Below are 271,194 nucleotides of genomic sequence, written 5' to 3'. Positions count from 1 at the left end.
CGACAAACGAAAATACGATGCGCGAAGGAAACGCAGATTTAAGTACACTGTCTTTTGTATCTGCTCTTGCTCTTTTGATTTCAGTTTGAACACGAATTATTTGATCCTTACTGTTTTCATACATTTTGTCCCTTATGCCATAGTATTAACTATAAATATCCCTAAGATAATTTGCGACAGATGCATATTATGTGTAATAAGTGAAGTAATGTAATAAGTTTCGGACAAACGAAAATACGATGCGCGAAGGAAACGCAGATTTAAGTACACTGTCTTTTGTATCTGCTCTTGCTCTTTTGATTTCAGTTTGAACACGAATTATTTGATCCTTACTGTTTTCATACATTTTGTCCCTTATGCCATAGTATTAACTATAAATATCCCTAAGATAATTTGCGACAGATGCATATTATGTGTAATAAGTGAAGTAATGTAATAAGTTTCGACAAACGAAAATACGATGCGCGAAGGAAACGCAGATTTAAGTACACTGTCTTTTGTATCTGCTCTTGCTCTTTTGATTTCAGTTTGAACACGAATGATTTGATCCTTACTGTTTTCATACATTTTGTCCCTTATGCCATAGTATTAACTATAAATATCCCTAAGATAATTTGCGACAGATGCATATTATGTGTAATAAGTGAAGTAATGTAATAAGTTTCGACAAACGAAAATACGATGCGCGAAGGAAACGCAGATTTAAGTACACTGTCTTTTGTATCTGCTCTTGCTCTTTTGATTTCAGTTTGAACAGGAATTATTTGATCCTTACTGTTTTCATACATTTTGTCCCTTATGCCATAGTATTAACTATAAATATCCCTAAGATAATTTGCGACAGATGCATATTATGTGTAATAAGTGAAGTAATGTAATAAGTTTCGACAAACGAAAATACGATGCGCGAAGGAAACGCAGATTTAAGTACACTGTCTTTTGTATCTGCTCTTGCTCTTTTGATTTCAGTTTGAACACGAATTATTTGATCCTTACTGTTTTCATACATTTTGTCCCTTATGCCATAGTATTAACTATAAATATCCCTAAGATAATTTGCGGCAGATGCATATTATGTGTAATAAGTGAAGTAATGTAATAAGTTTCGACAAACGAAAATACGATGCGCGAAGGAAACGCATATTTAAGTACACTGTCTTTTGTATCTGCTCTTGCTCTTTTGATTTCAGTTTGAACACGAATTATTTGATCCTTACTGTTTTCATACATTTTGTCCCTTATGCCATAGTATTAACTATAAATATCCCTAAGATAGTTTGCGACAGATGCATATTATGTGTAATAAGTGAAGTAATGTAATAAGTTTCGACAAACGAAAATACGATGCGCGAAGGAAACGCAGATTTAAGTACACTGTCTTTTGTATCTGCTCTTGCTCTTTTGATTTCAGTTTGAACACGAATTATTTGATCCTTACTGTTTTCATACATTTTGTCCCTTATGCCATAGTATTAACTATAAATATCCCTAAGATAATTTGCGACAGATGCATATTATGTGTAATAAGTGAAGTAATGTAATAAGTTTCGACAAACGAAAATACGATGCGCGAAGGAAACGCAGATTTAAGTACACTGTCTTTTGTATCTGCTCTTGCTCTTTTGATTTCAGTTTGAACAGGAATTATTTGATCCTTACTGTTTTCATACATTTTGTCCCTTATGCCATAGTATTAACTATAAATATCCCTAAGATAATTTGCGACAGATGCATATTATGTGTAATAAGTGAAGTAATGTAATAAGTTTCGACAAACGAAAATACGATGCGCGAAGGAAACGCAGATTTAAGTACACTGTCTTTTGTATCTGCTCTTGCTCTTTTGATTTCAGTTTGAACACGAATTATTTGATCCTTACTGTTTTCATACATTTTGTCCCTTATGCCATAGTATTAACTATAAATATCCCTAAGATAATTTGCGGCAGATGCATATTATGTGTAATAAGTGAAGTAATGTAATAAGTTTCGACAAACGAAAATACGATGCGCGAAGGAAACGCAGATTTAAGTACACTGTCTTTTGTATCTGCTCTTGCTCTTTTGATTTCAGTTTGAACACGAATTATTTGATCCTTACTGTTTTCATACATTTTGTCCCTTATGCCATAGTATTAACTATAAATATCCCTAAGATAGTTTGCGACAGATGCATATTATGTGTAATAAGTGAAGTAATGTAATAAGTTTCGACAAACGAAAATACGATGCGCGAAGGAAACGCAGATTTAAGTACACTGTCTTTTGTATCTGCTCTTGCTCTTTTGATTTCAGTTTGAACACGAATTATTTGATCCTTACTGTTTTCATACATTTTGTCCCTTATGCCATAGTATTAACTATAAATATCCCTAAGATAATTTGCGACAGATGCATATTATGTGTAATAAGTGAAGTAATGTAATAAGTTTCGACAAACGAAAATACGATGCGCGAAGGAAACGCAGATTTAAGTACACTGTCTTTTGTATCTGCTCTTGCTCTTTTGATTTCAGTTTGAACACGAATTATTTGATCCTTACTGTTTTCATACATTTTGTCCCTTATGCCATAGTATTAACTATAAATATCCCTAAGATAATTTGCGACAGATGCATATTATGTGTAATAAGTGAAGTAATGTAATAAGTTTCGACAAACGAAAATACGATGCGCGAAGGAAACGCAGATTTAAGTACACTGTCTTTTGTATCTGCTCTTGCTCTTTTGATTTCAGTTTGAACAGGAATTATTTGATCCTTACTGTTTTCATACATTTTGTCCCTTATGCCATAGTATTAACTATAAATATCCCTAAGATAATTTGCGACAGATGCATATTATGTGTAATAAGTGAAGTAATGTAATAAGTTTCGACAAACGAAAATACGATGCGCGAAGGAAACGCAGATTTAAGTACACTGTCTTTTGTATCTGCTCTTGCTCTTTTGATTTCAGTTTGAACACGAATTATTTGATCCTTACTGTTTTCATACATTTTCTCCCTTATGCCATAGTATTCACTATAAATATCCCTAAGATAATTTGCGACAGATGCATATTATGTGTAATAAGTGAAGTAATGTAATAAGTTTCGACAAACGAAAATACGATGCGCGAAGGAAACGCAGATTTAAGTACACTGTCTTTTGTATCTGCTCTTGCTCTTTTGATTTCAGTTTGAACAGGAATTATTTGATCCTTACTGTTTTCATACATTTTGTCCCTTATGCCATAGTATTAACTATAAATATCCCTAAGATAATTTGCGACAGATGCATATTATGTGTAATAAGTGAAGTAATGTAATAAGTTTCGACAAACGAAAATACGATGCGCGAAGGAAACGCAGATTTAAGTACACTGTCTTTTGTATCTGCTCTTGCTCTTTTGATTTCAGTTTGAACACGAATTATTTGATCCTTACTGTTTTCATACATTTTGTCCCTTATGCCATAGTATTAACTATAAATATCCCTAAGATAATTTGCGACAGATGCATATTATGTGTAATAAGTGAAGTAATGTAATAAGTTTCGACAAACGAAAATACGATGCGCGAAGGAAACGCAGATTTAAGTACACTGTCTTTTGTATCTGCTCTTGCTCTTTTGATTTCAGTTTGAACAGGAATTATTTGATCCTTACTGTTTTCATACATTTTGTCCCTTATGCCATAGTATTAACTATAAATATCCCTAAGATAATTTGCGACAGATGCATATTATGTGTAATAAGTGAAGTAATGTAATAAGCTTCGACAAACGAAAATACGATGCGCGAAGGAAACGCAGATTTAAGTACACTGTCTTTTGTATCTGCTCTTGCTCTTTTGATTTCAGTTTGAACACGAATTATTTGATCCTTACTGTTTTCATACATTTTGTCCCTTATGCCATAGTATTAACTATAAATATCCCTAAGATAATTTGCGACAGATGCATATTATGTGTAATAAGTGAAGTAATGTAATAAGTTTCGACAAACGAAAATACGATGCGCGAAGGAAACGCAGATTTAAGTACACTGTCTTTTGTATCTGCTCTTGCTCTTTTGATTTCAGTTTGAACACGAATTATTTGATCCTTACTGTTTTCATACATTTTGTCCCTTATGCCATAGTATTAACTATAAATATCCCTAAGATAATTTGCGACAGATGCATATTATGTGTAATAAGTGAAGTAATGTAATAAGTTTCGACAAACGAAAATACGATGCGCGAAGGAAACGCAGATTTAAGTACACTGTCTTTTGTATCTGCTCTTGCTCTTTTGATTTCAGTTTGAACACGAATGATTTGATCCTTACTGTTTTCATACATTTTGTCCCTTATGCCATAGTATTAACTATAAATATCCCTAAGATAATTTGCGACAGATGCATATTATGTGTAATAAGTGAAGTAATGTAATAAGTTTCGACAAACGAAAATACGATGCGCGAAGGAAACGCAGATTTAAGTACACTGTCTTTTGTATCTGCTCTTGCTCTTTTGATTTCAGTTTGAACAGGAATTATTTGATCCTTACTGTTTTCATACATTTTGTCCCTTATGCCATAGTATTAACTATAAATATCCCTAAGATAATTTGCGACAGATGCATATTATGTGTAATAAGTGAAGTAATGTAATAAGTTTCGACAAACGAAAATACGATGCGCGAAGGAAACGCAGATTTAAGTACACTGTCTTTTGTATCTGCTCTTGCTCTTTTGATTTCAGTTTGAACACGAATTATTTGATCCTTACTGTTTTCATACATTTTGTCCCTTATGCCATAGTATTAACTATAAATATCCCTAAGATAATTTGCGGCAGATGCATATTATGTGTAATAAGTGAAGTAATGTAATAAGTTTCGACAAACGAAAATACGATGCGCGAAGGAAACGCATATTTAAGTACACTGTCTTTTGTATCTGCTCTTGCTCTTTTGATTTCAGTTTGAACACGAATTATTTGATCCTTACTGTTTTCATACATTTTGTCCCTTATGCCATAGTATTAACTATAAATATCCCTAAGATAGTTTGCGACAGATGCATATTATGTGTAATAAGTGAAGTAATGTAATAAGTTTCGACAAACGAAAATACGATGCGCGAAGGAAACGCAGATTTAAGTACACTGTCTTTTGTATCTGCTCTTGCTCTTTTGATTTCAGTTTGAACACGAATTATTTGATCCTTACTGTTTTCATACATTTTGTCCCTTATGCCATAGTATTAACTATAAATATCCCTAAGATAATTTGCGACAGATGCATATTATGTGTAATAAGTGAAGTAATGTAATAAGTTTCGACAAACGAAAATACGATGCGCGAAGGAAACGCAGATTTAAGTACACTGTCTTTTGTATCTGCTCTTGCTCTTTTGATTTCAGTTTGAACACGAATTATTTGATCCTTACTGTTTTCATACATTTTGTCCCTTATGCTATAGTATTAACTATAAATATCCCTAAGATAATTTGCGACAGATGCATATTATGTGTAATAAGTGAAGTAATGTAATAAGTTTCGACAAACGAAAATACGATGCGCGAAGGAAACGCAGATTTAAGTACACTGTCTTTTGTATCTGCTCTTGCTCTTTTGATTTCAGTTTGAACAGGAATTATTTGATCCTTACTGTTTTCATACATTTTGTCCCTTATGCCATAGTATTAACTATAAATATCCCTAAGATAATTTGCGACAGATGCATATTATGTGTAATAAGTGAAGTAATGTAATAAGTTTCGACAAACGAAAATACGATGCGCGAAGGAAACGCAGATTTAAGTACACTGTCTTTTGTATCTGCTCTTGCTCTTTTGATTTCATTTTGAACACGAATTATTTGATCCTTACTGTTTTCATACATTTTGTCCCTTATGCCATAGTATTCACTATAAATATCCCTAAGATAATTTGCGACAGATGCATATTATGTGTAATAAGTGAAGTAATGTAATAAGTTTCGACAAACGAAAATACGATGCGCGAAGGAAACGCAGATTTAAGTACACTGTCTTTTGTATCTGCTCTTGCTCTTTTGATTTCAGTTTGAACAGGAATTATTTGATCCTTACTGTTTTCATACATTTTGTCCCTTATGCCATAGTATTAACTATAAATATCCCTAAGATAATTTGCGACAGATGCATATTATGTGTAATAAGTGAAGTAATGTAATAAGTTTCGACAAACGAAAATACGATGCGCGAAGGAAACGCAGATTTAAGTACACTGTCTTTTGTATCTGCTCTTGCTCTTTTGATTTCAGTTTGAACACGAATTATTTGATCCTTACTGTTTTCATACATTTTGTCCCTTATGCCATAGTATTCACTATAAATATCCCTAAGATAATTTGCGACAGATGCATATTATGTGTAATAAGTGAAGTAATGTAATAAGTTTCGACAAACGAAAATACGATGCGCGAAGGAAACGCAGATTTAAGTACACTGTCTTTTGTATCTGCTCTTGCTCTTTTGATTTCAGTTTGAACACGAATTATTTGATCCTTACTGTTTTCATACATTTTGTCCCTTATGCCATAGTATTCACTATAAATATCCCTAAGATAATTTGCGACAGATGCATATTATGTGTAATAAGTGAAGTAATGTAATAAGTTTCGACAAACGAAAATACGATGCGCGAAGGAAACGCAGATTTAAGTACACTGTCTTTTGTATCTGCTCTTGCTCTTTTGATTTCAGTTTGAACAGGAATTATTTGATCCTTACTGTTTTCATACATTTTGTCCCTTATGCCATAGTATTAACTATAAATATCCCTAAGATAATTTGCGACAGATGCATATTATGTGTAATAAGTGAAGTAATGTAATAAGTTTCGACAAACGAAAATACGATGCGCGAAGGAAACGCAGATTTAAGTACACTGTCTTTTGTATCTGCTCTTGCTCTTTTGATTTCAGTTCGAACAGGAATTATTTGATCCTTACTGTTTTCATACATTTTGTCCCTTATGCCATAGTATTAACTATAAATATCCCTAAGATAATTTGCGACAGATGCATATTATGTGTAATAAGTGGAGTAATGTAATAAGTTTCGACAAACGAGAATACGATGCGCGAAGGAAACGCAGATTTAAGTACACTGTCTTTTGTATCTGCTCTTGCTCTTTTGATTTCAGTTTGAACAGGAATTATTTGATCCTTACTGTTTTCATACATTTTCTCCCTTATGCCATAGTATTCACTATAAATATCCCTAAGATAATTTGCGACAGATGCATATTATGTGTAATAAGTGAAGTAATGTAATAAGTTTCGACAAACAAGAATACGATGCGCGAAGGAAACGCAGATTTAAGTACACTGTCTTTTGTATCTGCTCTTGCTCTTTTGATTTCAGTTTGAACACGAATTATTTGATCCTTACTGTTTTCATACATTTTGTCCCTTATGCCATAGTATTAACTATAAATATCCCTAAGATAATTTGCGACAGATGCATATTATGTGTAATAAGTGAAGTAATGTAATAAGTTTCGACAAACGAAAATACGATGCGCGAAGGAAACGCAGATTTAAGTACACTGTCTTTTGTATCTGCTCTTGCTCTTTTGATTTCAGTTTGAACACGAATTATTTGATCCTTACTGTTTTCATACATTTTGTCCCTTATGCCATAGTATTAACTATAAATATCCCTAAGATAATTTGCGACAGATGCATATTATGTGTAATAAGTGAAGTAATGTAATAAGTTTCGACAAACGAAAATACGATGCGCGAAGGAAACGCAGATTTAAGTACACTGTCTTTTGTATCTGCTCTTGCTCTTTTGATTTCAGTTTGAACAGGAATTATTTGATCCTTACTGTTTTCATACATTTTGTCCCTTATGCCATAGTATTAACTATAAATATCCCTAAGATAATTTGCGACAGATGCATATTATGTGTAATAAGTGAAGTAATGTAATAAGTTTCGACAAACGAAAATACGATGCGCGAAGGAAACGCAGATTTAAGTACACTGTCTTTTGTATCTGCTCTTGCTCTTTTGATTTCAGTTTGAACACGAATTATTTGATCCTTACTGTTTTCATACATTTTGTCCCTTATGCCATAGTATTAACTATAAATATCCCTAAGATAGTTTGCGACAGATGCATATTATGTCTAATAAGTGAAGTAATGTAATAAGTTTCGACAAACGAAAATACGATGCGCGAAGGAAACGCAGATTTAAGTACACTGTCTTTTGTATCTGCTCTTGCTCTTTTGATTTCAGTTTGAACACGAATTATTTGATCCTTACTGTTTTCATACATTTTGTCCCTTATGCCATAGTATTCACTATAAATATCCCTAAGATAATTTGCGACAGATGCATATTATGTGTAATAAGTGAAGTAATGTAATAAGTTTCGACAAACGAAAATACGATGCGCGAAGGAAACGCAGATTTAAGTACACTGTCTTTTGTATCTGCTCTTGCTCTTTTGATTTCAGTTTGAACAGGAATTATTTGATCCTTACTGTTTTCATACATTTTGTCCCTTATGCCATAGTATTAACTATAAATATCCCTAAGATAATTTGCGACAGATGCATATTATGTGTAATAAGTGAAGTAATGTAATAAGTTTCGACAAACGAAAATACGATGCGCGAAGGAAACGCAGATTTAAGTACACTGTCTTTTGTATCTGCTCTTGCTCTTTTGATTTCAGTTTGAACACGAATTATTTGATCCTTACTGTTTTCATACATTTTGTCCCTTATGCCATAGTATTCACTATAAATATCCCTAAGATAATTTGCGACAGATGCATATTATGTGTAATAAGTGAAGTAATGTAATAAGTTTCGACAAACGAAAATACGATGCGCGAAGGAAACGCAGATTTAAGTACACTGTCTTTTGTATCTGCTCTTGCTCTTTTGATTTCAGTTTGAACACGAATTATTTGATCCTTACTGTTTTCATACATTTTGTCCCTTATGCCATAGTATTCACTATAAATATCCCTAAGATAATTTGCGACAGATGCATATTATGTGTAATAAGTGAAGTAATGTAATAAGTTTCGACAAACGAAAATACGATGCGCGAAGGAAACGCAGATTTAAGTACACTGTCTTTTGTATCTGCTCTTGCTCTTTTGATTTCAGTTTGAACAGGAATTATTTGATCCTTACTGTTTTCATACATTTTGTCCCTTATGCCATAGTATTAACTATAAATATCCCTAAGATAATTTGCGACAGATGCATATTATGTGTAATAAGTGAAGTAATGTAATAAGTTTCGACAAACGAAAATACGATGCGCGAAGGAAACGCAGATTTAAGTACACTGTCTTTTGTATCTGCTCTTGCTCTTTTGATTTCAGTTCGAACAGGAATTATTTGATCCTTACTGTTTTCATACATTTTGTCCCTTATGCCATAGTATTAACTATAAATATTCCTAAGATAATTTGCGACAGATGCATATTATGTGTAATAAGTGAAGTAATGTAATAAGTTTCGACAAACGAGAATACGATGCGCGAAGGAAACGCAGATTTAAGTACACTGTCTTTTGTATCTGCTCTTGCTCTTTTGATTTCAGTTTGAACAGGAATTATTTGATCCTTACTGTTTTCATACATTTTCTCCCTTATGCCATAGTATTCACTATAAATATCCCTAAGATAATTTGCGACAGATGCATATTATGTGTAATAAGTGAAGTAATGTAATAAGTTTCGACAAACAAGAATACGATGCGCGAAGGAAACGCAGATTTAAGTACACTGTCTTTTGTATCTGCTCTTGCTCTTTTGATTTCAGTTTGAACAGGAATTATTTGATCCTTACTGTTTTCATACATTTTGTCCCTTATGCCATAGTATTCACTATAAATATCCCTAAGATAATTTGCGACAGATGCATATTATGTGTAATAAGTGAAGTAATGCAATAAGTTTCGACAAACGAGAATACGATGCGCGAAGGAAACGCAGATTTAAGTACACTGTCTTTTGTATCTGCTCTTGCTCTTTTGATTTCAGTTTGAACAGGAATTATTTGATCCTTACTGTTTTCATACATTTTGTCCCTTATGCCATAGTATTCACTATAAATATCCCTAAGATAATTTGCGACAGATGCATATTATGTGTAATAAGTGAAGTAATGTAATAAGTTTCGACAAACGAGAATACGATGCGCGAAGAAAACGCAGATTTAAGTACACTGTCTTTTGTATCTGCTCTTGCTCTTTTGATTTCAGTTTGAACACGAATTATTTGATCCTTACTGTTTTCATACATTTTGTCCCTTATGCCTTAGTATTCACTATAAATATCCCTAAGATAATTTGCGACAGATGCATATTATGTGTAATAAGTGAAGTAATGCAATAAGTTTCGACAAACGAAAATACGATGCGCGAAGGAAACGCAGATTTAAGTACACTGTCTTTTGTATCTGCTCTTGCTCTTTTGATTTCAGTTTGAACACGAATTATTTGATCCTTACTGTTTTCATACATTTTCTCCCTTATGCCATAGTATTCACTATAAATATCCCTAAGATAATTTGCGACAGATGCATATTATGTGTAATAAGTGAAGTAATGTAATAAGTTTCGACAAACGAGAATACGATGCGCGAAGGAAACGCAGATTTAAGTACACTGTCTTTTGTATCTGCTCTTGCTCTTTTGATTTCAGTTTGAACAGGAATTATTTGATCCTTACTGTTTTCATACATTTTGTCCCTTATGCCATAGTATTCACTATAAATATCCCTAAGATAATTTGCGACAGATGCATATTATGTGTAATAAGTGAAGTAATGTAATAAGTTTCGACAAACGAGAATACGATGCGCGAAGGAAACGCAGATTTAAGTACACTGTCTTTTGTATCTGCTCTTGCTCTTTTGATTTCAGTTTGAACAGGAATTATTTGATCCTTACTGTTTTCATACATTTTGTCCCTTATGCCATAGTATTCACTATAAATATCCCTAAGATAATTTGCGACAGATGCATATTATGTGTAATAAGTGAAGTAATGTAATAAGTTTCGACAAACGAGAATACGATGCGCGAAGGAAACGCAGATTTAAGTACACTGTCTTTTGTATCTGCTCTTGCTCTTTTGATTTCAGTTTGAACAGGAATTATTTGATCCTTACTGTTTTCATACATTTTCTCCCTTATGCCATAGTATTCACTATAAATATCCCTAAGATAATTTGCGACAGATGCATATTATGTGTAATAAGTGAAGTAATGCAATAAGTTTCGACAAACGAAAATACGATGCGCGAAGGAAACGCAGATTTAAGTACACTGTCTTTTGTATCTGCTCTTGCTCTTTTGATTTCAGTTTGAACACGAATTATTTGATCCTTACTGTTTTCATACATTTTCTCCCTTATGCCATAGTATTCACTATAAATATCCCTAAGATAATTTGCGACAGATGCATATTATGTGTAATAAGTGAAGTAATGCAATAAGTTTCGACAAACGAAAATACGATGCGCGAAGGAAACGCAGATTTAAGTACACTGTCTTTTGTATCTGCTCTTGCTCTTTTGATTTCAGTTTGGACACGAATTATTTGATCCTTACTGTTTTCATACATTTTCTCCCTTATGCCATAGTATTCACTATAAATATCCCTAAGATAATTTGCGACAGATGCATATTATGTGTAATAAGTGAAGTAATGTAATAAGTTTCGACAAACGAAAATACGATGCGCGAAGGAAACGCAGATTTAAGTACACTGTCTTTTGTATCTGCTCTTGCTCTTTTGATTTCAGTTTGGACACGAATTATTTGATCCTTACTGTTTTCATACATTTTCTCCCTTATGCCATAGTATTCACTATAAATATCCCTAAGATAATTTGCGACAGATGCATATTATGTGTAATAAGTGAAGTAATGTAATAAGTTTCGACAAACGAAAATACGATGCGCGAAGGAAACGCAGATTTAAGTACACTGTCTTTTGTATCTGCTCTTGCTCTTTTGATTTCAGTTTGGACACGAATTATTTGATCCTTACTGTTTTCATACATTTTCTCCCTTATGCCATAGTATTCACTATAAATATCCCTAAGATAATTTGCGACAGATGCATATTATGTGTAATAAGTGAAGTAATGTAATAAGTTTCGACAAACGAAAATACGATGCGCGAAGGAAACGCAGATTTAAGTACACTGTCTTTTGTATCTGCTCTTGCTCTTTTGATTTCAGTTTGAACACGAATTATTTGATCCTTACTGTTTTCATACATTTTGTCCCTTATGCCATAGTATTAACTATAAATATCCCTAAGATAATTTGCGACAGATGCATATTATGTGTAATAAGTGAAGTAATGTAATAAGTTTCGACAAACGAAAATACGATGCGCGAAGGAAACGCAGATTTAAGTACACTGTCTTTTCTATCTGCTCTTGCTCTTTTGATTTCAGTTTGGACACGAATTATTTGATCCTTACTGTTTTCATACATTTTCTCCCTTATGCCATAGTATTCACTATAAATATCCCTAAGATAATTTGCGACAGATGCATATTATGTGTAATAAGTGAAGTAATGTAATAAGTTTCGACAAACGAAAATACGATGCGCGAAGGAAACGCAGATTTAAGTACACTGTCTTTTGTATCTGCTCTTGCTCTTTTGATTTCAGTTTGGACACGAATTATTTGATCCTTACTGTTTTCATACATTTTCTCCCTTATGCCATAGTATTCACTATAAATATCCCTAAGATAATTTGCGACAGATGCATATTATGTGTAATAAGTGAAGTAATGTAATAAGTTTCGACAAACGAAAATACGATGCGCGAAGGAAACGCAGATTTAAGTACACTGTCTTTTGTATCTGCTCTTGCTCTTTTGATTTCAGTTTGAACACGAATTATTTGATCCTTACTGTTTTCATACATTTTGTCCCTTATGCCATAGTATTAACTATAAATATCCCTAAGATAATTTGCGACAGATGCATATTATGTGTAATAAGTGAAGTAATGTAATAAGTTTCGACAAACGAAAATACGATGCGCGAAGGAAACGCAGATTTAAGTACACTGTCTTTTGTATCTGCTCTTGCTCTTTTGATTTCAGTTTGAACAGGAATTATTGGATCCTTACTGTTTTCATACATTTTCTCCCTTATGCCATAGTATTCACTATAAATATCCCTAAGATAATTTGCGACAGATGCATATTATGTGTAATAAGTGAAGTAATGTAATAAGTTTCGACAAACGAAAATACGATGCGCGAAGGAAACGCAGATTTAAGTACACTGTCTTTTGTATCTGCTCTTGCTCTTTTGATTTCAGTTTGAACACGAATTATTTGATCCTTACTGTTTTCATACATTTTGTCCCTTATGCCGTAGTATTAACTATAAATATCCCTAAGATAATTTGCGACAGATGCATATTATGTGTAATAAGTGAAGTAATGTAATAAGTTTCGACAAACGAAAATACGATGCGCGAAGGAAACGCAGATTTAAGTACACTGTCTTTTGTATCTGCTCTTGCTCTTTTGATTTCAGTTTGAACACGAATTATTTGATCCTTACTGTTTTCATACATTTTGTCCCTTATGCCATAGTATTATATCCCTAAGATAATTTGCGACAGATGCATATTATGTGTAATAAGTGAAGTAATGTAATAAGTTTCGACAAACGAAAATACGATGCGCGAAGGAAACGCAGATTTAAGTACACTGTCTTTTGTATCTGCTCTTGCTCTTTTGATTTCAGTTTGAACAGGAATTATTTGATCCTTACTGTTTTCATACATTTTCTCCCTTATGCCATAGTATTCACTATAAATATCCCTAAGATAATTTGCGACAGATGCATATTATGTGTAATAAGTGAAGTAATGTAATAAGTTTCGACAAACGAAAATACGATGCGCGAAGGAAACGCAGATTTAAGTACACTGTCTTTTGTATCTGCTCTTGCTCTTTTGATTTCAGTTTGAACAGGAATTATTTGATCCTTACTGTTTTCATACATTTTCTCCCTTATGCCATAGTATTCACTATAAATATCCCTAAGATAATTTGCGACAGATGCATATTATGTGTAATAAGTGAAGTAATGTAATAAGTTTCGACAAACGAAAATACGATGCGCGAAGGAAACGCAGATTTAAGTACACTGTCTTTTGTATCTGCTCTTGCTCTTTTGATTTCAGTTCGAACAGGAATTATTTGATCCTTACTGTTTTCATACATTTTCTCCCTTATGCCATAGTATTCACTATAAATATCCCTAAGATAATTTGCGACAGATGCATATTATGTGTAATAAGTGAAGTAATGTAATAAGTTTCGACAAACGAAAATACGATGCGCGAAGGAAACGCAGATTTAAGTACACTGTCTTTTGTATCTGCTCTTGCTCTTTTGATTTCAGTTTGAACACGAATTATTTGATCCTTACTGTTTTCATACATTTTCTCCCTTATGCCATAGTATTCACTATAAATATCCCTAAGATAATTTGCGACAGATGCATATTATGTGTAATAAGTGAAGTAATGTAATAAGTTTCGACAAACGAAAATACGATGCGCGAAGGAAACGCAGATTTAAGTACACTGTCTTTTGTATCTGCTCTTGCTCTTTTGATTTCAGTTTGAACACGAATTATTTGATCCTTACTGTTTTCATACATTTTGTCCCTTATGCCATAGTATTAACTATAAATATCCCTAAGATAATTTGCGACAGATGCATATTATGTGTAATAAGTGAAGTAATGTAATAAGTTTCGACAAACGAAAATACGATGCGCGAAGGAAACGCAGATTTAAGTACACTGTCTTTTGTATCTGCTCTTGCTCTTTTGATTTCAGTTTGAACAGGAATTATTTGATCCTTACTGTTTTCATACATTTTCTCCCTTATGCCATAGTATTCACTATAAATATCCCTAAGATAATTTGCGACAGATGCATATTATGTGTAATAAGTGAAGTAATGTAATAAGTTTCGACAAACGAAAATACGATGCGCGAAGGAAACGCAGATTTAAGTACACTGTCTTTTGTATCTGCTCTTGCTCTTTTGATTTCAGTTTGAACAGGAATTATTTGATCCTTACTGTTTTCATACATTTTGTCCCTTATGCCATAGTATTCACTATAAATATCCCTAAGATAATTTGCGACAGATGCATATTATGTGTAATAAGTGAAGTAATGTAATAAGTTTCGACAAACGAAAATACGATGCGCGAAGGAAACGCAGATTTAAGTACACTGTCTTTTGTATCTGCTCTTGCTCTTTTGATTTCAGTTTGAACAGGAATTATTTGATCCTTACTGTTTTCATACATTTTGTCCCTTATGCCATAGTATTAACTATAAATATCCCTAAGATAATTTGCGACAGATGCATATTATGTGTAATAAGTGAAGTAATGTAATAAGTTTCGACAAACGAAAATACGATGCGCGAAGGAAACGCAGATTTAAGTACACTGTCTTTTGTATCTGCTCTTGCTCTTTTGATTTCAGTTTGAACACGAATTATTTGATCCTTACTGTTTTCATACATTTTGTCCCTTATGCCATAGTATTAACTATAAATATCCCTAAGATAATTTGCGACAGATGCATATTATGTGTAATAAGTGAAGTAATGTAATAAGTTTCGACAAACGAAAATACGATGCGCGAAGGAAACGCAGATTTAAGTACACTGTCTTTTGTATCTGCTCTTGCTCTTTTGATTTCAGTTTGAACAGGAATTATTTGATCCTTACTGTTTTCATACATTTTGTCCCTTATGCCAAAGTATTCACTATAAATATCCCTAAGATAATTTGCGACAGATGCATATTATGTGTAATAAGTGAAGTAATGTAATAAGTTTCGACAAACGAAAATACGATGCGCGAAGGAAACGCAGATTTAAGTACACTGTCTTTTGTATCTGCTCTTGCTCTTTTGATTTCAGTTTGAACAGGAATTATTTGATCCTTACTGTTTTCATACATTTTGTCCCTTATGCCAAAGTATTCACTATAAATATCCCTAAGATAATTTGCGACAGATGCATATTATGTGTAATAAGTGAAGTAATGTAATAAGTTTCGACAAACGAAAATACGATGCGCGAAGGAAACGCAGATTTAAGTACACTGTCTTTTGTATCTGCTCTTGCTCTATTGATTTCAGTTTGAACAGGAATTATTTGATCCTTACTGTTTTCATACATTTTGTCCCTTATGCCAAAGTATTCACTATAAATATCCCTAAGATAATTTGCGACAGATGCATATTATGTGTAATAAGTGAAGTAATGTAATAAGTTTCGACAAACGAAAATACGATGCGCGAAGGAAACGCAGATTTAAGTACACTGTCTTTTGTATCTGCTCTTGCTCTTTTGATTTCAGTTTGAACACGAATTATTTCATCCTTACTGTTTTCATACATTTTGTCCCTTATGCCATAGTATTAACTATAAATATCCCTAAGATAATTTGCGACAGATGCATATTATGTGTAATAAGTGAAGTAATGTAATAAGTTTCGACAAACGAAAATACGATGCGCGAAGGAAACGCAGATTTAAGTACACTGTCTTTTGTATCTGCTCTTGCTCTTTTGATTTCAGTTTGAACAGGAATTATTTGATCCTTACTGTTTTCATACATTTTGTCCCTTATGCCAAAGTATTCACTATAAATATCCCTAAGATAATTTGCGACAGATGCATATTATGTGTAATAAGTGAAGTAATGTAATAAGTTTCGACAAACGAAAATACGATGCGCGAAGGAAACGCAGATTTAAGTACACTGTCTTTTGTATCTGCTCTTGCTCTTTTGATTTCAGTTTGAAGATTAATTATTTGATCCTTACTGTTTTCATACATTTTGTCCCTTATGCCATAGTATTCACTATAAATATCCCTAAGATAATTTGCGACAGATGCATATTATGTGTAATAAGTGAAGTAATGTAATAAGTTTCGACAAACGAAAATACGATGCGCGAAGGAAACGCAGATTTAAGTACACTGTCTTTTGTATCTGCTCTTGCTCTTTTGATTTCAGTTTGAACAGGAATTATTTGATCCTTACTGTTTTCATACATTTTGTCCCTTATGCCATAGTATTAACTATAAATATCCCTAAGATAATTTGCGACAGATGCATATTATGTGTAATAAGTGAAGTAATGTAATAAGTTTCGACAAACGAAAATACGATGCGCGAAGGAAACGCAGATTTAAGTACACTGTCTTTTGTATCTGCTCTTGCTCTTTTGATTTGAGTTTGAACAGGAATTATTTGATCCTTACTGTTTTCATACATATTGTCCCTTATGCCATAGTATTAACTATAAATATCCCTAAGATAATTTGCGACAGATGCATATTATGTGTAATAAGTGAAGTAATGTAATAAGTTTCGACAAACGAAAATACGATGCGCGAAGGAAACGCAGATTTAAGTACACTGTCTTTTGTATCTGCTCTTGCTCTTTTGATTTCAGTTTGAACAGGAATTATTTGATCCTTACTGTTTTCATACATATTGTCCCTTATGCCATAGTATTAACTATAAATATCCCTAAGATAATTTGCGACAGATGCATATTATGTGTAATAAGTGAAGTAATGTAATAAGTTTCGACAAACGAAAATACGATGCGCGAAGGAAACGCAGATTTAAGTACACTGTCTTTTGTATCTGCTCTTGCTCTTTTGATTTCAGTTTGAACAGGAATTATTTGATCCTTACTGTTTTCATACATTTTGTCCCTTATGCCATAGTATTAACTATAAATATCCCTAAGATAATTTGCGACAGATGCATATTATGTGTAATAAGTGAAGTAATGTAATAAGTTTCGACAAACGAAAATACGATGCGCGAAGGAAACGCAGATTTAAGTACACTGTCTTTTGTATCTGCTCTTGCTCTTTTGATTTGAGTTTGAACAGGAATTATTTGATCCTTACTGTTTTCATACATATTGTCCCTTATGCCATAGTATTAACTATAAATATCCCTAAGATAATTTGCGACAGATGCATATTATGTGTAATAAGTGAAGTAATGTAATAAGTTTCGACAAACGAAAATACGATGCGCGAAGGAAACGCAGATTTAAGTACACTGTCTTTTGTATCTGCTCTTGCTCTTTTGATTTCAGTTTGAACAGGAATTATTTGATCCTTACTGTTTTCATACATTTTGTCCCTTATGCCATAGTATTCACTATAAATATCCCTAAGATAATTTGCGACAGATGCATAATATGTGTAATAAGTGAAGTAATGTAATAAGTTTCGACAAACGAAAATAAGATGCGCGAAGGAAACGCAGATTTCAGTACACTGTCTTTTGTATCTGCTCTTGCTCTTTTGATTTCAGTTTGAACAGGAATTATTTGATCCTTACTGTTTTCATACATTTTGTCCCTTATGCCATAGTATTCACTATAAATATCCCTAAGATAATTTGCGACAGATGCATATTATGTGTAATAAGTGAAGTAATGTAATAAGTTTCGACAAACGAAAATACGATGCGCGAAGGAAACGCAGATTTAAGTACACTGTCTTTTGTATCTGCTCTTGCTCTTTTGATTTCAGTTTGAACAGGAATTATTTGATCCTTACTGTTTTCATACATTTTCTCCCTTATGCCATAGTATTCACTATAAATATCCCTAAGATAATTTGCGACAGATGCATATTATGTGTAATAAGTGAAGTAATGTAATAAGTTTCGACAAACGAAAATACGATGCGCGAAGGAAACGCAGATTTAAGTACACTGTCTTTTGTATCTGCTCTTGCTCTTTTGATTTCAGTTTGAACAGGAATTATTTGATCCTTACTGTTTTCATACATTTTGTCCCTTATGCCATAGTATTCACTATAAATATCCCTAAGATAATTTGCGACAGATGCATAATATGTGTAATAAGTGAAGTAATGTAATAAGTTTCGACAAACGAAAATAAGATGCGCGAAGGAAACGCAGATTTCAGTACACTGTCTTTTGTATCTGCTCTTGCTCTTTTGATTTCAGTTTGAACAGGAATTATTTGATCCTTACTGTTTTCATACATTTTGTCCCTTATGCCATAGTATTCACTATAAATATCCCTAAGATAATTTGCGACAGATGCATATTATGTGTAATAAGTGAAGTAATGTAATAAGTTTCGACAAACGAAAATACGATGCGCGAAGGAAACGCAGATTTAAGTACACTGTCTTTTGTATCTGCTCTTGCTCTTTTGATTTCAGTTTGAACACGAATTATTTCATCCTTACTGTTTTCATACATTTTGTCCCTTATGCCATAGTATTAACTATAAATATCCCTAAGATAATTTGCGACAGATGCATATTATGTGTAATAAGTGAAGTAATGTAATAAGTTTCGACAAACGAAAATACGATGCGCGAAGGAAACGCAGATTTAAGTACACTGTCTTTTGTATCTGCTCTTGCTCTTTTGATTTCAGTTTGAACAGGAATTATTTGATCCTTACTGTTTTCATACATTTTGTCCCTTATGCCAAAGTATTCACTATAAATATCCCTAAGATAATTTGCGACAGATGCATATTATGTGTAATAAGTGAAGTAATGTAATAAGTTTCGACAAACGAAAATACGATGCGCGAAGGAAACGCAGATTTAAGTACACTGTCTTTTGTATCTGCTCTTGCTCTTTTGATTTCAGTTTGAAGATTAATTATTTGATCCTTACTGTTTTCATACATTTTGTCCCTTATGCCATAGTATTCACTATAAATATCCCTAAGATAATTTGCGACAGATGCATATTATGTGTAATAAGTGAAGTAATGTAATAAGTTTCGACAAACGAAAATACGATGCGCGAAGGAAACGCAGATTTAAGTACACTGTCTTTTGTATCTGCTCTTGCTCTTTTGATTTCAGTTTGAACAGGAATTATTTGATCCTTACTGTTTTCATACATTTTGTCCCTTATGCCATAGTATTAACTATAAATATCCCTAAGATAATTTGCGACAGATGCATATTATGTGTAATAAGTGAAGTAATGTAATAAGTTTCGACAAACGAAAATACGATGCGCGAAGGAAACGCAGATTTAAGTACACTGTCTTTTGTATCTGCTCTTGCTCTTTTGATTTGAGTTTGAACAGGAATTATTTGATCCTTACTGTTTTCATACATATTGTCCCTTATGCCATAGTATTAACTATAAATATCCCTAAGATAATTTGCGACAGATGCATATTATGTGTAATAAGTGAAGTAATGTAATAAGTTTCGACAAACGAAAATACGATGCGCGAAGGAAACGCAGATTTAAGTACACTGTCTTTTGTATCTGCTCTTGCTCTTTTGATTTCAGTTTGAACAGGAATTATTTGATCCTTACTGTTTTCATACATATTGTCCCTTATGCCATAGTATTAACTATAAATATCCCTAAGATAATTTGCGACAGATGCATATTATGTGTAATAAGTGAAGTAATGTAATAAGTTTCGACAAACGAAAATACGATGCGCGAAGGAAACGCAGATTTAAGTACACTGTCTTTTGTATCTGCTCTTGCTCTTTTGATTTCAGTTTGAACAGGAATTATTTGATCCTTACTGTTTTCATACATTTTGTCCCTTATGCCATAGTATTAACTATAAATATCCCTAAGATAATTTGCGACAGATGCATATTATGTGTAATAAGTGAAGTAATGTAATAAGTTTCGACAAACGAAAATACGATGCGCGAAGGAAACGCAGATTTAAGTACACTGTCTTTTGTATCTGCTCTTGCTCTTTTGATTTGAGTTTGAACAGGAATTATTTGATCCTTACTGTTTTCATACATATTGTCCCTTATGCCATAGTATTAACTATAAATATCCCTAAGATAATTTGCGACAGATGCATATTATGTGTAATAAGTGAAGTAATGTAATAAGTTTCGACAAACGAAAATACGATGCGCGAAGGAAACGCAGATTTAAGTACACTGTCTTTTGTATCTGCTCTTGCTCTTTTGATTTCAGTTTGAACAGGAATTATTTGATCCTTACTGTTTTCATACATTTTGTCCCTTATGCCATAGTATTCACTATAAATATCCCTAAGATAATTTGCGACAGATGCATAATATGTGTAATAAGTGAAGTAATGTAATAAGTTTCGACAAACGAAAATAAGATGCGCGAAGGAAACGCAGATTTCAGTACACTGTCTTTTGTATCTGCTCTTGCTCTTTTGATTTCAGTTTGAACAGGAATTATTTGATCCTCCTTACTGTTTTCATACATTTTGTCCCTTATGCCATAGTATTCACTATAAATATCCCTAAGATAATTTGCGACAGATGCATATTATGTGTAATAAGTGAAGTAATGTAATAAGTTTCGACAAACGAAAATACGATGCGCGAAGGAAACGCAGATTTAAGTACACTGTCTTTTGTATCTGCTCTTGCTCTTTTGATTTCAGTTTGAACAGGAATTATTTGATCCTTACTGTTTTCATACATTTTGTCCCTTATGCCATAGTATTCACTATAAATATCCCTAAGATAATTTGCGACAGATGCATAATATGTGTAATAAGTGAAGTAATGTAATAAGTTTCGACAAACGAAAATACGATGCGCGAAGGAAACGCAGATTTAAGTACACTGTCTTTTGTATCTGCTCTTGCTCTTTTGATTTGAGTTTGAACAGGAATTATTTGATCCTTACTGTTTTCATACATTTTGTCCCTTATGCCATAGTATTCACTATAAATATCCCTAAGATAATTTGCGACAGATGCATAATATGTGTAATAAGTGAAGTAATGTAATAAGTTTCGACAAACGAAAATACGATGCGCGAAGGAAACGCATATTTAAGTACACTGTCTTTTGTATCTGCTCTTGCTCTTTTGATTTGAGTTTGAACAGGAATTATTTGATCCTTACTGTTTTCATACATTTTGTCCCTTATGCCATAGTATTCACTATAAATATCCCTAAGATAATTTGCGACAGATGCATAATATGTGTAATAAGTGAAGTAATGTAATAAGTTTCGACAAACGAAAATACGATGCGCGAAGGAAACGCAGATTTAAGTACACTGTCTTTTGTATCTGCTCTTGCTCTTTTGATTTGAGTTTGAACAGGAATTATTTGATCCTTACTGTTTTCATACATTTTGTCCCTTATGCCATAGTATTCACTATAAATATCCCTAAGATAATTTGCGACAGATGCATATTATGTGTAATAAGTGAAGTAATGTAATAAGTTTCGACAAACGAAAATACGATGCGCGAAGGAAACGCAGATTTAAGTACACTGTCTTTTGTATCTGCTCTTGCTCTTTTGATTTGAGTTTGAACAGGAATTATTTGATCCTTACTGTTTTCATACATTTTGTCCCTTATGCCATAGTATTCACTATAAATATCCCTAAGATAATTTGCGACAGATGCATAATATGTGTAATAAGTGAAGTAATGTAATAAGTTTCGACAAACGAAAATACGATGCGCGAAGGAAACGCAGATTTAAGTACACTGTCTTTTGTATCTGCTCTTGCTCTTTTGATTTCAGTTTGAACAGGAATTATTTGATCCTTACTGTTTTCATACATTTTGTCCCTTATGCCATAGTATTCACTATAAATATCCCTAAGATAATTTGCGACAGATGCATAATATGTGTAATAAGTGAAGTAATGTAATAAGTTTCGACAAACGAAAATACGATGCGCGAAGGAAACGCAGATTTAAGTACACTGTCTTTTGTATCTGCTCTTGCTCTTTTGATTTGAGTTTGAACAGGAATTATTTGATCCTTACTGTTTTCATACATTTTGTCCCTTATGCCATAGTATTCACTATAAATATCCCTAAGATAATTTGCGACAGATGCATATTATGTGTAATAAGTGAAGTAATGTAATAAGTTTCGACAAACGAAAATACGATGCGCGAAGGAAACGCAGATTTAAGTACACTGTCTTTTGTATCTGCTCTTGCTCTTTTGATTTCAGTTTGAACAGGAATTATTTGATCCTTACTGTTTTCATACATTTTGTCCCTTATGCCATAGTATTCACTATAAATATCCCTAAGATAATTTGCGACAGATGCATATTATGTGTAATAAGTGAAGTAATGTAATAAGTTTCGACAAACGAAAATACGATTCGCGAAGGAAACGCAGATTTAAGTACATTGTCTTTTGTATCTGCTCTTGCTCTTTTGATTTCAGTTTGAACAGGAATTATTTGATCCTTACTGTTTTCATACATTTTGTCCCTTATGCCATAGTATTCACTATAAATATCCCTAAGATAATTTGCGACAGATGCATATTATGTGTAATAAGTGAAGTAATGTAATAAGTTTCGGCAAACGAAAATACGATGCGCGAAGGAAACGCAGATTTAAGTACACTGTCTTTTGTATCTGCTCTTGCTCTTTTGATTTGAGTAACAGGAATTATTTGATCCTTACTGTTTTCATACATTTTGTCCCTTATGCCATAGTATTCACTATAAATATCCCTAAGATAATTTGCGACAGATGCATATTATGTGTAATAAGTGAAGTAATGTAATAAGTTTCGACAAACGAAAATACGATGCGCGAAGGAAACGCAGATTTAAGTACACTGTCTTTTGTATCTGCTCTTGCTCTTTTGATTTCAGTTTGAACAGGAATTATTTGATCCTTACTGTTTTCATACATTTTGTCCCTTATGCCATAGTATTCACTATAAATATCCCTAAGATAATTTGCGACAGATGCATAATATGTGTAATAAGTGAAGTAATGTAATAAGTTTCGACAAACGAAAATACGATGCGCGAAGGAAACGCAGATTTAAGTACACTGTCTTTTGTATCTGCTCTTGCTCTTTTGATTTCAGTTTGAACAGGAATTATTTGATCCTTACTGTTTTCATACATTTTGTCGCTTATGCCATAGTATTCACTATAAATATCCCTAAGATAATTTGCGACAGATGCATATTATGTGTAATAAGTGAAGTAATGTAATAAGTTTCGACAAACGAAAATACGATGCGCGAAGTAAACGCAGATTTAAGTACATTGTCTTTTGTATCTGCTCTTTATTTGAGTTTGAACAGGAAATATTTGATCCTTACTGATCAAAAAGTACTTTCTTCTGAGCGAGTCGGTTCATATTAGCATAAGAAAAAATAAACTTTCGCAAAAGGTTGAGGAAGAAAGAGACGTGACGACAGGACAGATCGCATTTAGAGAGTGCACTGATTTCATATATTTCATCCCTTATACCACAGTATCCGCAATAACTACAGATAGAATAATTCCCAAGTCGGTCTATATGCATAGTATAGCCGGTTATATGATATTCGTGATGTTAAATTCTCAATATATGCTGGTATGCTTCTTCAGTTGGGCTTGAACTTTCCGCCAGTGAAGCTGCGTTCACGTCAGGGGCCGTAAACTATTTGCAACTCCATCCCATTCGTCCGGAATCCCACTTCAGGAAAGTACAAAAGTATAAATATCTGATTTAACCTTTCATGAGCCAGGAGCTGAAACTGCACGGCTGTCTCTCGCTAAAAACAGGTTATTCAGACCCTGGATTTGATGAGACGCAGTGCTTCAGAAACGGTCGGCACCAGCTGGAATATTGCACAAGAGTTGGCGTGGGCAGGTGTGTATGCGCGCTTTGTTTATCAACCCCAATATCAACATTTGACAAAGGCACAATGGGATCGCCTTGAAGCTAAAAATCGAGAGGTAATGAGGCTCATCACCTGCCTTCTTCGCATCACCCCAATCTTCGCGCTCAAAGAAAACGCGCAGCTAAACGAAGTAGATAAACTGATGCAGCGACGACGTGATATCCTCTGAACGCTATTTAAGCAGATTGATATGCCTATTGGTAACTTAGATTTAGTTATAGTGACATTATTATCGGTGGTCGTTTTGTGTATATCGCGGTATTGAATATTTTAATTTGCTCGAGAAAACTAGTTCGGGCAACTGATGGTGTCGGCACACAGTGGCTGTTTTTAGCAGCAGGTGTGACATCATTTGATGGGGGGTTTGATGATTGGACGAACAATAAATGCACGGCTAAAAGGGTTCCTAATTAAATATATCTTCCGTCGTATTCTTGCGTTGTCTATTATATCTACAAAAATAACATGTTTGATTTCGTCAAAGTGCTTCAAATTATCACACACACACACAAAAAAAAAAAAAACGGTAAACACTGCTAGGGGCTCTGGCTATTGTTCTGCCTCGGGGAATGTTGCGCTTCTCTGCACAAATGGCTTTGGCACGTATAGCTGCCCTCTATGTATGCACGTGCGAACTCTTGCCTCAACATTGCGCTGCCATGAGCAGAAAAACTACGCAGTGGTGCCGGCAGCGAAGGCGCTAAAGAATGTGTTTTTATATTGTTACGTTGCAGGAGGCGTTGCCACAACATAAACACTGACACACTCACACAGAACTGGACACAAGCACAAGACGTATCGGACTTTCTAACACAGAGACCACTGCCAGGGAATCGGGCCCCGAACACGCGCCAAGCGCTCACACACTTGGTCAGTCAGCATGGCCCCCGGGCGCAAGGTAGGGCTTAAGGCGCGAGACGTGAACGGAGTGTACGGTACGGGTAGTGTTCTCTGAGAAGGCAGGTTTGATCTTGTAGGTGACGGCTGTTACTTGGCGAAGCAGTCCATACGGGCCCACATAGCGAGAAAGAAGCTATCCGAGAGCCCAATACGTCGAGAAGGCACCCACAGCAACAAAAGGGACCCATGTGAGTCTATGTGGTGGCTGTTGTGTTCTTGTTGGGAGGCTTGGGAAGCTTGTAAGCGAGAATGGGCGACTTGGCCAGTGTGGTCGGCCCAGGCTTCACAGACCTATTGAGATGTTCGAAACAGTCAAGCGGTAGTTGAGGCTCACGGCCGTACAAGAGGTAAAACGGGGTGTACTCGGCTGTGTCGTCCCAGTCACGGTGATCGGAGGAGACGTACAGTCGTGAGCAAAAGTGAAGAGACCACGCTAACTGCTACGATTGCTTTTTTTGTGTATAAAAAGATGTGCCAGAGAAAATTCATTGGACAAGAAGGCAAGTATATTAAGCATGGTACCTAATGCATTTCTTAGAAATAACTGTTTCACTGTCAGAAAAAGCTGGCAGGTAGTTTTCTCAAAGCTCGTGGTCTCTCCACTTTTGCTCCCGAAAATGATAATCAAATCGACAAAAGAAACTTGACGTACAGGCCCTCGTCCAAAGTAAAATAAAGCAGTCCAACGATCGCTGGATGGCTGACATACACGATGCCTCTAGAGGCGGAGCAAGAAAATTCTGGAACCATATAAGCTGGCTAGGGAAGAAGAATCAAAGAAAGCAGGATCGGATTCAAGATAACGAGGGAAATTGTTTGAAGAGAGACAACGCAGCGAACTATACATTACATCTGTTATAGCCGAGTCATTTAAGAGCGACGATAGGGTAATCTCTGCAAATTAGGAAGCAACACAAGATACCAGAATACAAAGCAACTTAGAACTGACCAATCTAAACTGAAAAAATGCAGAAAAAAATATTCCTAAAAACACATCTACAGGAATGGATGGAATTCCGATCAAGCTGATTAATGAACTCGGTCCAAAAAGTAAGGAAACGTTGTTAAAAGCTTTGGAAACAGTCATAACGAATAAGCAAATTCCGGAAAGCTGGCGGCAGAACTGAATTTGATTTATAAAATGAAAGGAGAACGGATGCACATAAAATCGTACAGACCGATTACCGTAACATATTTTATATACAAATTAACCTTGCAGGCCGTGAAATTAAAGATGAAAGCATGGGTAGATGGTAAAAAGATACTCGGACAACTTCAGAACGGCTTTAGAAATGGTATACGCGCTTAGATGATAGCGTGTTACCCAATGCATCGAAATATCTAGAGTGCAAAATAGACCTTTGTATTTGGCCTTCCTGGACATAAACGGGGTGTACGAAAACGTAAGCAGGGAACTCCTGTGGAACATATTAAAAGAAGAAGGTATCGGTTATGAGATAATAAAGTTCCTACAGGAAATATACCGGGATAACAAAGTATAAATTACGTGGGAAGGGATAAGAAGTACGGAGGATGTCAAAGTATGCAAAGGATCAAGGCAAGGCTGTGCTCTATCACCGGTGCTGTTCATGCTTTACATGATAAACCTGGAACGGAGGATACAAGACAGTAACGTAGGTTATAACCTGTCATATAGATTAGGTGGAAAGGCGGTATAGCAGCGCCTCACCGGTTTGATTTATGCAGACGATATTGTTCTCCTAGCAGAGAGTCAAGAAGAATTGCAAACTCTAGTTAAGAATTGCGGAGACCAAGGGGACGCTCTAGGCTTCATGTTTAGAGCAGAAAAGTCGGGTCTGATGATTTTCAACGGCTCAACTTAAAATACAAGGCCATGAAATACCCAAAGTAGCAGAATGTAAATATCTGGGGGTATGGGAAACGAAGGATTGGCATACATTGGAAAGCATGAGCAATCACTTAAGGCAAAAGGGCGAAGAAATGCCGGGATAATGAAGCATAGGGCATTGTGGGGATACAACAGGTATAAGGGTTTGAGGGGTATTTGGAAACGAACAATGGTGGCCGGGCTTACTTTCGGAAATGTGGTTTTGTGTCTAAAATCTGAGGTACAGTCGACATTAGAAATAAACCAGGGAGCCATCGGACGATTAGAACTGGGTGCCCACGGCAAAACCACAAATGAGGCGGTACAGGGAGGTGTGGACTGGGCATCTTTCGAAGTCCGGGAAGCTCAGAGTAAAATATTATATGAGGAACGCCTGAGGAAATTGGACACTAACTGATGGGCTGCTAAGGTATTTAAATACTTATACCTAAAAAGCGTTGACTCACAATGGCGGAAGAGAAGGAGGAAACTAATTAGTAAGTATGCTAGTCGCAAGGACGAAGACATAAAGAGCGTTAACCAACAGGTGAAAAACACAGAAGGAAAAAATTGGATAAATCCGATGGAAAAGAAAGAGAGTGTGGAACTATACCGAAAGTGGAAAAGGCAGATCAGGAAGGAAGCTTTCTTTGATAACTCAAGAGGCAGTGCCCTACTTTTTGTACTTTTTGAAGCTAGATCTGGGTGCCTTAGAACACGCAGTTATAAAAAGAAATTTAAGGATGAAGATAACACATGTGCAGTATGTGGTAACTCCACTGAAACAACTGACCATATTATACTCGAATGTAATGGTATTCATCCGGAAGTCGATGCAGGCGTAGTCACTCTTCTTGAAGCTCTCGGGTTTAGAGGTACCAGAGGCCGGATGCATGAAGCTGCGGTGGAAGCTAGCAAAAATCGATTGGAAAATTGGTGGCTTAAAAGCAGAAAAGTAACATAATGCTAGTAATGTAGAAACAAAAAATCAATGAATAGAATGATGATATAGTTAACAAACCTAAAACAATATTAAAGATATAGGGGAAAAATGAGCATGATAGCAACAGCTACCACCCCGTTTCAAAGGCAGATTCATGCAGCCATCCCATCGGACTCTTCGGGTACGCCGGGCGCAGTTCGTGGCGCTACAGTTACGTTTACAAGGACCTCAAAAGAAAGTCAAGACTCTGTGGAGCCTGCATAGTCTTGCGATTTTGTCCTCGCATTTTAACTTGTACCTTCCATCACAGGAACTAAGACATCTCAGCTCTTAAAAAGCGCCATCTGCAGTTCGAGATTGTCAAAAGAAAGACCAACTCGCACTGTTTTGCTCCGAGATACCGATGCGCGGCTATCCGGGTGCTCCCTAGTCATCTTTGTTTTCTGCTCCGAGGGACGACAAACATCGCAGAAAATAGGAACGAAGCTCGTGATGGCAGGAGAAGCCTCACACAGAAACATCGGCAGTGTGTGAATACCATTTCGAGCCGCATCTCACCACGCGTGACTGCGCGCATATGATCATGCAACGGCAGAAGTGCGCTGCCTACGCTCTTGCCGGGTTGTCCGGCATATCTTTCCGCCAAGCCCGTGAACCCAAGGCTGGATGTGGGCAATTTTGATGCTGCAGAGAGTTGCTGAATACTACGCGCTGATCAATTAGATACCAATGCCACAGACTTTGTCCACGTTTACGTCTAAATGATCGGCAAACGTTGCACGCGTTGCTTCACTTGCTTTAACGAGACTAAGTGGCGTCCCTCTGCAACCACTAGTTCGGCCGCCACGGCGCTCCGAAGGTCTCCGACGAAGCGGCGTCTCTCTACCGGCCACTGATTCGGCCGCCACGGGCCACTGAAAGTCGCCCTCATTACGGTTTCGAGGAACAAAGGTCGTTGGTGCAAATCCCTCATACAAGATGGGTCTTAAGTCGACTAGTAATTCTGGGCTCCATATCATTCCAAATTGTCCGCCACCACTCCAAACCCTCTGAGCAAAACGGGTGGGTCACTATTTGACAGTAGCGATAGCTGTAAGTGGCCCAATCTTGGCACCTGTCCGCCTGGAATATATATTGTCACGGTGTTGGCGACTGGAGCTAGGTTAACATAGCCGGTACAGGTAGAATTACACGGTCCAAGGTTTAGGTACGTCCTGCGAGTCCGGAGCCGATTCACTTCAACGTCGTTTTTCACTCCGAGCGCCCCTGGCATTCCTCCCTCCTTAAGCGTAACGCACACAGTTACACGTGCACACAAGCGTACAAAAGCAACCTCCCCCCCCCCCTCAAAAAAAAAGTTTGTAGATGTAGTTTGTCAGTCACCGTGCAAAGTACGTTTTCAATCGCAAGACATGAACTGTCTCTGGACGAGGTAGCCGACGGCCTGTGTGCTCTGATCCATCCGGGAGCACCTCGTAATTGACGTTACTGATGCGTCGCGCGATTTTATACGGTCCGAAGTAGCGGCAAATTAGCTTGTCTGAAAGGCCGCGGCGTCGAACAGGAGTCCACACCCACACCTGGTCCCCGGTGTTGTAGGAAGCTTGCCTGTGGCGGAGGTTGTACCGGCGTGAATACCTGTCCTGTTGCTGGGTGATGTGGACGCATGCTAGTTGGCGTGCTTGCTCAGCATCTTGGGCAAACTGCTCGGCGTCAGAACAAAGTTCGGTATCTGTTTGGTAAGGGAGCATTGCGTCCAGCATCGTCCGAACCTCCCTGCCGTAAACGAGGCGAAACGGCGTGAAACGTGTAGTCTCTTGGACTGCCGTATTGTATGCGAACGTCACATATGGTACGATCGCATCCCAAGTCTTGTGCTGGGCGTCGACGTACATCACCAGCATATCAGCGATGGTCTTATTCCGTCTTTCCGTCAGCCCATTGGTCTGCGGATGGTAAGCAGCAGCTTTTCGATGCGCCGTACCGCTGAGATGAAAGACTTCGGCCATCATTTTTGAAGTAAAGGCAGTCCCTCTATCAGTAATAATACAGGTAGGAGCACCGTGCCGTAGTATAATCTGGTGTACAAAGAAATGGGCAACTTCAGACGCTGTACCACTAGGTAACGCTTTGGTCTCGGCATAGCGAGTCAGATAGTCTGTGGCGATGATTATCCAACGGTTGCCACCAGAGGACCGAGGGAAAGGACCATGCCGACTTGATCAAATGGGGCTCGTGGTGGTATTATGGGCATGAGGAGGCCCGCAGGCTTTGATTGCGGAACCTTCCGACGCTGACATTGCCGACAGCTCTTGACATAGCGCTTAACAACAGTGGCAAGGTTGGGCCAGTAGAATGTCTGTCGTATCCTAGCAAGTGTGCGAGCATAGCCCAAGTGGCCAGATATTGGTTCATCGTGGCACGCGGAAAGGATTTCCTCTCTCAGAGCTGTGGGTACCACGAGGAGGTAGGTTCTGGACTCGGATCTAGAGTTCTGCTTATAAAGCACACCACCTCTCCGGCAGAAAGTTGAGAGGCTCCGAGAAAAGCACTTAGGTATGGTGACTGGCGTACCTTCTAAATAATAAATCAGTGCTCGTAAATCTGGATCGGCACGCTGCTGATGTGACATATCCGAAGCATCAACAGCTCCGAGGAAACTGCCAGCGTCATCCGTGTCTGGTGAAGCGAGCTCGACAGGCGCGCGGGAGAGCGTGTCAGCATCTTCATGCTTATGTCCGGACTTATAAACAATAGTGAGATCGAACTCCTGTAGGCGAAGGCTCCATCGTGCCAGGCGGCCGCATGGGTCACGCAGGTTGGCCAGCCAACACAAAGAATGGTGGTCCGTGACCACTTTAAATGGGCGACCATAAAGGTAGGGGCGAAATTTCGCAGCAGCCCAAATAATGGCGACGCATTCCTTTTCAGTAGTTGAATAGTTCGTCTCGGTGCGAGATAAAGTACGGCTGGCATAGGCGATGACTTGTTCAACACCCTCTTGACGTTGCACGAGAGCCGCCCCAAGGCCAATGTTACTGGCGTCGGTGTGTATTTCTGTCTCCCCCTGCTCATCGAAATGGGCTAGAACAGGCGGCGATTGGAGACGGAGGCGCAGCTCGGCAAAAGCAGCTTCTTGTTCGTGAGTCCAAACAAAAGGGGTGTCTCCCCGGGTGAGCTGAGTCAGCGGTTCAGCGAGATCAGCGAAGTTATCGATAAAACGCCGGTAGTAACTGCACAAGCCGAGAAATCGGCGAACAGCTTTCTTGTCACGTGGAATCAGAAATTCCGCAACAGCAGCAATCTTGTCAGGGTCGGGCTTCACGCCGGCGGCGCTGAAGACATGGCCGAGAAATTTAAGCTCTCGGTAGCCAAGGTGGCATTTCTGCGGCTTAAGTGTCAAGTTAGCGGATCGAAGGGCTTCGAGTACTGACCGCAGGCGCTGAAGATGTTGTGCAAATGATTCTGCGAAGACAACCACGTCATCTAGGTAGACTAGACAACACTGCCATTTAAGGCCGGCGAGGACAGTGTCCATCATCCGCTGAAATGTGGCCGGCGCGGAACACAGGCCGAAAGGTAGAACTTTAAATTCGTAAAGGCCGGCGGGTGTGACGAAGGCCGTCTTCTCACGATCTCGCTCATCGACCTCAATCTGCCAGTAGCCACTTTTTAGATCGGTGGACGAAAAATACTTTGCACGCCGAAGGCGGTCGAGAGAGTCGTCAATCCGCGGCAAGGGGTAGACATCCTTCTTGGTTACGGCGTTCAGTTTGCGATAATCGACGCAAAAACGTAACGTGCCGTCTTTCTTTTTAACTAGAACGACCGGGGAGGACCACGGGCTATTGGAAGGCTGGATAACCTCATCTTCGAGCATTTCCTTAACTTGTGACCTAATAACTTCGCGCTCGGTCGAAGAGACGCGGTAGGGGTGCTGGCGGATTGGGCGCACATTATCGAACGTCACGATCTGGTGCTTGGCGATTGGAGTTTGATTCACTTTTGACGACGATGCAAAACACTCTTTGAATTCGAGTGACAATGAAAACAGCTGGTCACGCTGGCTGACCGATAGCTCTGAGCTGACATCGAGATGTCGAGGGATGTGGGCGGTGGCACGGTTTCTGTGGACAAGCACTCGGAGACATCAGAGATGTGTTCGGCGAAAGCTACGGAAGTGTCACGAAAAAGGTGCCGATACTCGTGCGAAAAATGTGTAACAAGTACCTTGGACTGACCACGGTGAAGATGTATCAAACTGCGGGCCACGCAGACTCCTTGTGTCAACAGTAACGATACGTTAGTTTCGGCTATTGCGTCACCATCGTTAAGGGCATTGCATTTGACATTAACGAAGGTGCTGGTTTGGGGTGGCAGAGTGACACTGTCCTCATAAACTCGAAGCACATTGAGTGGTCGCTTTGCACCGCTGAGGGCCACTGCTTTCTCAGTAGAAAACGAGACCTTAGAATAGCGGAGGTCAATAATTGCGGCATATTCACGAAGACAATCTACGCCCCGAATCAGGTCACGCGAACAGCTTTTCAGAACAAGGCAGCTTACCACAAATGTTGATTCTTGAATTTGAACTCTGGCCGTGCACATGCCCAGAGGAGTAATCAGATGACCCCCCGCGGTGCGAACGTTTGTGCCAGCCCACGGAGTCAAAACCTTCTTGAGAACTGCGGCAAACTGGCTGCTCAAAATAGAATAATCAGCGCCAGTATCCAACAGAGCTCGAACATGGCGACCATGCAGTACTACGGGTATGTCCAACGAAATCTGCTCGCGAATGTCAGGCTTCTGAGTCTGAGTGCTCTGCATCGGTGTACGCGGTCTGCTTCACCTGCAATTCGTCGTCGTTGCAGGTGCGTTGTTGCAGCGTCCGTTCCACCGGCAGTTCGTCGTCGTTGCGGGTGCGTTGCTGCGTCATATGCCCCACCGGCAATTCGTCGTCGTTGCGGGTGCGTGGTTGCGTCGTTTGTTCCACCGGCAATTCGTCGTCGTGGCGGGTGCGTCGTATCGTCGTCGGTTCCACCGGCAATTTGTCGTGGTTGCAGGTGCGTCGTGGTGGCGTCGAGGTGGCGTTATGATCGGTAACCGCGGACTTTTCCAATGTCGATGCGTAGTATTTCCGTGTCCGCATCAATGGGGGGTCTCCCGCGCCGCGATTTCCAGCGAGCTATATACCTCCGAAGGTCGCTGGTTTCAGTTTTCCCTCTGGGGACTGGGCGAGCGGCCCTGCGCTGCCCATGAGGAACTCGTAGCAGATGGCGACGAGCGAGACCTGGGTGACGGTGATCTAGATGGTCGCAGACGAGACGGAACGATCCGGCGCTGATCATTGAAGAAATCTTCAACGGCTCGAGGCCGTTCGCCGTAGCGAGGCCGCGGAGAATCAGCGGAAAACCCTTCGAGACCTAGTCGACGGTATGGGACAGCGCCGATAGACATGACCCGGTTCGCCGCAGTGAAAGCATAACGGCCGTCGGTCAGGGGTACGGCACTCGTCTGCTTTCCGTTTAGGTAGTCGGGAATCTGTGACGTACTGGATCACGGGGGCTGCTGTTTTCAGCCCAGCTACGTTCGGAGGAATCAGGGACGGCGACGAGGGCGGAGAGTATTGCAGCACCTGGGAGTATGTAGGGCGGTGACACTCTGGTGGTGTAAGAGGAGGAGTAGGGCGAGGTTCACCGATTGGAAATGGAGGCCGGAGCGCTTGCTGCACCTCGTCGCGGACAACGCTGGCAATGGAGGAAGGAGCTGGTTGAGGTGTGCCATACATCAGTCGGATTTCGTCGCGCACAATCGAACATATGAACTCCCGTAGCGCCGATGTGTCCATGCTATGCGATGGGAGCTCAGCAGAGACGGAGGCGGCGTGGATGGTGCGATCCTGTGCCGAAGCTCGCTGCTGAAGCACTTTCTCTATAGTGAATGTTTCCGCAAAGAATTCTGCAACAGTTTTCGGCGGGCTGCGCACCAGGCCAGCGAAAAGTTGCTCCTTGACGCCACGCATGAGGTAGCGCAGCTTTTTGTCCTCGGACATCGTAGGATCCGCACGCTTAAACAGGCGCGTCATGTCTTCGATATACGCCGCGACAGTTTCGTTAGGCATTTGGATCCGAGTGTGTAGAGCGCGTTCGGCCCTTTCGCGGCGATCTGAGCTTCCGTAAGTTGCCGCAAGATGACGTTTGAACTCACTCCAAGACGACAGCTGCTCTTCATGGTTCTCGAACCACGTCCGAGTGCCATCCTCGAGGCTGAAATATACATTTCGAAGCCGTGCGGCGTCATCCCAGAGGTTGAATGTAGCTACCCTTTCGTAGTGCTGCAACCAGTCGTCCACGTCTTCATAGGTGTCCCCGTGAAAGGTCTTTGGGACGCGGGGGTTTTGCAACGTCACGTAGGTGGGGGTCGCGCCAGGCATTGCGACGACGTCGTGGCTACTGGTAGTCATACCCGAGGGGGAAAACTCAGGTGGTAGGCCTCGTTGCCTGCGGCTAGTGCGGTGAACGGGCGTTTCCTCGAATATATGACCAGGACTCCTGCTTAGCGTAGGGGTACGGGACATCAGACCTGACCTCCACCCGATTTGTCACGGTGTTGGCGACTGGAGCTAGGTTAACAGAGCCGGTACAGGTAGAATACACGGTCCAAGGTTTAGGTACGTCCTGCGAGTCCGGAGCCGATTCACTTCAACGTCGTTTTTCACTCCGAGCGCCCCCTGGCAATATAATGGAACGACAGCATAGGTGGAAACTGCTTCCCCGGCGGACGCGCGCGCGCGAGGGTGGAAGCCTGTGGTGACGTCACAACAACGCCAACAAGTCATGTTATATACATAACCTACAACAACACTGAGAGTTGGTGCATCATTTTTATTAAACCATACAGAGCAACAAACGTAGGACGAGCAAGTAGACGGGAACAGCGCTGAGTATGGAACAGCGCTGACGTGCGCACTTGGTTTTCAGAGCATTTTTGTATATATACGTGTTCTTTAAATAAATCATGCAGTTGATAGCGCTGTTCCCGTCTACTATCTTGTCGTACGTTTGTTGCGCTGCGTGTTTTTAAAAAATACGTAACCTATTTACATGATGACAAGAGAACACAGTGACCCATGGCGGCTACCTGTTACGTGAAGACATTACAACATGACTAACCTAGTCATGTCATATACCTAATGACGTAACAACATCGATACGTACCCTAGTCGTGTGTTCACATACTTCAATTACGTGATGACGTCATAACGCTATACGTGAGGCGGACACGTGGCTACAACGGCTGCACATAGACTAAAATGCTGCGACAATTTGATCGTGTGGTGTACAGGACAAACGGACGGACGCGAAATGTGCGAACGAAAGCAGTAAGCGCTAACAGCGGGAAGATTTGCAGGACACAGGACCTTCTATTCGCCGCGTGACCATCGCTCCGGGGATCGGCTTATGTCTGCTTCCGAGTTTACGCGGGTGATGAAAATGTGCCTTATGCAATGCATTAGCCATTTACTGTTTACATTGTTCCAATATTTCAGAAAGAAGTCCGCAGATTTGGCCAATGCAGCAAAAAAAAAAAAAAAAAAAAAGATGCGCGGATTTTAGAAAAAGAATGCACGCAACCAACAGTCTTTTAGATTTACTAGCATTTCTTTGCACACTTTTTGCATTGTACGGCGCTCACAGGCCTGATACTTGGGCCTGAACATGACATATCGCCTTTTCAACAGCGTGCGCGTGTCTTACACGAGTGAGACAGGCAAATGTAGTGTCACGCCCACCGAGATGCAAGGTTCGTGCTCTGACCTGCAGTACTTTAGAATGAATCGAGGAAGCTTAGCTCATTATATCGTGCTTGACTCGAGGATTACGCAGGGTAAATGTAGTGCTGACAGCATACTGCACGGCGGGTTGCCGTAGACTAAGTGGACATGAACTCTGGCTGGACAACCAGGCACAAGTATTCCTCAAGAATGAGATTACGCCGACACTGTACGCGAAAGCTGAATGCTCACGTGTAGAGCGGTGATTGAATTGAGCTGGCCGAGTTCACAACATGGCAGATGATTCTTGCGGCAGATAATCTGCTTTTGCACTGTGAAATGACCAATATGATTTCTTTAAACCGAGGGAAGTGAAAGGAATTTCTGATGTGTGGGATGTTTATAAATGGTAAATTAGTAGTGTAATTATTTTTAATGACAATGAATGACAAATTTAGGACTATCAGCGAATAATTTTTACCGACGTTAAAGTGCAATCTACGAATCGGTAGCTGCGAAGACAGGGTAAAAACTGCGCTTGGTCGCTGTCATGTTCTGGCAAGGAATTTGCAAGGCTGAATATTTCTTTATCATTGCAATTATTGTTGAGCAGTGAATTGGGGCGGTTCTGTCGTTTACTTCCAAAACGGGCGCCGGATATAAAACTATCCTGAAATAAATTGAGTTCATCTTATCATGTGACTATAAATATGTATTTATTCCCGAACTAAATACCGACGGTTAAGCCCGTGTGAAGCTATTTTACTCTCTTGTCGGAAAGAACCAGTTTGCTCGAAAGACAGCACAGATGAAAAGGGGTTCTAATTATTCTAACGGGCTTGTGGCATGCCATCGTCGTCTCGGTGAAGAAGAAGACGGCAGCCTCAGCCAAGCACGCGCAGTTCGTATTGCGTGGCTACAGTGGTCACATCAGTGGCTCGCTTTCTGAGACGGACGTCACTTTGTTTCGCTCCGCAAAAGTTCAATCTGCGAATGCGGTATTTGACTTCTCACCTCCTATCCTGTGTTACCAACGGATACCTGAACCTTGAAGCACCACGGGGACACCGGACTTTCGACGGTAGGCCCAATTTTCTGGATTTTATGAGTCTAAAAATTTCTGACCGAGGCCTAGGCCTAGCTCGACTCCGAAGCCTCGCTGGGTGCTAGGCGCTACCCGAAGAGGCTGGGAGCGGCCCCAGAGCGTCGCGACTTGAGAAGAGCAAGATGATGGAAACCGTGGAGGGAACAGACGCTTCCGCCAGCGATATTTTGAACGGACAATGGTTCATCAGAAATAGAAACCGAAACGTGGCCGTCAACAACGCCGACCACGTTGGAACGCTGAGCCTACCCAAGTCCCCTCAAGGGAGGAAGCTGGCCGAAAAATCGATTGAGCGACAGCAGGAGCGAATTCCCAGCACCGCTAACAAGATCTCCATTCGCCCCAGAGGCGGAATTAACAGTATTATCAACATCGTAGGAAGACTGAACTTGTCTCGAGTTATCATTCAAGCTGCCGGCCTGGACCTGACGACCACGAAAGGTGACATCTCCCCAAACTCTACTCAGCAATCAATACTGGTCGCTACCACGGATACCGAGAGAACTTACAAGTACGCACCAATTCAAGCTCTGAAGATTGGATCCAACATATTTGAAGCCAAGTCATACATCGCCATGCCGGAAGGCGGAGGCAAAGGCGTCGTTCACGACGTACCACTCGCTCCGTGCATGTCGTTTATGTGCCTTTTTGTGCCCCGTTTTTTGCGCAAGTATACATAACCTTTCAAAGATGAACCAACTCGCCCAAACAAGAGCATTACTCGAATATTCAGCGGAGGAACTTAAAGAAATGATAGAATGGAGTGAAACTAATCTCCAAATCTCCGGTTTTAGAAGACTGGGAGCGGGATCCAAAACCATTCTGATACTTTTCGGAGACTGGTCTGTGCCGAAATGGCTCAATTTCCAGGGAATCAACATGAGGTGCTACTTGTATAAGAAGAAGTACGAAGTCTGCACAACATGCGGCAGGCTGGGACACAGAGCCGATGTATGCCCAGACCCGACCAACGTGAAATGTCGCGGCTGTGGCTTGGAACATCCAGGCGCTGGACACACATGTGAACCTAAGTGTCAACTCTGCGGTAAAGACCATGTCCTAGGAGACAACAAATGCCGCGAAATATACAGGATGCCCTACCTCTCAAAGAAGAAAATGTGGGAGAAAAAGCTAGAAAAACAGCAACTGCAATCAACTTCAGGCTACTCTTCGGAACAAGAGCACCAGGGACGAGAACCCCGAGGAAGGAACCGGGAAAACAGGGACCCACGGTCGGGGACCCGATCGAGATCAAGATCAAGCTCGACAACCAGAGCGACCTCGAAATCCCGGGACACAAGCCAGGGAAGAGAACCTGGCCTGCCTCCCAGAGACCCCGAGAATCCATGGGGCCAACCAAAGTCAGCAGACAACAAGACGGTAAGCTTCGTTAGCAAAACCTCCCAGGGTGAAAATAGAGAGATGGAAAAACTCAGAGGGGAAAACGCAGAACTTAGAGAGATGATCAAACAAATGAGTCGCGAAATTCAGGAACTTAAATCTAAATTCACCGAAAAGCCCACGGCTAAGAGCCCGCCTGAAAATCAATCAAATGAGGTACCAAAAACCATAAATTCAATTACTACTAACTCTACTTCAGAGGAATCAAACGGTATAAACTTGGAATTCACCCGGCCGCCACCCCAGAAGCGTAAAGGGGGAGAGGCCGATCCATTTATAACCCTTAATAGAAAATTTGAACAACGTAATGACAAATTTGATAAGCAACTCGAGAGTATTAACACACTAATACAGCAACTTCTAGGGGCTCAGGGACAGATGCAAGTGCAGATTCGAAATCTCACTAAACAGATGCAGGAAGGATCACTGGCCTTCTCTGAATCCAGTAACAGAATCGCAAAACTTGAAGAAATAATGGGTAACAATCATGGACAAAAGCCATGATCAGAAAGACAACTCCACGATCTGGCAGTGAAACTGCCGAGGGCACCAGAGAAAGCGAGCGCTATTGCAACAATACATAGAACAAACTGCCGACAAACCCATAGCTATCATGATACAGGAGACTGGGAAAAACCCAACCAAATTGTTTGGATATCAAAGCCACAGCAGCGATAGGGGCGAAAAATCCAAAGTCACGACTTTTATTTTTTTATTTATTTTTATACTGTAAGCCTTTTGACAGGCTCATACAAGAGTGGGTAAAAAAGTCACAATTTCACAGACAGTTTACAATACATCCTAGAAGACAAAAAAAAAAAAAACAACAACAAAGGAGTAACAAGGAACATTGGACAACAAGGAACATTTTCGTACCGACAATGTATGCGCATGAAATACACTCAAAGCACTCCGTGATTTGCTAGGGCAATCCGCATAAATGCCTCTGCTCACATTGTTGCAGTTTGCTGGGCAAAAAATATTTCCACCTTGGTGTTGAATTCATCATCTGCAGATGTGGAGGAGACAATGTCGAGTGGCAGATCATTCCTGGCTTCTATGATGGACGGAAAGAAGGAATGTTTAAACGTGTTGCAGCAGGTGATAAATGGCCTGATCGTCCTGTCATGGTTTGTTCTGGCTGAATGTTTGTATGGTGGTTCTAAGTATTCTTGTTTGTTGATATTAATACAGTCATGATAGAAAAGGTAAAAAAAAAATTAAAGAAGCAATGCGTCGCCGGCTGTTCAAAGTTTGGACGTCTGCTACTAACATAACCGCTACTAATCACGAGATCACATCTCGGGATATAGAAGCGGTTTTGACTGAAATCATCACTGGAAGAAAAGACCGAAAGAGTATCTTTCTCTTGAATATATACAGCACTCCGAAGCAAAGGAAAGTTAGGTTTCAAGTCCTATTCGGAAAAGCCCCAAAGATCGCAGGAAATAACCTGCTTATCATAGCGGGTGACTTTAATGCAGCCAATCAGGAATGGGGGTACGATCGGCAGGATACTAAGGGCAGACAATTATGGGAAGACATGCAAACACTAGGACTCACCCTACACACTGATCCAAATGCACCCACCCGCACGGGTAATAGCGTCAGCAGGGACACCACCCCCGACCTGACCTTAAGCAAGAATGTAAGTACAGCGGACTGGAAAAACACCGAGCAAAACCTAGGTAGTGACCACTTCATTATTGCACTCACATTAGGAAAAGGAATCAAAATTAGAAAACCCAAACAACCCAAAATCACGGAATGGGAAAGATTTAGGCAAATGCGAGAAACCGAGGGAATTGAGAAAATCGACGATATCGACAAGTGGTCAGAAACGCTAAAGAAACATGTGGAGGAAGCAACAGTCACTCTAGAAGACGAAGATGCACCGCCGAGTATCGATAGCAAACTCCTAAATATGTGGAACAAAAAACAGGACCTAGAGAAAAGCCTAAAAACACAAAGATGGAACCGTAGTATTAGGAGAGCACTAGCTCGACTTAATAAAGAGATGGAGACATACGCCATCAAACTAAATGAACAAAACTGGTGTAGCAGATGTGATGAAATGGAACAAGGCATGAGCCTCGCCAAAACATGGAACCTTCTACGACACATGCTCGATCCGGAAAAATCTAAAGCACGAGCCAACGTAAATCAAACTAAAGTTAAGCATACCTTCGAAGGCTCGGACGAACAAATGATGAGTAAATTAATCGAAATCTACATCGGACAAACGGAAACCGAAACGTTACCAGCATATGAGGGGAAACCTAACCTAGACTTAGATGCCCCCATCACTAGGGCTGAAGTCCGAGCTCAGATTGTTGGACTAAAGACAAGATCAGCCCCAGGACCTGACGGTATCACGAACACTATTATCAGAAATCTAGACGACCAGTCAATCACAGCCCTGACAGAATACATGAATAAGGTTTGGGAGACTGGACAACTACCGCAGGCATGGAAAAATGCCAGTAGAGTCCTCATACCCAAAGCGAGGAAACCGCCAAAACTAGAAAACCTAAGACCCATATCACTGACCTCGTGCGTGGGAGAGCTAATGAAACGCGTTATTCAGACGAGGCTTTCCAAATACATCGAGCAAGAGAACCTCTAGCCACACGAAATGGTGGGCTTCAGGCCGGGGATAAGCACACAAGACGTGATGCTCAGACTTAGATACGATATCATAACACATGAATCTTCAGATACAAAGACTGTTCTCGGACTTGACCTAACCAAAGCCTTCGACATTGTCAAGCATAAGGCAGTGCTCTACGGTCTCCAAGGAGTTGGGGTTGGAATCAGAACCTATAAATATATCAAAGATTTTCTCACTAACAGAGAAGTCACCATTAGCTTTCAAAGCGCCAAATCACGCACAGTCACCTTGGGTAGCAAGGAAATGCCACATGGCTCTGTCTTGTCTCCCTTTCTATTTAACATTGCTATGAGGGGGCTACCAGCACAACTAAAGCAAATACCGCACTTAAAATTTAGCATGCACGCAGATGACATAAATCTCTGGATAAATAAAGGTAGCGATGCAGAGATAGAGAACAAACTCCAGGCTGCCGCAAATAAGGTGGTTGAGTACGCTGCGGAACGCGGTCTATCCTGCTCACCGCAAAAGTCAGAACTATTCATCTACAACCCCAAATATAAGAAAAATAAAGCAGACATAAAGATAAATGTTGAAAACTACCCGGTTACACAAGTAGAGGAAATTAGAATCTTAGGAATGATCCTCCAAGCAGGAGGGCAGAACACGAACACCATCAAAAAATTGGAGAACTACGCAGCTCAAGTTACGGGTATGTTCAGAAGAGTAGCACTTAGAGGACAGGGTCTCAAGGAACGCAGTCTACTCAAAATGACACAGGCCTACATCATCAGTCGCATATGTTATGCCACACCTTTTCTCAATCTCAAAAAGACAGAACGTGAAAAAATCGACGTCATAATTCAAAATGCGTCAAACGCGCACTAGGCCTCCCTGTCTCCACATCAACAGAGAAGCTGGAGAAAATGGGTATTCATAATACATGGCAAGAGCTCACTGAAGCTGTCAGAATCTCTCAACTGGAAAGGCTAAGTCAGACGGAGACAGGCAGAGCCATCCTAGACTGGGTCGGACTCTAATCAGACAGAGGCCCACAGACGAAAACATCTATCCCACCCAACATAAGGGAACACATACTGGTACCACCCTAACCTCAAAACATGCACCCAGACTACAACAAAGAACGCAGAGAACACAGAGTCAAAGCCATCGCTAAACGAATGAAACGCTAAGCAGCCGATGAAGTTGCTTATGTAGACGCATCATGCGGACGACACGGAGCAGCTGTCTCGGCAGCAGTTAATGGAGAAGGTGCACCTAAAATTGCGGCCTCAACACGCACCCGTGACATTAGTACAGCTAAAGAGGTCACAATAGCGCTCGCATGCACTGGTACGCAGGCCAAAACTATAATCAGCGACAGCAAAACGGCTGTCTGGAATTTTACAAAAGGACGGATCTCAGAGGAGGCCAAAAACATTCTTCTCACAAATCCCATTACTAGAACCATATCCATCATATGGATACCAGCACACGAGTCTTTTCCTGGCAAAGAAGCAGCGCACCTGCTGGCCCGAGATCTCAACCACCGGGCAGCGGTAGAACGGCCCGAATGCAAGGGAATTAAAGATTGCGCTATCACATACAATGAGATCACAGAGTCTTACAAACTAGATCGAAAAGTATACCCTCCCCCAGATCGGTCTCTCACTAACAATGAAGCACGCATCTGGAGGCGATTACAAGCAGATAACTACATCTGCCTTGTCTGGGTTTTCTTAACGCAGGCCGGGGAGGAAGAAGATTCTAAATGTAAAAATTGCGGCCAAAAGGCACTCTAGATCATATAATATGGCAGTGCGCCGATTCCCCAGGCGCCGGCATTAACATTGATAGTAGAGAAGCCTGGGAGGTTTGGCTGCGGAGCGGAGATCCAACCGTTCAGCGGCACGCGACCCGCCTGGCGGCTGAGGCCGTGAAGAGTGCTTGTAACCTCACCTGACCTCCTGACCCACTCCCCAGCCTGCGTTCCGGGGGCGGGAGATGAAGGGCTCTTTTTCGATGGAAATAAAGTTTTCATTCATTTATTCCCCTCAAACAGAGGAGTGCCCCAGGGCTCCGCTCTCACCCCTACATTATTTAATGTGGCCTTCATTCCACTTATTCCAGCCCTAGAGACCATCCCTTCTATACGTGTGCTTGCATATGCCGATGATATAATCTTATGGTGCTCTCACCAAGATACGTATGTCCATCAGGTGGTCCTCCAGCATGCGCTGGATGTATTGACATTTCGCCTCCCTCCTTTGGGTCTAACTCTCTCGCATACAAAATCCTGTTTCATTCGAATTGGAAATAAAGCTGGCTTACGGAAAGCTTCCACTATAAATTTTATGATAGATAATACCCCGATTTCTCAAGCACAAACCGTTCGCATTCTTGGTCGTCTTCATTCCTCTGGGACTGGCACCCCGTGGCTGACAGCCATCCGTAAGTCCGCTCACGCTCCTCTAGGTCTGATTCGTCGCATAGCTATGCGCTCTGGCGGCGCACGTGCTCACACGGCCCGCCAGCATGTTCGCTCTGTACACCAGCCGCGTATAATCTACCAGGCAGTTTCAACGTCCCAACCGCAGACAGTGGGACTCCCTTGAGGCTATCAATCGTGAGGCTGTGCATGCAATAACATGTCTCCCCTGTCTAACACCCATACCAGTACTTCAGGTGTACGCCCAGCTAAATACGCTAAGGGAGCTCATTGATCAGCAGATGGAAAACAGAGCTCGCAAACAGTCTTTACAACTCCATCATTTAAAGACACTACCTCCATGGTCGTACTGCCAGCTCACGGACAATCGCCCCACTGCTTCCCCGTCAGTATCATCCGCACATCTGCCTGAATGGTGCATATTATACCCCGATGCATCACATACTGCAGAACGAGGGGTTACTTCTGTGTATAGTCCCTCTCGTCTGCATCTGAACACTCATGTGACATATACCGCGGATACGTGCACCCCTCTGGCACTGGAACTTCAAGCCATTTACAATACCATTTATTCCCTCCCGCTAGTTCCTACATTCAATGCAGTTCATCTTTACACAGACTCTCTCACTGCCCTTAACTTAACAGCTTAAGGCCGTTCGACGCACATTCCAAATAACACAGTCCATTCATTTGCTCTGTTCAAAGTACCCATGTCATGTGCGCATACAGTGGATTCGGGGCCATGCTCGCGATCCACATAATATTTAAGCGGATGCTATGACGCACATAAACACATCAGGCGATCCACAACCTTCCCCTCTTCCCTCTTCCCTCAGATCCGTTCCTGTCCCACGTTTCTGATTCTAAAGTTCGGCGCCAGCGAACACGCGCTCTCACTCCTCCGTGTTCGCACCCTCTCCCTCGTAGTCTTACTCGGCAGGAGGAGGTATCAGTGTGCCGGATCCGGGCAGGGGCGGCTCTGACACCTCTGTACGACATCGTTGGCGTGATAAAGATCTGGCAGTGACTGACAGGTGCCCTCACTGTGACACTGCACCTGAGATCTGTGAAGTGCGTCACTTGTTGTGGACGTGTCAAGCAACGATACCAATTAGACAACGGCTACTCATTAAGGTGGGCCTGAGGTGGAACCGCGATTGTGATTACGAGAAGTGAAAAATGGACAATCGCTACACCGTCAACTTCTGCGAATACCTAAGCGCAACTGGACTTCACTCCTTCTTTTAATTTTCTATCTCCTGCGTCCCATTTCCCCCTTTCTCAACGTACGCCTTGTGGCAAACTTTTCGAAAAAAAAAACCTGAATGCCGGCGGTTCACTGTCCCGTTGCCGCCTGGCACAGCGGGTCCTGCCAAAATATATTTGTGGGGACCCGATGACCGGTGTCTGTGGTTAATCTCCAGAAATTTGGTGACTCCGGACTTCGCGTCTTCGCTCTCTGCTCCTGCCCTGCGCTTGCATCAGCCGCTTCGCTAGGCCTACCAGCGCCCGGAGCTCGAGATCCCGCCTACCTTCGATCATGTAAGCCATGGCCACGGATTCCCCCACTCATGTACCATCCCCGTCGCCTCACATGGTGCCATGTCATGAGTCCGCGGTCTCCGCACTCAAGCTCCGTGACCTCTGGCCATCGGACTCGGAACTTTGATTCCTCACCATCGATGCCTTGTTCCACCGGCACCGCATCACTTCGCAGGTGACCATGCTCGACCACGTCATTGGCGCGCTCACACCTACTACTGCGGCGATTGTTCGCGACGTTCTTAGTTCTCTGCCTGCCGATCGCCCTTGCGGTCAACACCGGGGCGACGCTGATACAGCGAACTTCTGAAACGGAGCCGAGTCGTCTGCAGCAGCTCCTTACCTTAGAAGAGCTCGGAGATCACAAGCCTACCGAGCTGTTGGGTCGCATGACCGCTCTGGCTGTAGACTCTGCTGGTTTACACGATAGCGTACTCCTGAGGGAACTCTTCCTGCAGCGCCACCACCACAGGTGCGCATGATCCTGAGCGTCTCTTCATGTCAGACACTATAATCCCTCGCCACGCTGACACATAAGATCATGGACGCCGGTTCTCCCTCCGTGGCAACAATTCATCGTCCTCTTGCCCCTCAGTTGCCCAGTGCAGCTGCTGACGATCACAATGCCCGCCTAACCAATGCTAATGAGGAGCTCACTTGGCCAGTAGCGCGGAAGTTGCAGCCATTAATAAGCGGCGGCCGCGTTCCTCATCTCCACCTCGCCGTACCAGCCGCAGTGCTCCTTGCAACCGTTCTCCGCACTCCAAGACATTTTGCTGGTAGCACCGGTGCTATGGATCTCGCGCACGCCAATGCCTCCAGCCCTGCTCTTTCGCGGGAAACGGTCCGGCCGAACACTGAAGGCGACCGGTGTTCTCGGCCCACGATCCAGTCGCCTCTTCCATGTTACTGACCGTATAACGAAAGTCCGCTACCTAATCGACACCGGTGCAGAGATCTGTGTTCTTCCGCTTACATTGGCTGAGCGATGCCGTCCTTCAAACTTTCCACCTCTGATCGCAGTCAATGGATCTACCATACGGACATACGGCCAGAAGTCGGTGACTCTCGACATCCGACTCCGCCGTACCTTTCTCTGGGTATTTAGCATCGCGGACGTACGCTTTGCAATCATCGGCGCCGACTTTCTATGGCACTACAAGCTCCTAGTTGACATGCGGCAAAGCCGCATACTGGATTCCGAAACGAGCCTAGTAGTCCAAGGCGTCTCTTGCCGCGATCCACCACTCCGGCTCCTCCAGGCGCACAGCCCAGTTCCCAACCCTTGGTCCATCGTCCTTGCCGAGTTTCCGGACGTTTTCCTACCCACATCCCTTCAAGCACCGATTGCGCACAGCGTCACTCACCATATTCTGACGACGGGGCCTCCCGTGTTTGCTCGCTCTCGTCGCCGGATCGCCTCGCTGTTGCCAAAAACGAATTCGAGCACATGCTGGAGATTGGCTTCATCCGTCCCTCGTCCAGTCCTTGGGCGTCGCCCCTCCACATGGTACCCAAAAAGAACGGCAATTCTGGCGCACGTGCGGCGATTACCGGGCTTTCAACAAGGCAACTGTCCCTGACCGCCACTCGATTCCACATTTTACATCGACCCTGGATGGCTGCACAATCTTTAGCAAATTTGATGTCGTGGAGGCATATCACCAGATTCCTGTAGAGCTCTCGGATATCCCGAAGACGCCTTTTGGCATGTTTGAACATCTGAGGGTGCCTTTCGGTTTTTGCAATGCGGCCCAGACTTTTCAGCGCTTTGTTGGCCAAGTCCTACGCGGTTTGACGTGCTGCTTTGCCTATCTTGATGACATTCTCGTCTTCAGCCCTACGGCAGAGGCCCACAAGCTCCATCTGCGTCAAGTCCTCGCCAGGCTCAACCGCTTTGGTCTTGCGGCCAATGGTCCGAAAAGCGAGTTGAACTTTCTCGGCCATCGTGTGAAAGCCCATGGCATCCACCCATACAGGCCCGTGCCACCGCCATTGCTCAATTTCCCGGCCCACAACCACCCGCCAGCTGCGCGAATTTCTTGGCCTCGCCAACTATTATCGGCGCTTCATTCATCGTTGTGCTGCAATACTGAAGCCTCTTCACGACCTTCTCTCGGGCCGCAGCAAGCAGACAGCTCTTGTTGCTTGGAGCGATACCGCTGACCGCACATTCAGCGGCGTCAAAGCAGCCATCGTCGGCGCCACGCTCCTCATCCATCCCAAATGTGATGCGCCCACATCCCTCGCATCGAACACTGCTCTCGGCGCGGTCTTGCAACAGTTTGTGGCTGGAGTTTGGCAACCAGTTCCCTTCTTTTCCAAGAAGCTTGACCCCTCCCCCCCCCCCCCCCTGAGCGCCGCTATAGCACCTTCGGTCGAGTGCTGCTTGCAATATATTCAGCCATGAAGCACTTCCGTCGAAGGACGCACTTTTCATATCTTGACTGACCATAGACCTCTTACGTCTGTGCTGGCATCCAGCAGTTCCTCCTACGCTCCTCGGGAAATCAGGTAGTTCGCCTATATTTCCGAGTTTACCTGCGACATCCCTCACGCCAGCGGCAAGTCGAACATAGTTGCCGATGCTCTTTCTCGCGCTGAAGTCACTGCGACGGGCAATCGACGGCCAATAATCGACTTCAGAGCTATGGCTGCTGCTCAATGAGCTGATGCCGAACTGCAAGGGCTTCGCACGCGGGACACCTCTCTGGTATTGGAGGACGTCTTGCTCTCAAACTGCGCCGTTCCTCTTGTCTGTGATACGTCGACCGGTCACCCTCGTCCCTACGTACCTCCATCATACCACCGAGCTGTCTTTGATGCCCTCCATTCTTTGGCCCATCCAGGCATCCGCGCCTCTCAGTATCTCGTAACGGCTCATTGTGTCTGGCCTCGCATCAACGTCGACGTTCGCCGCTAGTCGCGCACGTGCCTCAGCTGCCAGCAAAGTAAGGTGCACCGACACATTGCGACTCCTCTTGGATCCTTCCCGTCCTCGGATGCCCGCTTCAGCCATCCGCATGTCGACATTGTCGGTCCTCTTCGTCCCCGCGGGAACCACCGCTACCGTTAACCTGCAGTGATAGGTTCACGAGGTGGCTGATGCTTCTTCTGGACATAACGGCGAAGTCGATCGCAAAACCGCTCATCACACTCTGGATAAGCCGCTACGGCGTTCCTTCCACCATTACGACTGATTGTGATAGTTAGTTTGACTCAGCATTATTTGCTAACCTATCTCGGCTCCTCGGCATCAACCACATTAAGACGACCTCTTACCACCGTATTTCAACTGGTATCATTGAGCGTTTTCACCAGCAGCTGAAAGCTTCGCTTATGGCGTCCGCTTTCCCTGCACCATGAATTGAGCGCCTTCCCTTCGTCCTGCTTGGTCTTCGCACCGCACTTCGCAGTGACGCTTCCACCTCTGCACCAGAGTTAACGTTTGGCACCACTCTTCATGTCCCTGGCGAGTTCTTGAAATTCTCGCCGCCCACGCCTCCTGACGTCACAGATTACGCCTGCCGACTACGTAGCGCTGTTGGCAATGTCATTCTACCACATCAGCGCCAATATTCCCGTCGTATCTACGTTGCCCCGGACCTACAGCGGTGCACACACGTCTTCGTTCGCTACGACGCTGTACGTGCACCCTTACGGCCGCCATACCAGGTGCTCTGGCGTGCTCTTAAGTACTTTCTACTGCGTATCAACGGCCGGGAGGACACGATCTCCGTTGATCGCCTTAAACCCGCCTACTTTGACTCAGATGTCATAGCAAATTGTGCCACTGCAACCCCTCCCGATCATGCATTTTCTCTCCGCGTACGGTTCACAGTCCCAGTGTCCGCTTGTCGCCATTCCCCTTCGCTCATGGCTTCATCGCTAGAGGGGGGGGGGGGGGGCGTGGCGTGCCATCGTTGACTCGGCGAAGAAGACGGCAGTCTCAGCACCGCTGCCAGGCACGCGCAGTTCGTACTACGTGGCTACACGACTGAATGCCGGCGGTTCACTGTTCCGTTTCCGCCTGGCACGGCGGGTCCTGCCAAAACTATGTTTGTGGAGACCCGATGACGTGTGTCTGTGGTTTATCTCCACAGGCTACCAGAGTACATTGATCTGTGTGTATTATGTACTATTTAGTGTAACAGGTGCTGCGAAGATTTGTTTCTCAAACGTTCGAGCATTTCTCTAAAGCGAAATGTGCTCATTACCACTGTTACGGATGTGCAGAATGACTCAACAGAAAAAAAAAAGAAGAAATGAAATACATATATGGGTTTAACACGCCATGCGACATCAGCTATATGACGGATGATGTAGGGGCGGGCTTCGGTGTCGTTGACCATGTGGGACTGTTTAACGTGCCGTCAAATCTCACAGCCGTGGAGCGCCTTTCGAAATGGCCGGGATCAAGCCCCCCGTTTGGAAATCAGCAGTCGAGCGCCCTACCACTGAGACACCGCGACAGAGGTTTAACCGCAGCAAAAACTAAAGTACTCGTATAACTCTATCGTGGATACAGAGGCTAGTTCAAACTGAATTTCGCTATGTAGCAGTCTGTGGTCGCATGTTTCAGTAGTTGCGGTATTCCAAACAGAAACGGGAATAAACGATTGTTGAGCATTAAGTTTTATTGACAGCAGCAACCTGTTTTGCTTTGACACGGCACCTAACGACAGCAGCGCTTCGTTTGAGACACCGCTTGCCAAATAATCTCAAGCGCCGAAGACCGCGACTGATGACGTCCTTTCTAGCGTGATATATGGACAAGTATTTTTTAATGGAGCGTGGGGTTCTTTTGCGAGAGGTAAGCAAAAGCTCACAGTAAATCACTGCTGGCTGGCATGCGACGCGAAGAGGCATCCACAATGGGTTCGCCACTATGCCGCTAGGTGGCGACTCTGCTCGATCTCGAGGCCAATTCTGCTGTGAGTTTTCTACAGCATGAGAAGATAAACGATCACTGTTATGATTTGTTAGTTAACGGCGTGTGTAAGCCGGTTTAGCATGCGAGTGAATTTCATCGGCAGCAAGCAGTTCATGGTGATGCGAGGTCTTCGCTATAATGAGATGTCGAGCTCACCCTCATTGGCAGCTGAAAGCATTGTTTATTTTGCAAATAAAAAGCACATTTCATGACCGAAGAAACACACTCGCACTTGACACGAACAGCAGGCAGCGCGTCTTTAGATACGAAAAAATGGCGGCAATGTTTGCGCTTTCAAGTGGATTCGCAAAGTGAACATGAGCGAAATCGCTAAATCAGCCTGCGCCATGCGCGAAGATGTTAGCGCTTAGAAGTGCGTTACATTAGTGCTGACTAGAAAGGATAGAGTTTTTCCGCCTGCCGCTTCTTTGCAGGTCATGAGTGACAACAAGGCCTCCAAATTGTGTGCAACAACACAAATATCAAGGCGCAGATGCATACCGCAGCTTCAGTGCGAAGTCTGGCTGCGGCGACGCAAGCGTTCCATATCTACAGCGCGATAAACGGGACAAGAGAACACAATAACGACAAACACAGCGCTGACTGACAACTGATTTTTATTGCTTGTCCAACCGGTATATATACCTCACTGGAAGGCAGAGATAGAAATCAAGACACAGATCATGAGTACACATAAAATTCAAACTCCTACAGGGTCGCATTAACATTCGCATTCGAGATAAGCTGTTTCTTTTTTTTTTGATAATGCCACAGATGGTGCACTTATACAACTTTCCGAGAGCCTCGCTATCATTTGTGCTTCCACCACCTCTCTAGTCTCCGAGAATGTAACTTGGCAGAAGCACGTTGCGAAATTTCTGCAAGGTAACTTGAAGGCGTTGACTATTGATGACCCGTTTAGAGTAAGAAGATCGGACGAAGTCATTCAGTTTCTAGAAGGGAACTGCAGCAAAAAACTTCAAGGATTTTCCATAGATATAAAAGATTTGTACTACACGATACCCCAGGAAGAGATTTTGTCGTCGGTAAATGATCTTATTGATGCGAATGGTTCCATAGCATTCCACAATGAGTGCGGGATGTCAACAGGTAGTTTCTTTGAATTGCTGTCTGTTTACCTAGAATCCACATTCACTGAATGGAATGGAGATGTATACATTCAGAGAAATGGAATTTGTATTGGTTCCTGCCTTGCACCTGTTCTTAGTGATGTGTTCCTGGCATCGCGCAATAGGATTTTGAAAGAATGCCTTGAAGGGTGATGTGTTCGTGGAATTTTTAGGTTTGTAGATGACTACTTTGTGTTTTTAGAATGTGACAACCTCGATTTCGAGCAGCAATTCCGTCATGTTTTTTCAGTGTTCTTAGAGCATCTTAACCCTATGGTCTTAACGCACGAAGTGCCTGAAAATGGTTTTATTAAGTTTTTAGATTTGTCATTTCACTTCACCTCATCCCATGTTTGTTGGGCGTTCGAGCCGCGCGGTCAAAAACCGATTCTTCCATATGGCATCTGTTCATTCAAAGCTCGTAAAAAGAGCCATTGTTCATTCAGTGTTTTACAATGCTGTAAAAAAGACATGTCAGCACAGGCTGGAACTTAGCTTCAAAAACCAAGTGTGCCGCCTCACACAGGCCGGTTACCCTTCTGACGTTCTGACTTCTGTGGCAGAGAAAGTAAAGAAAAAAGTGAAAGCTGAGATGAAAGGCGAGAAAACACCAGATAAAAAGAAGATGAAGTTTGCTGTGGTGCCATAACCTGAGAAAGATTGGCAAGCATGCCGGAGTCGACGTTGTCTTTTCGGCTCCTAACCGACTCTCGAAAGTGGTCAAAAAAGGTAATTCGGCTAACGATGAACCAAGCGGCTGCAGAAAAAGACACGCCAAAAATTTGTGAAGTGCCAGGAAGGTGTAATCTATTCCCCGCCGCTATCATGTGGGAAGAGTTAAATGGGCAAGACTGGCCGATGTCTTAACGAAAGATTAAAAGAACATTATTATAACGTTACGCATGTCCCTATTACCGGTCACGTGGCTAAGCACTGCAGCAGCTGCAAGGAAGGTGACGAAGGTGACGATAGGAGTGCCTGCCAACCGTTGTACAATGAGTGTATGATATTAGGAAGCCATCGTGGTGGAAGCACAAATGATAGCGAGGCTCTCGGAAAGTTGTAAAAGTGCACCATCTGTGGCATTATCAAAAAAAGAAACAGCTTATCTCGAATGCGAATGGTAATGTGACACTGTAGTAGTGTGAATTTTATGTGTACTCATGATCTGTGTGTCTTGATTTCTATCTCTGCCTTCCAGTGAGGTATATATACCGGCTGGACAAGCAATAAAAATCAGTTGTCAGTCAGCGCTGTGTTTGTTGTTATTGTGTTCTCTTGTCCCGTTTATCGCGCTGTAGATATAGAACATCGTCACCAACTCGCCCAACAACTGACCTTGTCGAACGAAAGCGTACACTCGCTGTAAGGAGTATCATGCATCGGTGCTCAAGCTATTCCCTCTGTTATAATAGCGGATACAGAAACGTTTGTTGCGTTGACGAAGGAGAGTAAAAGTGTCCTTAGCTTGCAAAGCATTAAATATAAAACGCCGACGATTATTTCCTAGAAATTGAGATAGAATACTGCCAGCCAGTCGACGCAGAGTATACCCATGAGAGTATCAATTATATACTGAGACATGATGACGCAGTGGCAGGGGTCTTCTGTTTTTGCTGCTAAGTGCCCGCCTTAAAGAAGGCAGCTGGAGCCGAGTTGCAATCTCTTTGCGAATTTCTGCAACACAGAGGGTGCGGCCTCCTCCTCCAGACCTGAGGAGGAGGCCGCCATTCACATTGACAGTTCTTTCTCGTACTGTGTCATTGAATTCCCGTTCTATTCCAGTATCCTCGAACTCGCACGGCTGCGGTTCGGACAAAAACTCGCAATTCAGTAATGTGACGGCAGTCCGGAGCGCTGCTAAATGTCTGTGCATTGGGCTCTCGTCACGAGGCGGTGAGACGGCGAGGTGCGGCGTCTCCGTCGCGGCTTCCGTGCTCGAGCTGGTCGGCCGAGTACTGCTCTCCGCCCAGGTCTCCACCTCCGGGCAGAGGGTCGCCGGGGTTCAGGGACCGGCGCAGTCCCGCATTGAAGTACACGTACCGGCTGCTCCACAGTAGGGTCAGGTACCACAGGCTGCAGACGCCGCCCAGGGCCGACACCGAAGCCGTGGTGTAGAAGAGCCCTTTCACGCTGCTACGGACCTGCGAGCGCAGACGAAGGATAATATTTTATCTGCTTTACAAATGCCGCCTTAAGCTTGACAGAGCTCCGAACACATCTGGAAGGGGATAAAAACAGCGCGAAACAAAGACGTGACCACGCAACACAGGCGCTGACTAGCAACTGTTGTTTATTTACGAACAGAAGGAATTCATAGTCACAAAAGATGAGTTAGGAATGTTGAGATTCCTTAACGCAGAATAATTGCGTGGGATAAAATTTTAAGCTTTCAGCAAAATATTTTTGGGTTTCTTTGTTTGAAAAAAAGAAAAAAACAGCAGGCACATCACTGTGGACGTCAAAAGTGACGAAATGGATGGAAACGAACCGAGAAATCACGGATGAGAGAGTTCTTCGAAGTAGGCGAGTTCCTTCTTGATCAGCGTGATGGACGGTATGCTTACAAAATCTTTTGGCTTGCACCAAACATGTGCGTGAAGCCTAACCTTGACAAGGCAGAAATAGCCTCGCTGGTGAGGAGTGCGGCCTCGAAGGCTATTGCGACAAAGCAGACATTGCGGAAGGTATTGACGCCTTACTAAGAGAAGCGCATCAACATCAAGATGGTTTAATCTGCTTCATTCTGCAGTGGACTGAGCAATCGAACAAAACTGCAAAATGTGTAACAGCCGCAACGTTGTGTGAAGATCGACCTGGCATAATCTGTAAGAAAGAGCGATGACCTTAAGGATGGCCAACCCTTTGGTGTCATGTAGGTACCTTCAACGCTCTCTAGCACCCTTGCCAGTTCAGGACGCTTTCCTGGTCCGCAGGACGTGTCTGAGTTCCTAAAAGAGCTGAAAGGAACTTGATGACAGTCGCGGAACAAATGCTTCCTCCTTTCTGGAGCTGATGTTCTTCTATTTGAAACCAACCTATCTCAGCTATCAACTGGACATGCAGAAGGAGGGTGTTTGCACTGGGAATTCTTCTCCAAAGAAATTAACAGGATATTTTCAGCGACTTAAAAAGATTTTGAAACAATTTCTGAGACACTGAAACCTCCCATGGCTGCACACTTGAGCCAACACAAATTTAAAGGGCCCATCGGCTTGGTCGATACCAACCAGAGAAAAGTTGACTGATAATCGTCAAGTTCGCACACTACAAGGACAAACGGCATATCATAGATAAGGGCTACAAGTTTAAAGACACGCAGTATGTTGCTCGCCAAGATTTTTCTTTCCCAACGCGCCTGGCTAGGAAAAGACTGTTATATTTCGCAAAGTCGGAGGGCGGGTCGTTTAAACTAAGAGTCGATAAACTGCTCATGAACAATAATGTGTATATGTACGACGCTGCTTCCGACACACAATGCACCCAATAGCAAAAACGAAGAGCGGTTGTACGCAAGGCAGACTATCATACAGAGACTTCATGCGGCGGCATCCCTTCGCTTTCCATATCATTTACTAACATACGTAGCATCCTCCCAAAGCGCACCGAACTCTACTCGTATCTAGAAGATAATAAGACTGACATCATAACTTTAACAGAAACGTGGCTGCACTCGGATATAACTAACGACGGAGTCTTACCTGATTCACCTGATTTTGTTATTTACCGCAATCACAGAACTAATAAAAGGGGTGGTGGCATAATGATCGCCATAAAACATCACATCCCTTCCTTTCGTGTCAGCATTTCGTCCCCTCTAGAAATTTTATGGGTTTGCATCACGTCCTCATCCCTTAAGTCCCTTCTTGGTATATGCTACCGACCACCAGACAGCTCAGAAAGTTTCGTAACAAATCTGTATGCTAACCTCTCAGATATAAGAAGCAACTTCCCAAAGGCCGACATGTATTTATTCGGTGATTTTAATTACCCGAATATTAACTGGAATACCTGAACTGCATCGGCACAGGACCCGGTTAATTTCATTGAACTAACATTAGACTTTTCTTTAACTCAACTTTTTTCTAAACCTACGCGCCGCCTTAACATTCTAGACCTTGTTTTCACATCGGCTCCAGACAATGTTAGCCCGATCTCCCTCACGGATGGTTTCATAGATCACAAACTGCTCCATTTCACTATAAAAATGCCATCCCGCCAACGCAACCAACATCAGAAATACATCTTCGACTATAACAGAGCGAACTACGATGCCATTAACCTCGGCTTACAAACTTTCTGCGATTCCTTTCTGCAATTCTTTCCTAATCAATCTGTTAACGAAAACTGGTGTCAGTTCAAAGCTAAACTCACGCAGTTAATGAACACCTATATACCCCGCATATGTTTGCGTGCTAGCTCATCTAAGCCGTGGTACCACAAGAATCTTCGTACGCTGATGAACAAAAAAAAACGACTTTTCAAAACAGCTAAACGGCTCAGAACACCCGAATCACGGGAAAAACATAAAAACGCCGATAAAGAATACTGTTTGGCCATACGGAAAGCTAAGCATAAGTTCATGGCTCACGATTTGCTATCTCTCCTTAAGAACAATCCAAAAAAAAATTTTGGAAAACATTATTACCTTCCGAAACTTCTTCAGATTTTACATTGATCAATGAGGCTGGAGATCCCATTGCTCCAGATGAACGCCCTCAGACTTTCAATAACCCTTTCGCCAATATGATTACGAAGGAAGATTATTCCAATATTCCATCGGCACCTGAATATGATTATGACTACATGAGCCCAATAGACGTTACTGTTGATGGTGTTGCGACATCGATTAACAATCTAAGAGTAACTACTTCATGTGGTGTTGATGGGATGAATTCAAATATTTTGAAACATGCTGTGGCTCATTCCAGCGTCATACACACTCATATATTTCGCCAATCCCTTTCAACAGGAGAGATACCATACGAGTGGAAAATTGGAAAAGTTATTCCAATTTTCAAATCTGGTGACCGAACTAATGTTGCTATCACCCAATATCGCTGACGTGTATATCTTGCAAACTTCTCGAGCACATCATTGCACCTAACACGGCACTACATTTAGAAGGCAACGGTTTCTTCTATTCACAACAACATGGGTTCAGAAAAGGGTTATCATGTGAGACACAACTACTCGAGTTTACTAATGAGCTGCTTCACGGTATGGACGAAAAGCTTCAAATCGACTGTATATTCCTCGACTATGCTAAAGCCTTCGACCGCGTTCCACACTGTCGTTTAATCGCGAAACTCTCATCCTTGCACCTTGATTCATTAACAATTTCTTGGATGAGAAACTTTTTATCATTTCGTAAACAATTCATTTCTGTTGATAACAATTCGTCCCCTCTAATTGATGTAACATCAGGCGTACCGTAAGGTAGTGTAATGGGCCTTTACTGTTTCTTATTTTCATCAATGACCTACCGTTAAGCATCACCTCAACACTCAGAATGTATCCTGACGATTGCGTCATTTATCGGAAAATCCGCTCTGCTAATGACCACATCGTCCTTCAAGAAGATCTACACCGCATTAATAACTGGTGCGCATCATGGCAAATGTCCCTTAACACTGATAAATGCCAATTAATGACATTTAGCCGTAAACAAACTATTCACCGTTTCACTTACTTCCTTAATCACAGTCCAGTCACCCTTGCGTCGTCATACAAGTACCTTGGCGTGCACTTTTTACCAAATCTCTCATGGAAGACCCCCATAGAAAAAATTACTACCAAAGCTAACCGTACATTAGGTTATTTAAAACGTAACCTCAGAGGTGCACCTTCTTCCATGCGGCAGTTGGCATATCAAACATTCGTCCGCCCTCAACTAGAATACGCATCTTCCATTTGGTCACCCCACCAACATTACTTAATTCATTCCCTAGAGCGCTTACAAAATCGTGCCGCTAGTTTCATTTCTCGCCACTATTGCCGACATTCCAGTATAACTAACATTAAAGCGTCGTTATCCCTTCCATCCTTAGAATCTCGCAGAACAATAGCACTTATCTGTCTCTTCCATAAAATTGTTTATAGCCATCATTCCTTCACACTACCTCTCACAAAACCGGCCCGCACATCTCACCCATTGCATAATCCCCTCAGTTTTAAACGCCTTTCGGGAAGAACCACTGCATTCAACTCATCAGCCCTGCCCCGTGCCATCATTTATTGGAATGGTCTTCCTGACAACATTGTTCACACTTCAGATCATGTTATTTTCAAAGAAAAAATAAAGAACATTTTGTTCTGAAGTGTGCTGTTACTGAAGTGTTTTCTATAGCGTGCTTTTCAAATTTTGTTCTCTTTTCTTGTGTTTGCCATTGTATAACGTTAACGTTTTGAAAATAACGATGTTAAAATAACCATCTTCTACCTGCTTCTGTTTCGCACAACAGTTATGTAACCCCCTCTACATAATACTCCCATCGGAGCCCGTGAGGTATTTGAATAAATAAATAAATAAATAAAAGTTAACCAAGGAATCACCTAATGACAGGCAAATCCGTTTCCTTAACCCCAGACTATTCCTTTTCCCAGAGCACGTTTGCTGGTGGTATGAGTTACGCTCACAGAAGAAGCTTCTTCCATTCACCTCGTCACATTCGAAGCTAATGAAACTAGGCATTGTCAAGACTGTCACGAGGAGCGCCGTCGAGAGGTCTTGCCAGAATGAAGCTAGCTCCAGTCTATGCGCCCAGGTACAGAGGCTGAAATCAGCAGCCTCCCATCTGCTGCAGAGCCTCGCCGAAAAGTTGCTGAGTGATCTACGAGGGAACTGTACACCCAAGACTAGTGGTCGCACTGAGGTGAAGACAGCCGTCCCATACGTTGATTGATTCTCGCACAGGCTGATGTCGGCAAAGCAGGAGTGCGTCTCGGCCTCTAACAAACGTGCCCGACTTTGCCAGCATACCACAGAAGAGAAAGGCTCAGCGTTCTAAGAAGCCCCGCCGGGATGGCGCAGTGGTTACGGTGTTCCACTACTGTGCCCAAAGATGCGGGATCGAATCCCAGCCTCGATGGCCGCTTTTCGATGGAGGTGAAAAGCAGGGCGCCCATGGGCTGTGTGATGTCAGTGCACGTTAAAGTACCCCAGGAGGTGTAAATTTCCGGAGTCCTCCACTACGTTGGCTCGCATAGCCTGAGTCGCTTTGGGACGTCAAACCCCACAAGCCAAACCCAGCCTAAGAAGCACCGAGGTCTTTTTGTTCCATGCAAGACTAAAGTAGGCTATCCAATCGTGCGGAAGATGTTATGCGGGCCAGACCGGCCGTTGCAACAACCGGTTGTTGGAACACAGAAGAGACCTCAAGATTGGAATCGGAAACAACATGGCAGTACATCGTGCCTCATGCCGCGGTTGTCGTCCTGCCCCAGATAAGTGCAGCGTCATTAGATAATACGACGGACGCACATGCGAGATATTTGAGGCCTTGGGCATTCTTAAGATAGGTGATGATTGTGTAAGCACCGCGTCCATCCTGCTCGAAAACCTTTTTTATCCGTGATTTGTCGGTTCGTTTCCATTCCTTTGCTACTTTTGACGCCCACAAGGATGCGCCTGTTATTTTTAAAATGAAGAGACAAAAAACATTTTCCTGGCCCTTTTAAACGCATATCACAAGCGCTTATTTTGCATTAAGGAATCCCAATCTTTTACAGACTGATAGCAGCCCTACTCGTTTTTTTGCGAAAATAAATTCTTTCCGTTCGTAAATAAACATAAGTTGCTAGTCAGCGCGCCTGTGTTGTGATTCACGTCTTTGTTTTCGCGCTATTTTTATCACACTCTTTCAGGCACCAGTTAGCCCGCCAAAATGCTAAGTACAGTTGGCGTAACAAGTAGTACACGGTGTAAACTCCACTTTCATAAGTGCACAGGCAGAAGAGATGAAACACTTAACTGCCTCTCTGGTGCGTCCTATTTTTCTTGTGTTGATCTCAGATCTGGCTACTGGCTAATTCCAATAGCCTTTCAAACAAGAAAAAAAAATCAGCCTTTGTAATTCCAGACGGAATGTTTGAGTTTAATGTTATGCCATTCGGGCTGCGCAATGGGCCTGCCACATTTGAACGATTTATGGATACAGTTGTACGCGGCTTGAAATGGGACATTTGGCTTTGCTATCTGGAGGATGTCGCCATATTTGGGAAGTCCTTCCAAGAACACGATCGCTTAGTACGCGTTTTGAATTGTCTACACAACGCCGCCCTAATTCTAAATTTGAAAAAGTGCCGCTTTGGAGAGCGCCAAGCGCTGGTGCTTGAACACCTTGTCAACCGTGACGGTGTAATGCCGGATCCCCAGAAAACTGCCGCTGTTGAGTATTTTAAACCCCCGCAGACAGTGAAGGAGTTGCACAGTTTTCTAGGGTTGTGTTCGTATTTTAGACGCTTTATACATCGCTTTGCTGACGTTGGTTACCCATTGACATGCCTTCTCAATAAAAACTCCACTTTTGTCTGGACACTAGACTGCGACGTGTCATTCCGTCAACTGAATTTTCTTGTAATATTGAAACCCATCCTACGTCACTTTGATCCTGCTGCAGTGACAGAAGTTCACACGGACGCTAGTGGAATCGGTCTCGGTGCAGTCCTTGTCCAACGGCACGATGAACGAGAGCATGTTATCGCGTACGCAAGTCGTACCCTGAGCAAGCCGGAGCGAAACTACACAGTCACCGAACAGGAATGCCTGGCTGTAGTTTTCGCTGTGCAACGTTTCCGTTCATATTTGTACGGACGGTCGTTTGCTATCGTAACTGACCATCATTCACTCTGTTGGCTGCGGAACCTTCGAGACCCATGTGGTCGCCTCGCACTCTGGGCCCTCCAGTTACAGGAATATGACTTTGCCGTGGTGTGCAAAAGCGGGAGGCGTCATGCAGACGCAGATTGTCTTTCTAGAGTGCCACTGGCCACGACTGGACCTGACAGTGACGATTTCGACAATTATATATCGACCCTCGAGCCAGCGTTCCCCGACACGAATGTTTACAAAACGGAAGAGCAAAATGATAGCAGTCTGCAGCCTCTCTTTGCCGCCGCCAAAGCCAGCGTACCTACAAGCCGTTTTTGTGTGCGTGATGGCCTCCTATGGAAAAAGAGTTATTCGCCTATCAGCTAGCGATACCTACTCGTAGTTCCCAAGACGCTTTGCACGGACGTATTGCGTGTTATGCATGATGATCCAGCTTCTGGGCATTTGGGATTGGTTCGAACACTCCATCGTGCTCAAGAAAGCTTTTACTGGCCCAGAATGCGCTCGACGATTGAACAATACGTTGCCAGTTGCAAGTAATGTCAACGCCACAAACGTCCAACTGCAACTCCATCTGGCTTGCTGCAGCCCGTGAAGACACCGACAGCTCCGTTTGGTCAAGTAGGCATTGACCTCGTAGGTCCGTTTCCGAAGTCCGTGGATGGAAATCGCTGGATTGTAATCTGCGTGGACTATCTCACACGTTACTGTGAAACCGCCGCTCTTACATCTGCTACGGCGCATCAGCTGTCACTTTTCTTGCTGCACTCAGTCGTCTTACGAAACGGGCCGCCACGAATTGTCATCACTGATCGGGGCCGACAATTCACTGCTGATGGTATTGCAGAGCTCATGCGTTTATGCTCCGTAACTTTCCGACACTCGACGCCACACCATCCCCAGACAAATGGCTTGACTGAGCGCGTCAACAGAACGCTTATCAACATGCTAGCCATGTATGTGGACGCAGGGCATAAGAACTGGGACACCATACTACCCTTTATCACGTATGCGTTTAATACCGCCACGCATGAGACGACTGGGTACGGTCCATTTTTCCTGCTCTATGCCAGACCGCCACGCTACTCCCTGGATACTATCCTGCCCTTCACAAGCCGTGAAGACCCCTGCCTGGCTGAGACCCTCTGTCTCGCCGAAGAAGCTCGGAGAATCGCCCGATTACGGTTTGGTGCTTCAAAAGAACGTTCTAAAGTGCGATACGATGCCAGTAACCAGCGGGTCACGTACTCTGTAGGTGATTTAGTCTGGCTGTGGCGTCCAATTCGGCGCCGTGGCCTACATCAAAAACTCTTGGCCCACTATGACGGACCATATGTGGTTGTCAAACGCATCAGTGACTTAACTTATGCAATAGCCCGCCTGACAGCATCGGGTCGCCGGTCTGCCAAGACCGAACTCTGTCATGTTGACCGCTTGAAGCCGTGTCAGCCTCGCACGACTCACGAACACGCCCAGAGGGCTTAGGCTGAGTAGGGGGGAAATGTCACGCCACGGACGACGAGGAAGGATTGTGATGGTCTGGGAGAAGAAGAGGAGAAAGCGTTGGTGCTTGGGGGCTAGTAGGCTTCACCTTATCTTACTGCCATATCACTGTAAATAAACACCCCTTTGCTATTTCATCGTTACAATATATTATTCCATTTCTCAGCTTTGACCATAACTAACAATACTATATTTTTGAAGACGATTTCTCAATGTGTAATTTTTTTATTACAATCTTAAGCAAATCGCTATCAAGCATAATATTTTGGCGGCGTTACAGAGAACACACATAGCAGCTTAGAGCTCCAGATTCTGCCTTAAATTAACAATAATGCCACGTGCCTAGCGCCGCGCGACTACCATGCTTGGTGCCGACGACGACGAAGTATGCTGAAGTATAAGAAAAAGGTCATGTGCAGATACGCGGGAACGAAAACCAATGAGGGTATGAAGGAGCGAGTTTGAAACCTCCAAATGCCTATTAAGCCTAGTGAGCGCCATTCTTTCCGTCGTCTTCCCGACACAGGAGGTCAGAGAAATCGGCCGGAGATTTGAAAGGGCTGGAGGCTTACCAGATTTAGAAATGAGAGAAATAAGTGAGGAAGTCCAGAACGATGGCGGAGATTCTTCTTCCCAAGCTGTGTTATAGAGGTTGAGAAGGTGCTCTTTTGCGTTATCGAGAAGATTGCGAAGAGCGGAGTAAGTGATTTCATCTTCACCGGGCGCCGACCGAATGGCGTTAGCAAGAAGTGCAGCTTCAAGCTCGCGCAGTGTAAAAGGGCTCCGCCTGGTGGCGCTATCCACACGGCACGGCTCAAGAGGCAGTGCCCTCTAGATCAGGGTGCCTTAGAACACGCAGCTACAAAAAGAAATTTAACAATGGAGATTACGCATGTGCTGTATGTAGTAACTCCAGTGAGACAATTGACCATATTATACTCGAATGTAATGGTATCCATCCGGAAGTTGATGCAGGCGCAATCACTGTTCCTGTAGCTCTGGGGTTTAGAGATAACAGTGGCCGGGTGAATAAATCGGCGGTGGAAACTAGCAAAAAACGACTGGAAGATTGGTGGCTTAAAAGCAGAGAAGTGACATAATGTTAGTAATGTAGGAGCAAAATTTAATAAATAGAATGATGGTTTAGTTAACCATTACAAATCAATAATTAAGATATAGGGAGAAAACTGATCATGATAGTGACTGCTACCACCCCGTTTCAAAGGGGACGCTCCTATATTCCATCCATACATCCATCCATCCGGCTTCTTCACGGGCTCCGTTCTTTTAGCCCCTAACACTTGGCAGACTCCGTCTGCTTAGAGACTCGCATCAAGCGATCCCTAAAGTTCCATGTTCAAGCTCCCAGGCATCCTGTACTGCAAGGTGAGGTATCTCAATCCGCTGCCCAGTGAAGCACGGAAACAATTCGTCTTGGCACTCGCAGAAATCAACTACCAAATATGGGTAGCGAGATGACGCGCTGCCTTCAACCCCAAGACGCCGTGTCTCCTCGAAGTGAAGAATAAGTGCAGAAATGAGCTTTGGTTCCACCTTCAGCGAGAAGTACGGCACCTTGACGCAAAGAAATTTTATGAAGAATAAGGGCACCCAATGATTATATTCAGAGAAGAGAATCGAAGAATAGAGGTCTCCTATTAGGAGTCTTGCTCGCGTCAGGCTTCGATCCGCCGGGACGACGCGCGGGCGGCGCATTGGCACTGCGAACCCGTCCCGGCGGAGCGCATCCAGATTTCATGAGCCCCTTGGCTGGGATAACGCCCGCTCCCCGAAACAAAAACCTCCCCACCCCTGTGGTGTGGGGGGCCTTGCCCGGGGTTGCCGTAGGATGATGATGGTTATTGGTTGAGGTTTGTACCCTCACAGGAGGGCTGCACCCAGTGCACCCTCCCCTCCATCTTACAAGGCAAGGAACCAGGTGATACCATCTTTACCAAGGTCAGGCCTTCGACCATCTAGCCAGGACTTCTAAGAGGACTGAAGCGGCGCCACGCCGCGCTAAGCCTACAGAAACGCAGACTGTCGGCATACATGACCGCAACCTGCATCAGCTGCAGGGGGCTGCTGCACCCGCCTCATCGCAGCCGAACCTCACCTATGCATCCCAGACGCGTGCCCCCGAGCCCGCATCTCAAGGCATGTCTGACCGTACCCTGCACCAGCCACAAGGGGCCGCACTCGCCGCATCACCGCCCACCCTCGTCCATACATCTCAGACGCGCACCCCTGAGCCCGCGTCTCAAGTGCCTCCGCCGCCGCCTCATGGCCCGCCATCTGCATCGTCTGCTTCAGACTCGCCTCTTCTCCATAAAGTGACGGCAGGCACCTCTTCTGACCCGCTGGATCTTACGGCTGCTTCACTTGACCCGACCATGGACTTGACTCCATCCCCGGATGACGGTCGGTGCCACTCGCAAGGCCGAGAAACCTGTCAGATTTCGCCTGAACGTAATATGCCCCCGCACCCGGCCTTACGAACTGATTAAATCTATAATCGATGCTGCCAACCTCTGTGAACGCTCCTGCAACGACCTCACCCTCGAGACCAAGCCAGCGCTGAACCTGGTCTTTCTGAAAACGCACTCTGATCTCACCTTCTATTGCATATCACCCACATCAACCGGTAAGAAAGTCCGTCCCTACCCTGTCAAACCTCCTCTGTCCTGCCTCGGTGTCATACATGGTGTCGAACGCGGCCTTTCGACCGCCGATCTCATGAGAGACAGCCGATATGATAACCGCGCGCATGTTGGGGTTCACCGAAACAGTGCATTTGCTAGTAATGTCATCCCCCGCACTCGTTACCTTCGTCGAGCAGCATTTCGATGGCGCCCTCACAAACCACGCGTTCCTGCATGTACGCGCTGTTTCGAGATTGGCCACCTGGCACTGTTAACGGCCCCATCTCCCCGCCGCCCTCTGTCCATCAGTGCACGCAGCCCTGGTGCTGCCGGACAAATGAGCATGCTACTTTTGCCCCTCTTTGCCCCTACTATAAGCAGAAAAACAAGGAGTGTGCCCAGAACGCCTACAAACAGTGTGTCAACCTTCGCCAAGCCACTCAGCCGGCTCCTTCGCAGCCCCCTATAAACGATCCTCCTCTTGCAGAGCATGCGTTCTATTCCCCTCCCGGTTCCTACGCAGCAGTAACACAGGCACCTTCCAAGCTTCAGCTTGCGTGCTCTCCCTCTCGTCAATCTCCGACGCGTTCGATTCCCAAGCCTCGTTACTCTCTCCAATCATCTCCACAGTCACTCGTTTCCCACTCGCCTCTCCTCCGTCCTTTATTAGGAACGCTTCATACCCTCGAGCTCTGTGTGGCTAGTTTGGAAGTGGCCATTCACCCCCTCAAACAAGATCTCAACAGCATCGATCGCTGCCTAGATAATCCTAAGCCTCGCATGGATCAGCTACTCACTACAATAGATTCCAAATTCTCAAACGTAGACAATGTTGTCGCTGACTGTCTGAAATACCAGTCTGTCCTTGAGCGCCGCCTCCAAAAGCATGAGGAAGCTACCACCCACATTGATGCCAAATTCAGTAGCCTCAATACTCACGTCAATGTTCAGTCCGAACGCATCCTTAATTTGATCTCCACCTTTCAGACTTCACTGCAAACCATCACGGATTCTCTTCCCCCTCCCCCAAAGAAGCGCGATGGCATGCCACAGCGCAATCATATTAGTTAGATGTGAACATGGATTACCTCAATACAATTCCGTGGAACTGTCGCAATCTCAATACTAACCGCACTCCATTACACCAGTATCTTGTGGCAGTAGGAAGGAGGAAAAGAAAAGCACGAAAAATAGTGTACAGTGTACACCTATACCAATAAAGTCCAGATCATGCTATCATATTTTTTTTAGAAAATTTAAAATTGTTTGGTAAGAAAGGAAGAACGCCGTGTCTGTCGGACTTCTCGCGGAGACATAACCCGTGCCGTGAGGGAAGGAAGAAAAGTGAGAGTGCAAGTGAAACAGGTCGCGTAGTGAAGGGCTGTGGAGTAATTTCTGCCACCTGGGGGATTTTAACGTGCGCTGACATCGCACAACACCGGGCGGTCTTCGACGGTTGTTGCGGCGCGCGTCTTTCTCTCTCTTCTTTTTCTTTCTTCTCTACTTTCTCTCTTCTGTGCGCACGAGGCAACGGAGAGCCCCGCCGAACGAAGTGGCGTCCGTGTGCTGTGCGATGTCAGCGCACGTTAAAGATCCCCAGGTGGTCGACCGTCGAAATTACTCCGTAGCCCTCCACTACAGCTCCTCTTTCTCTCTTTCCACTTTCACTCCCACCTTCCTCCCTTCACTTACGGCGCGGTTGAGGTGTCCACAAAGTGAGACAATTACTGCGCTTTTCCCTTCCTATAAATAAATCAGCCCCGCCGGGGTGATGCAGTGGTAAGACGCCCAACTACTGTGCCGGAGAACCCGCGTTCGAACCCGACTTCGGCGGCTGCGTTTCGATGGAGGCGAAACGAAGATCCCCAGATCCCCAGGTGGTCGAAATTACTCCGCAGCCCTCCACTACGGCTCCTCTTTCTCTCTTTCCACTTTCACTCCCATCTTCCTCCCTTCACTTACGGCGCGGTTGCGGTGTCCACAGAAAACAAGTGAGACAGTTACCGCGCCTTTCCCTTCCTATAAAATAAATCAGAGGCAACGGAGGGCCCCGCCGGGCTGGTTCAGCGGTAAGACGTTCGACTACTGTACCGGAGTACCCGGGTTCGAACCCGACCTCGGCGGCTGCGTTTCGATGGAGGCGAAACGAAAAGGCGCCCGTGTGCTGTGCGATATCAGCGCACGTTAAAGGAGGTGGTCGAAATTACTCCGTGGCCCTCCACTACGGCTCCTCTTTCTCTCTTTCCACTTGCACTCTCACCTTCGTCCTTTCCCCTTACGGCGCGGTTGAGGTGTCCAGAGAAACGAAGAGGCGTCGTGTGCTGTGCGATGTCAGCGCACGTTAAAGATCCCCAGGTGGTCGAAATTACTCCGTAGCCCTCCATTACGGCTCCTCTTTCTCTCTTTCCACTTTCACTCCCACCTTCCTCCCTTCCCATACAGCGCAGTTGCGGTGTCCACAGAAAACAAGTGAGACAGTTACTGCGCCTTTCCCTTCCAACAAATAAATCAGTTTTTTTTAAGAGGTGTCCAGAGAAAACAAGTGAGACAGTTACCGCGCCTTTCCCTTCCTATAAACCTACAACAGATTAAAAATTCGGTGGCTGGCTAACCCCCGCCGCAAACGGCGTTGACCTACCGTCCCAGCCCCGTAGGGCCTGGAACAGCTACCCTTCACCACCTCCCCTCTCCACCCTTCCTGGGCTTTGTCCCTCATAACCAGGTGACTTTCACTTTCCTTCCTCCCCGTGTCCACAGAAACAAGTGTGACAGATAGTCCGCCTTTCCATGCCTGTGTACCAATTACGAAAGGCACGCCTCAGAGCTCAAGAGGACTTTCACTCCCACCTTCCTTCCCTTACGGCGCGATTCAGGTGTCCGCAGAAAATAGTGTGACAGATGCTGCGTCTTTCCATTTCTGTGAACTAATTATAAAAGCCACGCTTCACAGCTCAAGTGGAAGGCGTGACCACGCATGGTACACACTGCAGATAATTCATGAATAATGCGAGCGCCCACACCAAACTGCAGGGTAACATCTGCAGTAACCGAGAATTCACACATTCACAGAAAAGCATCCTAATTTGATATAGTTTGCGTATATACAGCTAGTTCACCACGGTAAAAAAAAATTTCGCTGTTCAAAAAATGTCTCGAATGACATCGTTTCAGCATTAGGCTTTTTGGCGCCAGTTCCTGGGTTTTGTGGCGTCGTCGCCGTTGTCCCTCGTAACCAGTTGTCTGTAACTGTATATACAATGCTTGCCCAAATTCTTTACCTCAATCTATAGAAAAGCTGATGAGCTGCGCTCAAATTTCGCATTAGGAAGCAGCGTGATCGTCTCCAATTTGTTTTGTGTCATTTCTTTCACAGTAAAAAGAACATCAGAGCGTCCTAACGACTGAGCTACTAAGTAAACGGCAGGTGCTCGTTATCAGAAGGCTTACTTTGGGTTTACCACCCGGGTTCTACACGACGTCACCTGAAATTGCAGCTTCTCATGCTTCCGCATTATTATCACCGAGGACAGCCGCTGCCAATTTTCACCAGATTCGTAATTGCGATTTCTCTAAACATTATATTGCTCTAGACTCTAGAAAATAGTACAATACAAAAGAAGTTTACCATGCAGGAAGAGCTGGCTGTTGACAGCCGTTTGAGAGCACCTAAAGAGCCGCTCTTGTGGCATACTGAATGAGTCGCTGGAAGTTGACTGCTCTGCTAGTGGCCGAAAACGATTGTTTTTTTACCATTTCCTGCCACACCACGTGATTGCCATAACTTCCGCAGCGCGACGCAAATCACAACGAATAGCAATGACTGACATCCTTCTCGCTGTCGCGTCCAAGTTTTCGTGGAGCTGGGCCCCTATTTAGAGTTCGTATCACTTTCCGAAGCATTATTTTTGCCCCTTGTCACCCTCATCTGATTGGCGGAAATGCCGGAAGCGGAAGTGGCAGTGACTGAAATTACATCCGCTTCTGGTGATTCATCGAATGGCTGGACGCGAGAGCGGAAACAAAACTTCTGAAAACGACGCGAACTTTGATTACGTACCCTGCTCTAGTGACGCTTGAGAAAATAAGACAACGAATAGCTATATATGGCTGATCAGTTTCAAGAAGGCTAACGTGTAAATCACTTCATCCTTCATCATCATCATCAGCCAGACTGCAGTGGATACCATTGCAGGGGGAAGGCCTTTCCCATTTTCCTCCATTTAACCCGGTCCTGTGCTAGCTGCATCCACTTGACCTCTGCGAATTTCTAAATCTCATCCACACACCTAATTTCACTTGCTACGCTTACCTTCTCTTGGAATCCTATTGGTTACACTTGGAGAACATCAGTTACCTTCTCTTCGAACTACATGTCCTGCCCATGTACATTTCTTGTTCTTAATTTAGACTACAATATCAGCCACTTCAGTTATTTCTCTGACCCACTCTTCACGCTTCCTATCTCTTAACGTTACATCTAGCATTTTCTATTCCATTTGACGTTTTCAATTTGATTTGACTTCACCTAAGAATTTTAGAAAGCGATGCCCGTAGATATTTATTTCTTTAGTGTTCTTGAATGGTTCCCCGTACACTGGGCAAGAAAGATGCCACTCCGCAATGGTTTGCTCGAAACGTTATTCGGTGAACGAGTCAAGCACACCGGAAAGCGATACTGATACGTGCAGGCGAATAAAGGAGCAGGCGTAGCGCAAGGTGGGAAGTCAATAAAGCGGAGAAATTGGCTAGTTGGTCATGCCATGGATTATGTATCAGCGCTCCAGGAAAACATAAAAAGAATATAGAAGTACTGTACTTACAACCTAAATTTCATTTTGGAGTGGAACTGAAAGTATTGGTGCCGTGCGTCTCCACTATTACTGATTTGGAAGATATATTCATTCCGCTTCAGACGCAGTGGTGGCATTGACGTAGAACATTCGCCTCGCGCGTAAGATCATTTGTACCAGGGTGCCACGCAATTCTCCTCTGGATTGAAGTGAATGAATGAATAAAGCCTTTATTGAAGGGAAGGGATGGCTCTCGGCCGCTGTTTGGGTTCTTGGGGAGTTAGGAGGGATGGGAGTGTAACTTCGTCTTAACGGTTATTCAAGCTGTTGCTTGTTGCTTGCCATGCGGCCGATCTTCGCGCTGTAAGTCGACCTCTCTCACACTACTCGAAGCAGGCCGTTCTCACTGCCGTATGTAGCAATGGAGTGTTGTATTTCGGTGCTTGATATAACCTGACCTGCTAATGTGGGCATGTCGTCGTGTGGAATATGCGTAATTTTGTTTCTTCCTCGTGAAAACGATGGACATCGCCATATAAGATGTTCTAGGTCTGCTGTACACTGTTCCTGACAGTGCGTGCATATGTTGTGTTTGAGTGTTTCGTGTCTTCGGAGAGACCACTTGTCAAGTATGTGCGGTGTGTAAGCAGCGTTTGTTATTACTTTGTTGAGAAATATCTCTTGTGGTCGAGTGAGCCCTTTCGTGTCCTCAAACACCGGCGTTGGTGTCGCTTCATGTAATCTAAGCTTACTGTCGTGTTTTATTTTGGTGCGTACATAGTGCATCATCGATCTGCCAGGGGAGCCTTTAGTGAGCATTGTTTGGTAAGGATTTAAGTCTAACGGTTTAGGCATGGAGTTGGGGTGTGGGACATTGTACGTTTCAGCAAGCCCACCCGCTTGCGCGGCGGCCGCTTGCGCGGCTGCGCTTCCCCCGTCCGTGCCAGTATGTCCCGGTGTCCATATAATTTGAATTTCTGTTCCAACTTCCCGCATTTCCTTCAGCCTCTTTCTGATGTCCTTGGCCACTGCGTCGTCTGTAGTTGGTGCCGTCAGCTCTGCAATCGCTGCATTGATGTGGCTAAAATTCGATATTCATTGAAATTATCTTTTTTGGCTGCAGCGGTCGTAATGGTATTTATGGCTCCCCATATGGCAAGCAACTCGGAGTGTAAAATTGTTCCTCCAGGTAGGTGGCACGTGTGCTGTCCGTTGTGCTGAGGCGCTGGCACACACACCCATGCCACACTCACCCTTTCATTTCAAATTGCAGCGTCAGTGTATTGTATTGAGTGGTCTTGTGAGGGCAGTTCTCTGTGCTAAAAGTTGCCTAGCTACCACATTCCGCCTACTAATAGGTCGTTGTGGCCTTAGTGCGATTACCGGCGCCTCCCACGGGGGTGAAGTGTCTGTCCCCAGGGGCCTCGGAGCAATGTTGATTCGGTTGTCCCATGCCATGATCTGCTGCCCTTGGGTCGTGTTTTCCAGTCGGGATCGCATTCTTATTTTTGCTTCTCTTATAATGTCTTGTATGGGTGGTATGCTGACCAGCTTAAGCAGCTCTTCATTCCTCGTGTGCTTAGGAAGCCCAGTAATGGTGCGAAGAGTGACCCTGTGTAGCTTTTTGATGTCTTTAACGTCGCGATTAGAAAACTCATAGACAGGTGCCCCGTACAGAATCCTGCCGACAGCAACCGCTCTAGACAGTGTTTGGCACGATTTTTCCAGGCTCCACCGTATTTGTTTGAAATCCGGCGAATCATATGCAACATCGGGGTTCAGTTACGTTGCAATGTACGAATTAATCCATTTACGAGGACTGTTGCAACTAGAAATCTGTGCCCCCAAGATTTTTGTCTGCCCATTTGCAGACGTGATGTTGTGTTGTCCAAGATGCAGTGTAATCTGCTTTTTGGCGTTTGTAGAATTCTTGCCGTCTATGCTTATGAGTTGTATCCTTTCAGGTGAGAGCTGTAGCCCCAATGCTTCCAAGCTCTCAGTGAGGCTGAAGATTGCTGCTTGGAGCTCAATCTGCATGACTTCTTCATTTGGGTAATCCACTGCTTCTGTCCATATGTAGATGGTGAAGCGGGCCGAAGTGTCTCGCTCGAGCGCTTCTGCTACGCGGGTCATGGCCAAGTTAAAAAGCAAAGGCCCGAGGATAGAGCCCTGGGGCACGCCCCTATCCAAGTAATAGGTTCTGGGGCTCCATCCCGAAGCTTTGCCATGAAGCCTAATAGGTCTACTTTGAAGGAAGCTGCATATCCAATGTATGCTTTTTGGCTGGGATATCTTTTTGCTAATTCTTGTAGGATTACCTGTTGGTTTACATTGTCGAATGCTTTGCGCATATCAACCACGAGGATGTAATCTGGTGTGTTTGCGGGACCTGCGGTTGATTACCCTGCGGAGCAGCCAAAGGCAATCATGCGTGCCCATATTCGGACGGAATCCAGCCTGAGCTGGATGCAACCCAGGCTGTACATATTCGATATAATGCTGTATTCTTGCCGCTATCATTCGCTCAATCAATTTGCAGATAGTGGATGTGAGAGCTATTGGCCGTAGGTTCTCTGGTTTTGTGTGGTCCTTCCCTTATTTCGGTATGGGGTATATCAATGATAGCTTTAGTGCTTCTGGCACCACTCCGGATTCCCATGAATCGTTTATGATAGTTAAGAGCTGATCTTGGGTTTCGTCGCTAAGATTTTTGAGCTCCTGCCATGTTACTCCGTCGTGTCCTGGAGCCGATTTGTGTTTGCCGTGGACTAATGCTGCCAATAGCTCGCCAAATGTAAATGGTTTTTCAAGTTCCATCACTGTGTTGTCAATCGTGATCGCCGGCAATGGTGGCGTGGGTATCTTAGAAGCATGCGGGAAGAACTGGTGGATCACCTTTTCCTCGAGTGCAGCTGGGTTCTCGCGCAGGAACAGCTCTGCCAGTGGTGGTGCGCTTTTCTCTTTCCCCAGCAGGCTTCGTAGAATTCCCCACAGCTTTTTAAGGCCGGGTTTGCGTCCGAGCGTCGCACAAGTGCTGTGCCATGAATCTGTTTCGAGCTGTTGTTGGTACTCCTTGATGAGTCGATATTGGCGCTTAAGTCCCGGTGGCGCTTTCCTTTATATCTGTATTGTTGCGTAAGGATATTGACCTTTCTGTCGCGTTCGGTCCCTGGCCGGACGCCGAGCGCGGCCGGGCAGCGGGCAGGAAGGAACTGAGACTTGCCCTGATCCCGGCACGATAACAACAACCCTTTATTTCACGCGAACAGCATCTTATATAGCAAGCACACATGTGACCAGTGACGTCACGGACAGACAATGTTTCAGACGCGGCACAGGCGCTATCAGCACATCTCCCCTTTTCTCTGAAAAGATACATTGGCATTTGCAACAAACTTAGCACTGCCACCAACAAGGGATGAACACTTTTTAATGGATGCAACCAATGCTCAAAACAAAATAACAGTCAGTCATTGAACCCATATCGGTCTGGCGGTCGGACATGACGGCCAAATCGTGTTCTATATCCAGGAGGGCTAGTTTGTGGCAAGGGGGTATCTGATGGATCGGCAGGTGCCTTCGGTTTAGATGGATTAGTTTCCTGTTCCATTTCTACCCGACTATCATATGCCTGCGGAAACTCATAGCTACCTCCTCCTTCCTCGCAGTCATTCTGCTGGGAAACAGAGCGAACCAGGAATTTCCTGTTTCTTTCTAGAACTACACCCGTAGAAGTTCTAACTACATACGACCTCGGACGTTGTGCAGGACGTAAGACTCGCGCTTTCACTTTGCAGTCTGTCACCCATACTTCCGCTCCTGGTTTGAGGACTGGCAGCGGATGAGCCCTATGACGACTATTGAAGTACCTACGCTGCCGCTGTCGGATGGTTACATCGCGATCTCTGAATTTTTTTCGGGCTCACCTTCTGGGGCAGAAGGCTCTTGGGAGGGACAGGGACTGTTGTGCGTAGCCGCCTGCCCATCAGAAGCTCTGCAGGGCTTTTTCCCAGTGGCCCTGGGGTGTCCCTGTAAGCTGGCAGCGAAAGATAGGGGTCCTTAGCTTTTATAATCAGCCGTTTAATTGTTTGGACCATCCTTTCTACTTCCCCATTTGCCTGAGGGTATCTGGGGCTCGTCGTCACAGTGCGGAAGCCATAGTAACGAGCATAAGACTGGAATTCCTGAGATACGTTAACGCACTTCCTCACCAGATAAAGATTTGGCCATTCTGGTGTATTAATTGGCCGCATACTCCTATGAATATTCAATATGAGCGATGGAAGGGAAAAGGGTGTAACTTTAAGAGATACGGAGCGTGCAGAGTGCGTCAGGGAAATAAATCGCGTCAATGATATTCTAGTAAAAATGGAGAATACGCATGGACAGGGAATGTTGTGCGAAGGAACGAAAACCGATGGTCGCTGAGAGTTAAAATGTGTATTCCAAGGAAGGAAAGCGTATCAGGGAGCAGCAGATGTTAGGTAGGCAGATGAGGTTGAAAAGTTTGTAGTGCTCAAGTGGAAGCAGCTAGCACAGGAGCGGGGTTTTTGGAGGAATAATTGGAGGAGTGGATATGTTGATTTTCCGCCGCTAATCCCCGCGAAGAGATTCGTACCTGCAGGCAGGTGACCCTGTCGTAGCGGTAGAGGCGTGCGGCGCCTTGGGCGAGCGCGCAGAAGCACTGCCTGCCCATCGGGTCGTCCCTGCACTGAGCGTAGCGGTCAATGTAGAGCAGCACGTGCAGCACCAGGAAGGCGGCAGCAACCAGGCAAAGAACACCGCTCAGGCTGCTCAGCGCGAAGCTCACCACCTGCGTTAAACACGTCACATAAGCATATGCGACAAAGGCGCCCTTCCATCCTTTTTCATCTCTTATGTAACACCGACGCCCGTGTTTCATGACATGAACGCTCTCACTCGGCAGCAAGAAATATTTCTCAAGAAAGTAATGCCAAACTCAGCCTATGTACACTTGTCACCCGTTAATAATTATGAGGATTATTAACGATGCCCCCTTAACGGTGCGCACACTCCCAGACACCCTTAGAGTGAGTGGGGGTAGCTGTTCCGGTCGCAAAAAAGATGCCCTCTACCTGCGTGGCAAGGTCAGCTGGAATTCAACTTGGTGCTGTTTGGTGCCCAGCTTTCGCCGGTTCAATCCAGAGTAAGGGTTGGAATCAGAAGTAACAAACAAAGCAAACTTTGTACACAGCAAGAGACGATACAGAGAAATAAACAAACACTAAAATTGCACAGACGAGAGGTTCTCAGAAACACAAGCGCTAAGCATGCAACTACAGTGGTATCCAATAACACAGAGGCTTCACAATACAGTTGTTGTTGTGGCTGTAGGAAGAAGGAAAAGAAAGTGCACGGGCCTGCTACTGGCTCTGTAGCTGAGCCGCCACCGCTAAAACCCCTCAATAAACTAAAAGTAGCGCCAACATGTGAAGTCTGCCGCCCGCCTCCTCTCCTGCGCTCTCCTTCGTCGTTCGGCCCTCTCATTGGCCGAGCGCCGTCACGTGCGCGCGTGCACTTTTTTTTTTTTTTTTTGCTGGGCGTGCAGCTTCCTCCTTTCCAGCGGGGCGGGCGGCGAGCGCGCGGCACATATCGCCGTGTGTTTTGCTGCCACGCGGACTGCTACTAAATCGTTCCCGCTGGCTATTTAATTTTTTTTTTCAGGCATGTTGCGCTCTTTGGCCGGCGGCTGATAGAAGCACGGTGGTGAAGGCGAGTTCAGCCAACGCAGACATTGCGTACAAATGGTGTCACGCACTGGCAGTTGAAAACGGAACCGTTTCAGCGCAAAATATAAAAAAAAACTGCTACCACGCTTCTCAAGTTTACCGGTAGCTCACAAGTCAGTCAAAGCTGCAAAGACTCCACACAGACTGCAGCTTCCGCCGCCTATAGTTAATTTAATCTGCAGCTGAAGTTGAAAATACATGGAAGACAGCTGCTGCCGCACTTCTCAAGTTTACCGGCAGCTCGCAATCCAGTCAACGCTGCAAAGAAACCATACACAGACTATTCCAAAATTGTTCCTGTCCGCCGCCTAGTTACAAATTCTATAAAGCATGCCGCTGAGTGGCCAAATGTGACGAACTGCGGACACACGGAGATGACGGCGAGTTGAACCAACGCCGAATCGCGTATATGTGGTGTATGACACTCACAGCTGAAACTATTTTGGCGGGAAATCCCTGTCAACATGCGGTAATTATGTTTCAGCAGTGAGTAATATTTTAACCTGAACACACTGCGACAAAATGCAAGGCTCTGGTGAGACCCGGCGCACGGCCGCCTCGATCGGCGCGCGCGGGGCGCTGATCGAGACGGCTGTGAAGGGCGCCTGCTTCGGAGAGCGCGCTAGTCGCGCACCCCGTAGGTGGAGCCACGGTCGAAATGCGAGAGGAGGAGCGGCGCCGCCGGAGGAGGAGAGAGGAGATGGCGCTACTTTTAGTTTATTGAGGGGTTTTAGCCACCGCTGCCTCGTGCGGATTAAATAGTTAAATTGGTTCACAGGAAGGGAAAGGCGCAGTAACTGTCACACTTGCTCTGTGGACACCCGAACCGCGCCATAGGGGAAGGGAGGAAGGTGGGAATGAAAGTGGAAAGAGAGAAAGAGGAGCCGTAGTGGAGGGCTACGGAATAATTTCGACCACCTGGGGATCTTTAACGTGCGCTGACATCGCACAGCACACGGACGCCACTTCGTTTCGCCTCCATCGAAACGCAGCCGCCGCGGTCGGGTTCGAACCCGGGAACTCCGGCACAGTAGTCGGGCGTCTTACCACTGCACCACCCCGGCGGGGCATGCCTCGTGCGGATAGAAAGCTAAGTGTGTGTGCGCGATAGCCTTGGCGCGCCTTAACACACAGACGCCCTATTTATAGCGGTGGCGGGTGCAATGACGGCCTACAACCTATAAAAATTCCGTGGCTGGCTAGCCCCCGCCGCGAGCGGCGTTGGCCCAGCGTCCCAACCCCGTACGGCTAGGAACTGCCACCTCGCTTCACAATAGCGAACAAACACGAGAGTGTCATATAAGCAAACACCAAATTGTTCACCGGGTACTGTTGCAGTCCGACTCCTCGAGAGTCACAATGTGGCCGCCATGCAAGACGAGCGCCGCTCCCTCGCAGGTCCGTGGGCTCGCCAGCAGCGGGTGATCCCCGGGAGTCCAGCCTAAGCACTGGCGAACACGCCGCAATCACCGACTGACTGACTGACTGACTCACGAGTGACGCGTCCTCCACAAATAGGGCGCGCCGCGTCTGTGTGTTAAGGCGCGCCAAATCGCTTCGGTGGTAGTGGACAACGGCCGTTGTTGCGGCGCGCGCATCTTTCTCTCCCTCTTCTTTCTTCTTTTTTTTTTCTTCTCTATTTTCTCTTCTATTTTTTTTTGCCTCGTGCGGATAGAAGAGAAAATAGAGAAGAAAAAAAAAAGAAGAAAGAAGAGGGAGAGAAAGATGCGCGCGCCGCAACAACGGCCGTTGTCCACTACCACCGAAGCGATTTGGCGCGCCTTAACACACAGACGCGGCGCGCCCTATTTGTGGAGGACGCGTCACTCGTGAGTCAGTCAGTCAGTCAGTCGGTGATTGCGGCGTGTTCGCCAGTGCTTAGGCTGGACTCCCGGGGATCACCCGCTGCTGGCGAGCCCACGGACCTGCGAGGGAGCGGCGCTCGTCTTGCATGGCGGCCACATTGTGACTCTCGAGGAGTCGGACTGCAACAGTACCCGGTGAACAATTTGGTGTTTGCTTATATGACACTCTCGTGTTTGTTCGCTATTGTGAAGCGAGGTGGCAGTTCCTAGCCGTACGGGGTTGGGACGCTGGGCCAACGCCGCTCGCGGCGGGGGCTAGCCAGCCACGGAATTTTTATAGGTTGTAGGCCGTCATTGCACCCGCCACCGCTATAAATAGGGCGTCTGTGTGTTAAGGCGCGCCAAGGCTATCGCGCACACACACTTAGCTTCGCTAGTTAAAGCGCTCCCTTTTCCTCCCATCGAACCGCGCTTCGTCATTAACTAGGTCCCGTAGAATTTTCTGGAGACGTCTGGCATCTTCCGGACTGATGAATCACCGTCATTGTCGGGTGCTGAGAAAGAGGGTGACAGCGACGCGTACAAAGCTACGCGCTCTCTCGCGCGGGGAAGGAGACTTTGCTCGAACTTTGTACATCCTTCGATGCGGTGCCGCGCGGACCTCGCGCCGGCTTGATAAAAAATGTGCGCCGATTTCGTGACAACACTCAACATGCTTTACAAGTGGTTTCTCGCCAACGTGAGTGACTCAAACAGAACAGATGCTCACAATGTATAGAGAAAGTTGAAATTGTATATGAGACATACATGGCATTGCACGGCATTGCACATCATCTTTGCATGCGGAATGCGCAAAATTCAGCCTATTCCATATGACATCTGCACCAGAACACACCAGATACAATCGAGCGGCGCAACCCAATATGCCATTTCGGCATGTGGCACTGAGAGCGGCCTAGCGTGAACGAGGTCGACAAGGTGCAGATTTGAGGTTCAGTATAGGAAAAGGCGAGAAGGGAGAACCGAGATGCTAAATTACTAATTCTCTAAACATAGGCCAAGAGAATTTAAATAAAGGTTTCATTCATTCATATTGCCCGAAACCATACAAATCAATATTTGTTCTTTCTTTCGACAGCCGCCGGCATGCGGACTATTATTCTGGCACGTGCTCTTTTTCGATAATAAACATTTTATTTAAAAACAGGAAATAAATACCCATCTTACGAAACTAAAACAGGAGAAACAAACGCGATACCATCAAGTAAAGGAAAAGTGTAGGGGTCCATACAGAGGGTTGGGGTGCTTACTAACTAAGATAGGGTGCCAAAGCAAAAAGCCTCATAGTCACAAAAGCAAACAACAGTTACCAAAAAGGGAAAGGAGCCCGAGGGGAGAGATTAGTCCCATGTGTAGTCTAGATATTCCAGTTCCTTTTGTGTTACAAGATAGAGCAATCGACTGTGAGCTCATGCATGCACTCCCTTGTCTGGAAATGTAAACAAAGTATCCGTGATTTCGTGCTGAAGTCGTTCCTTATGAGTAGACAAAATTTGGCTGAAGGGTTAGCTTGGTTAAGCCTGTTGATTGCGAAAGCAATATCGTAGCTACGCTTAATTCAGCTGGTAGTGTTGCTGGTGGTGGTGCTTGGGATTGGACTTGTGGTTATACTGTGATATAACCTGGTTATTCTGTGTACAATTAGTAGCGATGCGAGCATTGCTGGGGCTGCAATGATATACTTGGTTGTAGGCGAGGCTAATGCAGAGTGCATAACTGCTGCTCCGGCACCGGCTGCAATGGCATTCTTTACACCAGTAGAGAGTAAATTATAAATACCCTTAGTAGCTGTACTGCCCCTGGTGGGTTCACCTCCTATAGACTGCAAGGCTACACCGCCTACACAAGTAGCAACCCAAGTGCCGACAATCTTGTTGAACCCACCTCTACTACGTGCATGAGGATGTGTCAAACCTCCAGTTCCAAGCGCGCTCGGCTGAACACTAAGCGAGGTCGGCCTTACTCTAGGTGTGTAAGGCTGTACTCGAACCTGTGCTTAAAACGTAGGTTTAAGGGGCAATTTGAAGATTCGGCCATTTTGTTTTGCAAATGAAGGACACACCGCTAGGCGCGCCACGCGCGGCGGGCGCAGGAGTTAGGCAGCAGCCACCACGCGCGGCTTCGCCTCGCGACGGCAAAAGTTAGAGCCCTGCTCATTAATTGATTAAAACTTTAATTTCCACCGATTTAGGAGGCCCCCTACTCCCCGCTCCTGGCACGCAGGCCTGAGGAACGGGGACTGGAACCTCTGCGACTAAGGACTGGCGAATATACATTGGTTATTCGCGGCCTCAGCCGCCAGGCGGACGGCTTTCTGCTGGTCAGCGGGGACGTCGCTTCGCAGCAGGGTTACCCAGGCTTCTCTACTTTTAATGTTGTCCCTAGCGCCCGGAGACTTAGGGCACTCCCAAATTATATGGTCGAGGGTCCCCCTCGCTTCGCAGGCTTTACATTTATCGTTTTTTCTCTCCTCTATCTGGGTGTGAAACAACCAGACAGGGTTCGGGAAATTTCCGGCTTGTAATCGCCGCCAGGCTATGTCCTCTTTATTATTTAAGCTAGGATCCGGTGGCGGCATCAGACGTCTTCCTAATCTATAATTTTCGATTATTTCTCTATAGGTTTGCAAACTTTCGTCCATCGCCTGGCAGTCGGGCGGCTCCGCGTTTGCCCGGAAGTAGAGATCTCGGGCTAAATCATGGGCCGCCTCGTTGCCGGGGACGGACCATGATTTAGCCCGAGACCTAGAGCCCTGCGCTTGCAGCTGTGACGTCACACCGCTCGGAGCGCCGCGCGCGGCGGGTGCAGGAGTTAGGCAGTAGCCACCACGCGCGGCCTCGCCTCGCGACGGCACAAATTGGGCCCCTGGTTTTTGCGGCAGATGGTATGACGTCATAGCAGAAGTCAAGCTAAAGGTCAATGGTAGCTACCGCGGCCTCGCCACGCGAGGAACTGAAAGTGAAAATAGTATTGCTTTCGCAATAATATTTAAGGTCTATTCACACTTGCGACTAGATGAGGACGCGCGACTACCAGTCGCGCAACCAGAGGAGAGGAGCTCGCCACTACCGATGTTCACACTTGCGACAGTCGCCTTCTCGTTCTGTTCTCGTTACGAACGAGTTGGGAGTAGGAGAGCTGCAGGGCGATGACAGCGAACGTCGGTAGCAGCCGCTTGCCAGACACTTCAGCTTTTTCAGGCGAGCCGGTGCGCATGCCGCGCTCTCGTGTTTCCAGGAGAACGCCGACGACGAATAGACAGTGTCAATATAAAATGTTGCACCTGCGTGAAAAACCCATTTCTCAAAAGTTCATGGTACTAACCGGATAGTCTGAATATCTTTCCAATCTCCTCCCAGGCCATATATTCCTTCTCCCTGCCTTTGAATTCCGGGTGCCGTTTGTTGAAAAGGTAGGGGTATTCTTTAATTGCATTGAAAGGGTGCTCGATCGAGTACTCCGGGACTTCGCTGATTGGTGAAATGGTTTGCGATTAGTAGTCGCGCGACTAGAAATTCGAGCAGTGCCCGATCGGAACGCGGCAGTCGCTTTTCGACCGATGCGACCATTTGCGACTGTCGCTTTTCGACCAAAACGGTCGCGTGACCGCTGCTAGTCGCAAGTGTGAACGGGCCTTTATGCTTCCATATAAAGGGGCTTAAAATATTTCTTGCACGCCGGTTACACTCCGGCTTAGAGTCCGGCTTACAATCTTGACATCCCTGGCAATTGTCCACCAAATGTGAGGACTTGAATCCTGATAGCGATTATTCATGTTCCTTTAGCCGTACATTTACACAACATCCCGTCTGACCTATGCAGGTATTCCCACAAGAACCTGGCACCTCGTATAGAATTAATGACTGCGACATTGCAACTAGCGTGGAAAAACACAAAAGACAGCGACAAAAGGTACCGACGGGACAGCACTGTCGCTGTCCTTTGTGTTTTTCCACGCTAGTTGCAATGTCGCAGTCATTAACGAATACACACCAACTAGCCCAACTGTCTTCTATGATCATACTCGTATATCACCCCGTTTTGCAAGGAATGAACCCTGAAGTATGGCACGCTTTAGATCTTTTCTTATTTTTGTTTTGTTCCTTCCGATTCGCTATTATTCTCCTTAATAAGCCACAGATATTCTTGAGTTTGTTTTTAGCCGAAAAGATTACCTTTACACGATAGCGCTTGGCTACGCTGCTGAGATTGTGCGAAAGTAAGTGCGTGTATGGCATCACCACCTGTTTGTTTTTTGCCTTATCGTCAGATGCGTTCTTTGGTGCGTTACCTAGCGGATACGTTTATTACATGCTAACCTGATTGCGCTGTCCGGTTAACCTGATACCTTTATTTTATTTGCCTGTTCATGAAAGGTTTTGGCCATGTTGTGCATGCAAAAGTTTACCAGGACTGAACGCAGACATGAAAGGAAATTTCCACTTTTGACAACTTTCGAGTAGCCTGATGCGCTATGTAGCAAGGGTTTGACTAATCTCGGATGATAGCGCCTACCAACATGGCTGTGGTTGAAGGATAGCAGCACATCTAGAAACTAATTTGTCTCCGGTTGGCAACTCCGAAGTGAAAACGAGACCTTCCCCGCATTCTCGGAAGACCTTTAAAATGTTCACAATGTTGTCTGTGACCACACTTTGCGTCGCGGGGCCACAACTACGATGACGGTGTGCGAGGAAGGTCCCCAAGCCCTCGTAGAACATTATTTGGAAGCGAGGTTGCTTTGCGGCGAACTAACGCCGCCGAGGAGTAATGACGTCGCCGCTATTACAGTTCAGGCATGTCGAAATTTGGGCTAGTTGGTAGTGATTCATCTAAAACAGCAGAGAAGAGCAGGACGGATAAGAGCGATTTTTTTTGCTCTTGTCCGTCGTGCTTTTCTCGGTGTTTCGTGTGTTATGTGCGCTGTTTTAGATGGGCCGCTATTACGCCGCAGCTCCTTATGAAGACGCCCTCGATGCGCCCAGACTTCAAGTTGACACCGCGGATACGCACGACGACAGCACCCACGACGAAGCGACCAGATCCAGGCAAGTGACAACAGTGTTCTCCGGCTGCGAGCTCAGTACATGGCGGAGCCGAGATCGGACACCAAGGCCCATGCGCAATCATGATGGAGAATAGCGCGAAAGTACACGAAGGACGGAAGGAAGTAAGACGCGGACAAGCGCTATTTCGCGCTATTTTCCATCATGAATGTTAACCAACTCGCCCAACTTTCGGCATTACCCATGCGCAATGCAAGCACACAAACAAGCGACCTTGAAGTGGATATCGACGGTCGCGCGGTTTATGCCTTAGTGGACACAGGAGCTGACTATTATGTCATCAGTGGACCGTTCGCCACCCAGCTGAAGAAAGTAACGAAGACTTAGGATGGCCCGCTCATCCGCACTGCTGGTGGTAACATTATTACGCAATCTGGGAGATGCACCGCAAGGGTTACAGTAAGTGAATGTACCTCCCCTACCAGCTTCGTCGTCCTACAGCAATGCTCGCGCGACGTGATCTTGGGCATGAATTTTCTGAATGAGCATCGGACGATCGCTGACCAACGCGCAAAACTTATCAACCTCTAGACGGACAACGCCATAGCTTGTACGATGACTTCGATGCACCACATCGCTCTATAAGTCCTCGATGGAGACTTGACCGTGCCGCCCCGATCAAGCGTCGTTGCCTGCGTGGGCAACGCAGACATCGAAACCGCCGAAGGCGTCGTCGAAGGAAGCACCCAGTTGCTCCAGGAGCGTGGAGTGGAAATCGCAAGAGGCGTCGCCCATTTTCGAATGGACAAGCTCAGGTGATGGTAGCCAACTTCGAAAAATACCGGCATCTCCACAAGTGAAGAACGGTCGCCTTCCTCGAGGAGTTAGCGGACATCAAAGGTGTCTTCGCTCTCCCGAACGTGCCGAATGGCCAAACTAAGGCCAGAATCCGACGTTCGATATCAACCTTGAACTACTTTGGAGGAGACAGACCGAGACTAGCACCCTTCTTGAAAGCTCGAAAGCTCAGCGTCGAAAGTGCGACAGGCGCCGTTGGTAGAGAACCCCATTATCACACACGAACAGTTTGACATCTTCGTCAAAGCCCCTATCGTGTATCGTCGCGAGAACGCGAAGTCATCCGGGAGCAAGTCGATGAAATGCTCTGTGACGACGGCATCCACACATCGAACAGCCAATTGGCGGCTCCCGTCATTTTGGTGAAGAAGAAAGACGGGAAGCTTCGTTTCTGCGTTGATTACCGCCGCTTGAACAGTATAACAAATAAGGGTGTCTGCCCGCTCCCCCGCACCGACGGCACACTGGATTGGCTATGCAACGCAAAGTTCTTCGTCGATGGATATAAAGATCAGGTACTGGCAAATCGAGGTCATCATCACTCCAGACGGCCTCTGCGAGTTCAAGGTAATGCCATTTGGCCTCTGGTCTGCATAAGCGACGTTCCATTGAGTAATGAGCACTGTGTTGGCTGGCTTGAAGTCGCAGATTTGTCTGGTGTAGTTAGACGACCTCGTTGTCTTCTCAAGGTTTTAAGAACACCTGAAAAGGCTTCAGACAGTGCTGGAAGCAATCAAATCATCAGGGGTAACAATGAAGACAGAGAAATGCCACTTTTTATACGAGTAGCTGCTGCTCCTGGGCCATATTGCGTGCAAGGTAGAAGTTCGCCCAGACCCAGAGAAAACAACTGAGATCGCACAGTTCCCACAGCCTGTCAGCAATAAGGCTGTGCGCAGATTCCTTGGGTTATACTCTTACTACCGGCTATTTTACAGGAGCTTCTCTCTCATCGCCGAGTCGTTGAATGAGCTTACAAAGGCTAACGTCCCTTTTAGATGGGAAGCGCCGCAAGCACAAGCTTTCAACGAACGTAAGCGCCGCTTACAGTCCCCTCCTGTCCTAGGCTGCTTTGATGAAAACGCCGAGACTGAAATTCACACCGACGCAAGGCCTAGGCGCCGTTATTTTCCAGAAGAGCGGCGGACAGGAGCAAGTTGTCGTGTATGCCAGGAAGTCCCTCTCAAAACCCGAGCGCAATTGCCCGCCAATCGAGAGGGAGTGCCTCGCGATTATTTGGGTCACTTTGAAGTTCCGCCCTTACCTATAGCAGAACATTCATAGTGGTAAGCGATCATCACGCGCTCTGCTGGTTCGCTAATTTGAGACCCCCCTGTTCCCCCGAAAGAAGACGACGACGATGCCTTCTTGGGACCGGTAAGCGCCAGCAGATTCGCGAAACAGGCCCTGACCTGAAATATCGATTACCTGGTATTCAAGACACTTCACCACCTGTTGTGTTCAGGCATCATTCGTCGTCGTCGCGTTAAACAGTGACGTCCTTGTGAAGAACTTTGCCCCCAACTGGAACGTGCAGTTTCTTCTTCTGCCCAAAAGCCTCCGACACGAACTTCTGCAGCCGTTGGACGTTGAGCCCACAGCTGGGCATCTCGGGTTGCAGCGAATCCAGAAGTACAACTGGCCGCGGGTGCTTGCGGACGTTGCCCATTACGTGAAAACATGGCGTGAGTGTAATCGACGGAAGACACGCCAGATCAGACCTGCTGGGCCCCTATAGGCCATTTCAGGAAATTGGGATGGACCTGCTTGGCGCCTTTCCAACTTCATCTGCAGAGAAGAAGTGGCTAATCGTGGCCACTGACCACCTTACCCGTTAAGCCGAAGCGAAAGCCCTGCCTCATGACACCGCTGCAGAAGTCGCCACGTTCATCGAACGCAATCTCCTGCGACACGGCGTCACCGAAGTGCTGACCACAGACAGAGGGCAGTCAATTATGGCGGCGCTTACGCAAGCCAACTACAGTCAAACGAGCCACCGGAGGACGACTTCCATCCGCCAACAAATTGACTTACAGAGCGCTTCAACAAAACAATCGCAGCAATGATCGCCATGGACGTCTACGTCGAACAAAATATCTGATACGCCATTCTGCCGTACGTGATCTTCGCGTATTACACGGCCGTTCAAGAGACAACCAGAGCGACCCCGTCTAAATTGTGTGCTGCAGGGAGCCCACGACGACGCTCGACGCAATATTGAAGCACCTAACCGACGGAGAGAACCTGGACGTCGCCTACAAAGGCGTGCAGAGAAAGCTCGACAGCTTGCCCGGCTGCGCATTAAAGACCAGCAACACACTAACACCCGACGATACACTTTGCTTTGACGCGACGCAGAGTACAGGCCGGGAGACCAAGTATGGGTTTGGACGCCAATACGCCGCCGCGGACTGAGCTCTTCCGGCGGTACTTGGGACCATACAGAGTCCTGACTTCGTCGGAGATGACCTCGTAGGTAATCTCCGACGGCACGACCTCATCTCAAGTCGTCCATGTTGTGCTGTGTTGGAAGTCGTCCATGTCGCTTAAGACCTTATTGTGAGCTAAAGGTATTATCCAATATTTTGTTTACCTTTCTGTGTTTATTTTTTGTAACCATCTGGCCTTTTTAAGGCGGGGAGTAATGACGTAAACCATTCAAAATCTGTATTTGTTCTTTTATTCAACAGCCGCCGACATGCAGCCTTACCACTATGATTCTGGCACGCGGATCTGCTGTGTATTTTTTCTTTACGTGGCACCTGCTTAGAAAAATAAACAAGCGGGCTAAACAATGCTATAGTAATGCCATACTATTCCGCTGTCATAAGTCTAGAAAGGATTGTTTACAGCTTGGACACAAACATGGCAGTTTTATAAAAAAGATGAGCTAGGCCATGGAAAGTTCGGCTCGGTGTGTGTCGGTCCGCGGCTTGACGGCGCCGCTTGGCGAGACGTTCTTCCGGCGTCTCGGACACATGGTTAACCTTTCGTCTTTTTGGTGTCGGGCGTCCTCACACCAAGCAATGATTTCCGGGTCGCCCGACGCAGCTTCTCCCCGTCTCCGAATATGCCGCGTACTGCATGCGCACTGACCAATGTGTCACGAAATCGGCGTATGTTTTTATTAATCCAGTGCGGCGCGAAGGAAGCCCGCGCGGCGTCGAACGTTTGACGGCCTTCTAGAAACGCCCTTCTCCGCGCGAGGTGAGCGCGTGGCGTTGTATAGAAGGTGCTCGGCTTCTGTCAAAGCTTCGGCCGCGCCTAACCAATGACGACGCGCGGCTCGGCGGGAGGAAGAGAAGACGTTTACATGAGCCAAGTATATGTGCGCGCCAGTCTTGGCGCGTCGTAACAGATAGAAGCAGCGCGTCCTACTTACTGAGGTCGCGTCGCTAGTGTGTCAGCCAGTGTTTGAGCTAGTATTGCCGCGAGTTCGCAAATGCTACTCCCGGGGTTCACCCGCTGCTGGCAAGCAGAGTGCGTTCGCCGGCAGTATTCCAAGTTGTTTATGGCCATCGGGCAACTCAAAACGAGAGTACAGCATGACGCTTCAAGATGGCGCTCGTCCATTCGCTGAGCTCGCTGAGCCGGCGCGTCGGGTACTCTACGTGATTCGATCACGGCTGAAGAGGAGCTGGGTCGTCTCGAGGCTGCAGGCATCATTGCCAAGGTGCGAGAGCTGACTGTTACTGCATGAAAGAAGAACGGCCAACTTCGTGTTTGCATGGATCCTAGAAAAGTGAATGAGGCTTTGAAGAGGATTCAACTCCCGCGTAGACAGGAGATTGGAAGCGAACTTGAGGAGCGAAGTATTTAAGCACGCTTGATGCTCATAGACGAAACGTCCTCGCGGATTTCCACATTCAGTTGTTAAGGCTATCCTTTGGCATTGCATCAGCTGCAGAAATACTTCAAAGAAGAATGACTGAAATTTTCGATGGGCTACCTGGCATCTACATCGACCACATTTTGGGCTGGGGCATGTATGGGAAGAGCACCAAGAAATACTTTACAAAGTCTTGGAGACATCCAGTAAGGCAGGCCTCACACTTAATTGGGACAAATACATGTTTGGCACGAAATAGACCTTCTTGGAGACAGAATAAGTGAGCAAGGCATCAAACCAAACCCAGAACTGGTAGAGTGCATAGTCCCATTGCCAGAGACCAGCTACAAAAAAAAAGAAATTCAAAGGCTACTTGTTATAGTGAACTACTTCTGCAAGTACTTGCCAAACTTAGCAAGTCAGACAAAATCACTTCTTGGCCTTTTGCTCAAGGATTCTATTTTCGAATGAACAAAAGTACCTTTATCTCTCTTCGCTTTCACACCCTTTCGCGGTTCAAGCGTCCACGAAACAAGTGTGACAGAAAGTGCGCCATTTCCCTTTCCTGTGAACACATTATACTATAATAAACATTACGAAAAGTGCGGATTGAAAAACGGCTGCAAGCGGCTATCGCTGCAACACACACAGCTTTTTCTGTAGTACAACATTCAAGCCATGCACACGGCATCGAGTGGGCCCGTCTAAAAGAGATGCTGACGTAAGCTCGTGTACTTCATATTTTTGATTCAATCTCTACCTACAAAGTTGTCCACTGAGGCATCCGCCTTTGCACTGGGTGCAGTACTTTTCAGCAGCACGAAAACGAGTGGCGGCCTGTAGGCTATGCTTCAAAGGTGTTGACGCAAACTGAGCGCAGGTACGCAAAGTCTTAAAAGAAAGCCTTTAAAATAGAGTTTGGTTGCGAGAAGTTTAATGAGCTCTTTATGCGTCGACGAATTGGATAGAGACTGCTCACAGCCGCATTGATACCTATCTCAAAAAAAGATACATCGGGGAGATACATCCTCGGCTTCAAAGGCTGTTCCTGCTGCTGCTGAAATACGATTACCTGTTGCAATTCGTTCCAGGGAAGAAACTGGTTATTGCTGATACCCTTTCGAGGATGCAAGGGCAAAGCTTGCCCGATAACTTCTTAGAGGATTTGGAAGTACACGCCATAAGTATTTTGGAGGATGGAGTTGGCAGGAGAATAATCGACAAACTGAAATATTACACAGGTATTGGACTTTGAACAGCAGCAAGTTATGACAAAACTGCAGGCGTCAGAGCCTATAAATTGAGAGTGAAAAAAATGCTCTAATGGATTGTCAGTGGGGGAAGGAGCACTGCTGAAAGGTACTGAACTTGTCATTCCCTTCGAGCTTGGAAAGGAAATGCTTTATCGGCTGCATCGTGGGCATCTGGGCATAGCAAACTGCAAATCAGGAGCACGCAGTCTCATGTATTAGCCCAGAATGGCAGCTGACATACAGGAAATGGCAGGGCGGTGTCCGACCTGCCAAATACATGCATATCAATAACATGCTGAACCTCTGCATCTTCGTGACACACCCAGTCGCCCTTGGTACAGGGTGGGAGCTGATGTGTGCGGACATACGGGAAGCATTACCTAGTCGTGTACGATGCCTACTGTAACTACCCATGATGTTAAGGCACGGCACTTCTACTAGTGAGGTCATAAACAAACTGGTCTCTCATATTTGCACGTTACACCCCGCCGGGGTGGCGCAGTGGTTACGGCACTTGACTGCTGTTCCCAAGGGTGCGGGATCGAATCCCGGCCTCGGCGGCCGCTTTTCCATGGAGGCAAAAAGCAAGGCGCCCGTGTGCTGTGCGATGTCAGTGCACGTTAAAGAACCACAGGGGGTCTAAATTTCCGGAGTCCTCCACTACGGCGTCTCTCATAGCCTGAGTCACTTTGGACGTTAAACTCTGCAAACCAAACCACACCATATTTGCACGTTACGGTATTCCCAACGAGCGCTGCAGGTCCTTAATTCACAGCCAAGGAATTTAAAGACTTCGCAGCGATGTTTGACTTCTAGCGCATAGTTCAAGCCCCTATTATCCGAAATCGAATGGACCCGCGGATAAAGGCGTACAGATCATCAAGAGACTGCTCAAGAAGGCGGGATCATCAAATGAGTTCTGGCTTGTCCTCCTCAACTACCGTGTGTCTCCGCTGGTGGACGGTGTCTCACCATCCGAATATCTTGTGGGTCGCAACAACAGAATGCCACTCTCGGACCTCCACCCGAATTCAGTCGAGCAGCTCACAAAACCTCAAAAACACAAGCAAAATATGCACGCAGGACAACATGTCGCACCGCTACAGCCGCGTGACAGTGTCCAAATTAGGGCCGGAAACTAAGTGCGACACTGAAGCTGAAGTTTTGGATCTCGTGACCCCCAGATCGCACAGAGTACGAACAGAGGATGAAAGCGAATTTAGAAGGAACCGTCAGGAATTACGGAAAATGAAAGAGGTATCCAAATCAACCACAGCGTAGATCCATCTCACAGAACGTGGCACCGAACGCGTGCAGAGTCATCCAATGTCACATGGAGCGGCATGGCATCAAGAGACCTTCACGACCGTTGATTCTCAGTTTTTGAGTGCAAGACCAACAGTCTCACCAAGTAAGTTGTGTGCACTGCCTAGACAGCTAGGGCCTCTAAAATCATCTTCCCCAGCAGTTGGAGTAAAGGATGCCGTTGAATGCCCTGCTCGCACTCCACGAGCAGCTGGAGTGTTTGGAGCAGCTGAGTCAACAGTGCCGCCCAGGCAGCGGAGCACAAGCTATTCCATCTCCAGGAGGAGCTATGAAATAGCTGCAGATACTACGAATACAGAAAAACTGAATTCCTTACAACCAACGCTGTAGACCCCGAGCCGACAATCATCAAGTAAAAGCCTCCGCATCGATTGGGCTACCAGCATTCCGACACTTTGCCACTCCTGCCTCTTTGAAGGACTAACTGCGTAGTCATTTTCTGAGTTCAAAGAAAAGAGCATGTATCGGTATCCGCTAAAACTGTACGGCGCATGCCAACCAATCTGGCAATGTGCTCGGGAACTTCCAGTACGCGGCCAATAAACATCAGTCGTTCCTCAGTCACTCAATGTGTCCTTCTCGTTCACTACACGTTTCCTTCTTGCTAGCAGGCAAATGTAGAAAATTAGCCATATATTTCACAAAAACTAAGCTAAATATAAATTCTTTGTTTTGTGTGAGCTAGAGCACATTGCAGCAGTATTTTCACAAGAGAACATAGTGTGCGTTACGAGAGAAGCATATATATTTCTCCGCCTATGACTTAAACGCTGTTCAGGATCGTGGTGCGGGAAGAAGAGACAGCAGGAATACGGAACACACGCAGATGCACAAACGCTGAGCTTCAGCTTTACTATGGTGATTCGCGAAACCAATGCATGCATATCCACAGAAAAACACCTACGAGGGGTAAAAAAAGCTAAACCAATGCATTCAAGGTATTCTTTCCTATGAAAACGCAAAACCCAGATAAGCTTTTCAGGACCATAATGACGGAAAACGAGTCATGGTAGAAGCAGCTCTGAAATTGCAATATGACGTTGGCTTCGCCTTTTCTAAGGATGTTGTTCAATTATTTTATTCTGCTCCTCAAGATGCATTGTTTGCTGCTGTTAGAGAGTTCATTGAACAAACTGACCATGTTTCATTTGATAACACTGCGGTTGTTTTCATTGGTTATTTTCTAACCTTTTCACAGTTTAAATTACAGTCCACTTTCGTAACTGTCGACCAGCAGTGTTTTCTGCACAAGGCTGACGTATGTATGGGCTCCCCTGTTGCACCTGTCCGAGGGCATATTGTAGCGAGAGCTTCATTGACCACAGTCTCGCCATTTCGTCGTATCTGTCCGTGCTGTCGGGTGTCTGTCCGTGCCTGTCCGAAGAGCGAGGAAAGAAGAAAAAGAAGAAGAAAGAAGAAAAGGGAAATAATAAGAGGAAGAAGAAGAGAAAGAAGAAGAGAAAAAAGAAGAAGAAGAGGAAGAAAAATAATAAGAAGAAGACAGATAACTCGGTAGTTTGTGGAGGGGAACAACAGCTAGTTGCTAGGAAAGAAGGTTCTTTCGAACGTTGTGACGGCGGTGTGCCTGGAATTTGACGTAGAGACGATGTCACACAACTAGAATTCTACGCCCGAATGAGACTGGTAACCGACAAGAGGCAAGGGGTGCTCATACGTGAAGTTATTCCCCTATGGCATAAATAAAGCTGAAATCATAGAGTAAACTACTATGTGCAAAAGCCATGTCTTTACTTTCAAGCCGAACCAAAGCGTATATGCAGAGTGCTCTCACGTAATTCAAGGTTTAACCACAAGCAATACCACAGCAGATGTTTTTCTGTCACAAATGGATGAAGTTCTGCACTGGGGCTTACCAGCTAGGAACGCTTTTAAAGTATTTCAATATGACGACAATTTTTGATCTTTTTTGTAAGGAAAGATTTTAGTGATATGAATTTTTGCGTAATGTTTTGTTTTTCTTTGATAGCATGATAATGGCTTAAATTTATATTTCATGTGCCTGGGGTTAATACGTTACAGTTTTTTAGATCTTAACGAGTTCAGTGTTCCGGTTCGTCGGGAATATTCTGCTCGTGCAAAAAAGGGGCTCCTGCTATGAGATATAATGTTCGTGATATAATACAAGGAGTTGCTACTAAGGTAGTTCCAAAGCAAAAGTAATGTAAGAAAGCAGACTGGTTATCTGAAGACGCTTTGCAAATAGCTGAGGAAAGGAGGATGGCAAAGGTTTTGGGAGAAAGAGAAATATACAAGGTTCTCAATGCGGATTTTCAGAAAATAGCAAGGAGGGATAAGAATGCCTTCCTGAACATACAGTGCCAAGCAGTTGAGGACAACAGCCAATTCAGGAACACAAGAGCTCTGTATAATACAATCAAAGATATCAAAGGAAGCTTCTGTGCTAAGCTGGGAGTGATAAAAGACAAACGAGGCAGGGACCTCACTGAAGCCTCAGATATAACGAAGAGGTGGCAGGAATACACAGAAGAACTGTACGAGGAGGACCCGGATTGTGGAAACCCAACATATGATGGTTGTAATTACTGGTCTCGAGCCGGGTATCCTGAAAAGGGAAGTTGAATGGGCCTTAGCCAGCCTTATTGACGTAGGGTTTTTTAGCGCAAACAAAGACAAAGACAGGATAGGCGAGACGTACACACAAAAGTGCTAACTATCAACTGAGTTTATTCGTGGAAGGCAGCATCATATATAGGCCGAAGGGTGGAAGATAATGAATGGAAAGCTACTAACAATAAAAAAGAAATAAATCAACAATCACACGGTAAAATCCAGGAAATCAAGGCGCATGCTCGGGTGGGCGTGTGTTACACTTTAAAAGACACGTTTGCAAAAGGTAGTGGCGTTTAAAAAGTCAATCTCAGCCGCCAACAGAGATAACGAGGGTTCGCTGATACATTCGTTCCCAAGTTTCTTAATGTGATAGGCTTCTGGGCTAATCCGTGCCGTCCTGTCTTACACGCCCACCCGCGCAGGCGTCTTGATTTCCTGGCTTTTACCTTGTGATTTTTAAATTATTTCTTTTTTGATTGGTATTAGCTTTGGATTCATTATCTTCCACCCTTCGGCCAATATATGATGCTGCCTTCCACGAACAAACTCAGTTGATAGTTAGCGCTTGTGTGTGTACGTCTCGCCTTTCTTGTCTTTGTCTTTCTCTGCGCTAAAAAAAAAACCCTACATCAAGATGAACTACCAACTCGCCCAAAAGGAAGTTTTAATGAAGCTTATTTCTTATACAGTGGGCCCCTCTTTCTGTGTGTCTTCATCATCTTCTTCGATCTTCTACTGAATCATATCGTGGACGCTACATGCTGGGCAAGACCCTACGCCTTCTGCATCCGGAAAGGGCTTGTTCCGAATGATGTGAGTGCGCTCTTCGGCCCAGTAAAACCTTCTTGGGGGCACGTTAAAAGACTGTGCAGATTGCTGCGCTTGGAACTTTGGCGGCAAGTTCGCCTTTTTAAAGACTGGCTCCGATTGGTTTGCTTGAAAGATCATCCAGAATGGCTCGCGATGAAGAAGTTAGCTTCTCTCAGGCGGCAAGTTGCACAAGTCACAGAGTGCAGGTGGAAATGGATCCTGAACCAGTTGCTATTGTGTTGCTATTGTGTTGTATTGGACCAAGGAAAAAGATGCAAGAAAAAGGAAATGTAGTAGTTCTGGGGAACGTTTCTATACCCGAGAATATACTGAATTTGTTGCAGAAGGGTCCTAAATATGGTATGCCACCAAGCGTTCCAGCACACCAACTGATCGCACTGAACCGAAAAGTGGCCCTGAAGGCAAAAGATGAAGACCAAGGCCGCTGCCTTCTTGAAGGCATAGAGTGCTTGCGGAAGTTCACTCAAAAGCAGCCGGACTTGCGCAGAGATAGTGTGTTTAATGGCGTGGTGTCTTTCTTCAAAAACAACAACTTGATGCTTTTACAAGCTGATAAGGAGGGCGGGTTTGTCGCTTTACCCCAAGAAAGTTATAATTGGAAAGCGCAATTATGGGTGGAAAAGAACTTTGTCCCTGTCAAGAAAAGTGAAGTAAGGATTAAGACGGGAGGTTCGTTGAATTCTTTAAGAAGTTAAACCTAAATGCACTCGCTACGGACATCGCTAATAGCAGAGGTAATAGCCTAAAACCTTTTTTCACAGCTAAGACACAAAAAACTGAGATTACGTTCAGGACCATTGTCAGTGAGCAGGGGTCTTGCAGATAAACGTGCACATAAACGTTAGCCAGTTCTTGTTAAAGAAACTAAAAAGCCTTTTCTTAGACGATCCCTTACTCAATAAAAAGTCAATGCATGTCGCGGAGTTCATTGAGTCCAATGAGGACATTGGCTTTGGTTTTTCAATAAATATTCAAGACCTATTTTATTCTGTGCCCAAAGATAATTTTACTGTCTGTTAATGAATGCATTGTAGAAAACGGCGACGTGTCTTTCCAAAACTTAGCAGGTCTGTCTGTGGATAATTTTTTAGCTTTATTGCAGTTTTATTTGAATTCAACTTTTATTGTTTTTAACGACCAGCCATTTTTTTGCAGCGAAATGAAATCTGCATAGAATCATGTGTGGCTCCCATTCTCTGCGACATCTTTTTAGCAAAGGTAGATAAGCGCTTGGAGCAGAGTTTTAATGCGGGTGGGAGCGTTTTAAAGGTTTTTAGGTATGTAGATGACTTTTCAGTTCTTTTAAGAAAGCAGGACTCCTTCACCTACCCCTCTACAGAAGGTGAAGTTTTATATACTTTCAACACACATGGCCTTGGATTGAATTTTACCCATGAACTGCCCAAAGTTTCGCTTTTACAGTTTTTAGATCTTAAATTAACTTTCGGTGAAGGGCACGTCTGCTCGGGCTATTACCCACGAGCAAAAAAGGAGTTGTTGCCATTGGATTCGGCACACTCCAAGGCCATCAAGAGAGGGATAGCGTTAATGTGCTTGGAATCTGCTCTCTGAAAGTCGTGCCCACATCAGATGTCTTAGAGTTTCGCCCATCAGATAAGCCGACTTCTGGCTGCAGGGTTCCCCTGGTCGATTCTGACAGCCGTCGCCGAGGCCATCCTTCAGAAGAGCAAACGTGGATCGGAACAAGCAACGGCTGGCGCTCAACATAAGACCCCTAGGCCTGAGGTTATACCATACATTCACAAAATGTCGCACAACCTCAAAAAAGTCGCTGGCAAGCATGGTGTACATGTATTGTTCTAAGCACCCAAAAACCTGGGAAAGCTTTGCCCACGCATTTGTAATGCCAAAAAACGTGTGCCTGAAGAAGCATGATAAGCCGTTTGTTAAATGTTCCACTGGAGTGGTTTATTCCATACCCATGTCATGTGGAAAGTATTACGTTGGCCAAACTGGACGTTGTGTCAATGACTAACTGGGGGAACATGCCCGAAAATTAAAACATAATGACGACAATTATAAGTATCTTGTTGCTCACGTCAGTAAATGTCATGCATGTGTGGCCCGGCTTGAGGAGACGAAGGTTCTTGGCAAAAGTAAAGACAGGACGGCACGGATTAGCCTAGAAGCCTATCACATTGAGAAACTTGGGAACAAATGTATCCGCGAACCCTCGTTATCTCTGTTCGCGGTTGAGATTGACTTTTTAAACGCCACTACCTGTTGAGTTTGGCAAAAGTGTCTTTTCAAGTGTAACACACGCCCACCCGCGCATGCGTCTTGATTTCCTGGCTTTAACCTTGTGATTTTTTATTTATTACTTTTTCATTGTTTGAGCTTTCGATTCATTATGTTCCACACTTCGGCCTATATATGATGCTGCCTTCCACGAATAAACTCAGTTGATAGTTAGCGCTTGTGTGTGTACGTCTTGCCTTTCTTGTCTTTGTCTTTGTTTGCGCTAAAAAAACCCTACATCAAGATGAACTACCAACTCGCCCAGCAGGAAGTTTTAATTAGCCAGCCTTGCTAAGAACAAAGCTAGCGGAATTGATGGCATTACAGCTGAGTTGCTTCAAAACCTCAACCATGATGCTGTTAATGTTCTGTATACATTATGTCAGCAAATTTGGACAGCCCTGCAGTGGCCACAGGATTGGTGGAGGTGAGTTTACAACCCCATTCCAAAGAAAGACAGTGCCAAAGATTGTTCCAACTACCGCACGATCGCGCTTATTTCGCATGCTAGCAAGGTGATGTTGAAAATCCTCCAAGGTAGGCTGTAGCAGTATGTGGATCGGGAGCTTCCGGACGTGCAAGCTGGATTTCGCAAGGACAGAGGAACTAGAGATCAGATTACCAACCTTCGCTGGATTATAGAAAAAGCAAGAGAGTTCCAGAAGCCCATCTACTTCTGCTTTATTGATTATGCAAAAGCGTTTGACTGCGTAGATCACAACAGATTGTGGCAAGCTCTCCAAGAGATAGGAGTTCCAATTCACCTCATCTGTCTCCTCAGGAACCTGTATGAAGGACAAGAGGCCAGAGTCAGAACTCAGCATGGTCTTACTGATTGGTTTCCGATTGAGAAAGGAGTGAGACAAGGCTGCATACTGTCGCCCTGCCTGTTTAACCTATATGCTGAGTGCACCATGAGGAAGGCCGGTCTGGACGAGTCTTCAGCTGGAGTGAAGATTGCTGGAAAACGTATCAACAACCTTAGATATGCGGATGATACCACTTTAATGGCAGAAAGTGAAGTGGAATTCAAGAGACTTCTGATGCGCTTACAAGAAGAGAGTGAGAAGATTAGGCTTAAACTGAACATTAAAAAGACAAAGATCATGGCCTCTTGCTCTATCAAGTCCTGGAGCATCAAGGGACACGAAGTGGAAGCTGTGACAGATTTTCTCTTCTTGGGCTCGAAGATTACCCCGGAAGAAAACTGCAGCCATAAATTAGGAGACGCCGGCTTCTGGAAAAGAGAGCCATGGCTAGCCTTGACCGCCTCGTAAAGAGCAGGGACATTAGACTGCCAACCAAGATCCGTATAACTCGTGCTATGGTCTTTCCAGTTGTGATGTACGGATGCGTGTGTTGGACTGTGAAGAAGGCTGATCGCCGAACAATTGACGCGTTTGAATTGTGGTGCTGGCGGAGACCCTTGAGAGTTCTTTGGACGGCCAGAAGATGAAATCAGTCGATATAGTCCCCCATAAACCCTCACTACTCATTGGATGGTCAAATCCTAAAGTTAAAGCTCAGCTACTTTGGTCATCTGATGAGAAGAGAGGAGTTGCTGGAGAAATATTTGATTGTGGGAAAGGTTGAGGGTCACCGGAGAAGGGGTAGGCAGCGAACACGATGGTTAGATGGTATCCTCGAGGCGCAGCAGATGAAGTTATGTGATGTTAGGAAGATAATGAGAGACCGAAAAGCGTCGCGTGATATTGCCGCGTGCCTCTCTGAAAAGAGGTCCATAGGGTCACGAAGAGTCGGACACGATTGAACGACTGAACTGAACTGCTGTGTGATTCCGCCCATCCAAAGTAATAAAAAAGAACATAGTGTAGTGTGGTAGTCTTCATCGTTATAGCCACTGGCATGCGTCGTGTGCTGCCGCTCTCAAAAACAAAGAAGTTGGTCATTGTCTGTGTGATTGCTACGCCTTACGCTGCGAGTTCATCCCGAGCAGCTGGATCCATGTGCGTCGACCGAGTAAGCATACCCCTACAATTGGTGGAGGTGCGGGGTGGTTCCCGTCCACCCTGGAACTAAGAAGCCGCACATTACCCTTTGCTTCCAGCATGCCGGACGACACTGCCTCGACATCGTCGCCCCTCCCAACCACCGCGCTGTGTTCTGGAGGTCTACGGCAGCGTGATCCGTGCCGCTTCAGTGGGGCAGCCGACCAAGACGTCGACGATTGGTTGTCGGCATATGAGCGCGTCAGTAGTTACAACAGATAGGACGATGCTATCAAGCTAAGTAACGTAATCGTTTATCTGACTGACGTGGCGAACCTCTGGTTTCGCAACAATGAGGCAGACCTGCCATCTTGGTCTGCATTTAAAAAGAATTTTGCGGAAGTGTTCGGCCGTCCTGCAGTTCGCAAGCTCCGGGCAGAACAAGGCTTGCGTGTGCACACTTAGCATGCCGAAGAGTCGTTCACCAGTAATATAGAAGACATCGTGGACCTGTGCAAGCGTATCGATCCGCTAATTTCCGAAGCGGATAAGATCGAAAACATCATGAAAGATATCTCTGACGACGCGTGCCAGATGCTCTGTGTGAAAAATCCTGCCACGGTCAGTGACGTTATCAAACTTTGCCAGAGCTACGACGTGCTTCGTAAAAAGCGCGCTTCTACCCGGCGGTCCGGTGTTAGAGACGACGCCATCTCTAGACTAGCGCTGGGCGGTTCTACCCCATCAGAGGACAGCCCTTTGCTTCAACAAATCAAAGCCTTGGTTCGAGAAGAGGTCGCCCGCCAGCTATCACTGGTCCCTCCGTTACAGGATACTGGCCACCTTGCTCCTGACATGGCTCCGTCTTTGGCCCCTACGATACGGCGTGCCGTGCAAGATCACATCGCTGATGTCCTTCCGCCCAGCTCCATGCTCCCGTTCAGCCCTGTGCTGCCGCCCATCCCCGTGCCGGCGCAAGTAACGGCACCACTGACTTACGCCCAAGTTGCAGCCAGGCCGCTAATTCCATCAGCATCTCTTTCCTACCAGGCCACTCCTTCCAACCTTCCTTCGCCTTTACCTGGGTCTGCATTCCATGTCTCTATTCCAAGGGTACGCCAACGCCCTACGAACCCTTGGTGTACCGCGGACAACCGGCCAATATGCTACTCTTGCGGGCTGCCGGGCCATGTCAAACGCCTTTGCCGCCAACGCCTTTCACCTTCTCGGCCTGACCTCTGGAACTACTCCTACGAGAACTCTGCCCGGTTCCGACTTTGTATCTCGTGACAAACAAACATATACAACGTTCTAGCTCACACTTTCTAACCAGTGCTTTACTTCCGGGGGGATGCAAGCTCGAGTGCTATTCCAAATGCCCGGTACAGCAATCTCCTGGTCTGTCTACGAGTTCTTTAAGGGCAACCTGAACAGGCGCAGTTCTAGGGAAAGTGAGTTCAGTACTCTAACCAGCATAGACACTGCAGTTGCTAGTACATCCACAAGTCGTTCTGGCACGAGCTAGGAGCCTGTCTACTTGAGGACACCAAGTTTCCTGTAGCAAGTTGGCTGCTGAAGCCATAGTGCATGACCATGGCTGTGCTTCACTTGGAAGAGTTAGTCAAGTGGCAGAGTGTCAATTAGGCAGAAGTGTCTGCCACAAAAGTGAAACTTGCTTTGCTTGCGCCAAGGCAGGCATGCAGCGAGTTATCAGCAGACTTTGAATGTGATAAACAAGCTCACAGCCTTCGTCTTTCAAAACAAGAGTGAGACATCTTGTGTACAGCGGTTGTGTGGCAGTGTAATGTGTGGCGTTTGCCAAGGTGTGGACGCTTCGCCATGTATGGCCTCCAGAGACATCGGTGTGGTTGAATGTTTCCATCGTGGTCTACCAGCTGGCATGCCGTCAGCTTGACAGCGTCGTCCCATCTGTTGTAACTACTGACGCGCTCATATGCCGACAACCAATCGTCGACGTCTTGGTCGGCTGTGCCACTGAAGAGGCACGGATCACGCCATTCCCCGTCCCCGCTTCCCCGACGTTCTACCGGCGCTGTTGAGGGAAAATAACAGTCGCAGTTCCCGGGGCAAGAACTACGCTTGGTTCGAACTCTTCAAGTCCTCCGTGTTCTCCCGCTAACGTAATACAAGCGTTTGTCGACGGCGTCGCAGTTCTCGCTCTTGTCGACACGGGCGCTGCCGTCTCCGTAACCAGTGAAGCTCTTTGCCGTCGTCTTCGTAAGGTGACCACCGCGCTTTCCGACTTTTCGCTTCGCACCGCCTCATCCCAGCGCATTCATCTCTCAGCGGCGTGCACGGCCCGTGTTCTCACCGAAGACGTCTTATACACCATCGAGCTTATTATACTGTCTCACTGCTCACACGACACCATCCTGGGCTACGATTTCCTTTCCACTCATCGTGCCGTTATTGACTGCGCCCGCGCGGAAGTTTCCTTTTTACCTCTTTGCGATACCGTCTTGTGTGACGTTCCTACCCGGTCTGCAAAACTCCTTGTCGCCAGTGACACAGACAACCCTCCCTTTTCTGCTGCCCTCGTTCCACTCTCCTGTGAAAGCGCTACTGCTTCGACTGTCTTCTTCACACCTTCCGACGCCGCTTCACGGCATCCCTGCCTCCTACTTCCATTTGCTGTTCTCAAGTTCGAAGATGGCCTTAGTGCAATGTACGTCTCAAATCCATTTTCGTGCCCGTCCGTCCTGCTGCGCGGCGAGTGTCTTGGTCGTATTGAAGAACTTGATCCCGCGCTTGAAAATACTCTTCCCGTCACGCCTACTTCATTAGACGTTAATGTTCTCAGCTCTTGCGATATAGCGACCGCTTCGATACCACCCGATGTTCTTCAACAAGCTATTGACGCAGATATTCCACCCGCACAAGGCGATCAACTCGCTGCTCTTCTGCTGAACTTCACTTCTGCCTTCGACCTTCCTCACACTGCTCTGGGTCGCACGTCTGTCGTTACGCACACAATCGACACTGGTACAAACGCACCTTCACGACAGCGTCCTTTTCGCGTGTCGGCCTCTGAGCGCCAAGTCATTGTTGACAACGTGGACGACATGCTTCGCCGGGGCGTCATACAGCCATCTAACAATCCATGGGCTTCTCCGGTTGTTTTGGTCACCAAGAAAGATGGTTCCATCCGGTTGTGCGTCGACTACCGTAGGGTTAATAAAATCACGCGAAAAGATGTCTATCCTCTGCCGCGAGTCGACGACGCCTTGGACTGTTTACAGGGAGCTGAGTCTGGAGTCTGTCATCATACTGTCTGGAATCTGTCCTCAGGAAATCGCGCCCTCACATGATCCATGTAAACTCTTTATGTCAGTTTACCAGGCTATGTTCAGTTGGGTTTCGTGATTCGTATGGGACGACGGCTGCCGAAAGCCTGACGCAGAAAATACAGGCAAAAGCAGTGACAGCCGGGGACGACCTCCCTCGTAATGCGGGCATGAGACGTGTGGTAGGGCCCTATCCACACAAAAATTGACCCAGAATTTCAAGAGGGTTGCAAGCAAGCATGGCGCGCAGGTTTTCTTGTCAGCCTCCCCCAAAGCTCAGAAGCCTGTGCTCACGCATCGAAATAGGAGGCCATGGTGCCAAGTACGGGCGACCGCTCATCGATGTAGGGGTTGTGTGCGAAATCCTACTCTCACATTTGTTGGACAAACTGGGCGCCGCAACAATGAGCGAACCAGGGATCACAGAAGAATAGTTGAAAAAAGTAAGGAAGTGCAAAATTTCACCCCACAAAATGTCCTGCTCGTCAGGGTCTTGTGAGCCATATTTTTCTGATATGCGAATTCTCTCAATTATTGCACACCAAAGCTACGACATTTTTTTATTGTAAAGGAAGCAAGCTTGCGCGTCAGTGACTGTATCGCGTACATAAGCGAAATGCGATGCAAGTCTGCGTGCAGCCGCATCGGCGCATGCTCGCCACTTGTGCGCCCTTAGCCTGTATAAAACGAGCGCTAATAAACGCTGAGACGGCTTCGTCACTGGTCCTGGCGGTTACTTTGTTGACACAATGAACGATACATGGTGTCAGAAGTGGTTGGAAGCTCATGCACACTAAAGAAGAAGCATGGAACTTGTCAAGCCATCGGAGCCGCTACACTTCGCCGGTGAAATCAGTAAGCAATGGAAACTTTTCAAACAAAAGTTTCATTTTTTCTTGGTTGCTTCCGAGCCCAACAAGAAACCTCGGAAGGATGCCGCTGGGATTGCTTTACTGCTAACTGTGGGAGGCGACGAAGGACTGGAACTTTACAACTTCACCTTCAGTGACGAAGAGAGCCGGTAAAGTTACGCGACTGTGATCACTAAGTTCGACACCTACAGCAAAGAGCAGCTAAATGAAGTACATGAGCGCTAACTGTTTCGGCCACGCGTCCCAGCTCAAGGTGAGCCCGTATAACGGTTTGTCAGAGAGCTCGGGAATATGTCCCGCTCCTGCAACTTTGGAACTATGGCAGAGTCGTTAATATGTGACCAAATAGTTATTGGAACGAATGATGATAAAGACAAAAGCTGCTGCAGCAAAGAAGTTGATCTTGGCTAAAGCGGAAGAAGTATGTAGGACTGCGGAAATGACTGCCGCGCAAAACGAAATCTGGTCTTGAGGACACGGAAAGTTACGCTGTCAAAGTAGGGGAGCAGCAGCAGCAGCTGCGCGACGTTCAAGTGCCGCGACGTTCAAGTGCGCAGATATGGACGTACACATGTTCTGCGAAGCTGTCCTGTTTTTGGCAAAACTTGCTGGAAATTCTAAGGGCAGAACCATTTTGCTGCACGTTGCAATGTTAATCGACAAGTTCGGGAAGGGAATAGCACCGAGGCGCAAGTTGCGGTCACGACACTAACCTTGAATGTTGACACGGGATCGCAAGCCAACCTCTTGCCATTCTCAATCTACAAAGACCTGCAGCCGCGGATACCCTTGACTAGAAGCAACTGTATCCTACGAGCTTACAACGGAGGAGTCATCAAGCATCATGGCTACCACGGTGACTGTCGGAAGAAAGAAGCTAGAGATTGATTTTTTTTGTCTTGAAGAAGGACTGACAGGCCATACTTAGACTGCGATCCAGCGAGCTACTTGAACTGTTCTCGCGCGCCGTAACGACGTCGGAATAAGCAGCAGCGAGGAGGTTCAGCAATTTCGACAGCTTTCTTCCGGGACTGGATGTATTCAGCGACCATACCGCATGGTTCTTCGAGAGGTCGCCGTCCCAGTCGTCCAGACAACCCGCCGGGTGCCCCTTTCCTGGCGGGAGCCTCTACGCGAAAAACATGCCCGCATGGTCAAAGCCGGCATTATAGCCAAACAAGACCAGTCGACAGACCGGGTAAGTCCTCTGGTTATTGTCATAAAAAAGGATGGCAAACTGAGATTGTGCATGGATCCGAAGAAAATTAACGACAGTTTAAAGCGTGAGCACTACGAGATGCTGCGTAGAGAAGATATTGAATCTGAACTATCTGGAGCACGCATTTGTACCCGCCTTGACGTCAACACTGGGTTTCACCAAATACCGCTGCATGATGAAACGTCAAGGATATGTACGTTCGCGACTCCCTTTGGCCGTTGTCGCTTCTTGAGGCTACCCTTCGGTGTAGCGTTCGTCCCAGAAGTGTTTCAAAAGGCTTAGTGGAATCTTCGAGACACTGCCATGAGTGCGAGTGTACGTTGATGACGTCATCATGTGGGGTGCCATAAGAAAAGAGCACGAGGAGAGGTTACGAGCGGTACTGGAAGTGGCACAGAAAGCTGGCTTAACGTTCAATGCAGGCAAATGCAGCGTTGGCGTGCGCAAGATTTTTTTTTTCTTGGTGACGCTATTGCGGAAGACGGCATACGCCCAAATCCTGCTCTTGGTCAGATCTCTGCTAAATATGCCACCACCGGCTGACAAGCAAGCAGTGCAGCGCATGCTCGGTGTTGTAAACGACTTGTCCAAGTTTGTGCCATCAATTACAGAGCGAACGACATTGCTTAGCGACGGGATAAATAAGGATCGTGCCTTTGAGTGGACCGAAAACCACGCCAAGGAATGGAAACTCACCTGTGATAGTGTGAGCAAAGATCCTGTGCTGGCGATCTTCGATCCTAAAAGGATCACGAAGATAACATCCGATGCTTCGCAAAATGGAATAGGCTAGGCTCTCTGGCAGCGTTAAGAGTTTGTGGAAGCCCATTGCTCATGCATCACGGATCCTAAGTGAATCAGAGCGAAGATACTTTCAGATAGAAAAAAGGGCTATGGCTGTTGTCTTCGGCTGAGAAAAGTTTTATCATTTTTTTACGAACGTAACGTTATCCTTGAGACACACCACAGTCCCTTAATAGCAATATCTGAAAAGCCGATTGCAGAAATGCCGCCCAGACTACAGTGATTTTACCACTACAAGCTCCAATTTGTTCCAGGGAAATGCTTGGTGGTCTCAGACATGCTGTCTCATGCATCCGTCGAAGACCCAGAGAAAGAAAGCACCGCCGATGATGTGGAAGTTCATGCTGTAAGTGTTCTTTCATAACTCGTCAGCGAGGCAACGTTGAAGCGTTTGGGACGAGAAACTAACAAGAACGGTTGCTTGAGTCAAGTCATTCATTGCTTGGAAAACAATCGTCCTGTCCAGGGAACACTGAAGCCCTTCGAAAGCGAACTAGGTGTGCGAGGGGTATGTTGCTAAGGGATGCACGGCTATTATACCGTCAACCATGCGCTCTGAGCTACTTCGAAGAATTCATGTAGGCCACTTGGGGATAAATAAATGCAAATTACGAGCGCATAAATTGTTGTTTTGGCCTGGTATTAATGCTGACATTGACACCCTCATCAAGAGATGCGCAGTTTGTCAGAAGTACGCCTACCGACAATAAAGTGAACCATTTTTGGACCGTCCAGTGCCTGAACATGTCTGGTACCGAGTGGGTGTCGATATTTTTCAGTGGGTTGGAATATCGCACCTTTGCGTTTTTGATGCACAATCCAACTTTGCGGAGGCAGAATTGCTATGGAAGACAACAACGGCCACAGTTGTGAAGAAACTCAGCGCAGTGTTCGCGGGGTATGGATTGCATATTGAAATCTGAACGGACAATGGTCCGCAATTTGCAGTTTGCATTGTTTGCGCAGAAGTACGATTTCAAACACATTACTTTCAGCCCGGGGTTTCCCTGCTCACGTGGACTCGCAGAAAAAGGCATTCAAATTGTAAAGAGAACTTTTAAGAAGACGTCTGAGATGAACGATGACTTTTGGCTTGGATTGCTCGCTTACAGAAGCAGTCCCCTAGAAGACGGTCAGTCGCCTGGAGAGTTACTTCAGGGTAGGCGACTTTGGACACCTCTTCCCGACTTGAGCGAAACTCGAACCCAATCTGTAAGAAATCAATAACAAGACCGACCCCCAGACGTAGACTTCCACCGCTACAAAAAGGACAGGTTGTCAGAGTACGCGGAGACTGTTGGTCACCGAAAGCCAATGTTGTTAATTGACAGGCTCGACCAAGGTCCTACCAGGTTGCCACCGAAGACGGTAGAGTATTGCGACGCAACCGACAACACCTCATGGCGACGGCTGAGCCTTTCAGCATGTTGCACAGCAATGACGACATGCCAAGAGAACGGACTCTCCTGTCCAACCAAACGATGACAACGGGCCCATCACTGCACCCTCCGCACCGACACCAGCACCAGGAAGATCCCAGCGCGAGAGAAGGCAGCCACAGCGGTTGGGATATGGTGACAACTTTATGCAGGTTCCGTGACGAAACTTTCAACTTCCAGAACTGTTTAAAGAAACTTTGGATAGTTGACCAGTACTGTCGAATGTGATCGATTTCCGTCACAATTTCAAAGTGGTTTAGATTGTTCTTTTTCTGTCCAAGCAAAGGAAGATGTGTCGTGTAGATAAGCGGAATGCGATGCGTGCAGCATCATCGGCCTCTTGTGTGCCCTCTCCCTTAGCCTGTATAAAACGACCGCTAATAAACGCCGAGACGGCTTCCTTTGTTCGGAACTGGTCCCGGCGGTTACTTTATCAACTCTACGAACGATACAGTGACAGCTCGACATCTCTGCATACGACCGAGAAGAACTACTTCGACAATGCGCTCTTATATGAACCGTGATTCATAATTGTTTGGCTTGCGTGTACAACGGCCATATATTTACATGTTTTACCTTCCAGTAAAGCTGTTATTACTGGCGTTCAGTTCCGTTGTTTTTGTCCGTGTATGTTTCGGCGCCTTGGACCTGTTCTCGCACATGGGCGAGAAGTTTTGCCGTCTGGAGTCGGCTCGATATTGCATGTATGAACAACGTCTTTGAAGAAAATGAAAACCTTTAAATATTTCAACCTGGCTTACCAGCTGGTAGATGAAGTTCGCGCAGTAGGGGCTATGAGCGCTTTCCACAGGCTCTCAGATGACCTTCCTTTACTTGGGTATTTGTGACATTTGATGGAAGTGCTGGGTAACAATCCCTGCATTTCTCCTCTCGGCATGGACTCTCTCTTTGCGCTTGTGGAGACATAAATCCACCCTGTTAGCCGAAGGAACCTCGGTCTGCCACCTGAATACGGACCTTTACGTCCCAAAACTTTCGCGTATGTCGGGGCAGCCCTGCATTTTGCTTGGTGAGACTGTAGGTCATCACCCAGTGCCTGTAGCCTGATGGCTTGACGTACGTCGTCGCGAACGATATCGGCAATAGACGCACCCTGCGGTTGAGGCACACCCCAAAGCTTTTGAAGTTCATCCAGCGCCACAGAGCGAATGTGTTCCCGGTACGATTCACTGCTTCCTCTATAAGCCAGAACCGACTACGTAAGAGATGTAGCAAACCAAGATCTGTTGTGAGCTTTGGCCCGCTGCCGAAGGACCTTCTCCGTTGTCGATGCGTCGTACAGAAATTCAGCCACCGTAGCCGGGGTACTACGCACAAGGCCAGCAAATAGCTGTTATTTTACGCTGCGCATTAAGCGGCGCAGTTCCTCGTCCTCTGACGTGGCGGTATCAGCCCGACGGAACAGTGACGTCATGACTTCAATACACATCGTTATATTCTCATTAGGCCTCTGGAAACGGGACTGAAGTGCCCGCTCAGCTCGTTCTTGGCTGTCTGGACTAATGTAGTCCTCGAGAATGCGCTGGCAAAACTCACACCAGGTAGACAAACGGCCTCGCGGTTCTCGTACCACGCACGAGCACCGTCTTCCAGGCAGAAGAAGACGTATTTGAGCCCCGCTATGTCATCTCAGCGGCAGCAGCGGTGGCGTAGCGGTAGAACATCCGCCTCGCATGCAAGAGGACCGGGGTTCAAATCCCGGTGCCGCGCAATTCTCCACCGGATTAAAAAAAAAATAAAAATCCGCGTGTCGATGGAATTGCATAAACAGGTTTGGGGTGCGACCTGATGCCGGTGAATACCTCCGGCAACACACTCCCTCACCAAAACAGGAGTTGGCCACCCTGGTGCAGTAATTGGCCGCAACCTCTCATGATAAGCTCCACAAAACCCCGGCCCTCAGTCACCAGCGGCTGCGGAACAACTGACCACGGCGGCGGACAGACCTGTGACGCAGCAGGGGGTGCTAAGAAAGCCTGGCTCCGCTGGACAGGCCGCCATTCGAAACTGACCCTGGCAACGTTTAATGCTAGAACCTTAGCCAGTGAAGCCAGTTTAGCAGTGCTCTTACAGGAACTAGAAGGTATGAAATGGGATGTCATAGGGCTTAGTGAGGTTAGGAGGCCGAATTAGGCATATACTGTACTGAAGGATGGGCATGTACTGTGTTATCGAGGTTTACCGGAGAGGCGAGAACTAGGAGTAGGTTTCCCTGTCAATAAGTATATAGCGGGTAATATCGATGAATTCTATATATTAATGAGAGGGTGGCAGGCAACGTAATTAGGCTTAATAAGCGGTATAAACTGAAGGTTGTACATGCCTATACAGGCCTATGAAGGTTGTACAGGCCTAGTTATGATGACCAGGCAGTTGAAAGCTTCTACGAAGATGTAGAATCGGCAATGCGAAAAGTAAAAACGCAGTATACTGTACTAATGGGCGACTTCAATGCCAAGGTAGGGAAAAAGCAGGCAGGAGACAAGGCAGTAGGTGACTATGGCACTGGTTCTAGGAATAGCAGGGGGGAGTTATTAGTTGAGTTTGCAGTGCGCAATAACTTACGAATCATGAATACCTTCTTCAGCAAACGGAAGAACCGGAAATAGACATGGAAAAGTACGAACGGGGAGTCTAAAAATGAAATCGACTTCATAATGTGTTCAACCCCCGCCATTATGCAAGATGTAGAGGTAATCGGGAAAGTGCGATGCAGTGACCACAGGATGGTGAGGTCCCGAATTAGCCTAAATCTGAAGAAGGAACGTAACAGATTAGTAAGAAATAAACCCATCAACGAATTAGCGGTGAGGGGGAGGGCAGAAGAGTTCAGGATCTCGCTACAGAATAGGTATTCAGCTCTAACCGAAGATGGCAACATTACCCTAGAAGCAAGGAACAGTAATTTCAGAGATATCATTACTGAGTGCGCGGTAGAAGTAGGCGGTAGGGCAGTTAGAGAGGATACCGGTAAGCTGTCTAAGGAGACGAAAGATTTGATTAAGAAACGCCAGAGAATGAAAGCTTCCAATCCAACAGACCGCATCGAATTGGACGAGATATCAAAGCTAATCAATAAGCGCAAGGTAGCCGATATAAGGAAGTATAACATGGAGAAAATTGAGCATGCTGTAAAGAACGGGGGAAGCCTTAAAGCGGTAAAGAAGAAATTGGTCATAGGCAGAAACCAGATGTATGCGATAAGGGACAAGGCGGGCAACGTCATCACGAATATGGATAAGATAGTCAAAGTAGTCGAGGAGTTCTATACAAATCTCTGCAGTAGCCAAAGTAGTCAGGACCGTAATGAGATTGGCGGTAGGGAAAAACATTCAGACGTTCCACCAGTGACGAAGGACGAGGTCAAGAAAGCACTAGAAACTATGAAAAGGGGCAAATCAGCTGGGGAGGATCAGATAACTACAGATTTGCTGAAGGACGGGGGGGGGGGGGGGATATCGTGTTAGAAAAGCTGGCCACCCTGTATACGTAGTGCCTGATGTCATCGACGGTACCGGAACCATGGAAGAATGCAAACATTATCCTCATTCATAAGAAAGGGGACTCTAAGAACCTTAAAAATTACACACCAATCAGCTTACTGTCTGTTACGTATAAGGTATTTACTAAGGTAATCGCTAATAGAATCAGGACAACCTTAGACTTCAATCTAGCAAAGGATCAAGCAGGGTTTCGGAAACGGTACTCTACTATCGATCATATCCATACAATCAATCAGGTAATAGAAAAATGCTCGGAATATAACCAGCCCTTATACATAGCATTCATAGATTACGAAAAAGCATTTGACTCAGTTGAAACCTCGGCGGTGATGCAGGCATTGCGAAATCAGGGGGTAGACGAGCCGTATGTAAAAGTGCTGGAAGATATATACAGTGGCTGCACAGCAACCATAGTTCTGCTTAAAGAAAGTAACAAAATTCCCATAAAGAAAGGTGTTAGGCAAGGAGACACAATCTCCCCAGAACTATTCACAGCTTGCTTAGAGGAAGTATTCAGAGACTTGGAATGGGAGCAGTTAGGGATAAGGGTAGATGGAGAATACCTAAGTAATCTGCGATTTGGTGATGACATTGCCTTGCTAAGCAACTCGGGTGATGAACTACAAATAATGATTGATGACCTCGACAGGAAAACTAGAAAGGTAGGCTTGAAATTCAATATGCAGAAGACTAAGGTAATGTTCAACAGCCTCGGGAAGGAACAGCAGTTTACATTAGGTAGCGAAGTACTGGAAGTAGTAGGCGAATATGTCCACTTAGGACAGGTAGTAACCGGAGATCCGGACCATGAAAAGGAAATAAGAAGAATAAGATTGGGGTGGAGCGCATTTGGCAAGCACTCGCAGATTATGTCTAGCAGCTTACCGGTATCGCTAAAGAGGAAAGTATATAACAGTTGCATCTTACCTGCACTCACCTATGGCGCTGAAACGTGGAGGCTAACCAAGAGAGTTCTACTTAAGTTGAGGACAACCCAGAGGGCTATGGAACGAAACATGGTAGGGGTAACATTAAGAGATAGAAAGCGTGCAGAGTGGGTCAGAGAAATAACTCAAGTTACCGACATTCTAGTAAAAATTAGGAAGAAGAAATGGACATGGGCAGGACATGTAGTGCGAAGAGAGGATAACCGATGGTCGCTGAGGGTAACAAACTGGATTCCAAGGGAAGGAAAGCGTACCAGGGGGCGGCAGAAAGTTAGGTGGGTGGATGAGATTAAGAAGTTCGCAGGGGTCAAGTGGATGCAGCCAGCACAGAACCCTGTTAAGTGGAGAAATATGGGAGAGCTAGGCCTTCGCCCTGCAGTGGGTATAGTCAGGCTGATGATGATGATGATGATGTCATCTCAGTGATTAAGAGCGGAAGCTCGCTCGAACTGGGAGAGTCATTCTTTTACGTATTCCTCCAATTTAACATAGAATGACTTTGGTAGTCGCGGAATGTGCAGTATAGCCTTGTAGGAGCAGCCCACAAGGCGTGGCGCCGCAGCAACCCGAGTCGGCCGTTGCTGCTGCCCCTCAACACCCTGTACAAGGTACTGTTCATTACATACTGCACATTCCTTGAGTAGCAAAGTCGCACCATCCTCAGACCAATAGTCATACAGAGCGCCTGAATAAAACGATTTCTGTCCGAAGCATCGACAACGGAGAAGGTCCTTCGGCAGTCGCTCAAAGCTTACAACAGACCTTATTTTGTTACATCTCTTACGTAGTCGGTTCTGGCTTATAGAGGAAGCAGTGAACCGTTCCGGGAACGCATTCGCTCTGTGGCGCGGGACGAGCTTCAAAAGCTTTGCGGTGTGCCTCACCCACAAGGTGCGTCTATTGCCTATATCGTTCGCGATTAGGTACGTCAAGCCATCAGACTACAGGCCCTGGGTGATGACCTATAGTCTTACCAAGCAAAGTGCAGGGCTGCCCCGGCATATGCGAATGTTTTGGGACGTTTTAGCAAGTAAGCTTTCAGAACAGCCGGTGTGTCAGCAGACAGCTTCATTTTTTTGGTAGAATTTTATTTGCAAGCCAGTTTTATTTCTTTAACTATGACGTTTACATTCAACGACAAGGCATTTGCATTGGATCCTGCTTTGCACCGACCCTTTTTAACATGTTTTTAGCCGCTATTTACCGATCCCTTAATCAGGGGTTTACTAACCAGGGAGTATTTAGGGCATCTATATACGTTGACGATTTTTTTATTGTTTTATTTAAACAAAACGTTTGACTCGCCTTCAGTCAGTCAATAGCATTTACATCTTTTTAAACGTTATGGAAAGGGTTGAAGGTACGCATGAACTACCGACCAAAGGTGCACTGAAGTTTTTAGATCTGTGCTTGGGGTTTGGTTTCCATCACGTCTGCTAGCACTACGCTCCAAGAGCGCAGAAACGGCCCCTTCCTTACGATTCGTCCCATTCGAAGATATTTAAGATAGCCATACCCCTGTGAGGTCATCTCAGCTGTTGCAGAGAACCTTCTTAAGATGAAAAAAGAAAACAGCGCCAACACTACGGAGCAGACTACGGTCCTCCCGTATACGCACAAAGTCGCCCACAACATAAAACAGTGGCAAACAGGCATGGCGTCCCTGTGGTTTCTTTTAGCTCCACAAAAGCTCGCAGGGTTAATTAAGCCCTAGGATCAGTGCGGAAGCGGCTCGACGAAGAACATGTGATGTAAAACATGCCGAAAGATTTGTCCATTGTGCTGTGTATAAAATACCTCTCAAGTGCGGACGCGTGTATGTGGGCCATACGCTGAGTGAATGAATGCACAGGGGAGCATCAACGTTCAATGAGTAATAGAGAAGGAGCAAATTTGCCTGCTTATTGCATTGCATGCGTCGGCTGTGACCCAGTGTTTTAATGCATTAGAATTCTAGGCAGGAGCAATGACAATTAACGTATCCCGTGAACTACTAGAAGCGTATCATATCAAGAAAAAAGGCGATAATTGTATTAGTGACACTTCTATTTCTTTGTACAATTCGGAAAATTATTTTTTCAGCGGCTTTGGTTGACTGTCGCGCTGGGTATGATTTGCCTTCTCACTCTTTCTACCCCTCCTTTTTGTAGGCATGTGTGCACACTGTCCATAAAAGTGGTCTGAAACGAATAAATAAACCAGTTGATAGCTTGCGCTCTTTCAGCCTACCTTGTGTTTATTTTTCCTCTGTGTGTCGTTTTGTGCGCACCTTGTTCCTGCGATACATCGGAAATGGATAACCGCCTGTCGCTTGACATACCTGTATTGTTGGATGAAGAACTGAAAACGCAGTTGAGAACTATCTGTAAATCGCGCTCGTAATCATCAAAACGTTTTATTTCGGCCAAAATTAGGCTCTTTTTTAGACCCCCCCTGCACGCAGGCCTAACTGAGCCTTACTCAGGAGCCTCGCAAACTAAGGTCTGGTGAAGACAGATTGTTGCTTCACGGCCTTAGCCGCCAGGCGGATGGCTTGTTGCTGTTGGCGGTTCTCGCTCCGCAGCAAGGTCTCCCAGGCTTCTCTATCTATACTTTGCTCGGCGCCCGGGCTGCCCGCACATTCCCAAATTATGTGGTCTAGAGTGCCCTTCTCCCCGCATGTTATGCAATACTGATCTCTCTCCTCTTTAGAAATTGTCACGTATACACAGAAGGGGCTTATATAATTTCACCCTTGCAATCTTCTCCATGAAATTGCCTCCTCGTTTACGAGGGAACGGTCGGGCGGCGGATAGACCCTCCTGCTCAGCTTATAATGTTCCGTTGTATGAACTCAAGCTATCTTTCATGTCTATGCGAGAGGGCCGCCGGGTGATAGAGAAGCTCGTGTGCAGCCTCATTTCCTGCAATGGACTCGTGCGCTGGAATCCATATTATTTCTATATTACGTTCCATCGGCCCCGCCTCGAGGATGCGTTTGGCCTCTTCCGAGATTCTTCCTTTTCCAAAGTTGGTACCGACGCAAGCGAGCGCTGTCGCCAACTCTTCCGCTGGAGTCTCTGGTGCGGCTCGAAGCCGCTACTATTATTGCCCCGTCGACAACCGCGGATACAGCCGCGTCTACATAAGCCACCTGGTCTGCCGGTCGCTTCCTCATCTTTCTCTCGCAGGCCCTATGCTCTCGCCTTTCTTTGTTGTACTCGGGGTGCATGTTTCGCGTTATAGTTGGGACGCGTATCTTGGCCATGATTCCTGGCGGGATGTTTACCATCTTGTGCGTGCTACTTTCTGGTTGGATTCCTCCCCATTCAAGTATTGTTCTGCCTGTCTCAGGCTGGTCACGTCGTTCCAATTGGGATATTTTCACCCCCTCTGCCAGCTCAACCCATCTGTTGTGAACTCCCATTTTCTCAAGCCGCTCCGTCGACGTGAATATGAGGAGTCCCAGAGCTCGCTTGACGCATTTCCTCAATATTCTGTCTATCGTCTCTATTTCTGTCTTGTTCTTGTTTAGGTACGGCGTCGCGCAGCAGATCCGACTTATTGCGTACGCCTGTGACATTTTCAGGAGATTCCTTTCTTTTAGTCCTGTCCCCTTTACTGCTACCCTCCTGAATATGCCTATTACTTGGTCGCATATGTGACTAATTTCTTTATGGTGTTATTGTTGTTGCCCTTCTTGTTGATAAACATGCCTAGGAACCTCATTTTCTCGGCCCTGGGCCCTTCCAGGCCTTCCACACCACTTTAATTTTAACTTCGCTCTTGTTCCTGCTTTCGCTATTATATACAAAAAGCTCTGAATTTTGCGGTGAACACGCCAAGCCTCTTTCGGCCGCATACTTCTGCTGCCCTTTGCAAACTCCACTCAATTTTCGCGTCGCTTCCGCTATTCATCCGCGTACATGCTGAATTTTATATCAGGGACCTTGTTTGGCACCTTTTCTCACCGACGTCTTCGGCACCCGCTCTGCATGACCTTCACAAGGTATGCCGATCCGTCCTTGTAGACTACAGTAGTTCCCCTCTCCACAGCTTATCTGGTTACCTTCATCTCCCCTCTTGTTGGTTGTGGCTCGACACACATACGGAATTAGACTCGCTTCACCGAGAAGGTAAGCGACATATCACCGGACGACAACGAGCTTCTCGTCTCTTTCTACTTCACGTGCGTCCCTGTCGACCTTAACACACAAGCCTGCTCTTCTGCCCTCGAGTCTGACAGCTCTTTACCTGAACGGACTCATCTTGACGTTCCTGATCTCTGCAGACTCGTACAGTTCTGCCTCAGCAACACGTATCTCGTATTTCAAGGCTTGTTTTACCGTCAACCTCAAGGCACTGCCATGGGTGCCTCTATCTCCGTTACGTCTTGAAACTCACCACGGAATCTGTCTAACGCCGTGCCCTGAAAACCTTCGCCCATCCTCAAAAACTTTTGCTCGGATATCCAGATGACTGCTTCTGCATAATTAAAAATGATGATTTGCCTGTTTTTGCGCGGCATTTACACTCCATAGAACCTGCCATTAATTTTACAACCGAGGTCGAGTCAAACGGCGCATTGCCTTTTCTACATGTCTTAGTAAAACGCGATATAGGCAAGCTATCTTTCAGCGTTTATAGGAAACCTACGCACACAGGATGTTACCTAAACTTTAAATCAGTCCACCCAGCTTCACATAAGAGATCAGTCGCTGCCACCTTATTAAATAGAAGCAAAGGCATATGCCGTTCTCCTGAAGACAAGAGAAGTGACAGTGATGTAGCGCGGCAAGAAATTTCACGCAAGGACTACCCGACATCTTTAGTGGCTTTGGTCGCAAAACAGCTGTGTCGATCGGCGTGTGAGTCTTCTTCCGCCCTGAAACGTGCCGCTGTTCCCTACACTCCTGCAATCAGTAAGGCGTTGGCACGCATCCTGGGCACCTTCAATGTTTACACTGCCCAAGTTCCGAAAAGAAAACTGTGATATGCTTTAGTCAACGTAAAGGACATTCTTCCGAAAGAAAAATATGCCGGCGTGGTTTACAGCATCCCCTGCTCCGACTGCGACTGTGTTTACATTGGCAAAACTAGTAATTTTGAAAGGCGTCTAAAAGTTCATAAAGATGACATGAAAAGCAAAAAAAAAGGAATTCCTGTGCTATCGCCGAACACTCCGTATGAAAACAGCACATTATCGACTGGAGCAAGGCACATGTTGCTGCAACTGAAAGACAAGAAATTAAGGGGCACTTTGGCTGGCTAAAGTGCTTCAAGACGGAAGCCTTCCCGGCCGCGCTGTTTAGGCATTGACTGCGAGCTGTTGTGGCTGTAGAAAGAAAGAAAACAAGAACGGGCCTGCTACTGGCTCTATAGCTGAGCCACCTCCGCTGCGGGGAGACGGAGGGTGGCTGGTCCTGGCCCTGATGGGGCTGGGATAGGTAGGTTACACCGCTTGCGGCGGAGGCTAGCCTGCCACCGAATTGTTATCTGTTGTAGGCCGTCATAGCACCCGCCACAGCTTCGGTGGTGGACGACGGCTGTTGTGGCACGCGTATTTCTCTCCCTCTTCTCGATTCAGAGGATCGGGCGTCGGACGTGCCTTTCATGGGCTCCGCCAATTTCGGTTACTTTGGGCAATTCATCGGCTCGGCGTTTTTGAATTTTGTGTCGAATCGACGGAACGCATCAAGAGGACCACAGGAATACCTGTTTTTCCGAGGTGGGACTTTGTTTCCGATTTTTTCGGACTTTGTTCGGTGGACTACGTGCTGAAGCTAGGCCTAACGTGGCCTAGCGTCTCGCGGCGCCCTGGGATCGCGGCGGCCCCGTCGGGGACCCACCCCTAGCCTCGTGAAGCTGACGAAAGCTTAAAAAATGGAAATTGTCGAAGGAACGCCGGTAGATCCGGAGGAATTTCAAGTGCCTGGCCAATGGTATACCACCAAGAAGAAGAAATATGTGCCGCTCGAGAAGACCGTGCAACAAGTTAAGAAGCGGCGAGCTCTGAGAAGCATGCTGGAAGAAAAATGGCTGCGAAATCGGCGGAAAGGCAGCATGCTCGCCTACCCGATGGCGCCGAGAAAATCATTTTGAGGCCACGTGGCGGCCTCGTGCGTCTGCTCAAGTTTGGCAACGCAATCTTGGCTGACGCAATAATCGTGGCAGCTGGTATCCACCCAGGCGAGGCCGGGGAGGACGTCATCTCGACGAATATTAAGCAGCACTCGATCCTCGTGGCAACTACAAGCGCCGAAAGGAAGAGACGCTACGCGAGCCTAACCTACCTCGTGTTCGAGGGGGAGAAGATCGAATTGACTGCCTACGTGGCGACGCCGGAAGATTCCGGCAAGGGCGTGGTACATGACGTGCCACTTACTTATACCGACGAGATCATCATGGAGAGGCTGAGAATCCACGGCAACCCGCCAGTTTTGGATGTGCGGAGACTCGGCAAAAATTCCAGAACTGTACTAATTCTCTTTGACGAGAGAGAAGTACCACGATGGGTTCGCCTGACTCCGATGGCGCAGCGGTGTCAACTTTACCGCAAAAAATATGAGGTATGCAATGCCTGCGGAAGACTCGGTCACAGGGAGGACGTCTGTCCGGACCCGAGCAACCTCAAGTGCAGAAGCTGCGGAATGGAGAGGCCACCGCAAGGTCACCAGTGCGAGGCAAAATGTCAGCTATACGGCAAGGGCCACCTGCTTGGTGAACGAAAATGTAAGGAAATATTCAGGACTCCGTACGAGGTGAAGGAGAAGCAATGGGAGCGAAAAGTCAAGGATAAGCCAGCGCACGGCGACAACAGAGGGCGACCGAAGTCAAGCAAGAAGGAGGAGGAGACTTCCGCGTTAGAGAAGACTCCTTCCCAAGTTTGGAATCTACCACCAACGAGACGCCACCGCAGCAGCGAGGGCGTTCCAGTTATCGCTCCATGGGACGCTCCAGGTCTGGGTCCAGGACACGCTCGAGTTCGAGGGACGCGGCCAACCCATGGACCAAGCGGAACGCCAGCGGAGACCGGAAAAATGTAAGCTTCAACAGCGGGGCCTCCCAGGCTAAACCTAGGAAAGATAAGAAAGACGAGGAAGTCGAAATTCTTAAAAAAGAAATTGAGGAGCTTAAGGGTGTGATTAAAAAGCTAACGCAAAATCAAAATTCGAAACAGCATACAGAAAAGCAGGGGCCTCCCACTCCCGCGAAGCAGCTGCCACCTGCTCAGCCAGTCGCCCCGCCACAAGCGGCGCCACCGGCGAAAGGGGATGAGCAAATGGCGACTGAGGCGTCTCGCCCGCGCCCGGTGAAGCGCAAAATTAATGAAACCGACCCGTTCCAAGCACTCGAAAATAGGCTTGACGAAAAATTGAATTCATTCATGAGTCAAATGACCCAATTCATGAACCAAATTCAGAGCCAGGTACAGGCACTTGCAGGGGAAGTGCAAAGAGTTCGAACTGAACTCGTAGCCGTCAACACGTGGCAGCAGAATGTCGAGCAAACGCTAACCCAGCTGCAAAATGGCCAGGCGCGTAAATGAAAACCAAATTTGGCAGTGGAACTGTCGCGGCTTCCAGCGCAAGAGAGCGCTACTGCAGCAATACCTTCCACTCATAACTGAGACCCCCCTCGCAATCGCCCTTCAGGAAACAGGGAAGGGAGCCAAACTAATGGGATACCAGGTGTTCAACAACGATAGAGGCATGAAATCGACGGTGGCGACCTTTGTCAAGCGCAATGTAGCGGTGATAGAACACGATAACACGTGGGCAGAATTGGCGGAGGCAGTGCGAGTCTCCCAATTAGAGAGACTAAGCACGACCGAGACGGGCAGGGTAATCCTTGCAAAAGTAGGCCTCAACCCAGACAGGGGAGTTCAAAAAAAGTCACAATTAATAGTGAAATCAGGAATGCCTTGGTAGTCCCCCCTTCCCTAGGAATATGCATCCAGAATTTATTGTCGAAAGAAGGGCCAAATGAGCTGAAGCCCTAGAGCGACGGTTCAAGAACATGGGAGCAAAGGAAGTAGTCTATGTTGATGCGGCAAGTGGCAGAACAGGTGCGGCGGTAGCTTCGGTAGTCGATGGCCGAGGGGCACCGGTATCCGCGGCAGCCATCAGAGGCCGCAACATAGAGACTGCGGAGGAAGTTGCGATAGCGCTAGCTTGCGTAGGAACAGAAGCCAAGTTCATAATTAGCGACAGCAAAACTGCCATTCAAAATTTTGGGAAGGGGAGGATATCGCCGGAGGCGGCCAAAATCCTCACCCAAAGAACAATAAATAGGAAAATTCAGTTGATTTGGACACCCGCTCACGCTGCCGTCCCTGGTAACGAGGCGGCTCACGAGCTAGCCCGAGCTCTCTACTTCCGGGTAGCCGTCGAGCCCCCCGAACACTGGGCATACGACGAGCGTCTGCAAAATTACGGGGAAATCATCAACCATTATAAATTGGGACGTAGACTGGTACCCCCGCCAGATGTTAGACTTAATAATAGAGAAGCTGTCGCGTGGAGGCGGCTACAAACTAATACGTTCATGAACCCGGTCTGGGCGTTTCACGCGCTACCAGACTTTAGGGACAATGATCTCTGCAAACACTGTGGGGCGAGAGGGACCCTCGACCACATAATTTGGGAGTGCCCACAATCTCCAGGGATAGGGCAAAATATTACAAGTAGAGAAGCCTGGGATACCCTGCTGCGAAGCGCGGACCCTGCGATCCAGCACCGCATCGTCCATCTGGCGGAAGAGGCCGCAAGAAGCCGTTTCCGATGGAATTAAGAGTTGTACAACCAACCAATCTCCCTCTTCTTTTTCTTTCTTCCCTGTTTTCTCTTCTGTCCGCACGAGGCAGCGGTGGTGGCTTAGCTACAGAGCCAGTAGCAGGCCCGTGCATTTTAACGCGGAGCTCGTGTCGCAGAAAAGCCGGTGTCGTCGGCGGCGTTGGCCGTGAGCGATAAATCCAGGCATGCACTTCATAAATAAAAAGCAATTTCCAAGATGGGCTGTGTGGGATCGAACCAGGGTCTCTGGAGTGTGAGACGGAGACGCTACCACTCAGCCACGAGTTCGATGCTTGAAAGCGGTGCGAAGCGCTTCTAGTGAATGCGGTGTTGCCTTAGAAACGTGCCGTAGAACGTTATACTGTGGTGTATATCGGTAATTATGAGCATGGTACTTACAGAAGTCGCAGTTACACGAGTAGCGAAGTACTTTTCCGCTACATTTCTTCTGCGCTCTGCGCACATGCAGAGCCATCTTGCGGCAAACACAGAAGAACCCCTCCTCGCAATGTGCGGCGCTGCCCCGACACGTGGCGCGCCACTCGCCCCTGACGTTTCGCCGTGCACCCTCACGGGTTGCAGCATCAAGCTTCTTTCCTTTCTTTAGATCCCTCAAGAGCATACCGAGCGAATGAGTGGGCGGTGCGAACGAGGTGCAATAGCGCTATCGCGTTCCACTCTTGAAGGCGAAGCTTAAGTGTCCTCTTCTTTTTCGTTTCCTTCTTCCTACAGCCACAGCAACAACAACCACCTCCGCTGCCTCGTGCGGATAGAAGCGATTCTGATTGATTTACAGGAAGGGAAGGCACAGTAACTGTCTCAATTGTTCTCTGTGGACACCTCAACCACGCCGTAAGAAAAGAAAGGTGGGAGTGAAAGCGGAAAGAGAGAAAGAGGAGCCGTAGTGGAGGGCTGCGGAGTAATTTCGACCATATTGGGGTCTTTAACCTGCGCTGACATCGCACAGCACACGGACGCCTCTACGTTTCGCCGCCATCGAAACGCAGCCGCCGAGGCCGGGTTCAAACCGGATATTCCGGCCCAGCTAGTCGGGCGTCTTACCACGCACAACCTCGGAGGGGCGGACAGAAGAGATTTATTTATAAACTGATTTATTTATAGGAAGGGAAAGCGCGGTAACTGTCTCACTTGTTTTCTGTGGACACCGCAACCGCGTCGTAAGGGAAGGGGGGAAGGTGGGAGTGAAAGTGGAAAGAGAGAAAGAGGAGCCGTAGTGGAGGGCTACGGAGTAATTTCGACCACCTGGGGATCTTTAACGTGCGCTGACATCGCACAGCACACGGACGCCTCTTCGTTTCGCCTCCATCGAAACTTACCAGGACAGAAGAGGAAATAGAGAAGAAATAAAAAGAAGAGGGAGAGAAAGACGCACGCCACAACAGCCGTCATCCACCACCTAAGCGGTGGCGGGTGCAATGACGTCCTACAACAAATAAAAACTCGGTGGTAGGCTAGCCCCCGCCGCAAGCGGCGGTGACCTACCTGTCTCAGCCCCATCAGAGCCAGAAGCAGCCACCCTCCCCGTTTACTGCGAGACTAGAATTGTGAAAGATACTGCGCCTTTTCTTTGCTGCCAACCTATTTTAAACGCCGCTGATGCCTGCTGTACTGCGTCTATTGGTGCGGCGTTCGAGGAAGCGCCAAATGAAAGGCGCCGCACGGACGCCGGCATGGAACGCTCGGCGGGGTCAGCTTCGTATATGCGTGATTGATTGATTGATTGATTAAAACTTTAATTTCCACCGATTTAGGAGGCCCCCTACTCCCCGCTCCTGGCACGCAGGCCTGAGGAACGGGGGCTGGAACCTCCGCGACTAAGGACTGGCGAATATACATTGGTTGTTCGCGGCCTCAGCCGCCAGGCGGACGGCTTTCTGCTGGTCAGCGGGGACGTCGCTTCGCAGCAGGGTTACCCAGGCTTCTCTACTTTTAATGTTGTCCCTAGCGCCCGGAGACTTAGGGCATTCCCAAATTATATGGTCGAGGGTCCCCCTCGCTTCGCAGGCTTTACATTTATCGTTTTTTCTCTCCTCTATCTCGGTGTGAAACAACCAGACAGGGTTCGGGAAATTTCCGGCTTGTAATCGCCGCCAGGCTATGGCCTCTTTATTATTTAAGGTAGGATCCGGTGGTTGTATCAGACGTCTTCCTAATCTATTATTTTCGATTATTTCTTTATAGGTTTGCAAACGTTCGTCCATCGCCTGGCAGTCGGGCGGCTCCACGTTTGCCCGGAAGTAGAGATCTCGGGCTAAATCATGGGCCGCCTCGTTGCCGGGGACGGACGTGTGTGCTGGGACCCAAATTAGGGTGATTTTGCGATCGATTTTAGTTGCAGCTTTTAGAATTCGGGCGGCTTCTTGTGAGACCCTGCCTTTTCCGATATTCCAGAGAGCAGTTTTACTGTCGCTAAATATCAATCTAGCCTTCGTTCCGACGCAAGCGAGCGCTATTGCGACCTCTTCAGCCGTGTCTATGTTTCTACTTCGGATGGTGGCGGAGACGACTGGTGCGCCGCTACCATCGACTACCGACTGCCGCCCCTGATAGGCCGCTTGCAGCGTCTACGTAGGCAACTTCTTTTACTCTGAATTCTTTTGCACTTTTAACCAGTGCTTCTGCTCTCTTCTCCCGTCTCTCCTTGTGGTATTCTGGTTGCATGTTGCGGGGGAGAGGACGGACAACGATGTTCTCGCGACATTGTGGTGGTAGGGCAACCTTGTCGGTTGTGCCCCTATCTATTTTTCGACCCACCCATTCTAAGGTGGTTCGACCCGTGCTCGACCTACTTAATCTTTCATGTTGGGCGATTCTCACCGCTTCAGCAAGTTCCATCCAGCTATTATGCACTCCCATTTCTATCAGGCGTTCCGTAGAAGAGGAGATGGGTAGACCCAGCGCCCTCTTGACGCAACGCCTGATGAGTGCGTCTATCTTATCTTTTTCATTGGTCCTGATGTTGAGGAACGGTGTGGCATAGCATATTCGACTTATTATGTACGCCTGCATCAGTCTCAAGAGGCTTTTCTCTTCGAGGCCTCTGCCTTTGAATGCAATCCTCCTAAATATTCCTGTTACTTGCGTCGCGTATGTAGTGAGTTTTTTTATCGTTCCGTCGTTATACCCGTCCTCTTGAAAAAAAGTCCGAGGATTCTGATTTGCTGGACTCTTGGTACGGTTTTGCCGTCGACCTTAATTTCTACGTTAAAGTCGCCCTTGCACCTCATTGATTTTGGATTATATATGAAAAGTTCGGATTTTTGTAGAGAGCACGAAAGACCCCTTTCGGCCGCGTAGGACACAATGGTGTCCGCCGCCGCCTGTAAGCGTTCCTCTATGCTGCCATCGCTGCCGTTGTTCATCCAGAGATTAACGTCGCCCGCGTAAATGCTGAACTTCAGGTCTTTTATGACTTTAAGAGCGGCAGGAAGGCCTCTAATCACCACGTTAAAAAGGGGGAGAGCACCGAGCCTTGCGGAGTTCCTTTACTTCCCAGGTGGACAGTGGGGGATTCTAGGTCCTGAAACTTTAGTTTCAACGTCCTGTTTGTCAGGAAATCCATTACGCAATTATATGTCCTCTCGCCGACTCCTAATTCCTGTAGTCCCGCGAGAATTGCCTGGTGTTTTACGTTGTCAAATGCTTTTGTTAGATCTAGTGCTAGAATTACCCTCGCGTCTCTGGATTTCGTGTCAATTATGTCATGTTGTAATCGGAGCATTACATCCTGTGTGCACAGGCCCGGTCGAAACCCGACCATCTCATGCGGCCACAGGTCTCGTTTTTCTCCATGAAATTAGTTAGGCTTGTTTGTATTACGCGTTCCATAAGCTTTCCAATGCATGAGGTTAGAGAAATAGGTCTGAGGTTTTCCAATTTCGGGGGCTTGCCCGGTTTTGGAATTAGCACAACGTTTGCAGTTTTCCACTGCTGGGGAAGACGACCGCTACTCCATACTTCTTGCATGTAGTTGGTGAGTGCCGTTATGGAAGCGTCGTCTAGGTTTCGTAGCATTTTATTTGTTATGCCATCGGGGCCGGGAGGTGATCGCGTCTTTAAGCTAAGGATTTCGGCTCTAACTTCCGCTTCTGAGATGGGCGCGTCGAGGGCCTCGTTCGGTGGGCCCGCGTATTGCCTAAGAGGGAGGGATGTTGTATCGCCGACATATGTGTCTACGAGTTTAGTTATTAGTTCCGCGTCAGTCCCCTCGAACGCGTGTCTTGCCTTTGCTATTGTTGTGTTTGACTGTGTTCTCGAACTGTCGGGATTAAGAAGATATCGTAGCAGGCTCCACGTCTTTGAAAGGCTCATGTTGCCCTCCATTTCATCGCACCTGTTACACCAGTTTAGCTCGCAGAGTTTAATTGCATAATCCTCAATTTCCTTATTGTGCCTGGCTATTTTTCGCCTTAGGTTTCGGTTCCATCTCTGACATCGGAGGCGTCTTTCCATACCTTTTTTTGCTTCCCACATGTGTAGCAGTTTCCTGTCGACTGTTTTCGGTGCATCGTCCCCCTCTAGGGTAATGGTAGCGGATTTAACGTGGTGCATGAGGGTTTCTGCCCAATCGTCGATATTTTCAATATTTCCGTCCATGTTTGCAGATTCCCTAATTTGTCTGAATTTCTCCCATTCGATTGCGCTGATGATCTTTTCTCGTGTTACTTTGACTCCCCGTTTAAGCGTTATTTCGAGGACGTAATGATCGCTTCCAAAATTAAGCTCTGTGTTCTTTCACCTAAGCTCCTCTATGTTTTTGGTAAATGTTAAGTCTGGGGTTGTGTCTTTGCTCACACTGTTTCCCACCCTCGTCGGGCAGCCAGAGTCTGTCTGCAGGGTGAGGTTTAATTCGTGAAAATCTTCCCATAACTGCCTGCCCTTCGGATCTTGCCTATTATATCCCCACTCTTGGTGGCAGGCGTTGAAGTCTCCTACAATTAGCAGGGGGTTAGCTCCGGCTTCCTTCATTGCTTTGCGAAATAATGTCTTGAACCTAACTTTGCGCTGCTGAGGAGAGCTATATATGTTTGGGACGAAAATACTGGGTTCCTTCTTCCTGCCGGTGATGAGTTCAACGAAAACCGCCTCAATGTCGCGAGAACTAATTTCGTGTTCGATCACCGCTACGTTCCTTCTGACGAATATAGTGATCCGGGATTTTTCTCCCCGGCCACATAGCAAACGCTTGATATCCTGATAATTTAATTACTCCTTTGCCAGTTTCCTGTAGGGCTACGGCTAGAGGTTTTTCAACTATTTGGTCGAGATGTTGTTGCACTAACGCTCGCTTGCGCGGGAATCCTCGGCAGTTCCACTGCCATCATCATCATCATCATCATCAGCCTGATTACACCCACTGCAGGGCGAAGGCCTCTCCCATATTTCTCCACTTAACCCGGTTCTGTGCTAGCTGCATCCACTTGACCCCTGCGAACTTCTTAATCTCATCCGCCCACCTAACTTTCTGCCTCCCCCTGCTACGCTTTCCTTCCCTTGGAATCCAGTTTGTTACCCTAAGCGACCATCGGTTATCCTCTCTTCGCCCTACATGTCCTGCCCATGTCCATTTCTTCTTCTTAATTTCCACTAGAATGTCGGTAACTTAAGTTATTTCTCTGACCCACTCTGCACGCTTTCTATCTCTTAATGTTACCCCTACCATTTTTCGTTCCATAGCCCTCTGGGTTGTCCTCAACTTAAGTAGAACTCTCTTGGTTAGCCTCCACGTTTCAGCCCCATAGGTGAGTACAGGCAAGATGCAACTGTTGTATACTTTCCTCTTGAGCGATACCGGTAAGCTGCTAGTCATAATCTGCGAGTGCTTGCCAAATGCGCTCCATACCAATCTTATTCTTCTTGTTATTTCCTTTTCATGGTCCGGATCTGCGGTTACTACCTGTCCTAAGTAGACATATTCGCCTACTACTTCCAGTATTTCGCTACCTAATGTAAACTGCTGTTCCTTCCCGAGGCTGTTGAACATTACCTTAGTCTTCTGCATATTGATTTTCAAGCCTACCTTTCTACTTTTTCTGTCTAGGTCATCAATCATTATTTGCAGTTCATCCCCCGAGTTGCTTAGCAAGGCAATGTCATCAGCAAATCGCAGATTACTGAGGTATTCTCCATCTACCCTTATCCCTAACTGCTCCCATTCCAATTCTCTGAATACTTCCTCTAAACAAGCTGTGAATAGTACTGGGGAGTTTATGTCTCCTTGCCTAACACCTTTCTTTATGGGAATTTTGTTACTTTCTTTATGCAGAATTATGGTTGCTGTGCAGCCACTATATACCGGGTGTCCCAGCTAACTTGAACCAAGGGTTACAAAATAATATATTTAGGGTAGGTCAGTGAAACCAATTGCATACAACTGCCAACCTGTTTGCGCACTACAGGCATTTTTTTGTTTTGCATTTACTTAATTAGCTAATTATGTTAATTTTTCTAATTTATTAAATATCGACTTTAGACCAAACATGTGAATTGGAAAGTTGTAGAGCACCTTCAGAAACCCCCATTCCATTAACTGCGATAAAGAAAATCTCACGTGTATCTTTTTTTCCGGCTCAGAAGAAAGCCCGCGAAATACAAATAATACCACGTGACTAGCGCATTTGTGAGCCGCGATTGTGGTGCTCTCAGTCGTGGTTTGGTGCTGCTGCTGCTGCTGCTGCTGCTGCTGCTGCTGCTGCTGCTGCTGCTGCTGCTGCTGCTGCTGCTGCTGCTGCTGCTGCTGCTGCTGCTGCTGCTGCTGCTGCTGCTGCTGCTGCTGCTGCTGCTGCTGCTGCTGCTGCTGCTGCTGCTGCTGCTGCTGCTGCTGCTGCTGCTGCTGCTGCTGCTGCTGCTGCTGCTGCTGCTGCTGCTGCTGCTGCTGCTGCTGCTGCTGCTGCTGCTGCTGCTGCTGCTGCTGCTGCTGCTGCTGCTGCTGCTGCTGCTGCTGCTGCTGCTGCTGCTGCTGCTGCTGCTGCTGCTGGTGGTGGTGGTGGTGGTGGTGGTGGTGGTGGTGGTGGTGGTGGTGGTGGTGGTGGTGGTGGTGGTGGTGGTGGTGGTGGTGGTGGTGGTGGTGGCGGTGGCGGTGGCGGTGGCGGTGGCGGTGGCGGTGGTGGTGTTGTTGTTGTTGTTCGGCAATTTTCTGCTCCCATTGACGTTTTTTGGTCTGGTAGGGAGTCCTGTAAAGTTCTCTGCACTTCTTGTCGCCAAGCGGATGGTCTTTACCGCACAGCTGACATTTTATTTCGCAGGTGCGTCCCTGATCTGGGCGCTCTTCTCCGCATCCTCTGCACTTAGCGTTATTCGGATCTGGGCAGACATCTTCGCGGTGCCCTAGGCGCCCGCATGCGTTGCAAACACATCTTTGCCATGTAAGTGAGAGTTTCACCCACCTCGGCACCTCTGGTTTTTCAAACAGTATGAACACAGTGGTGGAGCTCCTGCCCAGGCGCCTGGCTCCTAGCACGGGTGGGGGGGGGGGGGGGGTTGCCTTTGATCGTGCGTAGCCGTTGCACTATTTCTTCCTCAGTGATGCGAAGGGGAATGTCGTGTACCACCCCCTTACCGCAGTCTTCGGGCATAGCGACGTACATCGTGATTTCAATTTTTTGGCCCTCGAATTCGAGGACGCGTAGTGCGACGTATTTTCTTTTTCGTTCCTCGCTGCCTGTTGCCATGAGGATAGACTGCTGTTTTGTGTTGACCGAGAAGGTGTCTTCCGCGGCCTCTCTGATGTTTATACTCGCGGTGAGAGCGAGCAACTCCGCAAGTTGAATTTTGCCGTACTTAAGTAGGCGGCTGACTCCTCCCCGTGGGCGGAGAATTATTTTGTCAGTTCCGTAGGGTATCTTGATCGATTGCCTTTCAACCGACTTTGCTGCCAATCTCTTTCCGGTGAGCTTGGACGCGGCTCGCTCTCTCCCTTGATCATCGGTTCCTCGTTCTCAAGTGGCACCGCCTTTCCTATTTTCTTAGCAATAAACCACTGACCAGGTTCTTTCAGCTCCGCAGGGTCTAGCTCGTTCCCTCCACGGTTTCCATCATTTTCGTCGAGCTTCTAAACGGCCGGGGGTGCCTTTGTTTGCCTAGGCCTAACTAGGCCTAGTGTCCCCCGTGGCTTGCGAAGTTCTTTAAAGCCTCAAAAATGTGCGAAAGAAGCGGCCCACCTTGGAGTCTTGATAATCCGCGGTGAGCGCTTCCTGAATAGAGTCGAATACCAGAAAATTTCCGAAATCCAGTGGCCGAAATAGAGCGCAAGCGTTCGTGGTCGATGAAGCCCATCGATTTCACGTCCGTTCTCCAGCTTGGTCGGCGTGGTACTCAATCGCCTGTTGACGTCACCACCATCAATGACGTCAACATGTGACGGCTATGGACGTCTCGAAACGTCTAAACATTAGAATTGGTTAGTGATAGTTAACCGTGACGTACTTTATGAGTACTAGTTAATGTCTGGTTAGTGTTAGGTAAACACTCAAGTGATGGTTAGTGATAGTTACGATGACCTCCAAGGTTCCTATGGGCATCTGCTTAACTAATTTATTATTTGTCGTGATTTATCATGAAATTATCTTGATAATGCCCTAAACATGTTCCGATATGATCCGATTGCTATTGATGAAGTATCGATCCAATGGTGATTGGCATATGACCATATAAGGCACGCACCCGAAACGCGAACACATTTGCGGACGACAGTATGATGCATTAATGGCTTTCGCCTTAAAATTCCCTCGCCTTCACTTGGCATCGTTGACCATACAAACGACCAGTGACACCTTGAGCCGTAACTGTGGTAATCTGACAAATGCTTACGCATGCTCCCTGCGCCCCCTTTTTAAACACACATAAGCTTGTTCCTTCGCTTCTCGTTTTTACTATGAACAAGGCTTCCGTTGGGAGCCGAAACGTCATGTGTCTTTTCATCCTTCGCTGCTTTCTTTTCTGTTCTTGGTCAGCGTCAACAAGGTCACGTTTAACAGCCCATCCCGACAGAACGAGGTTTCATCAAATTCTCAATTTCATGTTCCTTCAGATCTCCGTCACGGCACCCTTCTTGCTTGTCACGATGAACCATCCGCCGGACATTTAAGTTTCGCCCGGACGCTTACTCGCGTTTGTCACGTCTACCTTGCCGAAACTTGATGCTACAGGGAACCCAAGCTCAAGTTTCGCCGCGCGACGGCAGCGCCGCATTCCTGGCGTGATGGCGAAGTGTGGAGTGAGTGCGTGAGTGAGTGGTGAACTTTATTAACTGCTCGGGGATCTTTTTCTTCGCCTCTTCAACCGAGGCTGACGAGACCAGGTAGAGCTGAGCCTCCGGGTCAGAGCTGGCCAGCAAAGCCTCCCACTGTCTTTCATTTGGGTTTTCAATTTTTTGTAGTTGACCCTGTACCACATAACATGGGAATGCAGCTCACATCAACTACAAAAAATTCAAAACCCAAATGGCGAAGTGTGGAACGATGGGGCTTCGCCGGAGCAGACGCTCCGCTAGCTTCCTGTGCACGCGCGGCGATCGCATTGCGCCTGGCGGTTATTTGGCGATACAAAAACGCTTCCGCTCATGCAAAACGGATGTACTAAGTAGCATTGTATCATGGGAAGCCACAATACTAGGCGAGACACCAAAATACGAGGCTCACATGTGAAACATTGCAGATTCCTTTGGAAGCGTGTCCGCAAAACCTGTTTTCCAACCGCATGACAGCGTTCTGAGAAGTCTCGCGTTCTTTGTGGAAACAGAAAGAGCCAATTTCCCCTTTCTTCGTAAACTCAGAAATGTTGACAGTTAACAAAGGCAGCTTGGAGAGGTATCAAAAAGTACAGTGGTATAACACCATGCATAAAAATTGAAGAGGATGGAAGATTATCCTGCTCTTCGCTCCCCGCGTGTCTATTTTTGCCGATTTTCTGTGCTCTCTCCCTGTTTTGTGAGTGCTCTGAAAGCAACCAAATCTACAGATGCGACGTCCGCGATCGAGACTGACGTGTGAATGTGCTCTGTGTCCACAACTGCCTTTTCATTTTTAGATTGACCAACAAAATATCTAGGAACGAGGCCTTTTTCTTTTTTTCGGGGGTGGGGCCGGCGTTAATGAAAACATGCCTTGCTGAGACGCTTTTACAGATTTTCGCAAATTGGCCAATAAGTGAACCAATTATTATTATTATTATTATTATTATTATTATTATTATTATTATTATTATTAACGAAGATATGTCGGAAGTGCAGTATAAAAGTGATCCTATAGCTATGGCTCGACTGACACTACTCGCATGGAGCAACCCATTCGCATCCAGGGTTCGTGAGTGCAAACCAAATATCATCATAAATGAAGCACAACCATTTAATAAGAACCGAAATAAAACAGTATCTAGTACAAGCTTGGATTTCACCTGCCTTCCGAGCCAGCGAGCCGGTTATGTGGCCTGCAGCGCATGGAGCATGCATATGCTTATGAGATTGCTAGCGTTCTTGTCTTTTAAGAAACACCTCCTTCGCACTATATACTTATTATTTTACTGCAAGATTTCTTTTTGTAACGTCGTAATAATAATAAACAAATCCGTATATAGATCACATGCAACAGGCCAAAACGATGGTCAACGAGCGGGCCACTTTATTTCGCAGTACTGATGATACTTTGGCAGTTTTTAGACATATTATATACAATATAATTACATAGCGGACTTACCTCAAGATGCACTTCCTACGTTTTTGCTAACGTGGACGCATTCACAATCAATATTTACTCATCCCCGTCTGTTGTCTGCTCTACACTACAGACGTGAATAAAAAGTTTCCCGCCTATAATTAAGTATCCTTCATTAAAATACGCGTCAGGTTGCCCAATCACGACGGAATGCAGGTGGCATGTCGCGGTGCGCGTGCAGGGGTGCGTCCAGGCGAGTGCTAGTGCGAGAGAAAGCGCACGGCACACGCCGTGAAGGCAGCGAGCGAGCTGAGCCAAGGAGGCGTTGGCTGAGCGTTGGCTGAGCCAACGCTTCCTGTCTTATAGGAGGCGTTGGCTGAGCCGGCGGCGTCCAGTGTGTGCCCACGCGACAAAGCAGCGCGAGACGTCTGCACGTGCGCGGAAGCGAGCGAGCGAAAGGAGAAAACTTGCACGGGATGCCTAGGTGGTGCCGCCGCGTGTATCCCCAGTTTCTATTTTTCTGTCAGAGATGGCGCTCGACGGTGCTTTGGAAGCCTACTGTTCACCAGTACGTCAGGGGCTGCCACCAGTGCCAACGCCGTAAGTCACTACCGCTCAAGCCTGCAGGTTTGCTGCAGCCAATTGCACGAACTACTATTCTATTCGACTAAGGCGGTAACGATCTGGGTTCTTCCCTTGACCTGCAGCCAGTAACAAATTGGTGATTGTTGCAACTATTTACCGAGGTATGCGAAACGAAGGCGGTGCTACGGAGCACTTCTTCCGAGATCACTTTTTTCACGCACAAAATTGTCTTAAGGCACGCTGCCTCGAGTATATGATTACAGATGCGCACAGAGTTCACGGGACAGCTCATTCGAGACGTGTTAGAACCCAGCCGCACACGCCACCGCAAGACTACGGCTCATCACCCTCAAAGTAATGGGCTCAGGAAAGAATGAATAGGACCATCGCCGATATGATCTCAATGTGGATGCGCAGCACAAGAAGTAGATCACCCCGCCAGGGTGGCGCAGTGGTTACGGCGCTCGGCTACTGTTCCCAAAGAGTGCCAACGGCGCGTTCGGAGTCTGCGGACATCGGCTCCTGTGGTTTTCAACTTACGTGGCGGAATTACGACCTGAAATGACCTGATCGCCATCAAATCGGTCAGTGAAGGTTCTCCGCGCCAGGTTCACACATTTTCGGACAATCTATGCCTATATTTTCTCATCTTTTGAAGATTTCTTCATGCCGAGCGCATCTCGTCAGGCCTAGCTCACCAAGGGCTCATACATTTGCCGGCCAGGCCTAGCGCCGCCGGCTGCTCATCGACCAAACTCCTTCACTGCTTCATCTTTCAAGATGGAAGTTCGTGTAGAAGGAGAAGATATTGCACCAGAAGAATTTCATAACGATCGTCATTGGGCCAGTGCGGTGCGAGCCCGGAACAAGCTCTACCCCAACCGGAAGCAAGCCTTGGACAGCGGCGAGTCCGCGTCTGCTGGAGCCTCGACAAGTTCGGACAACCTTGCTTCCGCGCCGAAAGGCAAAACTTCCACTCCCAAGCTGAAGAGGCATGCTCCTCTTCCCCGGTTGCCGACATCGGACTACAAGGTTGTTTTCCGACCGGGCGGGGGATTGGATCTTCGCCTAATCAATGGAGGTGCACTCCTGCCTCTGATCTACGCTGAAGCAGTAGTCGACTACCACGAAGCCAGAATCAACGACAAGTTGCGCATCAACCCTCACAACAACTCATTCACGGTGAGCACACCTTCTGAAACTCGAATGAAACAGTTTGTCCGCATGCAAGGACTTCGCCTCAACGACCAGATGTACACCCTGAAAGCTTATGTCGCGGCCCCTGACAACGCCGTAAGAGGCATTATTTATAAAGCCGTCTACAATCAGACGCAAGACGAAATCTTTCAAGACCTTGTGGCCCTTAATCAGAGCAAGTCCTTCACTATCACCGACGCCCGGCAGCTCGGCAGGACCAAGTCAATGTTAGTCACGTTCATCGACACCGCGGAGGTACCGCGTCAACTCAACTTCTAGGCACTATTTATTTTTGCTACACATTCAAGGCAAAAGTTGAAGCTTGCTTCAACTGTCGGAAGCCTGGACATCGTGCCGACGTCTGTCCCAAGGAGAAGACTGATCTGTGCTCCCGCTGCGGCGTTGCCCATCCACCCAAGCAAACGCCGGACAGCACGCCCAGGTGCATCTAATGCGGTGAAGCCCACTTCACGGGGACCAAACGCTGCAAAGTGCGCTTCGAACGCTCCGGAAACTCATCCAAAAAATCCACACCACCGATAACGCTTTCGGACGCTCGACCTCCTGAGACAACTCTCAAGTCTTCTAGATCATCAAGAAGCGGGTTTCGATTGTCTTGGAAGACGCGCAGCCGCTCCAAGACGGGATCCCGCCATGGCCAAAGCAGAAGCCGCTCGAGGTCTTTCCCGCCACTCCCGGGCCAAACAGTACAGGAATCGGCGAAACAGGTGAGCTGGAGGCCGCAGTCTTCCCCGCTCGAGCGAGAGAGCGCAAAACTTAAAGCTCAGTTAAAAACACAGCGTCAAGAAATTGCCGAGCTTAAACGGCAGCTAAAGCTCCTTTTAAGGCGAGAGCAGTCCCCTGCAATATTGCAAACCCAAGCACCTCCCCCCATTTCCAAAACTCCTTCAAATTCTCCCCCCTCCGCCTCCTCTTCTCGCGCTACGTCACCTGCTCGTGGAGTTCCCGCAAAACGCAAGATAGCCACTGGGGTAGTTCCTTCCGAGCCATCAATGCCAGACCAGACTGCCCTCCTTAAGACGGCAATGCAGTCCCTGGAACCCTCGGTACAATCTTTCCGCTCCGAAACCCAGAACTGGATTACGAACGCTGGAAAACGACTAGAGGCTATTGAGAAGCGTCAAAGTGCTCAAGAAGCCTCGTTTTCTCAAATTCAAACCCAAGTTTGTGAGCTTCTCCTCAGAGGTTGCACTGTACTACCCATCCCTTTAGCTATTACCGATAGCACCCAACATGGCGGCACACCCCAACAGAATTAGCGTGTGGCAGTGGAACTGCAGAAGTTTCCGCACAAAGCGGAATAATCTGCAGCTTCACTTATCTACCCTATCCCCTAACGAGGTACCGGCAGTGATAACGCTGCAGGAGACGCTTGTTTCGGTTAAGCTCCGCGACTATACTACTTACGAGCCCTCCACCCAGCCTCAATCCAGGGTAGTGTCGTTGGTGCACCGCAACTTTACCGCGGTCGAACACCCTCTTGAGTTGGATGACGTGGATGGTCTCTTGCCGGAACTCCTACCCCGCGCACGAAAAGCACACACGCTTTTTGTTCTCAACCTCTATAGCCCTCCCAAGAGCCCTCCTGCCCCCTCATTGGCGCAATCAAGAAAGCCCTCACAGTTAGCGCGGAAGGATCCTACTAGTGGTTGGCGACTTCAATGCTAGCCATACCAGCTGGGGTACCGAAAGAACTGCCGTAAAGGTACGGCAATTTCGTCTTTCGTTCACGACTAAGGGCTTTCTATTCTCAACGACACCTCCTATCCCACCCGAATCGGATCTAGCGTTCAGCACGACGCAAGCCCAGACTTGACTCTCTCAAGATGCGTTCGAGAAAGCCGCTGGACTAATACCACTCACTCATCAGGCAGTGATAATTACATTTTATGCACCGAGCTCTCCATCTCTTCCCTCACCCCACCAAAACGCAATCAGGCCTGGGTGGTCGATTGGGATCGATTTTGCCGCATCCGGCAAAACGCCCCGGACACCATTGTGGACCTGGAGGCCTGGGTGGCTTCTCTCACACAGGATGTGGAGTCGGCGACATCCACTATAGCGGAACCAGAGGATACGTCAGCTGTGGATAGTCGCCTTCTCTACATGTGGGAGGCACACGCCAGCCTTCAGAAACGCTGGCTGTCCCAAAAGCATAATCGCAGTCTCAAACGGCGAATTTCCCGCTTTGTGAAAGAAATTGAAGCTCATACAAGGGACCTCGCTCACCAGCAGTGGGGGCAGCTCTGTGACCGCATGAGCGGTAATCTAGGCCTTAAAAACACCTGATCGCTTTTATGCTACCTCCTTGATCCTGGGCACACCAAGGCCACGCAGCGTAAGAATATTACCCGCATTATTCATCAGCTCCCCCTAGACGATGACGCCCTCCTTCAGACCTTAAAAGATCAGTACATCACTACAACCCCTTCTACCCCCCTCCCTTCCTACACCGGTTCTCCTAACCCTGCCCTTGACGAGGGAATTTCTTCAGCTGAAGTCAGGGCGGCGATGCACCGCCTCAGGACGACATCAGCTCCGGGGACGGACCGAGTCACAAATACAATGCTTCGTAAGTTGGATTACCCGTCTGTCGATCGGTCACGGACCTCTTCAACCAATGCTGGCGCACGGGAACCCTTTCAGCCCAGTGGACACACGCCCGTATCACATTTATCCCTAAACCCGGCAAATCACTCTACATCAAGAATCTTCGACCCATATCTCTCATTTCCTGTCTTGGCAAACTCTTTGAACATGTGCTCGCACGCCTACAGAACCACATAGACGACCACAACCTCTTCACTGACACAATGGTCAGCTTCCGGCCACATCTCGCCACACAGGATGTTATGCTGCAGCTGTCAGAAGATGTCCTTTATCCCCGCCACGCAAAGCGCACCCGAGAAATTCTTGCTCTAGATCTCACAAAGGCCTTTGATAATGTCCGTCACGCAGCCATTTTAGATGCTCTCTCATCGCTTCAAGTCGGCTTGCGTGTCCACCAGTACATATCCGCCTTTCTTAGCCACCGCACAGCAGAAATCACCATCGGCTCCCTCTCATCTCCATCTTTCAAACTCGGCAGCATTGGCACCCCACATGGTTCTGTCCTCTCTCCACTGCTTTTTAACATTACCCTTATCCCCATGGCACATGCCCTCAACCAAATCCCTGGCCTGTCCCATTCCTTATACGCCGATGATATTACACTGTGGACCACCACAGGTAACATTGGCACCATGGAAGATACATTACAGGCCGGAGCAGACATTGTAGTATCTTTTGCCGCAAATGTCGGCTTGGCTTGTTCCCCTACCAAATCGGAGCTTCTCATACTCCGACCTCCTAGGTGTCGCACAGACAAAGGCCCTCCTCCCCCTATCTTCTTGACAATTGACAACACCTGGATACCAGAAGCGGACAAAATCAGGATTCTTGGTATCCTGATACAAAACAATGGCAAGAATATCGCAACCATCACTAAGCTTATGTTGATGGTTCATCAAACAATCCGCCTCATTCGCCGCATAGCCAATCGCCATCGTGGCATGCGCGAGCATGACCTTAGACGCCTGGTACAGGCATTTGTCCTGAGCCATGTTGTGTACTCGCTCCCCTACCTGTTCCTCACGCGGGTGGTGGAAGACAAGATTAACAGCCTTATCCGACAGGCATACAAGGCCGCCCTCAACTTATCCCGCTACACCTCCAATGAACGCCTTCTTCACATGGGCATCCATATCTCCCTAGCTGAGCTCACGGAAGCCCACCGCTCAGCCCAGTTGGAGGGATTATCATCTACTCTCACCGGCCGGAACATCTTTGCTCGCATCCATCTCTCACCCCCCGGTCACTGCTCTACACAACATACACTTCCCCCTGCGATACACCGCGTTCTTAAGGCGCATCCCCTGCCAAAGAATATGCACCCAGAGCACCATGTCGCTCGCCGCAAGGCACGCGCAGAAGCTCTTCATAAAAACTATGGCTTCCAGCCAGAGACCGTTTACGTAGACGCTACCTCATACCCCTCCCGCCCTGCGTTCGCCCTCAGCGCTGTTTCCAGCTCTGCAACTGGTCGCGGCCGGTACAACGTTTGCCTCCACTTCTTTGGAGGTGGAGGTGGCGGCGGTTGCCCTCACCACAGGTACTACCCGAGCCACGACCATCTTTAGCGACTCTAAATCCGCCGTACGGAACTGCGCTCGCGGTCGGATCTCTAGCCCAGCCTCCGGTTCTTCGCCTCCCTCCCCCCACCCGAACACCCTATTCAATTAATATGGGTGCCCGCTCACACGGGTCACCCAGGCAACGAACCAGCTCACTCTTTTGCTCGAGGATACGTCAGCCGAGCAGGGAATGCCACTGCCTGGGGAGATGCTCGCGAGCGCATGGTATCCTATCACGAAATCTCTCTCTCCATTACTGTGATCAACGAACCATCTACCCTCCTCCTCATAAATCTATGACTAAGCTACAACAGGTGACGTGGCGCCAGCTTCCCGTCCCCTGCTTTCTTAGCTTTGATCTATCCAGGACTGTTCTCGCCACAGTGCACCCTGGGGGGGGGGGGCACGTAAAGCTCATTTTGAACACATTATGATCAAATGCTCGGAATTCTACCCTCCAGATATTTGGCAACTCTCCGACCTCGAGCGATGGGAGGCTGCCGTGTCCAGCTCTGACCCGGCCGTTGAAAAGCGGCTGACGGACTGGACTTTGGGTGTCGCTGGGAAGCACCAGCTTCCGGCCACAACACGAAGCCAAGAGCCGACCCGTCATTAGCATGCAATCACTTAAGGCTCCCAAATATAAAGTTTTTCACCACAATCACCACCACTGTTCCCAAGGACGCGGGCTCGAATACCGGCCTCGGTGGCCGCTTTTCGATGGAGGCGAAAAGCAAGGTGCCCGTGTGCTGTGCGATGTCAGTGCATGTTAAAGAACCCCAAGCGGTCGAAATTTCCGGAGTCCTCCACAACGGCGTCTCTCATAGCCTGGGTCGCTTTTGGACGTTAAACCCCACAAACCAAACCAAACCAAACCCTCCTTATGTGACATATGCTTCCTCAACTATGACGCTGTTAACATTCTGCATACATTATGTCAGAAGATTTGGACAACCCTGCAGTGGCCACAGGATTGGAGGAGGTCAGTTTACATCCCTATTTCAAAAAAAGGGAGTTCCAAAGATGGTTCCAACTACCGTACAATCGCGCTTATTTCGCATGCTAGCAAGGTGATGTTGAAAATGCTCCAAGGTAGGCTGCAGCAGCATGTGGATCGGGAGCTTCCGGACGTGCAAGCTGGATTTCGCAAGGGCAAAGGAGCTAGAGACCAAATTGCCAACCTTCGCTGGATCATGGAAAAAGCAAGAGAGTTTCAGAAACCCATCTACTTCTGCTTTATTGATTATGCGAAAGCGTTTGACAGCGTAGATCACAGCAGATTGTGGCAAGCTCTCCAAGAGTTGGGAGTTCCAATTCACCTCATCTGTCTCCTCAGGAACCTGTACGAAGGGCAAGAGGCCACAGTCAGAACTGGGCATGGCCTTACTGGTTGGTTTCCGATTGAGAAAGAAGTGAGGCAAGGCTGCATACTGTCGCCCTGCCTATTTAACCTATATGAAGAGTGCATCATGAGGAAGGCCGGTCTGGACGAGTCTTCAGCTGGAGTGAAGATTGCTGGAAAATGTATCAACAACCTTAGATATGCGGATGATACCACTTTATTGGCAGAAAGTGAAGTGGAACTCAAGAGACTTCTGATGCATATACAAGAAGAGAGTGAGAAGTTTGGGCTTAAACTGAACATTAAAAAGACAAAGATCATGGCGTCTTGCCCTATCAAGTCCTGGAGCATCAATGGACAAGAAGTGGAAGCTGTGACAGATTTTCTCTTCTTGGGCTCCAAGATTACCCCGGAAGGAGACTGCAGCCATGAAATTAGGAGACGCCTTCTTCTGGGAAAGAGAGCCATGGTTAGCCTTGACCGCCTAGTAAAGAGTAGAGACTAGCAAAGAGTAGAGACATTAGTCTGCCAACCAAGATCCGTATAACTCGTGCTATGGTCTTTCCAGTTGTGATGTATGTATGCGAGAGTTGGATGTGAAGAAGGCCGACCGGCGAAGAATTGACGCGTTTGAATTGCGGTGCTGGCGGAGACTCTTGAGAGAACCATGGACTGCCAGAAGATCAAATAAGTCATTATTGTCGACCATAAACCCTGACTGCTCCTTGGAGGGTGAAATTCTAAAGTTAAAGCTCAGCTACTTTGTTCATCTGATGAGAAGAGAGGAGTCGCTGGAGAAAGATTTGATGTTAGGAAAGGTTGAGGGTCGCCGAAAAAGGGGTAGGCAGCGAACGCGATGGTTAGATGGCATCCTCGAGAAGCTGCCGATGAAGTTATGTGATATTAAAAAGATAGTGAGAGACCGGAAAGCGTGGCGTGACATGGTCCATAGGGTCACGAAGAGTCGGACACGACTGAATGACTGAACTGAACTGAACTGAACTGATGCTTATGAGATAGCGTTGTTGGCGGAGTCGGTCAATGATGATAAATAAAAGGGTGGTACTGCGCACAAAAAGACGAGGGCAAGAAGTGAACGCCACAAACGCAACGCAACGGATATTTATTTGAAAAAAGCTTACCATTTATATAGCTCAACCTATCAAGTCAAACACTACGCTCAGCCTAAAAACCTGCCTCTATTATGATATAATCTGATTGATGGGTCACTTAAGCAAACTTCACCTTTCGTCTTTATATTGAACACCTGGGCCAATTCCCGTGCCACCTGGTTACTTCAAAACTTTAGTATCTGCAGCAAAGGCAGGCATGGCTTATCGCGTATAGCGTCTAGGCATGCACCACAATGGAAAGGCAAATTTTACCCGGTACCTGATTTCATAGAAAGCTGATGTTCTTTTAGGCGGTGATTCAAACAACGCCCTGCCCCAGGTGAGGAGGACCTCATATACGACACCCATCATGCATCTGACGAAACGAGTGGCATGACGCATGACGCAGTCTGCCTTACTCCTCCGTTCGCACATAATCCGAGGGCACAATGAGGCGAACTTGCACGGGGCTGACAAAACCACCGGTAAACCGCAGAACGTTGTCACATTCTGAAGAAGAACAGCACGACATAGATAAGGACCGAAGGAAGACACACGCACGGACAAGCGCTGACTTGCAACTGATGTTTATTGCTTGGAACGTGGAAATACACAGATGAGGCTCCAAACAAGAAAAGAAAACATAGAGGGTTACACATTTGATTATGGACGCGAAAAACACAATTGATGCCGCCTCGTCCCTTCCCTGTAGCAAGAAATCTTAGTTCCTTAGCTGACAACGCCAAGGACGCGCTGCTGACGTTCTTTGAGCAGGCTTCAATAATTTCACTATTTAACACTTTTGTTTGTTTGAAAGATGGCTGGCAGTCTGTACCTTTACGGTCTCTGCAATGGACGCCGAGATGCCCTTTAACTGTGTTAAAAACATTAATATTGTGCTCCCTTAGGCGCTCGTTAAGGCCTGTCTGGCCGACGTAGCGTTTACCGCTTGATAATGGTATGGAGTACATAACACCTTCTTTGCATGCAACAAATTGGTTTTCATGTTTTAAAGTCCACTTTTCTGGTAAGGATTCAGCGTTAACAAGCTTGCAGAATTTCCCAAGCTTTTCGGGAGCCGAGAAAACAACTCTAACGTTATCTCGGTTGCCTGTCTTCTTTAGCATATGGGAACATTTGTGGATATAGGGAACAGCAGGTTTTTTGTTTTTCCTTGCTGGATTCTGTCAGTTCCTTCTTTTTGTTTTTGATTAAACAGGAAAGCATCGATTCTGAAACAGACAAGAGCAGTTGCTTGAGATATCCTGCCTTGACAAGGAGGTCGGTTGGGTGGCTGAAACTTTCTTCTATGGTGTGAAAGCATGCTTTGTTCATTGCTATAGCATGACTCAGCCACGGTGCGTTTTACGAGCTTAGAGCGCGATGACGTAAACGGAAGCGGTGGCTTGTTGCTTCGTGGTTCATAAGACAAGCAAGTGTGATTTGGCACGAAGCTGAGTCTGAGATCAGGAAATCTTATCTCGTTATTTTCAAGTGCTTCACGAGTCAATGTAAGCGGGTGAAGGCACTGAACAAAATTATCTTTAACCTGATGCATTACGGAATCAAACTCTTGGACGTCGGTATGTAACAAAACAAGAAAATCATCAACAAACTGAAAATAGTGCAAACATTTTGATTCTCTAAAAGTCGTTGGAGAATTTTGTCTTTTTTTTTTGCGAGTAACGGATAACTGATCACAGGTGCTATACATGAATTAATGCACATTCCTTTTTCTGCAGGTAAAGTTTACCATCCCAAGTAGTATAGGTTGAATTTAAATAGTAGTAATTCTAGGAAGCCAGCGACGGAAAGGCCACCTCGTTTTGGAAGGTGACAACGCCTTACTTATCAATGCAATATTCGATGCACGAAAACAGCTCGTCATTCTTCCTAATGTACGAAACCCTGCGCACATACAGCAAAACTGCTGGTCTCATTTCCTTAGAACGGCCACCACCCCGGCACGTCCTATTTTTAATTTGTGCAGAAAAGTATCTGCCACAGCAACAATGACTGAGACAGGAAACAGACCAGCAGGAAAACCAGCCTAATAACCTCATTGCCGAAGCTCTTGTTTACCAGGTGCAAGACTTGGACAAGGCGCCCTGCAAGCATGCGCTCCGATGGCCCGCTTTACAGTCTTGGAAGGGTGGCGGATCGGGCTAGTTGGTGCAGCGCTTGTTCCTGTCTGTTTCTTCTCCGTCCATGCTGTTTTAGCGCTTTCGAGACATGTCACAGTCTTGGAATCTGCTGAACCGAACGGCAGCAAGTCTTTTCGTGCCCTTGGCGAATACATCGAGCACACGTGATCCGGTGTTACTATCAGGTTATTATCTAATAACTGTAGCTTGTTATGGTCCGGCAATTCGTGGGTAAAGGTTAGACCCCTCACATGTCGTCTGAAAAGTGAAACAACCTCTTCCACAGTTACAGTGCGCTTCGCGTTGATCTTCCAACAATTCGTGGGTAAAGGTTAGACCCTCCCATGTCGCCTGAAAGGTGAAACAAGCGTCATGCCACTCGTTTCGTCAGGTGCCTGATGGGTGTTGTCTATGAGGTCCCCCTCACCTGTGGCAGGGTTTACATCGAAGAGATAGGCCGTTATTTGAATTATCGCCTAACAGAACACCAGATTTCGATGAAATCAGGTACCGGGTCAAATTTCCTCCTCCACTGTGGAGCATGCCCAGAAGCTACACGCGATAAGCCATGCCTGCTTTTGTTGGCAGATAATAAAGTTTTGAAGAGGAGCCGTAGCCAGGTGGTACGTGAGGTGGCCGAGGCGTTCTATATAAAGTGACCCATCAATCTGATTGTATCAGAATGAAGGCAGGTTGTGCAAGGGGTGCAAGCAATGACCTCGATACCCCTTTTTCACTGCGCCGACTTGAAGCTGCCCTTCTTGCTAACGCCACTCGGTCGACTTCTGGTGAAGATGGAATCACTTACTCAGCTCTTCGCAATCTTCCCAATAACACAAAAGAGCTCCTTTTCAACCTTTATAACACAGCCTGGGAAGAATCTCCGCCATCGTCCTGGACTTCCGCACTTATTTGTCTCATTCCTAAACCTGGTAAGCCTCCGGCCCTTTCCAATCTCTAGACCATTTCTCTGACCTGCTGTGTCGGCAAGACGATGGAAAAGAATGGCGCTCGTTAGGCCTAGTCGGCATTTGGAGGCTTCGAACTCGCTCCCTCATGAGCTAATTGGTTTCGCCCCCGCGTCTCTGCACAGGACCTTTTCCTCATACTTGAAAAATTCGGACCCGTCAATATGGGAACCCGAGGAACGCCTCAAGGAGCTGTTCTCTCTCCGCTGCTCTTTAACGGTGCCCTCATAGGCCTCCCAGAGAGGCTGAACGCTGTGGATGGTGTGCGCCACGCCATCTATGCGGACGGCATTACATCTGGTCGTCCCTAGGCAACCTAGGGCAGATGGAGGAGGCCCTCCAAGAGGCCGCCTCGGTAGTAGAAAACTACGCTCGGAATGTGGTCTAGAATGCGCTCAGAATAAATCAGAACTTTTGCACATTGCCAAGCAGAAAGACCCAGAACAATACATACACATTTACGTAAACGGCATTCCGATACCAGAGGTGAACACACTTCGGTTATTGGGAATACAAATTGATAACTGGGGTAACAACGCCACAGCCCTGAAAAAATTAAAGTCCACCTGCGAACAAATTAGTAGATCATCCAAACAAACAGCGCGAACAAACGGGGACGACAGGAAGAAACAACAGGAACAAGCGCTGTTTGATCCCCGTTTGTTCGCGCTGTTTTTTTGGATGATGTATAACCAACTCGCCCGCTTAACTATCCTGTTAAATTAGTAGAATGATTGGCAGGCTATCTGGTAAGCACGGTGGACTTCTTGAAAAGGAAAACGTTCATCTGGTTCAGGCGTTCGTCGTTAGTCGTGTGGTGTAGGTGGCGCCCTACCTCAAGCTGAGGAAGAGCGACCGTAGCACGCTTGACGCGATGATTCGGGCGGCGGTAAAAAAGGCTCTAGGACTCCCGGCGAGAGCGTCTAGGAAGCGCCTGCCCCAACTTGGGATCCATAAGGGGGGTAGCTGATTCAGGCCCGCAGAACAACCCAATTTCTATGCTGTCGGTGACGAGCACCGGAAGGCAAGTTCTCCGAGACCTCAATCTAGGGCTTCTCCCCACCACTGAAAACAGAGTGGACATCCCGGAAGTGTGGAAAAATACTTTGACGGTTAAGCCGCTCCCCAAAAACATGAATTGGGAGTATCATCAGGGGAGGCATGAAGCCAGGGCAAAATTTATACAAAATAACTATGGCAGTAAGACAGCCACATATAACGTGGATGCAGCGGGTCCCAACGAGGATGGCATCTGCACCATTGCTGTTGTGCACGAAGGAAGGCAGGTGAACGGGCTCTCAGTAAACACTAACGACGCGCTGTTGTTGGAGGAAGTGGCGATTGCACTGGCCGCCACCCACTGCGACGCAGCCTACCTAATGTCGGACTCGCAACAGGCCTGCGAAATTACAGGTAGGATAGCGCCACTTGCCCGCAGAATATTATTGGCACATACGAAAAACTAAGATTCGGCTACTAGTAAAAAACAGGTTATATGGGTGCCCGGTCACCAGGGGGTGGAGGGGAATGAGACCACTCACGCGGCTGCCCGAGCGTTCCTCCCCCGGGGTTCCGCTAAATCCTCTGGTTCTACCGAGGCAATTATACCAATCCCTCTCATAACTTATGCGGACTGATTCATTTATAGGAAGGGAAAGGCGCGGTAACAGTCTCACTTGTTTTCTGCGGACACCGTAACCGAACCGTAAGGGAAGGGACGAAGGGGAGTGAAAGTGGAGAGAGAGATGAGCCGTAGAGGAGAGCTATGGAGTAATTAACGCACGGAGTAAATAATTTGTAACTTATGCGGTCATTGCAAATTATTTACGCCTCTGCAAGAGGGCACTCCCGGGACCCGACAAAGTCTCGACAGATCTGAGGAGTGCCACCATGGACAGCTCCAAACCGGGTGTTTTCTAAATCCCGCCATACTAAATCACATGGACCCGACAATCACGGGTTGGTGCGAATTTTGCGGGCAGTATGCTGTCCTATGCCGCATGGTGTGGGCCTGCCAGCAAAATACAAAAATAAAAGCTATAAAACAGCCAACTAGGGAGGGCTGGGAGGCGGCCCTGTCCAGCTCGGACCTGGAGGCCCAGAGTGTCCTGGTCCAGAGAGCTCGGGAAGCGGCGGCGGCCAATGGCGCCCTAGAATAGGGTCTGCCACCCAGCTCCACAACGAAACGCACCTCCCTTCCCAAATCATATCATCGTTAATGAATGTTTTCTCCTCCTTCACAGCATACTTTTTTATTTATTTATTTCAAGTTCCTGCAGCGCCCGAAGGCATTATTGCATAATCTTGCTGGGAACGCCAGCGATAAAATACATAAAAATGAAGAAAATAACACGACACAAGTGATAATGCAGAATGAGAAACATGCATCTAAAGGGGGCAACTGCGCGACGAACAAAGTGATGAAAACACTCGAAAACAAAGTAATGAAGGAAACAGACGCAAGAGAACTGGGCGCCACGTCACACATCCGATAAAAAATCCCGAAATAAATTTTCAGTGCAACACTCAGTGATGCCAGCTGGCAGCCGGTTCCACTCATTGATCGTCAGTGGAAAAAACGAGGTTTTATACACATCTGCCCGGCATTTTATTTCGCGGATCTTCCACTGACGATCAAGTCGTCTAGATAAAAAGTGAGGTTGAAGCAGGTACCGGTCTTTGTCAATGCTGATCTTTCCAAAATAAATGCGATACATGATCTGCAGTCTGAAATGTTTTCTGCGGTGAGCTAAAGATTCCCAACCAAGATGATGTTTAATAGACGTGACACTAGATGAAAAATTATAATTGTTAGACACAAATTTGGCAGCATTATTTTGGACGCGTTCGAGCATGTCTGATAAGTAAATAAACTGGGGATCCCATACAAGGCATGCATATTCAAGAATTGGCCTTATGTAAGTGAGATACAGGAGCTGCTTGACATCTGACTGCGCTTTGCTGAAATTACGCTTTAAAAAATTAAACATTCTGCAGGCTTTCGATGTAATATGCTCAACTTGTCTCGTCCACGTAAGGTTAGAAGTGAAATATACGCCGAGATACTTATATTCAGAAACTTTTTGCAGGGGAACATTATTTATTGAGTAGCAGGTCGGTAGAGGTGAACGCTTACGAGTGAACGAGACAAGTTTGCATTTTGAAATGTTCAAAGACATTTGCCATTTTGAGCACCAGTACTGGATAAAAGTTAAGTCTCGCTGAAGTTTTAATGCGTCAGAAGAACTTTCCACAACATGGTAAAGCACACAGTCGTCAGCATATAGCCGAACTTGGCAGGTGAGGTCAAGAACAATATCATTAATAAAAATGAGAAAAAGAAGGGGTCCAAGGACAGACCCCTGGGGCACACCTGAGGAGACGTTTACGGAATCGGAGTGACAACCGTTAATTACAACACGCTGCATGCGGTCCTGGAGATATGAATGAAGCCAGTCGAGGATATTGCGATGCAGACCAAGACAACGTAACTTATGTAATAATAGCACATGAGGTACAGAATCAAAAGCTTTTTTTAAAATCCAGAAATACACAATCAATTCGATATCCGTGGTCAAAAGAGGAAAACAGATCATTACTGTTACTGTTACTAGGGCGTGAAGCTCTCAGCTTCACGCCCTAGTCACAGTCGATGTCCGCAAGGCATTCGATTGCGTCTCCCATGACCGTATTGTCACGTGGTGGTGAAAAGGTCAATGACACAAATTAAGAGTCGGTGATTGCACTGAAGAAACTCTTTATTGGGCTGACTTGCGCCCGCAAAAGAACTAAGCAACTCGGCGGCGGCGATAGCGACAAACGTGCTCGTCGGTCGTCGGACAAAGAATGCCCGTCGCAATCGTCAACGCTCAATTTAAAGGCTGCTCAGAACAATCTAGATAACGTCGCAAACTGCTTGTAGTACAACCTAGAACATTGTAGAAACATACACAAGTGATCGCAATCTTCGAGACAGCTCTCGGCCCATCATTCGCGACAAAGAAAACGATAACGCGTCGTATCGCGACAACGAGCATGAACAAACACGGGATACAGAACTGATACGCGATCCAGAATCTGAGTGATAAGGCCGCATGCCGGCGGCTGTTAACAAAAACAAATACAGTTTTGAAGGTTTCGCGGCAATTCTCTTACCTGCCTTTCCAGGACCGACTGCGGCTCCCGATATGTACATTCCAGCTTTTCTTCCTAATCGCGAGGCCCGTTTCCAAGCATTTAACTTCATTTCTACACTCATCATCTCACCCGCGGTACCCTGCAGGGTGCCGTTCTTTCACCAACCCTTTTTATTATTGGCATGGCTCTTTTCGCGGTTCAGTTATTGTCTATTCCCGATTTTCAGCACTTTTTGTTACGCCGGCGAAATCACACTGTGGTGCTAGCACGGATCTCCTGGTCACATTCAAGACACCATTTAGCAGGGTTTGGATAACATTTCTTGTTTTCTTGACCATGCGGGCCTGTCTACCGCGCCCAAGAAGTCAAAACGCCTACTTTTGACTCACGCTGCTTATCAACGAGCTCACAACTCACTGATCTCCCTTACCTTGGGCGGCTCTCCAATCCCCAAAGTTTCTCAATATCGCTTTTTTGGCATGCCTCTGCATGCCGCCAAAAATGTCCGGGCTCTCCATGCGGCTGTTGCTACCTGTCAGTCCGCCACCCATTTACTTTGCCGAGTTGTGTGATGGTCCTCTGGCCTGAGGGAAGCTCACGCCTGTCGACTGGCTCACACGCTGGCTCTTAACAAATTCCTTTACTTTATACCATATCTTTCATTCACCCAGAGCCAGCTAGAAAGACTGGCAATGGCTCTTCGCGGCCTTTATAAAGCTGCTCTTTGTCTTCCCATAACCACTTCCACTTATAAGCTTTATGCCACCGGGCTTTTTCATCCTCTTCGCAGTCTCCTTTACCTTTACCGCGACGGACAGCTAACTCGCCTCCCCGGCACAGTTCATGGACGTTGGCTTCTCCACCAGGCTAACATTTTCCCCATCCAGTCAGTCCCTCTGCCAACTCTTTCCCCTCCGGAGTTTACTAACCTCCGTATACTTCCTCTTCCAGCCAACGTCGCCGGTCCTGCACGATGGCCGCCGACAGGCTGCTGCCTCTCATCATAGTCCGCCCTTCAATACCCATGGAGTCACACGGATGCCTCTTATGTGGCTGCTCGCGGGTTCGGAAGCCAGGTCCTCTTTCATCCTCGTGTATCTACCCGTGTCACTCACACTAGCGGCCCCTTTCTGCATCCTCCGGCTATTATCTCACTTGACGTCCTCTCCATCATTCATGTCATTCAATGTTTCCATTAGTCAAGGGTTCGACGAAAGTTCGTCTGGTCAGGCATGGTAGTTGAGTAAAAAGAGTTTCAGTCACTGACCAAGTCAATATGAAAAAAGAATACGTTTCGGAACGTAGGGGTTCCGAAACGTATTCTTTTTTCATATTGACTTGGTCAGTGACTGAAACTCTTTTTACTCAATGTTTCCATTCTCTCCCACCTGTGCCTCAGTTTATTATATATACTAACTCCCAGGCTGCTACCGTGTCCTTCAACCTAAACGTCTCACACATATCGAGGCCGCACCTGTTGGGCTGCAGCCCTTCCGCGCCTTCTTCCGATGTATCCCTGGGCACTCGGCGATTGACGGCAATGTGCTGGCGAACCAGCTCGCCCATGAAACTCGTTACCGGGCAACGTTCATTCCCTGGCCAAGATCTTTGGAGGGCGGGCCGAGACTGTCTCAGCGAATATTACAATGCTGTTGGCTTAGACCGCAAGCTTTACCCCGACCCTTATGCTAATCTCTCCGTGCGGGAGGCTCATGTCCTTCGGCAGATACAGCTGAATAAATTCATAACCCCTGTACAGCTATATCTGTACAAATTCCGTCGGGATCCATCATGCCCCAACTGCCCTTCCCCTCATGCCAACCTTTCCCACTGCCTATTTGCATGCCAGATTGCATTGCAATCGGGTATCTTTCCGACTCCCTCCCATACTAACTGGACCTGGGTGAACTGGCTTGGTGCTGAGGGTGAAAAAGAACAGCGCCTACTCATCCAGCAAGCCATCGATGTATTAGGCGTCTAAGCTTTGAGCCTCAATAGTCTTCTACTACTACTTATGCGCTCCGTGATGTGCTGCGAAAAGAACCTGATTCATATTCCTAAGTAAATAGGCTGCCGCGTCATATTTGCTAGCATTTAACAATCGTAGTACAGCGTCACCTCTGTACTGCTCTCTTTCGCTGAGGTAATTTTATGCTAGTCGCGTACGCTGCACCGCGCGCCAGCTGCCCTGAAGAGGAGGTAAGAGAGTAGTCAAGGGAGGCTCCATATGAGCGCCGTTCTTAAGGCAGGACAGGCGCAGCACACTTCCTGATCCCAGCCATAAGAAAAAGGAAGGAGTGAAATAAGAAAGATCGCCGCTATAGTGGAGGGCTCCGAATTGCGGCATCAACCCAAACTCGCTGAACGTGATCACACTGAAAAATATTGAAAACGCAGGAAAACTAACGCAGGCGCTAGTTGCACCATTCAAACTTGAGCAGGTGGCTCTCCGGATTAGCCACTACAGATTTCGCCAGTTCAATTTATGATTTAACTTACAAACCTCGGCAGTGTACTACAGTGTGGGTCCGTCAATGCATGCTGTCAGTGTACGTTAAAGAGCCCCAGATGGCCGAAATTTCGGGAGTCCTCTACAGCGGCATCTCTTAACAAACTGTCGCATTAACAAAGTTTCACTTTGAGTTTGTTTTGTTGAATGTGTACTGCCGTCTCTTTGCTTTGCAGTCGACTGCTCTTCGGTCAGGATAAGTCCTAGGTATTGCGGAAAAGCCATATTGGCCGTTGTGCGTCGTGACATGTTTACATCTCGGTAACTATTCAGTGGATGCAGCTAGCACAGGACCTTGTTAATTGGAGGAATATGGGAGAGACCTTCGCCCTGCAGTGTGTATAGTCAGGCTGATGATGATAATGATGAGGATGAACTTTTCCGAACTCTAACGTTGGCTTCTCTGAAAAACAGAACTCGCTCACGGACTTGCGAAGACAGCCGTGCATGTCATGGGCGCAAAATTGCCGAAACAATCTATTTTAAGAGAAGGTCGAGGTCATAGTTTTGAGGCGCTCGTAATTTTTTTTTTTCAAAGCATGGACGAAGCGCTAACAACACATTCACATGAAAGAAGACAAGCGCTCAGCATGGACAGCATTTTTGAAAAAATGCTGCACCAACTGGCCCCGCAAAAAGTCTTTCTTGATTGCGTACGTGAATGCCGCAAACGTATCAGAGCGTCATCTTACCTTTAGCACGAAGATTGGCTTGCGGTTCTGCTGGCTCTTGTAATTTCTGTTGCTATAGACTGCTATGATGCCTACAATGCCGGCGGACAGCAACTGTGATGAGAAAGGCAAAAAGAGCAGATTAAGAAATCTTCACGCTTGTAAGGTTGAAGACACACACAGCAATTCAGCATTTCTAGCACTGTTCATTGAATCAGGTCTTGATAGTGGTCTCTACACTGAAAAGGCTCGGCAACGCAAAATGCACTCGAAAAAGGTCTGGCATTGAGGTCCATGATTCCTTATTCCCTTGTCCGAATTACTACATGTGACCAATCTATTCATTATTTATTCATTTACATGGTACTTCAGACCCTTTGGGATCCTTGCAGGAGGAGTAATGCGATGCGACACAAATGTAAAAAGCAGTTAAAGCAAATGGATACACAAAGTCGATAACTTTGATAAAATTAAACTTCGAACTTTTCAGTGGCGTTTTTGGTACCTAACGCAGTCATATAAGTAAATATTCCAGACACTGATGCCACGAAAAAAAAAGAACGAGTATTTAAACAGGATAGTTCTGGTGGTGTATGGGGTACAATAGAGTGACGATGTCTTGTTGACGTGCCGCATAAAGAACACCTCACCGCTGTCAGGACCCATATGGACGGCATTAGATGTCACGTCCTCCACATAGTTGACTGGCGGCTACTCAGTAGAGCACGCACGTGCTTCGTGGTGCGATTTTGGAGCATGACAAGCTAGACAGTATCGGGACTGCTGGCGCACCTGGTACCCACATAGTCCGCTGCGTTGACAATGAGGGGCTTAGGCTGAGGCAGCAGACACGTAGATGGCTGTTGAGTGGGAAGGCAGGTTAGATCTTGACAGCAGGTGAGCTCGTCATGCACAGTCTGACGAATAGTAACTGCAAGGTCACTGGTGGATGTGGAGTAAATGGCTGCCACCGTAGGGACAGTAGCCAAGCGACCACATTTGGGCGTGGCAATGCTCAATCTCTTTCGATACCGATGCCAGTTTTTGTTTACTTATCAGTTAGGCGTAGATGCACTCGGCAAAGCATTTCAACAAGTGGCCGACCTTGTCCTCACCGGACATGCGAGGCAAAACGACACTAGAAAACTTCAGGACCACCTCGATGCAGGTCTCTCCAGGAAGCTGTGCTCGGTGAGCCAATGTATTCTGTACACTTCTTTGCAGCGGTGTCGCCAAAGCACTTGCTTAGCTCTTCTAAAAAACTTGTCCAAGACGTGAAGGAGTCTTCGTGGCTCTAGTACTACGTAAGAGCCGTGCCTGTGAGCGCGAGTTCAAAGTTGGCAAGTTGAGCGGACGCGTCCCACTTGTTATATCGGCTGACGCGTTGATAGTGCGTCAGCCATTCGTCCACATTCGTCCACCAGGCGCTCGATGCTGACTTGGGCGTAGTGTCTCCGTCCAAGGACATCCCAGGTATAGAAGGTGGCAAACTGGCAAGGCGTCGACTGCGGCGAGGTCCGAGTGGTAGAGCTGTCGCTGAAGAGGTCGGTCGTACCAAGCAAGCCTCCACCAAGGTATTACGCTGATGGCTTTGTGGAAAAACTGGATGTCAGGGGCATCGTGTCAGCAGTCAGTCCTCTTGCTCTGCGCGCGCACTACTTCCTCTTTCTTCTTCCCTAGCGCATTTTCCTGTTATTTACAGCCCGTTACAATATACAAAGAGACACCATCGTTAAAAGTACAGGAATCGATTTCCCTTTTCACATAAAGTCAGGCTTTAATTGCACATCTTCAAACGTTGTCTACCTTCTAGAATGCTCCTGTCATAAACAGTACATCGGAGTGTGAGAGTAATCAATGAACCTAAGGCTTAATGGCCATCGGGGAGACACAGGCAAAAATCTCCCCAAAGTGGTTTCCCAGCATTTCAATCAGAAAGACCATAATTTCCAAGAAATTAGGGTATATATTTTCCAGTCAGGCTTTAAATCTTCAAGGGACGGAAAATATAGAGAGGCATATATAATCTATAAATTTAGAACATTGGAAGCAGCAGGACTAAACATCACTAAGGGAACATTAGAATCCCTCCCATAACTAGCCGAGAAAACAATATCGTTAACTGTACAGTTTATTCACAGCAGGTGTACACTCCATCCCCCTTCCGCAATAGTGTAAGCTCGACGTGTTTCTCCACACACGTTTTCTTTTTATCACTTCCTACTTTGAACAAAATCTATTAAGAGGAGTTTAGCTGACACGATTGTCCTTGCAGGGACAATGGCTACTACAATTATAAGTGGTTCCAAAACAGCAATGTGCTATTTTCGCAAGGGAAGGGTCTCTCCACAGGCAAAAAGGATACTGAGACCATGTCAGGATGACAGAATAATCCGGCGAATATGGGCACCAGCCCAGCTTCAGGGAAATGAGGGGGCTCATAAGCTTGCCAGCGGTCTCACCTTCCGGGTAGGCTCTGATCCTCAGTACTTTCTTAGCAGGGACAGGCTAGTCAGCTACAAAGATAGATAGATAGATGTAGGGACAGGCTAGTCAGCTACAAAGATAGATAGATAGATGTATTTATTGAAAGGAAAAGGCAGAGAGGTTGGCCGCAATAATTCAAATCTGGCCTGCTACTCTGCACTGGGGAAGGAGAAGGAGAGAAGAAAGAAGGTCATGATGGGTGACGATGTGAGAGAATGCATATGAAATACATATACAGACACAGTAGCTTAGCGCGAATCAAGTACGGTGGCGCACAAAAAACGGCAAAGGTGAAAGGGTGCCCACTGCCTGGGCACCCTTCCCCTTGTCCTGCCAAGCGCCCAGCAGCAGTTCCTCCGACAGAGGCCTCTTGTCTAAACGCTTCAAGGAAGCCGCTAGCACACTTCTTTCATGCGCATACGCTGGGCACACCAATAATATATGGTCCACAGTCTCTGGGATGCCACAAGTTGAACATTCCGGCGAGTCCATCTGTCCAATTAAATGTAAGAACTTGTGCGTGAAAGCCACGTTCAAACGAAGTCTATGTAGTAAGCATGCCTGATGACGTGGAATGTCACGCGGAACAAAAAATTTTAATGTTTGATCGAGCCTTCTTAAACAAAGAGATTACAGAGCGCTATCGGCTAAACAGGTTAGAATACCAACCGGCCGATAGGAAACTAATGAAGATCCAAGAAAGCATTTGAAGGCGCTTACAAACAGGGACTTTTCCGAACCCAGCTACACTAAGGCAGTGGTACCCAGAGCAATTTTCAGATAAGGCGGATCTATTTCAGGATAAGGCGGATCTGGTACATATGAAATCGACGTGTCCAGAAATAAAAAATAAAAAAAGAACAGACAAAAACGGAAGAATTTTGCGAGACTCAACAGTTGAGCTCACACCCCGAGACTCAGCTAGGTGTAATCCGACTGGCTGAACACGCCGCCCGGGTCCAAGGGCTCCAGGCCGTCGTGTAGGCGGATAGGTTGACGCCTATCCTGTATCTGTTGGAAATTAAAGTTTTACCATCAATCCTACTTTGGTTGGCACTTGAACCCATTTTTTTTTTCTCAGCACATGGCAGGTGTGATTCACTGACCTGTTATCATTCTGCTGCTTTATCCTCCCCTCCTTGCGGAAAGCTTTTGAGAATTGTTCTCCATTTTAAATGTATTCTCTATCAGGAATGTCTATCAGGAATGTTCAAGTAAGGCGTGTGTGCACCGAACCTGCTTTAGGTGCAGACTAATCGACCCCGCATCGCAGTTTTTCCTGCTGCTCTCAATTTGTATTTTCGTTTTCAGGATTTCCGGTTCCAGGATTTCCGGTTCCAGGATGAGAAATAAAAGAAACATTTGTTTCATTCCTTGACCTTCTTCCTTCTACCCCACCCTCCCTCCTCCATACCTTTTCTTCTCTGGAAACAAAAGTGTGTTTAAACCTCTGCCAAGACGAAGACAAGTTCACTTGTCGAAAGTTTCGCTCCACTTGCGAACTCCCCACTCTACCCCTATTCAGTGCTCTTTCATGCAATGCGCAAGGCGCAACGTGCAGCTGTGCCATTCCTGATAGCCAGCCGCTCAATTCTGAGCTATATATTGGAGGGACTTGTTCCGAAATAGAGTGGAACGTTAGCGCCTATCCCGTCCACTACTGCTTCTGTCGTACATGTGAGCCAAACAACCAACGAGCCACCAATGATCCATCAGCCTCCCTGGTCCGACAAAAAGGGAACATAAATAACAAAACGCGTGCAACGGTGTCTATGCTTTCTGAGCCAGCGTTTACATTTATTAATGCTTACAATCTCTTGCACCACCTGTCCCAGCGTCATGTCCTTCGGGGCTTATAGGTTCGTGCAGTGTGCGTACGCGTTTCACGGTTACGGGCTAACGAACTCTTCTTTTCCCAGCGATAATGTTGCCTTTGAGAAGGCAGTGCAGCTTATAAGGTCCAATACGATGAAGTTGTTGACACTAGATGCGTGAGTACCTGCGCTTCTCGCAAAAAGAACAGCGAAGAATCGACCGTAGCTACCTTCCACTTTTGCGGCGGCGTTCGCGAGATACTAAGCGACGCGTACATGACACCCGCGGAATGTGGAATGAAGAAAAGCGAAGAACATATAGAACTACATATTAGTTTCTAGTGCTGATAATGATTGATTTCAATTTTTGAATGAGAGCTGCTATCAGGCCGGGTAAATGAAACATTGTGGCCTCATAGCTTCGATCGTCGGAAAAGCTCGGAATGTCAAACTAAATGCGATTACCACGTTCATTTTTGACCCAGAAACGATAAGATTCGGGTTGTACAGGCAGCCGGTGAGTCAGACACAAATGCGCTGCTCCACCTTAGTGCCTCGCGTGTTTCTTCACCACGTTTATAACTCGTGGCAGTCTATTGGGGTGACGGGACAGAGATCACTGCAGTACTATTGGCAAACATTTAATCAGTTAGGCAGTGTTATAGATGGGCGTTCTCAGTTAGTTTAAACGGCATGCTCGACGTTTTAGCCTTCACTCCTACACATACTGGCTTCGCTTTGAAGTTACTCTGTTAAAGCCTCCATCATCAGAAAATACGGCTTTCAAGAGCTACCTACTTAATAAATCCTGTGAAAACCCTACGCGGCCCCCGCATACCAAAACAGACTCTACCATTAGGCCACGAGTTCAGGATAGTAACGATTTCTTAATCTGATAATCTTTCACAAAAAGCGACGACTTAAGACTGCGTGAGGTAACAAATACCATTTCAGGCATTAGTTATTAGCGAGTAGCACACGAACTAGGATTCGGAAGGGGAGCCCCAGATGCAAGCCTATTAAGTTGTTGAAGGCACAGTTAAGGTACCAATAGAATTTTCGGATTATGAAGTCGCATATTTCGTACCACTATTTCGGTTAATTTAAAAGCAGAGATTTTGCTAGATACTTCGTCTTTCGTTGCAAATGTGTAAGATTCGCAAGAAATAGCATATATTCTTCACTCTCTCACAGAGAGAAATACTATGCAAAACCTATGGCGCAACACTGTCGTGCAATACAGTCATAGTTGCTCTTGTGCCAAAAAACCTCATATCACTAACTATGCAGAACCTACATAGCCAGAGTACTTGCCGAACTCTTCCGTTTCAATCCCGCCGGTGTGGTGCAGTGGTAACGGCGCTCTGTCCAAGGATACGAATTCCGACCTCGGCAGCCGCTGTTCGTTGAAGGCGAAAAACAAGGCACTCGTCTGCTGTATGATGTCAGTGCACGTTAAAGAACCCCAGATGGTCGAAATTTGCGCACTCCTCCACTATTGCGTCTCTCTTAGTCGCTTTGGGACGTAAAATTCCTCAAACCTAAAATCCAGCAATCTTCTGTTTAATCCCAAAAGTACATGTAAGCAAGGTAACCGAATGTCCTTTGGGTGTAGGCGCCAAGAGAAGGCATGGTGGGGTGGCTGAGTGTACCATCCGCAGATGCGATGAGTATGCCTGCGAGAATAATGTGTCTGCCGCCTACAAGGCTTCATGTTCCATAGTGCAGCAAGAAGACGAGGAACAGAAAGATTCTCACAAAAAACTACACGCCAAAGAATAAAGCGGTGTATACGTGTATACGTATGCAATATATTTCGTAAACAAGAAGGGTGAAAACCGAACCCCAAAAACTAAAACCTGTGAAGATTTTTCCCCGGTTCCCACATTGACCTGAATCTAAGAATGCAATATCTGTTTGTTTGCTTTTTTTTTGACACCGACAATACTCGCACTTATGGCCCAGCTTTCAAGACAGACGCAGGCCCAGCTTTCAAGACAGTACTTTTCTACTGATGCGGCCTCGATAATCTCTGGTTAATCAATCGGCATTTCTGCCGATTACCTGATACTTCAAAAGAAAGTTCCTATTTATGATCATGGCCGTGCCGCGCCAGGTTGTTGGATCCCCCATCCTTCACTTCACCGTTGTGCTCGCCAAAACGCTCATTAAGACAACGGCCTCTATGTATGCCTCTTGCGCGAAAGCGGTGTCGTATAGATAATTTTCTCAGTGCCCGGCACAAAGCGGATTTTATGCCGATTTGTGCAACTATTTTTTCCTGACCGTAGGGTTCACAATAACAGCACAAATCCGCATAGAACCCCCTCTGTGTGGTGCACAGATAATTATCTACAAGATACTGCTTTCGTGCGGCAAGGCGTACATAGCTACGGGAGCCGGGCCGTTGTCTTAATGAGCGTTTAGGCGAGCATGAGAGGGAAGTCAGAGATGGGTCATCTAGCAATTTGAGAAACCACTGGCATAAGTACAAACCTAGTTTTGAAGAGTGCCAAGTAATCGGCAGAACTGCTGACCGATTAACCAGAAAGACTGTGTGCTTTACCATGTTGTGGAAAGTTCTTCTTACACATTAAATCTTCAGCGAGACTTAAATTTTATCCAGTACAGGTGCTCAAACTGGCAAATGTCTTTGAACATTTCAAAATGCAAACTTGTCTCGTTCACTCGTAAGCGTTCCCCTCTATAGACCTGTTGCTCATTAAATAATGTTCCCCTGGAAAAAGTTTCTGAATATAAGTATCTCGGCGTATATTTCACATCTAACCTTACGTGGACAAGTTGAGCCTATTACATCGAAAGCCTGCAAAAATATTTTAAAGCGTAATTTCAACAAAGCGCAGTCAAATGTCAAGCAGCTTATGCATTTCACTTACATAAGGCCAATTCTTAAATATGCATGCCCTGTATGGGATCCCCAGTTTATTTACTTCTATGACATGCTCGAACGGGTCCAAAATAATGCTGCCAGATTTGTGTCTAACAATTACAACTTTTAAACATCATCTTGGTTGGGAATCTTTAGCTCATCGTAGAAAACATTTCAGATTGCAGATCATGTATCGCATTTATTTTGAAAAGCTCAGCATTGATAAAGATCGGTACCTGCTTCAACCTCACTTTTTATCTAGACGACTTGATCGTCAGTGGAAGATTCGAGAAATAAAATGCCAGAAAAATGCATATAAAACCTCGTTCTTTCCACTGACGATCAATGAGTGGAACCGACTGCCAGCTGGAATCACTGAGTGCTGCATGGAAAATTTATTTCAGGCTTTTTTATCAATCTGTGACGTAGCGCCTAGTTCTCTTGCGTATGGTTCCTTAATTACTTTGTTTTTGAGTGTTTTCATCACTTTGTTCGTCGCGCAGTTGCCCCCTTTAGAAGCATGTTTCTCATTCTACATTATCACTTGTGTCGTGCTATTTTCTTAATCTTTATGTATTTTATTGTACCACTGGCGTTTCTAGCAAGGTTATTTGTCATCTTCCCCCCTGAAATAATGCCTTCGGGCACTGCAGGAACCTGTAATAAATAAATAAATAAATAAATAAATAAATTATCCAGGCCTCAGCAGTCGAAAAAGCCGGACTTGAAAGCTGTGTGAACAGTCTGTCATTGTCGCTATATATATATATAAAGATATTGCATGCTTAGTATTGAAAAAGCGTAGCTTATTTGGCCATTGGTGCATGGCTCGTGAACAAAACCAGCGGACACAAGCCGAAGTATACGGGACGACGCTGTGGACGCGTCCTTTCCGCTGTTTTTTTCCACGCTGGTTGCTTAGAAGGGAACAAAATGTAGCGCACCAAGACAAGGACAGAGAAAGAAGACACACACAGCGCTAACTTCCAACTAATGTTTATTCAAGGAAGAAAGCATGGTTTTATACCACCGCGTATCATATGCGCCAAAAGAACATGCGCTAGCAAGTCGTATCAGCCAGATACGCAATCTCCTTTGGCAACAACGCGACAGAAGGGTTACTTATACAATCATCTTTCAAAAGAGTAATCCATTCAGCTTCAACTATTTCACGCGTTAACCGGTTTTTGTGCACTTTTAAAACCATACTTTTTTTTTGAGGAGAGGAATACAATTGCAAACACGGCAATGAGCCGACAAACCTTTACCACACCTGTTACTGACATCCCGGCCATGCTTACGAAGCCTATCATTGAGGCATCTGCCCGTTTGACCAATATATTGCTTGCCACAGGATAGGGGTATCTTATAGACTAGATTTTGGATGCAATTAACAAATTTTTCTTTGTTTCTTTGCGCAGCCTATCACCTTCTTGGCTCCTGACGAAGTATTAGTGCATAGCTGACTCAACTTATTCGGAGCCAAAAAAGCCACTCTAACTCCCGATCGCTGCGCAACTTTTTTGAGATTATGGGACAGCCAATGAATGTAAGGGATGACGGCAATTTTTTCTTTCTTACACGGGGCCTGTTGACTGGCATCCGCTTTTTTCTGGCATACTTTCTTCAGAACGCCTTCGGCCACTGACACCAGAAGATGGGAAGGGTACCCGGCGCATTTTAGACGCTTACAATGTTGTGAAAAACTGTCATACATGAGGTGCGGGCAAGATTTCTTCAAAGAATTAACAAATGAAAGGCGAGCAATGGAACGTTTCACAAGTGTAGCCCATATATGCCTAGTGTCCTATATGTAGGACGCTGAAAATTTTATAAATAACTCCAACATTTTTTTGTAAAAAAGCTAGCGCCCCCTAGAGGGTGTTACTGAGGCCCTACCCTTCTCGCGTGCAAGTCTTTGTTAGCGTGGGAACACAGCTCACCACGTGCATGCAGTCTCAAAATTGTCGTTCCGCGGGAGCTTCGATGAACGTCATGTCGGGGAAGAAAACGTAAGTAATATAAATTCCAACAATTTTTGATGTCGAGAGTTTTCTCAGTTATTCCTGAGTAACTGAAGATGCTTTGAAAGCGATATCATTGCGGTATATGCAAAATTTTTTTGTTTCCGGTCTGTCAAACAGCGGCGTCCTATATGTAGGACGCTAGGCAGATCGAGGGCGCCGTTGTGTCACTCTGGAACGCGCGATGCGTCACGCGCGTAGCTTTGAAGTAGCGTATAAAATACATATAGGCGTACAGTAGAAACGTTTTTTTTTTCATTTGCAGTCAAGAGATTCCCTGCAGCTCATTTTACCGCAGAAGAGGTCCGCAAACGCTCAACGATGTTCTAAACCAGATTGACGCTAGGGAAGATGTACCGTCTACGGTGGCCATTCTTCCGCCCGAAAATCACGCGGCGGCAGTGACAGATGAAGAAAGCGGTGATGAAGAAGGCACCAGCATGGACCATCTGCCAGGGAGCACTCTTCGTGCTGAAGTTGTGGACACTTATTCCGAGTCAAGTGAGGACGAGAACGACCAGGAGCCACCAGCTAAGCAACAGAAACGACGTGTCAAGTGGGATAAACGCGACTTGAACGCGAGTTTCCAAACTGGCCACTCGTGTGATTCAGACTCCGCTGAAGGAGCACCGCTAACTCCAGTAGAGGCATTTGAAAAATTTTTCGATGATGAAGTCATCAACCTGCTTGTTGAAAACACCAACACCTATGCACAACAGAAGAATCGGTTGTTGAACGTGAACGCAGGTGAGATGAGATGTTTTCTCGGCATTCTGCTTCTCAGTGGCTATGTGCCGGTTCCAAGGCGTCGCATGTTGTGGGAAAACTCACGTGATTCTCATAATGAACTCGTCGCGAACTCAATGAGGCGTGACCGATTTGAAGCCATTTTCACAAACCTACATGTGGCTGACAACAACAACCTAGTACAAGAAGACAAATTCACAAACCTGCGACCACTGTTCAGTCTCTTGAATGAACGGTTTCTGTTGTATGTCCCATTACTAGACTGTTTCAGCATTGATGAAAGCATGTGCGAGTACTTCGGAAAGCATGGATGCAAGCAGTTTATGAAAGGCAAACCAATCAGGTTTGGCTATAAATTGTGGTGCGTTTGCACCCCATTGGGATATTTGCTCTCTGTTGAGCCCTACCAAGGGAAGTATGGCGTCAATGCGGGTGACAAAAACAAGCTTGGTCTAGGAGGATCTGTTGTTACAGAAATGGTGTCCAGGATGAAAGAAAAGCTTGATTACTGTTTTTATGTTTTCTTTGACAACTTCTTTTCAAGTCTGAAACTTGTTAGAATGCTTTCGTCAATGGGTGTCAGGTGCACAGGCACCGTGCGGGATAACCGAATAGAAAACTGTCCCATCCTCACACAGAAAGAAATGAAAAGTAAGACTCGAGGTTTCTACGATTACAGAGTCGACGCTGAATCTGAAATTATTGTATGTCGCTGGAAGGACAACAGCACAGTGACCGTCGTCTCAAATGCTCTACGGGGTCGAACCAACGCAAATGGTAAAAAGATATTCGAGAGAGAGCAGGTCCAAAGTCACGGTGGAGCAGCCATTCTTGATTTCGAGGTATAATGGCAACATGGGAGGAGTTGATAGACTAGACCAAAATATTTCCAAGTACCGCATAGCCATTAGAGGAAAGAAGTGGTATTCTTCACTCCTGACGTATCTGGTTGATGCATGTGTGAATAATGCATTCCAGTTATACAGAATGGGAACGAACAAAACAGAGCTCCTCTCTTTTCGAAGGACGATAGCGATGTCATACATGAAGAGTTATGGAACCAAGCCATTGCGTGGAAAAAGCTGGCAATCTTTACTGGAAGCCCAAAGCCGATTTGACCGCATTGACCACACAGTGATCCCTCAAGACAAGCAAACAAGATATGCTCTTTGCCATGGGAAGACCACCACACGCTGTGAAAAATGCGACATCGGAGTCCATGTCAAATGCTTCAAATTGTATCACTCAAAGGAGTAGCATATGTGCCTAGTGTCCTATATGTAGGACGGCTACAAAACCACAGTTCGAAAAATTTTTTTCTTGAATAAAAGGTTGATTCTCCTTTCTCCAGTACAGCAAACCCCCTTTCTTTGTCTGCGGGAAGAAGACACAACGAATGCTGCTCAAGATAGGACTTAACTCGATTTACAGGAAGTCTAGAAGGCTGCAACTTACATCGTTGTAAGATGTCTACACCTGCGGAAACACAGTGGTCGGACTCTTGTTCGGGTAGGATCCTAGATATCTGGTGTACGAACGTGAGCCGCTCCACTGAAGACGGTAATGGATCCAGGGCGAACTTAGGTCCCAGCGACAAAACAGATTTCACATGCTCAGGTAGAGCCAGTCCTTGAGGTGCGTGGATGACGCACTGAGGTTTAGGATCCTTGTCCCTATGCTGTCTTCTGAGGTGGTCCAGTTGTCGCTGCCAAATGAATTCCGTAGTCTGGTTGACAAGCCGCTGGCACTCTCGAAGCTTCTTCCCTGATGTGGATGGACTTGACCTTTGGTAAACAAGAAGGTGAAGGTATTCCCTGTAGAGGCGAGCTAGCCGAAACAACTCAGCCTTGAGAATCTTGCAAACTCTGATGCCATGACCTCGCGATGGGATGAACCCACCGAAGAGCCACCTCACATCATCCGGAAGCGCTTTGTTCCGACAGCAAAACGAGAGTGTCTGTGCACGACTGGTGGCCACAGCAATGATAGCTTGGTAGTCGAAATATTCACAGAACACGTAAAAGGGCCCGTTGTACTAGAAATGTAATTCAGAAGGATAGATAATTGGGCTTGAGCTAGCGCATGTTCTTTTGGCGCATATGATACGCGGTGGTATAAAACCATGCTTTCTTCCTTGAATAAACATTAGTTGGAAGTTAGCGCTGTGTGTGTCTTCCTTCTCTGTCCTTGTCTTAGTGCGCTACATTTTGTTCCCTTCGATCATGTACCAACAAGCCCAAGTATCTACCCTTCTGGTTGCTTAGACTGAGGTCAGTGGGCCAAGCAGTGAAACGGTGTTCACACGTTTTTGGCCTTTGCACTTGATTTTGTTTACAAAGCATGTTGTGTAACCTAACACGTACCGCTTTATTCTGCCGCCTTGTTCGTTGTTGCGAGCGCCAAATAAAAAGCTGTTCCTCTTCTTGTTGCGCTTTGGAGCACAAAGCATACCCACTAGCCCGAACCCCCGCCGTGGTGGTGTAGTTGTAAGGGCTACTTTGCATTGTATGCAATGGTTGTAGTGGTTCAACTGCATTACAATATAGGCGAGGAGAGTTAAAGAGCTAAGATTCTCGGCAAAGTAATCCGCGAGTTTTAGAAGCGTACTTCGAGGGGAAAAGCAATCCGAGTATCATTGACACTTCTGTAATTATGTGCAATGTGGAAAAGAACTTGATGCGCGGCTTTTGATGACGGGTTCGCTAGCTTGATTTGTATTTATTTCCTCTTCCCCCTTCCTCTCCCGATACTTTACAGGGTGAGTACCCATACGCCACAAAGAACTCTGGTAATGTACTGTCCTTGAATGGCAATGCTCATATCGGATATGCTTTTCCGTTAATGTGGAGGATTGGTTTTATTGTGTCCCTCATGGTGAGCTGTTTGCAGCCGTCAGGGAATATATTGAAAGGAATGGAGTAATAAGGTTTCAAATCTCGGCTGGTGTGCCAGCAGACAGCTTAATTTCGTTGCTTGAATTTTATTTGCAAGCCGCTTTTATTTCTTTTAACAGTGACGTTTACATTCAGCGACAAGGCATTTCCATTGGCAGCTGCGTCGCTCCGACCCTGTAAAACACTCTAAGCTGCTATTCACCGCGTTTGACCAATGAGTTTACAAACTAGGGTATACCTGAATTTTAAATACGTGGAAGTTTTTAATTGTTCTACCTAAACAAAACCTTGAACTCATTCTCTGAAGGGTATTTTAACCTTTTTTAACCCATGGTTTAGCTTTTATGCGTCAACTTCCAACTCACGATACGTTGCTGTTTTCAGACCCCTACCTGCCGCTCGCATCACCTCTGCTGGCTCCACAATCGCAGAAAGAGTTGTGATTATGCGCATTAGGTCATAGCTACCATGTGCCTGGCCGCATGCAATGCACACCTGCTTCTATGATCAAGTTAATACTCTCAGCCGGCTTCCCTGGCGTGGTCATTTCAGCTGTGGCTCCTTCTGAAAAAGGTAAAACAAACGCGGTGAAAACAATGAGCGCAAGCTCAGAAAGAATGTCTTGGTTGTGCCGTGTGTGCACAAAGTCGCCTACAACATGAAGTGGCAAGCAGACAGGGCGTCCGCCTGGTTTTTTTCCGCGCCACAAAAGCTTGCCAGGCTATGCCCGAGCATAGCCTGGCTAATGAACGAGATCAACGAAAGGGATAGGGTATAAAACGTGCCGAAAGTTTTGTGAAATGTGTCACAGGCGTGGTTTACGAAATACCGGTTACGTGTGGACGCGTGTGGCCAGACAGGACGCCGCGTGATTGAACGCGCAGGGGAATATGCTCGATATTAGTAAGATTAAAAGTTTGGTGAGTTGATTTTTATTCATTTTGAAGGTAGCACAAAACAGCAGGACCACGGAGTAGGAGGACGCAACATGAACGCTTTTTTCGCAACTGAAACTTTTATTGAAAATCATGTAATAGATACCCCTCTCAGAAACGAAAAAAAGAAGAAAACAAACGTGATAGCATCAAGAAAGTGTAGGACACGGTACAGCTGGCGAGTGCTGATGAACTGAGATAAGGTACAAAAGCAAGGCACTTCATAGTCACAATAGCGAACTGCAATTACGAAAAAGAAGGAAGCGACGAAAGAGGCTAGTTCCATCAGTGGTCTAGATATACGAGTTCTTTCAGCCCTAAAGAAATCGACGGTGGGCTAATGAATGTACTCCCTTGCCTTGAAATGTAAAAAGCCTCCGTGATTTCGCACTGAAGCCGTTTCTCATGGGTTGATAATATTTCCGCTTGCTCATAAAAGGGCTTAAACAATTTTCTGGCACACCAGCTTACATTTCGGCTTACACTCCAGCTTGCAGTCTTGGCATCCCTGGATTTTTCATGTTCCTTTAGCCGCACATTTACACAACGTCCCGCCTGACCCACAGGAACCTGGCAGCTCGTATATTATCCCCGTTTTGTAAGAAATGTGCCCTGAAATATGGCATATCTGAGATCTTTTCTTACTTTTATTTTGTCCCTTCCGATTAGCTATTATCCTGCTTACTAAGCCACACACTTTCTTGGGTTTGTTTTTAGACAAAAAGTTTACACGTACTCCATAGCGCTTGGCCACGTTGGTGAGATTTTGTTAAAGTCGGTGCTTGTATGGCATCACCACCTTTTTCTTTTTTGCCTTATCAGTTGCTTTCTTTGGTGCATCACTCCCGTCACAACTGTTCGAAGAGCTGTGTCCTCGTCCGTTCTGAACACTTCCTTCCCCCTCAAAAAGTTGCCTGATAGCGTGCAGGGGTCGGCGAGGACACGTGGAGAGGCGCTGGCTCTGTGAGCACAGGTAAGAACCACTTGTAGGCTGGATGTTGCCCGCTGTGCTTTGTGCCCTGGGTGCAGTCTTTTCTTTTCTGTGGAGAGATGCCAGGCTATGTGGGAGGATGGATCAGATGTCCTCGCTGCTGCCGGACCGCTCTCGGAAGGCGTCTGGTTGAGGAGTCGGCGTGCCACTGTTCCATGTATGCTGACGAGCCAAGAGCGCAGGCCTATGCGTCTCACAACAGTAGCTTCGTCCCAGCGTGGTTTTCTGAGAAACTGGCGGGCGAGGACGCGCTGCCCCTCAACAATAAGTGTCCCGCAGCGCGGAATCGGTTTTTCTACCCGGGTCGTCTCTGTTTCTGGCTCGGGGAGAATAGCTGTGAGCTGCGTTCGCATTTCGCGCTCGAACATCATTTTCGCTGGGGTCTGGCCTGTCGTGTTTTGTACTGTCGTGTGCTGCTTGAAAAGAAAACGTGCAAGGGGGCGCTGCAGCGACCCTGTTTGGTCTCTCTAAGGGGCACGTTTTAGCTCAGCCACGTAGCATTCGACTTGTCCGTTTGTCGCTGGGTGGCAGGGGGCCGATGTGACTGATGAGATCCCGTTGTCGCGATAAAACTTGATAATCTCCGCAGACACAGACGGCGCTCCGTTGTCCGACACTACCTTGCGGGGAATTCCGAATGTTGCGAACAGTGATCGGAGGTTGTCAATGACTGCTGCCGAAGTCGTCTGTCGCATTTCCCTTATCTCAAGCCATTTGGTGTAGGCATCTACCAGCACAAGGAAAGTGCAGCCTTCAAATGGTCCTACAAAATCAATGTGCAGGGTGTGCCAAGGTGTGTGTGGCTTTTCCCATTCTGGGAGAGGAGCTTTCGGCGGATTGCTCCGGCTGCTTTGGCAAAGCTTGCAATTTATTACAGTTGTTTCAATGTCGTGGTCAATGTTAGGCCACCGCACGTAACTTCTGGCACACGCTTTCATGGCAACGATGCCCCTGTGTCCGGCGTAGATAAGACACATAGCTTGTGCGCGTAGCTCTCTCGGAATCACACCTCGGGATCCTAATAGGATGCAGTCGCAGTGGATGCTCAACTCTGTAGCTCGCCTGCGGTAAGCGTCGAAGTTGTCCCCTTTGAGTTTGTGCACGTTGCCTTGTTGGATAGCTATGTAAACTTGGCGTAGAGTTGCGCACTTCTGCGTAGATGCTGTAACTGTGCCTGCCGTAAGCGGCGGTTCTGGCAGTGCTTCGAACATAAGAACGTCTCCGAGCGGAGGCGGTTCGTGAACTGTTTCGTTCAGTGGCTTAGCGCGTCGGCATTCTGATGTTTAGTCGCATTGCGGTAGACCAGATCGTAGTCGTACGCTGAGAGCTTGATGCACCAACGTGTCATTCGCGGAGACAATGTCGGTTGCATAGGCTTTTGTGGCCCCAAAATGCCCAGTAGTGGTCGGTGATCCGTTATAGATATTACCTGCCGGCCAGCAATGCACTGGTGAAAATGTGTTGCCGCGTAGACGATGGCTAGCCCTTATTTGTCCAGTTGCGCGTAGTTGCGCTCCGTTTGTCCCTGTCTGAAAGCGCTGCGATACCATAATGTTTGATAACCACCACCACCTAGCCCAGCAGTATACCCTACATGGTATAAGTCGTTGGCCACAGAAGCTGTTTGGTCTAAGAAACGGTCGTAGAACGTCAAGAGTCCGAGAAACGCCTGTAGCTCCTGCTGGTTTGTTGGTGCCCGTGCTTAAGTGATCGCTCGCACTTTGTCTTCGCGTGGATGCCTTCTCCATCAATTCGGTGTCCCAGATATTGCACCTCTGACGCCGCAAAACAGCGATTTTCTTTGCTTAAACGCAAATTTGCGTTCGCTAGCCTTCCAAGAACGTGCTCTAGGCGCGCTGCATGCTCTTCCATGGAACTGATTATGACATCGTCCAGGTAGATACAAACTCCTGGGATTCCCAGAAGTATTGTCTTCATGAACTTCTGAAACATGGCCAGGGCCGCAGCTACGCCAAAGGGAAATCGCTTGACCTTGTACAGGCCTTTCAGTGTGTTGATTGTCAGTAATTCTGGCGTCGGTTCGCTCACCATCAGTTGTTGATAGGCCTGGGTGAGATCTAGAGTGCTGAAGACTCTTGCGCCGCGTAGTACACTGAACACTTCTCCAGGTGTCGGCATAGGGTAAGACGACGCTTTTGTAGCAAGATTAACGGTGTTCCGGTAGTCTCCGCAGAGGCTTATGGTTCTGTTCTTTTTGCGATCTACAATCAGTGGTGTGGCTCATTGTGAATGTTGTGTCAGCTCAATGACACCTTGCTGCTCCAGTTTGTCCAACCCTCTTTCAACGGAAGCTCTGAGAGCAAAGGGTACCGGACTGGCTTTCAAAAACTTCGGTAGCGTGCCGCTTCGGTAGTGTGACTGGGGGCCCTTCATTTCCTGGAATCTCTTCAGAGAATACTTTTTCGTATTTCTCCTGAAATTGTTCAGTGACGTTGTGGCTCGGCGTTTGGTGTATGCCGCATATCGTCACCCCTCATGGAGAAAACCAGTTCCTCCCTAGAAGGCTTGATCCTGATCCCTTCTCAACAAGCAGAGGTAGCATATGGGTCTGGCCGTTGTAACTGACCAGCACGTTGGCAGAGCCCAATAGTGGCAGGTTGTTTCCTGACCACGTCCGCAGGTGCGTGTCGTCTTGTTACAAGGGTGATGCGTCTGATGGCCACAAAGTTCGAAACGTGTCTTCACTTTAGAGTACAGGACGCGCCGGAGTCCACTTCGAACCTAATCAGCTTGTGATGTACTGTGACTTCGGTAAAAATCTTCGGTCGTGTGCTCAGATTCACGGTTTTAGATCATACAACACTGATGATAGGTACGCGCTACTGTTAAACTGTTAACTTAAGGATCATCATCATCATCATCAGCCTAACTATACCCACTGCAGGGCGAAGGCCTCTCCCATATTTCTCCACTTAACCCGGTTCTGTGCTAGCTGCATCCACTTGACCCCTGCGAGCTTCTTAATCTCATCCGCCCACCTAACTTTCTGCCGCCTCCTGCTACGCTTTCCTTCCATTGGAATCCAGTTTCTTACCCTCAGCGACCATCGGTTATCCTCTCTTCGCACTACATGTCCTGCCCATGTCCATTTCTTCTTCTTAATTTCTACTAGAATGTCGGTAACTTGAGTTATTTCTCTGACCCACTCTGCACGCTTTCTATCTCTTAATGTTACCCCTACAATTTTTCGTTCCATAGCCCTCTGGGTTGTCCTCAACTTAAGTAGAACTCTCTTGGTTAGCCTCCACGTTTCAGCCCCATAGGTGAGTACAGGCAAGATGCAACTGTTGTATACTTTCCTCTTGAGCGATACCGGTAAGCTGCTAGTCATAATCTGCGAGTGCTTGCCAAATGCGCTCCATCCCAATCGTATTCTTCTTGTTATTTCTTTTGCGTGGTCCGGATCTGCGGTTACTACCTGTCCTAAGTAGACATATTCGCCTACTACTTCCAGTATTTCGCTACCTAATGTAAACTGCTGTTCCTTCCCGAGGCTGTTGAATATTACCTTAGTCTTCTGCATCTTGATTTTCAAGCCTACCTTTCTACTTTTCCTGTCTAGGTCATCAATCATTATTTGCAGTTCATCCCCCGAGTTGCTTAGCAAGGCAATGTCATCAGCAAATCGCAGATTACTGAAGTATTCTCCATCTACCCTTATCCCTAACTGCTCCCATTCCAAGTCTCTGAATACTTCTTCTAAACAAGCTGTGAATAGTACTGGGGAGATTGTGTCTCCTTCCCTAACACCTTTCTTTATGGGAATTTTGTTACTTTCTTTATGCAGAACTATGGTTGCGGTGCAGCCACAATATATATCTTCCAGGACTTTCACGTACGGCTCGTCTACCCCCTGATTTCGCAATGCCTGCATCACCGCCGAGGTTTCAACTGAGTCAAATGCTTTTTCGTAATCAATGAATGCTATGTATAAGGGCTGGTTATATTCTGAGCATTTTTCTATCACCTGGTTGGTTGGTGGTATGGATATGATCTATAGTAGAGTACCATTTCCGAAACCCTGCTTGATCCTTTGCTTGATTGCAGTCTAAGGTTGTCATGATTCTATTAGCGATTACCTTAGTAAATACCTTATACGTAACAGACAGTAAGCTGATTTGTCTGTAATTTTTAAGGTCCTTAGAGTCCCCTTTCTTGTGAATGAGTATAATGTTTGCATTCTTCCATGGTTCCGGTACCGTTGATGACACCAGGCACTGCGTATATAGGGTGGCCAGTTTTTCTAACACGATATTCCCCCCGTCCTTCAGCAAATATGTAGTTATCTGATCCTCTCCAGTTGATTTCCTCCTTTTCATAGTTTCTAGTGCTTTCCTGACCTCGTCCTTCGTCACTGGTGGAACGTTCGACTGTTTTTCCCTACCGCCAATCTCATTACGGTCCTGACTACTTTGGCTACTGTAGAGATCTGTATAAAACTCCTCGGCTACTTTGACTATCTTTTTCATATTAGTGATGACGTTGCCCGCCTTGTCCGTTATCGCATACATCTGGTTTTTGCCTATGCCCAATTTCTTCTTTTCTGCTTTAGGGCTTCCCCCGTTCTATACAGCATGCTCAATTTTCTCCATGTTATACTTCCTTATATCGGCCACCTTGCGCTTATTGATTAGCTTTGATATCTCGGCCAATTCGATCTGGTCTGTTGGATTGGAAGCTTCATACTCTGGCGTTTCTTAATCAAATCTTTCGTCCCCTTAGACAGCTTGCGGGTATCCTCTCTAACTATCCTACCGCCTACTTCTACCGCGCACTCAGTAATGATATCTAAAATTATTGTTCCTTGCCTCTAGGGTAATGTCGCCATCCTCAGAGCTGAAAACCTATTCTGTAGCGAGATCCTGAACTCTTCTGCCCTCCCCCTCACCGCTAATTCGTTGATGGGTTTCTTTCTTACTAATCTGTTGCGTTCCTTCTTCAGATTTAGGCTAATTCGGGACCTCACCATCCTGTGGTCACTGCATCGCACTTTCCCGATTACCTCTACGCTTAGGGATGTTAACTGTTAACTCATTAAGGATGAAGAGATTTTCTCTATTCTAGTTACCCGAGTGTAGTTCAGAAAGCACGGCTTCAATGCTCGCATTTATAAGGTGCTGAGTAACTTCAGTGTTGTGCTCCACCAGTGTGGCAACCCTAGAAACTCACTCATTTTCGCTACAATAGCCTTTGTACCCTCTACGCCTGATATTATCCGAGTTAGTTTCCTGGAGCGCTATGACTATTGGGGGAGCAGCACTTGACCCCAATAGCTGTTGCGGTATCCCTCTCTTTTGTTCATAGCCCCTGCAATTCCATTGCCAAATAATATAGGTCTTTCGTTTTCGAACGATTACGGGCCATTCTTTCTGGAAGAGTGCGCTCTAGAACTTGGCAGTAATCGACAGCGCGAACAGACACGGACGAGCAAACAGCAACAGGACAGGCATTGATTACCAACAGATTTATTCAAAGCTAGGAGCAGCTTATATACGCAAACCATAACCCACGTGACATCACGAGAACAAGAGCATCAAAATTACTGTCGTGTTTGCGCGTCGTTAATGTAGTAAGACGTACGCGCTACTGTTAAACTTAACTTTGTTTATTCGCTAGATAAGAGGGCGCGACCAGCGTCAGCCGAGGCGTAAGCCGAACTGGCCGGGCGAAGAACGGAGGGAACGGAGGCCGGAGATAAGGATGTGGCTTGCTTCCCAGAACTAGAGGAGAGTGAGGGAGCCCGCCTTGGGGGGCGTCCCGCTGGGCGCAGGCAGGCAGCGAGTCCTCCCGGTGAAGCGCGAAGAGGGGTGCGGGCCTGTCCATTAGCGCGCACTGCTCCAGTCACAACAAAACGGACGAGGACACAGCTTTTCGAACAGAACAGTTTCCTTGCATTTAGATAGGTGGACGAATACTTGAAGTTTGTGGACGTTGCACACTTCACAGACTACGTTATGAACATTTTAAAGGTCTTCCGAGAATGTGGGTGTTGTATACCGCACAAGTTTCGGTTTCGTTTCCATACAGCAGTGCTATTATCAGCAGCGCTTTTCTCTCTCTTTCCTCTCGAGCTCACATGCTCACACTCTCTGTCGTAAATACAGTGTTCTAGGAGGCATTGTAGTCGCAAAAGCGGCGCCCTCCCGGTGAGACTTTTGAGGCGGTTGCCGCGACACGGCGCTGGCGTCGACTCCTGTGAAGAGAAGTGAAGCAGATGAAAGCGTAATAACGGAGGCTGAGCCCAAAAAAATAGCAAGGAGAGGTTGAGAAAGAAAAGTAGAAAAAAGAAATTTAACACTAGGATCAGCTACATAAACATGCAAGGAGGTAGAAAAAGAGTGAAATGGCTAGAGATAGAACAGCAGTTTAAAAATGACAAAATAGCTGTGTACGCTCTATGTGAGACTCATCTCGGGGATCTAGAAGGTCCGCCGTTTATAGAAGGCTACGTCTGGGAAGGGTGCAACAGAACGAAAACAGAAAAAAGGGTGGAGGGGTAGCTATGTTGATACACCAGGGAACAAATTACCAAAGCATAAATTCCTTTTGTAAAGAACATATCTGGATATCAGGAACAATTGCCGGCATGAGGACATGGATAGGGGTAGTTTATTTAGGAACAGGACATCAATGCAGGCAAGAAAACAAGGATCTCGTTGAATGTCTTCGTGACGATATAAGCCAGCTTGGAGACGGGGCCGATATTATTCTGCTGGGGGACATGAACGGCCACATCGACGATCTGGATGGATACACGGATTGTAACGGGAAACTAATGCTAGATTTCTGTGAGCGACACGATCTAGTTAAAGTAAATAGAGAAACAAAATGAGAAGGGCAAATCGCGATGGAATTCCGCAACAGGCAGACGACCATTGACTACTGTCTAATGTCGCAGGGAATTTATAGCGACGCCATAAAAATGGAAATAGACGAAGAAGGGGAGTGTAGTCTGGGAAGTGATCATAAACGCATTAGTCTGCAGATGGGGCCTTGATGAAAAGAGAAATGTAACTTAGTAAAAATAACCGCACAAATAAATAGGATCAAATAGCGCAGATAGCAGCAGACATAGAGGAAGCAATAGAGAAAAGCCCCATGGAAGACTGGGATTATGAACAGGCAGATCTATTCATATGGAGGAAAATTAAGGAGGTTAAAGTAGCAAACCGCTGGAATTGGAAAGAGGAAGCCACGAAGCTGGTGGAATAAGGAAATCAGGGAAGCCATATTGAACACCGACGGGCTGCTTCAAGGGAACACCAAGAGGCAAAGAAAGCACAGGTATCTCAGGAGGAAATCGACGAAAAATGGGAATCATATCGACAGAAGAAACTTGATGTACAGGTCTTCGTCCAAAGCAAAATAAAGCAGTCCACCGATCGCTGAATGGCTGACATACAGGATGCCTCCAGAGGCGGAGCAAGACAATTCTGGAACCATATAAGCTTGCTAGGCATAAAGAATCAAAGAAAGCAGGACCGGATTCAAGATAACGATGAAACGAGTTTAAAGGGAGACAACGCACTGAACTACAGGAGTTATAGCCTAGTCATTTAAGAGCGACGATAGGGTAATCTCCGCAAATCAGGAAGCAACACAAGAAAGCAGAATACAAAGCAGCTTAGAACTGTTCAGTCTAAACTGGAAAAAGGCAGAAAAAAATATTCCTAAAAACACATCTACAGGAATGAATGGAATTCCGATCAAGCTGATTAATGAACTTGGTCCAAGAAGTGTGCTGATCAAGCTGATTAATGAACGTGGTCCAAGGAAACGTCGTTAAAAGCTCTGGAAACAGTCATAACATATAAGCAAATTCCAGACAGCTGGCGGCAGAGTAAAATTAATTTGATTTATAAAGGGAAAGGAGATAGGATGCACATAAAATCCTACAGGCTGATTACCATAACATCTGTTATGTACAGGTTAGCCATGCAGGCGGTGAAATTAAAGGTGCAAGCATGGGTTGAAAGTAACAAGATACTCGGAGAACTTCAGAACGGCTTTAGAAATGGTATGCGCTTAGATGATAGCCTGTTCGTGCTTACCCTATGCATCGAAATATTTAGAGTGGAAAATAGACCTTCGTATTTGGCCTTCCTGGACATAAACGAGGCGTACGACAACGTAAACAGGGAACTCCAGTGGAACATATTAAACGAAGATATCGGTTATGAGACAATAGAGTTCCTACAGGAGATATACCGGGATAACAAAGTAGAAATTACATGGGAAGGGATAAGAAGTACGGAAGATGTCAAAGTATGCAAAGTATTAAGACAAGGTTGTCCTCTATCACCGCTGCTGTTCATGCTTTATATGATAAACCTGGAACGGAGGATACAAGAAAGTAACCTAGGTTTTAACCTGTCATATAGATTAGGTGGAAAGACGGTATACAGAGCAGCGCCTCCCCGGTTTGACGTATGCAGACGATATTGTGCTGTTAGCAGAGAGTCAGGAAGGATTGCAAACTCTAGTTAAGTATTGCGGAGACGTAGGTGACGCTCTAGCTTCATGTTTAGCGCAGTTAAGTCGGGTCTGATGATATTCAACTGCTCAAATGAGCAGGATCTTAAAATACAAGGCCATGAAATACCCAGAGTAGCAGAATATTAACATCTCGGCGTATGGATAAACGAAAGATTGGCATACATTGAAAAGCATGAGCAATCACCTAAGGCAAAAGGGCGAAGAAATGCCGGGATAATGAAGCATAGGGCATTGTGGGGATACAAGAGGTATGAGGTTTTGAGGGGTATTTGGAAAGGAAATATGGTGCCCGGACTTACTTTTAAAAATGCGGTTTTGAGCCTAACATCAGAGATACAGTCGACATTAGAAATAAATCAGAGAGCCGTCGGACGATTAGCACTAGGTGCCCAAGGCAAGACCACAAATGAGGGGGTACAGAAAGATATGGGCTGGGCATCTTTCTAAGTGCGGGAAGCTCCGAGTAAAATATTATATGAGGACCGCTTGAGAAAATTGGACACTAACAGATGGGCTGCTAAGGTATTTAAATACCTATACCTAAAAAGCGTTGACTCACAATGGAGGAAAAGAACTAAGAAACTAACCAGTAAGTATACTGGTCACAAGGACGAAGAAATAAAGATCGTTAAGCAACAGGTGAAAAACACAGAAGGTAAACATTAAATAAATTCGATGGAAAAGAAACAGAGTGTGGAATTATACCGAAAGTGAAAAAGGCTGATCAGGAAGGAAGCTTTCTTTGATAGCTCGAAGCTAGATCAGGGTGCCTTAGAACACGCAGCTACAAAAAGAAATTTAACAATGAAGATGATGCATGTACTGTATGTGGGTTTTAAACACTTGACCATATTATACTCGAATGCAATGGTATCTATCCGGAAGTTGATGCAGGCGCAGTCACTGTTCCTGAAGCTCTGGGGTATAGAGATACCAGTGGCCGGGTGAAGAATCCTGCGGTGGAAGCTAGCAAAAAACGACTGGACAATTGGTGGCTTAAAAGCAGAAAAGTGACGTAATTTTGGTAATGTAAAAACTAAAATTCAGTAAATAGAACGATGGTGTAGTTAACCAATCTAAAACAATAATTAAGATATACGGAGAAACATGAGCATGATAGCAACTGCTACCACCCCATTTCAAAGCGGACGCTCCTATATTCCATCCATCCATCCATCCGGAGCAGAAGCCGGGGCGCTCGGGACGATCAGAGAATCGCGGCGTTCGTTGTGGCGTTATTTCATAAACATTCATCCCCTTTACGTAATAACGTAGGGGCCCCGTTTCGCAGAAAAGCCGGCGTTCGCGTTGGCATGGTTTTAACGCAAAAATCTGCGGGAAGCAAAAAATAAAAGACAAATAGCCTCGCAGTCCCATATGGGACTCAGTTATATAGATGTGATAATATATCGTACGAAAACTGTGCCGCAATGCTTTTTGCGGAGTGTTCAGGGACCACCCTGAACACTCCGCAAACCTCATACCTTTTGCTTCCCATTTCCATTGGCTAGACAAGTTGAAGGCTAGTCTGCGATATGGATTATAATCCTAATGACACATACGTACGTACTTCCGATTCCATGCTGGTGATTGTAAGTGTAGGTGTCCACTGAAAACTGAGATAGATACTGCACCTTCCTTTTCCCAAAACCCAACATTAACAAAAAATAAAGAAATGCGAATTGAAGGCGTAGTTAAAGCGCTACCGAGTAAAAAAAAAAAAAAACAAACCAAAAAATACGCTTGAGCAAGCGTTTAAGCGTTTTCTTATTTTATATATTCCTTTTTTTCCCACCTGGCTGGCAATGGAGATGCACAAAACGAATGGGTCCTTGCTTCCTTCTCTTTTTATGTAAATCAGTTGGCTGCAGCTGGTATCGTTTTATTTTGCTTTAATTTCAAGTTCGGTGGCTGCGTGAAATATATGCGACTTCCGGACACTCGTTAAAATAAATAATACAGGCTACCACAATTATTTCTGCCTACATTTTTTTTCGCACAATTTTGTTGTGAGCAGCATAATCTACAAACATACCGAAACGCTGACTGGGGCGTAATAACGGGAGCAAAACCAATACTTAATATATGGTTACACTGCACAACTACACAATTATCGCTGCTTTGAGACACAACACTGAAGTAAAACTGCAGAACTCAGAGATAGAAATGAACTATTTCTTCAAATAGAGAAACCAGGGCCTGTCTGGTCTTAGGTGCAAGCCTGAAACGCGTTCTGTGACACGATCGACGATGTTGCTTGTCTGTTCAGTGGTTCAAAGGCTGATTTCTGTGCAATGGAAAGAATTCGGTGCAAACGCACAGATACGAATCAATTCTGATGTCACGGGAAAAAAATTAAAACAGGAAATCCACTGCAAAATATAAATTTGCGGACATTCATTTACAGCAACAAAGAATAAATAATCCAAATCTTGTTCCTTATATGCCATAAAAATGCACGCATTTAAAACAGCAAGACACAGGTAGATTATATTTCTTAAACTGGGCACTACTGCGAACATATCCCTTACGGAAATCCCATATCTGCTCCAGATATGGAACATATGCTGCCAGATACAAATATATAAGGCAGCAAATAAGACCTTATCTGGGTCAGATAAGGTCATATATGTGCAAAATGTGGCCCTGATATGGCTCAGATTTGGCCATATCATGCAACATATAATCCATATCTGAACGGGTAACGGGACCTTATATGGCTTGATCAGGGGCATATATGGTATCCTCGCGACCTTAAGTGGCCTGATAAAGGGCATATATGATATATGGCATCGTCATGACCTTATATAGACAGATCAGGGCCATATGCCTGGCGTCAACAGGACTTTATATAACCTCATCGGGGCCTTAATTATGTAGGCGCCATAGTTATTGTATATTAGCAATATATGGCCTTTGTCTACCTTCTGCAAACATCCAATATTGGCATCATGTGGTCGAGCTTCAATTTTTCTACACTCAGCATGGCCTGCATGCTTAGTGTTAATTGTATCCAATTTAGAAAATAGCTACGACTCCTAATATTTCAAATATTCTGCAGATTTCGCTGCACTATAATTATTACACCATGTGTTTCTTAATCCAGGAGGGCGCTGGGCTATAGCTACATACTCCTCTTCCCGCCTACTAACTCGCATTTTCATTTAAAATGCGGCCGCAGTCCGGTGCACAAAAGCATGGTCGGTTAAGTTGAGCGATTCAAAATATCAAGAAAATGATGGAAGTTCAGTATACGGCCCCCTCCGCGCTGTCAGACGGTGACTCACCCTCAGAGACAGCTGGCGGTTGCTTCGTCGAGGGCCGCAGTGGCTAGACAGTGACTCCTCCTCTCCCGCGTTCCCCTCTTCCCTCTCAGACAGTGGCGGCCCCTGCGTCGCTGGCTCGCATTTCATCTCTCCTCCTCGCTGCCACGCTCTATACCGCGTAGGCTGCGAGCTCTCCGTTTTCTGTGTGCTTGCTTCTTTCCCCTCCCCCTTTCAACTCCATGCGCCTAAACACTGCGTATCTCGTTCCTTTTCGGTGGCAGACATCGGAGTTCGGTGCGGCTGGCGGGCCTGCTGTACGTTGTGTATGCTGGTGTGTGTGTGTGTGCCAGCGCCTGTTTGCTATTAGCTCTGTGCATGTAACAGAAATGCGACAGCAAACCTACAAGAGCTTCAGTCTGACCGTCGGCACAGAGGAAATTACTGTGTCCCACTGCGGGTGGAAGCTGCCTCCCCAGCCTTGGCAGCGAACCTGATGGTCGATTGAGCTTTTCGGGGCTTCTGCCCTGGGTGGCCCGGCCAAATCTTCACCATTGTATCGGATCGCACCCTCATCGTGCCGCCTCATCTGCACGCCCGATCACCAAAACCGTGAGCGTGAGACTTCTTGTCGGGAACTAGCTCAGGATATTGTTCACTTTATTATTTTGATGGAAAATTAATTTTCCAATCAGTAAATTGGATGGTAATTGCCAGTATGTGATATTTTTCCGTACATTTCGTTGCTAATTTGTCTTTCGCTCCAGCAATTTTGACAAATTTCAGTGGGTGGATAGGGTCCTTCGTTGTTTGTTATTATTATTACTTGCATTACCTAAGTAGCTTCATGCTTGATTTGGTTTAGGGGCAGAGCTGTCGCTGTCATGACAAATGCCATCGGACATGCTTTTTTTTTGTTTTCTCTCCGAATTTGAAAAGCAACCACGAGTTAGGCGCGTGCGCTCATTTTGCACTACAGTCTCTGCTTAAGATAACACCATACTTCCTGACAGCCTATATGTACTTTGCTAAGGTTTAGGTATTATCAGCAGTCCCAGCAGTGTGTGTTTTATCGCCCTACGGTTTAGCGGTACCTTTTCCGGGTGTCGACAAATAAAAGGTGAAATTCAGGTTTCCCTTGGCAAACTTGATTGAGCGTGCGTTTAGCTGGAATACTGAAATTGTTTTGTGTGTGTTGTAATAAAGTGTTATGTTGATATGCAGATATATAGATCTATAGTTCAAAACCTACCTGCCATGCGGGCTAGATCTTTAAATCAGGAATTGGGTAGATAAGGCATATCTGACCAGATATGCCTTACTCGAAATCAGGAATTGGGCGGATATGCCTTATCTGACCTAGATCTGTCCTAATATACATCTGCCCAATCACTGATATACCTGATCTGGATTTTTTTATAAGTCCAGATATGGCATTTCCGTAAGGTATATGACAACCGAAAGTAAACATATCGCACATTTTGAATTGGCACTGGTGCTTGGCTCCTTCTATTAATTCGAGCTTGGATGGAGAGGGAATAAAGAGGGGAAATGAGAGAGAAAGGGGTGGCGCACACATCGTTTTAAGGAGGAAATTTTTAAATGTGGCATTTTGCTCAGTTCATGACGCATATACTCGAAAAAGGTAAGTGATACACACGCTTTGCCAATGTCCTCGACAGTATGTGGCATAAATCAGCTCACACGAAAACGAAGCGTTGGTACAATTGCAACCTATTTAATATTTTTCGTGAGACCACTGTCATATTATTTTGCTGTCGGTCGAGGAGCGTCTGAACAGTTCCGATGAGCTGGCACCATGAGGACATTACAAAAGTAAATAATTGTAAATTATATTGTTGCTAATTAATGCACTTTAAATTCGTTTTAATAGAACGTGAATTACCTAACTTGGGCAAAATATGAGTAATTTCGCTGCACCAGTGAACGAAAAAAATTTTCTCCCTCTCTCTCTCTTTCTCTCTCTTATATATATATATATATATATATATATATATATATATACATTATTCGCAGACCACTTCATGGATCACTGCCTTGTCGTGGCGGAGGGCTTGCGAAACTCGATGAAGTCGTGAGCTCTGCTGTGTAGGGCCACCCAAGATAGACAGGTCACGGCAGAGAGTTCTGACAAAATGTGATTCACTGGAGAAGGTAATGGCAACTCCTGCCAAGAAAACCTTATGGAAAGTCACAATACCATTAATGATATGGCGCCGGAAGATGAGCCCCCCAGGTTGGAAGGCGTCCCACATGTTACTGGGGATGAACAAAGGGCGATTCCTAGTAGCTCCATGACGAATGAAGCGTCTGGGTTAAAGCCAAAAGGACGCTCAGTTGTGGATGTGTCGGGAAGCGACCGGAAAGTCCGATGTTGCAAGGAGATATATCACATAGCAACATGGAATATAAGATCTATGACGCAAGGTAAACTGGATGTCGTCAAGCGAGAAATGGACAGATTGAACATTAATATCTTGGGTATCAGCGAGCTCAAGTGAACCGGAATGGGAGAATTTAACTCCGGCGACCATTATGTCTTTTATTGTGGGCACGAATCCAAGAGAAGGAATGGGGTCGCTCTCATAGTAAACAGAAGAATGGGCAAAGCAGTGCTAGGGCACAGCCCCAAAAACGACCGAATGATTACACTTCGGATCCAAGGTCACCCTTTCAACACAACAGTTATCCAAGTCTATGCACCGACCACTACTGCTGAGGAAGCTGACGTTGAGAGATTTTATGCGGACATACAATGCATTTTATATCGCACCCCATCATCAGATGTCGTTTTTCTCATAGGAGACTGGAATGCTAAGGTCGGGAGTGAAGAAATATCCGGAATTATAGGCAAGTTCGGTCTTGGCGAGCCAAATGAAGCTGGGCAGAGGCTAGTAGAGTTTTGTCAAGAAAACGACCTGAACATAGCGAATACTCATTTTCAACAGCACAAGAGGCGCCTGTACACATGGACTCCACCGGACGGTCTGTACAGGAATCAGATCGATTATATTCTTTGCCGGCAGAGATGGAGAAGCGCTATACAAGCAGTAAAAACAAGGGCTGGGGCCGATTGTGGCACCGATCATAAGCGTCTTGTTGCCAAAATTAAGCTTCGATTTAGGAAAACGCAGAAAACTAGAAGGCCTTTCAGGCATGATCTCGATCAAATTCCATTAGAATATGCTGTGGAAGTGAGGAATCGATTTCAAGAATTAGATCTAGAAGACAGAGAGCCCGAAGAGATGTGGACTGATGTTCGTGATATAATACGAGTTGCTACTAAGGTAGTTCCAAAGCAAAAGAAATGCAAGAAAGCAAACTGGTTATCTGAAGAGGCTTTGAAAATAGCTGAGGAAAGGAGGATGACAAAAGTTATGGGGGAAAGAGAAAGGTACAAGGTTCTGAATCAGGATTTTCAGAAAATAGCAAAGAGAGATAAGAATGCCTTCCTGAACATACAGTGCCAAGCAGTTGAGGACAACAGCCAATTAAGGAACACAAGAGCTCTGTATAAGACAATCAAAGATATCAAAGGAAGCTTCTGTGCTAAGCTGGGCGGGATAAAGGACAAACGAGGCAAGGACCTCACTGAAGCCTCAGAGATAAAGAGGTGCCAGGAATACACAGAAGAACTGTACAACCATCTAAACCGCTGCATTACAATATATATATATATATATATATATATATATATATATATATATATATATATATATATATATAAATATATATATATATATATATATATATATATATATATATATATATATATATATATATATATATATATATATATATTGTTACGGTACGCAATGAAAGAGACGATGACGAAGTGCTGGGCGAGTAGAAAAAGACGACGCTGCAGCTACGTCTGGTTCTCCTGTGAGTGTGTCCCTGACGGTGAACTGTTGCGGCTACGACGTACCATCGCCTCCTAATATCTCGACGTGCCTCGTAACATCTTGGTGGAGCTGCTGGGTTAGACACCAATACCGCAAGCTGGATCTCCGTAGTGGCCGCCAACTTGGTGCTAGCACTATGCAGTCCGACGCAGCTACCTCTACAGCGGCACAACCAGCGCCCACTGTCGTCGTTGCGCAGCCTCGTGATCCGGGAACCTTTTGCGGCACCGATGACATCGACGTCGAAGACTGGCTCGCTATGTACGAGCGAGTCAGTAAGCACAACCGATGGGACGCAACGTTGATGCTTGCAAATGTCATTTTCTACCTGGCTGGTACGGCGCGCGTCTGGTTCGAGACGCACGAAGAAGATCTAACATCCTGGGACATGTGCAAAGAGAAGCTTCGGGATCTCTTTGGCAAGCCAATCGGACGCAAGCTCGGCGCTAAAAAGGACCTGGCATCGCGAGCACAGTCGTCGACCGAATCATATCTGTCGTACATACAAGACGTACTAGCTCTATGCCGCAAAGTGAACAGCGCCATGCCTGAGTGTGACAAGGTGGGCCACATCTTAAAGGGCATTGCTGATGACGCTTTTAATCTTCTATTTTGCAAAGATTGTACGACGGTCGACTCCGTCCTCGAGGTATGCCAGCGGTTTGAGCAAGCTAAACATCGTCGTATTGCTCCCCGCTTCGACCGCTTGCCAAACACAGTTGCTACGTCTTCGTGCGAAGACCTGCCGACACTGCAGCAGCCGTCCCATGAGCCAAACTTGACCAAGATCGTTCGCAGAGAGCTGGAGGCAATGGCCCCTGTCGCATTCACACCTCAGCCGGCGGATGCTACTATAGCACTGATCCAAGCTGTCGTTCGGCAAGAATTCGCGAACGTGGGCCTTAATGCGAGCGTAAGCCTCAGCTCTGGTCAGCCGTCCGCACAGCCATCTGTACAGCCCACCGTTCCGGTGGTAGCTGCTGCGGCTCCGACTGCGCGCTTCCCGACGCGATACCCCGAATCTACCCGACGCTACCGCAACCCAGAAGAATGGCGGACCTTCGACAACCGGCCCATCTGTTTCAACTGCTCACGTGCCGGCCACATTTCTCGCCATTGCCGCAGCCGTTGGGTTCTGCCACCTCGACCTCGCTACTATCATGATCGCAGCACCGCCTACGGACCACACCCAACCTCTCTCCGTGATATGCCCTCTCGTGACTTTAACCCGCCATCCCCGCGCATGTCCAGCCGATCGCCGTCTCCCCAGACCCGCCGTTCCCGCTCGCCCCTACCTCACCGTTCCTCGTCCCCTCATCCTCACTTCTCTGGCCCGCTCCCGGAAAACTGATCAATGCAGCTCCCGGAGGTGAAGCTGCATTGACGACCCGGCCCGAAAATCCTCTGCTGACCCTCGCTCATCGCCGCAATCTTCTAGATATCTGTGTAGATGGTGTGCCTGTTACCGCCCTCATTGACACTGGTGCCCAAATTTCCGTCCTCAGCTCTTCGTTTCGCCGCCGACTCAAAAAAGTTGTTACACCCGCCTCTTCATCAGCCGTTCGTGTCGCCGACGGAGGCGTCGCTACCGTCGTGGGACTTTGCACTGCGCGCGTGAGCATTTGTGGTCGAACTACCCCTGTGCTCTTCACTGTAATCGACCGCTGCCCCCACGATGTGATCCTCGGCATCGACTTTTTAACGGCGCACTCTGCCCTGATTGATTGTTCAAGTGGCCTCCTTCGCTTAGACCTGCCTTTCTGCTCCGACCGCACAGATATCAAGCCACGCCTCTGCTCCGTCGAGTTTGTTCGCCTACCGCCCGAAGCTGCCATGTATGTTCCTTTGGCCCCGTTTCCTGCTATTCCTGATGGTACATACGTCACTTGTCCAATCACCGATGTTGTTCTCCACTGTAACGTCATACTCCCTCACACTGTCCTGACCGTCACGGATAACAGAACCTATCTTCCCGTCCTTAACTTTAGCCGCTCTGTCCAAGTTTTGCCCCATGGCATTGCACTCGCTGACTTACTTCCGTTGGCTGACTGCGAAGTTTCTGCCCTCAAGCCTGTGCCTCTGACTGAACCCCCCGTATCAGCTTCTCGCTCGACCCTTTTTACTCACATGATAGCACCGGATTTGACACCTCAGCAAGCCGGTGCTCTCTCCGACCTTTTGCTTTCGTACAAGGACATTTTTGATTTTGCCGACCGACCTTTGGCCCAGACATCTGTCGTTACCCATCGCATCAATACTGGTGATGCCAGCCCTATTCACAGAAGGCCGTATCGAGTCTCTCTTGCTGAGCGACACGTGATACAGAAGGAGGTCGACAAGATGTTGACAAATAATATTATTGAGCCTTCCTGCAGTCCATGGGCGTCTCCTGTCGTTTTAGTCAAAAAGAAAGATCAGACTTGGAGATTCTGTGTAGATTACAGCCACCTCAATCAGATCACTAAAAAAGACGTATATCCGCTCCCGAGAATTGACGACGCCCTCGACTGCTTGCATGGTGCCAGCTATTTTTCCTCGATCGACATGCGTTCCGGCTACTGGCAAATAGCTGCCGACGAACGGGATCGAGAGAAAACCGCATTTGTCACCCCTGACGGACTATACCAATTCAAGGTCATGCCATTTGGCCTCTGTAACGCTCCTGCGACCTTCGAGCGCATGATGGACTCGCTTCTCCGTGGCTTCAAGTGGACAACGTGCTTATGCTACTTAGATGACGTTGTCGTTTTCTCTCCCACGTTCACAAGTCACCTTGAACGGCTTTCTACGATACTGGCAGTCTTTCGCCGCGCCGGTCTTCAACTCAACGCAAAAAAATGCAGCTTCGGCCGCCGCCAGATCAAAATCCTGGGACATTTGGTTGACGAAAATGGTGTGCAGCCCGACCCTGATAAAGTTCGTGCAGTCCGCGAGTTCCCTACACCACGTAATACAAGTGATGTGCGAAGTTTTCTCGGGCTCTGCTCCTACTTCCGTCGCTTCATTCGGAACTTCGCTGACCTAGCACGTCCCCTTACCTCCCTTTTACAGAAAAACGTGAATTTCTCGTGGAGCCATGAACAAGCTCAAGCCTTCACAACGCTCATTTCCGCGCTCACCGCTCCTCCTGTACTGGCGCACTTCGACCCGTCTGCTCCTACAGAACTGCGCACCGACGCTAGCGGACATGGTATTGGCGCCATCCTTGCCCAGTACCAGCACGGCCACTCTCGTGTGATTGCCTATGCCAGCCGCCTTCTACCTCAGTACGAGCGCAATTATTCCATTACGGAGCGCGAATGCCTTGCACTTGTTTGGGCGTTGACCAAATTCCGCCCTTATTTGTTTGGGCTGCCCTTCAGCGTAGTGACGGACCATCATGCCTTGTGTTGGTTGTCATCACTTAAGGACCCTACTGGCCGCTTAGGTCGCTGGGCCTTGCGATTACAAGAATACACGTTTACTGTTGTGTACAAGTCAGGCCGCCTACATCAAGACGCCGACTGCTTGTCCCGCCACCCCGTCGACCCTCCTGAACTTCCTGACAATACTGCTGACGACTGCGTTTTGTCCATTTCGAACTTTCTCCACATCGGCGTCGAACAGAGTCGTGATCCTTCCCTGCGCCCCATTATTGATCACCTGCGCAACGACAGCACCGATCCGCCCATCAGTATGTTTGTGCTGCTTAATAACACATTATACCGACGCAATATGCGCCCAGATGGTGTAGACCTTTTGCTTGTTGTCCCGACACATCTATCGATGGCGTCGTCAATGCGTGGTAGTGGGTATACGTCTTTACGAGTAATTTTGTTAAGACGGCGGTAGGCAACGCAAAATCTTATGGAGCCATCCTTCTTTTTCACAAGTACCACGGGAGACGACCACGGTCTAGATGAAAGCTGAATTACACCACGTTGTGACATGTCGTTGACTTGGTCAGCAATAACACGGCGCTCCGTAGGCGAAATACAGTAAGGACGCTGGCGAAGAGGAGCATGACTGCCGGTGTCGATGTGGTGAACAACCTCGGTCGCACGGCCCAAGGAAGTCGTCTGAGCGTCAAACGAAGAACGGAACTGGTTGAGGAGAGCAAACAGTTGTTCACGGTGAGTCGGGTCGAGGTCACTGGCCACAGATGATTGAAAAAGCTCCCAACTTGGCATATCGGAAGACTCAGTAATCGGCGTTAGGGAGGCTACGTGGGCACTCTGTGGTAGATACCCATCAACCTCAAACGGCGAGATGAGGTCAGCAGCTTCAATATGACCAAGGCATTCTCCACGAAGTAGCGGGACCACAGCAGAGGAGGCATTCGCAACAACAATGTCAGCTGCGCGCCGCGGTTAATATTGATGATAGCAAAGGGAAGAAGGAGTTTACGGCGAGAAGCGAACATGGGAGAAGGCGCGAAAAGAACAGTCGCGTCTAAGGAAAAGGGTAAACACACGGGAACAATCACAGCACAGTTGGGAGGAATTTCGGTGTCGTCGTCGACAACAAGTTTGGCGCATGAAAAAGATGGCGAATAGTCAAGAACCGCATCACAGAGCGCAGAGAAGGCGATGTGGGCGCGGGCGCAGTAAATAACAGCATTGTGGCGGGAAAGGAAATCCCAGCCAAGAATTAAGTCGTGCGAGCATGACGCAAGCACTAAAAACTCGACGACGTATAAGACGTCCGCGATAACGACACGCGCTGTGCAAGCAGCAGACGGACGAGCGGAATCGGCGCTGGCGGTGCGAAGAGAAAGTCCAGAAGGCGAGGTGGTGACTTTATGAAGCGAGCGACTAAAACTTTCGCTAATGACTGACAGAGTGGCCCCGGTATCGACGAGTGCAAGGGCACGAATATCTTCGACAAAAACTTCGAGAATGTTCGGCGGAGACAGACGAGGACTTGTGGTAGGCAAAAGGTGCGCAGTTCGTGCCCCAGGAACTGCGGCTGCTAGTTTTCCGAGTCTAGTGTCACGCTGCGACGCCGCATTGGCGACAAGGACCGACGGCGAGGGGACGGCGAGCGGTGCAATGGAATGTTCTGGCGACCCGATGAGCTGTGTGGCTGCCCTGGAGATTTCATCGAAGGTGGGCGCAAGGTGTCGTATATTGATAATTGCTGTCAGCCCTAGTGCGTGCCGGGGCAGAACGCAGAGTACGACGGCACAGGCGGGCGACGTGGCCTGGAATACCGCAGGCATAGCAGATATGCCGGTTGTCATTCGTGCGCCAAGGATTGTATGGAGGCGTCGTTGATAGGTACCGTGGAGCGACAGTCGGTGGCGCCCTAGTCGGCACATACGCAAAGGACTGTGGCGGCGGAGGGCGGGCGGTAACTTGTGCATAGGTGGGAAGCATTTGTACTTGTACAGGTAGAGGCGGCACGACAACAGGGGGGTTGTAACTCAATGGTGCAGGCTGCAGTGGAACAGGGTCGACATAAGGTGTGACAGGCGCTGGCTGGCCAATACTGGGAAGGGCATCGGCAACCTCCTGCGTGATGGTGTGTCGGATCGCAGGGGTTGCGGATCGCGCATATATATATATATATATATATATATATATATATATATATATATATATATATATATATATATATATATATATATATATATATATATATATATATATATATATATATATATATATATATATATATATATATATTATCATCATCATCGTCAGCCTGACTATATACTACCGCAGGGCGAAGGCCTCTCCCATATTTCTCCACTTAACCCGGTTCTGTACTGGCTGCATCCACTTGACCCCTGCGAAATTCTTAATCTCATCCGCCCACCTGACTTTCTGCCGCCCCCTGCTACGCTTTCCTTCCCTTGGAATCCAGTTTGTTACCCTAAGCGACCATCGGTTATCCTCTCTTCGCACTACATGTCCTGCCCATGTCCATTTCTTCTTCTTAATTTCCACTAGAATGTCGGTAACTTGAGTTATTTCTCTGACCCACTCTGCACGCTTCCTATCTTTTAATCTTACCCCTACCATTTTTCGTTCCATAGCCCTCTGGGTTGTCCTCAACTTAAGTAGAACTCTCTTGGTTAGCCTCCACGTTTCAGCGCCATAGGTGAGTACAGGTAAGATGCAACTGTTATATACTTTCCTCTTTAGCGCTCATATATATATATATATATATATATATATATATATATATATATATATTGCGGAAGAAGGCCAGGTCGAGACAGCAAGGCATGAGATGCCGTCTTTGGCGTTTTACTCCGACGACAAAACCCAGGCGCGCGCCGGAGCCGGTGCCGCGGGACGATGATGATGGTATGTACAAATGAAAGAGGAAGATCATAGCATGTACAAAAGAAAGAACGTTCACAGAAGGCTCACAATATATATATATATATATATATATATATATATATATATATATATATGTGTGTGTGTGTGTGTGTGTGTGTGTGTGTGAGCGCGGAACCTTGCCTCAGATCCATCATCTCAAATACATGTGGCGGGTCTCGGACCCCCGAGCCCGGACTACAATTTAAACCTGACAGGCACAGGTAGACAGCCCAGAATTGAAGCATTAAAGTCAGGTGGCAATTGAACTACGTGGACCGACTATGGTTAAAAGTACAACGGCACAACTTTGTGGCATAAAATACCATCAGTGATTCCGAGTGATCAGGAGAGTCAATACTCTCCTTCTCTATCGCAGGAAGCGCTAACGTGCACGAATAAAACACGAAACACGCCGATGAGGTCAGTATTCCACAGAAATACACAAAGTAAGGCAATCTATGTTCTGCTTCAGCGTCAAGAAAATAGCGCAGGACAAGAAGACAAAAGACCACTGGTTGCACTTGCGAGCTCTGATTTTCAATTGACGTTTAATTCTCAGTAGCGAAGCACCAGAAACGGGAAAAGCTAGTCTGAGAGGCCTCCTTTAGAGGTCATCTATAGTTCGTTCTGGAGTTGTATTCTACCGTAGGAACAAACCAATTGAGGCAAAGTAAGTAATGAAAGCGGGTAAAAACAAAAAACTCTCTGTTGTAAAGTTTCCTTGTAAAGTAAAGTTTCCCTAACCTTTGGCGATAGCAGTGCTTCCTCATGGTGCCCATCCAGTTCAGGCTGCTTGTTCGCGGCTTCCGTAGAGTGGTGCAACATGTGTGAAGGAATCCCTCCGTGTTCTCGGCCCCATGCATATTCCTAACTGTATGTTTCTTTTTTTTTTACCCCAACACGACTACCAGCCGAATTCGTTGCTTTTTTCCAACGGCAGCGCTCGAATTCGCTGCGTTGCACCTCGCTCCTACGCCGCCCAGCGAAGCGGACCTTTCTCTTCCGATGGATGGAATATAAGAGCGTCCCCTTTAAAACGGGGTGGTAGCAGTTGCTATCCTCATTTTTCTCCCTATATCTTATTTATTGTTTTAGATTGGTTAACTATACCATCATTCTATTTATTGAATTTTTGTTTCTACATTACTAACATTATGTCACTTTCTGCTTTTAAGCCACCAATTTTCCAGTCATTTTTTGCTAGCTTCCACCGCAGGTTTCTTCACCCGACCGCTGGTATCTCTAAACCCCAGAGCTTCAGGAAGAGCGACTGCGCCTGCATCGACTTCCGGATGAATACTATTATATTCAAGTATAATATGGTCAAGTGTTTCACTGGAGTTACCACGTACAGCACATGCGTCCTCTTCATTGTTAAATTTCTTTTTGTAGCTGCGTGTTCCTAGGCACCCTGATCTAGCTTCAAAAAGTAGCGCACTGCCTCTTGAGTTACCAAAGAAAGCTTCCTTTCTTCGACGGCAGCGCCGCGCGCGGCCAACCGTTTTTTTTTTTTGCTCAGCGCCTCCCAGCGAAACGCGCCGCGCTCTTGCCACTGCAGAGGCTTCTAGAACACTGTAGTCCTAAATAAAGAGGCTACCCTGAGCTGCCGTCTACGCCTGTTCGTTCCCTCTGTCCGGATACCGGACACCAGGTATATTATGGTGAGGCTACCCAAAAAAAACAACAAAATAATGTGCCTCTGCCCGTGCCACTAGGTAACTGGACACCACAGTGGGAATGGTCTCGTTTTAGCTTTTGAGTTGTCCACCGGAGACAAATTACAGTTTCTAGATGTGCTGCTGTTCTTCACCCACATCCATGTTTGTTGGCGCTATCATCCGAGATCAGTCAAACGCTTATTACATAGCGCCTCAGGCCACTCGAAAGTCGTAAAAATGGAATTTTTCTTTCATGTCTGCGTTGAGTCCTGGTAAACTCTCGCATGCACGACATGACTCAAAGGTTTCATGAACAGGCAAATAGAATAAAGGCATCAGGTTATCCGGACAGCGCAGTCAGGTTTGCATGTGATAAACTTATCCGCTGGGTAAAAGGTAACGCCGCAAAGAAGGCATCTGACGATAAGGCAAAAAAGAAAAGGTGGTGATTCCATACAAGCACCGACTTTCGCACAATCTCAGCAACGTGGCAAAGCGCTACGGAGTACAGGTAATCTTTTCGGCTAAAAACAAACTCAAGGAAGTATGTGGCTAAGTAAGCCGAATAATAGCAAATCGAAAGGGAAAAAACAAAAATAAGAAAAGATACAAGATATGCCATGCTTCGTGGTTCATTCCAAACGAGGGTGGTATACGAGCTGCCTGTGGGAAGACCTACGTAGGTCAGATGGCACGTTATGCAAATGTGCGGCTAAAGGAACATGAACAAGTCCTCACTTTTGGTGGAACATTTTCAGGGATGTCAAGATTGTAAGCCGGAGTGCAAGCCGATGTGCAAGAAAAAATGTAAGCTGGTGTGCAGGGAAAAAATGTGAGCCCCTTCATAGCAAGCGGAATACATGCATAAGCTCACCGCCAATTTCTTTAAGACCGAAAGAACTGGCATATCCAGGCCACACATGGAACGAATTCCGTCGCTTCCTTCTTTTTTGTAATTGCTGTTCGCTATTGTGACTATGAAGTTCCTTGCTTTTGTACCTTAGCTTAGTTAATAAGCACCCCCACCAGCTGTATCGTTCCGTACACTTTTCTTGATGCTATCACGTTTGTTTTGTTCTGTTTTTGTTTCATGAGATTCGTATTTATTATGTGATTTTCAATAAACGTTTTAAGGCCCGACTTCATAGGCACCTCTGCGTCCTACGCGCCGGGCGTCGTGCGCGCCTGCGCAATGAGCAGCGCGCCTCGGCGTGCCAAAAAAGCGGTTCACAACTCCAAGCGCATGGCTCTGTACGCGCCCGGTTGCACGCTGCATAATCGGCGGATCTCGTCGCGGAGGCGCTTCCACCGCTTCTGGAGCATTTTTACAGCCTCTGTGACGAAAACACAAGAGCATACACATGAAATGTTTGATATACACGACGCAGAGCGTCCGCTGATTGGTCGATGCTTGCACGCCGGAATTCGGAGGCTCGCTACCGCGAGCAGCGCGCGCGCCGAATATCTGGCACTGTCGGATCCGAGCGTCGTGAGCGCGCTCGGCTGTGGGCGGCGCGTCGCGCATGCGCAGACTTCTGGCCGGCGCGCGCGCATCCAAGCGCGCAGGACGCGCGCTTTGAGGGCTTATGGAGTTGAGCCTTTAGTGGCAGCGCTCGTGTTGTGCCCTTCCACTCCTTGATCCTCGTATTTTGCGCTACCTTCAATATGAATGCTAGATATATTCTGACTAGAGATTTACCCGCTCATTGCACTGTAGTCAGCTCTATAGCATTAGGACTCTGGGCAAGGATACCGACAGCTGTTAGAAGCGCATTTCGTCAAGGAAAAACGCGATCATGCATCAGTGACGCTCCTGTAATTATGCACAATACGGAGAACTTCCTAGGCAGATTTTGCTGGTTTAATTTTCAATCTATCTCGTCCTCACCTGCCATCTGCCCCCTCCTTTGTTAAGCCACGTGAGCTCATCGGCATGAACAAAATCGGTTGATACTTTGCGCCATTTTCTTTCTGTCGCTGTGCTTTCGTCCGCGCAACTCATCATTATGTAAAAGCTATGCACTGACTGGCCCAAAACTTCTCAAAGCAGCATCGCACGTTACGTATCTAAGCCTTTGAGTTGTCAACAGGGTGTTGAACAGGACAGCGTCAACTTGGGCAACATGAAAGACATTAAGGATGAGAGCGCTTGTAGGCTCAATCCTGATTTATTCAAATAGGTGGAGTCCGAATAAAACCACGCGCACTAGCTAGTGACGTCTGTATTTTAACTAGCAGATGCATGTGATCAAGAAATCATAGCGGATGTCTAGGATTTCTAAGTTAATCTGGATTGCTATTTAATATTTTAACCTCTGCTTTCTTATCCACTCGCATTTAGACTATTACGGTGAATGTGCTGATTGAGAGGATGCAACGTTGACCGAGTCTTGAGCTAGTTTTCTACACAATTTTAGGTTTTACCGTCTTCCTAGCGGAAATATCTGAATATGAACAGAGCACCTATGTTTCCGCATCAGTATTTACACAGTCAACGAGTTATCAAGTTCAAGGCTATTATTACTACTGCCGTAAAGTGAGTGCAGCTTCATGATCGCCTTTTCGGAGGACGCCAACGTCTTGGCTACATGTGTACGCCATAGCAAGCCCGTAACTTTCCACCCGTAATTAAATGTTTATAAATTACACCGTCGACGTAACTACTTATCTTCTACCCTCTTTACGATTCTCATATAACTCAAACCGACACTAACTAGGTATTCATAGCTGCAGTGATCTTTTCTCGTCATCTTTCTCATAACTCTTGCAATCGTGTTCTCGGCTACTTACGCCGCAACATTGCATTAGCTCACCCTTCTGTCAAACTAATTGCTTACACATCGCTTGTCGGACCTATATTCTATATTCGATCTTCACCAAACTAATCTAATAAATTTAGTGAAACCTATTCAAAATCGAGCTTCATGTTGCATTCTTTCTGATTGCTCTTATCAAACCAGTGTTACCCAACTAAAATCCAAACTCGAATTTGACAATCTAGCTTTGCGCCGGAAACTAGCTCGCCTTTCTCTTTATCATAAATTTTATCTCAGCTTTTCACCTGACAACGTGTTCATCAGTCCAGCCCATCAGTAATCTCCTCATCTCCACTTCAATGCCGCCTACCCCCAGCGCACCCATATGACATAATTTCAAATATTTTTCCTCTGCACTGCCCTGGATTGGAACGACCATACCGATCACATCGCCTCACTGACCGACATTCATCATTTCACGACTGCCATCGAAAGTCGTTTTTTGTTGTAACTGCCTTACTCCAAGCCCACCCCTCATACAATAGCCCTTTAATGGGGCATTTGAGGAATCAGTACATATAAAATAAACTAAACACCATTTCAGCCTCTTTTTTTGTCTCCTCTGCATCATGTTGTTCCTCTCCGAACAGTCAAGAAATCTTTTTCCCAGAATATGACCAGCAATATCGCTTAAAATGCGTGTCAGCATATAGTGTACACCAAGTGCGTCTCTGCCAGCGGCTTGAAAAGAACATGGCTCGCTGTTTGCGTGCAACGGCAGAAAGTACCCCGCGCACACTGTGACCGTCCGCACTGTTTGTACAATGGCCTCCGCGAGTGTTATGCCGGGCCATAATTTATTCACCTGTTGGAACGGAAAATGCATATTCTGCCTCGCAGGCAACCGGAGCTTAAAGTAATAACAACAAGAAGCTCGTAGATCTGGAACCGCAGGATGCATTATTTTTATAGAAATGCCACCGGTAGCGCAGTGTGTTTTTTCAAGCTTGCCGAGCGCTCTGATCTTTTGGTGCGTTTTATTTCCGGAAAAATGTCTGCACCGCTTCGCAGTCGGCGTCCAGGGGCTGGGAGAGAGCAGATGTTGTGCCTTTCAATTTAGCAAAGGAACCAAGCTCGCTAGTTTCCCGATACATTAGACCATGCCGACAACAACCAGGGAAAAAGCTGCAGAAATTTTTCTTTTGCCACAACAGAATTTGTGCGCGGTTTAATCACCATGAACCTGCTGTGAATAGAGAAATGTGTACAGTGACGTCCGAATTCTGTGTAATTACAACGTATATGTACTACATATCTATAGACACAGAAACGTACACAAGAAAAACAAAGAGCTACTAAAAATTACCGCGATCACTTCCCTCTTTTCCTGTCTTCCGATCTGTTCTATGGAAGATCGTCACCAACTTGCTTTTCTTGACAGAAAAGTGTGACATTGCGACAGAACAGTAAAATATTTTGTTTTCACTCGGTTGGCTTCACTTTGCAGGGCCTCTTCCAAATGGACACTCACAAATTTGGAATTGAAAAACTGTAGCAGACAGAGGACAGAGCACTGCAGCTCTGTCACCTCCCTCTGTTCTGTATCTGCTTCAGCTTTTGGTTTCCAAATCTATAACTTATTGGCCTACATATCTACCCTCCTAACTCTCACAAAGCTGCACATCAATGGATTAGGTTACCCTGAGACATTTAAAATGAATACTGCGGGGCCCAAACTCTTTTTTAAGTTTTTTTTTTTCCAAATCAACAAGCAAAGCGCTGAACGAGCGATGGTAGTGAGAACGACGGTCTTAAATAAGAAACATGAAATATTGTGTCAGGTAGTCACATATGTTGAGCAAGTGAAGGAGCGGCGAAAAGCGCGAAGAAACGAGCAGACAACCACAAACTTTCAGCTGTATTGCGTGGCTCTCATTACGCCGAGTTTATACAAAGTAGCACGCGCCATGAAAAAAAAAACGAAAAAAAAAACTGAAAACATGCGCGATGCGTCGCTGACAACATTTCGCTACAGTTGGCATGAAGCAATAGTTATCAAAGCCGGATCATTGTAGAAAATTGCCTTAATGTGTGGGTGCTGCTGCATAACCCAGAGGGGCAGGCTCATTTACAGAACAGTGAAGAAACCTACGCCGATAAAATTAAGGCCACCAAATCCACAGCGCTACTCAAGAAATGTCACCTAGTTACAAGCACAGAGATCATCTCACCGCCCGCAAGAAATTGAGCGGGCTAGCAAAAATGGAATACCGGGGCCTCAGCCTGCAACACAAACCATATTTATATATTTTAGGAAACGTAGCGCAAATAAGACAACGACAAAAAAGAAGGAAACACACACGAGCGCTCGTGTGTGTTTCCTTATTTTTTGTCCTTGTCTTCTTTGCGCTGCGTTTCCTAAAATGCGAATGCACCAACTCGCCCAATTCAGCATTCTTGTGCATAATTATATAGTTTTCTGGCTGAACGAAACTACTATTGCGGTAGCAGACATACGTTTCGGTGTAATATTTATTCGTCTTTCCAAATTTGGGCGCAGGATCGTCAGTTGCTGCGCTCTTCAGGGAGCTTTTAGGTTTTCTTTCAAGTTAGTTTGGTGCCCTTTGTTGGCTGCCGTTTAGATCTTTATCTCTAGCCACGTTCTATATGCGTTCAGATTTTTTTTGTGTTTGTTTTCGGCCAATGTGCTCAGCTCGTCTCATCTAAGTGGCTTCATGCGTGTTGTCGTTCGCTTCCCGAAAACAAGTCCCCGAAGTATTTTCCTAAAATAGTTTGGTTTTCGACATATTGTCACGTCTCGATAGAACGCCAAGGAGTGCCTAAGATAAGAACGTTTTAATAATCGACTAGAACGAGTCTTGCACTCACGCTTCCTCTTTCTTCTTCCAGGCTCGCGCTTTTTTGTTCCCAGTAGTGATCTTTTGTGTCCTCTTCTATGTGGCATTTGCCCCCCTACTTAGGAAGCATTGTCCCGATGAGAACAAAAGGTCAGCCCGAGTGATACGGCTTCATACGTACGACGTGGACGACGTTAGCTTGGTGCTGGCGTCGCTTTGATGTCGACACCTCGTCTGGCACCCCCTCATAAGTGACGTCGGGTAAACGTCGCTGAACAATATATGGTCCGAAGTATCGCCGCAATAGTTTTTCGGAAAGTCCATGGCGGCGAATAGGCGTCCAGACTCACACTTTGTCGCCAGGTTCGTACATGACATGTCGGTGTCTATGATTGTAGCGTCGTGCATCATGCTCCTGCTGATTTTTGATCCGCACACGCGCTAGTTGGCGAGCATCCTCTGCACGCTGAGCGGTCTTCGGCGTCCTGATAGAGATCATCGCTGTCTGCATTCGGGAGCAACATTGCATCCAGCATAGTTGTTACTGGTCGGCCGTGAAGGAGGCTGAATGGTGTCATACGAGTGGTGTCTTGGCGTGCCGTATTGTAGGCGAACGTGACGTAGGGAAGTATTTCGTCCCAATTCTTATGGTTCACGTCGACATACCTGCAAAGCATGTCTGCGAGGGTCTTATTGAGGCGTTCCGTCAACCCATTGGTTTGAGGGTGATAGGCTGTAGTTTTACGGTGACTGGTACCACTGAGGCGAAGAACGGTCTCCAAAAGTTCGGCCGTAAATGTAGTTCCTCGGTCAGTTATAATAAGTACCGGAGCGCCATGCCTCAGGACAATGTTCTCAACGAAGAACCCAGCTGCTTCGGCAGCGGTACCCCTTGGCAGAGCATTGGTCTCCGCGTAGCGGGTCAGATAATCGGTGGCGACAATTATCCATTTATTCCCGGCTGTAGACGTCGGAAATGGTCCCAGGAGGTCCATGCCAATTTGCTTAAAAGGTGTCGTTGGCACTTGAAGAGGGTGGAGTAGGCCGGCTGGTTTTACAGGGGGTGATTTACGGCGCTGGCAGTCTATGCACGTACGTACATAGTGTTACACTGTCGCCGGCAGATTTGGCCAGTAGTATCCGTGCTGTACTCTAGCCAACGTGCGGGTGTAGCCTAGGTGACCGGCGGTTGGCTCGTCGTGGCACGCTTGCAAAACTTCAGTGCGGAGAGCCGATGGGACGACGAGTAGATGACTGTTCCCCCCAGGACGGAAGTTCTTGTAAAGTACGTTATTGCGAATAAAGAATGAAGGGATTACTCGGGCGAAAATCTTAAGCACAACTGTAGTTCGCTTCTCCAAGAAATCAATAAGAGGGAGCAATTCCTGGTCCTCTCGCTGCTGTTGGGAAAGCCTTTGCGTCATCTATGACACCTAAAAACGCAGTGTCTTCATCAGTCATAGTGGAAGGTTCGACCGGCGCTCGTGAAAGGCAATCTGCATCCGTGTGCTTCTTTCCAGATTTGTATATAACTGCCATGTGGAATTCTTGTAAGCGAAGACTCCAACGCACAAGTCTCCCTGAAGGGTCCTTTAAGTTTGTCAGCCAACAGAGAGAGTGATGGTCGCTGACGACTTGAAAAGGGCGAGCGTACAAATAAGGGCGGAACTTCATAACCGCCGAGTAGTTCGCTTCTGCTTTAGATAGGGTCCTGCTGGCGTAAGCAATTACTTTTTCCACACCATCCTGGCGCTGCACCAACACAGCCCCTAAGCCCACGTTGCCGGCATCTGTATGAAGCAGTGTAGGAGCGTCGTCATCAAAGTGCGCCAGGACAGGTGGTGTCTGTAGACGCCTCCGCAGCTCATTGAAAGCTTGTTGCTCTTCTTCACCCCAGCGAAAGACAGCCTTGTCACGCGTCAGTGAAGTTAATGGCCAGGCAATTCGTGAGAAGCCAGCAATAAACCGATGGTAATAGGTGCAAAGACCCAGGAAGCGCCGCAATGTCTTTTTGTCCGTAGGTGTTGGGAACTTGGCGACTGCGGAGAGCTTTTCAGGGTCAAGCCGGACACCTTCTTGGCTAACGACGTGACCTAAGAACTGAAGCTCTTCGTAACCGAAGTGGCACTTCTCGGGTTTTAGTGTGAGGCCCGCAGATCTTATCGCCTGAAACACAGCTAGCAAACGGAGTAGATGCTCTTCAAATGTGGCCGAAAACACGATCACGTCGTCAAGATACACCAGGCATGTTTGCCACTTAAGTCCCGAAAGCACTGTGTCCATCAGCCTCTGAAATGTTGCTGGCGCCGAGCATAAACCGAACGGAAGGACTTTAAACTCATACAATCCGTCGGGAGTGACGAATGCTGTCTTTTCCCGATCCCTCTCATCCACTTCGATTTGCCAATATCCACTTTTCAAGTCCATCGATGAGAAGTAACGTGCATTTCGCAGGCGATCAAGGGAATCGTCGATGCGAGGGAGAGGGCACACGTCTTTTTTGGTCACTCGGTTGGGCTTGCGATAGTCTATGCAAAATGGTAAGCTGCCGTCCTTCTTTTTGCAAGTACCACAGGGGATTGCGTTAAACCAAAGGAAATACAGCGCTAAGTTTTAGACGAACCACACAGAAAGACGGACGGGACAGGCGCCTTACTCCAACTAAGTTTATTGAAAGATTCATGTATTTCCTTTGGTTTAACGCAATGTCACACCAGCTAGCCCAGCAAGGGATACTGCTGACCACGGGGGAAGCCCAGGGACACTGTGACGGCTGGATAACGTCGTCTCTAAGCATTTCACCAGTCGAAAAAAACTACAGAACTGTGTCATTGAAATACGACAAAAGGTCCTGTAGTTCTGTCGTAACCATCAGATTTTTCTGTAGTTCTGTAGTACTTTTCTGTAGTTCTGTAGTTTTTCTGTAGTATATTCCTGTTGTCTGTAATTCTGTAGCACTTTTCTGTTGTAACTACAGAAATAAGTGATGTTACGACAGATTGTTCTGTTGTCACAACAGGTTTCCAGTCAAAAACCGCGCAGAAATTCTGTCGTAACATCAGAAAATTTTCTGTAGTTTTTTTTCGACTGGGATTTCGGCCATCTGGCGCTGAATGGCTTCACGTTCTTTCGGAGCCACCCGGTAAGGATTTGGTCGAATCGGGCGAAGCGAGTCATCCGTGATAATCCGATGTTTTGTCAAAGGCGTTTGACGGATCCGCGATTCTGAAGCAAAACAGTCTCGAAATTGATCTATGAGATCCAAAAGGCGGTCCCGTTCTGAAGAAGACAAATTTGGGCTCACATCGACGATGGTTACGGGTGTTTTGCACACTGATCTTTTCTGTTGTACCAAGCAGCAGTGCAGCGCATTTGGGAGGCTGTCGAAAAAGGCCACAGTTGTGCCTTTCGGAATTTGCTGACGCTCGTCGCTGAAGTTTGTCAGCAGCACTTCGGTATGCCCATTGGTCAAGTTTACCAGCCCTCGAGCTATAGAAACACCTCGGCTGAGTACCAGGGTAACTGCCCGTTCGGCGACGCCATCGCCTGTATGCGCCACGTTGCATTTCACTTCAACAAGAGAGCATGATCGCGGAGGTAATGTCACCGTCTCATTGGCGATGCGTAAGGGTAATAGTGGTACTTGCGCATAACCAAGGTCTTCCTAGTTATTGGTGAAGGCAACGACGCTGTCACGAATGCTGATTACAGCCCCATGAAGACGCAGAAAGTCCATGCCCAAGATGAGGTCTTTGCAGCAGTCAGGGAGAATAACGAAGCTGCCAACAAACACCGCGTTTCCTATTCCTATCCGGGCAGTGCATTTCCCAGTCGGTGCCAGTAGCTGACCCCAGCAGTTCTTATTACTGGCCCAGTCCATTCAGTTTTGACTTTGCGCAGTGTGTCGGCCAGTTTCTGGCTAATAATTGAAAAATCCGCCCCGGTATCCACCAGAGCATGTACCTCCAGCCGATCAATGGAAACGGCGAGGTCAGCGCTAACAAAGTTATCTGGGTTGCTCTTTTCTTTCGGCATTTGCGGCGGAAGTGCGGCAAGGTCGGCGCTGTCAGCTTCGTCGTCATGGCTGATCATCTGGTGCGGCGTTTTCGGCGGTATTGCGACAATGACAATGTTAACGGTGGCGTCAGAAGCACGGGTTGTCGGCAATTGCGGTGGTGGTGAGGGTTTTAACATTTTCCGACTGGTTGCCACCTCCCCTCGCGAGGTTGCGGCTGTTAGTTTCCCCAGCCAGGGCTAGGGGACCGCCGTCCGCTAACGTCAGCAGTGCTGCGACGCATCGGCGAATCACGTTGTGGCGATGGGGAGGAGCGGCGGCGGAAGCCCGGGGATTGGGTTTCCCTGCTGACCGGAGGGTCGTCCTCGATTTGAGCAGAGTCAGCGTCGAAGTGGCGGCGAGCAGAAGCAGGCAGAAAGGCCTGCCCCTCTTCGCGGTAGCGGCAGTACCGATATACATGGCCAAGTTGTCCGCAGTAGAAACAGAGTGGTCGGCTGTCATAACTGCGCCACCTGTCAGTTCGGCGCAGTTGAGAGCGCCTGGAAGGCACCCACTGAGGCCCCTGGAAGAACCGCGTCTCCTGACGGCTCGGTGAGCTCAGTGAGCTCGTTGGGGCGTGGTCTGGAGGTGGGCGACGAAGGACCGCGGCATAGCTCTCGGGATGCAGCTCGTGGTAAGGTGCAGGAATGTCCGTCTTGTAACTGACCGGTTGGGGAGCGTGGTATTGTTCAGAAAGGGCCTCCGCGTTGTCGACTGGACGAGACTCGTTGCGTGGTGCAGGCGGTTATAGGGCGCACCGAATTTCATTCCTCACAGCTTCCATGAGGTCCCCTGACAGCTGAGCCTTCGCAGCCGTAATTCGCTGCAACTCATCAAGGACAATCTCTCTAATGATGTCTCGAAGAGAGGTCTTATCTGTTGCGTTCAGCGCCGCCGTAGTCGTCGCGGCACAGTTGACAGGTCGGTTGTACTGGCGGCACCGATCTTGGAGGGCTCGATCTATAGCCGTAGCGTCCTTAATGAACTCACTTACGGTTTTGGGTGGGTTGCGTACCAAGCCGGCAAACACCTGTCCTTTAACACCGTGCATGAGATGCCGTAGCTTTCGTGGCTCACTCATATCAGGGTCGGCACTGCGAAAAAGGCGAGCCATGTCTTCCGCAAACATAGCCACGCTCTCATTCGGCTTCTGGACGCGCACTTCAAGCAGGCATAGCGCATTGTCTCGTCGAGCACTTCTCGCAAAGGTGTCTACCAGCTGGCGGCGGAAGTCATTCCATGTGGATAAGCTGGCCTCGTGGTTTTCAAACCACGTTCTCGCATTGTCCTGAAGGGCGAAATAGACATTGTAAAGCTTCTGGTCTGCGCTCCATTGATTTATCTTGACCACTCGCTCAAACTGGTCAAGCCAGTCCTCCACATCTTCAAACGCTGCCCCGCGAAAGCACTCTGGCACCTTGGTGTTCTGAAGAGTCACCGGCGTAGGGTTGGGATGTGCCATTGCTTGGGAGACCTGGTGAACTTGGGCTTTTGAAGAGTCGTTCGGCAGATGGCTGGACTCCGGGGATAGGCCTAAAAGGCGGCGGCTAGCGCGATGCACCGGCGTGTCGATGTCTGGGATCAGCTGTGGACTGCCAGAAGGAGTCTTGTGCATACCCCAGCGCGCTCCATCAGTGTCACGTCTCGATAGAACGCCAAGGAGTGCCTAAGATAAGAACATTTTAATAATCGATAGGAACGAGTCTTGCGCTCACGCTTCCTCTTTCTTCTTCCAGGCTCGCGCTTTTTTGTTCCCAGTCGTGATCTTTTGTGTCCTCTTCTATGTGGCAATATGTTGCTTTATATGTCATTGTTGCTTACTAGAGTTTAGCGCCACATTGCTTTTGGTTTGAGTACTTGACTCATGGAAGTGCTAGCCCAATATCATCACTTGCGCATCGCATGTTTTTTCACATATCTCTCATTTTCTTTTAAAGCCTTCTTTGCCCAATGAGACGTTCGGGTGTTACCACGAGGATGTGTGGACGGAGCGTGTCCACATTTTGCTTTATATGACATCATCAATTATTGAATTCTCACTGTAGTTTTTAATGCATTAAGTGGGGATGTCGACAAGTTCATGTCATCACGAGTTTGTCCGCGCGGTTACGTTCGAACGAAACGATTTATAAGAAAAAGAAAAAAGAATGGAAGGCCAACCTTGTCACTCAAGCAATCTTATAAGACATCCGAGGACTTGTAATTAAAATGATTAGGGGGAAAATTTACTTCCGTCGTTTACTAAATTTACTTCCAAAAAATAAAAGCGAATAAAAAAACATCGTTTGTGTGTGTCAAAAACGATAGATCTTAATTTTAACATTCATTTTCTTGTAATTTCTTGTACACCGTTACAGCGTGAGCTGACAGTAGCTTTCAATGCAGACTAGTTTGACCCTTGGGAAGGTATTTTTCATTTTTTTTCAATTACAGACTCCAATTTTTTTTTAATTAGCGTCATCAGGTGCTGGCTTCTCTTCCTGAGTATATTGATACCGGTAAATCCCCTTTTGCAATCTTTTTATCTCTGAGGAGTGCAGCGGTGGCGTTGCGGATTGCACTTCCGGCTTCCGTGGGAGACGGACGTGTGATGGCAAGCTCTGAGCGTACCTCGGTATCGGTCATGTCTGGCCGAGGATGCGCCGAACGACGTCCTCCGCTCGGCTATCGCATGGTTCTACCTACGTTTCCTTCGGGAGAAGCAATGAAGACAACGGTTTTCCTTCACTGTGATATTGCCGACCGGCCTTATCGCATACAGGATTTTCGTGAGCCGTTGGAAAAGGCCGGTGTACTACCCTACGTGGCTGGCATTGGGCCCTTCCAAATGTCTCATTTCTGGATGCTGAAGATGAAGACTGAGGAAGCGAAGGAACGCCTGCTGAAAGAAGGCGCGCTGGAAGTGAAGAGACGCTACTGTGCGATCATCGACCCGAACAAGCGTGAGTTGGTTTTCAAGGTGCACTGGGTGCCTTTCTACGTTTCGAGTGAAGCGGTGCAGAGGGCGTTCTAAGACTTTGGAGATGTGAAAGAAGTCAAAGAAGTCACTTATGAGCAGTGGAACAGCCCGGGTTTTGAAGAGGTCGAATCGACAACTCGGCTAGTAAAAATAGTGCTCAAAGAGGGGCTTTCGATCGATGATTCGCCCCACATGTACAAGTTTTACGGAGGGCTTGTGTTAGTGGTGGTGCCTGGACGGCCACCAATATGCTTAAGATGTAAGAAGACAGGCCACATTCGACGTGATTGCCGCACTCCGAGATGTAGTTCGTGTCATATCTTCGGGCACGACCGGGAGGGATGCGTCCGCGCGTATGCCCGTGTGGCCACGGGTATTGTGCCCCCTCAAGACGACGGCAGCGAGTTGATCATGGACCAGGAGGAACTGGACAACGCTGGAGCCCTGCCCCCTACAGGATCCGGAGAGGGACCTGATGTCCAACAGCCGGAGCACACCACCGGCGGAGGGAAGACGCAAGTTAGCGAACCTGCTGCAGAAACGACTGGAAAGGGGGAGGAGGCTGCTATGTCGTCAGATCAGCCAACAGCGAAAGGCACTTCGGAAGGAAGCGTTGCTGAGTCTCCGATGGATATGACAACCGCCTCCATGAAGAGACCACGAGACTACGAAAAGGTACCAGCTACAGAACGGCAACTGCGTCGACTAGAAAAGCAGTGGAGGGTGGAAGGCGCTAAGAAAGGCAAGTTAGCCTTATCGCAAACCGCGTTGCGTTCCTCGTCGCTCACTCGCGACGAGAGACTGAAGAAGTGAGCCTTTAGTCATTATTTGTTAGCTGGGTTTAGAGTATGGCTTATTGGAAAAAAAACGCTAAAAGTGTGCACTCTAAACGTCCGAGGGCTCGCCTCGAGACGGAAGCAAGTGCAGTTGAACCGTTTGTTGAGCCAACTAGATTTAGACATCGTAGCCATACAAGAAACAAAGGTTGAGGATGAGCAGCAAACAGATAATATGGTGTTTGGTTTTCGGTCACGCTTCAATGTTTGCGTAAGCTATGCAGTCGGTTTGTCGGCAGGTTGCTGTCTTTTCCTGAGGAAAAGTGCAGGCATAGCAGTGGAGCAAGTAATAACTTGTGCAAGGGGGCGTTTCGTCGTGTGCGACATCAAGTACGAAACCTGTGCGGTGAGGGTGGTGGTCCTGTATGCACCAACGACACAAAACGAATGGCGCGACTTTTTTGAGCAGTTGGTGCCTTTCCTTGAATGCAGTCGTGCGCTTATATTTTTGGGAGGTTTCAACTGTGTTGTAGACTCTAATGATCGTTCGAATAGAAATGTTGGAAAAGACCAAAGTGCCGAATTGCTGAAGTGCGTCCTCAATGAGTGCAGCTTAGAGGACGTATCAGTCCTGGTGAATGGCGAAAAACGTGTGCATTTCACACATTTTCAAGGTAGTAGTCACGCGTGGCTTGACAGAATATATGTGTCGCCAGAGTTTTCGCCTACCTGTGAACAGTATGAAGTGAAGCAAGTGTCATTTAGCGACCATTGCTTAGTTACGGTCACGCTGGGTGGAACGAAGCAGTGTAAATCAAAAATGAACTGGGACCTATGGAAAATAAACTCGAGGCTTACAGAAGACGAACTATTTTTAAGAAAAGTTAAGGAAACCATTGATATTTTTTATGAGAGCGAAACAGGCTGTATTGAATCCTGGGAACGATTTAAACAGGAGGTTAAAATGAATGCAATTGAGCGCTCTTCCATTATTAAGTATGAGGAAAAGAAAGAAGAAAAGCAACTGCAAGAGCTCCTAAAATATTTAGGGCGTGAAGAAGAACGAATGCCGGATATGTTCATGCATGATATAAAAGGCATCAAAGCTAGGCTAGAAGCTTTGAATGCCCAGAAGTACAGGGGCGCTGCGATAAGAGCGCGCACGGAAAATTGGCTCGGTGGCGAGACGCCAACAAAACCCGCCCTCGCTGATGAAAATCGATATGCGCGCGCGAACGAGATAACGGTTCTTGAATACAAGGGGCAGAGGCATGATGAGCAAGACGGAATTTCGAGCGCCTTCGTGGAACATTACCGTGAGCTGTTTTCGAGCAAAGCACCAAGTGAAGAAGGGTTTAGAGATAACTTTTTGCCTCTGATGCCAATATTAGGCAAATAAGTTACTGAAGAGTTAGAAAACGAAATAAGTGTGGAGGAAATAGAAAAGGCCATTGATGAATTGAATGTCGGAAAGTCTCCGGGTCCAGATGGTTTGAGTGCGGCCTTTTACAAGAGCCTTAAAAGTGAGTTATCTATCATGCTCTATAGGCTTTTCAAGGAGTGCTTTGATGTAGGTTATCTGCCACCGCCGTTTAGCAACGCACATACGGTCTTGGTTCCCAAGACTGATGAGCCAGCCATGTTTTTAAAAGTTACAAGCTATAGACCGATCACGTTAACAAATGTTGATTATAAAATTCTGATGAAGGTGTTAGCTAAGAGATTGCAATACACTATAAAAGATATTGTTGGACCTCATCAAACATGTGGAATAAAGACCAGAAGCATATTTAATAATATTCATGTAGCGCGTAGTGTGTTCGAGTGCTGCGATGCTCTAAACAGGAGAGTGGCCATGGTTCAAGTTGATCGTGTGTCTCATGAAATATTGTACTGTTTGTTGGAACATATTGGTGTTGGTTCCGTTGTATTGAAAGGAGTTAAAATGGCTTATGCATGTTGTTCTACACGCCTTATGATTAACAAAGTGTTATCTGAAAGAATTGATGTAAGAGCATCTGTGCGGCAGGGATGTCCACTGTCTCCTCTCCTCTTTGCTATATATTTGGAACCATTGTGTACAATGGTAACTGGTAACGAATACATCCGTGGTTTTAAGCTGGGAGTATGTGAAGTGAAAATATTGGCATACGCTGATGATGTGGTGCTTTTTTGTGAAGATCGCGAAAGCGTTTCGGAAGCTTTGAAAGTAACACATAGGTATTGCAGGCCGACTGATAGTGCTGTTAATTTAAAGAAAAGTCTCGGAGTCTGTCACGGGGAATGGGAAGAGGAACCGGAAATTTTCTGTGGAGTAAGATGGGCTACAAAGCCCGGAGTTTATTTGGGAGTTCCATTGGACAAATAAGGGGAAAATACGAATTACTGGAATGAAAAAGCGGAAGAAATACGGGAAAGGACGAAAGGGTGGATGGGACGTAACCTCTCTATTTTCGCCCGTGCGACTGTATGCAATACCTTTTTTCGTGGCAAGAATAATGTATTTACTTCAAATATTGTATTGTGCTCGAAGCAATATACAAAGGTTCCATCGTGTATTTGCGGTTTCATTTGGTCGTCCAACTGGGAACGAATTAGCAGAGATAATCTCTTTCGGCGAGTTAAAGACGGAGGGTTGTCTCTAATGAATCTATATGGGCGGCAGATGGTTTTAAGGTTTTGTTTCCTACGTGACCAAAAAGATGCATTCCTGAGAACCTTTATGCAAATCATGCTATCCAGTGCAATTCCAGAGTTTATAGTCTCTTCATGCTCTGCTCGGGGATACTGTCACGCTTCCTGAGAGAAATGGTGTGGTCGTTCAAGTTTTTGCGCGTGAGGTACTCTGTAGAGTATTTAGCGACGGTACCCCCTAAGCGACTGTACAAGGATCTTTTTTCACAATTGTTCCCAGCTCCATTGTACAGAATCTTATACTGTGAAGGCCCAGGGAAAGATGTGCTCAAACTAGTTAAAAACAAGACTGTTGCACCGGGCGTAAAAACATTCTTTTTTAAATTGCATACAGGAACCCTCCCAGTCAAAACATGGATGGAAGAAAAGGGCCTTTTTGTACCTTGGGGCTCAAAATGTCTACTATGTAGGAAACCAGAAACAGTTGAGCACGTGTTCCTGGATTGTTTGGATGCGGTGTTTTACTGGGATGTGTTACAAAGGACACTTAAAAAAGACCTGCCATTGACGCTACGTGGAATTCGGTACTTGACAACTAGTAATGATGATTTTCAGTATGACCTCATGATGCTATTGGGCCTTCACAGTATTTGGAGGAGTAGGATGGCTTATAGACACTGTGATGTCGATGCACGATCTGTATGTGATTACTTTGTTGAACAAGTGTATAAACTAAAAGAAATCTTGAAGCGGCAGGACACTGCGGAGGAGGTCTTGAGTCTGATGGGCGAACTTGTGGTAATGAAAGTCCATTAGACACGGTTGTCAGCCAAGGGGCATGGCAACCACGATCTTTTACTGATGTATTTGTACCAATTCATGTAACAAAAAAAAAAGCAGCGGTGGCGTAGCGGTAGAACATCCGCCTCGCATGCAAGAGGACCGGGGCTCAAATCCCGGTGCCGCGCAATTCTCCACCGGATGAAAAAAAAAAGTAAATCCGCGTGTCGATGGAATTGCATAAACAGGTTTGGGGTGCGACCTGATGCCGGTGAACACCTCTGGCAACGCACTCCCTCACCAAAACAGGAGTTGGCCACCCTGGTGCAGTAATTGGCCACAACCTCCTATGATAAGCTTCATAAAACCCCGGCCCTCAGTCACCAGCGGCTGCGGAACAATTGATTACGGCGGCGGTCAGACCTGTGACGCAGCAGGGGGTGCTAAGAAAGCCTGGCTCCGCTGGACAGGCCGCCATTGGAAACTGACTCTGGCAACGATTAATGCTAGAGCCCTAGCTAGTGAAGCTAGTTTAGCAGTGCTGTTAGAGGAACTAGAGGGCATGAAATGGGATGTCATAGGGCTTAGTGAGGTTAGGAGGCCGAATGAGGCATATACTGTACTGAAGGATGGGCATGTACTGTGTTATCGAGGTTTACCGGAGAGGCGAGAACTAGGAGTAGGTTTCCTTCTCAATAAGTATATAGCGGGTAATACAGATGAATTTTATAGTATTAATAAGAGGGTGGCAGGCACCGTAATTAGGCCTAATAAGCGGTATAAACTGAAGGTTGTACAGGCCTATGCACCTACATGCAGCTATGATGACCAGGCAGTTGAAAGCTTCTCTGAAGATGTAGAATCGGCAATGCGAAATGTAAAGACGCAGTATACTGTACTAATGGGCGATTTCAATGCCAAGGTAGGGAAAAAACAGGCACGAGACAAGGCAGTAGGTGACTATGGTATTGATTCTATGAATAGCAGGGGGGAGTTACTAGTTGAGTTTGCAGAGCGCAATAACTTACGAATCATGAATACCTTCTTCAGCAAATGGAAGAACCTGAAATGGACATGGAAAAGTCCTAACGAAGAGACTAAAAATGAAATCGACTTCATAATGTGTTCAACCCCCGCCATTATCCAAGATGTAGAGGTAATCGGGAAAGTGTGATGCAGTGACCACAGGATGGTGAGGTCCCGAATCAGCCTAAATCTGAAGAAGGAACGGAACAGATTAGTAAGAAACAAACCCATCAACGAATTAGCGGTGAGGGGGAGGGCAGAAGTGTTCAGGATCTCGCTACAGAATAGGTATTCAGCTTTAACTGAGGATGGCGACATTACCCTAGAGGCAAGGAACAATAATTTCAGAGATATCATTACTGAGTGCGCGGTCGAAGTAGGCGGTAGGATAGTTAGAGAGGATACCGGTAAGCTGTCTAAGGAGACGAAAGATTTGATTAAGAAACGCCAGAGTATGAAAGCTTCCAATCCAACTGACCAGATCGAATTGACCGAGATATCAAAGCTAATCAATCAGCGCAAGATGGCCGATATAAGGAAGTATAACATGGAGACAATTGAGCATGCTGTAAAGAACGGGGGAAGCCTTAAAGCGGTAAAGAAGAAATTGGGCATAGGCAAAAACCAGATGTATGCGATAAGGGAGAAGGCGGGCAAAGTCATCACTAATATGGAAAAGATAGTCAAAGTAGCCGAGGAGTTCTATACAGATCTCTACAGTAGCCAGAGTAGTCAGGACCGTAATGAGATTGGCGGTAGGGAAAAACAGTCAGACGTTCCACCAGTGACGAAGGACGAGGTCAATAAAGCACTAGAAACTATGAAAAGGGGATAATCAGCTGGAGAGGATCAGATAACTACAGATTTGCTGAAGGACGGGGGGGATATCGTGCTATAAAAAGTGGCCACCCTGTATACGCAGTGCCATGGTGTCATCGACGGTACCGGAACCATGGAAGAATGCAAACATTATCCTCATTCACAAGAAAGGGGACTCTAAGGACCTTAAAAATTACTGACCAATCAGCTTACTGTCTGTAAAGTATAAGGTATTTACTAAGGTAATCGCTAATAGAATCAGGACAACCTTAGACTGCAATCAAGCAAAGGATCAAGCAGGGTTTCGGAAACGGTACTCTACTATCGATCATATCCCTACCATCAACCAGGTGATAGAAAAATGCTCGGAATATAACCAGCGCCTATACATAGCATTCATTGATTACGACAAAGCATTTGACTCAGTTGAAACCACGGCGGGGATGCAGGCATTGCGAAATCAGGGGGTAGACGAGCCATACGTGAAAGTGCTGGAAGATATATATAGTGGCTGCACAGCAACCACAGTTCTGCATAAAGAAAGTAACAAACTTCCCATAAAGAAAGGTGTTAGGCAAGGAGACACAATCTCCCAGTACTATTCACAGCTTGTTTAGAGGAAGTATTCAGAGACTTGGAATGGAAGCAGTTAGGGATAAGGGTAGATGGAGAACACCTCAGTAATCTGCGATTTGCTGATGACATTGCCTTGCTAAGCAACTCGGGGGATGAACTGCAAATAATGATTGATGACCTAGACAGGAAAAGTAGAAAGGTAGGCTTGAAAATCAATATGCAGAAGACTAAGGTAATGTTCAACCGCCTCGGGAAGGAACAGCAGTTTACATTAGGTAGCGAAATACTGGAAGTAGTAGGCGAATATGTCTACTTAGGACAGATAGTCACAGCAGATCCGGACCACGAAAAGGAAATAACAAGAAGAATACGATTGGGATGGAGCGCATTTGGCAAGCACTCGCAGATTATGACTAGCAGCTTACCGGTATCGCTCAAGAGGAAAGTATACAACAGTTGCATCTTGCCTGTACTCACCTATGGGGCTGAAACGTGGAGGCTAACCAAGAGAGTTCTACTTAAGTTGAGGACAACCCAGAGGGCAATGGAATGAAAAATGTTAGGGGTAACATTAAAAGATAGGAAGCGTGCAGTGTGGGTCCGAGAAATAACTCAAGTTACCGACATTCTAGTAGAAATTAAGACGAAGAAATGGTCATGGGCAGGACATGTAGTGCGAAGAGAGGATAACCGATGGTCGCTGAGGGTAACAAACTGGATTCCAAGGGAAGGAAGGCGTAGCAGGAGGCGGCAGAAAGTTAGGGGGGCGGATGAGGTTAAGAAGTTCGCGGGAATCAAGTGGATGCAGCTAGCACAGAACCGGGTTAAGTGGAGAAATATGGGAGAGGCCTTCGCCCTGCAGTGGGTATAATCAGGATGATGATGATGATGATGATATCTCTGATTTGTTTAATTTAATTAATCGAGTAATTACAGTGATTTCATTAACCCCTCATTCCCTGTCACACACCAATAAATTATCAATCACTAGAACCACAAATTACGACGATATTGTTTCGTCAATTAAAAGGTGAATTGGTTCACAGGAAGGGAAAGGCGCGGTAACTGTCTCACTTGTTTTCTGTGGACACCGTAACCGCGCCGTAAGGGAAGGGAGGAAGGTGGGAGTGAAAGTGGAAAGAGAGAAAGAGGAGCCGTAGTGGAAAGCTACGGAGTAATTTCGACCACCTGGGGATCTTTAACGTGCTCTGACATCGCACAGCACACGGACGCCTCTTCGTTTCGCCTCCATCGTTACGGCGCTCGGCATGAAAAGAGGAGGGCGAGGGTAAAGCGCGTGGACTGACTAGGACAAGCCTTACTCTGATTGCATTCATGCATCCCGCACTACGTTGTAAATAAACCCACACCCGTAACAATATGATTTTTTTTTACGCAGCCCCAGAATATTTTTGACCCGCTGTGCAGACTACTACATCTGCTACTACTGCGCCCACGGCTTTTCGACCGAACCAGTTGTAAAATCTATCGCTTTAAAAAAAGATGAAACAAAGTAACATGTTCGAATTCTTCTTTATTAATTCAACAGACGGCTCACGGGTCACGCAGCCTTCACCTGGTTTCGTGTCTAACAATTAGTTTGCATTTTCTTAGCTCAAGTGCATATGTTTTTAAGGGAAGTTTATGCGATAAATTCCTGGGCTTCTGCACGCTTGCTCCTGGAAGATTTGTTCTGTCACAAAAGAAAAATCTTGGAGCTGACAGGTGGTAATCGGCAGGTGAAATGCCCGAGCACTCATTCGGTAACGTGTTCACATCATACCCCTAAAGGCTAAGCATAACGTGCCCCCCACAATTGTTGTGCAAAGGGCCATTAGCTTAACTTCGGTAAATATGTTTGAAGCACTACTTCTTTAGCGTCGCCCCACAGTCAAATGCCCAATGAGCTCGGATGGACCTCCTCGGTATGTACGACCTTTCATCTAGCACAACCAACATGAGAGCGTTTGGTGCCGTTATTAGGGACCCTTGTCGAGGATCCTCGATGGGGACTTTTCACTGGAGACCAAAAACGAAAGACTCATATCTTTTCAGCGCAACGGCCAAAGAAAAGAGGAAGAGGGACGAGCACAGCGCTGATTGAGAATTGTTTATTTAGCGACGCGCTCTTAAACCGAGAACTGACTCCACTGAAGTATACTGTTCTGAGGGCTACGTTTGAAATTGACCTTTTTTTTAACAGCTTTAGCCAGCAGCTTCATTGCAGCCATTCACTGTGGTATAAAAAAATGTGAGTGCTCAGGGTTCTGATGAAGCCGGCTTTTCTAATATTGCCCGTAAAGCGGCTGATAACTGCGCGGCGTCTACGCACACGTAGAGGAGGTGCAAGCGTAACGGGTGAGCGCCTTCTTTTGTCGGGGGAATCCCCTCCCGCACAAAGTGCTGCTCATTATTGTGGGCGCCACTCACTGGCCTCGCCGAGCATGTCATCCGTCGGTTTGAAAGATGGGCGCGGGCTATTTTCGGCTGCCTGGAAAGCGCCTAGCTCCAACTGCTCAGCTGCAGGCGCGGCCAGCCGACACGCAGGCTGGTGCCGACCAAGTCTGTATCCAGGCGGTACAAATCATGGCCCCAATATTCAAGTGTTGGCAATGCTCCGTTCTCTATAGGACCGGGCTATTGGAGGCTAACCAAGAGGGTTCTACTTAAGTTAAGGACAACCCAGAGGGCTATGGAACGAAAAATGGTAGGGGTAACTTTAAGAGATAGGAAGCGTGCAGAGTGGGTCAGAGAAATAACTCAATTTACTGACATTCTAGTGGAAATCAAGAAGAAAAAAATGGACATGGGCAGGACATATGGGAGACGCCTTCGCCCTGCAGTGGGTATACACAAGCTGAGTATGATGATGATGATGATGACGACTGTTCTCTTTACACACCCTAGAAGAATTCGCGCGAGAGCTTAAAGGGACACTAAAGAGAAAACTGAAGTGGGCTTGCATAGATAAAATGCCAATTCCTGATTACAAAAAATCCGCTCTTACTGAAAACAGAGCTGTTATAAGGTAGTAAAGAGGAAGAACAGAAATACAGGTATCGCCGCCACAGCCGAAATTCGCAACTACAAATCACGTGACGCGCTAGGAATCCCGGAGGCTGACAAATGCGAATTACGCTGCCTGTTTGAATGCGGTCGTAGGTTTTGTCTCGAATATAATAACACGCTTTTATCATACGTAAACGATGACGAAAAGACAACGTAAACGTTGCAAGGCAAATACAAAAATGCACTTGGAGGCGCCACAGGCGCCCACTTCATCTTCAAGTGGTGCAGCGCAACGGTACGAAGCCTAGAAAAGAGAATGGGACAGACACAGCGCTGATTTTTTTTTCGAGAACCAGAGAGTTATTCCGCATGTAACAGATAGACCTCTCAATTGGCAAGCTCTTCCCACGTGGTCTGAGGCGTTGCAAGACGTCCACTCCATCGGAAATGTATCTACTGGCTTGTTGTATCGCCCACTTCAGTTTTGGTTATGTTTCAGCTCGGGCATTTCGTGCGCACTCGGATAGTTTCAAGTTTGGACCTGCAGCGCCTGAATTACGAGCTTGGAGCAGCAGATGCGCCTGGCTCGTTCACATTTGAGCATTCGAAGGCGCGAGCGAGCGAAATCCGCTGCCGCCGACACGCTCCTTCGTTCACACTTCTGCGCCAACGTATCGCCGCCGTCGCCGCTTCGACTGCGAGCTCCCGTTAACCCTGACCTGACCGCTCGACTGCAGCTACGTACGCCACGAAAAGCATACATATGCTAAGTGCCGAAGGGAAAACGCATTACCATTCAATTGTTCACTAAATCATGGCACATCTGACAACTGCGTCAACAAGACGTTCAACGTGATATTTGCAGGCGTCGTAAACAAAAGGGGCATACTTGCCGCTCATACCAAGGAGAGCGTCGCCCGGCGAAAAAAAGGGCCTCGGATAAAAAGTAAAAACTAAAAATAACGAAGCACCAGAAATACATTACAAAAGGTAAAAAAAAATCGATTTGTAGAAACAAAAAAACCACCGCTAGCAGTTGTATTCGAACTCGCCACTGCTTGCTCCGTAACGTTCGGTGCCAACCGCTCGGCTACGCCGCGCTTTTTTTTTCTTTATTGCCTGACTTTTGCAAGACAACACAAACACACACAAGACATTGATATAATAAGCCTGCCAGAGGCTGGCTTCGTCGATCTAGAATTCCTTTAGATCCATCAAAGGTTCTACCTTTGGCAACCACTCAAGATTCTCATCGTCAAACTTCACAATCTCAATAAACCAATGGAGAGCCTCGCGGAAAGAAATTCGTGCAGGACGCGTATCAGAATCACAATGATATCCTGCTATGCGTATACTGTGGAGGCCCATTAGCATGATTGAATCATATGGAACCCCCTCCTCATTTTGCGTTGGTAAGTACCGTATTCCGTAAGGATTAATAGGTAAATCTTTCTTTATGGTTCTTTGAAGTAAGTCCCAAAAATACACCCCTTCCGAACAGTGAAGAAATACATTATCTATTGTTTCTGGCGGTTTACAAATTAAGCAGTGTGCACTCCAGGGAAGAAATAACTCTTTTTCTTGCAAAAACACTTTTACTGGCAAAGTTCCAGTGTGCAACCTAAAAAAGAAAGTTTTAGCCGCTGCCGGCACTTCCATTCTCTTTACCCTCTTCAGTACATTCCTCCCCTGTATATGGCCCTCTGGGAAAGATGCACCAATTTATTCACAAGTGTCGAGGATGGCGGCGTGGGCATCTTTTTTTTTGCGGCAGATTGTCAGCAGATTTCTCTTCCTCCGTGATGTTCGTGATCCATTTTTGTTCACTGTCTGCCAAATTAGGCTTGGACGTGCACTGTCACATTTATTTATAAAATACTGCAGGCGAAAGGCCCAGGCAGGAGGGGCATATACATACACTGGAGCATTGGTACGTGATCTGGACAGAAAAAAAAAGCCAAACCAAACAAAAAAACAAATTTATGAATTGATGCGGTGCTACATAAAACAAAATACATAAGGATAACATCAATCAATTGATTGCAGCACACTGTCAATGGAGTCAAGCGAGTGAAGGCAAATACAAATAAATTTGCAGGTAAATCAGGTAAATCATTCCAGTCACTAACAGTGTACTTTGCGTGTACTTTGCAGCCTTTTTAGTTTTGTTTGATACGAAGTTATCTAAACAAAAAAAGCATATATCTTTGAATTTATCCCAAAGAGCATGAACATCGTTTTCGCTATCGAAGTTATCTAGCTCGGTATTAAGGTGATCTAATACTGCAATACCATCAGCATGCGTGTAATCTTTAACTGCTATCAGCTAAGATGTATCCGAAGAATTTTTGACATTCAGAGGAAATAGGACCGCGACCATGTGATGATCAGATATGCCCGATTCTACAGACACTCAGCAATGCAACGAGGAATAAAAACAAGGTCTAAGAGTGACGATGAAGAATCGGTGACACGCGTTGGTTCATGCACAATTTATACAAGATCAGGATAAAACAAAATGTCGAGACTAGAATTGTTAGTAGAATCGGAGCCTGATTGTAAGTGGTCCCAGATGGAAGGTTGAAATCGCCAGCTAAAATGATTTTATATTTCTGGTAATCAGCCATATGCGTTTTTAGTTCTGATAAGAAATCAGGCGCCAAATCTGGTGGCCTCTATACAGCATACAATAAAAAAAAATGGTCAAAAATATTAATTTTCAGGCACAAACATTCGCTAGATTGAACTGGTGGTAAGAGAGAGGCCTCAATATCAGATTTAATCACAACAGCAACACCGCCATCTCGGGTTTCCCTGTCCATACGGAATATTTTATACGATGGTATAATTAAATCCTCGTCGCAGATTGAACTATGATGCCAGGCTTCGGTAATCACAAGAATCTGAGGGCAGTAGGTTAAAAGAATTGATTCGAGTTGGTCTGTTTTGTTCGCAATACTACATGCATTTATATTCAGAAGCCTGATACACTTGTCATGAAACCTTCTGCTTAGGGTGCGTCGTTGATATTTTCTGCCGAGCATTGTTCACTTCATGCCAAACAAAGGCGTCGTTATCAATCCGTAACTTGTCATGAACTAGTGAAACATTTTTTCTTTGCAATTTCTCAGATTTCCCACAGAAGTTTACGTTTCTTAAGTGTTTCCTGCGAGAGGTCATTGTGGACAGAAATGCCTGTATTTCTCAGATTGCTGACATTCTTAAAGATGGCTATCTTTTCGTTGAAGTCTTGAAGGAACGCAATAATAGGTCTATTCACAGGCTGTCTGCCAAGCCGATGAATACGGCCCTCAGATTCACATTTCGCTCCCAGTTTGTTGCGGAATGTGTCGTCAATGACTTTCAGTTTCATTGGCTGTTTCGGAGATGCCACGGATGACCAAGTTTGATCGTCGGCTTCTATCTTTCAGGTCAGCAAGTTTATGTGCCTGAAAGCGCACAACTTTATCGTACATTTTAATGGCTGCGTCTGGATTGTTAAGAACTAATGTTTTTTGTTTAAGCTCATCTATATACAGTTCAATCCCTCGAAAACATTAACCTAAGTCAGCAATCATGTTTTCAGTTTTAGTTTTTAGAACAGCTATTTCAGCGCGTAGTAAGTTCTGGCCATCAACGATTGATTGCAACATTGCTGCATTTGTAAGGCCAGGATGTGCCTCAACATCACCGCTCACGAGAAGTTTCAGGACAAGAAAGCATTCATAAGCAATTTTACAGCACTGTTGTCCAACCGAATGTTACACGGGAGGTATTTTTGGTTATTTTAGAGAAATTGTTCAAAGTGTGCGATTTCTTTCTGCAAGATTTTCAAAGAATATTTATCAACTGTGAAAAAGAAAAAGTTGTACAAAGATTTGTGCGACGTTGTGCTCGGCTACGCCGCACCACAGGAATGCCTAGAAATATTTCTGCACTTTATGTCATGACCGCATTTACAATAGAACATATTTCAGCTGCCGGTCTAACAATTACAACTTCTTGACCATCGAAGCATGCTGCCTGCTCTCAATACTTGCAACTAATGTTCTGGATGCCTATGAGCACTATATTGTGCACTGGAACCATTTTAACATGTGGAATTTCACAGCGCTGGCAAATTTAGTGGCGCCGGCTCTTCGGTTTTGTTCTGCTACCGTGGACGTAATTTTCGCTGAACACGGAGCTGTAGCACAAACCTTGAAGGAAAAAAGTGCGACGAAGCTTCAAAACTCACAAGCGCAGCAGCGAGGACACTATATTGCTGGTAACTAAATCTTATTTGTATGTAAACATTTCGGGAAGCGTTGCGATGACCGAGGGCTTGGTTTGTTTACGCAGTGCAAAAGCTTGGTGCAAAAGCTTGAGAAATATGTAAATTATTGTGCATTACAAGCGCTCTATGTTTTTTTTTCTTCCTTTATGGGTCCATCGCTAAGTAAATTACTCTCTTCATCGTTTTATTTATTTCGGCTGTGGCCGTCATTGCGAGTACGCTGTTGCCATGTTGGCCCTTGAGGGATGCGACGCCGCGGGCCGCGCCGGCTCGCTAGCTATCACGGAGTCTCCGCTTACGTCATAGTGTGCGTCACTCAACTCCGACTACGTAGTTGGAGGGAACAGTTTGAATTCGACCGGCGGGAACAAGAAAAAACCTCAGCTTCTTATCGCAATATCTCAGCAATTATTCCATTTTTTTGCTGCCGGATATGCGGCGACAGTGTCACCAAATGTAGTTTATTAGATTTTCATACCATCTTTGGGTGTCTCTAGTGTCCCTTAAGGAAGCCTATTGCATCGCAAAATCAATTGACACATGTATCAGCACCCCCTAACAGCCCCTGAAATTGCATTTCTTGGTGACAAATGAGTTTGCCGCGTACTTGTTCTGTACCGGTGTTCTCTGCTTCACTTCACGTTTTTCATGCGCGTTTTCATGTCCTAATGAGATCCCTGACGCGGCTTCGGGTTTTGTTTGTTTTCTACCCTATCTTGTGTTCTTAAGCTCGTTTTTCCGAATAAACCATGTTCTCTTCCATGTTTGTTATTTCGCGCTCGTTTAGCATGAATACCTACCAACTCGCCCAACTTCCCGAGTTAATGGAATTTGTTTCTTGATTATTGAAGCAAGGCGGTCTGGTGGGCTCCATTTGAATTTCTACATTTGTCGTGCCGTATTATCACTGTATTTCTATCAAGAAGGTTGCCGGCGTGTTGTTTTTCGGCTTTCAAGATAAAAGAAAAACGGAGTACAGGACGTGCAGAATAGTTTACCAGGTGTGCCTCTGGGGCTACCTTCGGTGAGGTGTACATCGGCTAAATTGACCGGTGCTTCAACGAGCGGCCTGTTGAATATAATAGGTCGATGTGCACAATTACAGGTAGAAATTTACCCCTGCATTGCAGAAGCTGCGAATGCATTCCTTATCTGGAAAAAAGTATTTTCTCGGTAAGACACGAGACAAGACTGAAATTGCCAAAAGAAGTGACGACTGTGTCAGTTCACTGTCAACATCACTATGGAGATTATCTAGAAGAGGGTGTTCAGGTTTCACAGCCGCTTTGATTGTGCCATAATGTGCTGTTGTCACTATGTCGAGCGTTTCTTCGATAGTGACTTTGTTGTTTTGTTGACAGGCCGCCTGTTTCGTTAATAAATACGTATAGCTGGAAATCTGCTCCTTGTTTTTGCTTGTGTGTTCAGTCCCGTCTTTAACGCGTCTTTATTTTATCGGTAACTGCGGCTTTGAAAGCCAGTAAAATTGCACGAATCCATAAGGACGAATATATATGAGTGGAAAAGCGCCCAGGTTGGAAGAAAGTGCGGAGTCAATGGCTGCACAGAGGGCTTCTTTATTCAAGAAGAACTTTTTGTTGGGCTAGTTGGTGCAGCATTTTTTAACAAAAGGACAAAGCGCTAACGACACATTCACAAGAAAGAGGACACGGACAAGCAATTCAGAAATTCATTTATATTTATGAATGTTTTTGCGGTTTTGCGGATTTTTCCAAGTATACAGCATGATCGTCTCATCGGATTCGTAAATTCTTTATAAGACAGTATAGGACAGAACAGCGCCAAGAAAGCTTGGCATAATGGTTGTTTCCCCTGTACGTTCCCGATTTTCCATGGGGCTCAATTCTGGAGTCTAAGATATTTTAGTTCCGTGTGCGTGGGTTAGTAGGGCGTCATGATTTAAATACAAATTTTTCAGAAATTTATTGTGAATGCAGCTAGTGTATTTTTTCTCACATGTACAAATTATTAGCCCCAACCATTCGTCCCACTGTGCTTCATGCCGTTTCCTCGTTGGTCCTGGAAAGAGAGATCTTTTTCGAGGGTTCCTCCATGTCCGGGTCGATAGTGTTTCCCTATCCTCCCTTTGAAGTAGACACGGGAGGTGCCTGCGCCCCGCTTTCATAATAAATGAGCGGCTTGAATAAATGATTAAGCATGTGATGCTCCACGTTTTTCCGCCTTGTTTTTCTCTTTTTTTTTTGAAGGTAGCAGGCTGCCTGTTGTTTGCAGAAGAACTAGATAGGTTTTGCGCGTAAGGTGGCGAAATTTTCTGAGAACAATGAAAGCATACTTCTTCCCCTCATCAACCGCAAGCCTCTGTTGGTTCTTCGCTTTGATTTTGAGGTTCACGAAACTTGTTTCTACTTTCGCGTAGCTTGCATAATGAGCGTATATAGCCAAGCGTCGAAAATTAAAGTCTACTGCAACAAGCTACACAGATGGCTGATTTTAGAGGGAAATAGTCAGACCTCAAGGTTTTATTTCCCCTCTATTCCTTCCAGGATAACTGTGACATTTCATGTGCGGCAGCAACTAGGCTTTGTCTGTGCTCTAAGCAGGGTTTCAAATACCTTGTACGTACTGGGATACATAGCACGAAGAGAGCTGTGAGCTCAAACCGTGACACCATAATGTGTTATTGTTTCAAAATTTTATGTTGGTGGGCAATGCGAAATAAATATTGCAACCATTGTACAGCTGAAACGTAATTGCTTAGGAGGGATACGAACAAACAACATTCCGCCGGTGAAATTACACCTCCAAATATTGGAATAGCCGGTGGTAATTGACACATATTGCCACAAACTATTTAAAGCTTTATTTGTTGTTGTTTTCAACAGCCTGCAGTACTAGGGTTTATAACTGTGACTGCAGCGCAAGGAGCGATCTAGTTCACGCTCTTCACCACTTTTTTTTTAGCGCGAGGTGCGTCAAGATTTTTCCTTTATGATCGCAGCGAAGCACAACTGTTTATGCATTGCTCCTTCGGCCGGATATATCTGGATGGTTCCTCGCCAACATTAAATTGAGCGCTGACGAATTTTGCCGGATTGGTAGTTGGATGTTCGCTCTTGTTAATATCGCCTCCATCGAACTGCTTAATTCTTTAGCGGGCGCCGCCAAATAAGAAGTTATTCCTCTTTAATCCGCGTCTCCTCGATTGTGGACGCCCTAATTGTTACAATATATAGCACTTAGTTACACTGGTATATCGCGTCAGTAAAAGGTCTATCGCGATAGCGCCATTCTATGCGCGGTGTAGCTCATACTGAGCTCGACACTACATTCATTGCGATGCTAGCGATGCGCTATTTTTGTTTGCCATAACGCGGAGGATTATGTGTGCCTTTTCATTGGATGTACAGCCTTTATCAGAAGTTTCGAGCCCAGGGAGCGACCCAGGTTTCCATACTTGCTGAAGGCAAGAAGGTTTTTCGTCCCAACCTCTCCAATGGCTACGACTTGCATGATTATTACAGAGCTCATATTATACGGCTTAAACGCGAACCCTCTGTGCTGTAAACGTTTCATAAAGGCTGTACATTGAGAAATAGACTATTGGCGGCAAAGAGACATGCATGAGAAGTTAAGCAACAACTGAAAGAAAACATTTCTGCTAAATTAGCTCTCTTGCAGAGATGTCGACGGCGGCTTGTCACACCAGAATATCCCGCGCCAACACAACCCGCGCCCTCTCTCAGCGTTTTCCCCTCCCGGACATGCTTACATAGCCGACGACAAGCAGCGCCTCTATGACGGTTTCACCACCCCCTACTTTTCTACCTCCTCGAGCCCCATTGCGGTGTATGCCTGCAAGCGCAGGACCCCTCTTTTCAACCCTCTAACAAGAACCGTATTACACCAGCGTATAACCGACGTCTCGGCTTTGTCAGCTGAGGAGAGGGCTACAATGCCATTGACAATTCAGGGCGACTTTCCACTGGTAGCAACGGCAACAAAATGCTAATCATCTGACTGCTTCTATGGAACTTTACGCAGGTTGGCGGAGGTTGCCACTTTATGCCATCATTTAATCGTGATACTGTTGCTACCACCACTGTGTTTCTTTCAGACATGAGAGTTGGTGCAAAAAGACACACACACACAAGGCAGGGTAAGGGACGAGCGCAATCCCGTACCCGGTTTTTTGTGTGTTTTTTGCACCAGCTAGTCCGACAAAATATCCTACTGTGTTTCTTTTCTAATTGGCGTAGTGTGTTTCTCTCATTAAATACAATGTGAAGTTTCGATTTGCATCAAATAATATCAGACCGACTTTTGGAAGGAGGTTTAGCGCGAGTAACAAGAACCAGATGGAGACGAGAGCTTGTCCCGTGTATCTCTCGATCCTTTTAACTGGTATGAGAGGGAAGCCAACAGGGGTTGAGGGGGAGCCTTAGTTCTCAATCCGAGCTAATTTTCTGACAGGGCTACTAGTCTGCTCTGCGTGAATACAACTGTCTCCTTGTCGAAACAATGGCACGGCTTGGAGGCTCACCGTCAATCCTTGTTGAGTACTCTTTCATACGGTTAGCCATCTTGTTCCCCTAGTTGTAACTCGGATTCTCTCTTGTCTTGTTTCCCTCGCTCCAAGCCTCCATCAACTGAATACCACATTGCGGACTAGTTGGTTGACCATCGCAAGGTAAAACAGCGCAAAAACCACACACAGAAAGGTGAGTCTCACCTTTCTGCGTCCTGTTTTACGTTGCGCTGTTTTACTTGTGTTGTCTTACCAACTGACCTAACTTCCCCTTTGTCCAGACGCTCGTGTTTACGAAACGAAGATCCTTAGAAGTGCAGTTAGATGACCGACAAAAGAGAACAATGAAGCGAGAGTAATTAAACCTTGAGTAATGAACATGCAATAGCATAGAAGCTGCCATCATACTTGTACAACATCAGCGTTTCATTTCTAAAAGAGGAATCTGCTTTACCGAGACTTTATACTGGGACATGATAACCACGAGGCTCATTTCCGAGCCCCACAGTACAAAAAAGCTACTTCAGCAGCTAACTTTCTGCAAAAGAATGGGTTTTTCATTGGCATGTGTGGTTGTGAGATTACTTTCTTTCACTTATCCTGTTTTTTTCTTATATGCTGCCTCACTTGAAGCAATAAATCATTTGCTTTCTAGTCTGCTCTCCCGTCTTAGTAGCGCTGTTTCTTTCCACTTGTCACCCTCTTTTAGGAGGATTGTGCAGGCCGCAACAGGATACTTGAGCTAGCCATGGCTTGACCTGGAGGTTGGCATCTGGATGGGAGTAATGCTCGCTCAACTTACTGCGCGTGGTGGGGCCAGGTAATTTCGATTCTGAGCAAACTTGCGTCTCTTCGCGCTCCCCTCAAGGTTTCATATTTATAAACTTCAAGAGTGAGAATAAGGGACACGTGCGCGACTATGCAGTGTGACCGCCTACGAAGCTTACACAATGACGTAGTCGAACTTTAGGAAGGCTTGCCAGCTCGCAAGATATGGCTCTTTCTTGGCAAGTAAAGTAGCGTTGTGGATTGGGAACGAATGAACTTGAGATTTTGTTTCGTGTACTCTGCCCCCACAGATTCTGCAACTATGTCTAAAAAAAGATAAGGACAAGTTCTTAGTTTGTTTCTCAGCGGTCGTGTCTGATTTTGACTTGAGAAGCATATCTGACCTTTTAATGTTTCAGGACGCGCAGATATTCTTCGGTCACGTAATTTAGGTTGCTGTCAGAAGTTACAACTGGAACAGTCTCCAATAATCAGTAAAGGTGGATTACAATCGGTGTGTCTCCTAAGGTAGCGACGCTAGAACGTTTCTCATACTGATGGTGGTGCACCACTATGAACAAAATATCACGTCTATCGCCTTTTTTTTTGTCTTGTATCACCGACCAATGCCACCAGTTAGGGTATTTTAAACAGTGAAAGGTGAGACATGACTCGCAGTTTTTAAGAGCGCTCGCTGTGTGTTATGCGGAACCAAATGAAGGTATGCTATTTTGTTATGAAAAAGGGGGTAGTTAGCTCAGTAGACACGCGTTTTGGACGGCTGTCAGTCACACACACCAAAATAGAGTATCTTATAAAAAGTAATGTTTTACAGCATCAGCCAGCCTCTGCAGAGCCCAACGGAGGACGAGCCAGGGACATTCAAGGAGACCCCACCCACGCGAGATATACACCTCAAAACTACCTAAAACACTACGTTTTTAGCCTGACCAGATAGCCCGGCCGCCCGAAAGAAACGAAAAAATAGGTAGAGATACTTGGCCGATTAGGTGTAATGATGCATTGCTTCTCGTCTCGATTCTTCGTTCTCATGTTTGTGGCGTTTCTCTTCTGCCTGTCGCATCCCTGCGACTTGCTAGCGCTTTTGTCTCATGGCCTCTTTAAGTTCTTCGCCGTCACCGGGCACGTTGAAGACTCGGTGGACATTCTCCCCCACACTAAGCGAAGCTCTTTTCTTTTGTCGCGCCTTGTTGTTGTCTGCGTACTCGCTGTGACGCCAACCTTCTTAACATGCTTGTAATGAAGAACTAGGCTTAGAAGGTACGTGAGCTCCAGCCATTCTTCCTTAGCCTGCATGCTTCGATGTGCCGATCTCTTCCAACCGCTGAACATGTACTGCCGCCGACGAACAGCTGGGTTTGGCTACTGCGAAAATGAAAACATCGCTGATGGATTGCTTCATCTATGCAGTAGGTTTCGCTTTGAAACCAAGACGAAAGGAGAAGTGTGAGAGAGAGGAGAAAAATGAAGCATGGAGAGGAGGAAAGGAAGAGGCGACTGCCGATTTTCTTGGTCAGGTGGGTGCCGTTGATAGGCAGCGAGGGCCGAAATTGTGTGTTGTTTCCACCGAGCGCTCTTAAATGTTGAAATACTCGGCGTCGGTTCATCCCATATAGTCCCGGGCAACCTCCTGTAGCTTCAAGCAGTGCAGCGCAACGGCACGAAGCCTAGACAAGAGAATGGGACAGACACAGCGCTGAACTGACAACAAGTTTATTCAGGGTGCCAACGCTATATATACCCTGGCGCCACAGAAATAACATGAATGGAAACATGGGACAGCACAGTCAACCCGTATCAGTCTGGCATGCAGATATTTTTTTTTTCCATCATTATAGGATAGCAGATAGTTGAGCTATTTCTCTAATATGGCAACGGATGGTGTGCTGACACATTTCGCACCAAGCTGCATAATTTCGGATGCCTCAATAATCTCCCTTGTTAGCTTATCTTTGTGGGTGATGACAATGTGGCTTTTGTTCAATACAGGATAACACGAGCAGTCACGACAGTGAATTCCTATGTGGCAAACACCATTCTTAACATTAGTGCGATGTTCCCTAAGTCTGTCATTCAGGCAACGGCCAGTCTGGCCGATGTGCGAAGAACCGCAGGAGAGGGGGATCGAGTAAACAACATTATTTATACAAGACAAATGTTTGCTGAGATGATTTTTCTTGCAATTGTTATGCTATGCAGCGTAAGCTACGAGGGCAGAGCTTTCGACAAGGTGTTACTACACTATGTAGTTCTGGCCTCAGTTACAGTTTTTGTTTAAATTTCGTCTTTACTTGAGATAATAGTTTTTCAATATCCTTTGCTACGTACTTTGTCGAAACAAGCATATTGCCACCTGACGGTTCGAGGTAGCGCTTGAACGACAAAGAAGTTGGAGACTCTCGCGCGCTTCGGCTAGTTAACCCCTGTGGACTCTTGAGCTTGTGTCTTCGTGCTACCGTTTCTCGGGAACCTCTCTCTTGACTGTGTGTATCTCCCCTGTTGCCGATACCCATAAATCCCTGTCTTCGAGACAGTTTTGGTGGAGGTGCTGGGTATCGGCAACAATGTACGAAAGCGTACATAAACAGGCAGGTAGCGTCTGTAGAAGCAGCCGACGTACCCTTCGCGGAATTCGCGACAGATTGGGAGGACGCCATCCTCCTTGATGCGCTGGGCTTTACAAAAATGGGGCGTGAGGCGGACATTGCAATAACCAAGACGTGTCTGCAACGCTGGTGGACGCGCGCGCCAAGCGCAGGTGAATGCAGTTCGGTTCTTTTTTTTTGCGTGTGTAAATTTTTTTGGCAGGTCGCAACAACGGGACCACCCGTTCCAAAGGGTTGCCAACACGAACACCATCATCATCATCATCAACCTCACGGCGTATTATACCTGTCTGAAAGTTTGGTTTGGTTTACTTTTGGGGTTTAACGTCCCACAGTGACTCAGGCTATTAGAGACGCCGTAGTGGAGGACTCTAGAAATTCCGACCACCTGGGGTTCTTTACCGTGCACTGACATCGCGCAACACACGGGCGCCTTGCTATTCGCTTCTATGGAAAAGCGGCCGCAGAGGCTGGGATTCGATCCCGCGTCCTTTCACACAGTAGTCGAGCGCCGTAAACACTACGCCACCCCGGCGGGAATCTTAAAGTGTACTGTAATAACGCTGTACTGGCTTGTATTGCAGTACAATTTTGATGTATTAATGTGAATATTGTGAAACAAGGCCAGGTCGAGACGCCAAAGTCGTGACGGCAGGCAAAGTACGCCGTGTCAGCGTTTTATACTGATGGTGAACCCAGGCGCCTGCTGAAGCCGGCGCCGCGGGACGATGACGATGGTATGTACAAAAGAAAGAAGACGATTATGGTATGTACAAATGAAAGAAGATCCGTGGAAGGTTCACAATATTTCCGTAATGGTGTAATGGCTGCTGTTCCTTTTAACTTTTCTGTCCGGTGAATATCGTTAACTTCACACTTTCGCGTTTTTCCTTGTTTCTCTTTTTAGCAAAAGTAGCGACTTCGTTATTCTCCTTGTGTTTGCCCAAAGTAAAAGCGGTTCACCCAATTTGGTCTGTGGTTATCCATCGTACGGATTGCGCCTCGTGGACCCTCCCCCTTTCCGGGGCGAAGGTAGTGACCTTCATCTGGCGCCCAACACGATTTATTCTTTTTTTTCTTTTCTCACTGCTTTGTCGTTGGGCTTGCTTTTGCTTTTTTTTTTTCATTTTTTATCGAGACGCCTCCGTACTGCGAGACTACCAGCACCGGGAACCGCCCTCATCTCAGAGCCGGTCGTGGACATTTCGCCAGCGCTCCTTTTGACGTCGGACGGCATTTGCGCCAGAAAAGCTCTCGACAACGTAAGCTACGCAAATTTTCCATCAGCCCTCGCAACACCTATCCGGCAATATTTTGCGGGTGTTTTGTTTGCCCATTTTCTATGTCAGACATTCATTGCCGCTAATTCGATGCAGTTGCGTTCCGGAAAGGTTACGCGAACCCCTACTGCGATGTCTGACGACGACAAAGCTACCTCCCCACCGGATATGTCCGGCATCGTCACCCAGTGAGCCACAATATTAGAACGTCAAGTGCAGATGACACCGGCAGATAGCTCCCGCCTGCGGTTCGCAGTGTTAAATTATGACGGCCACATTGATAAAAACTCTGTGGCAGATTTTCTTCAAGAGATGGCTGATTAACGCAACGCGCAAGCCTTAACTGACTCCTTCAGCGCGTTCTGCCAGTGGCCCTAATGGGTTCCGCCGCCCGTTGGCGGCGTCGTCAGTCATTTCAAAGTTGGTCTCACTTCGAGCAGCTTCTCCGAGCACAGTTCCTCCTCCCAGGCTATGCGCACTCAAGCAGAGGACGAAAGTCTCCAGGAATACATACGGTCATTTCAGGAGCTTTATGAGCGCGCAGACCCCCTGGCCCCTTAATCGGAAAGAGTGACACTCGGCCGATCCGCCTGTCCCACCCGCGCTTCCAGGCCTACCTAAGGGGCCGCACCTTCCTCTCTCTTGACGACCTGGCAAAAGCTGCATCGGATATTCAGGCGACAATGTTGGCAGAAATTTCTTATTAACCTCCACCCCCTCCTAGCGCCTCCCTTGAGCCGTCATGTGCGCGGCATGGTTCCTATGTTTCAAGCAGGGTGATTCCAGCACCGCCCCCCGGGTAGTGGACCCGTTCTACCACCACTCCATGGCAGCCCGAGCTCCCTTTCAACCTACCTCCCTGGAATCTGATCCGGCCATACGTGCCCGAGGCCGCGGCAAGACAACCCAGGACCCAACCTACCGGACTACGGGTAGTTCACATACGAACCCACCGGTCTGCTTCCAGTGCGGTGGACGAGGCCACTTCAAGAGCCAGTGCCCAAGCCCCCGGGGGTCCCGTCAGCAGGAAAACGACGGAGGCCGGCGGTGGTGAGACGCTACCATCTGCCGGCCAGCCCCGCGCTTTTTTCGATGCATGCAGACCCTGCGACCCTTCCTCCGGTGACTGGCCGAGTGCAAGGGGTGGCAGGCTGGACCTGGCCTCCTCCGGCTGCCGCCTGCTACAGTGCGGGCGTAGGAACGTGGCCAGCACGGAGCCTGGTGTTTTGGTCGTCTCATCACCCGATTGCGATGGTATGTACAAAAGAAAGAAGGTTATGGTATGTACAAATGAAAGAAGATCCGTGGAAGGCTCACACAATCTTCCCGGGGGGTCGGAGCGGCCAGCCTGGTCGCTCCTAACCAACCGATGCACCGCGGCGCAAGAACGGCTTCAAGCTGGAGACATGAACAGTTTCAGTTCCACGGCGGCGTCGATCGGCTAGGGGATCAACAGGTGTGACTTGGTAGTTCATGGGGGAAGTTTCATTTATGATCTTGTAGGGACCAAGATAGCGACGCTAAAATTTGTCACTAAGGCCAGGGGCGCGCAGTGGTGTGTAAAGCAGGACTTCGTCACCGGGACGAAAAGAGACCGCACGATGCGTAGAATCGTAGCGACTCTTGCGGTCTTCCTGGCGCGCTTCTGTGTTGAGGCGGGCAAGATGACAGCATCTGGCCACACGGCATAAGAACTGGGCTGGTACTGATGAGGAGTAGTCGGGCGTAGAGAAGAAGGAAGTGTCAAGCATTGTTGAAAGGACGGCCAAAAACGAGGAAAAACGGAGAGTAACCGGTAGTCCGCTGTACTGCTGTATTATAGGCGAATGTGACGAATGTTAGAATAGTGTCCCAATTTCGGTGATCCGGTGTTATGTACATGGATATCATATCGGATAGAGTGCGATGAAATCGCTCAGTCAGATCGTTAGTCTGGGGATGGTAGATTGAGGTTGTCTTATGAAGAGTGGATGACTCATGAAGAACTTTGGCAACGACTGTCGATAAGAAGGCCGTCCCGCGGTCACTTAGAAGCACCCGAGGAGCGCCATGACGGAGGACAATTGATCGCAAAAAAAAAATTAGCTACCTCTTCCGCGGAACTAGGCGGTACAGGGGCTGTCTCAGCGTAGCGTGAAAGGTGGTCGACAGCTGTTATAACCCAATGGTTACCCCCATCGGAGAGAGGTAGGGGACCATATAATTCTAAAACAGCGCAAAAGAACAGGGACGAAAGAACGAAACGTACAACACGAGCGCTGGTGTTGTACGTTTCGTTCTCTCGTCCCTGTTCTTTTGCGCTGTTTAGAATGTATACATACCAACTCACCCAGGCTTCTATTTTGGCAGACCATATAAGTCGATGCCGACTACGTCGAATGGCGTGGCGAGACATGGAAGAGGCTGTAGGAGGTCAGCGGGCGATCAAGTCGGCCGCTTGCGAAGTTGGCACAGATGGCAGGAAGCGACGTATTTAGCTACGGTAGAAGATAGGCCAGGCCAAAAGAATCGTCTTTTCAAGCGGTCATATGTTTTGTCAAAACCAAGGTGACCTGCAGTAGCGTCATCGTGGAAAGCCGCCAGTATACGTGGCGAATCGCACGCGGCACGATTGGGAGCCAACGAGTTCATCAGGGCAATACACGTAGCGGCGTAGTATGCCATCTTCGAGTTTGAAATTGCGAAGCTGTCTGCGAAGCCTAGCATTGGGCGGGTTCGAAGCGCCGATAAGGCGGTCGATGATGGGCCGGCAGTAGGCGTCAGCTAATTGCTGCGAGCGGAGTGCGTGTTTGTGATCAGAATCGTCAAAAGAAACTGTTGTGATATGCGTCGGGAGAAGAGATGGTCGGCTGTGGTCACAGGTGGAAATGCGTTGCGAAGAAAAACAGCAGGCTGATTCCGTAAGTGGGCAGCGCGATAGAGCGTCGGCGTCTTGGTGTTGGCGACCCGATTTATAAACGACGTCGAAACTGTATTCTTGCAGGCGTAGAATCCAGCGGCCAAGTCGGCCTGTGAAATTTTTCAGTGAAGACAACCAGCAAAGAGCATGGTGATCGGTCACAACTGTGAAGTTCCGACCATATAGAGGTAGGGGCGAAACTTTTGAACAGCCCAGACGACGGCAAGACATTCCTGCTCGGTAATGGTGTAGTTTTTCTCAGCTGGAGTCAAGGTCCAACTGGTGAAGGCAATGACTTTCTCACGCGAAGTTGCATCGCGCTGCAGAAGGACAGCGCCAAGACCGTGACCACTGGCATCAGTGTGCAGGATGGTAGGAGCGCTGTCGCTGAAGTGGCCAAGAACGGGATCTGATGTCAGGGCGTGCTCTAGGTCGGTAAAAGGAGTGTTGCACTGTTCAGTCCACACGAAAGAGCTGCGCGCTTTGAGTAGTTCGTGAAGTGGCGCAGCAATAGTTGCAAAATGCCTTATGAAACGCCGGAAATATGACGCCAGGCCGAGGAAACTGCGCAAATCTGCAGTCCGTTGCGGACGAGGGAAGTTCCAGACCGCGCTGATTTTATCTTGGTCTGGACGAATGCCGTCGCGGCTAACCAAATGTCCCAATATTTTAACGCGGTAGCGTTAAGGAGCTCGTGTCGCAGAAAAGCCGGTGTCGTCGGCGACGTTGGCCGTGAGCGATAAATCCCGGCATGCACTTCATAAATAAAAAGCAACTTGCAAGATGGGCTGGGTGGGAATCGAACAAGGTCTCCGGAGTGTGAGACGGAGACGCTACCACTCAGCCACGAGGTCGATTCTTGAAAGCGGTACAAAAGCGCTTCTAGTGAATGCGGTGTTGCCTTAGAAACGTGCCGTAGAACGTTATACTGCGGTGTATATCGGTAATTATGAGCATGTTACTTACATAAGTCGCAGTTACACGAGTAGCGAAGTACGTTTCCGCTACATTTCTTCTGCACTCTGCGCACATGCAGAGCCATCTTGCGGCAAACACAGAAGAACCCCTCCTCGCAATGTGCGGCGCTGCCCCGACACGTGGCGCGCCACTCGCCCCTGACGTTTCGCCGTGCACCCTCACGGGTTGTAGAATCAAGCGTATTTCCTTTCTTTAGATCACTATCTTCGCTCACCCGCTGCTCCCCTTCGGGCCGCGCGGGTACCGGTGCGAGGATGCCCCAATACCCTTTCGTTTAATAAGTTTTCTCGACGAGGTGCAATAACGCTATCGCGTTCCACTCTTGAAGGCGAAGCTTAAGCGTCCTCCAAATTTTTTTAAATTTCTTTCTGTGCAAAGTGGCACTTCTTGGTGTTGAGCTGAAGGCCCGCTGAAGAAAGACACGTCAGGACTTCATTCAGGCGCGTGAGATGGTGTTGAGCTGAAGGCCCGCTGAAGAAAGACACGTCAGGACTTCATTCAGGCGCGTGAGATGGTCGTTAAAAGTTGCCGAAAATATAACAATGTCGTCCAAGTAACATAAACAGGTTCTTCATTTTAGGCCACGAAGTACCATATCAATCATTCTTTCAAATGTCGCTGGTGCGTTAAACAGGCCGATGGGCATAACATTAAACTCGTAGAGGCCATAGGGAATTGCGAAAGCGGTTTTTTCTTTTTCGGCCTCATGCATTGGTTTTGCCAATAACATGAGCGGAGATCCAAGGTTAGAAATATTCGGCGCCTTGGAGAGAGTCAAGGGCGTCATCTATTCGCGGCATCGGGTAGACATCTTTACGGGTAATTTTGTTTAGTGCGCGATAATCAACACAAAATCGTACCGATCCGTCCTTTTTTTAACTAATACTGGGGAGGACCATGGGCTTGTTGATGGACGAATGATATCGCGACGGAGCATATCATTCACATTGTCTTCGATTACTATTCGTTCCGTGAGAGAAACCCGATAAGGTCGTCGGCGTACGATCGAGTTACCTTCAGTATTGATGCGGTGGTGTGCAACACTAGTCCGTCCCAGTGATGTGGAAGTGGCATCAAAAATGGCTTGATGGGCTTGAAGCAATTCCAGCAACTGTTTGCGTTAGTGCGGCATGAGGTCCGGACTGATTGTCTTCGACAGCATGGGAAGAGAGACGTGCAATGAACCACGTTGCTGAGGTAGCGGGGCGGTGAGCACCATCATGGACTTAGGGTGAGCATCCACTATGCATCACAGGGAAGTTCCTTTAGTCAGCACGAGGGATTCACGGGATATGTTCGTGGCAGCTACTATCGCTGAGCCGCTGCGGAATCGTACAAGACTTGATGGGAAGGCGATTCCACGTGCAAGATGACGATGAGATGGTGCGTTGAGTACATCCCCATCAGTGATGGGTTCCGAAACAATGGTAACAAGTTTTTCACACTGTGGAGGCAATACAGTATCAACTGCGGCAATGAGGCAATGACGTCCTTCAGACATGTCAGATGAAAAATACCTGTCTGTCATATGAATGAAACGGTTGCCACAAGAAATTAACGCTGAAGCGGTCGACAAAAAATCCCATCCAAAAATCCTCAGATGCGCACACGGTGAAAGCACAGCAAACTACACATGGTGGCGGACGCCGTCTATAACAATTCGAACTGTACACTTTGCTGAAGGATGTAGAGGGACGTTATTTGCTCCACGAAGTTCAGGTCCATCGTATGGTGTCGTTACTTTCCGCATACGGTGGCACACATCAGCGCGAATAACAGAAATTGCAGCCCCTGTGTCAATCAAAGCTTCGACCGGTAATCCTTCAGCTAAAACGGAAATCATATTGTACGGGCGATGAGGAGGACTTTTGGTAAGTTCGCAGAGTGCAGTTTCACCTCCGAAAACTGCATCGCTTAGTTTTCCTAATGACGGACAGGAACAGTTGTTGCTGGTCGAAGTGGAGAAACAGAGCGGCGGTATGGGGAAAGGGAGCGGCGTCGGGATGCATGGGCGCCACTTGGTTCAGACGAGGATACCGGCGGTGGAGAGGATCGACGAGGTGGGCTGGGAATAGGTCGCTGATAATATGAGGGTACGCCACTTTCGAAGGCGTAGTATCCACGCCGCTCGTTCTGAATGCGTCGACGACAGAAGCGGGATATATGTCCTCTGATTCCACAGTAGTAGCACACTGGGCGAGAGGGGCGCCAAGGTGCGTAATAGGGCGGCGTAGGCTGAGTGGTCACGGCATTGATGTGGTTGTAGGGCGGTGCTTGTCGGGGGGGGGGGGGAGGACAAAAGGAGGAGGGGATGCAGCAACGTGAGCATAAGTCGGCGCTGTACGAGGTGCAGGAGGGTCAGGTGCGATAGGGTGGGTGGTAGTTGCCAATTCTTCTTTAATGATGGTGCGGAGGCTGGCGTCATTATAAGAAGAGTGATCACACCCGTGCCGGCAGAAAGGCTCAAGGCTTGGAGCTCCTCGCGGATTATCGCTCGAATTAGGGCTCGTAGATCGAAGTCAGTAGAGGGCGGGACAGTAGAGAAGCCGGGCTGCGATCGGGAGGACTGCATCTGTTCGAGGCGTAGACAGGTCGTAATAATGGAATCAACACTTGATGGATTCTGGGCAAGTAGGGTGTTATAAGCCGCAGAATTGATTCCTTTCATGACATGGTGCACGCGTTCAGGTTCAGGCATGGTGGGGCTAATACGCCTGCAGAGTGCAAGTATGGCCTCTATGTAAGACGCATACGACTCATCGGGACCTTGAAGACGGGAAGCGAGCTTGTTCCTCGCGATCTCAGTCTGAACTGCCCGGTCAGCGAAGTATTGGCGGAACTGCTGTTTGAAGGTTGGCCAGTTAGTGGTGTGGGGTTCGCGGTTGATAAACCAGTTCCTGGCGACCTCAATAAGTTGAGGAATTTTAAAGCGTCATCCAACCGGTTGTAGGCACTGCAGCGTTCATAAGTGTCAAGACAGTCATCCACGTTCTCGTCGCGACGACCGGCGGACAGCGGCGGGCTGCGTTGTCATGTGGGCACAGTGGGCACAGTGGGAGGCGGCGGTGTAGCCGAGGTAGAGGGTCCGGCCGGCTCGGGACTGCTCTCAGTTGACATAACGATGGTGGTTGTTGCCAAACGGCGACCGGAACATAGCTCCAGCGAGAGGCAGAACACAAGGCAGCAGGGGATCAAATTTAACCTCCACCACTTGTGAAAGAAGGCCAGGTCGAGACGCCAAAGTCGTGACGGCAGGCAAGGTACGCCGTGTCAGCGTTTTAATCTGATGATGAACCCAGGCGTGTGCTGGAGCCGGCGCCGCGGGACGATGACGATGGTATGTACAAACGAATGAAGATTATGGTATGTACAAATGAAAGAAGATTCGTGGAAGGCTCACATTCGTTTCATTGTGAAACAGGGCAATTTTTTTTTTCGAAGAGTTTGCTACATGGCATAAGATGAGAAAGGGGGAATGGGATGGGATGGGGAATGGGAATGGGAACAGGGCATAGTCAGGCGTGACGAGGAGAAACTGCACGCCATATTGCAGCTGCCACCACCAACAAACTTCAAGAGCCTGCTACGATTCTTGGGTATGGTGGGTTTCTACCGCCACTTCATCCCAAACTGCGCGGACCTGGCAAGACCCCTTCATCGCTTCTCCGGAAAGATGCCCGTTGGTCCTGGACAGACACGGAGCAGGGATCGTTTCGGCACTGTCAACGGCTATCGCCGATACTGCTCGTCTGCGGCTTCCGGACCTAAACCGGCCCTTTACAGTGCAGACTGATGTAAGTGTGTATGGAATCGGTGCTGTTTTGCTTCAGGAGCATGAAGGGAAGCTTTGCCCCTTGGCGTTTGCAAGTCGTACTCTTATCGCCGGAGCGAAACTACACTGTAACAGAGAAAGAGTGCTTGGCGATTGTATTTGCACTAAACAAGTTCGACATGTATTTCGATGGGGGTGAGTTTGCAATTCAGACCGATCATCAGGCATTATCTTGGTTGTCGAAGCTGCAAAACCCAGCCGGCCGTCTAGCCCGCTGGGCGCTCGCTCTTCAAAAGTATAATTACAGGATGTAATACAAAAAGGCACCTTCAGCAAGCAGCTGACGCCCTGTCCCGAGCTCCGTTACCCGCAGGTGGCGAGCAAGCACTGCAAGTCCTGGTTATGTCGGAAGCTGCAGATGAATGGGGCACACTGGTTTCCCGGCAACAGCTGCTCGAAGTTCAGCGAAGCGATCCTCGGTGCATCCGGATACGAAATGGCCTTGACAGCACCAACCCTGCAGGAAGCACAGCGCCTACCGGCAGCTACGACTGCTACTTGGAAGCCAAGGATGGACTTCTTCTACTGTATATACCCGCTACCGACACGGACAGTGGTGAGACTCCATTTCGTGTTGTCATACCAAAGAGCCTCCGCAAGCTCTTTTTAGAGTATTTTCACGACATACGCCTTGCAGGCTAGAGCGATGAAAAGAAAACGTATAAAAAGTTGGGTCGCGTCGCAACTTGGCCTCGCATGAGAAAGGATGTCGTGACATACGTCCGTACTTGTCTTACATGCCAGAGAGCGAAGCCAAGGCGAGAGAAACCACCGGCCTTCTTGCAACCCGTGGACAGCCGTTACCCGTGGGAAATTATTGCCTGTGACGTAATGGGCCCTTATCCTAGATGAGTGAAAGGAAACCGCCACTTGCTTGTGGTCACTGACCGTTTCTCTAAATGGGTAGAATTATACCCGCTGCGTAAACTGGACTCTAAGGAAATCTGGGATAAGCTCCTAGACTCATTCACTAGGTTCGGCTTCCCGGCGCAGCTTATCACTGACAATGCCATGTATTTCACAGGTAGGGTATTTGCTGACACCTGCAAAGCTCTCGGGGTACAGCATAAAAAGACTACTCCCTACCAACCTCAGGCTAACATAACAAAACGGGTTAACCGAAACCTGAAAACCATGATCGTTGCTTTCACAGACCGTCACAAAGACTGGGATTCCCGTGTGCAGGAAATTGCCTTTGCTACAAGAAACTTAGTAAACAGGTCGACTGGTTTTACGCCGGTGGCTATACTTCTTGGTCGGGAGCTTCGATTTCCTTTTGAACATGCCCTTACTCATGACTCTGAACCAAAGACTCCCAGTTATTCCACATTCAGCTAGGACCTATCCAGCCGCCTTGCCAGAACTCTGAGGGATGCCAGAGAGAACTTGGACCTCGCCCCGCCTGGAACATTGAAGCCAATACAACAAGAGCAGATGAGCATTGGAGTTGACAGTCGGCGAGGAAGTACTTCGCCGCACGCACCCCCTCAGCGACGCAGCAAAGGGGTTTGCAGCCTCCCTCGCGCCACGATGGGATGGTCCTTACGTAGTAGCAAAGCGCATTTCTCGTTTGGCTTATCTTCTGCGTAAGAAACATGGTGGTTATGTAATCGGGCCCATTGACCTCAGAACATACAACGAGCGCACATCAACCACGTAGCCTACTCTTGGCATTACAAGGGTTGAAAACGTGTGCTGGCGGATATCATAAACGTAATCTCCTAATCGTGGCATTCTGGCACTTGTGCTGCGTTCTCACCTTGCGCAGAATGGAGCGGTTCAACCCAAGATGGAGCAACTACTCCGGATGGGACCACCGGCGTCGCGAAACCACCCGGTATCCCTCCTCTGATTCCCCGAGCGCATCGACGGGGACAAGCGGCGACGCTGGAGGTTAAAGGCGGAGCCGGCACGGAGGTCAGTTTTTTCTCGGCAGCCCCCTGGCACCTTCAGGAGTGCCCCGAGAGGGGCTGTCTACCGGCACCATTCACCAGCCGCAGTGCCGATGACCTGCGCCGCGACAATCCTCTCCGCCCCCTCGCAGAGGAGGCTAACGTAGGCTGGTGCCGGCTTTGCGACACTGGCGTAGTGTCGCAGGCTGCACACGTCGCCAGCACCGGCCACCACGAGCAGCAGCGGCGGCTCCACGATATTCAACGAGCACTGGAGCTTGAGGCACCCAACGACGCCCAGCGTCGCATGCTGGCGGACTTTGCTGTCACCGCTCTCCGTCGTCAAGACCGCTGTGCACCACCGGCCGCAGACCGGGAAGATTTGCTGGACTTACACTCTTAATCCTCCCCGAGTGCTCACCTTTTTTTTTCGTGGCTGTATTGTATTCCTTCCACTCCTTTTTTTATTTGCCGCAACACAGGGATGTCGCGTCTTGTGAAAGAGGGAGTGTCGGGCCTTCGGTCCTCGGCCACGGCATTGCAATCACTTAAAACTCGGGTCAACAGCAGGCGCGGCAGCACATGCGCGTGAGAGCAAATCCGCGCGTTGGAATCCGGGATAGTGGTTTCCCGATAAGAAGGCCGCGCGACAGGGGGGCAGGGCTTTTTTTGCTTCGTCCGGCAGAGCGTTTGGCGGGGCGTACCTGGACGGAGTGTTTTTTTGGTCGTTGCCGTGTTTGGACGCGGATTCCGGACGTTCGGCGTGAGTGCCTGATTGTGCTGCTGTTCCTTTTAACTTTTCTGTTCGGTGAATATCGTTAACTTCACACTTTCGCGTTTTTCTTGGTTTCTGTTTTTAGCAAAAGTAGCGACCTCGTTATTCTCCTTGTGTTTGCCCAAAGTAAAAGCGGTTCGCCCAATTTGGTCTGTGGTTATCCATCGTACGGATTGCGCCTCGTGGACCCTCCCCCTTTCCGGGGCGAAGGCAGTGACCTTCATCTGGCGCCCAACACGATTTTTTCTTTTTTTTTCTTTTCTCACTGCTTTGTCGTTGGGCTTGCTTTCGCTTTTTTTTTCATTTTTATCGAGACGCCTCCGTACTGCGAGACTACCAGCACCGGGAACCGCCCTCATCTCAGAGCCGGTCCTGGACATTTCGCCAGCGCTCCTTTTGACGTCGGACGGCATTTGCGCCAGAAAAGCTCTCGACAACGTAATTACGCTACGCAAATTTTCCATCAGCCCTCGCAACACCTATCCAATGTTTAGTTACCGGCAATATTTTGCGGGTGTTTTGTTTGCCCATTTTCTATGTCAGACATTCATTGCCGCTATTTCGATGCAGTTGCGTTCCGGAAAGGTTACGCGAACCCCTACTGCGATGTCTGACGACGACAAAGCTACCTCCCCACCGGATATGTCCGGCATCGTCACCCAGTGAGCCACAATATTAGAACGTCAAGTGCAGGTGACACCGGCAGATAGCTCCCGCCTGCGGTTCGCAGTGTCAAATTATGACGGCCACATTGATAAAAACTCTGTGGCAGATTTTCTTCAAGAGATGGCTGATTAACGCAACGCGCAAGCCTTAACTGACTCCTTCAGCGCGTTCTGCCAGTGGCCCTAACGGGTTCCGCCGCCTGTTGGCCGCGTCGTCAGTCATTTCAAAGTTGGTCTCACTTCGAGCAGCTTCTCCGAGCACAGTTCCTCCTCCCAGGCTATGCGCACTCAAGCAAAGGACGAAAGTCTCCAGGAATACATACGGTCATTTCAGGAGCTTTATGAGCGCGCAGACCCCCTGGCCCCTGAATCGGAAAGAGTGACTCGGCCGATCCGCCTGTCCCACCCGCGCTTCCAGGCCTACCTAAGGGGCCGCACCTTCCTCTCTCTTGACGACCTGGCAAAAGCTGCATCGGATATTCAGGCGGCAATGTTGGCAGAAATTTCTTATTAACCCCCACCCCCTCCTAGCGCCTCCCTTGAGCCGCCATGTGCGTGGCATGGTTCCTCTGTTTCAAGCAGGGTGATTCCAGCACCGCCCCCCGGGTAGTGGACCCGTTCTACCACCACTCCATGGCAGCCTGAGCTCCCTTTCAACCTACCTCCCTGGAATCTGATCCGGCCATACATGCCCGAGGCTGCGGCAAGACAACCCAGGACCCAACCTACCGGACTACGGGTGGTTCACATACGAACCCACCGGTCTGCTTTCAGTGCGGTGGACGAGGCCACTTCAAGAGCCAGTACCCAAGCCCCCGGCGGTCCCGTCAGCAGGAAAACGACGGAGGCCGGCGGTGGCGAGACGCTACCATTTGCCGGCCAGCCCCGCGCTTTTTTCGATGCATGCAGACCCTGCGACCCTTCCTCCGGTGACTGGCCGAGAGCAAGGGGTGGCAGGCTGGACCTGGCCTCCTCCGGCTGCCGCCTGCTACAATGCGGGCGTAGGAACGTGGCCAGCACGGAGCCTGGTGTTTTGGTCGTCTCATCACCCGATTGCGATGGTATGTACAAAAGAAAGAAGGATATGGTGTGTACAAATGAAAGAAGATCCGTGGAAGGCTCACACAATCTTCCCGGGGGGTCGGAGCGGCCAGCCTGGTCGCTCCTAACCAACCGATGCACCGCGGCGCAAAAACGGCTTCAAGCTGGAGACATGAACAGTTTCAGTTCCACGGCGGCGTCGATCGACTAGGGGTCAACAGGTGTGACTTGGTAGTTCATGGGGGAAGTTTGATTTATGATCTTGTAGGGACCAAGATAGCGACGCTAAAATTTATCACTAAGGCCAGGGGCGCGCTGTGGTGTGTAAAGCAGGACTTCGTCACCGGGACGAAAAGAGACCGCACGATGCGTAGAATCGTAGCGACTCTTGCGGTCTTCCTGGCGCGCCTCTGTGTTGAGGCGGGCAAGATGACAGCATCTGGCCACACGGCATAAGAACTGGGCTGGTACTGATGAGGAGTAGTCGGGCGTAGAGAAGAAGGAAGTGTCAAGCATTGTTGAAAGGACGGCCAAAAACGAGGAAAAACGGAGAGTAACCGGTAGTCCGCTGTACTGCTGTATTATAGGCGAATGTGACGAATGTTAGAATAGTGTCCCAATTTGGGTGATCCGGTGTTATGTACATGGATATCATATCGGATAGAGTGCGATGAAATCGCTCAGTCAGACCGTTAGTCTGGGGATGGTAGCTTGAGGTTGTCTTATGAAGAGTGGATGACTCATGAAGAACTTTGGCAACGACTGTCGATAAGAAGGCCGTCCCGCGGTCACTTAGAAGCACCCGAGGAGCGCCATGACGGAGGACAATTGATCGCAAAAAAAAAAAAATTAGCTACCTCTTCGGCGGAACTAGTCGGTACAGGGGCTGTCTCAGCGTAGCGTGAAAGGTGGCCGACAGCTGTTATAACCCAATGGTTACCCCCATCGGAGAGAGGTAGGGGACCATATAATTCTAAAACAGCGCAAAAGAACAGGGACGAGAGAACGAAACGTACAACACGAGCGCTGGTGTTGTACGTTTCGTTCTCTCGTCCCTGTTCTTTTGCGCTGTTTAGAATGTATACATACCAACTCGCCCAGGCTTCTATTTTGGCAGACCATATAAGTCGATGCCGACTACGTCGAATGGCGTGGCGAGACATGGAAGAGGCTGTAGGAGGTCAGCGGGCGATCAAGTTGGCCGCTTGCGAAGTTGGCACAGATGGCAGGAAGCGACGTATTTAGCTACGGTAGAAGATAGGCCAGGCCAAAAGAATCGTCTTTTCAAGCGGTCATATGTTTTGTCAAAACCAAGGTGACCTGCAGTAGCGTCATCGTGGAAAGCCGCCAGTATACGTGGCGAAGCGCACGCGGCACGATTGGGAGCCAACGAGTTCCATCAGGGCAATACACGTAGCGGCGTAGTATGCCATCTTCGAGTTTGAAATTGCGAAGCTGTCTGCGAAGCCCAGCATTGGGCGGGTTCGAAGCGCCGATAAGGCGGTCGATGATGGGCCATCACTATCTTCGCTCACCCGCTTCTCCCCTTCGGGCCGCGCGGGTACCGGTGCGAGGATGCCCCAATACCCTTGCGTTTAATAAGTTTTCTCGCTCTCTCCCCTTCCAACATACAGCGTGCGTTACTCGAATAGTGGTGTTTAGGCGACGCGGCTCCTCTTTCCGCTCACAGCGCGATTGCTAGGTGCAGTGTCTGATGCCGGACGCCTCTGACGTGATCGCTGCGCCAGACGCTTCTGCTGGGAAAGCGTCCCCTGCGATGTGTGCCGAGCTGCTTCCGAGATGCTTCTGCGTGGTGCTCCCAAGCGAGATAGAGGACGATCCCATCAAGGCGTCAGCCCCATGATCGCGTCCGCCTTCATGGCGCGTCGCTGCCCGGCTTTCTCCCTCCGAGACACCGAGTTCTTTAGTTCGTTCCGCTTGCTCAGGCGCACGTTTCGTTGCCGCGCCGAACGCTGCGTTGCTCGGCGCTCACCGTTGCGATAATGTAGATTGTGAGAAGCACATGTTTGAACAAATAATTAGAAAAAAGCTGTACATTGCACTTAGAAGTGTTGAGTAGGAAAACTATGTCTTTGTGTGACTCAAGAGCATACCGAGCGAATGAGTGGGCTGTGCGAACGAGGTGCAATAACGCTATCGCGTTCCACTCTTGAAGGCGAAGCTTAAGCGTCCTCCAAATTTTAGTTTGTTCACGCTTGTTGTCACGAGACGGCACATCAGTTTCTTGTCACACAAGATGCATCGAGATGTGTCTTGAAGATTGCGGCCACTAGCGTGTGTTTCTACAATGTTCGTGGTTGAGCCAGTCACCGTTTGCGGCTTTATCTAGATGGTTCCTCGCGGCCTTTAAATTGAATGTTAACGGGTGCAACGGCATTAGTATTTCGACGACCAGCGACCACGTTTATTGTTATCGCCGTCACCGAGTTGCTCAGTTATATTGAGGGCAGAAGGCAGCCCAATAAAGAGTTTATTCGAATGAAGATCAAGCCTCCTCATTCGCTGTCAACGACATTGTCACCACTGCGTGACAAAATTGTTTTGTAAAATAATGATTGAGTGGTCTCAGGCAGCGTCCACAGTACTGATGCAATTTCAAATGCCAGGTTACGTAAATTCAGGGAAATAGAGCATTACACGTCGTGAACGTTATGCATCAATGAGGCTAGTCTGCGCGCCCGAACCATAATTGCCATTGACGATAGACAGTGCACAAGAATTCGCTGCGTCGGAAGCACATTTCAAATGTGCTATAAAAATCAAACCACGTCTTCCCCGCACTTGTTTGAATATGTTCAAGGGAGCACGTGAAGGGCACCGCTTCCGCCAGCGCTATTTGAAGGCAGTCAGCCTCGGTCAGGCGCTTATTGCCAGCTCTGCTTCCCTAGCAAAGAACTGGGATTCACTGCCAGCTTGGGTGACCGGTTATGTGGAAGCTTCAGCTCCTCCCATAATCGGAAAAACAACGCTAGCCAGTCCGCGTTCTCGTCGAAGTAAACTTACCGACCGGGCCCATGCTTCGGTAGGTCGCTTACTCGATGAAGGGCTGTCTTGATGTATGAATTTGCCTAATACCTCAAGACAGTGCTGACACCTATGTATCTATATGATACATAGATGTATCTGTCTGATACATCTGATAAAGAGCTATTGTACCTCAAGCGTGGCATCTTCACTACGCATGCGTGATTACCATTTTGAGATCGTATATATGACATGTTGCTTCAATAAACGTCATTTGAAGACTAGCGTCCGTCCTGTTCTTATGTGTTCCTCCTTCGTCTAATGTCCCTTCTGTGTTAAAGAAGCGCTAGCAAAAGTGATTTAAAATGCTTTTCAACTCGCTCGAGTTTCCGCCTTATTAAGTGTAATGAGCAACATGGTAAACCGCTTTCAAAAAATAACGAAACATTGCGTCAACGAGATGGTTGGTATCAGCCGAAAACAAATCACTAGCGACACCTGCATCTTTGGAAACAAGTTTAAACACATTCGATCTGCGTTGTCCTTCCGCGTTTACTTTAATGTTCTGTTCGAACATATGTGGGCATCGCCTACCCCCTTTTAAAAACAGCAACCTTCTTCAATTTTACCCCTTTTGCTACAAGACAAAAAACTGAAGCCTAGGAGTAACAGTATTTTGTGGAAGAAGCCCACTTACCGGCCCGGCGGCCCAAAGCGGACAGTCCCTGGTGGCCAGCGAAGGAAGCTTGAGCATCGTGTGGATAGGAAGCACGGTGAGACCCAGGCCCGCCACAAGCTGAGCAGCAGCGAGGCCGAGGGCAACGTTGGCACACTTCATCCTGGGGGCGCTACTCCAATTCCTGAGTTCGTTATCGCTGTTGCAGACACAAAGCTCATTGACACAAGGCTCGGTCTTAGTCTGTCATGTTCGCTCACATTCCCGTAGACCTCGGCACGGTTTCTGCCAGATTGACCGGACACCATTAGGAAGGGGGTCTTCTCCTTTACGAGGTAGAAGTCAATCCATCGGCCGGATGCAGAACGTTCGGCATTTGTGTTGGCCACGCTTAAAGAGGTGATAACTTCGTGCAGCCATCACACCACATCGGAAGACAGCCCTGTTCGTAACTGGAGACGCGTCCTGCCCATTGCTTGCAAGACTGTAAAAAAGGAAGATAACTATCAGTCGACAGCTGCTCAGGATTGACCGAAGTTTATTAGAAGCAAGGTTTCCTGTAGTGTTCCCATTAATAATTTCTATTTTATTTATTTATTTGGTTAAACTAAAGGACATGCACTAAGAAGGTTACACCACTGTAGTGAAAAAGGCAGACGTAAACACAGGCGCTGACTAACCTTGTATATAAATGAACAGTCCCACGACAATAAAAACAGCAACGACAAAAAACTTAAGCATTCGTGGCGCGATTATGTCGCTACTCCAGCCCCTTTCCTGCAATCTTTAATATTTCCATGGGTGCTAAACATGGATGCATGGATGGCGTGTTCTCAAAAAATTTTAAAATGGCCTGAGCTATCACTCTTGGGGATGATGGCTCAGAACAGCTGTTTTATCAACGGCAGTTCTTACACTTGTTGCAGTGTTTGCGTAGTCACTCAAGTCTTTCAGATTTTTTTTCTGTGCTCCTGCAGCCTTGTGTTGAGACCTGTTTATCCGATAATTCCACATGACAGAGGAGCGGAATAGATATTTTCTTCGCAGTTGACGATATTTGGTCTCCCAATCGGGCTCTGATATTAAACATTTCAGCACAACTGGTGAAACGTTTTTGGCGCCGAAAAGACGTCAATTTCTGCTCTTTTCTCAATTTTTGTTATGTGCTATGACACAGTACGTGTATACGGTATCAGAGACGCCTTCCGTGGACAGTCGTTTGCTTTGGGTTGCCTTTTACCTTTTTGAACATTGTCTCTGCTACTGCACTTGAAAGATGTGCAGAAATGTTAAATATCAGAGCAATAGAGCCCGATTGCGTGACCAATTATCGCCCGCGCCTGGTCAACTGCGAAGAAAATATCTATTCCGTTCCTCTGTCATGTGGAATTATACGTATCGGATAAACAGGAAGGTGTCTCAACACAAGGCTGCAGGAGCACAGAAAAAATCTGAAAGACCGCAGCTCGGCAGGGGCTCTGAGGAATAACATGAAGATCTCCTCCTGTTTGTGCGCACTCGAATCCAGTGGCTACTTTCTTTGTCGCAAAAGATGATTCAGCTGTAACGATTCCAATCACTCGCATCTGCTTTAACTCTGGTCCATATTCTTATTGTTAGATTTATTTATTTATTTATTGATACTGCAATCCCAGTGTTGGGATTTTAGCAGGGTGGGAATACAAACTATGTAGTTTAACAAAACAGGCAAAAAATAAACAATAATTACAGTGCAAGTTGAAGCTCTTCTGAACAATTAATAATAAAACCAAACATATACAACACAGCAGTGAAATAACAAAAGCAATAAAAAGAAACTAGGTTATATGTTGCGAGAACAACGTCAGTGATGGCTGCAGCACTTCATTGTTAGTGAGGTTATTCCAATCGGAAATAGTTCGTGGAAGGAATGAGTATTTAAAGCAGTTATTTCGAACGCGAAAAGGAGTTAAAGTTAGCTGGTGTCGTTGTCGGGTTGCGTATCCGGATGAAAAAACAAGCAAATCGATGAGTTCTGATCTGTAGTGTCCTTTAATTAATTGATACAGAAATTTAAGTCGTGCACAACGATTTCGTTCAGTTATTGTCGGAAGGCCAGCTTGAATTAAAAGGTGTGTTACTGATGTACGCCGATAAATATTATATATGTATCGTGCCGCCCTCTTTTGAACTTTCTCTAATTTATTCATGTTAGTTTGCGTGAATGGATCCCAAATGATTGAAGCATAATCTAAGGTAGGCAGAACAATAGATTTGTAAGCAAGCAAGCGTACAGATGGGGTAGACAACCGCAATGCCCGTCTCAAGAAAAAGAGTTTACGGAAAGCGTTACACGTTATGAGATCAACATGTTTATTCCAACTAAGATTGTTACTGACCCAGAGCCCTAGATATTTATATTCTGCCACTTCAGTTAGTGTCATGCCGTTAATACAATAATCGAAGAGTAAGACTTTCTTTTTGTGAGTGATTCTCATTAGTACAGTTTTTTCAAAGTTAATGGGCATTTGCCATGCTTCACACCATGCGAAAACTGTTTGTAACGCACTATTAAGTAGTTGTTGATCAGACACATTTCTCACTTCTGTATAAATAACACAGTCATCAGCGTAAAGTCTAATTTTTACAGGAATGTTAACAACAATATCATTAATATATATTAAAAATAGCAGAGGACCAAGAACAGAGCCCTGAGGGACGCCAGAGTTAACTGTAAGCCTGTCAGAAGAATGATGGTTAAAGACAACGAATTGTTCTCTATTTGAAAGGTAGGCTGATATCCATTTTACTAATTGTTTGTTATGAAGTATTGTATCCAGTTTATAAATTAACTTTTCGTGAGTAACCTTGGTGGCCTTATCGTAGTGTTTCCTTGCCGAGTTTAAAATTGGCGCTGCCGGTAGTTGACAACATTCGCAGCTCAGCGACCGCAGAGCGTGCTTGTTGCTATCGCCGACGCCATGTTGCTTGGGCACCGGTCAGCCCGCTAAAGAGTTCAATTCCTGAGTGTTCATTTGTTGCCTTCGACCGGGCGAAGGGACTCCTGGGTAGTCTGCGGTTACTACCTTAAACTGCGACCAGTGAAACGAAGTAAATGCAGAACTCGCTCCGGGTTTTGCTTTACAGTTAACAGACTCTCTGTATCTTGCAGAAGTTCCACACTTTTAGTTTTTGGAATACGTAATAATGGTTCGCCCGAGAGCAAAGAACACTGGGATGCCATGTGCACTAATCGCTACGGCAGTAAACTGAGCGGTAAGCACAAACCATATTAGGAATCGTGCTCTAATTAAAATAAAAATAATTTTATTCTAACAGTAATTCCAAGTTGTATACCTTCTAAAACGTTTATTGATCCTAGCAGCTGTGAAATACCTTTGGTGATTTCTTTTAAATCGAAGGTATTTGTCTGGATTTGCGCGATTTGTATGAAGTCCACACCTTATTTTTGTAACAGCGCCTATTCGTTCAAAGAACAGCTGGGGCCCTATTCTCGACACACATAGCCGCCGTTAGGCGCCTTATTTTTTTCTCTGATTGGTTCTTAGAACAGTCACGTGTTTCAAATTTGTGGCGCGAAATTTCGCTGTGTCGAAATAGCTTTTTGCGGTGAGGTAAAAATGACGTGAGCGTGAAAACGGATATTGAACAGCGGTATTCATGATGCATGGAGGGTATATACAAGTAAGTGTGGAGGGAAAACAGAGGTATATATTATAGAACGGGAAACACTTACGCTTGTATTACGAATATCTTACGAATACCGTTTTATCTACAATAAATACCGAAGAACAAATTCACCAACCGGATTGTACAAATCAGCCAACCTCGGAAAACTAGAATACCGCACTAAGATAGAAAAGCTGAAGTATCTCTTTTTTCTAATCCATAGTCACTTTAAGATTAACTGATCACACTATTTTGCAATACACCCCGATGAGTCATCAAGACATCGCCATAGTATGTATATTACTGTGCCGCTTTCTCATAATGATTGTTTTAAATGCAGCTTTTTTCCTCGTGTGATTAAAGAGTGGAACACGCTGCCTGACTGCATTGTAAAAAGTAATACTCTAGATGCCTTTCTTGACAGCCTCAAAACATACTTGGAAAAAAACGCGCCGATATAAAAGTTGTCCCTCTGCATAATCTGTTTCCCTTTGTTTCATTTGCTGTTATTTGACGTTTTGTTTTACGTCCACTGTATTTGCTTGTATTTTGTGTCGGACTTTTGTAGTTGTTGAAATGTACTCTTTTTTTGTGAATTTTGTTTTTTTCCACTCCTGTAATAGCCTGCATAGGCTGACAGTATTAATAAATGGAATGAAATGAATGAATGGGCTGAAATCTGATTGGCTGACGTTGTGTGGCGGGAAATACGTCAGGCATAAACATTTAATGATGACGTCAAAATGACGTTTCATTATGTAAAGGATGTTTTGCCATTGCTGTAAATGACCAAAGTTGGGCGCCGCATTTTCAACGACTTGAGGTGGCCGCGAAAAAACAGGGTGAATTCGGCGTGCAGTATAGGCGGCTGTTAGCTCACCACAGTTTGATACAGAGTCCGGTTGGTGGTGAAGTAAGCTGACACATCTTGTTGTAATTGAAGAAAGCACTGAAACGACGTTATAAGGGAACTTATCAGCTGCGTCACCTTCCAGAGGATTAATAATAAAGACGCAGATTTACAGCCACGCGAAGGTCGTAGCTACCCTCCCGTTGCGAATGCATTGCTCTCATAGAGAAACCACCGATCCGCGCCGTCTTTGCCAAGCGCAGCAATGCGGCCCGCTAACTCAAGCGCTTGATCTGCGCGTGACGAGGCATTTCAGAGAGCAACAGAAGGGTGGGCGAGTTGTAGGTTGTTCACGGTGGCTTCGTGGGCGCTCTTTAAACCAGAGACAAGGAAAAGCAGAAAAATCAAGGCATTCAAGAAGGACTTTTTGTTGGGCTAGTTGGTGCAGGATTTTTTTTAAAAAAGGACAAAGCGCTAACGACACATTCACAAGAAAGAAGACACGGACAAGCGCTTGTCCGTGTCTTCTTTCTTGTGAATGTGTCGTTAGCGCTTTGTTCTTTTTTAAAAAAATAAAGGCACCCAGTCCGTATTTTCTTCTCTTTTTCTCTGTTGAACAGCATCCACCAAACCATCATTAATTTCAGAGAGCACCTCTTTCTAATTATCTGTCTGATCGGTTCGCGAGTACAACCTGAGGGGTCATATGATTCGATGGTTGTGCAGGAACTTCGCGCAACAGGCACCGAAGGATCACCAAACACTTTCTTAAATGTCGGTCCTAAACACTGCCTTTTTTGCCTTGCACTATGCACTCACTGCAATGTTAAGGAATTCAGCCTTTCCACGATGGGCAAAGCAAGAAAAAATGCTCACAGCTTGTATTTTAATAAAGGAATGTGTGTTTCATGTACATGACGCACGTTTGCTTGCATATGTGATGTTTCATATATAAAGTTGTCTTTTAATATGCATGCGGGCTCACCATTTGCTTATTTTTTTGAAGAAAAAAAGGTACTCTGGAGCACGTTATGACGGTACGCCCTAATCATATGATGTAGTTGAGTGACATTTTGTGTTGATTCCTGTTTTTAATACAGCCTGAAAATAACCTCCCTTTATTGATTTGCATTTTACCGTTTCGACAGTAAGGAATACGCGCGCGCGGCGCCGCCCTAGCTTCATACCATGATTTCCATAGTCATCTTTCGCTTTCTGTCCGTATTGTCCGTTTATCCCCCTCTGTGCGTGTACGGTAAGCTGATAATCGCCTAATTACCCTTCCTGCTATTCTGTTCTTCTGCTTCGTTCTCTTTCTCGAATATGTTTTGCGTTTCGCAAGAGTTTATCGCACGCCAGCGCATGAAAATTTAACCGACTATAGTGTAAGGCCCAGCGTATGTCTTCCACTTCGTGTCTGTGTGGAACTCTCTTTCTCTCTCTGCGCTGCTTTCTGCGCTCTACACAACTCAATTCTACACAATATGTTAGAACCTTAAGCAGATTTGGTGACCTGACGGTAGCTGGTCATAACGCGGCTTTCCGAATAAGGTGGTTACCACAGCCAGTAGCTAACAGTAATTGATCGACTGCGAGCGTTGTCCTCAGAGATGGACATTACCGGCTGCGCCGGAGCCTCTTCGTCAGTGATGGAGCTACTTTGGAAATCTGTCGATTCCTTCTGTTTACGACCAAGTCCTTAAACTTTTTGGTTTCTGCATTAAAAAGCCGCTAAGTGAATGTAAGAGGTCATCGGCGCTTATGAACAGCAATGCTACTTTCTGCTCCCATTTTGCACCAACCCACTGCGAATATTCCATTGCCGTTCTTCAGTTGAAACTCGCGCAGCCTTTCCGTGCGTAGCTGATGAAAAAATGTTCGCCGCAAGTATGTCATGACACACTAATACCGCAACGTCACAACATACTTCACTCGCCTCACTGCAACTCGAGGCTTCCGAATCACGGAATGCACCGCAAAGTATCGGTTCCTGCAAGAGCACCGCCATTTTTCCTACTTGGCGCCAACCAAAGAAATCAAAGAAAGCATACTGAGCTGTTGGCGCAAGCTCAATGATACAGATTTTGCCATTAGAGAAGACTTCGCTCCTTCCGCGCGGTTTGCACGCTCTAAACTATTGACATTCGTCCGGCCACTGAAATGCGCTTTAAGCTCTCCTTCGATAAACTACACGTGGGAAGCAACTGCTACTTTTACGATTCCGCATCCAAAAGCGTAAAAGAGCATACCATGCCTCGCTCCACTTCGCCCATTGTTTCAGCATCTGATGATACTTGTGCACATGCAAAGTGACACCCTATCCCGCAATTCACTCCGACTGCTTTAAGCACCCGTCCGCGCTATTTTCTAGATTTCAGTATCATTTATACCAAAGGAAAATAAAACCGCAGCAGGCACAGGACGGAGGCTGGAGACAGCGCAGGGCGGAAATGGCAACAAAAAAGTTTATTGAAAAAACAGGGGCTTTTAAAGACAGATGGTACATGTGACCTTACAATCAGGTAAAGTGGACTGAAACATGATAACCAAACAAGACCTTCGGCGAAACTTAAAAGACAACAATCAGCACGTGGAAGTTGATAAAAGGATGATAACAAACATAATCTGTAAAAGAGGAAATCATTACAAAATTATCTGAACAATCTACAACAGCACATGAATGAAAAGACAAAGATCTCCGCACTAGATGAGCATCAAACGAATCCAAAACAAGAGGTTCAAAAAACTTTTTAAACGACCGACAACCAGGGGAGAAAGTGGATGCATAAAAAAAAGTAAAACAACCACCAAGAAGTCACATGACAAGTAAATCTAGTTCTTTTTGGAGGAGAGCGACAAAAGGTGAGCTAACGCATTCATCTGGATGCGAACGCTGGATGGCAACCGCCTCTGCAATCTTTCTTTCAAGTTGTCCCTTCCTTCTTCCTATGATCTGCGGCAGTGAATCGGCAAATTCGAGCCCCCTGCCTCCCCCAAGAAACGCGCGTGTTCTCGTAAACGATCATTTAAGCACCTACCGGTTTGTCCATTATAAACACGCTCACAACTGAGGGGAATCTTGTAAATAACCCCTTTCGCACATGCAACACGCATGTTTACTTCTAGGTGTTTTATGCCACACGTGCCTTATCTGGAAACATTCTTTCCCACCAAATTGCACAATCTGGATGTTTGCAAGGTGCAGAAAGAACAATATCAACGCCATATTTACCTGAAATCTTTTTAAGATTATGTGGGCTTGGCAGCAGCGCATCAGAAACGATGTTCAGGAGCCATTTTTCTTCTGTTCCCAAGGACGCGGGATCGAATCCCGGCCTCGGCGGCCGCTTTTCGGTGGAGGCGAAAAGCAAGGTGCCCGTGTGCTGTGCGATGTCAGTGCACGTTAAAGAACCCCAGGTGGTCGAAATTTCCGGAGTCCTCCACTACGGCGTCTCTCATAGCCTGAGTTGCTTTGGGACGTTAAACCCCACAAACCAAACCAACCATTTTTCTTCGTTCTTCAGGTGCTGGTGGGACTGATGCAAGCACAGCCACCCGTCCTCTGCTTGCCTGGAATGCCTACCGTCATCGAGGATACCAACAACGAACTGTCGACACGTGCTCATGTGACAAGAGTCAGCAGAATCATCGAAACGGCAGTCAGGATTTCTGCGCATGCCCCGATGTCTGGGACGGAAGAGCACGTGGTCCACCTAGCCTTTAAAATGAGCCCTGCATCTGCGTTCATCTTCAGTGGGCTTGGCAGCAGCGCGTCAGAAACGATGTTCAGGAGCCATTTTTGCTTCCTTCTTCAGGTTTGTTCTCATACGCCTACTAAATGCTTCCGCAGCGATAACCGCTGCTTATTGCTGCTGCCTTGCCCACTATGCATTGCGTACTTTTTGTCGGATGTCTGTTCATTCTCCAAGGATCTATTATTATGCGGTGACATTGAATCTAACCCCGGTACAACGCCGGAATAAATGTTGCTTCAGCTTGTTGCAGGCCAAACCAATATGACTGCCTCTATTAACATGTTACTGGAAAAACAGAATAAGCTCGAGAATAAAATTGGTGGTTTAACTGTTCGGATTACCAACCTGGGAGACAAACTATCCTGCCTGGCAACAATAAACAAAGTGGTCAGTGATCTAAAAGCAATGGTAGCTCAGCTAGAAGAAGATAATTCATACATGCTAAAAAAAATTGATGATTTAGAAAACAGAAGTAGGAGAAACAACTTGATTGTTTATGGTTTGGAGGAGGACGACGAAGAAAATCCTACCAGTCTTCAGAACGCGATCAGGAAAGAACTCTTAGAAGAAAAATTGGAAGTTGAAATCAATAGCGTAGAGAGGTGTCACAGGCTGGTAAAAAAGAAGAAAGATCAAAGCCGTCCCATAATTATGAAGTTTCAGGACTACAGAGAAAAACTTGCGGTGTTACAAGCATGTTCGAAGCTGAAAGGAACCAAATTCTCTGTGGCTGAAGACTTCTCCAGCCGAGTTCGTTGAATTAGAAAAAAGCTGTGGCAAAGCTGCTCACTGGAGAAGGGTAACGGCGCTAAAGCCAAACTGATATTTGATAAGCTAGTTGTTGACGGTTCTATGTTCGGATGGGACGAAGTGAAGAATGAGCGCTATCGTATATCAAAAAAGAGGGAATGACGGAGACATATTACGAACAAAAAGTTCACACTGATAAACGTCAACTGTCGAAGTATTGTCAGCAAAGCTACGCAACTTGAGGGCCTGCTTTTCCCACATGATGTAGAAATCGCTGCACTCACTGAAACATGGTTGGGAAAACATATTTTTGGCAGCGAATTCGTGCCACAAAACTACAAAGTTCTTCGAAAAGACCGAGATGGAAGGGGCGGTGGAGTGGCCATACTGTTCAAATCTTCATTGCAAATCTTTAGAATGCCAGATATTGACGATGTAGAAGGCATCTTTTGTAAATTTTACAAGAATAATGTTCGTTACATTTTAGGAGCCGTGTACAGGCCACCTAATTCCTCTCTGGAACTCCTACTGAATCTAAAAAAATATATTGAGCGCCATATAAAACAGAATGATAGGCTAATCTTGACTGGTGATTTTAATTTACCAAACATAGACTGGACTGCCTTTTCGTATTCTAATAACATCATTGAGCAAACTATGCTTGATATTTCCATTGACTTTGACCTGCTTCAGGTAGTTAAAGATTGTACTAGAGTTCACAATGGTTCACATTCAATTCTTGATGTATTTTTTGTAAATGGTGTTATCAAAGGAAACGTCGAATGCTATGTAACGACCGGTATTTCTGATCACAAAGCTGTTGTACTAACATTGATGAATTCAAACTTTGATCGCCGAAATACTGTCAGTTTCTTTCCTAATTTTTCTCGTGCACATGATGAATCTATTCTTGATATGCTTGACTTTCATTATGACCGCTTTATAAATTTTAATGGAAATGTGAATGACTTGTGGCTATTTTTCAAAAGTGTCGTCTTTCAGTGCATTGAACGCTTCGTTCCAAAAATTGTCAAAAAGTCTCCAAAATGTAACCCGTGGATTACACGAGAGACATTACGCTCACAACGAAAACTAAAAAGAATGAAAAAAAGATTAAGAGTAGGAAACTGTTCCCAAACGATCATTGATGAACAAACAGAAAAACTAAAACAGCTGATTGCCCATGATAAGGAAAGGTACTTTTCTACTCAGCTACCTACCTTCATTAAAACATCCCCTGAGAAATTCTGGAGGCAGATAACTCCAGCTTCACGATCTCATGATACTTTTAAAATAAATGGTATGTGTGAGCGTGATGATGCTTTGGTGTCCACGGCTTTCAATGATTACTTTAAATCGGTGTTTACGCAGGATGACGGCTCTCTTCCTTGCTATTCCGTGAATTTGCCTTCAATTCCTGATGTTGTGATTTCCGAGGCAGGTGTTCTCAATTTATTATTGAAGCTTGATTTAAAAAAATCTCCCGGACCAGATGACATTTTCAACGCATTCCTGAAGCGTTATGCAGAATGGTGTGCCAAGTATTTATGCCTCTTATTTAACAAATCATTAAATGAAGGCTCATTACCGGATGACTGGAGAACGGCAAGAATTAAACCAATCCATAAAACTGGAGACAAAACATCTATCCAGAATTACCGTCCGATATCATTAACATCTACAGCATGCAAGGTTTTAGAACCCATCATTCATAAACATATAGCAGATTTTCTAGAACAAAACGATTTTCTAACTAATGCACAGCATGGCTTCAGACAAGGATTTTCCACTGCCACTCAGCTGGTACAAACTATACATGATTTTGCGCAGGTAATAAATGAAGGAAAGCAGACTGACGCTATATTTATGGACTTTAAAAAAGCATTTGATAAAGTTTCGCATAACAAGCTTCTTCACAAATTAGGCAATGTACTAAAAAATGACAAATTACTCGCTTGGATTGCAGCCTACTTAAGAAACCGTCGTCAGTTTGTAATAGTAAATAATTCCCCTTCCTCTCCAGTTCCTGTATATTCCGGCGTTCCCCAAGGATCTGTTCTTGGGCCACTCCTCTTCTTGATTTTTATTATTAATATTGTCGATAACATCTCAGTTTCTGTTAGATTGTATGCTGATGATTGTGTGTTGTATGAAAAGATTTCTACTGCTCAGGACCAAGTCCGGTTAAATAACAATTTCACTAAGGTAATAGCGTGGTGCGACCAATGGCAAATGTGTGTTAATTATGATAAAACAGTGTTCATGCGTATAACTCAGAAAAAGAAGCCTCTCTTGTTTAACTATACTGCTAAAAACAATGTTCTCTCTCAAGTGTATACATACAAGTACCTTGGCCTGCGGATCTGCCATAACCTCTCCTGGACAGAGCATGTTGACAACGTTGCAGCAAATGCCCTACGCAAACTATTTTTCCCCCGACGTGCTCTGAAGCTCAGCCCCTCCAGTGTACGTTTACTTTCTTATAACACTATTATTCGCCCTATGCTAGAATATGCCGTCATAATATGGGATCCTTTCACTAAATCTAACATTGCTAAATTAGACAGTGTCCGAAAGAAAGCAGTACGGTTTATTTACAATTCATATAACCGCACATCTATCACTGCTCTTCTTAATCAAAGTGGTTTGCTTCCAGTCTCTCACAGAAACCGCATCTGTCGCCTAAAGTTCTTTTTTCAGTTAATCAAAGGCCAGTACAATATTGAAACATCCAACATTATATCGTTCTCCTCGGGGTACAACACTAGACAACGGCATGATTTTACAGTCACACCATTACACGCACGAGTTAACACCTTTAAGTATTCCTTTTTCTCCAGAACCATTACAGACTGGAATAACCTAACTAATGATGCAGTAACGCAAACTTCACTAAAAAGGTTTGAAAACCACCTTTAACTTTTTTGTATTGTTGTACCGCTACATTCCTGTGTTTCGTTTGTACTTTTGCAATTGTGTTGTTCATATTTAATTAAGATCGTTGTGTTGTTTCCAGCACTGATGTACTTCCATGTTGTGTGCCCACCCTGCGAAGGTCTTGTAAAAGATCGCAGTATCAATAAATAAATAAAAATAAATAAAAAAAAACCATATGAATGTAAGGAATGACTTCAAGTTTCTTCTGGCTAGTAGTTTGTAAGGAGACAGGTTGTTTTCTTTTTTTTTTGCGGTTTTATTTTCCTTATGTCTCACCAACTGGCCTACACATCTACGCTGCTAAGTTATGTCTCTGGACGTAGGCTCTTTTATGTGTTCTTTGTCCCTTGAAGAACAGTGTGCACTGTGTTCCGCAATCATAGCATCTTCGACGTGCAGAGCTAGGCCTTATGCCTTTTGCCTGCGAAATAATACCTGCCCCCACGACGTTTCGTCCATGTTTGGGGCACTCGGGCCTTCCGTCGGCCGTTGGAAGAGGGTGGCGAAAATCCGTAAAGCAGAGTGCTGCAGACAAGTGGGATTCTTCAATGCTTGGCTTCAAAATGTGTGCTTAAAAGCCTTTGGTCTTGGATCGTCTGGTTGGAGGCGATGGCGGGACTTTCAACGGACAACGCAGCAGTCGACTGAATTACTCTGGAATTGCCTACGCCCTCAACTTCCAAGGAGACACAAAAGAAAAGTGGGTGTTGTTCCAGTTACTTTCCTCGGCAATGCGACAGTTTCTGCAGAAGTGGAGGCAGTGTTACAGCATGGCCCAAAGTACTGCTTGGAACCATTGGTTGACAAGTATGACCTCCTAGCGTCAGTACATCGAGTGGCCAACAAGGCACCGGATGAAGAGAGAGCATCCTGCCTTTTTGAAAGCGTCGAAAGTTTGAGAAGGCATTTTACGAAGTCCGGTAGTTGAAAAGTTTTGCGTGAAGTGGCGGGTTTTTTTTCGCGATAGCGATATTGCTCTACTTCAGGCTGACAAGGAAGGTGGTTTCACCGTACTCCCACAGGGCTTATTTCAAGAAAAAGCCATTAATGCTGTGAGTAAGAATTTCAAGCCTGTATCTAAAAAGCCTTCGAAAGTGAAAAGCGAGGCACTTGCTCTCTTGGGCGGTCTTAACCTGCCGAAGTTGTCAAAACAGGTGTTGGGAAGCGATCTGGATGTACTGCAGCATGTTTTTTACGGCAAAGACGCACAAAGATCTGTGTCCTTTCAGGGTTATCGTCACAGAAAGAGGAAGCTGGCAGGCACAAGTCAGCAAATTCCTTAAAACCCATTTGGACGAACCTAATCCAGAGGATCCTTTCAAGATCGGTGGGTCTGGCCGCCTAGTTGCAGCGTTGAGGTCCGGCATTGCAGGTGCCAACTCAGCGCTGTCCGTCGATGTGGAAGAGTTGTTTCACTCGATACCGCACGAAGAACTTTTCAGGGCAGTAAGAGAGTTGATTGACGTTTGCGGAGTGGTTGGATTCCAGAACTCCTGTGGTGTGTCACCAGATTCTTTTCTGGAGCTCCTTTCTTTTTATCTTTGCTCCACCATTGTGTCTTTCGACGAAAAATTGTACGTTCAGAAAAAGGGAATATGTATAGGATCTAGCGTCGCCCCTGTGCTGTGTGAAATCTTTCTTGCGCATTTAGACCGTTTGCTTGAGCTTAAGCTAACACAACCCTTCATTGCAAAGATATTTAGATACGTAGATGATTTTTTGATTATTTAGAAACTTTCATCCGATGACGTCCTAGCAGAAGTAGCTAACGAGATATTAGGCGACTTTTCTAGTTCCTCAAGCTTTCTTAAATTCACTTTTGAACTTCCAAAAAAGGCTTCCATTCAGTTTTTAGATCTTAAACTGCTTTTTAACCACAGTGATCAGGTGTGTTGGGCCTTCCAACCCAGGACCAGGAAAGCCTTGTTGCCTTTCGATTCTTTTCATTCTAAGGTGGTGAAGCGAGGCCTAGCCTCTTCATGTTTTAGATCTGCGGTTTTAAAATCATGCGTTCACATGCTGCATTCTAGGTTTCATCTTCAAGTGGAGCGACTGGAGAAGCCAGGTTACCCGAGTTTCCTGTTAAGGGCGATTGCCGAATCGGTGGCCAAGAAGCTACGCAAGAAAGAAAAAGAAAAACAACCCTTACAAACTACTAGCCAGAAGAAACTTGAAGTCATTCCTTACATTCATAAGGTTTCACATAATCTTAAAAAGATTTCAGGTAAATATGGCGTTGATATTGTTCTTTCTGCACCTTGCAAACAGTCCAGATTGGGCAATTTGGTGGGAAACAATGTTTCCATATCAGGCACGTGTGGAATAAAACACCTAGAAGTAAACAAGCGTTCATTGATTACGAAAAAGCATTTGACTCAGTTGAAACCTCGGCGGTGATGCAGGCATTGCGAAATCAGGGGGTAGACGAGCCGTACGTGAAAGTGCTGGAAGATATATATAGTGGCTGCACAGCAACCATAAAGAAAGTAACAAAATTCCCATAAAGAAAGGTGTTAGGCAAGGAGACACAATCTCCCCAGTACTATTCACAGCTTGTTTAGAGGAAGTATTCAGAGACTTGGAATGGGAGCAGTTGGGGATAAGGGTAGATGGAGAATACCTCAGTAATCTGCGATTTGCTGATGACATTGCCTTACTAAGCAACTCGGGGGATGAACTGCAAATAATGATCGACGACCTAGACAGGAAAAGTAGAAAGGTAGGCTTGAAAATCAATATGCAGAAGACTAAGGTAATGTTCAACAGCCTCGGGAAGGAACAGCAGTTTACATTAGGTAGCGAAATACTGGAAATAGTAGGCGAATATGTCTACTTAGGACAGGTAGTAACAGCAGATCCGGACCACGAAAAGGAAATAACAAGAACAATACAATTTGGATGGAGCGCATTTGGCAAGCACTCGCAGATTATGACTAGCAGCTTACCGGTATCGCTCAAGAGGAAAGTATACAACAGTTGCATCTTGCCTGTACTCACCTATGGGGCTGAAACGTGGAGGCTAACCAAGAGAGTTCTACTTATGTTGAGGACAACCGAGAGGGCTATGGAACGAAAAATGGTAGGGGTAACATTAAGAGATAGAAAGCGTGCAGAGTGGGTCAGAGAACTAACTCAAGTTACCGACATTCTAGTAGAAATTAAGAAGAAGAAATGGACATGGGCAGGACATGTAGTGCGAAGAGAGGATAACCGATGGTCGCTGAGGGGAACAAACTGGATTCCAAGGGAAGGAAAGCGTAGCAGGGGGCGGCAGAAAGTTAGGTGGGCGGATGAGATTAAGAAGTTTGCAGGGGTCAAGTGGATGCAGCTAGCACAGAACCGGGTTAAGTGGAGAAATATGGGAGAGGCCTTCGCCCTGCAGTGGGTATAATCAGGCTGATGATGATGATGATGAAACAAGCGTGTTGCATGTGCGAAAGGGGTTATTTACAAGATTCAACTTAGTTGTGGGCGTGTTTATATTGGACAAACCGGTAGGTGCTTAAATGATCGTTTACGAGAGCACGCGCGTTTCTTGGAGGAGGCAGGGGGCTCGAATTTGCCGATTCACTGCCGCAGTTGTCGGGGCTGTTGCCCACAGCTCAGCCAGACTGAGATTATAAGAAGGAAGGGACAACTTGAAAGAGAGATTGCAGAGGCGGTTGCCATCCAGGGTTCGCATCCAGATGAATGCGTCAGCTCACCTTCTGTCGCTCTCCTCCAAAAAGAACTAGATTTACTTGTCATGTGACTTCTTGGTGGTTGTTTTACTTTTTTTTATGCATCCACTTTCTCCCCTGGTTGTCGGTCGTTTAAAAAGTTTTTTGAACCTCTTGTTTTGGGTTCGTTTGATGCTCATCTAGTGCGGAGATCTTTGTCTTTTCATTCATGTGCTGTTGTAGATTGTTCAGATAATTTTGTAATGATTTCCTCTTTTACAGATTATGTTTGTTGTCATCCTTTTATCAACTTCCACGTGCTGATTGTTGTCTTTTAGGTTCGCCGAAGGTCTTGTTTGGTTATCAAGTTTCAGTCCACTTTACCTGATTGTAAGGTCACATGTACCATCTGTCTTTATTAGCCCCTGTTTTTTGAATAAACTTTTCAGTTGCCAGTACCGCCCTGTGTTGTCTCCGTCCTGTGTCTGCTGCGGTTTTATTTTCCTTATGTCTCACCAACTGGCCTACACATCTACCCTGCTAAATTTATACCAACATACGAAGTGTAATCCCGAAGCGTGAAGACCTTCATTCTTTTATCGAAGATAGTAAACAGGACATCATTCTGCTCACCCAAACGTGGCAGGACATATACGACCACGAAATGTTCCCTTTCAGTATCAACTTAACACTGTATCGTCTGATCGGCAGGATAAAAGAGGTGTACTTTTAGCCGTCAGATCATCATCACTCATCTTCCATGACGACAACAATGAACTATCATGGGTCTGCGTGCAATGTACAGCTATAAAGGAAGTTTTTTGTGTCTGTTACCATCCTCCAGCAAATAATCCGTCGTTTAGCAATTCCCTTCACCTTCACCGTTAGTTCGAACCAAGTTACCCAACGCCCCTATATTTCTTTTCGGAGACTTCAACTATCCGACCATCAACTGGCCTCTGCTATGAGAACTTCATTAGTCATCATCAAACGAAGCAAACCAGCTTCTTGACTTAGTTTTAGATTTCAACTTACATCAGGTAATAACATACCCTACACGGGGCGACAATACTCTGGATCTCTTGCTTACATCTAATCCGGATGACATCAAAAGTTTAAACTTAATACCCGGCTTCAGCGACGCCATTCTTCATGAACGCATAGCATTGCCTATCAAAAAGCGATCTCTCACTGATAAACGAATCACTGACTACATGAGGGCGAACTTTGAAAAAATTAACCTTGAGCTCGAAGGCTTTTATGAACACTTTAAAACTTCATACTCTACTCGTTACCAACTGGGAATTATATAAAAATGTACTGTTAAATCTGCAATCCTGATACATTCCGACCATCCTCGTAAAGAGTGACTCAAACAAGCAATGGTTCAATACGCGTCTAAAATGCCTGCTTAATAAGGAAAAGCGCCTCTACCGAAATGCTAACCAAGCCAACAATCAAAAATCATAGAAGCGATATCGACGTAGTGCGAATTGTTATGTGAAAGAATTAAAAGCTTATAAAAAAAAGTTTCTTTTTTCTTCTGACCTCTTATCAATTGTGCAGTCAAATCCAAGCAATGGCGAATTATTTCCCCCAAAAAAACCACATAAACCAAATAGAACTCTTAGACGCAGATAGGAAATCTATTGGGATTGATAAATGTGCGTCGGCCCTAAACAATTACTTCTCATCAATATTTTCTACCCCTAACGCCGATATCCCATTATTTATCTACTTATCAGTGACCCCAATGCCTGAAATACAAATCAGTCCTGATGGAATAGCGAATTTGATTAAATCCCTCAAACTATCATCGTCAGCTGGCTGCGACCAAATCAGCCCCAAAATGTAACAAAATACTTTCGCATTATCAAGCAATATACTCTACCTGTTATTCACACAGTCGCTTAGCAATGGCGAAGTCCCTCACGATTGGAAAAAAGCAAAAATAATTCTCATTTTTAAATCTGGCGATAGATCAAAAGTTAATAACTGCCGACCAATTTCGCTCACCAGCATTCCGTCCAAACTCCTGGAAGACGTGATAGCATCAAATCTAATCACTCACCTTGAATCGCTGAAATACTTTTATCCGCTTCAACACGGCTTTCGTAAGTTTCTGTCATGTGAAACTCAACTCGCCGAATTCACACACGACATCCTTCATGTACACCCGCCCACTTTTTTAACCTGAACGCACGAGCGTCGACCGACGAGCCGATAAGCGCCGTATGACGGAGAACAGCGGCGAAATGAGCGAGAATACGCGCGTGCGCACAGCGAGCACTCTGGTGCAGCTGTCCTCTGCTCGGCTGTTCCGGGAACGGGACGTCACCCCTGCTTCTTTTGAGCACCGTTATCGTCATTGTCTTTTTTCTTTTCCTGAACGCTTCCATCAAGTTATAAATAAACGGTCAGGTGATAACGCTAGATGGAATGCGATATGCTCCGGCTGATTGTACTACATGCGTATCAACAGTTTGTTTCTTTTTGCTATAGGTCCCGTAGCACTTCCCTGTGGCAAATTAAAGGTATCTGCCACTCGAACTCCTGTTGAACAGGAACTTGTATTTTGCAACGAAAGGCGCAGACGCATTGCCAATGTCATAACAGAAATAAATTTATTGCTTTTTAGAGAACAAAAAAAAAAGAAATGGAGAGAGTCCATAAAGATACCTTTGCTCGTACTAGCACAAAGGAGATTTTCCTAATACAGCTGCTTTACAAACTATGGGCTTCCTTCAGTAGCTGCAAAAACCTCCACCAGATTGAACAACCGCTGCAATGCGTCGCGGAAGAGAGTCGCTGGTACGAGGTCTCCATCTTCAGAAGCTCCCATTCGGCTTGAACTTTGCGCCACAATTCATCGCAGCTGGCGTTGTGAAGCCCCATTTTGGACAGCTTAGTTTTCATTATTCCCCACACATTTTCAATGATATTCATGTCCGCACCCTGTGGTGGCCAGGCCATGGTCATGATACAGAGTTCTTCCAGGCGGCCTTTGGCAGCGCGAGACGTGTGCACGGGGGACAAATCGTGTTGTAGAATGAAGAAGCCGTCACCAAAAGGACCGTCGAGGACATGAGGAAGGAGCTCCTGCTCTATAATACTAATGTAGGAGTTGGCACAAAATCGGCCCTCAATTCTGTGTAGTGCTCCGAGACCCTCTTTTGTTACCATCCCCCAAACGTTGACACTTCTGCGTCCACTGGATCTTACTTTCTGGATGTATCGGGGGTCATACCTATAAGAGATGGAAACAATCACTCAATTTAAAGCAGCGACAAGTCCCACTAATGATATTCTGCTAAAGTAACAATAAGAAACACGGCTCAGAGGAAGAAAAGTCTAAAACGATTCTTTACATAACTGCACTGAAAACCTGCTACATTGTAACAGGTCAATCCTCATAAAATCTGCTGAAAATGCATTACATTAAATTTGTTCTGCATTACAGAAACATTTAATTATGAATAATTACGAGTGATTTATTTGCAGTTATAGTTATTCATGTTTGCAATGTAATTCCTGTGTGGCGAACTGCATACGGAGCAAAGGCCTTTATCAGGCTTGCCCTATGCCTTTGCTCCGGTTTCTGTAATCTAGAATAAAACGAATAAAATAAAATGACATGAAAAACAGAAACAGGAAAAACTAACTAAATATTGATAGTATAAAAAACCGAACCTGGTTAGGTCTGGTCTGTATACTTTGCGCCTTTGGTCCCACTGCGTGCAGAATGTAGACTCGTCGGTAAAAACGACATTTTGCCAGTCACTTGCTGTCCAGTGAAGATGGGCCTGGGCAAAGTTCAGTCTTTTCGCCTTCGCGGCGTCCGATAGAAGCGGCTTTTGGGCAGCACTTCGACTCTTCAGGCCTTCTTCCAAAAGCCGTCTTCTCACCAACTCTTCGCTGACATCCACGCCCACCGCATCTCTAACCTGGCCGGCCGTCATGAATTGATTTGCCTCGGCGACAAGAACCAAGGCGGCATCCTCTTCTGCTGTTGTCTTTCGAACGCAGTTCCTTGTTGCGTCACCTATGCGCCCTTCATCTCTAAACGCGCAAATTATCCTGTTTACTGTAGCTAGCTGTATATCTAATGTGCTCGCGATCTGTCTTTGGGATGCGCCGCGCAAAGACATGCGTACTGCAGCTACTCTCTTTTCCTCTGGAACCCGAGGCGGCATCATTCACTCTATACGAAGCACACTCCCGAATAAAACGGATGAAAGGCGTTATTATCATGAAGCACGATGGCAACGACATCTGATGGGATTACTTCGCTTATCAATTCACACCTTGCTAGCATACAGGAAAGCACGCGGTACACGAGGCCTTTCTTAATCTTTTCCCAGCGGCATGCCGAAAACAGAAGGAAATTCGATAACACGCAAAAAAGCAGGTGGGGTTGCATCCGCTTCCCGCAACAGCCTGGCAGAGGACAGTTGCACCGGAGTGCTCACTGCGCGCACGCGCGTATTCTCGCTCATTTCGCCGCTGTGTTCCGCCGTACGGCGCTTATTGACTCGGCGGTCGACGCTCGTGCGTTCAGGTTAAAAAAGTGGGCGGGTATACGTGGACGACCGCTTACAAATTGAAGCCATATTTCTCGACTTTTCAAAGGCATTTGACCGTGTTCCCGATAATCATCTACTAGTTAAACTTGCCTCCCTTGGAATTCCGCAGACATTACTCATCTGGCTTGAGCACTTCTTGAAAGGCCGTGTACGGTTTACATCCGTCAACTGTCATAACTCATCGCTAATTGGCGTAACATCAGGTGTCCCTCAGGGCGCTGAATTGTCGCCGTTATTGTTTCTCATATACATTAACGACCTCCCAACTAACATCAAACAAAACTTCAACTTTCGCTGACGACTGTGTCAATCATAACGCTATCAAAGGCCCTGAGGACACCATTAGGTTGCAAAATGACATCGCCACGGTTGTATCATGGTGTGAGCAATGGCACATGCCGCTTAACTTAAGCAAATGTCAATCCATGTCTTTCTCTTATAAGCGCAGCTCTGATAAAAGCACAATCGTATCAGTTCGACTCCCATTGCTCGAACGTTATCTTATAAATACCTTGGCGTCCACCTAACATCAACTTTATCATGGGTTACTCACATTGAAACAATATGTTTACAGGCTTCACGCACTCTTGGTTATTTACGGAGAAATTTACAATCAGACAGCTCGCATTCCAGACCTATGGTCGTCCAAAAATAGAATACGCTTCATCCATCTGGCACCCTTCACAAGCATACCTCGCTAATAATTTAGAGGCCAACTAAAACCGTGCCGCCCGATTTATCATGTCGCAGTACTCACGTGAAACCAGCATCACAGCACTAAGACGAGCTCTTTCCCTCCCAAGCCTTCAATCACGCAGCATTATATCACGTCTCTGCCTCCTTCATTCTTTTTTTTACCATCCTCACAACCGACACCCTCTCCTGCAACCTCCCTCAAAAATGTCCCGTCGACTTAATCACAGTCACCCGATAAATCTGACTTTTGGCCGCACTGCAGCAATGAATAACTCTTTCTTTCCAGATGCAATAGCCCAATGGAATGCTCTACCGGACGTTATTGCTTCACGCAAAGATCGTGAAATTTCCTAGCTTCCTAACTTTTCATGCTTGCCTATCTCGATACGACGAGCGTTTTCAATGATACTGCTGCAGCTGATGACTGTTTACATATTGGCCTACCTCTGAGAAGCCACTGTTTCCAAAATATCGTCACAGCCGACGTGAGCTTCGCTGCAATGCGTGCCTTCTCGTCTTTACCTGATCTTCAAGGTGAATCCTGATGAAGCCTTTAATTTATCCTACTGGGAAGGCTTTGCACGTGTGCAGTCAATACCCGACGGGATGCGAAATGCCCTCTCTCATCGTGCACTAGCTCTGGTGCACCTCCAGCATTGTTTGGTACTGAACAATTGGCAAATAAGGGGTAATAAACTGCGAGCGCAGGTTCCTGTTCCCGCATTTCGCTTTGTCAGCGTCGTCGTTTCTGGCAGAGCAGCTGGCGTGGCCACTTGACAGCAGGTAGTGGTTTAGGTGGTGGCAGAGTGGTGCGCCACCTGTCACTGACGATGAATACCCTTTATCTGTTTGGGGGAGAGCGTATACATTCTGTGGATGGATGGATGATAGGAGCGGTGCCTTTGAAACGGGGTGGTAGCAGTAGCTATCTTTTCTCCCTAATCTTAATTCTTGATTTAGATTGGTTAACTAAACCATCATTCTATTTATTACATTTTTGTTTCTACATTACTAACATTATGTCACTTCTCGGCTTTTAGGCCACCAATCTTCCAGTCGTCTTTTGCTAGTTTCCACCGCCGGTTTATTCACCCGTCCACTGGTATCTCTAAACCCCAGAGCTTCAGGAACAGTGACTGCGCCTGCATCAACTTCCGGATAGATACCATTATATTCGAGTATAATATGGCCAATTGTTTCACTGGAGTTACCACATACAGCACATGCGTCATCTCCATTTTTAAATTTCTTTTTGTAGCTGCGTGTTCTAAGGCACCCTGATCTAGCTTCAAAAAGTAGGGCACTGCCTCTTGAGTTATCAAAGAAAGCTTCCTTCCTGATCTGCATTTTCCACTTTCGGTATAATTCCACACTCTGTTTCTTCTCCATCGAATTCATCCAATTTTTACCTTCTGTGTTTTTCACCTGTTGCTTAATGCTCTTTCATTTCTCCGGTGACTAGCATACTTACTAGTTATTTTCCTAGTTCTTTTCCTCCATTGTGAGTCAATGCTTTTTAAGTACAGGTATTTAAATACTTTAGCTGCCCATCTGTTACTGTCCAATTTACTCAGGCGTTCCTAATATAATATTTTACTCTGAGCTTCCCGTACTTTGAAAGATGCCCAGCCCACACCTCCCTGTACCGCCTCATTTGTAGAATTTGCCGTGGGCACCTAGTGCTAATCGTCCAACGGCTCTCTGATTTATTTCTAATGTCGACTGTACCTCTGATTTTAGGCACAAAACCGAATTTCCGAAAGTACGTCCGGGCACCGTAATTCCTTTCCAAATACCCCTCAAACCCTCATACCTGTTGTATCCCCACAATGCCCTATGCTTCATTATCCTGGCATTCCTTCGCCCTTTGGCCTTAAAGGGTTCGTGAAACGAAAATGTAGCTGCCCAGTTGCAATTTTCCTTGCATCAGTAAACATTAGGCATGCCGATTCTAAAATGTCTCGTCGAAATATTGCTTCTGCATTTAATAATACCATTCTGAAATCACAGCACTTTTGCGTTCCTGAAGCGACCATGCGACACTGTGGGCCGGAATTAGAAGTACTCGCCTACGTCATGTTTAGCCGTTTGGAAAAGCAGATATTAATCATTATTTCCCATAAAATAATAGGTTCCTGTTAAAGTTAGCAAATAAAAAAATAGGTTATCAATTATTCCGTCACGCAAACGCATTTCTTCAACAATCTGTATCAGGGCAGTCTCTCGTTACTGTCACGTGACGCGCGGTCGGCGGCGGCGGAGGAGGACGGGTGGTGTCTGTTTCTCGCTGCGCTCTGGAACAGAGCGAGAGGTGACGCTCAAGTTCAGGTTTTCGGTAACGACGACTAACCTCGCTCCGCAGGGTACTCCAAATGACAATGGTTCCAATCTTATTTGTTATTGTTTTCTTTTTTTTTTTTTGTGAACATTCGTGATGGAGCACAACAATGTCTTGAGCAGTCTCATACCACCGGTACAGCTTGGTTGTGTAGCCGCTGCTGTATTTTTTTATTCTTGGCGTCTTTAAAGATACGATGTAAATACAGTTTCAGGTCGAAGAAATTGACAAGTGTGTTCAATCCGAATAGTTGGCGGAGTGTTTCAGGAGCGGGCGCCGCGGCGCGTACTCTTATACTGCTCGCCTCCGCGCTGCATCCGTTGAGAATAGCGTGTCGAGCTTCGATTCCTTTATTTCGGCTCGATGACATGAAATATGGCACTACACGGAAAGCCGGAAACAGAAAAAAAAAAGGTTGGTACAATGCACTGGGTGGCCCTTTCACCAAACGCGTTGTCCCAGCTTTGCTCCCCCACATTCCCGACGCCTATTTCGTAACGTTTCTCAAGCAAAAAAAAAAAAAAGAAAAAAAAAGGAGGAACCATGCTTCCTACAACTTCTACAGTGCTCAGTCTTCGCGTCTTTTTCCTGACAACGTTAGGTTCTGGGTTTAGGCGTGTTGTGTGGGTTTGAGTGCTCGCCATGCCAATCGTACGTGCGTCGCGAGATTGCAGCACGGCTTCTCCGAGTGGAAGTAACGTTCGCTTTCACAAGTTTTGCACACCGATTGTGTTCACGTGTTCGTACTACTTTCTACTGGAAGTCCTAAATTCGAAGCCTCGGCATGGAAACGAAGAAAGCTCACCTCAAACGATGCGTCGTACCGACGCAAAACCGATGGCCCATTTGGAAAAAAAAATGTAGGCGGTCTGTATGTAGGCGGCGGTGATAAAAGTAGTAAAAGTAGTTGCGATTTGTAGCCTTACAGATATGCCTATTTGAGAACTACTCGACTCGCAGAAGGCACCAGTTCTATTTGATTGTTTCCTGCCAGAATGCATTCATAGCAGTAATATGCGCATTTTGAATTTTTTTTTTACCAGTGATGTTGTGTTCGCGCTAACGTAGCGCAATATCGACACTGAGACAGTGTGGATGATCGCAAGTAAATAACGTTAAAGGGCAAGCCTTCTTTTATTAGCAATGCCTTCGGCAATAATTTTATTACAGCGTTTCTTGCTCGAGAAAATGAAAAACAGGTGGCCGCTTGTTCAAGTTATGTCGCCTTTCGCTCAAGGTGTTCTCGACTAGCAGTCCATGATCAAGAAGCATTTGGAGTAAATGCGGATGATCTGTAACACCCAGACGGCTGCTTCAACTACGTAGTCGCCGCCGGGATCTCGCCAGATGCTCTCAAGAGCAGTCGGCATCGGCACGCACCGCCCGCAGCTGCACCTGTTCGAAAGCTTCGGTTAGCGATTGCGCACTCTCGCAACGGTCGAACGTAGGCTAGCCTGCAAGACTCGGACATACATACCAATGCGTAGTTCCGAAACGGCTGGGATCGGGAGGCTCTGCAAGCCGGAGTTGTGCCGCGGTTACCGCGGCCTCTTGACACAAGTGTTACTCTACCGGTCGCAGGCTCCATATTCGCCGACCTGGCACCCGAAAAGCTGCGTCGGCGTAAAGCTCCAAGCCCACGATGTAACCATGTTTTAACAGTAGCGACTATATTCTAGTTAACTATAGCAGCGACGCTGGAACCTGGGACGTCGGCCATATTAAAAAACCCTTATGAGCGTAGAGTAGGGCACAATTAAAACCTCTGAAATACATCAAGCTCGGTCAACTTTGTCTCAGCAGGCTCCGGCAACGGGAGCTTCTCATTGGCTTAGCGCTATGACGTATCTGTTGAGTTGAGGAGGGTGTGCGCTAGGAAACCGAAATTCTGTTTTTGTTGCTATTAAACCAATGCGGGCGATGAAACAAATCGAGGTATATTATATGATGCAGGATAAGGATTCCATTTAACCAAGCCGTGCAAACTTTCCTGAAAACGTTTCACGACCCCTTTAAGTGATTGCTCATGCTTTCCAATGTATGCCAATCCTTCGTTTACCCATACCCCCAGATAATTATATTCTGCTACTCTGGGTATTTCATGGCCTTGTATTTTAAGACCCTGATCAGTTGAGCCGTTGAAAATCATCAGACCCGACTTAACTGCGCTGAAACTGAAGCCTAGAGCGTCCCCGTCGTCTCCGCAATACTTAACTACAGTTTGCATTTCTTATACCCTTGTCACACGGGCATGCTTAACCGCGGTTACGATAACCGTAGTTATCGGTAACCGCGGTTACGGTTGTTCACACGGCGGAACCGAACGCGGTTAGCCCGCTAACTACGGTTGGCGCGAACCGAGCTTGGCAACCTCGGTTTCATCGCTCAAACCGTGAACCAGAGTAAAGATGGCGGCGTCTCTGAGTGGTACGTGCGTTGTGCCTCCTGCATCTCTGGCATCTCCGGCGGCAGCTACGAGACTTCTGTGGTCGCATGAAGCAACGATGATTTTAATACGGCTGTGGGAGGAGAGGCTCCACGCTTTGCGGGCCTGTACGAGAAACGCACGCATTTATGCGGCGATTGCTGCCAACCTCAACGCTGGCCTGCAAGCCATGGACGAAGGGCCCTATAGCGCATTCACGTGTAGCTGCACAACGTGCATATACCTTGTGGATAAAAACATTACCGCGTAGTGTTATTAAGTCGTTTATTGTAAGAAATTAATGGCAATTTGGTTGTCTATTTGGAAACCACGTGATCGCTGTCAAACCACCAAAGGGTGGGCCTAATCCCCATGTGGCAGCGGCGAGATGACGGTTTCCTGTAACCACGGTTCTTCCGGCTAACCGTAGTTAAGCATAACCGCGGTTAGCGTGTCCGTCTGACTAGGGTATTACAGACTCTCAGCTAGCAGCATAATATCATCTGCATACATCAAACCGGGGAGGCGCTGCTCTACTGCCTTTCCGCCTAATCTATATGACAGGTTAAAACCTAGGTTACTGTCTTGTATCATCCGTTCCAGGTTTATCATATAAAGCATGAACAGCAGCGGTTATAGGGGACAGCTTTGTCTTAATCCTTTGCATACTTTGACATCCTCCCTACTTCTTATCCCTTCCCATGTAATTTCTACTTTGTTATCCCGGTATATTTCCTGTAGGAACTCTATCATCTCATAACCGGTGCCTGGCAACTTCGCGCTCCGCGGCCGTCGCCGCCGCTCTTCCTCCGTTGACAAGTTACGCCGTTGGCTGCCGAGAGATGGAGACAGCGACGTAGGGCTTGGAAGTACGAGAAGCTCAGAGTAAAATATTATATGAGGAACGCCTGAGGAAATTGGACAGTAACAGCTGGGCAGCTAAAGTATTTAAATACCTGTACTTAAAAAGCGTGGACTCACAATGGAGGAAAAGAACTAGGAAACTAACTAGTAAGTATGCTAGTCACAAGGACGGAGAAATAAAGAGCATTAATCAACAGGTGAAAAACACAGAAGGTAAAAATTGGATAAATTCGGTGGAAAAGAAACACAGTGTGAAATTTTACTCAAAAAAAGTCGAAAGTGGAAAAAAGTGGAAAATGCAGATCAGGAAGGAAGATTTCTTTGATAACTCAAGAGGCAGTGCCCTACTTTTTGAAGCTAGATCAGGGTGCCTTACAACACGCAGCTACAAAAAGAAATTTAACAATGGAGAAGACGCATGTGCTGTATGTGGTACCTCCAGTGAAACAATTGACCGTATTATACTCGAATGTAATGGTATCGATCCGGAAGTTGATGCAGGCGCAATCACTGTTCCTGAAGCTCTGGGGTTTAGAGATACCAGTGTCGGGTGAATAAACCGGCGGTGGAAACTAGCAAAAAACGACTGGAAGATTGGTGGCTTAAAAGTAGAGAAGTGACATAATGTTACTAATGTAGAAACAAAAACGTAATAAATAGAATGATGGTTTAGTTAACCAATCTAAATCAATAATTAAGATGTAGGGAGAAAAATGAGTATGATAGCTACTGCTATACCACCCCGTTTCAAAGGGACGCTCGCATATTCCATCCATTCCATCCATCCATCCACCCTCGCCAGGCGAGTGCCGGGTGTGCCGTGTAGCAAAGCGGTCCGGAACTCCGGATAGCCACGTGCTGCCGCTTTCTCGCTGTTTCGTGGACTGCTTTGCAGTGTGCAAGGTCATGCTTCTACTTTTCTTTGCCTTCGGGTGCTGCAGGAATACAGCATTGCGCCAACTGGTAAGTGCCAGCTTTGCTTTGTCCTTCCGGCGATCGCTGCGAAGTGTTCAGCTGCTTTGAGATTTGTAAAAAATTGTGACAGCACCAAACATTGTGTATATAAAGCGTCAATACTGTAATAGTAATGTTAGATATACACCTGTGCTTTCTGGACTGCAATGCTAATTGCTTCCCTGCCTAGCTCGTCTGCGTAGTGTGTTAAATGTGCTCCTGCGAAGTTTTTTTTTTTCTTGCAGTATACGCTAATTACGAAATTTTGTGATAAAATAGAAACACAAGATTTACCTATTGAGAAGATGACTACTTTAAAGTAAGTTAAACCAAACAGTGCAAAGCCTATATAAGCTTTCCTTATCAACTAAATCGCTGTCCCTCTCTAGCATCGGAAACTGCAAAACTCGTACTCAACCGGATTAAGGCCTGTGAAAAATAATGACAGCACCAGAAGTGTGTTTATTACGTTTCAGTAAGGTAATAATAATATTAAATGTGCACGTCTATTTTCTGGACTGCGATGCTAACTTCCTACCTGGTTAGCTCATCTGTGTGGTACGTTACATGCGCTCTAGCGCAGTATATTTTGTTTCACTAACTGCGCAATTCTGTGAAAAAATAAAAACACAAGCTTTGCCTATTGTGACGATTATTTTGGAGTGATCGAAACAGAAAGACCTAACGCGTATATTTGTCTTTCCTTGTTTTTCAAGTTAAAAAAAAAAAGTTTGTACGACGCTCTGAATCATTGAAAGTAACAGCTGATACCAAAATTGTTCTCCTTACAGATCTCAATGGCATACTGCGATGTAGTTGTTCCAATGATCTGTAAATCAAGCTGGCTTCTGAAGTGCTATTAGTGACAGCAGTCACTCTGAACATTTTTCCCTACTTGTGGCAACTTTTCATCACACCACTTCTACATTGTACTCTTGTGGCAAAACTGCTGTTGTGAAATGTGTAAATAAATGCTGCTGCCTTTCTTCTTAAATTTTGTTTTACTGCAGCGTAGAATAGCATTGTAATTTTTCTATTACCATTGGATTTTCTATTACCATTACGATAGAGTTACCTTCAGTAAAGATGTGGTGGTGTCCAACACTTGTCCGTCCCAGTGGTGGGGAAGTGGTATCAAAAATGGCTTGGTGATGTCGAAGCAATGTCAGCAGTTCTTGGCGCTGGTTAGGCGTGATGTTCGGATTAATAGTCGTTGAGAGAACAGCAAGAGAGACGTCTGTCGAAACTCGCTGCTGAGGCAGAGGGGCGGTGAGCACCATCAGGGACAAAGGTTGAACATCCACCATGCAAGGCAGAGAAGTTCCTTTTGGGAGTACGAGGGATTCACGTGAGGTGTTAGTGGCCGCTACTGTCGCTGAGCCATTGCGGAACCAGACGAGACCTGACGGAAAGCCGATGACGCGTGAAAGGTGACAATGAGATGGTGCGATGAGTACGTCTCCTTCAGTGATATGGTCAGAAACAATGGTAAGTAGTTCATCGCACTGAGGAGGCAAATCAGCATCAGCTGCGGCAATGAGGGAATAAAGTCGTTCAGAAACGTCAGACGCAAAATCCCTGTCTGTCATATGGATGACACGGTCGCCACAGGAAATTAACGCTAAAGCAGTTGACAAAAAATCCCATCCAAAAATAATCAGATGCGCACAAGGTGAGAGCACAGCAAACTGCACATGGTGGCGGACGCCGCCAATAACAACTCGCACAGTACACTTTGTTGAAGGGCGCAGATGAATTTAAGGACAGAGTTTTCAGCGCAAAGGCACGCGGCCAAAGGAAAGAAGAAGAAGGAAGACTATAGGGACGAATACAGCGCTGACTCACAACTGTTTATTTTTCGACGCACAGAAGAGTTATATACAACCAGACGCGCAGGCGCATACCGTGCCAGGGAAAAGATAAACAAAACGAAACGCATCACACCTTTATCTCGAACCCTTAGAAAGGAAAATCTTTTATACGTTGTACAAAACAACTGAGGTATCGCTAACACAACCTGACCCAGCCCTCTGAATATAATATGCTTCTATCGTTTCACGGGTGGTTTTCAATTTTTTTTTTATCAGCCTGATTATACCCACTGCAGGGTGAAGGCCTCTCCCATATTTCTCCACTTAACCCGGTTCTGTGCTAGCTGCATCCACTTGACCCCTGCGAACTTCTTAATCTCATCCGCCCACCTAACTTTCTGCCGCCCCCTGCTACGCTTTTCTTCCCTGGGAATCCAGTTTGTTACCCTCAGCGACCATCGGTTATCCTCTCTTCGCACTACATGTCCTGCCCATGTCCATTTCTTCTTCTTAATTTCTACTAGAATGTCGGTAACTTTGAGTTATTTCTCTGACCGACTCTGCACGCTTTCTATCTCTTAATGTTACCCCTATCATTTTTCGTTCCATAGCCCTCTCGGTTGTCCTCAACTTAAGTAGAACTCTCTTGGTTAGCCTCCACGTTTCAGCCCCATAGGTGAGTACAGGCAATATGCAACTGTTGTATACTTTCCTCTTGAGCGATACTGGCAAGCTGCTAATCATAATCTGCGAGTGCTTGCCAAATGCGCTCCATCCCAATCGTATTCTTCTTGTTATTTCCTTTTCGTGGTTCGGATCTGCGGTTACTACCTGTCCTAAGTAGACATATTCGCCTACTACTTCCAGCATTTCGCTACCTAATGTAAACTGCTGTTCCTTCCCGAGGCTGTTGAATATTACCTTAGTCTTCTGCATATTGATTTTCAAGCCTACCTTTCTACTTTTCCTGTCTAGGTCATCAATCATTATTTGCAGTTCATCCCCCGAGTTGCTTAGCAAGGCAATGTCATCAGCAAATCGCAGATTACTGAGGTATTCTCCATCTACCCTTACCCCTAACTGCTCCCATTCCAAGTCTCTGAATACTTCCTCTAAACAAGCTGTGAATAGTACTGGGGAGATTGTGTCTCCTTGCCTAACACCTTTCTTGTCAATCTGCTTTTACTTAAAATCCTGACTCCAGAAAACAACGGTGTACAATCCTTGCAAGTAGCGCAGTGCGCATTCTTTAGATCTCTAGCCGGTCGTTGATGCAACGCTTTGTTTGCCCGTCATTGAACGTCATTGGCTCCACATAGTAGAGGTCCATCATATGGTGTTGTCACTTTTCTTAAGTGGTAGCACAAACAATGTGAATAACAGAAATTGAAGCCCCTGTATCAATCAAAGCTTCGACCAAACAGAAATCATATTCTACGGGCGATGAGGAGGACTTTTAGTAAGTTCGCAGAGTGCAGTTTGACCTCCGGCAACTGCATCACTTAGTTTTCCGAATGGCGAACAGGAAGAGTTGTTGCGGGACGGAGAGGAGAAACTGAGCGGCGGTATGGGGATAGGGAGCGGCGTCGATATACATGGGCTCCACTAGGCTCAGACGAGGCCTAGGCGGACGAGGAGGCAGAGAGTACCGACGAGGCGGGCTGGGAATAGACCGGCGTTGATAATATAAAGTTGAAGACAGATCAGTTTCGAAGGCGTCGTAACCACGGCGCTCGTTCTGATGGCGGCGGCCACACAAGCGGGATATATGTCCTCTGATTCCACAGTAGTAGCACACTGGGCGAGAGGGGCGCCAAGGTGCGTAATAGGGTGATGCAAGTTGAGCCGTCGCCATTGTATTGATGTGATTGTAGGGCGGTGCCAGTTCGGGCGGCGGCACAAAAGGAGGGGGGGGGGATGCTGCGACGTGCGCTTAAGTCGGTGCTGGGCGGGATGCAGGAGGGTCGGACGCCATAGGTCGGGTGATTGTTGCCAGCTCACCTTTAATGATGCTGCGGAGACCGGCGTCATTAGAAGGTACGGAAGAATGATCGATCGCACCCGTGTCGACAGACAGGCATGAGGGCTTGGAGCTCCTCCCGGATGATGGCTCGAATCAGTGCCAGCAGATCCAGGGCCAGTAGCAATGCCGGGCTGCAATCGGGAGGACTGCAGCTGGTCGATACTTTGGCAGGTCGTAATAATCGCGTCAACAGTAAAAGTATTCTGGGCAATTAGGGTGTTATAAGCCACAGAATAATTCCTTTCAAGACGTGGTGTACGCGTTCAGGTTCCGGCATGGTGGGACTAATACGATGTCAAAGTGCAAGAATGGCCTCTATGTAAGACGCGTAAGACTCATCAGGACCTTGGAGGCGGGAAGCGAGCTTGTTCTTCGCGATCTCAGTCCGAACTGCCGGGTCCGCGAAGTATTGGCGGAACTGCTGCGTGAATAAACCAGGTTCTGGGGACCTCGATCAGGTAGGAAGAAGCATTCAGAAATTTTAGAGCATCGTCCCAGCGGTTGTAGTTACTGCAGCGTTCATAGGTGTCCAGCCAGTCATCGACATCTTTATCGCGACGACCAGCGAGCAGCGGCGGGTCGCGTTGTCGTGTGGGCACAGTCAGCGGGGGTGGTGCAGCCGAGGTAGAGTCCTGCCGGTTCGTGCGTACTCTCGGTAGACATAACGATGGTGGCAGGAGGTAAACAGCAACCGGAACGTAGCTCCAGCGAGAGGCAGGGCCCAAGGCAGCAAGGGAAGCAGGTCTCACCTCCACCACTTGTGGAAGAAGGCCAGGTCGAGGCGGCAAAGTCGAGACGGCAAGGCAAGGGATGCCGTGTCTAGTGTTTATTCCGATTGACAACCGAGGCGCGTGCCACCGGTGGCGCCGCGGGATGATGAAGATTATGATGGTATGTACAAGTGAAAGAAGATCCTTGGAAGGCTCACAATATCTCTCTCTCTCTCTCTCTCTCTCTCTCTATATATATATATATATATATATATATATATATATATATATATATATATATATATATATATATAACAGTTCATCTTACCGGTACTTACAAATGAGGCTGAAACGTGAAGGCTAAAGATAAATGTTGTACGTAAGTTCAGGAGAACTTTGAGAGATATGGAATAGAAAATAGGAAGCGTGGAAGAGAGATAACTCGAATTCCTGACATTATAGTGGAAGTAGTACGAAGTACAAAGTACTTGTACTAAGTACTCCTCTCTTCGTACATGTAATACGAAGATGGTCCGAAGCGGTACGAAGTACCGATGGTCGCAAGGGTAATAATTAAGGTTTCAAGGGATGGAAACGTACGGGGGGGCGGCAGAAATTGAGAAGACCACGTCAGCAACACTCCATTAGATTGATGAATTTGCGTCATCAGCGGACTGCCGCGAGCTCACTGTCACTTCAGTGCAAAATTTATTATTCTAGGTCTGCCTAATCAAGACACACATGTGGGCCGCATAATAGCGAACCGACTGTTCTTTACGTCCAGATATAGCGCAGCGGTACAAAGGGAAAGCGAGATTACAGCCTAGCTCACTGGGGAGGCTAGTTAATTTAACGTTTTTTTTTTTTTTAAATTACGGCCACCGCCTCATTTCAATCACCGCCAAGCCATGAACGAATGAAACTTCCCGTCCGTTTCCAGGTGACACCTAGGAGAGCAGTCTAGGAGCGGATCATCACTGGAGATTGGTTCACTGAGAAGCCATTCGGGAAGCAGAATAATTAATGCAGGAAAGTAGTTCCAAATTGCTCTTCCGCAGTGAATGAGGCCGCTTATTCAACAATTGACTGGCAGCCGCACTGAAGCAGCTGAGTTTTGCGTGCGCATGCTCGATCTTGTGAGACAATGTTGTTTGTATTTGAAGTTAAATGCTTTGAACAACAAGGCTTCATAGACCTTGTCAATCGCGTCGTGAAGGATGCCTTGAAGTGTTGCCGCTGGTCGAGCAGCAAGAGAAAAATGTTCTCGCTCACCGGGTGGCGACGGCGAACCGAGTCGCGATCCCCAACCGCGCCTCCAAGGTCTCCCAGCCTTCAAGGGCGCCCCGCTGTCGGAAGACGCTCCGATGCAGAGATGCAGACGCCGCGGCTGCCGCCTTCGCTTAGTGGCCCACTCGCGACTCAGCTCGGGCTGCCGTGTTTGCTTTTTCTGCGCCCCGAGTTTCCTAGGAGCCCGGTGGAGAGTCCAAGAGAGAGAGAGAGAAAAAAAGCCCCGTCTGGGTACGCACGTCAGCGGAAAAGCGGAGCGAGATAACGCGGAGAGAGCGCCACCTCGCTTGGCGCTAGGGAAATGGACGGCGGCGGCTGTCCACGCCTGCGTTCAAAGTGCCGTTTCGAGGCACGAGATAGCGCCACAGAGTCGAAGCAGGGAAGCGGAAGTGCGCGGGGAGCCTCGGGTAACAAATATAGCAGTGGCGAAGGGGCTCCGAACAAACCACGGCGACGGTGCAGTCAACCCACTTCCGAGCCGCGCGGTATTTTTCCACTCGCGTGAACCCGCTCGCATGCGTCAGCTGATTGAATGCGGTTTTGATTGGGCGGCGTTTCGCAGAAAGCATACCGGGAATGCGTTTCTGAGGGAGGTCATGTACAAAACTATTCCAAAATGGTCATGTTTTGAAGGAAAGAATACATATAAGAATAGACAGGCTTTTTTTCTTTATAGTTGATATGATTGCTCTGTTTTGAGCTGCGCATCTAAACATATTGCTTAAAAATGGCACGCAATAACACCGCAAGTGAGTTCTGCCGCACCGTTGCGATCCATCAAGGTCAATCTGCAGAAGTTTGGAGAGTTGGCCTTGTCGGTTTACGATCAAAGCAGCGCTAACACAGGACGGAGCAGGAACACAACACAGGCGCTGAATAGCAACTAGCGTT

At 46.5% G+C, this 271,194-nt stretch overlaps 1 protein-coding gene across 2 annotated transcripts; it reads right to left on the bottom strand.

Moving 5' to 3' along the window:
* Positions 1 to 49,260: 49,260 nt before the first annotated feature.
* Positions 49,261 to 270,487, bottom strand: LOC146177952 (sarcospan-like). Of its 2 annotated transcripts, XM_084580672.1 has the most exons (5): positions 270,289 to 270,487; positions 237,014 to 237,476; positions 147,109 to 147,201; positions 73,776 to 73,970; positions 49,266 to 53,533 (listed from the first exon to the last, which is right to left on the bottom strand). In XM_084580672.1, exons 2-5 carry the CDS (start codon positions 237,152 to 237,154, stop codon positions 53,276 to 53,278), a joined length of 687 nt encoding a protein of 228 aa, XP_084436798.1. In that variant the 5' UTR covers positions 237,155 to 237,476; positions 270,289 to 270,487; the 3' UTR covers positions 49,266 to 53,275. The 2 variants fall into 2 exon arrangements, with proteins under 2 accessions (XP_084436799.1, XP_084436798.1); XM_084580673.1 differs by lacking the exon at positions 147,109 to 147,201 and having other exon boundaries at positions 49,261 to 53,533.
* Positions 270,488 to 271,194: the final 707 nt, after the last annotated feature.

This window comes from Amblyomma maculatum, chromosome 10 (assembly GCF_055883805.1).
Source record: "Amblyomma maculatum isolate TAMU_Amacu chromosome 10, ASM5588380v1, whole genome shotgun sequence".
NCBI classification, from domain to species: Eukaryota; Metazoa; Arthropoda; class Arachnida; order Ixodida; family Ixodidae; genus Amblyomma; species Amblyomma maculatum.
Note: the sequence above shows the minus strand (reverse complement) of the source record. Positions and strands in the feature narration are given on the sequence as shown.

Bases quoted from the DNA above. Each gene is read 5' to 3' on its own strand.
- LOC146177952 (XM_084580672.1), bottom strand. From the start codon at position 237,154: ATGAAGTGTGCCAACGTTGCCCTCGGCCTCGCTGCTGCTCAGCTTGTG. The intron at 73,971-147,108 runs GTAAGATGACGC...TGTTTAACGCAG, and splicing joins AGCCAATCTTCGTGCTAAAG to GTGGTGAGCTTCGCGCTGAG. The intron at 53,534-73,775 runs GTACGAATCTCT...CTGCGCTCGCAG, and splicing joins ACAGGGTCACCTGCCTGCAG to GTCCGTAGCAGCGTGAAAGG.